General features: G+C 42.0%; 11 protein-coding genes and 2 long non-coding RNA genes across 20 annotated transcripts in view; 7 read left to right on the top strand and 6 right to left on the bottom strand.

The window, feature by feature from the left end:
- LOC134450888 (acyl-CoA dehydrogenase family member 11-like) overlaps positions 1 to 16,177 on the top strand; it is a 23,514-nt gene extending 7,337 nt beyond the window's left edge. Inside the window, exons 7-16 of the mRNA XM_063200926.1 lie at positions 309 to 458; positions 2,828 to 2,922; positions 10,299 to 10,398; positions 11,056 to 11,196; positions 12,489 to 12,581; positions 13,303 to 13,410; positions 14,375 to 14,546; positions 14,815 to 14,881; positions 15,632 to 15,763; positions 15,975 to 16,177. Coding sequence (XP_063056996.1) covers positions 309 to 458; positions 2,828 to 2,922; positions 10,299 to 10,398; positions 11,056 to 11,196; positions 12,489 to 12,581; positions 13,303 to 13,410; positions 14,375 to 14,546; positions 14,815 to 14,881; positions 15,632 to 15,752 — 1,047 coding nt within the window. The 3' untranslated portion in view covers positions 15,753 to 15,763; positions 15,975 to 16,177. The remainder of the gene's footprint in view (positions 1 to 308; positions 459 to 2,827; positions 2,923 to 10,298; positions 10,399 to 11,055; positions 11,197 to 12,488; positions 12,582 to 13,302; positions 13,411 to 14,374; positions 14,547 to 14,814; positions 14,882 to 15,631; positions 15,764 to 15,974) is intronic.
- Positions 16,178 to 18,371: 2,194 nt separating this feature from the next.
- Positions 18,372 to 39,194, top strand: slc8b1 (solute carrier family 8 member B1). The gene is made up of 15 exons (XM_063200913.1): positions 18,372 to 18,903; positions 19,221 to 19,373; positions 20,221 to 20,273; positions 23,959 to 24,016; positions 24,631 to 24,736; positions 25,346 to 25,513; positions 26,234 to 26,344; positions 27,169 to 27,225; positions 28,934 to 29,064; positions 32,152 to 32,293; positions 32,805 to 32,926; positions 33,874 to 34,027; positions 35,036 to 35,116; positions 36,463 to 36,527; positions 36,665 to 39,194. The coding sequence occupies exons 1-15, from the start codon at positions 18,862 to 18,864 to the stop codon at positions 36,860 to 36,862; spliced, it is 1,641 nt and encodes a 546-aa protein (XP_063056983.1). The 5' UTR covers positions 18,372 to 18,861; the 3' UTR covers positions 36,863 to 39,194.
- A 344-nt stretch (positions 39,195 to 39,538) lies between these two features.
- On the bottom strand, positions 39,539 to 40,640 carry LOC134457197 (allatostatin-A receptor-like). The gene is made up of 2 exons (XM_063209073.1): positions 39,775 to 40,640; positions 39,539 to 39,677 (listed from the first exon to the last, which is right to left on the bottom strand). The coding sequence occupies exons 1-2, from the start codon at positions 40,638 to 40,640 to the stop codon at positions 39,635 to 39,637; spliced, it is 909 nt and encodes a 302-aa protein (XP_063065143.1). The 3' UTR covers positions 39,539 to 39,634.
- A 3,606-nt stretch (positions 40,641 to 44,246) lies between these two features.
- Positions 44,247 to 74,336, bottom strand: zbtb45 (zinc finger and BTB domain containing 45). Its single transcript, XM_063200894.1, has 6 exons — positions 73,832 to 74,336; positions 71,928 to 73,205; positions 64,749 to 64,886; positions 59,890 to 60,036; positions 57,414 to 57,756; positions 44,247 to 53,781 (listed from the first exon to the last, which is right to left on the bottom strand). Exons 2-6 carry the CDS (start codon positions 73,101 to 73,103, stop codon positions 53,417 to 53,419), a joined length of 2,169 nt encoding a protein of 722 aa, XP_063056964.1. The 5' UTR covers positions 73,104 to 73,205; positions 73,832 to 74,336; the 3' UTR covers positions 44,247 to 53,416.
- Positions 74,337 to 75,015: 679 nt separating this feature from the next.
- On the bottom strand, positions 75,016 to 124,521 carry LOC134450857 (hexokinase-1). Of its 2 annotated transcripts, XM_063200871.1 has the most exons (19): positions 124,124 to 124,521; positions 122,311 to 122,473; positions 115,078 to 115,226; positions 114,276 to 114,395; positions 113,657 to 113,752; positions 112,965 to 113,064; positions 109,317 to 109,500; positions 106,576 to 106,731; positions 104,617 to 104,850; positions 102,260 to 102,564; positions 89,616 to 89,764; positions 87,773 to 87,892; positions 86,587 to 86,682; positions 86,140 to 86,151; positions 84,834 to 84,933; positions 83,707 to 83,890; positions 81,545 to 81,700; positions 77,545 to 77,778; positions 75,016 to 76,224 (listed from the first exon to the last, which is right to left on the bottom strand). In XM_063200871.1, the coding sequence occupies exons 1-19, from the start codon at positions 124,184 to 124,186 to the stop codon at positions 76,071 to 76,073; spliced, it is 2,775 nt and encodes a 924-aa protein (XP_063056941.1). In that variant the 5' UTR covers positions 124,187 to 124,521; the 3' UTR covers positions 75,016 to 76,070. The 2 variants fall into 2 exon arrangements, with proteins under 2 accessions (XP_063056941.1, XP_063056948.1); XM_063200878.1 differs by lacking the exon at positions 86,140 to 86,151.
- LOC134450875 (uncharacterized) lies at positions 81,816 to 82,987 on the top strand. Its single transcript, XR_010035165.1, has 2 exons — positions 81,816 to 82,168; positions 82,560 to 82,987. It is a non-coding gene; the product is annotated as an uncharacterized LOC134450875 (long non-coding RNA).
- LOC134465416 (uncharacterized) lies at positions 94,837 to 95,512 on the top strand. The gene is made up of 3 exons (XR_010038157.1): positions 94,837 to 94,933; positions 95,189 to 95,299; positions 95,404 to 95,512. It is a non-coding gene; the product is annotated as an uncharacterized LOC134465416 (long non-coding RNA).
- Positions 124,522 to 133,560: 9,039 nt separating the features above from the next.
- LOC134465329 (ATP-sensitive inward rectifier potassium channel 12-like) lies at positions 133,561 to 139,471 on the bottom strand. The gene is made up of 6 exons (XM_063218982.1): positions 139,429 to 139,471; positions 138,391 to 138,515; positions 138,062 to 138,291; positions 137,287 to 137,475; positions 136,335 to 136,526; positions 133,561 to 134,348 (listed from the first exon to the last, which is right to left on the bottom strand). The coding sequence occupies exons 1-6, from the start codon at positions 139,449 to 139,451 to the stop codon at positions 133,596 to 133,598; spliced, it is 1,512 nt and encodes a 503-aa protein (XP_063075052.1). The 5' UTR covers positions 139,452 to 139,471; the 3' UTR covers positions 133,561 to 133,595.
- Positions 139,472 to 150,439: 10,968 nt separating this feature from the next.
- On the bottom strand, positions 150,440 to 170,466 carry LOC134465265 (rho GDP-dissociation inhibitor 1-like). Its single transcript, XM_063218871.1, has 6 exons — positions 170,364 to 170,466; positions 165,766 to 165,965; positions 161,102 to 161,191; positions 159,907 to 159,983; positions 158,919 to 158,982; positions 150,440 to 151,126 (listed from the first exon to the last, which is right to left on the bottom strand). The coding sequence occupies exons 2-6, from the start codon at positions 165,959 to 165,961 to the stop codon at positions 150,924 to 150,926; spliced, it is 630 nt and encodes a 209-aa protein (XP_063074941.1). The 5' UTR covers positions 165,962 to 165,965; positions 170,364 to 170,466; the 3' UTR covers positions 150,440 to 150,923.
- Positions 170,467 to 170,909: 443 nt separating this feature from the next.
- On the bottom strand, positions 170,910 to 178,718 carry LOC134450848 (THO complex subunit 4-like). The gene is made up of 6 exons (XM_063200859.1): positions 178,412 to 178,718; positions 177,270 to 177,431; positions 176,143 to 176,290; positions 175,967 to 176,015; positions 175,301 to 175,574; positions 170,910 to 171,264 (listed from the first exon to the last, which is right to left on the bottom strand). Exons 1-6 carry the CDS (start codon positions 178,589 to 178,591, stop codon positions 171,250 to 171,252), a joined length of 828 nt encoding a protein of 275 aa, XP_063056929.1. The 5' UTR covers positions 178,592 to 178,718; the 3' UTR covers positions 170,910 to 171,249.
- Positions 178,719 to 179,228: 510 nt separating this feature from the next.
- Positions 179,229 to 207,002, top strand: LOC134450833 (nicotinate-nucleotide pyrophosphorylase [carboxylating]-like). Of its 2 annotated transcripts, XM_063200840.1 has the most exons (6): positions 179,229 to 179,294; positions 179,665 to 179,757; positions 180,031 to 180,316; positions 181,360 to 181,670; positions 182,659 to 182,790; positions 204,554 to 207,002. In XM_063200840.1, the coding sequence occupies exons 3-6, from the start codon at positions 180,046 to 180,048 to the stop codon at positions 204,743 to 204,745; spliced, it is 906 nt and encodes a 301-aa protein (XP_063056910.1). In that variant the 5' UTR covers positions 179,229 to 179,294; positions 179,665 to 179,757; positions 180,031 to 180,045; the 3' UTR covers positions 204,746 to 207,002. The 2 variants fall into 2 exon arrangements, with proteins under 2 accessions (XP_063056910.1, XP_063056919.1); XM_063200849.1 differs by lacking the exon at positions 179,229 to 179,294 and having other exon boundaries at positions 179,618 to 179,753.
- Positions 207,003 to 208,725: 1,723 nt separating this feature from the next.
- Positions 208,726 to 272,636, top strand: LOC134450826 (integrin alpha-M-like). The gene is made up of 30 exons (XM_063200830.1): positions 208,726 to 208,867; positions 222,622 to 222,742; positions 231,344 to 231,459; positions 232,839 to 232,906; positions 233,338 to 233,449; positions 238,757 to 238,887; positions 241,606 to 241,748; positions 242,024 to 242,171; positions 242,646 to 242,778; positions 243,076 to 243,149; positions 243,663 to 243,786; positions 244,920 to 245,062; positions 245,409 to 245,549; positions 246,811 to 247,008; positions 247,547 to 247,671; positions 249,169 to 249,326; positions 252,979 to 253,145; positions 256,162 to 256,278; positions 259,321 to 259,388; positions 259,671 to 259,815; positions 262,923 to 263,021; positions 263,342 to 263,424; positions 264,092 to 264,196; positions 266,592 to 266,670; positions 267,231 to 267,341; positions 267,456 to 267,503; positions 267,625 to 267,741; positions 268,577 to 268,705; positions 269,362 to 269,472; positions 269,909 to 272,636. Exons 1-30 carry the CDS (start codon positions 208,819 to 208,821, stop codon positions 270,137 to 270,139), a joined length of 3,594 nt encoding a protein of 1,197 aa, XP_063056900.1. The 5' UTR covers positions 208,726 to 208,818; the 3' UTR covers positions 270,140 to 272,636.
- Positions 272,637 to 278,728: 6,092 nt separating this feature from the next.
- LOC134464948 (uncharacterized) overlaps positions 278,729 to 288,358 on the top strand; it is a 10,848-nt gene continuing 1,218 nt past the window's right edge. The window contains exons 1-7 of one of the 6 annotated variants that reach the window (XM_063218413.1): positions 278,729 to 278,938; positions 280,712 to 280,792; positions 281,298 to 281,432; positions 281,760 to 281,849; positions 282,056 to 282,142; positions 283,835 to 284,032; positions 286,768 to 286,934. In XM_063218413.1, coding sequence (XP_063074483.1) covers positions 280,715 to 280,792; positions 281,298 to 281,432; positions 281,760 to 281,849; positions 282,056 to 282,142; positions 283,835 to 284,032; positions 286,768 to 286,934 — 755 coding nt within the window. In that variant the 5' untranslated portion in view covers positions 278,729 to 278,938; positions 280,712 to 280,714. Of the gene's footprint in view, positions 278,939 to 280,698; positions 280,793 to 281,297; positions 281,433 to 281,759; positions 281,850 to 282,055; positions 282,143 to 283,834; positions 284,033 to 286,767; positions 286,935 to 288,358 lie in introns of all 6 variants that reach the window. The other 5 variants (XM_063218498.1, XM_063218327.1, XM_063218750.1 and 2 more) reach the window with 5 other exon arrangements.

Here is a 288,358-nt window from a genome sequence, read left to right as displayed (position 1 = left end):
GCCTATGCTGTTTTTGTCTTGTTGGTGCACCACTAACACTTGGATGTGGGCTATTGTACATTTTTGCATACATGTTCTAAATTTCAGGGGGGACAATCCCCTATCTCAAATCACCTGAGGCCACCTACAAACCCACAACATCACCAGAGGCATAATATGAAATTGTACATGGTTCTGAACATCACAGGCATCTAATGTTGACCAGGGCCCCAGGTTTCCATTTACTGTATGGTTGTTGTGGTTGTGTATGTTGTATTCCATTCACTCCTTGGTCTCATCTCATGACCTGCTTGATCGCCCTTTATTAGGGTAGTGGAGGCCTGTCGTTGTTTTACGCGGAGGTTCGAGACGGGCAGGGCAACCTGAATGGCATCGAGGTGCAGAGGCTTAAGGAGAAGCTGGGCACGCGGCAGATGCCCACCGCCGAGCTGCTGCTACACGGCCTGCCCGCTCACCTGGTCAGTATGCACAACACAAAAAACTCACATCAAGCTTTTTTTCTGTATGTTTGGGGGATTTTTGGCCTTTATTATTACAGGACAGTGTGAGAGTAGACAGGAAATGATTGAGAGAGAGAGAGAGATGGTCCGGGCTGGGAAATGACCCCACAGGGGCAATGTAAGCCCAAATTTGGGGGGCTTAGCGCACTGTGCCACAGTGCCCCCAAGTAGTTTTATTTTTTACCTCAATCCTTTCATGCAGAACCTATGTTATAACATTTATGTCACCAAAATTGTAAGGACCTTGTTTTTAACTGTTAAGCTCGTTTTTATCATTGAAATACCATTGACGGACTATCAACAAAGAAATGGAGGGAACACGCCTGTAACCTACATGAGTGTTTTTTGCTGACATAAATATAAACTGTCATGGTCTGAAGAAATGTGTATTATAATCACCAATTGTGACCGACTACACGTAGCAAGTGTATGTCTCCGGTGACTGCTTCAACCATGTGAGCCACGTTCTAGTTGGGCTTTCTTTTGGTTATGAATGCACCTAATACCTTCTAATAGACCTACAGTATGCGACACTAGGTGCCTATCTTTGACTATTAATAAACTCAAAGTTGAAAGATAGTAGCCTGAAAATTGAAGCACGCATCAGATTTCTTAAGAGAGAAAGAGAGGCCCTTGCATTTTTCTTTTCCTTTTTTTTCTTTTTTCTTTTTTTTTTGTCTCGCTGCCCGGTTACGGAAGGGAGAGACCTCGTTAGTGTAGGACAATTATGAACTCGTATGGTTTAGATGTCCATACTTATCAGTGGAGGCTAGCAGATCAGTTGTTGTCGATGTGACAGAAGTAACCGAGCTTCTATCAGTTAGGTTGCCGCGGTTTGCGGTTTGCGCTGACGTGATGGCTGATAAGTCTTGTGACTAGCAAATCAGCCGATCCCCGTTTGTTTGTAAACAGTAGCTTTTTATTGACAGGACAGAAACTTTGTTTGTAAACGTAAGCAGTTTGCAAGACGGCCGCACGATGACATGGTGTAATGAATTAATGTAAACTTAACATAAAGTGTATCAGGGGACGATGTTGACTAGAGATGTCCGATATTATCGGCCCACAGATATTATCGGCCCGATAATAGCATAAAATTTAATATCGGTCAATATCGGTATCGGATTTTTGACCTATCAAAACCGATATAATAATGCTTGAATTACTGTACACTTTTCTCCTTAATTATTTTTCTATTTTGCACAGACGATGTTAATATTTGGAAAGCTTTGTTGCATTCAAGAATGCATCTAGTGGGGCATTACAATAAAATTAAGCATATTTTGTTCCACAACAGCAGATTTGTAATGTTACCTAAAGTTTGTTATGAGGAAAAATAACCCACATATATCGGCATCGGTATCGGCCGATATCGGAATCGAAAATGAAGAGTTGGACAATATCGGCATATCGGATATCGGCAAAAAAGCCAATATCGGACATCTCTAATGTTGACCCATTTGGGCCCATTTGGTGTTCAGTGGTACAGTAATCTGATGGAGATGTAGTAATTGTGTCCAAGATGATGAAAGCACAAAATGATCAGAAGATTAATCTTTTCATTAAAAAGATTTGCAAAGGGAACATTATCTTGTAAATGGTTTCCTCTTGCCTTCTTTCCGTGGGGGTGTGAATTAAGGTTTTAGAGTCACTCTTTTCTACCCATTTCCATGAAGGTCACTTTGGAGAAAAGTATCTGCCAGGTACACTGAGCTGTAACTTTAACCGTAACTGTGCTAAGTACTCCATTATTAACCCTGAAACCAATGCAAAGACTGTAAGCTGACGCAGAATCAGATACCATGTGAGATTCACGGTGACCTCAAGTGACATTCCACTGGGCAGTTGTCTATTCCACGAGTCTGATGTGACATTCAAGTGACATAACATGAGACTGTGGTCACTCTAGTTCTCTACTCAATCTAATCTTATAATCTAATCTTGGATATCTTTGGTGGCTCATGGGAGTGATTGTTTTTTTTGTTGTTGTCCTAAGCTTAGCTTGATAACACGCCATTAGAATCATAGATTATGATAGTACTACGCGTAGTGTACAGACGAGGCAATACATGTTCACATTATATTATATTAAATCATATATAGTGTATTCATTGTATTATATTGCAAATCTGTGCAAGGTAAGTAGTTTCCTATGAATATTCTCATTTATTAAGGTCATATTATACAAAGAGTTTTGGTTTTCCATCGATACCCACGCCATACCACTAGCAAACGCCACTGTGTCAAGCAACATATACAGTACGTGCATGTTATAGCCATTAAAAGTTAGTTGAATTTAAAGCAAAATACTGTTTCTTCCCCTCAAGGTATCAGCTGAAGGGAGAGGGGTGGCCTCCATTGCTAACATGCTAACCCTGACGCGGATCCACAACACGGTATCGGCGGTGGCGTCAATGAGAAGGTAGTTGGTAGGAATTCGAGACGATTCGTGTAATGAATTGTTGAGAGGGGACCATTCGAACAAAACGTTGGACCATTAGTAGAAGGCATGGGGCGTTTCGTGCAGTACCTGAGGATTTTTCGTCGAAGACCTAAGGACGTTACGTTCAACCCATGCAGACCTTTCGTTTAACTGGGCAGATGTTTAGTTTAGTCTGCCTATTTTATTAGCCTATTATTTTTATATTTTATCAAACTTGTGTGCCTACCACCACAATGCAATGAAAACAAAAATCGAAAGGTGTAGAAAGTGCGTGCGTGCGTCCCTATTTTTTAAAATTATTTTTTTCATTTTAGTTCAGTTTTTTATCATTAGGCCATTTCATAGCCTATTTTATAAATATACTATATCGTAGCGGACTGCCTCTGCCTCCTCTGGAGTGAGATAGCAGCGTTACCCCCTGTGCACTACATCTGTCTATATAATATATCTGAGTTATTTCTAATGTGTTGGTTACTGATTTTGTATTCATTTTTGGAAAGGTAAAGGCAGTCTTATTGTTGCCTTGCTGGCGCCCATGTCATAACTTAAAAACAGTCGGTTGCACCGCCGCTACAATACCGACGAAATGTTTTAAAATGTAGGCTTACAACAGTAATTTAAAGGTAAGGGATAATGTATTGTCCCACATGACTATAAGAAAATATTGCCTATACGGGACGAATAAGACCCCCGATGCCGAAGGCAGAGAGCTGTTATTCCGCTCCGAAGGAAATATATTTCCGTAGTCATGTGGACAATACATTATCCCGCTTATCCCGCCTTTACCAACATTAGAAAGCATAGAATACACAGTTAACCAGTAGTTTATAGTAACAGGTGTATTGCCATTTTATAGCGTGCGCAAAGAAAGATAGAAAAGAAAGATATAAAAAGATATAAAAAGAAAGAAAGGAGTCGCACACTGGAGCTGAATGCAGAATCAAAAGCTGCCATTTACAATTGTCCTAAGACGTCAAACTGGTCCTGGATTAACGCATCACTGTTACGTTATTTGTTCTACTCATTGAGAGTAAATAGAATGGAGGCCAAAATTCTATTTCATTGTTGAAGCCAAGTTGAATGGCAAATAGCGTTGATTTGGCCTCCATTCTATTTACTCTCAATGGTTCTACTGTATGCATCTAGGCCTATATTCGTTATAAAAACAGATATCTTAGAATGAAGTCTTATGAATGGTCCACCATGCTTAATTCCATAAAGCATGCCAAATGAACTTGAAAGAAATGCGAAATGAAAACAGCGTGTCAATGCAAGCTCTTTTTTTAAAAATCATAAATACAGTATGAAATAGTGATGTGAGCTGTTCCAAATTGAGAACAAGCGCACAAGTCTGCAAACAAGGGTTTTGCAAAAGTGCACTACTAAAAATAAGACAAGATATTCGTTGTGATGATCTGAGTTATTTCTAATGTGTTGGTCACTGATTTGTATTCATTTTTGGAAAGGTAACGGCAGTCTTATTGCTGCCTGACTGGCGCCCATCTCATAACTTAAAACTTAAGTCGTTGCACCGCTACAATATCGACGATTTTTTTTTAAATGTAGGCCTACAACAGCTTTAAAGGTAAGGGATAATGTATTGTCCACACGCAGTGGTAGAACGCAGGTATACGGAGTATACCCACTTCTAAATTTTAGGGGATTCAGTATACCAACTTAAAATTGATTGATCCATTATTTAGAATGGCATAAATATATACAGTATACCCGTTTCAAAAAATGCGAGAATATACAGTATACCCACTTCAAAAAAGTAGACTACACCTAGACTACAAAATATTTTCCTACGGGGCGAATAACACACTCCGCTTCGAAGGAAATATATTTTCCGTAGTCACGTGTGGACAATACATTATCCCGCTTATGCCGCCTTTACCAACATTAGAAAGCATACATAGTAAACCAGTAGTTTATAGTAACATGTTTATTGCCATTTTATAGCGTGCGCAAAGAAAGATAGTTCGTGGAACGCTCATAATTTAAAAAGAAAGAAAGGAGTAGCACACTGGAGCTGAATGCAGAATCAAAAACTGTATTAAACAAAGCCGAAAAAAGTAAATAAAACCGACAGACAGGGGACAAACGTTTCGGTCAGCCCATCATCTTCCTTTTCTTCTTTTTCATACTGCTCTTGGAATTACGCACCGAGCAATACGCTCAGGATATGACATTGGCGCGGACGCCACCCCACCATTACGCGCATAATTTAAAAAGGTTAACAAGCAACAGAGTTTGGCTACTTTCTAACTTGTTACAGCCACATTGCGCTTCAAACTGTTTGCAGGCTGCCTCGTTCACTGCGCGATATCTACTAAACTCGGGTTCATAACAGGATCATTTCTATCTGATCTGCGACAGTATTCCAGAAAAAGACAACCACTGATGTGCGCCCTGACCATCATTAGCTATCTATCGATCCTGCTACAGGCTGAACACTTTGAGCCGGATGGTTGGCTGGAGGAGGCTGGTTGGCTGGGTGGTAATACCCCTATATGTGGTACATATTCTATGTTGTAGCCTACTTCAGTTGTTGGTACCCAGACTTGAATTTTTGTCGAGTAATGTCCATTTGAACCTCACGTGAAAGTAACGGGGATTGTGCTGCATTTGGTGGATGGAGCTGATATAACGCACATAATTCTACTGAATAAACATCCAACTGCGACCCAAACGGTAACTTGTCGTGGTAGTCTATGTCGAATATGCCTTAATTTGGCTGTTTGCTATTCGCCTCTGGCATCATCCGAGCATGTGTAGTGCGAGACGCCATTATGACCGTTGCGCGTAAATATTTGCAAGAAGATGGGGCCGTCAAACACAGTAGGCTATGGATACTTATTTAATGAAGATGTCATGTAGACTGTTTGACGGCCCCTTCCATAGGACAGCATCCATCCATCTATCCATCCCTTCCTCATCTTTATGCGCAACGGTAATAATAGCCATTACTTTTCTTGTAGACGTTGCGCGTAATATTTTATTCATTATCGACTTATTTCAAGCAGCATTCCACTGTCCACTCTGCGTGGCCTTGTTGAAAGGGTTGTCTATGCGGGAGGGGGGATGACTCCACTGAAAACGGCAGGTCATTTGCATGACAAGACTTCATGCCATTTAGCGAACCGTTTGTTCTCAACAACTTCCCATTAAGAAATGTGTATTCTGAATGTGTTTGTCACCGTTTTCAGCAAGCCTGGCGTCGCCATGAGGACCTGATGTTTTCCACAGAAAACATGCATGGTTGCCACCACTTAAAAAGGTGCTTGGAGAGGAGGCAAAACTGGTACAATTTAGGCTGCATTAAAGCATACACGTTAGCTTTCACGTTGTGCGATGGATGGAGACAAGTTTGGAATCGCTCCCTCTCTCTCCCTCTCTCGCTCACACACACACGCGCGACGTAATTCTCTGCACTCTTTTGCAAGGACTCTACTGTCACTTGACTCGTCTTATTGGATACCAGCCAAAATTGTAAGCTAGATAGCCAATAGTTTCGATTGTGCTGCTTGGACTGGAGGTATTTAAACTGCTAAAATTTAGGCTGTATTAAAGCATCTGCACGTTTCAACTTTCATGTTGTGCGATGGGTGGAGACAACTTGGGAATCGCTGTAAGTTAGAGATTTTTTTTAAACATAGGCTGGCAAGATGTAAATGACCTGCACTGCTTGAAAAAGACGATCGACTATGTGCCTCAGGCATCTTAAATACTAAAAACTAATAGGCGGATGGCGGGTGGATTCGGTTTTGGAAATTGGAGAAAAAACATTAGGGCGGGTGGATAGCAGGTGGATTAGAAATTCTAAGAAGCGGTTGCGGATGAAATAATACATCCACCGCGCACCTCTAGGCCTACTCCACACGTAGGTATATTCCAGACCTACAGAAGACGGTAGCTAGAAGCGTTCATCTAAAAAGTTACTCAGAAAACTCGCTGCATGACAACCAAATGTGCTCAGTAGACGCACGCTGCCCTGATTCAAAGCAACAAGGCTGTGCTTGGTCCCGCCTCTCTGCCCGCAGCTGGGGCTACTCAAATACTGTTCCAGAAATGTAAGGAGTAGAAAGTAACATAGGCCTACAGATATTTGTCAAAAAATGTAATGGAGTAAAGTAACGGCGTAAAAGTGAAAAAAAAGCTTCTCAAATATTGTTCCAGAAATGTAAGGAGTAGAAAGTAACCTAGATAATTGTCAAAAAATGTAACGGCATAAACGTAAAAAACCGACAACATACCAGTTAAAATGAGTAGGCCTAAGTACATTTTATTTATGAAGCACATCTGAAAACCAGTTGATTTACATACTAGATTACTAGATACTAGATACATTACTAGAGAGAGAGAGAGAGAGAGAGAGAGAGAGAACGCGCTCCTATGCAGTGTTAATATAGCGATTTCACTTCTCTCTCTCGCTCTTAGTGTTTTTGTTTTTGTTTTACTGTAGCCATGGACTTAACACGGGTGCAGGGGTTCTATAATGTTTTCCGACACTGTTATTTTTTCTGCCTCATGCGCGAACTATTTATTGTCATTCAGTTTGTGCCATTATTAGGCCTATATGAATCGCGGGTAAATCAGTTTTATTTAGACTTCGAACAAAAGAAATAGGCCTAGGACACACGGGAATAATAGGATATAAAATAGGCAGCCTGACTGGATCGATGGACGATTTCCAACAATAAAAGACAGGCTATGAAACAAAATAGGCAGCTACCAGCTTATTCAATTAATAAAACTATAGCCCAAGAACATTGCCTCGCCGGGCAGAGAGAGAGAGAGAGAGAGAGAGAGAGAGAGAGAGAGAGAGAGAGAGAGAGAGAGAAGAGAGAGTGAGAGAGAGAGAGAGAGAGAGAGAGAGAGAGAGAGAGAGAGATCCTATGCAGTGTTAATGTAACGATTTAACTTCTCTCTCTCTCTCTTTACTGTAGCCATGGACTTAACACAGGTGCATGGGTTCTGTAATGTTTTCAACACTGTTATATGCATAGTGCTCTGGCTCATGCGCGAACTTTGTTGTCATTCAGAATCAGAAACATCAAAGTGTCGGCAGACAGCATTCTCTTGTTGCTGGTGCTTCGCATCTAAAAAGTTACCGCCCAAGAACATTGCCTCGCCAGGCAGAGAGAGCGAGAGAGAGTGATAGAGAGAGAGAGAGAGAGAGAGAGAGAGAGAGAGCGCTCCTATGCAGTGTTAATGTAACGATTTAACTTCTCTCTCTCTCTCTCTCTTTACTGTAGCCATGGACTTAACACAGGTGCATGGGTTCTGTAATGTTTTCAACACTGTTATATAAGCCTAGTGTTCTGGTTCATGCCAAACTTTGTTGTCAAAAAATGTAAGGGCGTAAACAAAGGCTAAATTGTCAAAAATGTAACGACGTAATCGTAAAAACAACAACAACATACCAGTAAAAACGAGTAAGTACATTTTATTTATAGATTTACATGTTTAAATCAACAAAAAACAAAACTTAACAGCTGATTTAGGCCTATTTAAATAGGCTAGACAAAACCGTTAAAATGAACATATTTAAATAGACAAAACCGTTAAAATGAGCATTAAAAAAGCTGATTCTAAGAAAACCCGCATTAAAAAAGCTGATTTACATTTCTAATATAGGCAGACTGAAGGGACCTTTAGTTGAAACCTAAGGATCTTTAGTTCAATTTTAAGGACCTTTCGTAGGCTTTTGCGGTAGACGGACCGTCCTCGACTAAAGATCCCCTGCCTTATACTAATGGTCCAACGTTTTGTTCGAATGGTCCCCTCTCAAGAATCCATTCGACGAAAAGACCTGTACCCGGTGGTAGAGAGAGATGAGATTAAGACATTAGATCAGAGGGTTGCAGGTTCGAATCCCAGCCATCCACTCCTTACCACACTCCATCGCTGAGGTGCCCTTGAGCAAGACGTCTGACCTCAGGGACTGTAACCAACACTGGCGTGTATACAACATGGACAGCGTGTTTCTATTGTATCACAAAGTACATTCCACAGTTTTAAAGCATCCACGATTGAGCTGTGAGAATTCTTCTGCCCTAAATTTTCGGATTCGTACCTTAGCAACGCTGAGAACAAGCGCTGATAGGACGACAATTGGGTTTAACTGTCAATCAAAAGAATTATAACTGTCAATCAAATCAACTAACAATGCTTATTGGTCATTTAAACAATTTTAATACATTTCTAAAATAAAGCGTCAGCCCGAAAAAAATCTTTGAAACGGTAAACTACTATTTGCACGCAATAGATTAGACTCGGCAAGAATTGGTAAGGAGTTTTAAGTATCCCATAGAGATGAATTGGATTTGGCAATTTTCTTCTGGTTTCGGGGTCTAGTCCCCCGGCTGTTGCTTCACTTCAGAACCGAATGTACGGTGTCCTCTTATACTCAAGTCAGGGGTGACCAAGCAATACCCTGTAATAACTAAGTTGCTTTGGGATAAAAGCGTCAGCTAAGTGTGATGTAATGTAATGTAATTTTTTTTTTTTTAAATATATATATATATATATATATATATATATATATATATATATATATATTTTTTATTTTTTGTTATACACAGAACAAAGCACATATTGACAAACATTTATCAGAGTCCTTGAAATGGTGTTACGTTACAGTGCATAGGAGGCATTCGGGTCTTGCAATACAGGAGTCAGTCTTCTCCTCTTATGTAGGACAGTAGAGGATCCCAGAACTTGTGATAGTACTTCATTTTGTCTATGTTGTGATACCTGATCTTCTCCAGGCTCAACACATTCCCCATTTCCCTCAGCCACATTGCGTAGCTTGGTGCAAAGTCACTTTTCCACATCTGCAGGATAATTTTCTTTGCCACAACCATCCCTAAAGACACAGCTTGAGCCTCAAATGTATTAGCCAAAAGAAGAGCCCCTATCCCTCCCAAGATGGCAACCAGTCGGTCTGGTTTAAATGTCTTCTTGAAGGCTTTAGAAAAACATTGAAAAATATCACACCAGTAAGATGACAACTTAATGCAAGACCAGAGAGTATGGGCAAGTGTCCCATCAGTAATTTTACATCTGTTACAAAGTGGTGATGTTGATGGGTCAAACTTGTGAATTTTTTGTCTTACAATAATACAAACGATGCAATGTCTTGAATTGTATCAGGTTATGTCTAACATTAACTGAGCAATCATTTATATTTTCTAAGCTTTGTTCCCAAAACACTTCTCCTATCTCTTCGTTTAACTCAGTAGCCCATGCTTGTCTATGGGCAGAGGAATCCTTGGGAGTCATCTTTAGTAGGGAGGAGTGACAGAAATATGAGACTGCCCCATGTAATTTAATGTAATTGTTATCCTCAGGATCATCCAGATGAGCCGAGAGTATGCAACCAATCGTTTTGTCTTTGGGAAATACTTGAAGAGCCATCCTTTACATGTGCAAACTATGGCTAGGATGGAGGTAGGCCATGCCTCTCACTTTACATTTCACTTCCTCATCATAACAGCATTGCAATGTGAGCTAATCTACATGAGGCTATATGGCTGGTCAGCTTGATATGCATTGGACGAGACCTACTGGTGAACAGTCATGAAATCATAACACAGTTGACTTCATTCCAGCCAAAATGAACATTACTAGCCTAGCGAGCTAAACCCCCAATAGAGAAGATTTCTTGGCTAGAACATTACTACAGCTTGCACAGAACAATAATCAGTTAATAGTAGAATGCTTTTGCAGACATATACAGTATGTCGTCAAAATACCTTGTGGCCGCCAAACAAGTCACTCAATCAAGAAACTGGCTTGAACTTATTCCCTGTCACCTCCATCTACACAAGAGCATCTGAACCCGACACAAACCCCATTCACGCCTCACAAAAACCCAGGTCTCTTGAGCAAGCCCGCCCAACCTCTATAATGTGGACAAGGGGGTATGGTCAGTCAGCACTGGTGAAGGGCTCGTTGTCCATTGGTAATGGGTTGATTTAAATGGGTTAGGCTGGGTTGGCGGGGGCTTGGGGGGTGTGTTGACCATTTTTGGGGAAGAATACAATGCAATGGTTCAAGAAAGGGATTTTAAAAGTAAAAAAAGTCTACTGTACTGTGTGCATGCAGGTGGAGACGCGCGCCGCCTTCCTGCTGATGATGGAGGTGTGCCACCTGCTGGGCCGCGAGGAGGGGGGCGTGGCCTCAGACATGGAGCTCCACCTGCTGCGGCTGCTCACCACCGTGGCCAAGCTCTACACGGGCAAGCAGGCCAGTCACTCAGCCTTTTCTGATGATGTTTTGTGACTTTTTTTGGGACTTTTACACCTTTATTATAGATGGGTTCTAAATGTTTATTTTCCCCTGCGATCCTGGCTGCGCACAACTCAACCTCTGATTGTTGGAAACCGCTGTCGGTCAAAAAATTAGCTCACGTGGTTGGCTGCCAGTGTCTTGCACCTCCTCACAACACTGTTTATAAACACAAAAATCCATGTATGAAGATAGGACAGTGAGACATACAGGAAACGAGTCAGGGCAGTCATGGGTGAGCGGTTAGGGCGTCAGACTTGCATCCCAGAGGTTGCCGGTTCGACTCCCGACCCGCCAGGTTGGTGGGGGGAGTAATCAACCAGTGCTCTCCCCCATCCTCCTCCATGACTGAGGTACCCTGAGCATGGTACCGTCCCACCGCACCACTGAGGGCTGCCCCCTTGCACAGGTGAGGCATAAATGCAATTTTGTTGTGTGCAGTGTGCAGTGTTCACTTGTGTGCTGTGGAGTGCTGTGTCACAATGACAATGGGAGTTGGAGTTAAAAAAAAAAAAAACGAGTGGGGAGAGAGAGATGGGGACGTTTCGGCAAAAGAAACAAACCCAGGTCTCAGTTGTAGTAGTCTAGTGCCTTACTGCCTGAGCCATGGCAGAGCCCAGCATTGTCTTTGATGTTTTCTTTTTTCATATTGGCAGGTGACGATTACCTTTCCACAATAAGTTGAAGAAACAAACATTGTTGTGCGAGGGCTTGCCCACCTTGAATGTTTCTTTGTTAGCTGGTGCAGCTTTTCAGAGTACTGTAGTATTCAGTTTTCAGAGGAAGAGCACAGCACTGCTTCTTTACGGTTTCACTACTTTATTTTCGCTCGTTTACTGGATTCGGCACCAGGTTTTGCATAAAAGCGTTGACTTTTTTTGTCCAGCACCTGGGTCTCTCCTTCCATGTGAAGTTGGTAGTTATAATCAAAGAGAAGGGGGCGCACCTTGCATCAGACTTTTCTTTATTTTTGTGCACAGACGCTTTTCGGCGTGTGCCTTCCTCAGTGTGCAACGTTGGTAGTTATGCAGTAGCAGTTATGCACATTGCTGGTGTGAATCTATACATCTTGTAGCTGTGGTATGAAATGTCTAGATTAGAATTGTATGCACTGTAATGGTTTTGATCCTCGCTGGTGTCCATATTGTGTTATATTATATTATATTATATTATATTATATTATATTATATTATATTATATTATATTATATTATGTCAAACTGTTTCTGCTGCCGACTGTATTGTCCCCAGGCTGTGGCTGTGGTCTCTGAAGGATTGGAATGTTTTGGAGGTCAAGGTTACATTGAAGATACAGGACTGCCCAGGATGCTCAGGGATGCACAGGTAGGACGATCTCAAGAACTGGCTGTACATTAACCCATTTTAGCCTAAGCCCTTTTTGGGAAAAGGTGCCCTCCGCCTATTAAAACCTAAATATCTCAGCCTCTGAAGCACATAGAAATATGAAATAAGTTGCATTTAAAAGCCAGGAACCTCATTGTACATTAGAATGTGTTTCATTCAGCTCTAACATACCCACATTTTTAATAAAAAACTAAAATCCCAAGAGCCTGAATGCAGCGTATGTCGCTCCAGGCTAAAATGGGTTAAATGACGATGATACAAGAAGCAGGTAGAGACTCTTCTCTTTCGTGATTATTTACTGCACTAATGCCTGAGCTGGCTCAGACCTGCAGTGTTTCTATGATTTTGTATGAGTGTGTGTACTCTACTGTGTGCTAATGTACTTAACTTACCTATAAAAAAACGGACCATGCGTGGCATTTGTGCTTATTGTTCTGTATATTTCCTGTGCACTTTGTATCTAGAAGTGATGCATGCTCTGATCATGTCCTCCATTGTCGCTTTGGCTAAAAGTGTCTTCCAAATGTAATGTAACATACAAACAACTGTTCAAAGTCAGGTTGATTGTCAATATCTCCACCTGCATTGGACATACAAGGGGCGGAAATGAGGTCTCTCGCTATCCCAGGCATAGACATATTTTTTCCTTGATTCCTTCCTTGATTTTGATGGGTGCTGCTCGTCATGTTTTCCATTGCAGGTGTTGAGTATCTGGGAGGGAACGACCAACATCTTGGCCCTAGATGTTCTCCGCTGCATCTCCAAAACCTCTGGCCAAGTGTTGGACTCGTTTTTTGCTGTCGTAAAGGTATGTGGAGGACATTGTTAAACCTCATTTCTCACCACTTGTTTAAAAATGGTGCATTTTTCCATTTACAGTATCTATCATGTCAAGCAGTGCGGCGGGACAGTACCAGGGCTTGACACTGGCACCTGCCAATCGGCCAAATGCTGGTAAAACTTGGCTGTGGCTGGTTATAATTTTAGTGTCACTAGCCAATTTGGCAGGTAACTTATTCTATAGTATGGCATATGAGAACAGCCTATATTCTGCACTTTGTCCCTTGTGTATCAATTGTATTTCAGTTCAAGAAAAAGTTCAGTTACTCAGTTTCTGTTAGTTTGATTAATTTCCATGTAGCAAGCTGTGCACTCATCTTCTTGCTTTAGCACTTCATCTTCTGAGGTTAGATGTACAGTGTCTTCATAAACAAACAGAAAACAGTATCAAATTTGTGGCTAGTGCAATAGTTGAATGGCTAGTGACTTGGGAAAGCCACTAGCCACAAGGGCCAGCAAGCGAAAAAGGTAATGTCAAACCCTGGACAGTACCATGCTCAGGGTACCTCAGTCATGTAGGAGGATGGCTGAGAGCACTGGTTAATTACTCCCCCCACCAACCTGGAGGGGTCGGGAGTCGAACCGGCAACCTTAGGGCTACAAGTCTGATGCCCTAACCTCTTACTCATGACTGCCCATTGAGAGCATGACTAGGATGGAGGAGGGAGGCGACATTCAGGACTCCCTGGAAGAAGAGTTACCGGTAGTCTAACTCAATGGGACTTTCCGGGTTAAATTAAGGGAAAAAAACAAAAAAAACAAAATGGGGTGCATGTTTTCTCCATCCTCCCATCATTTCTTCTTTTGATTCCTCCACGACCAGAGGAACAAGAACCAAGGAGAGGAGGAATTGAGGACGTGAAGACGAGTGAATAATGAAATGGAATGTTGTGAAGATGTTTGACTTGGCCCCGTTTCTCTTTCCCACGCAGATGAAGACGATGGCAGTTCCCGCAGACCATGCTCTGCTGCCTGCGGTGGGGGCGGTGAACAGCGCCCTCTCTGGCCTGGGGGAGTTCATGCGCTCAGCTGTCCGAAAGCCACCTGCCGTGATGGAGATGGCGGCGAGAGATCTTGCATACAGCCTGGCACGCGTCTACATGGGTATGCAATGCAAATGCATGAATATTTTATAATGAATATTTTAAGAAAATTATAACAAGAAGCATGTCACAGAGGTCCCAGTCCTGTCTGTAGAAAGTGAAATTTGAATGTAGTGGATGGATCTAGTTACATTTCCATCAGGACTTACAATAAACTGGGGCTGGGGTGGATATCTCTGGTCACTAAACACAGAGCCTCAAACTTTTTTCCATGTGCTTTTACCAGAGCCAGATATTTGAGAGAAGTTTGTTCTCTGTGCCTCTTCCAGGTGCGCTGCTCATAGACCACGCCTGCTGGGAGGAGGCGTCTCCTGCTGACGTCTATGCTGCTCTGAGGTAACACTGCACACTATGCTTCCATTGAGAACCTAGTAGTTATTTCATACTGTAATAGCCCTATGCTTCCAGTGAAAACCTAGTTGTTTAGTTTATACCGTACTAGCCAAGGATGTGATTGAACCTAAGACTAGGAAATCTGATCAAATTGATTCTGCGCACATGCACAGAAGAATTACAATACATTCCGGCTGGAAATGTGTCATGTGCAGCAGCAATTTGATTGGATTTGATCGTTTTTGTTCAATCGCCAACACTGATAGATGAAATGCAGGGCCAGTCGTTGCGTTATTTCTTGGCTGTTGACGCAGGAAGGAATGCAGGGAACACAATCATGCACAGGAACAGGAACACACACCAGTTAAAAGATGAAGTATTGAATGAATGGATGGACTTTAAAGGGACACTGTGTGCGATTTTTAGTTGTTTATTTCCAGAATTCATGCTGCCTATTCACTAATGTTACCTTTTTCATGAATACTTACCACCACCATCAAATTCTAAGTATTCATTATGACTGGGAAAATTGCTCTTTTCATACATGAAAAGGGGGATCTTCTCCATGGTCCGCCATTTTGAATTTCCAAAAATAGCCATTTTTAGCTGCAAAAATGACTCTACTTGGACCATACTACAAAATATTTGTTTATTACTTAGAAAACGTTCAAGTAAAGATCAAATTCAAAAAATCAAATCAGAAAATCTTGTTCCCTAGCAGGTTTATTCAGTGTGAATTGTTTAAATTTGCAGATGGTGCGAGCAGGATCTCTGTCCAGTGGTCAATAAGAATGCCATGGCTAACTACGACCCCAAGACAGCTGCGATGGATGCCAGCCTGGTCTATGGGGGAAGCAGCAGTGTGGAGACATAAGGACTACTAGACCAGTGTTTCCCAACCAGGGGTGCGTGTACCCCTAGGGGTACGCGAGCACACTGCAGGGGGTACTTGGAAAAAAATATATTTTAGCAATGCATGGAGCATAGTAACACTGGGATAGAGAACGAGATATAGAACATGAGTTAGGGGGTACTCATGGCACGAAAAAGGCTTAGGGGGTACATGAGACAAAAAAGGTTGGGAAACACTGTACTAGACCACCTGGCCACTTCACTGACGGTGAAGAAGAAATGAAGTGCTCTTACCTGCATGTAGTGCCGCTGTGGATTTTGCCTTACACCATAATATCAAATAACCCTATGAGGAACAAGCGCTAGCTCAAGGAGCATGAGTTGATATAACCATGGCAATAGTTTTTTTTAATGTCCTGGGCTGCGTTTCCAAAAAACTCTTAAGTAGTACTTAAACCTAAGTAGTACTTAAGTATGAGGGGTCGCCTAGGCAATACATCAGAAATAGGTCTCACATCATCACTAAAAGTTTATACATACACTATTTTACCTCGCACATGCACTTGGCGCAACCATTGTATTTGCATGTGCGAGAAAAAAATATTGTATGTAGACCTCTGAAATGATTGTATGCATAAACTTTTAGTGATGTGGTATATTGCCTAGGCGGCCCCTCATACTTGAGTACTACTTAGGCTTAAGTACTATTTATATTAAGGGTTTTTGGGAAACGCAAGCCAGGCCACTTCACTGACGGTGAAGGAGAAATGAAGTGCTCTTACCTGGACGCAGTGCCGCTGTGGAATTTGCCTTACACTGTAGCATTACATTACACTCAGCTGATGCCTTTTTTTTATCGAAAGTGACTTACAATTATTTAGATACAGGGCTTTGGTTCCAGTCCCCGGAGCAATGCGGAATTAGGTGCCTTGCTCAAGGGCAATTCAGCCATTGATAGAGGTGTAAGGGTGAGATTCGAACCTGCCTGACCACTATGTTGCGGCATGTCAAATAATCATCTAGAAATCCACACGGAGAGCTGGCTCAAGCAACATGAGAAGATATAACCATGGCAATGGTTTTTTTAATGTCCTGAGCACTTTTTGAGCACGTTTTAAATTCTCTATAGACAGCCACATTCGAGATACATTATGTATGGTTGGTAACTTACTTCTGTTGAAACTTGTTGGATTTTAGCCATTCTACTCCAAACCATGAAAATATATTTTTTAAACCATTTTGCAAACTTTCTATGTATTAGCTAGAATCCGCCGTGTTCTTTTAAAGAGTCAGAGAGCATGGTGTCAAATTCTTAAAATTGGCTGGTTTATTTATCCAAAGCATCCAGCATATAAAAAAGTACAACAGTTTAAAGCATTACAGGGCTCTGGAGCCTGTATCTTGACCTCGCAGCCACGAAAGCAGAACTGTCTTCATTCCCCAAAAGCAGATCTTTTGTAGGTTTCTTGGGGTGTCACCTCTTGGTCCAGGATCCATGGGGCTTTTCCGCTTACCTTTCAGTTCCTAAGTCCTTATCTATTTCCTGAAGGCATTTGATTTGATTAGTCACTCTTGTGACCCTATTGATTGAGCAACCCCAAGAACTCAAGAACCAAATGTTGATACGAGGTGAGCAAAATGAAGTTGATATAATTAATAGGATTACACTTTACTGCAAGCCAACCTTATTCATTATTTCATATGAGAATAATAAACTGTTCTTTCATTAATCATGAGGTTATACGCGCAAGGATTGAAGGGTACCTTTACATTTGCAACTGTTTCAGACCGATCCATAGGCCTACACACACAAGTTTCAGCAATAGATTCAATCAGTGTAGTTAAGCAAGTGATCCAATCAACATGGCAACTTTGGACTTTGGTGTCCACATGTAGACAATAGGTGACAAGTTGTATTCTTAATTTCAATATTCCTTAACTTCTTCATCCATATACATACAGTTTTCTGTGTCAAGAGTAGGTTCTTCATGATGTGCACGCAATCTATGAAATTATTTTAATGAAACATATGAATAGGCTGTATAAACCATAGTTGTTTACTAGTAAACATCAAATGCTAATATATGACTCAGATATCTTCAAACTCCACAACTAGGTTGTGTGACCAGGAGCCTAGGACTCTAAATTAACACCAGCCAAATGCCAAATGCTGGTGAAATGTCAGTTTGGCTGGTAGAAAATATCAATTTACTAGCCACTTTGATCCATTAGTGAGTGTGTGTTTGTCTTAGATTAACATCTACAAGGCATTTGGTTGGTGATGGGAAAAAAGTTAATTTAGAGCCCTGGTTGTGACCTCAGAGTAATCTATGGGTGTGGTTGGTGTATGGTCATTTTCATGGACGTTTTATGCCTGTAGTCTTTCATTCTCTAAATTGTAAATATAAAATGTAAATCAACAACATTCTATTTTATTATATTAACGTTCATAGTATAATATAGTTTTAAATGGTTTGGAAATAAAATTTGCACAAAAAAAGTGTTTTATAAATCTCTCTTTATTTACTGTATGCCATGTTTTCATGCCCATTTTAATTTCAATTTTCCGGTTTATTTTCTGTAACCGACTCTATTGAATTGATTTGATTCAAGACAAAGTTATCACCCAACACTGATGCACAATGTTGGAGTGGATAATATGGGCTTTGTTTAGCTTTAAGAAAGGGGGTGTCAGCGTGACGATTTAGGAAGTGCATGAAGTGACGCTCTGGGTGGGAGAGAGCGCACTTCCTACCGCAGCTGTGCAGAATCCTTAACAAGAAGTGTACTATGTTGCTGACACACTGTACTAGTGAGCTTTGCTGAGCACTGCGCTGTGGACTGAATTTCCCTCAAGTTGGCTCAGTCTCCAGCCGATGTTTACCTCTTGAAATATTCATTTTACGCATGCCACGTCCGCCAACTCTATGTTTAGGTGATTATGAAATGCACTGAAGACACACGGCATATTTTGGACACGACATGAAAGGACTCAAGTCATGGAACACTGGATCATAATAGCGCTTTAGTTATAGTATTTTTGTTGTTGGCACAATGTTTTCTCTTTGGATTGGACTCGAGGGGTAAGAGAACATCCCCCCAGCTGGTAGGCGACACCACGAGCGTCGGGAATGCGTTATTCCGTTGGAATCATGAGTGGGGCCGCAGACGAAGTAAGTGAAATGATACTTTTTCTATGTTGACTTGTTACATTGTCACATCGATTTCTGGTTGGTTACCTCGTACCAGCGTCCTCTTCAAATGCAGTGTTTACATACGCACGCAGAACTGCAAAAACAGTATCCCAGTATCGTCCTGAAATAGCACAACATGTTCTCTGCCGTTGGTAAATATTTACCCTCGCACCCTCAGGTGTAGCGATTCAGGTGGAATGTTCACCTCCCCAGAAAGGTTACTGTGCTGTTTTTGTTGCACAAACGCTTATGGTTTCTGCCAAGTGTCTAAAAGATGTCATGTTTTATGTCAACAGTGCGATATTGTCATGAGCCTGAATGTCAGCCAGCGGTGCGAGTTCGTCAAGAGTACCGAAGACTGTAGCCAGGAAGACGGCTTCATCAACTACCCGCGCCTCACCTTCTGCGCGTTCTCACCGCAGCTTTTGCCCCTGGCCATCACCCTCTATGTAAGATTATTCAAACCTCTTGTTTGCCTTTAGTCATTTCTTCATGCTACTGTTATGATCAGGTAATAGACACTGCAGTGCTGCAAACATCAGACCTCATCTGTCAAATTGCCACGTCCTGTCTGGTTAATTGTCATGGCTTTGGAATACCTGGTTTTCTTGTTACTGTATTGAGCCATAGGCCTACAGTAGTAATGTGCTAATTGTAAATCAAACACTTTATTGTGATGATTTTGAAATGCCTGGGTCCCATCTGTGAGCTATACGAGATTTCCTGCAAAATCTCAAAGAGCTACACAATTTCCTAGACTACATTCTAATGTCCATCAGTAAACTAACACGGTAGCCTTTAATTAATTATGTTCATTAATTATTACTCCCAGTCCCAATGACCGAGATGTTGACACGGAAAGGTAGATGAGGCAACTGTCTGTCCTTTGGCTGTGTAGGCTATATTTGCAACACGGTATCCACAAATGGTTTATGCCACCCATTTGTTTCGATGACAATGCAGAGGAAATTCTTGCATAATATATCAAAGTTTTATGAGAACAACATCCACGGAATTGTTACTGTGTGTGTGTGTGTGTGTGTGTGTGTGTGTGTGAGTGTGAGTGTGAGTGTGAGTGTGAGTGTGAGTGTGAGTGTGAGTGTGAGTGTGAGAGTGAGTGTGTGTGTGTGTGTGTGTGTGTGTTTGAGACAGAAAAGACTGTGCCTGTTTTGCAGAGCTGTAGGCTTCAACTGGGGAACTACATGTCATTTGCTGGAATTTACAGTCTGATCTTTGGAACAGAATTAGTTATAATGCTCTACTGCAACTCTGAAATATTTCTCTTCTCACCTGCAGGCAATATGGCTGCTCTTCTTGTTCCTGGCACTTGGACTCGCCGCCTCCAAATTGTGAGTTTGTTCATTCAAGGTTTTGCTCTAAGTGTGCACATATATTTTTTTATAATATATTTTAGGGGCTTTTATGCCTTTATTTGATAGGACAGTCTGAGATGGTGACAGGAAGCGAGTGGGACAGAGAGACGGGTTGGGATCGGGAAATGACCCCGACCGGATTTGAACCAGGGTCCTCGTGGGCATGCAAGCCAAAATGTGGGGGGCTTAGCTAAATGTGCACATTTTTGACATTGTTCATGGCACCCTCAGATTAGCAGGGTGCAGAAGCATGTGACAGAGCGTTTTTTTGCTGGTTAAGCCTCAGACGCTTTCAGGGGGAGTTTAATGACAAACTCAAGATTAGCTCAAGTGATCTCAACATGACTCTATAAACATCCAAAAATAACGACTGGTCTGTGACTTTACTCTTCAGAACATCACCACAGGGGCCCTCCTTTTACAAGGTATAGCATACACTTCGAAAGTAATATAATAATAATACTTTCGTTTTATATAGCGCCTTTCAAAACACCCAAGGTCACTTCGGTATATAATGTAATATCTTACCTGTGTTAAAAAAGAGATTACCTTTTTAGTATAGTTGTTAGTTTTTTGTTCGGCTATATACATTTCTTGTGAAAATTCAACTTCAGCACTGAGTGAGCCAATTCTCTGAAATACTCCTTGGGACCTTGAGGGGTGGTGTGCAACTTTTGTGGGTCAGCTCATTGGTCCCACAGCCTATTGGTCCCACAGCCCATTGGTCCCACAGCCCATTGGTCCCACAGCCCATTGGTCCCACAGCCAGTGTTGCCAGATTGTGCATTTTCCCGCCCAATTGGGCTGCTTATGATGGCCGTGTGCGGGTAAAATTTTTGAGAAAAACCCATTTGAGATTTACCAGTAGTGCTTCCAGGCGGGTTTTTAACATTTTTTGGGCTGGAAATCATCAGCCCAATCTGGCAACCCTGCACACAGCCCGTTGGTCCCACAGCCAGTTGGTCCCACAGCTTATTCTTGCTGCTCCATGTTCCCGCATTTTTAAGAAATTATTCAAATATAGGCCCTATGTTCCACAACTCCATGTTCCCACATGGGACATAGGGCCTAAATTCTTAGAAATGTGGGAACCTGAGCCAGCAGTTAAAAGCTGTGGGACCAATGGGCTGTGGGAACATAGACACGCTCCCCAACTTTTGAATTCAAATATGTGTGTGTGTGTGTGTGTGTGTGTGTGTGTGTGTGTGTGTGTGTGTGTGTGTGTGTGTGTGTGTGTGTGTGTGTGTGTGTGTGTGTGTGTGTGTGTGTGTGTGTTTTGTTTTGTTTGTGATGATATCACATGCTAAAGTGACTTAAATGATATGGTGCACAGTCACATGAGGTTTCAGTCACCCTGCCACCGTAAAACAATCCTGTCTACCTTGCATGTTGATAAGGGCGGCCCTTTATAGTTGATGCTAAGGGAAAAGCATGCACGGGGAGCGTGTCTATGTTCCCACAGCCCATTGGTCCCATGTCACTAAGACTTTTAACATTATTTTTTTGGCCCATTGGTCCCACAGCTTATACCTGCTGGCCCAATGTTCCCACATTTCTAGAATTTATTCAAAATTAGGCCCTATGTCCCATGGCGGGGGAGCAAGGCATGTTCTCTTGGTTTACTCGGAAATGTGGGAACATGGAGTTGTGGAACATAGGGCCTATATTTGAATAATTTCTTAAAAATGTGGGAACATGGAGCAGCAAAGATAAGCTGTGGGACCATTGGTCTGTGGAACCAATGGGCTGTGGGAACATAGAGCTAAGCCCCATGCGCGAATCAACTAAAGCTAGTCAGTCCATGTAAAATGAAAGTGGGAATGTGTCTGTCTGTTGCTTGCATGTGGGATTTCCACCACAAATCGCTACCCAAGTCAACTTTCAAACAGGAAGTTCAAGTGGACATTTCCTCTTTTCATACTAAGCAATATTAAAAACTAAAAAAAAATGGGAATTGTCTACTGCTGAAGTGTGACTGAGTGTGACTAGCAAGTGAAGGAACACAATGTTACAAAAGTGTCTAGTACACGTTTCAGTTAAGTACAAGCAGTGTGGGTCCTCTTCCTCCAACAGGAACAATAGTAATGCAACTACTGTTGTGTCTAATTGTCTTGGAAGGGCAAGAAGCAGAAGTGGTTTAAACTGACAAGTTGACACGTGGTGTATAGCCTAATTCAGGGGTGTCAAACTCAAATTCACAGAGGGCCAAAATACAAATCTGGAACAAAGTCGCGGGCCAAACTCAATATCTACAACGGCCTAAAATTGTACACACACTGGCCTGTGCACACTCAATTTCCTGACCCACCAAATTTTATGTTGAAGTCTTATTACGCTATATATGTGGGCCAACTGTAATGCACATTTGAAATGATCTTGCGGGCCAAATAAAATGACTCTGTTGGCCAGATTTGTCCCCTAGGCCTGAGTTTGACATCCCTGGCGTAATTTCTCGATTTTGTCTAGATGTTATTTCTACACACAGCTATAGTAAAGGTTTCTTATTGCGTATGATTTAAGACTTGTCTGTCTCTGTGTGTACCATATCTTGTCACTATGTCTTGTTGCTGTAGGGTAGTAGATGAATTCAACTGAATTTGTGAATTTCACGTAAAAAAAAATCTTGGAGGAAGGGCCTTGTATAATATACTTAAGTGTTATATCTCTGTTATGAGGTAGGGCAAGGTATATCAAAAAAATTAAGAGCAGGAAACTGTGGCACTCCGTTTTCTTATTTTTTAATAATACAACGGCCTTGTATTATTAAAAAATAAGAAAACGGAGTGCCACAGTTGCCTGCTCTTAATTTTTTTGATGTCAACTTTATCCACACACTGTTAGAGCACCCGTGTCAAAAGATCTGGATCCACGCAGCGCTTCCGTTTTTTCCTTTTTTGTAGGGCAAGGTATAGTTAGTTCATATACAACTAAATGTAAATCCTATTTGCAAATCTACCGGAACCAGAGTTGTATAAAGTAGATGTAGAAGTACTCTTAAAGATGTAATTACAAAACTATTCAAAGCCATGTAATATCGTACCACTAGTGTTGTAATTACATTTGTAAGAGTACTTCTACTTCTACTTAAAGGGGTATGCCACTATTTTGGGGCTTAATACAGTTAAAATCGTTGGCTGGGGTTTATAAAGGTGGTAAAGTGTCTTATTTTTCATGTGAAGCGTTGTCTTGCTTTAAGACAAGTAAAAGAGGGAGTATGTCGCTAAGCTAGTGAAAGTCAATGCATCCTTGCTACATGCTACACTGATCCATTGACTTTCACTAGCTTAGCGACATGCTCCCTCTTTTAAAAATAAGACACTTTACCACCTATATAAACCCTGGCCAACGATTTTAACTGTATTAAGCCCCAAAATAGTGGCATACCCCTTTAACACAAAGTCTGGGGTGCATTTTTCGAAGGCGTAGTTGTTAGCAACTTAGGTAGTTGCCAATGGGAAATTGCACTGCAACCAACAAAGTAGGTAACATAGTTAGCAACTATGCTTTCGAGAAACGCACCCCTGACCTGAACATTGACAGGGAGTCACAAGGTGCCTGGTATTTACTGCCTAGTGCAGGACGGGTGGAGCCGTGTAGTGTACCTTGGTGCCTTAAACTGTCCTCCCTTCCTCTTCCTCTTCCTCTACCTCTCCCTCTGCAGCTTCTGTCCAAATCTGTCGGCCATTTCCTCCACCCTACGCCTGACCCACAACGTGGCTGTATCCTTCAAAGGGCACGAGATGTCCACAAGATGTCCTTTAAAAAAGTCTGCACACATAAATGTTTTTTTTTTTCTTCATAATTCAGCGTTTAGACTTTTCTGCTTAATTACTTACTTATCCCTCTTTGGTGAGTTCATAATTGGTCTTGTCAACAAATTGTTATTAAAACAATCAATCCATCATTGACTATCAACATCTATGTCTTGCTTGCAATTTTTTCAGAATTCACCATTTAGACATTTCCTGTCTTCATTATTTTTCATGTTGAGGGACATGATCCAAAACACATTTTATAAATTTCCCCTAGCTAAGTTAACATCTGTGTGTATGCATTTTGTGTGCAATTTGTTTCGTCTTTCTAATGACTGCATGTACGCAGATGTGTGCATTATGGTATCGTGATGATCTGTCTTGTAATGATCTGTAAATGTGCATCATGTGTAGGGTACTGGACAACTGGATTTCTCCCTGATAAATCAAGACAGTAACTCTACTTTAAACAAGCATTGCATAACCTTTGACTGTGTTTGCACATACTCATACTACGTAGAGTTTCTCACTCACTGGCGCGAGTGCCCTGTACTGTTGTGATCCTTGACCTTGTGTTGAAGGGCGTGACCTTTCTAGCATTGGGGAACGGCGCTCCTGACGTCTTCAGTGCCATGGCGGCCTTCTCAAGGCCCCACACCGCTGGGCTGGCCATTGGAGCACTCTTTGGTGAGGTCATATTGTTACTAGTGGTGTGCATTGGCACTGCCCTCACAATTCGATTCGATTACGATTCAGGAGACAACAATTCCATTCAAAACGGTTCAATACGATTCTACGATGCATTGCAATGCATTACATTTCCTACTGAAAGCAAAGGGAAATTTTTCATCAGTCATGAGGCAATACAAGCAGTCAGCTACTGAACAACATTTTATTGGCTGCTTTCTTTATCAGTCTTGCCGTTTTCAATGCATTGAAGTGCTTTGATTTAATTAAACGTTAATTTGCTCCGGAAATATCCACAGAAGTAATTGAAACTTCTTGCCAAATCGATTATTGAATTGTCCTGTCCTGCATTGCGATGCATTGCAGAATTGATTATTGTTGACACCACTAATTGTTACCTCCGCCAAGGAGGTAATGTGATCGTCTGAGTTTGTTGTGTGGTTGTCGGTACGTTTGTTGGTTTGTTTGTTCATGGTGCATATGTGGCTCTGTCCACCAGAGGGCGGGGGTGTTAAAAGTGTTAGCCAACTTAGATTACACACACGGTTTCTCTGTCCTTATAGATGCTGGGATATTTGTGACGACGATCTGTATGTCCTCGTATCGTAGGTGCTGGGATATTTGTGACGACGGTGGTGGCGGGTAGCGTGGCGCTGGTCAAGCCCTTCACGGTGGCCTCTCGGCCCTTCCTGAGGGACATGGTCTTCTACATGGCGGCCGTCTACTGGACCTTCACCATCCTCTACAAGGGACACATCGCCCTGGCCGAGGCACTGGGTGAGATGCTGGATATACAGTAGTGTGTGTGTGTGTGTGTGTGTGTGTGTGTGTGTGTGTGTGTGTGTGTGTGTGTGTGTGTGTGTTTGTGTGTGTTTGGGTGTGTTGCGCTCGTGCAAAATTCATCGTCCTCTTCAAGGCTGTGTGTGTGTGTGTGTGTGTGTGTGTGTGTGTGTGTGTGTGTGTGTGTGTGTGTGTGTGTGTGTGTGTCTGTGTCTGTGTCTGTGTCTGTGTCTGTGTCTGTGTCTGTGTGTCTGTGTGTGTCTGTGTCTGTGTCTGTGTCTGTGTGTTCCCATGAGAGGCATGTTGAGATGCTTGATGCTTGATTTACTGTATACAAGCATATGCGCATGTTTGTTGTCACATTTGAGATGCAGTATTTTTAGAAGTAAATGTTAGGGCCTGTGAATGATGCACCAGTCCCTCTTCCACTGCTACCATATCAGAACTTAGTCTTTAAGTATTCTATGGGGTTGTCAAAATTATCTTTATGGGGGAAAGAGTTCAACTGATATGATGCAGTAAATGTTAAATATATATATATATATATCAAAGCCTCCTGTCAAATAGTATTATGCTAATGCTATGCTTTGTTCAGTTAAAATTACATACAATATGTAATGTGTACTTTCTTGTATTTGTTGAGCCAGAAAAATAATGTATTTGATTTGTTTTGTGCGTGTGTGTGTGTGTGTGTGCGTGTGTGCATGCGTGCGACAGGATACATTGGCCTGTACATGGTGTATGTGGCCGCTGTTCTTGTCAGTGCCTATGTCTACAACTACAGGAAGCGCTCCATCAATGGACCTGCCACCCCAGTACCCACACCAGGTAAAGCTACACATTACATTACGCTACATTACATTACGCTACATTACATTGCATTACTAAACATTACATTACGCTACATTACATTACATTACATTATATTACATTACGCTACATTACATTGCATTACATTACACTTACTTCATTTCACCTTCAATGGTTCTCTTCCAGGTTGTCTTTAGTCTTCCTCCTAGCTGACACTTTTATCCAGGGTGTTATTCAAGGTGTGATTTTTAGTAGAGTAGAAAAGGGTGATTTCCCCCTCTTCTAGGGTGAATTTCTGGAAAGCGTAGTTGCTAATTGTGGTAGCTACTTTGTTGGTCGCAAAGCAATTTCCCATTGGCAACTACCCAAGATGCTAACTGCTAATAGCTACGCTTTCGAGAAATGTACACCTGGTTTTGATATCTCCACTTATTCTACATGATTTCGATATCAGTTCAATGTCACTCCATTGGCATTGCTTAAAATCTGAAAAATATCTGCAATTGGCAATTTGCACCCTGCTTTTATCCAAAGTGATTTCCAGCTAGTATAGGGCATTGGTTACAGTTAAGATGCTTTTGCTCATGGGCACTCCAGCTCTTAATGAATGTACAGGGAAACCCAATCCTAATTCGAACCTGCAACCCCTCTGATCCAAAGATTGCCTCCTTTACTTAATGATTAGAGCACATCACAAACATATCACAGACCTTACTCCACTACTCCAAGTATTTTCTATGAGTGTGATACTTTTATGAAAACTGAACTGATCTTGAAATTAAAACTTACTTTCACCTCTGAATACTAGTTCCAGTGTAACACTTTTTTTGTTTATCTTTCAGATTTGCTGACTAGTGACGAATACAGTGATGGCGTGAACAAAAGCATAAATTCCTATGGTAAGTACATAACTGACACACAAGTTGGCAACATACTTGTATGTTGCAGCACCATTCAACGCCCCTTCCCATCCAAACAAGAATGAATGTTGCCCAGTGTTAGAATTCTGTCAGAGTATGGTACATTTTTTCTCTTTTTTGTTAGGTTTCAGCAGAGGATGTAGTATGTGTGGGCAAGCCCCAATCTCACAATGTAACATGGAATTGTCTCTGCATATCTCACCTATATTGGTTTTGAGTTGTATGTAATATCAACATTTCCCCGCTGTATTTTGAATTTGAGGTGTGATGAAATTGTGGAGAGTTACAAGGAACTAGCTACGTGAGTGGTACTTTTTTTTTTTTTTTGCAACATCTGACTTGAGTATGTCTCAACCCAACTTCAAATTCTCAAGGGGAAAATTAACAATGATTATCAGCAAAGTGCTGAGCCCCTGGTCAGGCTGAGGCGGCCTTTGTTCAATGACATTGCACTCCAGCAACTAATATAAGTCAAGTACTGCAGCTACAGTAGACCAATTGTGAACAGTAGGAAGTATTTCTGGAAGGGCCAATCAGCAAGTGCATGCCTTGCCTGGTTCATATCAAACCATATCACAAATGAGATATGGTCTGGAGACTGCCTACAGAATATTTAGTTGGGGAGGTGTGGTTTACGATGGCCAACGGCTGTTAATTGGCCGTTTCGAATGTACCCTTTGGTGTATACGTAGCCCATAGCCAATCGTGCCAGTTGCATTCAAACAAACGCCAAGCTAGCTTCCATTTGTCGAGTAGTACACACATTCTGGGAGTAGAATTATTCGGCAGGTTAACGCAAGCACAACTCACCCAGTAGAAGACGACTCCCACTCCACTATGCAGTTGTAGTTTGGTTCTTACTCATTTACAAACATTTGCAAATATTTTGTTCATAATCAATTCATTAATAAATGTGAATAAAGTGTTTATAAAGCCTTTTAGTAGGTAGTTATTCAATACTCTGTATTGTTGCAGCTTCGTTGTCAACCTCGTTAAAGTAATGTAGAAAACACGCCTAGTCATTAAATAGCCATTACATTCTCCCCTGCTAATACTCTGTGTTATTTATGAAAAAGAAAGTCACCGAAGACAATGTCGAAACGTTAGTCTTGGCACCTGCCCAATAAAACAGAAAAATACCTTTCATATCTGAAGATGCTCCGGTGACTTTCTTTTTCATCTGCCTAGTCCTTTCCTGTGAATGATGAACCAGATTGTGAAGTGCCGGAGCGCGGAGGATATATATTTCTCTTCTACGGCTACCTCTCAATGTCAAGTGTTCTAGCCTTGCTAGGATGTGAAATGCATGGTGATTGGATACTCTGCAGAGTTCACCAAAGATTATCCAATCACTGGGCGTTTCACATCCTAGCAAGGCTAGAACACTGGGCTTTGAGAAAGAGCCTACGTGACTCTGCATTGTTGCTGCATGGGCAGCCGTGGCCTAGTGGTTAGAGAGTTGGTCTTTCAATCTAGGGGTTGCAGGTTCGAATCCCCCCTGACCTCTCCCTACATCTCCATCCATGGCTGAAGTGCCCTTGAGCACAGCACCTAACCCCACATTGCTCCAGGGACTGTAACCAATACCCTGGCAAATAATAACTGTAAGTCACTTTGAATACAATGAAAGCGTCAGCTAAGTGAAATGTAATGTATTAATGTAATGTATTAATGTAATGTGTCCCAGATGAAGAGTACCAGCCTCTGCTGCCCCACACGCTGTCCACCAGCCAGATCTTCCTGAGCTCGCTGAAGCCCGTCGACAGCCGCAAGTGGAGAAGGAAACCCTGGACTTGGAGGCTCCTGAAGGTGGTCAAGGTGAGTCTGTCTTAACTGAGGTCGTCCTATGCAGGCCAGGCCAAAGGATGCAAAGGGCATAAAGTTAACTTCATTGCGTCATAAAATTGTAGCAGGGCCAAGCACCATTTCTGCCGCCATTTTGGAGTAACGGATGCCACCTTTTTGACTTTTGCCACAAATCGCAAATGCAACTCTTCTTCACAACGCCGCCTGCCACCAAATCGCCACATCGCTCATGACATATTTTTCGCTGAAGTTCAGCTTTTCTTTTAACGCTTTTGACGCCCTTGACGCTAGAAACATTTTTTTGCATCTCTTTCCGCTTCTGCCGCTTCCTCTTCCATAAGAAGTCAATTTCTCTGTCACTTTCCACGACTTTAACGCCTGCTTTCTTTTCCCATTGTCAGTCAGTTATGGGCAAGTGTTTAGGCTGAGGTGTTGCTTGTAGCGCTAGGGTTGCCAGTTCGATTCCAGATGCATAGAGATGGGTGCAGGGAGTGAATAGCCAATGTTCTCCCCCAACCTCTTTCGTGACTGAGGTGCTGTTTCCACGTAGCAGGATATTTTTTTAGCAGGGTATTATTTCTCCTGCTAGGTGGAAACGCAACATGTGGATAAAAAAAATCCTCCATTGTAACAAATGCGTTTCAGACCCCTAAACAGGATATTTTTTTCTCCTGCTATTTTTTTCTCCTGCACCTGGATTTTTAAATATCTGCTACGTGGCCCTGAACATGGTACCGACCCCCCTTCAGGGCACCAGTGTGGCTGCCTCCTTGAACGGATGAGAATTCCTTATTTTTTTAAAGATTTTTTTTTGGCCTTTTTACGACTTTATTTGACAAGACAGCGTGAGAAGTGGGCAGGAAGCGAATTGGGAGAGAGATTTGGCGGGGTCGGCAAAGGACCCAGGCCAGGAATCGAACCCGGGTCAGCGGCAGGGCCTAAGAGATATAATTGCATTTCCATTGTGTGTAAACTGTGTACTGTGTTACAATGGCCATGGAAGTGGAACTTTCCCAATGGGTCTTTTCATTTTAGCTAACGACAATGATTACAAGTTTAGTCGCATTCCTTTAGTAGGAATGTAGTCCATGGGACCACAAGAATGGTGTCCTTGTGACTTATCCATTGTGTAATGCACAACAGCGTGTGACATAGGTGTAGGTCTTGGAGATTTAAGATAGGTTGTGGTATGCCATGTGGTCGAGGTATGTGATGAAATGAGTCGTGAAAAAGCACATATTGTTGATTTGAAACCAGTGACTTCTGGAAGAACATGGTTTTGCTTTGCTACAATAGTGACACGAGAGAATTGCAAGTTCACAGTCACAGTTAAGACTGAAGTTTTAAGGGGTGTGCCGACTAGGGCTGCACGATATCAGAAAAAAAATCGATACTCGATAACAGCATGCAATATCTCGATAACAATGTTTAAACGATATTTAGAAATATAGCCGAGTGTTTGTGGGGTTTTGTGTTTTTGCTTTGTTTGAGTCTTTGTGGGGGCGTGGCTTTGGTCATAGTAGGCTTCTTGCATATTTGTTGATATTAAGCTAGTGATTGGACTACACAGAAATGTTTTGCTTGTTAACAATAATTAATTCATTTTCGCAATACGCATATCGCCACTCTTGATATCGCGATATCAATACATTTTCGATATATTGTGCAGCCCTAGTGCTGACCAGAAGCAACCAAAGTGACCAGACTGATGGCCGATGGCCGTTATGGTTTCATTAGGGAGGGTCGGCCGATTGGATGACAGAAATAGATTCCTATAGTCAAGTCATTTTACATAACCCCTTAGCACAGAGCCTCTGTTATAACCTTATTGTCACCAAAATAGTAATGAGACTCTCTGCATTGTCATAGCAATGTTGGTATTATGTAGTTGAGTGTTTTCAGCAAAGAGTGAATAGGCCCGTCGACGGGCCCATCTGCAGTAAGAGGTATAGTAATGAGCTATGGCGCGGTTTGTAGGAAACCAGTTGGAATGTTTATACTTTCAGTTTATACCTTCAGTTTGATGAGCCAGAGCAACTCTGTGATGAGCTAAAACAAACACGTAAATATCATGTTGAGTGTGAATAGAGCAAATTCACATTGGCTACCTATTTACTTTGGTTGCTTTTGGTGTGTGTAACTGTGGTTATGCTGTGCTAGTCAGCCACTCACTGGACATGGGAGGCACAGCACGCAGAGGCAGTTTAAGAATATCTGATGGCCCTGGGCAAAGAACAATTTGGAAGTTAGATATGACGCTGGGGCCCACCAGATGCCGCTAGGCTAGGGCCTCGCCTGAGATGAGAGGGGCCCGTAAGCAACTAGAAAATAAGGAATAATGTAACGCAATGATGATTCCCCTGATTGGACAAGGCCCCGGGCAATTGCCCGACCTTCCCAAATGGTAAAATGACCTATTACGTTTACTAACGGTCTACGCCAAACTGCTACAAATGTAGTTGGCATCCGTTACATGTGCAGAAGACCAAAGTATATTGTCTGATTTGGGGGCCTACACAGAAAATACATACCAGATTGCTACATTATAAATGAGCTAACCCGTTAAGACACTGCGATATTATTTGATTTAACTAGAATGTCAATTACCAAGTTGTAGTGCATTACTAAAGGCCCTGTGTTATGTCGTAGTGTCATAGTAGTGTAGTACTATGGTATTTAATTTGACAATGACTATTACAGTGTTCCACTGGTGGGGCAGCACGCATTATTGGGCTACAAGTTCCCTCTCTTGTGTGGGCATGGCCGTAACTGCCATTGAGGACACAGAAGTCATGTCCTCTGTATTTTTTCAGGAATGTAAAATGTATTTACGATAAAAATGGATCAACAATGGTAAATTCAGTCTGTACACGCCACCCCCTATTCCTATTTATTTTTATTTATTTATTTATTATTTTTTTTATTTTTTTATTTTTTTTTATTTACAGCCCGTATTTTTTAAATCAAGAGTTGAAATATCCCGACTACAGACTATTATCACACTATGTACAGCATGAAGTACGAAGTACAGTGTGCAGTATTTGACCTCGGTATTTGAAAATGTTTCGTTACGGCCCTGTGTGTGGGTGTGTGATTTAGATGCCGCTGGAGGTGTTGCTGCTGCTGACGGTGCCGGTGGTGGACCCGGATAAAGAGGACCACAACTGGAACAGGCCCCTCAACTGCCTCCACCTCGTCACCGGGCCGCTGGTCTGCATACTCACCTTCAAGTCGGGATACTGTACGTTTACAGAGATCACACTTCGAATTTTACCGTCCTGGGTACAATCAGTAAGGTGCAGTCTGATAACTTAATGTAGATAACAGTGTTGCATGTTGGGATATGGTAAGATTACTAAGATTACACGTAGAGCGGTATGAAAGTTCAGAAAAGACGGCGCACACTGAATGCTGTTCTTTTTTTCTTATTTATTTCTTGGCGTGAACAGCACGGTTCCCCATAGTGCGTCTTTCAGGTTCGCTCTTATAATAATGCACTGGACAAAACATGTTGTTTGCTTCAAGAAATAAAAAAAGACAGTGTTCAGTAGGCCTATGTTTTCTGAACTTTCTATTACCATCCCTGGAAAGGAAAACTTTTATGTTTTCAGGGGACCTAGTCAAGGTGCCTGGAATTTAATGTCAAGGTGGCCACCTTCACTGTAAAGTGCTGCTGTAAACCCCTGTGTAAACCCTGCGTCTGCTGTAAACTCCTGCTGCTGTAAACCTGTGTTGCCTACTTGTGTTTCCAGATGGCCTGTACATGATGGAGGGGGAGTTTCCAGTCTGGGCTCTGGTGGTGATGTTTGGAGGTCTGCTGGCTGCTATAGTTTTCTGCAGTACCACCAATGAGCAACCACCACGGTATCACTTTGTAAGTATTTCATAGTTCGCATTTGAGTTTTTCTTTTACTTCAGACATGTAAAAGTTTTATCTTTTACCTGCCATGTGTCCACGGTATAACTTCCGTCTTCATCAGAGGGTCATGTTTCATGGTTCATTTTCTATAAAGCTTACGTAGGTGCCACAATTTACAGAGTTCTTACAACTGCTTCCTGCACTTGTGATGGAATTAAAGCAAATGAAGTTTAGATGTCCAATTTCTATCTATTCAATGAATGAGCAAGCACTGTGGTATCGTTTTGGAAGTACTTTCAGTCGTGTGTGCATGGGACCCTATTCTTATGATACTATGGGAGTCCTTTGGTCAGAAACCGGAGTGTTCGCATGGGACTTCTGTCAGCTGATCTTCTTCATTTCATATTCATTTTCGATATGGTTTATAGCAGGGTTGGGGAACGAACCGAGAAAATGTACGCAGTCACGACACGCAGTGTTACGATCAAAGTTCTTTTACCCTTCAGTCCAGAAAACAATGATATAATGTTATGGTGCTTTCAAATCATCATCATTATTATTTTTTTACTTTTTAAAAAGTTTTATGAATTTGAATATTGTTGTCAAATGTGAAGAAATGTGTCAAGAAGCAAAAAAAGGTCAAAAATCGTAATAAGAACTGAATCATTAGTGGAGTGTCATCATTTCAGCCCTTCCCCATCTCTCTCTCCCACCATTTTCCTGTCATATCCTCACGGTCCTATCACAATATAGGCACTAAAAAGTCCCCTCAAAATAACTTACAAATGTGTGTGTCTGTGTGCGAACGTGGGTGTGGGTGTGGGTGTGGGTGTGTGTGTGTGTGTGTGTGTGTGTGTGTGTGTGTGTGTGTGTGTGTGTGTGTGTGTGTGTGTGTGTGTGTGTGTGTGTGTGTGTGTGTGTGGGTGTGGGTGTGGGTGTGTGTGTGTGTGTGAACCTGGCAGCTGTTCTCTCTGCTGGGTTTCGTGGTGAGTGCTCTGTGGATCAGCACGGCGGCGTCGGAGGTGGTGAGCGTGCTCCACCTGCTGGGGGTGGTCTCCAGCCTGAGCAACACCGTGCTGGGCCTCACCCTACTGGCCTGGGGGAACAGCATCGGGGGTTAGTACGCAGGCACGCACGCACACATGCACGCACACTCCAAATGTGCGAATTACATTTGTGCAATAGATTACAATGTATTACAACAGTTGGAACTGTTGTGAAGTGTTGCTCATAGGAAAAGTGTTGTAAAATGATGCGCAAGCAATGGAAGGAAACTATCGCAAAGATACACCCTGTAAACACACACTTTTTACACATACAAAGTTCTCCATGGCAGGGCGAATGATGATTACCAATAAGGAAGGGCCCATACGAATAGGGAAGTGTGGGTTTACCTCAAGCTTTTCTTAATAGTTTAAAAATAGACTCTGTGACTTGCATTAGAGGGCATAGATAGCATAACTAGCACAAAAAGCATTTTCAGCAAGTACAGTAAAAAAAAATAAAAAAATAACATGAAATGCCATAATCTAGACTAGAGCCTCATTACTACTGCGTTTGCAAATGTTTGGGCATCAACAAGCCAACTAAACGCCTAATGTTTGATCAGTAGCAATGAAAAGTCCCTTTCCGTTGTTATGAGTACACACTGATCAAATGCTGTAAGGATTGCATGGTGTAATATCAGCAGGATATCACTACCTATAAAATATGCATACTATGGTATGGTAGTGCTTCATGACATTTGAACTCATCATCTTATATTAACCCATTGGCACCTGCAAAAAAGGGTGCTGAATGCCTGAGCCCTTTTTAAGAAAAGCTACCCTCAGCCTATAAAAACCTAAATATCTCAACTTCTGAAGCACATAAAAATATGCACTGAGTTGCATTTAAACACTAAGACTCTCATATTTCATTAGAATGTGTTCATTCATCTCAAACAAACAAAGATTTTTAATAAAGTTGTCTCAAATCTCATGAGCCTGAATGTTGTGTAATGCAGCTCCAGGCGCCAGGGCCAATGTTGCGCAACGCAACATCAAAGCATCAATGGGTTAATCAAGAAAACGTGATCTTCATGCTCACTGATCTTATCTGTTGTTTTATGTGCCCCCATTATAGATTTCTTCTCGGACATCACCATAGCCAAGCAGGGTTACCCTCGCATGGCCATCTCGGCCTGCTTTGGAGGGATCATCTTCAGTATCCTTTTCCCGGGTACAGGTCGTTTCGTCTAATGAATTGTTCCGAGGGGACCATTCGTATAAAACTTGGGATCATTCGTATAAGGCATGGGATCTTTCGTCGAGGCCGTTGCGTCTACCACAAAGTCCTACGAAACGTCCTTACATTTAAACTAAACATCCTTAAGTTTCAACTAAACGTCCCTTCAAGCTGCTTATTTTGTTTTCATTTTTGTTGATTTAAAAATGTAAATCAGCTGTTATTAACGCTCATTTTAACTGTTTTTGATGATTTAAAAATGTAAGTCAACTGTTTTTAATGCTCATTTTAAATGTTCTTGAGCAATTCTTTTATTTGTATTACCTTTCAGCTTTTCCCCTTTGGTCCCATGCTGATCAGTGGAGTGCAGAGGCATATGTCACCAGTCAATTGTTTGTTTTGTGATTTAGTCTGCTCTCTAGAAGGACTGGGCGATATGGAAAAACATAAGGTATATCACAATATGGATTACTTTATATCACGATAACGATATAGTAGTGTCAAACCATGTTTCTTTAAAATGAATCTTTTTATTCTTTGTACAGTGAGTGATGAACGTGTACAGGTATGAACTTAGAATGTGCATAGTGACAACACAACATTTTATTCAATTATTTTAAATTGTGCATATACTATTTTTGTAATAATTGTTTTTCTATTATGAAAACAATATATATTGTCATATCGCCCATCCCTACTCTCTTTTATCCACTCTGACTCACTGTTTTCTGCGTTTTAGTCAAGGTCCACATTTTACAAAGCTAATGTCCTCTTGAGCTATTAAGTGAAAGCCTTTTGAGTACCTTTTGCATGTTTAATTAGAGTGGCACAGGCTCTTTAAGTTATGGTATCGCCCAGTTTCTTGTGTAGTGATCTCTGTAGCTATCCACTGGGTTTCCTGTAGGCAAAGCCCCAAAGACTATATGATGCTCACTTTGCCCTTTGGAGAAGCACATGTCATGGCTAAGTGGTTAAGGCGTCAGACTTGTAGACCAATGGTTGCTGGTTTGACTCCCAACCTGCCAGGTTGGTGTGGGGAGTAATTAACCAGAGCTCTCCCCACCCCTCCTCCATGTCTGAGGTACCCTGAGCATGGTACCGTCCCACCGCACTGCTCCTTTGGGGCGCCATTGAGGGCTGCCACCTTGCACGGGTGAGGCATACATGCAATTTTGTTGTGTGCAGTGTTCACTTGTGTGCTGTGAAGTGCTGTGTCACAATGACAATGGGAGTTGGAGTTTCCCAATGGGGCTTTCACTTCGCTTTCACATACAGTTTGTGTTTCACGGTTTGTGGTGTTTTGTCATTAACCTGGCCCCCTTCAGACATGCTGTTTGGTGTAGGCCTGGGCTGCTTGATGCAGATGTTCAGTGGCAATCACCTAGTAAAGGTACAGTATTGCTCTCTCTACATTACTTCCCATGACTTGCGTTCTGTACACATACATTTGTGTGTATGTACACGGTGCGTATGTGTTTCTGTCCATCAACCCCTCCCTCTTTCTCTCCCCATCTCTCTCTCTCTCAGCTGGAGCCGGAGGGCATCCTGTGCTGGGTCCTGGCCGCCTCTCTGGGCCTGAGCCTGGTGCTGTCCTTCGTGCTGGTGCCTCTGCAGTGTTTCCACCTGGGCCGCGCCTACGGCGTCTTCCTCATCCTCCTCTACTTCACCTTCCTCCTCGTGGCTCTGCTCACCGAGTTCCGGGTGATACGCTGGGGGGCCCTGTGATGTGGAAAGTACAGTAATTGACTTTGTATAGAAAATCGAGCAACAAAAGCTGTTTGGACGCTTGGGAGGCGCTTTTGGTGACGAGCGACGGTTTGAAGTTGAACTTCAGCGGACTTCGATGATGATGAGCTATGATGAGGTTCGGTGACCGCTGCAGCAGCAGTTGGAGAATGTCGGAGCACTTGCGTCTGCATCACTGCGTCACTTTGCATCGGTTGTTCTTTTGATGTTTTTTGCTGCTTTTGTCGCTGCTGGGCTGAAATAGTCCAGCAACGCTTTCTGCGCTTGATATGGCTTTTGTTGTTTTCGACTACTGGGCTGAAATAATCCTGTGCTTCATATTGCTTTTGTTTTCGGTGTGTTTGTGCATCTGAAAATCAGTAACCCTCCTCTGGTTACTTCCTCCGTCCTGTGCCTTAAGGTTCAGCGTCATCAAGGACATGTAAACAGTGGTGATTCTACAATAACTGGTGCCCCGGGCAACGCCCCGTCGGACGCCCCACCCCCTAACTGCAGGAAGGAGGAGAAATCTGCACACTGTTTGCTGCTCAGCGATTTATTCAACACCTGACTAGGATCGTTTGAGGCCGAACTGTTGTATTGAATGAATCGATGAGCAGCAACCGTGTGCAGATTTCCCCCTTCTTCTCAGTCCTCCAACCTCCCTTGATTCCTTCTTTTACTGTTGGTGCCTATTGCTGCACCCCTTGCTGAAGTGCTGACCTGCAAACCGCTCACGTTCATATCGGGCTGTGAACTTTTTGTGACTGTGTGTTACCTGGATGAACCTGCTGACATTCGTGCTGTTGTTCGCTGAGAAAAAAACAAGTATCTTTTTCAGTTTGCATTGTGAACCAACTTTTTAATTGTTGAGCACTCAGACTTGCGGCATGAACACGCAGGCCGGTTTGAGATAAGGTGCAGGAATAGGCACCGGCACGGTTCTCAGGCGGCCTGAAAGTGCCTTTTATGTCTACTGAAGGAGGGGCGACATCAAGAGATGAGGGCAGAGGAAATGGCTGGAGGACTGGAGGCAGCCTCAAACTGCACTCTCTCAGAAACAAGCTTGAGGAAGCATTTCATACAGACAATCTGTTGGGTTTACCGGTCGGTTGGTTCCTTTCTTTGCACTGGCCATGTGCCACACCTTTCAACCCCTCCAACATGCTGGAGAAATCCACAGCAGTTCGATGTGTTATGTTCTGTATGACTTAACGCACAGTTTTTTTTTTCCAAGTTTGATTTTGTAAATTGTAAGACTTTTGAAGGGACAAAACCCAATCGCATTGAGTGCTCACACGTGATCTACGTAATAGAACTTCTGAACAGAAAGCTCTCAGCTGTGCATGGGTGGCCTCTGTTATGCTAAGAGAAATGTCTTAGCCTTTTGAGGGGAAAGAAACTCGTTCATATCTTACATCTCAATCACGCTTATTTAATGTGCGGAACAAGCTGTATGTGAATTACAGTCTCAAGATTCAAGATTCAAAAAGCTTGAAATGTGGAAGGAATCTTCAGTGTTTTAATAGTCTGCCACATTGTGGTGTGTTTGTGTATATTTTCTTCAATCATGAAATTGCACCAGGAATGTTTGCAATACAATGCACAGTGCGTTCGACTGTTTACAAGTCTATTTCAATACTATGAGCCATGCTTATGGGAAAACAACTGATGTAAAATACAGAAAAACATGTGAACTCTGAATATCATTTTGATGTTGTTTTTTTTTCTTTTTAAAAGAAAAATGGAAGCGTTGTCCAAAGGGGTTGTCTCTTCTACTCTACTCAAGAAGGGTCAATGTCTTCTACTGTATTTCGGGACAGCCTGTTTTCTATTTACTTTGTGTCTGAGACAGTGCATTGAAACAACAACTTGTCTTTGACAGACAAACTCTGTGGCTGCACGATAATTGTACAGCACTGCCTATAAATGTTCTGTAACACTTTATTTTAATGGTTCACTATTGCAATGGCTCTACCACATTAGGTACAGTGTAATAACCTGTATAACAATATTTAATACCATGTAATACCATGTACCAAGCCTAAACCTAACCCTAGATGTCAGTGCAAAATTGGTACACCGGTATTACATGGTATTAAATATTGTTACACTGGTTAATACACTGTGGCGTTCACCCGACATAAAGTGTAACCAAATGTTCTGACGTTCAAGATGAGATATATGCTCATTACACAAACAATACTGTACACAAACACATAGCTAAACAATAAGGGATATACATGCTGTATATAAAGAATCAGAGTGCAATATTTTTGGATGATGCACTTGTTGAACATAATTGTGTGATTAAACCCATTCTTAGACTGTCTTTTGGCTCACGTTTTTTTGTATTAATTCATGAGATTGAATGTATTTCCCAGAAGCTGTTAGTACTTCCTTGCATTTGCAACAAAAACAGATGAATGGAAATAAATACTCGAATGATGTAAGGAAGTCTTGAACCATACAGTGTACAAATACACACTAGCAAGGCATTCATTGAAGCTTTTTTGGTGTTTAAAAATGATCATTCAAACATCAACATATCAGAACATTTAAACTCTCCAGTTTCAACAGTAGGCTATGAAGGATGGCATGAATAGGTGGATATTGTACATTACAACAATTATTATTATTACAGTATTTACATTCTTAACAATTGGTTACGGATGGTGAGGGGAAACAGTTCATAACATGTTTGCATTTCTTATCCACAGAGTTCAAAGAGAAAGCTTCTACAGTGTCTATTCCCCACCATCAGCGCGGGAATCAGGGCTTCGTGAAGTGTGGCACGGGCTGAGCGCAGTCAACTCTGTGTGAAGAAAAAAAAACATAAAACTTTGTTCATTCCAGAAAATGGCCATAAAAGTTTAAGTATCGTTGTGCATTAATTACAACTTGATCTTTACCTTAGTGTGCTCTTTGCCAAAACCTTACACCACACAGCTCTCAACACGGCTGCGCGGAGTGCGGGACTGGCCCACACATACAGCGCAGGTGTCGTCAGTGCGTTAAAACGAGCCATAATAGCAAACAGATTTGTGGCCTCGTTTCTCGATAAGAGCCCAAATGGCGTTGTCGATCTTATGATAATATTAATGAAAGAGGGGCACCAAAGAATTAGAAAACAGATGACAACAACAATTATTATTTTCAACGACTCCTTTTTGTTCTCTCTCTCCTCACCCGGTGGGTCGCGCGCAAGTTGAAATTGAGCGACAATATACAACTTGATCGTCATTGCCACTTTGGTCACCACTATAATCTGTAAAGAAACTATGCTGAACGTGTATATTTGCATAGCTTTCGACACTGGAACAACATTCTGCACCAGTATTTGAGTATACACATGAAACCAGCAATATACACACACCACAGTTACAAAAGATCTACTGATAAATCTGCCGTAGAAAAAGGGATGGCACACGGCACAATATCGATCAAACTGTGCAAACATAAACGTCATGATGTTAACACCAAGAAGGGATGGCAATAAGTGATACGTTCCGTTCCTGGATGGGTACCCTTCTTGCACGTCAAAGAGCCCTAGATAGTACACGGAGAGTCCCGTGAGTGTGTCAGAAATGCTGGTGTTTAACATGAAGATGAATCGGTTTTGGCTCAGAAGAGAGCCGGTGGCTACTATTCCGATAATAACCGAGCCGGCCAACAGCGCAACACTTGTGGCAAACAGAATGTGGAACATGAAAATGAAGTAGTCCTCGGGATGACTAAAGTCTACAGAAAATGGGATAATGTAAACGCTCGAGTTCATGGTGCCCCCAGATGTCTGACGAGGCACAAGGCCTTTAAAGGATATAACTCCCAACCAGGTCTAAACCTGTGCGCTAGGGGATGGCTTAATTAGCTCACCACTCAGTGCCCATAGGTCTCCGGTCCATGGAGGCGCCATTACACACGATTAGACGCACCTCATTGCGCACACTTTTTATTGTTTTGCTTATTACTAAGGTTAAAAAAACAAGTTTAAGTTAAACATAGTACTGCTAGGCAAAATTTAACTCATATAGCTGAAACAGGCTAGCCCACATGGACGACCTGTTTATGAACCACAACAGTGGAATACACAAATACAGTATGTAGCATACAGCTGAATTAATATTGTTAATTTGAAACTATAATTAAATGTAACTACTCATAAGTGCATGTCACCTAAAATACAATAGTACTGAATAACTTGTCTATATTGTAGACGAGCCAGTCTTCTGATAATTGATCCAAGTGCCATAAGGGTCCTGCCAATACAGCAGTAACTACAAGTTTTTTCCACCTAATTTCAGAACGCAGAACAGGCATGTTTGATTTTGTATGGCAGAAACGGTTCGATTGGAAATTGCACGTGTGAATAAAGTACTGTGTGCTTGTACCAGAACATCTGAAAGCAAACATGTTTAGCGAACACTTCCACCCTATTGCGAGTGTCACGCTCAGGTAGTGATTGTCTGACATGTACAGACTCGGATGCGGATGTCCTAATCACTTGGCCTGGCCAAAGGTGTATAAAAAAAGCACCTAGGCATGCATTTTTTTTCACAAAGATCTGTGAAAGAATGGGCCGCTCTCAGGTGGTCTGTGAATTCCATCATAGGATGCCACCTGTGCAACAAATCCAGTCATGAAACGTCCTCGCTCCTAAATATTCCACATCCAATTGTCAGCTTTATTACGAAGAAATTTTGAGAAAATTGAAGTTTGACAACAACAGAAACTCAGCCATGAAGGGGTAGGCCATGTATTTTGTAAATGGAGAGGGTTCAGTGGATGCTGAGGTGCATTGTGCAGAGAGTGGTCGACTTTCAGCACAATCAATTGCCACAGAGCTGCACATTTCATGTGACCTTTCGACCTTTACAGTAGGCCCGCAGATACGAAGAAAAGGTTGGACAATTCCATGCTTATGAGAACAGTTTGGAGTGGGCCCCTTCCTCTTGGGAGCGTACCTATGTTCCCTGGGTCCTATGTTCCCCTGTCTTTGTATGGGACCGGGGAACTTAGGACCCTTTTTCTAAAAAAGGGTTCTATGTTCCCCGCATTGTATGTTTCCAAGTTTACAAGTTGTGCCCTTCCCAAAACCATCCCTAAACCTAACCTGTCAGAAATGCAATGTTTCTGAGTTTTCAATTTGTGCCCTGACCAAAACTATCCCTAAACCTAACCTGTCACAGTTGCAACAGCAACCTGCACTTTGCCATGTGGCAGTCTACTTTGAAGCAGTGGGGAACATAGAACCCTTTTTTGAAAAAAGGGGTCCTATGTTCCCCGGTAGAGGGAAACATAGGACCCGGGGAACATAGGGATGACCCCTTCCTCTTCCCACATGACAGTGAGTCTGGTGTGGATTGTCGAGTCCTAACCTGCACCCGATAAAACAACTTTGGGCTTCGTTAGAATGGAGATGGAGAGCCAGGCCTTCTCAACCAACATCAGTTTGTGACCACCACCAATGTGCTTTTGGAAGATAAGTCAATAATTTCTATAATTTACACAGGCTTCCCAGAAGAGTTGAAGCTGTAGCTGAAAAAGGTGGACCGATATCAAAATAACCCTAGTGGTTAGGAATGGGAAGACCGTTAAGTTCATATGTAAGTCAAGGCAGGTGAGTGATGAATACTTTTAGTAATACAGTGTAAGTAATCAGCTGATGTTTTGGCTTTTCTGGTATCTCTTTGTCTATTTACAGATTAGATTTCTGTTAGTGACTCAATATGGCTATTCCGCTTTGTTATCCTTAGCCTTTTGTGTCATTCTTGCTGTGTTTCTCCGCTGTTAAATCTTATTGATACTCCTATGGGTTGGAATTATGACACTTATGACAATTTGCCTTCCGTGGGGGCCTACAGCAACCTGCAGCCTAGGGTCCCTGGGCCTTCTTAATCCGGCACCTGACTGAGAATAAGCACAGTATTAGATCGCAGCAGGGTATAAAACAGTACCACCAACACTATTAGCCATTTTGGTACCAATGATACCAATTACCATTTATCATTACCATACGACAAGCTTTTATTCGACATCTTTTCAGAAAATAATGACAAGCATTCAGTGATTCCTTTTTAACTGGGATATCAAAAAGGAAATTCCCCAAAAAGCTGCTTGAAGCTTCTTAAAACTTAACCTGACACGGCAGACTTAGTTAAGTAGCCTGTGCACTCATCTGGCCCTGCTCACAACTCTGTTTCCCCAGGTTACTGCACAACTTATGTTACAATATTTAGTATTACATAAAAGCACAACAAATATGTTTAATGTAAATGTTAATATTGTTTATGTTATTTCTCCAGTTCCTAATCATTCAGATAGGTTTACTTTCTTAATAGAAGTAATTTGATGTTACATAGAAGGCATTTTAAGTTACAGGTGATTGCTTACTCTGTATGAAAAGCAATTTATATCTAAAATCTTGCAGTTATTCTCAAAATATTAATAGGAAGCATGGGTTCGCCTATGAATAGAACAATATGTCATACGTAATCACCCCACTAATAGATCTTTGATGCTACATCAAGGGACGTCTTGTTTATTTTATGTCAATGCAGCTTAACCAGGCAAACGTTATCGGGGTGAAAGGGAATCTCAACAGACCTCATTACTTTCCGTCTAAAATGGGTACCAGAGGGACAGAGCACATTGCAGAGGCAAAATGATGCCTGTTATATGAAATAACATGACAGGGCGCACCAAGTGACCACGTACTAGGAGAGACATAAGGAGATAACTATTAATTTGATGTTAAAATGTTAAATTGACAAAATAATGTAGGAAACATTTGGGAACTCTTTACATATTAGCCACTAATACATGCCTAATTACTGCATGAAAAGGGATATGTAAGAAATGTAGTCAGCAAAATCAAGGCCCTACTACTTGGTCCCTCTTTTGCGATTATATCAACAATATAATGTAGGCCTATGCCTTATTGGCAACGGATAAGAAATTTGTTAATACACGACAAACCAATTATTTATTTTACTGAGCACGTCTTTTAAGTAACTTATACAGACAACCTGCCTTGAATTCAGTGTTTCTGTGATGGGAGTTAACATATGTTTTGCACAGATTATCTCTGGGGGCTCCATGTACAGCATACTGTACTACAGAAATAATAAATAATGGATTGGAATCACACAATGACAGAGCATAGCTAACATAAGCAACATAGGGGAAATACAAGGCTCTGAAGGTAGTATAAAATTGTAAACTTGAGTGCCTCAGATTTGTCCTATCTTTGAGAGTCCCTACACCAATGAACACCAAGGAAAAATACATGAACAACCTGAGGCGCTCAAAATCCTGTTTGTTCTCTGCGTAGCTAACATGAAATGAATCAGGCCAATCAATAAAAAGAGTCAGACAAGTGGTATACATTTCCAAGAGATAGCACACTATTTAATGAAGAGCATCCAAGCAAAAATTATCTCAAACACAGTGAAGTATGAAAAAGTTAATAATAAAGATAAAAACTCAGTTAGTGTGCAGAAATATTATAATAAAGCAGACAATTACCTCCATGACCGAAAAAACCAAAGGCAGTTGGTAGAATATCTGAGAATACATGTACATAAAATGTAACAAAGAAAACATCTAGTTCTTACATTTGAAGAGCAAACTACTCATAGCAAACAACTCGGTGTTCCTCAAATTTTTGTGAGCTTTGAACATCGCTCATTCATTTATTTAAAATGCAATTAAACTGTAGCAAATCGTAACAATAATTAATTCATAAAAGTTACTTTTAAGCATTAATAGTGTAGTATACTACATGTAAATATTGCTTTCATATAATTCTGAATCATTATGTTTACTTTTCTCAGCTTTATTTATTTATTTATTTATTGTCTGAGCAGACACTGAAATTGATCTTTTCAAGAACACACAAAATCATAAAAAGAATTTTTTCAAAATTCCATAGCACTTTCAAAAAATTTGGGGATCTCTAAAACACAGAAATGATAAATACATTTAAAAATGGCATGACTGATCATTCTGGCATTCCAACAGACAAAAGTCAATTATATTATATATTATCTTTCATGTTATAGAGAAAGGTCGATGGTTTCTCTTTTGGAATTATCTCCACATTTAGAGATTTTTTAAACAAAAGGTTTTCTAAAGATTAATCTTTTCCTTCAAACTGAAGGGCTGAAATTAGGCGGCACTGCGTAAGCTGCCAGGTTGACCAGCCTTGTCAAGTTTATCTCTTACACACAGTATGCCTATGGCTGTGTAGTGAAGAACCTTTCCACCAAGGTATTTGGATTACTTGGTAGCATATATGGGAATTTAACTTGTGGGACAAACGGATCCATTTAATAGAAAAAAGAGGATAATTTCGCCCCTTTAACACCTTTAACGTGTATTTAAATAACACAAAATGTTCTCATATTTCCATATGGACAACACAAAAATATGTGCTCCTGCAAACTAACATCACAGAAGAGTTTAGGTTGTTTGGAGTATCAATACTGTACATGCTAACACAGGCCCATGCCTGTTACTTGGATTACAAGAAGGGACAATCAGATTGCAAGTGGACAGCAAATGATTCACACCTTAAGATTCAGCATGCTGTATGATTACAGCCCATACCATTTCCGTTCTCAGTTCCCTTACCAGGACAGATCTATATAAGTTAGCATACTGTAGACCTGGAAGTGGCACCATGAAGAAGAAAAAAACATGGCTGTAGGTTCACAGAGCTAGTGTATCGTAAGGTCTCACTCTTAAGTTGTTAAGTTCTCACTCCAACACAGAACTTGGCCTGGGTTAGCTCCTGGTAAGCAGTAACCATTACATGACTTGCATTTGTAACATTGAGTCATTGTAAAATACAAAATGGGAGCCAATGGGAGACAAACGGTGCCTTAAGGTTTAGACAAAAATGTATTTAGCATTCATTGGCCAATTAGGCTACAATGTTTGAGAGCGGCAATTGGGCAACATGTCCAACTCAAGATACTTAGGATGGATTGGGATAGTGGGAGATGAAGCAAGGATATGGGGCAGGTCTATTTTAACTGCTTGTCTTGACGGTTGTTCACATATTCTTTAGTTGCTGCCCACAAGTGATCTGATTGTCCATGACGTTTATACTCAAACCAAGAGGAAACAACATCATTATGTTGTCAATGAAGTGCTATACCGTTTCATACATGCCTGACCGAACACTTGCAAATGCAGTTAGTAATGTTGAAATTAATTTGGTCCATCAATACTCGCACTCTGGCCACACCGGTATGAAAAGTACCGCACTCTCCAGCAACACCACTGTGTTCCATGCACCCAACCTAATACACACTCGGGCACACAAAATACCCAAAGAAGCCATCACAACCATTATGTCATACGCCGATGAGGAATCTTTAAGACCATATCATGTCGTTTGCATGGAAATCATGTTTGGGGGTGCTCTGTAATTTTTGAATCGTTGCCACAGTTGCACAGAAAACTCTGAAGGACTAATTGGCAGTCCCTCCTCTGTAGAACTGAAAGCGTCATACCAGTTTACCAAACCATTCAACCTATCCAGTTTGTCATACTGTTCTATCATCTTTAAAACCAAGAGTCTGAGTGCTACAAAGCAAATTCTCAAGAGCAATGTAATCATTGTTCATTTTAAGAATAATAATTATAATAAAAAACTATGGGGCAAATATACACCAGGCTGCATTTGGATATATTATGCAGTTGGAAAATTCTGATTGGTGGAAACTGCAGGAAAGTCTTTTTTTGTTTTGTTCCATTGTTCCTGACTTAAAGAGAGGTGATACTTCTGTCGATGCAGATGAAAGAAGAAGATTAAGGGACGAAAAACAAAAGCAGAGCCGCTTGTAAAAAATAAACATTGCCCCTATAAGCGCCAAAACTTTGGTAAAAAGCACATACTGATTTTTTTTTTTAAGTGAGGTTGTGGTGTGCAGTTTATGAGGTATGTCAGTGGTTTGAACACAAGTTACATATACAGAAACCCTCTTTTACAACCACTGCCCATACGGTTCCTTTGAAGTGCTGGGGAGCAACGACGACAACCAGGTAGACAAAGTCAACATCAACATCTTCCTGGGCCACAAACAGTGACGGGCAGCCTGGATTTATTTGTTAGTTACACAATCCAGTGCCACATATTCCAAATGACCTGGTTTTACCTGTCCAATTCAACCAGGTGATCACTCTAAATAACTCCCATTAACAGCTATTGCGGCCAAACGGAGGCGAGGTGATTAGATCACCTGATTCAATAGGACAGTAGAACCAGGTCATTAAGAATATGAAGCCCTGGATATGTAGCACCTGAATCCAGGTGGCCCATCACTGGCCACAAACACGTATATAACCAAACCAAACAACTTCCCGAAAAAAGGCCTTTTTCTCGACCTTGAAACAGTCCACACGCCAATTCAATAGACAAGCGAGGAAACTCGAAGAGGGGTCTCCCACATCACATGAGGGGTATAGAGATTGCTGGATGTGTGGGAGCCGCTCAACAAAACGTTCCACCAGTCTGTCTGCATAGTTCCATCATCATGTAACACATACTGTTTACTGTACTAACAAGTCCTTTGTGCTGGATAGCGTCAGTGAGGAAGCACGCCCACCCGCCCAGGGGGAACCCGACAGGAACAGCGGCTACAATCATACGGCCCCTCTTAGTCAGGGCTGTCGGGGTTGTAAAGGGTACTTTTTTTTTGTCTTTAAGGTACCGACTGCAGAGGTAGAAGAGAACAAACCTCCAAGAAAAGGGTCCATTACTGGCCAGCACACGTTGCGGGTTAGACTTGGACTTACTTACGAACAAAAATCTCAATCAGTCAAGCCAATCATAGGTCATGCACAATTTAAAGTAGGAGCCACAAATTTTTGTACTCTTGATTTTGTTCTCTTGACTGAACAAGGATTTCTCCTGGCAAGGTCCAGCTTGAAACACCTCAAAAGTCTAATGGAAGTTGCATTGGTATGTGCATGGAACAGCATATAAAGTGGCTCCTATTGTACGTGTAAGGGTTTTTTCTGTCCCTTTGACTGTAAAAAGTCTCCACGGTCTCGGCTTAGGAAAGCCAATGAGACTAAGTTAAAATGCCAACTCTAATGTCTGAAAAAATGTCACTTTCTAACTGTTCTGACGTGTCCTTCATTCACAAGTTAGTTGTTAAATAGTTTGACATCAATTTAACTATTCCCCAGGGCAATCAAGGCAATGCCCAACAAGATGTGGCCTAAACACATTGGTCATAACTGAACCACCTGTTGAAGGATCATGTCTCTCATTGCTCCATGACAAATCTTCTTCAGAAACCCACAGAGTTTCCAAAGGGGCTTCTTCTTCTTTTCAGTCAAGGAAGTACTTTAAGTATACCCTTGATCTCTTCCTCAAGTCTCAATACTCTTCTATGTCCTCCCCTGCCAACGTGTGCCTTAGGTAGATATCAGATTTAAAAATGTCCTTGGCCTGTGCCGACCACACCACATCCAAGACCCCTTAACTCTTCTGGTTGTTGAGTGGATACAAACTTTCCTGTCCTATAATAAGTCACGGGCTGCTGCCAAAAATCGGGAGAATACTGCTACTCTAAACATGGTGGAGAAAGGTTTTTTTTTTTTTAAACTCTGGCCACTACCAATTCTTTGCTGTTCCCAGGGGTGGACATCTTTACATTTGGAAAATGAAAGTCCCAGCCATATATTTGTTTGTCAGTAATCTACACATAGCGGATGCTTTTATCCAAAGTGATTTAGTCATTCAAGTAAAGGGTATTGGTACAGTCCCTGAAGAAGGTAGATTTAGATGCCTTGCTCTAGGGCACTTCAACCATGAGTGGTATGGTATGGGATTGGATCCTTCGACCTTCTGATTCCAAGACCAACTCCTTAACCATTACTGTAGGTCATGGCTGATCCCATCACCAAACCTAACAATAGTTAACAATAGTTTGACTACCTGGCAGAGACAAAATAAACTAATTAGAGAATCACTTGTGTGAAAAGTTTGCACAAAAGAAATACATGGCGGGACTTTGACTTCCTCATTCTAGCTTGTCCACCTCTATCTGTTTCAGACTGATGCATCTTGAACGAACATGAACACAGGATGAACTTAACGAGAGTGAATCTTTCCCCCGATGGAGGTAACAGAAAAGATGTGCATGTGTATGGTTGTGTCTGTGTGTGTGTGTGTGTGTGTGTGTGTGTGTGTGTATGCATGTGTATGTATGTGTGCGTGATTTCAAGTGAATTATACAGAGCTATACAATGAGGTAAAACCGGTTTTATCATGGATTCTGGGAAACCTGAACAGCTTGAATGACACCCTCTCGTTTTTAGTCAAAACTCCACGGAAAAAAATCATGTTTGACTCCCCAAAACCCCTGCCCGTAACTGAGCTATCTGCGAGACACACATTTCAAGTATGCATGTCCTTTCACACTACTCATCTGAAATTAGACAGAATTAACTATCTTCTACACTTGGCTGATCTGCTTGATTCATATATTTCTTGGCTTACAAGTCAAACGAGTTACACCTTTCAACCATTGGGAACGGCTATGTTTCCCTCTCCCTCAAAAGAGAGTACTGCCATCAAATTACATGACATGATGAATGAGGTAGTTTTGTTTCCACCAGTCAAAATGATCTGTTAGCACTGCAACATACACTACTACTTGACTACTTACAGACAAAGAAAATGCATGAATGAGAGAGATTCGAACACGGATTCACTATTTTTCTACCGGGCACTGAGTCTGGACACTGGTTCTTCTTACTAGTTTTTTTTTTCGACTAAAAGGAATTTCCGACAGGTTACGATCACCTAACCTGGCCTCAATCCCTGAACACGGGCGTGACACAGATAAACAACACTTGCGTTAGTTTAATGAAATTCTATATACATGGTTTTTTTTTTTTTTTACAGCCTGTTCGTCGCAGGCTTTAACAACAACTATCAAAACACCTACAGCTAGATTATCGAGTTCAGTTCAGCTCTGCTGACTTTAAGAAGAAGTGCTCTGGGGAGAGACCTGAGAGAACATCTTCAGTTCATTTGCTGTGTGCTTTTTCTTTTTGTTACGTACGGATATTTCAACGTTACCAAAAACGTTAACATTTAAGTTCCAAAAAAAAAGAATAAAATAATAATTAAAAAACATCCTGATTGCAACAGGGGGAGGGGAGGGGGAAGGGGAGTAATTTACAAGTCCTCTATAAAGGGGGGAGAGGGGGTAATTGCAAGTCCTCTTTCATCTCTTAGTGCATTCGTTTTTGAATAAAACAATAAAGAATAAAATTGGGCACAATGTCATGGATTTTTTCTTCCATTCAACTAATGGAATTCATATTTTAAAGTTTAAGCTCAAGCTAAAGCCTGATAATCTGGCATGCTCAGGTGGGAATCGCCTGCAACTACCAGCTTTGACCCTGACTGCACACAGAGGAAGGGCATGACTCACAATGATGCACTCATTTCTCCATTGACTTAGACGTGATTTAGTAAGTAGGCAGACTTCACACAGTTCTAAGGGTTAGGTGGATACCAACCGCCAATTCAGGGGGAATATGATTTCAGATACCAATGGTATAAATAGCAAACTGGTACAGCCAATTACTGAATTAGCTCAACAATACTTTGTTTGCTGTGTTGATCATCATTGATGAGTGAATTGAAATACACAATATTAAACTGTAATAACTTCTGATTCTAGCTTGCCCTTCACTGGACATTTCAGGTTAACTACCAAGTGGCCATCACTGTCATCAAAACCTCCTAAAATCTTCACTTCCTCAGCTGAAGTCTTGTCAATGTAGATATAGAAGAAAATACTCTATTCTCTCTGTTAATGCATTCACCTTGTTGATACTTCTCCTAGTATCCACTCTTTCACTGGATTCATGCATTATCAACGTTTTGATACACTAGTTTACACAATAGTTTACAATATTACAATTACTAAGTCGATGGGTGCTGTAGGTATTTTCCCTGGATGAAAATGGATTGGGCGGAGTTACTAACTCAGTATTACAAAAACAGCTATTGATGGAAATCTCGAATTACGGTACTATTCATGCACAAAATCAATGTGGGGAAAAAAGATTTAAGAAAACCTGACAACTGTCTTTGTGCCGTAACCACCCCAACTGTGGTGTGGGGAGGGGGTGACACTACATGGCTGTTGCCTCTGGAGAGGAGAACTCGGTTTTGGGAGAAATTACTAATATTCACCGTATGCTACACTAAGAAAAGCATTTTATAGCACTCTACGAGCTTGGTGCTATGCCCTTTCTCAGCCAATTGATACATAAATTGGCAGGTCTCACGTCTTTGCATTTCATTTAAAGTGAAAAACCTCGAGGTGGTGCAGCAATCCCACCGAGCATGCCCCACTACACTATTATACTCTCTCAAAACCTTTGAGTTTTTATACAAGGTATTAGTTAGTTTCTGATTGTAGACAGCGCAAGAGAAGAAGGAAAAGTCTTATACACCACATCTAAATCAGCTTTAAGCTCTACAAAATAACATCGTCAACGTACTGTATGTCCGAGGTACAGAATGCTGCGAGATAAGGCTTGGTAAATCTTTTATACAAAAGTTGTGTAGCTTATATATATATATATCCTTGTCTTTTTTTTAAACTGTACTGTACTTTCTTTTTGTACTGTACTGGCTTTTGAGAAACATAATTCTGTCCACTAAATTTGTTTCGATTAAAAAAAATAAAAATCGTAAAGAGCAAAAACTTGGGAAAAATCACTGTCCGCTGCAATTCATAGATATATATATATATACGTAGTATACCCTGGCTGGCTGAGACAGAGCATGCATTACTCAAGCGGTGACGAAAAGTCTACTCTAATTTGTGCAATTCTTTAGTTGATGAGTTGATGAGGTGCTTCAGTCAAAAAACATCTAAAACCCCCTTATGTGCAAGTGCCCTGTGCTGTACACAGACATTACCCAGAGGTAAAGAGGACCAGGCACATATTGTATTAATTAACAAAACAGGGGTGCATTTCTGGAAAGCGTAGTTGCTTACTACATTAGCTACTTTGTTGTTTTCAATGCATTTTCCCATTGCAACTACCAAAGTTGCTAACAGGCTAACAACTTCTCTTTTGAGAAATGCACCCCAGAAAACAAAGGTAACATTTTGGAATAACAGTCCCTTGAATAGCTTTATAATAAACACTTAATAAACACACAAATAATGAACTAATTATCAACAATATATTTACAAATGTTTGTAAATGAGTAAATACTATGGTGACACAGCAGACACAGGACAGCTAGCTACATAAGTTTGTCCTTGAGAGCAAAGGAGATGAAACCACTGGATATACAAGTGTGCAGTAGGCAAACACACATCAAATTCTCTTCTCAGATTCTCTTCTCACTCCGCTGCGCAGCAATAGGTTGGTTCTTACTCATTTACAAATATTTGTACATTTTGTTTATAATTAGTTCATTAATAAATGTCAATAAAGTGTTAATAACGCGTTTAAGAGACTGTCATTTGAAAGTGTTACCAAAACAAAATATCAATTCCCCATGATCTCGTTTTCTGTTTTCCATCTCTCCTTAAGTTTCTACATTTGAATTAATTCCTGATGATTTACAAAAATGTTAAGAGTATTTTTCTTCTTCTTAAAAATACATTAATTCACTGACAACTCACTGGCAAATAAAAATCAATCTTTTTCAGAATAAGATTTCTTCTTTCTCAATTTTAAAGCCATCTGTTAGTTGAATAGCTGAGCCAATATTTCCTAATGGCCAAAAAAGATAGCTTGATAGCTTCCGGTTGAAGAATACATTATAAAAACGTAAAACAAACAAACAAACAAAAAAAACACATACACAATATATAGACATCACATTTTGAAACTGAGAGGCAATTTTTCACATTGAAAAAAGAGGTGTTATTTGTTATTTTCCGGTTTCTTCATGAACTGAGGTATGTAACGGATGTGTGTGTCATTCCAAAGTATAAGTTCCCACCCCCGCTGCAAATGTTCCCATGCTGTCATATGTGCTAATTCTTCTTAGAAAAGAAAACCCTCTTTTTAAAAAAATAAACAAAACTTACCATGCAACTTGGAAACTGACCCAACTACCCTCCCTTTCTCCTGAAACAAACAAGAAACAACAAGGGCAAAAAAAATCGTATCAGGCTTTGGACCATGCTCTCCTCTGCAACCTCCCCACCCTCACCAAATCCCACCCCACCCCCGAAATCCATTTTAGCGTTCTCCGACTAAAAACCTAAAACACCCAAGCTCATAATGGGGCCTTCTTCACCTGACGTCAAACACTTTCGATTCAATGCATTCGGAGCAGGTATAAGTCGCATCCGGGTGGCAAAGACATATACATAACACGCCAGAAACCGGTAGTCGTTCTGCCTGAAACCGACACTCATACATATACCTACTTCGCCTCAAAACGAAACATGCTTGACGTCATCCACGAAAAAAGTCTAATAAGTAAGTGACTAATTAGCGACTTTGCTAGCTAGCTAAGCTAAGCTGCTAGCAGCTAGCTTTTTAGTTAGAGGAGCCATGGCCCTGTGGTACGCCACCACCTCCTCCCATGCCCTGGGGGTTGCCACCTCCCATCCCCCCTCCACCTCCTCCGGGCGGCTTGGGTGCCCCCCCGTGGCCGTGCTGCAAGGCGTGCCGCTCCAGCAGCGTGCGGTGGGTGAAGGCGCGGTGGCAGACGCCACAGGAGAAGGTGCGCTCCACGCGGTGCGTGCGCATGTGCACGTTGAGAGAGCTCTTCTGCGTGAAGCGCTTGGCGCAGACGGCACACTGGAAGGCGCGCACGCCCGTGTGCACCACCATGTGCTTGAGGAGGTAGTCGCGTAGCGAAAAGGACCGCCAGCAGATGCTGCACTGGTGAGGCTTTTGGCCTGTAGAGGGGGGGATGGAACAACACACACACACACGCAGAGAAATTAAATTAGTTGTTTTTATCATATACAGTATGCCAGTGCCTCCCTAACTACAGTGCATGTGACATTTCCACACTAAAACCATACCGAAGACACTCTTATATTTTTAGATGCGTCCTAGCATGTCCGTCCGTCTGAAACACATTCTGTCCGTCTGAAACGCTTTCTTTGAATTGTAATTGCCTCCTATGTCCACGAGGCGGCAGTGCATAGACAGACGCATCTTTGTCCGCCTGTCGGACTTGTTTAAATGTACAGGCTCTGTTAAACATAGGGAATCCTAAGGAATCTATCTCTTTCTCTACGTATTTAGAAGCAAGGAATTACAATACCATATCACCATAAAATGGTACATGTAATTTACTCAGGTCATGTTATGTTTTACAGGGTTCCCCCCAGCAATTCAATTGCTAAGGCGCCCACCTTGACAATCAACACCTTCTTAAGTTGCTTCATCAAAAAATTATACTTTTAGTGTTTTCACATCATATTTCTTATGAGTCAACAAAGCATACCATGAACATTAATTTACATTTTTACTCCCCATATGTTGAATGCCAGCACCCGTAAAGTTACGCTAAACATTTTTGTATTATTATTTTCAAAACGAAACACTCTAATGTACCTTGTGTGTGATTTTACAAATCGTGAACATGATCTATGTCATGTTCACGATTTGGATATTTCATCGGGGCATTTCATCACAACACAGTAAATGATTGTTATTACAGCGAAGTACTATCAAATCATGCACTTCCTGATCACATCACGTCAAGTTTTGTGGAATAATCAAAACAGCTGTAAAAATGGAAAAGAGATTGAATTAAAAAAAAAATAGAAATGTGATAGCAGCAGCAGCAGCAGCAGCAGTCAGCGTTGGGTGAGTGAGACCACTTTTTCTACACAGAAAGACAAATTCACACATCAAGAGAGACTAGCAGCTACCCCGTCAGAAGATATGGCTGTAAAAATTAGCAGTGCTCCAGGTGTATCTAAAATAGTTTACTTGGAAGCAACAGCACTTCTTCTTAGGGCGTGAAAACACGACTACAGGTGTATCTAGTCAAATAGTTTACTTGGAAGCAACTACACTTCTTCTTGGGGCGTGAAAACACGACTACAGGTGTATCTAGTCAAATAGTTTACTTGGAAGCAACTACACTTCTTCTTGGGGCGTGAAAACACATTTCGTTCCTCAATTTGAGTTAGGAGAGTGGAACAGCGCATATTTAACAGGAGACTAGGACTGGGTACCGAAATTCAATTCTTTGATGGAACCGAATTAAAAGCTAAGGTTCTACTTGGAATCGAAACGTGCCTTGTCTGTCGGTTCCACGTTTCGGTTCCTGAAGTCTGACTGTCAGAGGCATCAAATGTGTGTTTAAGCACGCGGCCATTTCAGCCAATCACAAGTGTCACAAACTGACCACGCTCCTCCTCTTCCCGTTTCGCACCTCATTTAAACGATTGATAAGACAGCTGATATTCAACCAGCTGATTGTACTATTGAGAAACAAAAACATGCCGTCGAAAGCGTGGCTATATTTCAGGAAAGTAGATAAGGAAGGAGCGCGCAGCAATATCTGCGATAAACTAATAGGCTATCATGCAAGAATGGCAATACATCCAACCTGTTCAAACACCTGTTCTTGCATTCGATTAACTTGCGTGCGGAGTTGCAGCATCTTTACAACGGCACCGTCAACCTCAACTATACCGTCAACCTCAACCATGACCTCGACTCTTCAGGAAGATGTCTCTGACTCCTTGGAAACATGTTTTTCCATGAAAAGAGCTAACTTAGAAAGAACTGGTCTTGTGTTGGGGACGCACAAATGTAGCCTATTTAGACCGTCGGTTTAATTCGAGGGAACAAAGAACACAGCGACAAAAAAGATTTCCTCTCTATCCGGCTGGATAATAACGCCATTGTTTACTTGAAGTAGCGGCCGCTTAAGGTTAAATAACTGTGGATTGAAAGAACATAAAAACGTGCCGTAAAAAACTGTAAAAAGCTAAGAATCTCAGCTTTCGAACAAGCCCTAACACATGTCTGTAGGTCTAGGTTAAGGAGATCGCTGGCTGTTAGGAAAAAAAATGACGAGATAAAAAAAAAATGGATGGAAAGTGCTATTTTTTCACTTGCAACAGCGGCCGCTTACAGTTCAATAACTTTTGAATGAAAGAACATAAAAACGTGCCGTAAAAAACTGTAAAAAGCTAAGATTCGCAGCTTTCGAACAAGCCCTAACACATGTCTGTAGGTCTAGGTTAAGGAGATCGCTGGCTGTTAGGAAAAAAATGACGAGATTAAAAAAATGATTGGAAAGCGCTATTTTTTCACTTGCAACAGCGGCCGCTTACAGTTCAATAACTTTTGAATGAAAGAACATAAAAACGTGCCGTAAAAAACTGTAAAAAGCTAAGATTCGAAGCTTGTAACACATGTCTGTAGGAGAAGGCGATCGCTGGTTATATATATATTTAGGCCTATATCGTTTAGATTAGGACTCTTTAGCTTAGATTCACCATGGCGTGAAAGCACAGTGTTGTCGCGGCTACTTGCAGCAGCTGATCATACGGCCCAGTTCTAGTCCCTGTATGGAAATGCGTGCGAGACAGCACCATCGAGACCCCGTCAAGTTTCATGAATAGCCTATTTATGAAGCCTAGTTGTGTTTGAACAGTTCTGCAGTACCTAGTAGAAAAGCCCCAGCTGTCGACAGACTGGGTAGCGTAGGCTACATTAAAAAAATGATGTCAGGCACGCTTGACATAGGATTGGTAGGCCTACCAGAAGAAGTTGCACCGTACAGCAGAACAATTTTAATCAGACATGAGTACATTTATCAGTATCAAAACCGTTTATTATACTTGCCAAGCCATGCCGAGAGGACAACTTGCAGCATGCAATTAATCATGAATGCTGTATAGAATTAAATGCCTTTAACCCGCCATTACTCAAGTCACGAGGAGCTCCGTGGCAGGCAGGGAAACTCATGATTTACAGACCCGTTACGCCATCTACTGGCCACTTTGGGTAACTGCAGGTTTAATTCAGGGTTTCTAGGAACCGAAAATGGAACCGTTCTGGTACCGGAACCGAAACGAAGGAACCGGAAACGGAACTGGAACCGGAAATTGTCAATCAATACCCAGGCCTACAGAAGACGCTATCCATTTCTAGAAAAAAAGTTCTAAACTAACCCTAGCTAGTGCTAACTTATGAACTTACGTATGCTGTGCGTACAAGGAAGTGGTTTCCACTACTTATAGCTCAGAATTTCACCTTTTAAATGAGCCATGGTGTCAGCGGGTCTAATGCAATCAATTCTGTAGCTATGAAAAAAAAATGCTCCAGATTGCTGGCATTCTACCGCCAAAATTCCAAAAAAAACCAGCTTGGCATTCCATGTGTTCACATCATGGCGACACATATACAGTATGCAATATTTGGACTAAAGAAATGAAATAGACAAAGATAGGAGGGGGAAAAACGAATCTTACCAGAGTGAAACAGTATACAATATGTGGATTTAAGAAATGAAATAATAGACGAAGATAGGAGAGGGAAAAACAAATGATCTTACCAGAGTGAATGAACATGTGCTTGCTGTAGTTCTTCCTGGAGCGCAGCGACTTGCCGCAGTGGGTGCAGTCAAAGGAGGTCTCGGATCCCTGGGAGGACGGGGAGGGCCCCGTGGAGGAGCAGGAGCCGGGGCCACCCTGACCCCCGCCCTGAGGGCCTCCCTGAGTGGGGGCCGGGGTGAGAGGAGGTGCCGGGGGTCCCCCTCCCTGCTGCTGCTGCTGGGGGTTCCCTGGCTGATTGTTCTCCGCGCCGCCTGCCGACATGGTGTCGATGACCATGGGGGCTCCCACGTAGAAGGAGGAGGGGGGCGGTTGGGACTGGCTCACCGGGTACTGGAAAAGCAGCTGGCAGGACAGAGAGTAAAAAACAAAACAAAAATAAATGTAAAATTAAAAATTAAACGTGCAAAAATTAAAGGTACTGCAACTATGCTGCTCATTGAAACTGGGCTGCCTATTGCCAAATTTGATCTTTTCATGAAAGTTTACTAAGTAATAAACCAATATTTTCTAGTATGGCCCAAGTACAGTCATTTTTGCGGCTAAAAATGGCTATTTCTGGAAATTCAAAATGGCGGACCATGGAGAAGATCCCCCTTTTCATGTATGAAAAGTGCAATTTTCCCCATCATAATGAATACATAGAATTTGATGGTGGTGATAAGTATTTATGAAAAAGGTAACATTAGTGAATGAGCAGCATGAATTCTGGATATAAACAACTAAAAATCTTACATAGTGCACCTTTAAGTGTCAAAGTGTCAAGTGCCAAAGAAATAGAGACGTGATTATTATTTTGGTTTGCAAAATTCTTGCAGCTCTATGCTACTGTATAACCACATAGATTTCAAGAAGGGCTCAAATAAGGAGTATCCCTCTTGAACTCAACTCCTCAAACTCTTCTTAAGAGGACTCCATCCAATTGAACAACTTTTTGCAACACAGATTCATGTAAAAAAAAAAAAGTCTGGAAACTATGTGATTTAATCCTGCAAATTACATCATCTCTGCAAATGTCCCGATAGTGAGAGAGTTAACGCTGGAATGATAATTCTAGTTTGTAAGATTGATTGTGACTCAATAGCCTTAATGGTTCAATGCCAACACCACCCCTTTAGAAATAACGAGTCAATGAAAGTATGGGTAACACTTTACTTTGCGGATCGCTAATAAGGTGCTGATTTCATAGTAATTTCACAGTAATTTCAGTGTTACTTTATGGTAATAACTGTTTGTTTTTAGTAACAGCAGCAAAATAACCATACGGTTTCCAGTGCAATTACGCTACAATTTCTCATTAATAACAGCAAAAATAACCATACGGCTGCTGCCTTTTAGTTACTGGCATACCTACCACATAACTACTGCAATCTGCACTGGAAACCCTATGGTTATTTTTGCTGTTATTAACAAGAAATTATAGCGTAATTGCACTGGAAACCGTATGGTTATTTTACTGGTACCTTCGCGCCAAACTTGTGCTGAGGCTGTTATTTGAAACCTTGCCGAGTTTCCCCTATTATTCCAATGCGCCTCCAACCCAGACGTTCGTTGTCTGTTCTTTTTTGTGATTTTCGCTATATTTGTTGTTTATTTAGACCTAACTATATGAGTAGGCAGTTCGCAAGCAAATAGGCCTAATGAAGAGTGGATTTGTGGATTTAAATCAGTCACACCGAGAGAATTTTAACGGTTGAGTGCGCTACAGGGGACAATGCTGAAGTAGGCTATCTAAACAGAGGCATGGCTACTGTAGTTTTTTACTCATAAGAATCAATGTATGGGCGTTCATAAAGGAGTTTTAAGTGCGCAGAATTGCAACTTGTTCCAGTCGAGGGTATCAGGGAGGGAGAGAGAGAGAGAGAGGGAGGGAGAGAGAGAGGGAGGGAGGGGGGAGAGCGCGCGATGCCTGCACCTGGAACTTGTGCGTCTGTTCATGCTCTTTTGCTTTTTGCTCATGTTGAAATGCCTTTAACAGGGCTGATTTGGGTTTTGACTGACAATTAGCTAGTAACAACGTGCATTTTGTTGAAATAAGCTGTCTAAGTAATAATTTGTGAAATAACAATAGCCCACCAATAGTAGCCTACGTTATTTTAAATCACACCATGGACCTATAGGCCTACAAGCCATTCAGTGTGCTTGAGAAAGATAAATAACAGAAAATATTAAAGAAAGTAAGACTACATAACTTACCCTAATAATAAATACAAAAAAAGCCCATTTAGAGCCTATTGTGCTCCATGAGGATGTAATTAAAAACATATATATCCCCCGCCATGATGCTTCTAAATGTGGGGGGTGTAGTCACATTTTTATCCCATTGTCATTACATTGTTTGAAAATGGCGAGAGAGACAATATTATAGATTATCGCAATAATTTCTTGGCCAATTTATCGTCTGACAAAATGTGTTATTGTGACAGGCCTAGTAATTAGGTACATTGGCAAACATTGACCAGAAATGTGATGACAAACCTGATTGTTGATGGCCTGTGTTGAGGGCGGGGGAGTGAGGGGCTTGTTGACTCTTCCTCTGGGGTTGAAAGCCATGGACTGGGGAGGCTCCGCCTGAGGCCAGAAGCTCTCGGAGAACACGCCCTGCTCATCGTAGAACACCCCCTCCTGTTATACACAGAGTATAGATAATAGGAACATGCAGCGAAAAAGTAAGGCATCCTCCGTGCCCCTGTTCTTCACTATCTGGGGTGCATTTCTGGAAAGTGTAGTTGCTAGCAGTTAGCAACTTGGGTAGTTGCCAATGGGAAATTGCATTGTAACCAACAAAGTAGCAATAACATAGTTAGCAACTACACTTTCCAGAAATGCACCCCAGTTGTGTCACGGGACAGGACAAGCCCAATTGGGCTACTTAGGATGGCCGTCTGCGGGTAAAAATGGCATTTATTTCCAGGAAAACCTGCCCAATTTTTGGCCATGGAAAATCAATAGAATGGGGTGGGATTTAGTGCATCCAGACGGGTTTTGAGTATATTTTGGGCTGGAAATCATCAGCCTCGTCTGGCAACCCTGAAGGATGACAAGTATTATGCTATATGAGGATGCGAGACTCGTGTGTGTTTATGGCCACTTTACAGATACCATTTTCAACTGGCATTTGGGAACAGAACAATTTTGCATCGTGGAAATGATGTAAAAGGTTACTGACAACATTAGCTTGAGATGTCTTCCTTGGGCTCTGTCTGAGAGCATAAGCACTCCATCATTTTTGCACTTACTTTGACTGAAAATGGCAAAGTAACTTGAACTTTTCACTTAATTCAGAAGTGCTGAATGCAATTTAGCTAAAATATTATTTTCCCGGTGTTGTTGCAGCAGGAAGTGGTATCTAAAGCAGATTATGCTTTTGGAACAGATACAATGTAATTACATATACAGTAAATGGCATGAACTACAGATAAACATGTATATAAACACATACATTAAATACATAATTCAATTCTTAAAATATGACATTTACACACAAGACCCTGAATACATTAAAAGCCAATCACGCTCTACTGAAACATAATGCTGTGACAAAAAGATCCTTATGCAACAAAATGTCTCATTGTAGGACTGACAATTAATAACACATATTATATGTTATGAAGTTACAAAATAATATCACATAACTGGCAGTGATATAGTCTATTGCATCTGTCATCAATAATATAGTAGTATATAATATTATTATTATATAATAGTATTATATAATAAATAGTCTATAATATAATTCTAGATATATTAAGCTACATGACTATACAGTATTTATATCAGAGTATATTATGTGTAATTATTTTGAATTATATATGATATATATCAGTTCAAGTGCTTTTATTTGTCACATACATATTACTTGTAGGGAAATGATGAAGGGGTCATCAGCTCTGCATCCAAAATTAGTAAAATAAATAGAAATAAGAAATAAGTAATAAAACAAAAAGGTTATTTAAAATGTTGAGTGTTCGGCAGTCTAACTGCCTGAGGATAAAAACTCTTCCTCAGTCTTTCTGTTCGCGCATGGAGGGTGCGCAGTCATCTGCCTGAATTGAGCACAGTGAAGAGGTTGGTGTTAGGGTGTGTAGCATCCTGCATGACTTTCCAGGCCCTAGCGCCCACCCTTTTGGTATACATACTCAGGTAACACTTTACTTGACGCCGTCGTCACACATATGACATAACAGTGTCATAATAGTATCAAAACAGTGTCATGTCATGAGCGAGTCGTAAATATCATGTCAATTTCATAAATGTGTTATGGTCATGAAAAGTTGACATTGGCTGTTTTTACCAAAACCGAATGCCACTTCATGACTTCAAAGTCATAAAATATGTATAACATTGACATGTTAACGACACATGCATGTGTTATGACGCTGTTATGACACTACATATGACGTCTGCGTCAAGTAAAGTGTTACCTATACTCAATTTGAAATGCTATTGTGAAAGAGGCAATAACTGCCAAATGTTTATGTTATGTATTATACATAATGACATTAATGTATTATGGTATTGAAACATCCTAATACACTGCAAATGTATTATCATTTCATACAGTAAGAAACCAGATCGTCAGGATGTGGGACAGATGGCCTCAGCTGAAGCAGGGAATCTCTTTCACTCTATATTTTAATATATGACAAAACATATTGCCATATAACTTTATTAACATATTGCATCCCAGGGGTACATTTCTCAAAACCATAGTTGCTAACTACATTAGCTACTTTGCTGCTTGCAATGCAGTTTCCCATTGGCAACTACCCAAGTTGCTAACTGGCTAGCAACTATGCTTTTGAGAAACGTACCCCAGTAACATTGCAAATATATTATGATTTCAGACAGTAAGTGGGCAGTAAGGCTGTAACGATATTGCATCGAACCGAGGGATCGCGGTACGCAGACCCATGAACCCCTATCGCGAACCTCCCTCGCAGAATCGCGATGCACCCTTTCAAAGTTGTTAAGGGCTCTGCATACTTAACGTGCGCACTTTGGCGCATTTGGCGCGAGAACCATTAAAATGTAGGCTACCCCTCAGTCTAGAAAACAGCAGGATAGGCTACAAATGTTTGCATATGCGCTTAAAAAAGACGAGTAGAAAAGGGGCGCACTGACATGTGCGAGTAACACTTCCATTCACCCCTCTCTTATAAAATGTTCCGTCCAACCAGCACGTGCATTTGTTGTTATCAATTGCCTGAGAAACCTCCGCGAGACGAAAAACTTGGGCAAACGTCGGAAGGTAAAGCATGAAATGAACAACTGACCATGAAGGCTTTATCAAACGTGTGAATATTTTTTGATTCATGCATGCGCCGATGCATGTTGAGTGGAGATAGACGTTGAGCGGAGAGAGAGAAAGAGAGCGAGAGAGCGAGATGCTCCGCCTGCCCAAATTCTCAAACCACGCTACGCTCTAATAAGGGAAGTGTCTGAAGTCGGGCGAACGTTAAGGTCGATGTGGATATTAGGCAGCATTGCCGCATTGACCGCCTGTCTAGCGAAAACACGCTCCATTTCAGCCTCTGCATCCATTCCCGCTCTTGACAAAATGTCAAATCACAAAACCAAACAAAGGACAACGTGCGTGTTGCAAAGTGAGATGAGAACATAACTGAGGTAGCCTACATTTCGAGTTTTGTTTGTATAGGCTAAGCGTGGCGCGCTGCTGCACCATCAAAAAAGTTACAAAAATATTAAACATCAAAATCAAGTGTTGCATTTCTGTAAGTAATATAATACAACATGTTTCCTGACGAAATATGATCAGTGCTGTTTTCAGTTAATGTTTGGATATTGGATAGTTTGATAATGTGAGACAGTTCTTATAGGCTACCTACTGGAACCCTGACCCTTCTCTCTCCGTCTCTGTCTCTCTCACACACGGTCAGCATCTCAGCATGATATGATCTAAGCCTATTAATAATAAGCCTATTTTTCGTTGGTGAACTAATATCCCTTATTTATCTGTGTTGTGCTTTGATGTCAACACCTGGGGAACAGGTTGCAGTGGTAGGTCTATATCTGCAAAATCATTTAGTACACCTACAAAATTAATGTAGGCAGGTAGCCTAAATGCAAAAAGAAAGCACATATAGGCCTATATATATATATATATATATATATATATATATATATATATATATACTGTATATATATAAATATAAATTTTCTTTTCTTTTTTTTTTTCCTAAAAAAAAAAAAAAAAAATAAAAAAAATCGTGGGGCGTATCGAATCGTAGGTCATATATCGTGATACAAACCGAATCGTGAGTTGGGTGTATCGTTACAGCCTTAGTGGGCAGACAAGCAGGATGTGTTGCGGATGGATGAGCTGTAGTTGTGAGGCTCTGTAGTGCTCTCATTCTCACCTAGCATATCTGCTATATACCGTACATGAAAGGTGCACTGTATAGGATCGTGGCCAGAGTAGTTATTGTAACTATGCTGCTCATTGGAACAGTGCAGCCTAGTGCCAAATGTGGTCTTTTCATGAATATTTACTAAATAATGAACTACTATTTACTCGCACGACCAAAGGACATTCAAAATGGGGGATATGGAGAAGACCCAACTTTTCATGTATGTAAAATACAATTTTCCCAATCATAATGAATACTTTGAATTTGATAGTTGTGGTAAGTATTCGTGAAAAGGTAACATTTGTGAATGAGCAGCATGAATTCTGGAAAGAAACTGCTATAAAAATTACTCAGTGCACCTTTCAGCGTTTCATACAGTAAGGGGACAGACGAGGAGGATGTGGGGGACAGATGGGCTCGGCAGAAGCTGTGAAGCTTGGTATACATAAACAATTTGATATGCTATTGTGAAAGAGGCAATAACTTCCACATTTTCATATATGCTAATACATAATGGCATTATGTGTATGAAGATACTGAAACATATATCCTAGTACACTGCAAATATAGTAGCATTTCATACAGTACGACATAAGGGGTGCATTCCAATATGCGACCTTGCGTCCTCCACTTGGGCTTGTGGCCTCACATTTTGCTGATGCCCCGCCTCCGTGGAGAAAACAATTAAGTTTCCCTGCTGTCAGTCTAGCCACAACAATTTTTGGGGGACTATTCTTCATTTACCATCCAGTTTGTAAATGAGAAAATGATATTTCAGTACCATTGAGCTTTTGCGAGATATTGAAATATAATGCTGTTGTCAGTGATGTCATCACGACGTATTAGTTCCTGGTGCGAGGCCACAAGCACAAGTGGAGGACGCACGGTCGCATATTGGAATGCACACAGGGACAGATGGTCTCAGCTAAAGCTGTGAAGCTCTGCAGCCCTCTCTCTGGCTCTCACCTGTCCGAAGGAGGCCATCTGCTGCTGGGCCCCGTCGTGGTCCCCGGCCTGCCGTCCTCCCTGGTCCAGGCCGAACAGCGCTCCGTCGGCCTCCTGCACCCCCTCGTCCTTCACCACCACCTCCTCCCCGCCCAGCACCTGCCAACACACACAAGCAGACATGTAGCTAGCTCATCCTCTCCTCCTCTCAAACAAACAACTGCTCCCTCCCGCCTACTCCTCTCCTGCCGCCCGCCCACCTCCTGCACCCCGTTTTTCTTCACCACCACCCCCTCCCCGCCCAGCACCTGTCACCACACACAAGCAGATACAGCAGACATGTAGTGAGCTCATCCTCTCAAACCATTGCTACCACCTACTTCTCCTCTCCTGCAACCCCTCGTCCTTCACCATCACCACCTCCTCCTCTACTTGCGTCTGTCACCACACAAGCAAACACAGCAGACATGTCGTTAGCTCATCCTCTCCTCCTCTCAAACCATTGCTGCCACCTCCTTCTCTTCTCCTGCCTCTTCTCCTGCATCCCCTCATCCTTCATCACCTCCTTCTCTCCCGCTGCCTGCCTCTTCCTCTGCACCCCTTTTCCCATCACCACCACCACCTCCTCTACTAGCGTCTGTCACCACACAAGCAGACATGTCGTCAGCTCATCTTCTCCTCCTCTGAAACCACCTCGCTCCCACCTCCTCCTCCCCTGCCGCCCACCTCCTCTCCTGCACCCCCTTTTCCATCACCACCTCCGCCTCCTCTACTAGCGTGAGCTGACAAACAAGCAGCAGGCAGACATGTTGTTAGCGTCTACAGTATTCTCGTTGGTGATACAGCGTGCTCGGATTCTTCCATTAACCAGCGTCTCCGCGGCCCCGTCCATAGCACTTCGCCGTTCATTAATAGAACTTCACCAGCATGTTTGGCGGCCTCCCTTGGCCGAGCTCGCCCCCCACGACGGGAGGCTCTGGATTTTCGTATCCTCCTGGCCTTTCCTCGCCGCTCCCGTTGTGGGTTTGCTTATCTCTCCACCAATGTAAACGCTCCATATCATCATGGACATCAAAACTTCCATTGCCGTCTATTTTTTGCTGTGTCCCTCTGTTGTACTTTTGATGAGGCTCTGAATGTCTTGAGTCGTACGTGTTTTTATGTTATATGATCTGTAAAGTGTCTTTGCGTGTCGAGAGAAAAGCGTTATAACAAACCGGTGTGTTATTATTATTATTACTCCTGTCCCTCAAAGCACTCATGTTTGCTCTTCTAGTGAACAATGCGCCACACTTCTCTCAGAAACAGCAGGAGAGCAGCGGACATGTTGTTAGCTAATCCACTCCTCCTCCTCTCAGACGCTCTCCCCTCCCAGCAACTGCCAGCAAACAGCCGACATGTTGGCTCATAAGCATTGCTCCCCACCTCCTCCTCCTTTCTCAACTGCCACCACCTTTTTTTTTGGGTAAATCAGTCGCCTCTATTCAAATAATATTAGAATATTATTCTAACAGTGTGTGTGGGATTTTCTGACACCCCTTTCATGTTGAAAACTGAAAGACGATCCATTCGTATTTTCTGAGCAAGTGCAGACATACAATCTTCATTGTCACTTAACACAGTAAGGGACGCTCATACAGAATGACCATGTGGGGTCTACATTTTCATGAGAGTGGATTTCGAGACAAACATTTCAAATTTCCGAATTCAAAAGAACTATTTTAAATTTGAACGCATATCGAATATTCTGAATCCCTACATGTGACACAAAAGTGTCTCGGAGAAATGAACATCCTTGTATCCATTAGCTCATCCTCCTCTTAGACTCTCTCTCAGACCCGCTCCCCTGCTAGCGCCTTTCAGCAACAGCACAGCAGCAGACATGCCAGCTCATAATATTCTACTCCTCTCCCTCAAAAAACACTGATGTTTGCTCCTCTACTCAGCATTGCTACACTCAGGGCTGGATTAATGAATGGGATAGATATGGCTGCAGTCTAGGGCCCCCCACCTGCCAGATGCCCCTGATTGAAATTGCAGAATTGTGACAAGATGCAACATTGAATTATTCTGATGTGTTGAGTACTGTTGGTAGACATGTTACCCCAAATTCCTAGCTCAGAGTTATGAAACTCTGTATGTAAATTTGTCACGAAATTTACAGTTTGGGGGGCCCCCAGAGCAACCTGTAGCCTAGGGACCCCAACCCATCTTAATGCGGCCCTGGCTACACTCCGCTCCACTACCAGCAGATGTTAGCTACTCCTGCTGCAGCAGACATCTACGCCATTCCTCCCTCGAAACACTGTTTCTCAAAACACTCCTCTCAATGCAGCAGCTGGCAGGAGTGTTGGGTTTCCCACCCAATTGGGCTGCTTTAGATGGCCGTCCTCGGGTAAAAAAAAAAATGTAAAAGGGGCATTTGGGTGGGTTTTTCTGCCATACAATACATCTAAGCTCTTCTACGAATGCCTTTAAAGATTCTTCTCCACTAGTGTCAAAACAGACATGTTAGCGCCTCTATACTACTACTCTAAAAGCATTGCTCCCTCCTCTCCCAGCACGTGCCAGCAGACAGGTTAGTTTATATTCTACTCCTGTCCTTCAAAACACACATGTTTGCTCCACTACTGAAAATTGCTCCACTCCGCTCCCAGTACCTGGCAGTGAGCAGCAGATGTTAGCTACTCCTAATGCAGCGGGCATCGATTCCTCCCTCAAAACACTGTTTGCTCCTCTCTCTACTCCTCTCAGAGCTTTGCTCTCCTCAATTCAAGTCCACCTGGCAGCAACCAGAACGCTAGCCTCTCAACACATTGCTTGCTGCATGCAAGACGAAGGATAAAACACACAACACCCGGGGCGCTGTGGTGCAGCGTGCTAAGCCCCCCACATTTGGGCTTGCATGCCCACCCACAGGGACCCCGGTTCGAATGCAGCCAGGGTCATTTCCCGATCCTCACCTGTCTCTCTGTCCCATTCGCTTCCTGTCACCATCTTCAACTATCCTGTCACAAGAAGGCATAAAAAGCCCCTAAAAAACAAAACAAAAACCAAAACAAAACACCCAACAACGTAACTAAAATCAGCAGACATGTTGTTGGCTCATTCTCTCCACCACTCAGACTCCCAGCCCACCTGCCATCAGCAAACAGCAGACGTTAGCTCATCCTCTCCAAATAAGTCATTTTAGCTACTGGCAATCTACTCCGCTCTTCTTCCATATACCATAAATGTTTAGCTCCTCTACGAATGCCTTTAAAGATTCTTCGCCAAACAGACATGTTAGCGTCTCTATACTACTACTCTCAAAGCATTATGCCTCCCCTCCCAGCACGTGCCAGCAAAGCACCAGACAAGTTAGTTTATATTCTAGTCCTCTCCGTCAAAACACTCACGTTTGCTCCTCTACTGAAAATTGTTCCACAGTACTTGGCAGTGAACAGATGTTAGCTACTCCTAATGCAGCGGCAATCGATTCCTCCCTCAAAACACTGTTTTAGTCCTCTCTCTACTCCTCTCCGAGCTTTGCTCTCCTCAGTTCCCGTCAGACATGCTAGCCAACTCCTCTCAACGCAATGCTCGCTGCATGCAAAATAAAGGATGAAGACATGCTAGCTCATAATATCCTACTCTTCTCCAGCAAAACACTAGTGTGTGCTTCTCTGCTCAGAACGTTGTCATGCTCCACTCCACACGCGGTACCTGGCAGTGACCAGGAGCCATCTTATCTATTCCTAATGCACCAGACATGATGCTAGCTCTTATATTCTACTCCTCTCCCTCAAAACCCTTCCTCCTGTTCGATCGGCTTGCTCCTCTCCAATACCAGTACCTGGTAACAAGCAGGAGGTATGTCAGCTAACTCCTCTGAACACGTTGCTTGCTGCATGCAAGATGAAGGATTAAACACTCCAACAAAATCACGGAATGGTGAAGATGTGCTAGCACTGCTCGCCATCCCCTGTTAGCAGCAGTAGCCAGGTTAGCTATCCACAACTCCTCTCTCTCTCTTTCCCAAAACCACACATTAGCATCCTCTACTCTCTCATAACAAACATGTTAGATCACATACTACACCCAAAACAGACACGTGAGCTCATCTACCGCTGTCTCTCAAAACATGATTCCATGGATATAACACCCGAAACACATACACCTTTCATGCAGATGGGATCGCCGGTGGGCTTGGTTCCATTCACTATTTGCTGAAAAAAGCCGAACTACATCACGCCAACTAGGGCTGGGCGGTATACCGTTAAAAAAAACGTGTTTTCACCTACACAAGGTTCACTTTTTGATGAGAGTTCAAAAAAAAAAATCCAAAAAAGGAATAAAAATAGGAATGTTAGCTTGTCATCTTCTCGACTACTTGCCCTCCGCCCCACCCAGCACCTGTCAGCAAGTAGCAGCCAGACATGTTAGCTCGTCCACAAGGCTACACTCCCCCAACACATTCACGATAGCTCCTCTATGTTGGTGAACACCATCCTCCACTACTGATCTCAAATCAGACACGTCGGCTCGCCCACTCCTCTCCCTGAAAGCATTGCTTGCTGCATGCAGGATGAAGGATAAAACACAACAAATTACATTGCTTAATGGGGATTAAGGATCCCACAAACGCAAAAACGCTACCAACTGTCAACTGACATAAGCAAACGCAAATATCACAAACAGAGAAAGAAAAAAAGCATTTTCCCCCCTGAAGAACCAAGAATAAGCTCAAGTCTTGTAGTCAGGGCTATTCTTTTGGATATGGGGTTATTCTTTCGGGGCAGCCGTGGCCTAGTGGTTAGAGAGTTGGTCTTTCAATCCAGGGGTTGCCGGTTCAAATCCCCCCTGACCTCTCCCTACATCTCCCTCCATGGCTGAAGTGCCCTTGAGCAAGGCACCTAACCCCACATTGCTCCAGGGACTGTAACCAATACCCTGAAAAACAGTAAATGTAAGTCGCTCTGAATAAAAGCGTCAGCTAAGTGAAATGTAATGTAATGTAATGTAATGTAATATGTGTCAACCTTTCTGACAGACGTTCTAGGATAGCATCAACAATAAAAATGTAACGAATATGCTAATACATTTAACAACAACAAAGACAAAGTTAATAAATGAACAGCCTATTGACGCCTTTGATAGGGCTGCACAACTAATTACATTTTTAATCATGCTAATTATTGTTCCCCACCAACAAAGAAAATAATTATCAGGCGCAAACAATTATGTTGCACTTCTGTTTACAAGCGAACGTGATAAGATGTTAACACAGTAAAAAAGAAGAAATGCAGTTATAATTCAACACTCAGAGTTGATTCAACATCTAGACTGTATTTGGTCTCAGAGTACTCTCCAAGAGTTGAATTCAAACTGTGTACAAATTGCTTCCTGAGTAATGTTAAAATAGATGATGGGAAATTACAGCTGAAATGGTGGGGAAACGTCAAAGGTGACAATTAAGCTTACTTACATTACCTTAGACATGGAACAGAGATAAATGGCCTGGTTTCACTCTCAGAATTTAAATGTTGTTCAAAATGATAGTTTAAACAAGCATCTCTAGCCTTTGAGAAGTTGGTAATGTAGTTAATCTAAATTAACTAAAGTTTTCAATGGATTTAGTTCAGTTATGCACAGAGAGGGGCAGTCTTAGGTCAAGTGTTGATCATTGATTCTGAATCCAAGTAGCCAACGAAGGAGTTCGATGATTTAAAGAAGTGAGTGAGAAGTGATGGTGCGTTGGTGTGAGGATGGGCAAGTCAGTGTGGTGTTTTTTTTCTGGCTGATGATGGACTTGGAGGGTTAAGAGGTCTGTGAATAGACAATAGTTTCCGCACACTTAAAATCCTCCTTTTTTATAATTATTATCATTTTATGGCTGGACAACAAAACAGATTTTAAGTGTGCAGACTCCTCACTACAAAAACTACAGTCAGCCTTTGTCCTGCACCTTTTCCTGAGATGTGCACAATCTTCCCCTTTAACTCTCTGAATAGACAAGACAGTGCCAGTGAGGATAGACGTTTATGGGACACACATTTAAGTCAGTTAATGCGGTTATTACTTAGCTTAATATACTGGTCGACTGGCAGTGGCATGCACAAACATTTTAAGGGCAGGTGCTCGAGTTGGGGGCAGGGGGGCATGCGGAACTTCCATCTGCCTCACTAGGCTACAGAGGCTACAGTGTAATAGTGTTATACACACTTTTGATCGTCAAGCATTTGTACCGTACATGATCATGTCAACATGGACCACAGTCCATTGTGAAAAAAAAAATCCAAAAAGGAACTTTCAAAAGGGGCCTTTTATGTCCAGTAGGGCGAAGGGACAGGTGCTTTAGCACCACCACGTCCCTATCTGTGCACGCCTATGTCGACTGGACTTATTATGACGCAAAAAAAATCTCTTGCCAGCCCTAGGAGCCTGCATAGAGGATACATCAGATCTGCAAGTTGGTTTGTGTGTGTTTCTGCTATTCCAGCCGTGAAGGTCTGTAGTGGGAACCTGATATGAGAACCAACCAAGTTGGATAGTAGTGCCCACAGAAGTGTGTCTGTCTGCAATGAGTGGTCAAGGGTCAAATTTTAGCATTTACTCCAAAGGGGTGTCGCGCCATTAGGTTTGTAGCCGGGAGGGTGCGTAGGTTCCACAAAGAAATCCAATGAAGCAGCAACGAGGAACTTGCACACCACTGATGCCGATGCACAAAGAAATTTAATGCATAAGGAAAATAAAGAAAGTGCTACCCAGTGAAGCGCAAAACGTTTTCGGTCCTTCAGACTGATGATGGTCTGAAGGATCAAAAACGTTTTGCAACGTTCTACCGATTGTCGTAAAGGGGGGTTTTCGGCCTAAAGCCGGGCTCAAACTACACCACTCCCGATTTTGTGTCCGAATTTGACGTTGGGGTGCGCCGCACACATGAAGAGGGGGTTAACGTTACACCGATTGTCGTAAGGGTTTTTTTTGGCCGAGAATCGGGCCGATAGTCGTGTAGTTTGAGCCAGGCTTTACTCTCACCAAAATGGTAATGCCCATAGTTTAATCTGTGACATCATCAGACTCTTGCTCCTGTTATAGCAATGTTGTTATGGTGTAGTTAAGCATTTGCAGCAAATAGTGAATGGGATACACCGGCAATTGCATATGCACGAAAGGGGCTATGGTTCTGGGGTCATCATCATGTGTATCCGTTCTCACCTGTAACCTGAGTGGCTGCCTCTGCTTGCGGCTATGGCTTACTCCCCCTGCTCCTCCCCGCTCCCGGTCCCCGTCGCGGCCGCCGCGCCCGTCGCCCTGCCCCTCCATGTCCTCCTCCTCGCTGTAGCGCTCCATGCCCACCACCAGCTCCTCGCCCACCGAGCCCAGGTCCGACATGTTGCTGCGCATGCCCTCCCTGCCCATGCCCTGCCCGCTGCCGTCGCCGCCCACCCCTGAGCCGCAGGTGGAGGGCACGCTGCCTCCGTCGCTGCTGGCACTGCCGCCGCCGCCGCCAGTGCTACCGTCCCCAGTCGGGGCGAGCAGGTCGCGGAGCTTGTAGCGCATGTCTTGGGCACAGCTGGAGCTGGGCTTCATGATGCCCGAACCGGCGCCGAGGGTGTCCGCCCGACACATGGAGCCCCCCCCAGGGCCGCCCATGTCGCCGAGGGACATGAGGCCCATGGAGGCCGGGTGCGGGTCAAGCGGGTTGTGTTGATGTTGGTGGTGTTGGTGGTGGTGGGTCTGGTTGGTGGTGCCCATGTTGGCTCCGCCGAGGCCACCGCTGGTGGAGGCGCAGTCGCCCATGCCGAAGTTGGCGAACGCCTGGAAGCAACTGCTACTGCTGCTGCTGGTTCCCACGCTGTCCCTGCCTTTGCTGCCCCCGCCGCGCTCCTCTTGCTTGGGTAGGACGACTCCCCCCGTGGGCAGGCCTCCTCCTCCGCCTCCTCCCACACCACCTGAGCCCGAACCACCACCCCCACCCCCGCTGCTGCCACTGCCACCTCCACCAACGGCGCCGCGCTTCTGCGAGATGATCTGAGTGCACTCGTCGATGACGGTTTTGATCTGCAGGATGCTGGCGGCGGTGAGAATGCAGAGGGCTTGGGACTGCAGCACCACCAGAGAACCACTGTAGAGGAAGTCCACCAGCTGCTTGACCGTCTCGGCCGGCACCAGCGGCGGCACGGAGATCTCCGAGTGGCCCAGGAGCAGCTTGTCCTGGAAGAAGGGGCTGCCGGCGGCCAGAACGCAGGCGTGGGCCCGCAGCGAGGCGTCGTGGATGCGCACCGTCACGTCACAGAAGAGGCCCTCGCGCCGCTGCGAGCGCAGCGCCTCCAGCACCGACTGGCTGGAGTTGTGGAGGTGGATGTAGTGCACGGTTTCACCTGAGGTCATGGCCGGGACCGGGAGAGGGGGGGTCAGGGGAGCGAGCTTGGGGGCCGGGGGGGAGGTGGACGGTGGCGAGATGACAGATTAGACCCGTTACAAGATCAAAGCCTGTGAAGAAGAAAACACACGCACACACACACGCACAGGCACACACAAAATCACTCTCACTTTTGTCGTTCTCCCTTGTCCTCCTCCCACGTAATTGGCACAATTTCATGAGAAATGGATGTGAGTCATTTGGATGCGTGACATCATTTGGGTGCATTCTACTAGTGCCAAACACAAGAATTCTGCATAAATTCGACACGTTATTGTAACGTTACAACACTGTCAATCGTGACTACTTAATGAACTTGTCAGCCGTAAAGGAATGCATAATCGAATGAGCACGTCAACCAAGTCATCAAAGATTTTTTTTGGCATATTGGTGGGAAATGACAGAACAAAGCCGACGCAACTTGGTATCGTGAATCATTGGTGGAGTCTGGCTGGAATTTCCCATTCAACCCAAATATGTATCAGCATTCGATTGTCTTGCTTTGTGAAGTTGATGGTTAGCCCTAGTTAGCAGTCTTGCTTGACAGAGGCGTAACGTTAGCGGGCAAATAAGCTTGATGGGCCACCAAGCCCTTAGCAATCGCCTGCCATCTGGGTACTAGCATTAGCCGCTGCACAAAACACAAAGGAATGCATTTGCACCGACTGCACACAATTCAAAGTGAAATGTACGTTACCTTTATGTTTCTGCAAATCGTCGAGGTGACTGACAGCGCGACCAAGTGCAGCCCGCGATAAATTAGCTGGTCCAAACGTCTACGGGCATTGCTAACTGTTATCTACATAGAGGTGGCTAGGTTAACGGACTAGCTATCATGTCAACGAGATATTTTTGTGCAAAAGCGCCCGGCAAGCTATTGCGCGTGCATAACAGCTATTCACAGAAAGGATACTTGTATTTGACTTAGTCATCGACGTATTGATATTGCAGCGGCACACAAAAATAGCTTCTAATTTCTGTAGTTATCGTTACTTCGCTTGTCTGCCTCCATTGCGAATTGCAGGAGATGTGGTCGGACAACCTACTGTGTGAAGCTATCACGTTGGCACATTTGCAGGCTGTTTGGCTTGTGGGCGACTCACAGCCCTTCTGTTTACAGTCAGTGGACGCCAATATTCAGTTCAGCGCAGAGGGATGATGATATGCATAGATCAGCAATTGTTATTGAAGTGGAGCGAAGTTCCCTTTCATCTCCTGAAATCGTGGATGTACCACTTAAAACTGTCCGTGTGCGTCATTTCAATTCAAAGTTACAATGTTTCTTTTGAGATGGGTTGTTATTAATTATTATTACATTGTAATTCAAAGTGGAACCAAAGTAATTACCAAAATAACAGTCAGGACACAACGTTGCACAACAAAATAGAAATTTAATGTATTCACTAATAAGTGTTTTCAACACAGGTTTGAAATGTATAAAATAAATACCCTTACCTATTCCTTTTTTTTCCTCCTCAAAATAAGGCATGCAGTTATACAGCTCCAGGGGCATGATAAGCAGCTACACCTTATTATTACATTGTAACAACCAAACAACACATTCAGCCAGGGTAGTAGGTAGCCTACACACACAATAAAGCGCTCAGTGGAAGTGTTTCAAGGGGCAAACGTACATCATTCTTTTGTGCACACTATATTACACATGTTGGATAAACACATTTTAACATCTACAGAACAGTTTTAGTAGTAAATTCACAATAAACATGTTTCACACATGGGATAGCCTAGTTCTGTTTTGCGTCCCTTTGGTAGGCTAAATATGCCAGCATTGTTCTTGACAGAAAAAAAGTTGTTCCTTTTCTTCCCTTGTTAGTGTTCCGACGACTTGCCTTGTTAACAGTATATAAAAAAACAGCGTACCCCCTCTCAAAACCAGTGATTATTAATGTGCACGAGGAAACATATAATGTTATTTCAAAGATAGACTCTGAATAATTCAGGTGAGTGTTAAAGAGAAAGATACAACATTGACAGGAGAGCTTATGTAGATAGAAATATATTTAAAAAATCACTGTCATCTTAAGCCAGACCAGCCTGTCACTGACTGATCTGAACTTGGGTTTTTTGTTTTATCTTTTTAAATTCCAGTGCTTTGTACCAGTAAATGAAGGTGGTGCTTCTTCACATAATACATACAGTAACATTTTAACACCTATGCCCCTGCTATATACAAAACAAATGTTGGCAGTTGGCCTATTGATACCGGCAATATGAATATTTCAGAGCAAAAAACAAAACAAAACGTGTTTCTTCCGCCCACTCAGATAACCTGACAATAAGCTTTACCCGAAAGGAAAACAAAACTTAAATGCTGTTAAAACTGGACATTTAGTGCAATGCAAAATACATTTTTAAAAAACTTAAATAACTCCCAAGATCCCTCCTTTTGTCAACTCTCTTGTGTGAGGGAGTGTCGCAGCAGGGCAGTGGTGTTTAGGAGCCACGGTCGGCAACTCCAGAAGAATACTCTCCATGGGAACATGGAGGGGAGGGGAGGGGAGGGAGGGAGGGAGGGCTGGGCGATTCGGGTGTTGCGTGCCCACGAAAAGAAGCCTCAGCAGAGCAGATCAGGTCTGCAGGACTTGGTATGTTGGAGGCAGGCAGTGCCTCCCTCTACTATGGTATGTTGTGGCTGTGTTGTGTGTGTGTGTGTGTGTGTGTGTGTGTGTGTGTGTGTGTGTGTGTGTGTGTGTGTGTGTGTGTGTGTGTGTGTGTGTGTGTGTCGTACGTGCCGTGTGACTGTGACTTTGTGTTACGCCTCAGCAGGTCAGCACAGCAGAGCTTGGTTTGGTTAGAGGGGCAGGGCAGGGCAGAACAGAGTAGCCTTCCTCCCTCCACTACTATGCTGTGTGGCTGTGTCATGTCGTGTCGTGTCGAGTGGTGGTGCTGTGTGTGTTTGCTGTGACGACGCGTGGTTACGCCTGTTGCTGGCGCTCTAGCTCCCTCTGGCGGCAGCCCACGGCGGTGATGAGGGCGGCCCCTTTGCCGCTGCCGTCCTCCGACAGCAGGAAGTTGACGTCGCACTTGGGAGCCAGCTCCTTCACGGTCTGCAGCATGATCCGGGAGAAGCTGTTGCAGGGAACACGCGGGAAAAGAGACACACAGGACGTCACACTTACTATATATTCTCAACATTTGCAATGGACCCATTAAGGCATTTACTACCATGTCAAGGCCGTTCCACCAGTAGAATGCAGTCATTGAAAAGTCAACTACCATAGTAATACACTACTATGACATAAGACGCGGGAAGAGAAACACAGGACGTCACACTTACTGCATATTCTTAACATATGCAATAGAATAGACCCATGAGGGCATTTATTTACTACCATGTCCAGGCGGTGTCCCATGTGAATGAAAATAATAACGTATGTGTTAATAACTGTTAAGTTACATATGATCTCCTAAGACATAAGACGTGGGAAGAGAAACAGGACGTCACACTAACTACATATGTAAAAAAAAAAGTATTTTTCTGGGCTTTTTGTGCCTTTATTATGACAGGATAGCAAAGATGTGTCAGGAAAGTAGTGGGGAGAGAGAGATGGGGTAGGGTTGGGAAATGACCCAGACTGGACTCGAACCCGAGTCCCCATGCAAATGGTATGGGTGCCCTTCGCAATGTGTTGCGGACTTTATTCACTCTACCTGGATTTCTGCTTTTATTGTCCTGCTCCTGAACCATCGGGTGGGATATGCTGCACACACATCTACTCTTCTGAACATTGCTCTAAGCAAAGCGCCTCACCTCAGTACAGGGACTGATATATTACATGTACAATTCACAATCACATGAGCTAGAATATTTGAAGCTCGTGTCAAAATCCTATCAGTATAAGACTGTTATGTGCTGCTAACTATGTGCTATTGACCTTTGAAAAATTGCCTTTAAAAAAACGTCATCTTGTTACTTTGAATGTAATCTTGACAACAGACATAAAAGCTGGGCTGCCTGAAGCAGTTGTGTTGTGAGTTAACGTAACCCTGCACCCTGCAACCTCCAAGTGACTCATTTTGGATGCAGCTGAGTAGCCTGAAAGTCGTGTAGTGAGTAAGCCAAAGGGCCTCCGTACACTGCTTCCGATAACACTGCGGAGCACTATCGGTTCTGACAATTTCGGTTATCCCCACACACTGGTGCAGAAGTGCTACTATACACAACAAATGGTCAATTTAATCACAGCAGAGCAGGGGTAAACAAGGGGTGGCTCCAACAGAATAGAGCTCTGCCGACGGCTCGGCAGCAGACATCTGCAGACATCGGCGCCGGCGTGCGGGGCTGTATTGAAAATAGTGGAATCGAACGTTGGCAGAGTAGTGCTCTGCACTTTGTCGGAACCAGTGTGCAAAGGCCCTTCACCTTCTACTCTAAACCAAGTGACTCACTGTGGATGCAGCTTGTAGAGCGTGCCGTCCACCCCCACGGTCACGTTCAGGTGGTCCAGGCCGCGGTTCTCGCGGATCTTGTCCACCACGGCGGCCATGCCGGCGCCGCAGATCTGGGCGGCGCGGCGCGACACGGTGCCGCACACCTCCTTCACGATGATGGAGTCGTCGCACGTGCTGTTGAGACCCAGCTGCTGCAGGATGGCCCTGACTTGGAGCAGGGCCAAGCGGTCACTGGAGACACAGACACACAGAGAGAGAGGAGATCAAGTTTTCATATCAGATTATAAACCATAACCGGTTAATGCTTTACTTTACGGTACAGTGTACTTTCTGTGTAACAACAGGGTAACAGAGACAAGTTACATCGTACCCATGGTGGGTAAAAGGGGGTCAATACAAGGTATTGTAATACACTATACAAATGAAACTACTCTACTACTTCTAACCATCTCATCATCAAACTTCTGTTACCCTGTTATTACCCAATTAATGGTATATAACCCCCTTTTTACCCGTTAGATACCATGTAACTTCTCTCCGTTACCCTGTTGTTACCTAGAAAGAACACAGTAATTACATATGTAAATACCGTACTTGTTAACTGTACGGTAAAGTAAACCATTGCCCATAGGGTTATCTATCTATAGGCTTATCTTTGTGTATCTTTGAATGACAGAATGCCTATGATAATAAGGTTCATGGATTCCAGATGGGACCCCTGGTGTTGCATCGCATAATCATGCAATGTCACTTTTTTGTGTTTTTTTTCCTAACGATATAACTGAAAGCTATATAGGTTGCAATATTATTTATATGACCAGGGCTCTAAATTACGTTTAAAGGTGCCCTATTATGCTATTTAGAATAACTTTCATTGTTAATATTTTGCTTTACTGTGGTTAGTGGAGTTAATTTTGAATGATCACTTGTTTTCATGTCCATTATTTTTTATCATTGTGTACATGCACCCTACGCCGCCTGTTTGAAACGCGTGGAAGTGCAGAATGTTAGACCCTTCAACATTCTGAAATCTCGACGCAGCATGGAGCGTTTCATCAAGCATTCTATTACTAATATTACGTCAGCAGCACAGCTGTTTTTGACCTGGAATCCAACCCTGTAGCCTATGTCTAAAGTTGACAGCCAAATAGTTCACCCAATGTCCACAATTAATCTAAAAAGGACGCATCATAAGTCCCACGTTGTTATTTGTGCACCTTGCTGTGTCATTTGCTGAAACCCAGTCCCTATCCAATGCGAGTCTTCCGTGCATGGGCTTCAGTTTGATTTCAAAATCGCTTGGGACAATTAGGCTGCCATTAATCTGAGAAAGGGTTGAAAGTCCTGGGTACAGGCTATTGCTTCCGATTTGAGGTTTCATGAAATAATACGCATATTGCATATGATGCGTAATAACGCGATTGTGACCATTTAAAAAAAAAACAAAAAAAAATAATAGGCCTAGCCATCTGCGCTGTCTTGTTTATTTCTGATATCCTGCGCTGAAGAATCTTTATCTCAAACATTATTAACGCAACAGTAGGGGCCTGATTGGTTAACCCGCTGTCTAGCCTTGCATACTGTAGCCCTAAAGTTGAAGTTATCAGCCAAGTTTACTGCTCGCAAACAGACAAGTGTCGCGCTGGTCTAGGTGGGAGAAGTCTAGATCTGCTGTTGACAGGTGGAAATTTGAAGACACAAAGAATGTTCTGGGATTGAAATCAGATCACATTCCCTTGTTAATGACAAGTTAACCTTCGCAAAATAGGCTATCCAATAAGCTAATCATCTGCAATTGCTGTACACAGTTCAGAGGATAGGCCTATTTATTCAGCGAAGTTGTGGACATTTTCTTCGCTCCCGCGGCAGCCCCCATCTGGCTGTCAAAGACGCAGTCCGAAATTGAAAGAGTGCGCCCAGTAAGACAAGGGCACGACTTGTCGGACTCAAACCTATCAATTCAACGTCTGTCAGTGATATCGTGACACCCTATTTGTGATATGAACTCCGTGTTCAAATTCGTCCTGTGGTCTATTTGCAAGCCAGACTGAATAGGCTACTGAGTGCACGCGTTGTTGGCTTTTAAAAATGAGTTCCTGTTTGCTCGTTGTCTAATAGGCCTAATGCACAATGGTGATAGGCTAGGCTATGCTTCATAAAAATACATTTCAAGGTATTTTCAGGTGCATGGTTTCATTTTAGTAACTGCATTTCTATTTAGTCCCCGGCAGAAATGATGCGCCCGGTGGACTGGTTGCGCAATGGGCAGTCCTCGATGGATTGGTTTCATACTGGGTCTGGCTAGGCCTAGTCTCGGTTTCGTGGTTTTTTTGTTCGCATTTATCGACAGGACATGATTTTTTTTATATAACAATAGGCCCTATCCGTTTCAGTTTCATTATTTTTGGCATGCCGCCCGACGACTCGACCAGTTTTAAACGACGTCAAGCCAATATCCACGTTGCTCTTGCAGATATGATGAACAAAACTGCGTTGCATTTTAATTACTGAATTGTAGCCTACGCATAGCCTATACTAACTGGCTAATCCTTGCCAACATTGCTGATGCAAACGGCTGCTGGTCATGTCGTGATACCTAGGCCTATTTGGATAACATCAGCGCACGTCTTCTAATTAATGTTATGCTTCAAGCGGCAATACAAGTGTAGGGTTTTCACATCTTACCAAACAAAAGTTAGTCTTGCCAACAGCATATGCAAAACGGCCCTGAAGCGAATAGAGAGAGAAAGGAGAGATTCGAGTCTTTCACCCACTTGGAAGTGTTTTGGATTCTCAGTGCGCAACTGCGTTACAAGTTCTGCCTGTTTTCGACCTTCCTCATTCAACTGTTTCTGACCCGTTAGCCATAGGCCTACCAACCGGTATTTTATCAATGTAAAATGCAGCTTTAATATCACAATGAAACAAAAATATATAACTTGGGCCACAGGTGAGTGTAGCCTCCAGTCTAGACCGATGCTGTAGCCTATTGACGGAGCCGATTTATGAATTGAAAAAAAAAAAAAAAAACATGCGTAATGGAATAAACTTGTGGATGGCGAAATCCTACACTATCCTTGTAGGCTACACTATTCTTGTACACTATTTTGTACACTGAGTGGTGTATTCACAAATAGGATACATCTCATCACAATACTGTCAAATTCAGATAGGCCTAGGCTATGTGGCTGCGATGAACAAATGCGCATTAGGTCTACTGTCTCTGCAATAAAAATGGTCTGTGACATCGTCAACACTCCATCCCATAAGCAGCAATGTTAGGTACAGCATGACGTAGACCCGTACCGGAAACAAAAGCTATAGAATGTTGAAAACCCAACCACGCGTTCTCTGACAGTTGAGAAATAGCGTTCCTGCGGCAGAGAAATTCTCCCCCAAGAGGCCAATTTGTGAAATGCAGCTTTCACCAAGCTTTTACATACAACAGATGCTGTGTAACCCAATAAATGGGTAGTGGACATGAAAAAGCATAATAGGACCCCTTTAAAGAAACTCCCGCACACTGACCATTTCGCTGTTCTTTCTTTAATAAACGACGTTTCGGAAATGGTCAGTGTGCGGGAGTTTCTTTAAACTATTGCTGAGTAACCCATGGTGCCATCTCCGACGCACCTGCCAGCTGTGCGAAAAAAGCCGAAGTTCAGGGCTCTAAATTAACTTTTTTCCCCACCAGCCAAGATGGCTAGTAGATGTTCTTACTAGCCAAACACACCATCACTAATGGGTCAAAGTGGCAAGTAAGTTGGTCTTTTCTACCAGCCAAACTGAAATTTCACCAGTATTTGGGCAGTTGAGAGGTGCTCATTTAGAGCCTGGTATATGATGCTATCTATTATTTCAGCGTTTTAAAACACCTTTTTAAATAACTGAAACCAAAAACAATTTGGAGCGATTTAAATTGATGGCACTACAATCTCAGATCGAGGGCCCTCCAGAAGTTTTATTTTTTCCTGAGTATCAAATTTGCTCGGCTTACCTTTCAATTTGGGAGAGGAACTTTGTTTCGAAGATGCCCCGGGTCTTCAGCGTCTCGGATATCTGGCCTCGGAAGAGGAAGCCGCGCTTTGTCAAGTCGATGAGGATGTTCCGCACTATCTCTCCCAGATACATACCACTGCACATTTTCTCATACCTGTAGGATTAGGATAGGATTTTAGAATTTGTAAAACATATTTTCCATTCAATTTTGTATGCACACACAATAGATTGTTAGTAATGGTGTTAGACACGAGACATTATGTGTAACCCACTGAAATATTACGGTTACATTTATTACCCTATTTCCTTTGTGTTTGTCTATGTAGTTGCAATTTCATTTCCCATCCACTAGGTGGCAGTATAGATACTGTTTGGAATTGAGAGACGTAGATGAAGAGCACTGGTTGCTATGGATACAGAGCAAGATACCAATGAAAGAAAACGATCGCATTGAAGAACAATAGTAAGAGAAAGAAGATCACAAGTTAATTTATTTACTTTATTTTCATGAAACAGTTGAAGAACTTTATTTTGTTTAAGTTATAATACTTTTGAGAAGCAAGATTTGTTTGAAAGAAGATCCGGACTGCACTGGTTATGTTTATTTCTTTCCTTTCCTCCGGTGAGTTTTATTTTCATGTCTTCCTGCGCTAGTCGCGATATCAGCTGACTTTGTTTTGATTCATGGTATTTGGTTAAGAAACATGAAATGAGCTTAAGACACATCTTTTGAAGATGTGTTACATGAATATTGTTGTATTATTTCGTTGTGTACACTTATTTTGAGTAACTGTGATGTATTTTGACTGAAGCTAAAAAACCAACTGGAGTTGAACTGAACTGATGAACCAACTGCCTATTCCGTTTAGAATCCATGTTTCATTTTGTGCAGTTTATGGACTGAATGGACTATTACGTTTCAACTACTGCACTTTGAGTATTGAAGGATGAGTTTCTGAACTGACAAGAATGAATGAGGAAAGTGTTGACAGTGTTGTTATCCTGCTATGCAGGTTGGTTTTTTTTAAGAGCTTGATTCCCAACGAACTATCGCCGAACTTCCCTGGGTGCACGCGCGGCCAGTAGTGACTGAAGAAGAGCGTCTGGTCTGGCCACTCGCCTCCTACAGCCGCGAGATAAGGAGATCCATTGCACACACCCGCACGTGGGATACATAAATACATACTACCCGGGTAGATGGACACTTTTGGACTTTGATATTATTTATTTATTTATTTAATTATTTTATTTTATTTCTTTAAGCCAGAGCTCTGAGGTTTTCTTTTCTACTTTCTTATTTCTTCTATTTTTTCTATTTATTCTTCCTCCTTGATGAAAAGGACAATACCAAGGACAATCTAAGGAGTCTATACAGAGAAAAGAGTTCTCACTTGAGTGTTGTTTTTACATGAATAAATGCCGGCAATACTTTGAAACTTTACCTACTGGTCATAGTTATATTATCCTTACTCCTCGAAAAGAACCCTTTGACTAAGGGTGCTCGGTTTATAACTATTTCTAACCTATGCAGAGTACCCTACCTTACACTATCAACAATCTATCAATATTTGACTGCCAAAATGTACTAGTACGTTTAGAATCCCATGCATTGAATGCCAAATTTTTTTTTTCCCCTCGATATCAGAGCAAGCCACTCTGACACACATTATGTGTGATTTTGGTAATGGCGTCATAAAAAAAACCCATCAATACATGATGTAGAAGAAAAACTCTAAACGTAATGACCATAAAAGTCGCAATATATCTCTGTTTCTGGGGTCAAATTTGTCATTTTGCTCAAAACTTGTAATAATTTCATCAACCATATCTATTGAAACGATGCCCGTAGGGTCAAGCTGCATGATATGGATTACTGGCACGCTAGCCAAAATTCCAAAAACAGTATGGTAGTCTATCACTACTTTTACATGATGTTTTTAATTCCGAATGAATAATTCAGAATTAAATAGTTCTGCCGAGTTTACTTTGATCTTTCCTTTAATTCCGAATTAAGGTGTTTACTGTATATGACGCTTTCAAAGCAGAATTAAGATTTATTCCAAATTAAATTGAGTTAATTTCCGAATTAAATGTCTCATGTAAACATAGCAAATGTGACATTTGTATCTATTACAGTACATTACATGATATTACACCTACCTCTGTTTGCCTTCATTGAGCGAGTTTTCGTCTACTGCCCTGTCGTACTGGGTGCGGATGTCGTCCAAGCAGCCGTTGTCTCCGAAGGCGCCCCACTCCATGTTGACACACATGCGGCCCTCGTTGCCCTCCACCGTCTCGATGTTACGCAGCTCCTCCATGTAACAGGCATTGCTCCCAGTTCCTAAAGAAGCCAGGAAGACAAAACAAAACAGGTTTCTATCAATGAAGACCATAAAAACACACTTGAGCTACCAGTCACCTGTGTACTTTTCATGTTTATTTATTATTATTTAAAAAACAAAAACAAAAAAAAAACCCCTTTTCCAGGTTTTCAGCTTTATTTAGACGGACAGTGAGGAGTGGGACAGGAAATGAGCGGGAGAGAGAGACTGGGGAGGATCGGGAAATGACTCGGGTCAGGAATCGAAATCGAACATGGGTCGCCCACGTAGCATTCCAGTGCCCAGCCGACTAAGCCATGGCTGGGCTGCTTTTCATGTTTATTAATGACTTTTGTTCATGCAAATATTTTTTATTCAGTTTGCCATAAGTTACTTTGGTGTTGAACACTGAACTCCAATACTTGATTTTATACATGAAAACAAACACAATACAGTCAAATGTACTTGGGAATCTGACTGTATTGTGTTTGTTTTCATGTGTTACGCTCCTCTCACTAGAAGAAATTTCCCCCATGGGGGATAATATAGCTACTACTACTACTCCCTGCCTTAACTTTAATTAGGTTCAATCTCATAGGCTACCAGACAAGAGAAGAGCATCAATTACTGAGTGCTGCGTCATAACCAGGGGAGTAAGGAGAAAATCGAAGTGTCCCACAGTATTGAAGAAATGGACGACACTGTAAATAATGGTTCGTAATGTGGTGGCTCAAAATGATCTGATTTTTTTGGGTCTTTTTCTATTTTATTTTTATAGGACAGTGTGAGAGGTGGACAGGAAGCGAATTGGGATTGAGACGGGGAGGGGTCGGCAAAGGACTCGAGCCAGGAATCGAATCCGGGTCAGGCAGGCGAGTGCCCTACTGGTTGGCCACGGCAGGGCCGATCTGATCTTTTCCTGTGCCCGACAGCATATTGCTGACTGGAAGCTGAAAGACTCACCTGCGATCAGACCGATTTCACAGGTGGGCTCCTCGTAAGCACACGTCATCATGGTCCCCACAGTGTCATTGACAATGGCCACCACATCCAGGTCAAATTCCTGAGGAAAAAAACAAAACAAAACAAAACAAGAGTGTGAGTCAAAAAACGCAACCAAAAGCGATGTTTTTCTCAACTGGTTGAAGATGGCATTCAACACGTCACCAGAATTGTATAAAGTAGAAGTAGAATTACTGTTACAGATGTAATTACAACAGTAGTAGTATGCCATTACATGGGTTCAACTGTGTAACAATTTTGTAGAAGAAGGTACCGCACACTCTTGTCCATCGTGCTGCAATTTATTGACAAACAACGTTTCGGCCCGTACGTTGTTTGTCAATAAATTGCAGCACGATGGACAAGAGTGTGCGGTACCTTCTTCTACAAAATTGTTACACAGTTGAACCCATGTAATATCATACTGCTACTGTTGCTACTGTTGNTTGTCAATAAATTGCAGCACGATGGACAAGAGTGTGCGGTACCTTCTTCTACAAAATTGTTATTGCACCCGCTACTTGCACCTCGAAACCTCTGGTGTGCGTTGGTTTCCTCCCTCAAAAGTTCAACTGTGTAACATCATACTACTAGTGTTGCAATTACATCTGTAACAGTACGTCCACTTCTACTTTATGCAACTCTGCACATCACACCTCAAACCGAGCGCAAAGCCAGCGTAAAATTGCAGCCTCAGTCAGAATAAATTGTTTTGGTGTCATGACTACTTTCCAGTCATTCGCACACAGCATAGTATTACATATCGATAAATTGTAATTTAGCAATGTATATGAGGACTTGGATAGTGAAAACACGAAATGTACTTAAAAACTTAGCACCTGATCAGCATTTTTCATTCAAAGTAGCCCAGACCTTTTAGCATGCTTTTGATCATAGCCCGGTACAGAGATCTGAATAACTTCAGTGTTAAATGTAAAACAGAAGCATAGATACAACAGTGGATTTCAACAAATACTGTAGATACTGTACAAAATGCATGTCAAAGTTGTCCACACACCAAAATATCACAGGACGGCAGCATTGCATGTAAGATGAAATATACAAGCATATCAGCAGCAACAACAAAATCCAGCTCACAATAATCATCCTCTCATGTTGTACAGTATGTAAAAACAAACCCCAGCCATAGGCTTCCTGCAGATGTTAGGGCAACCACCATGCTCTCAAAATCAAAACACACCAACGGCTGCAACGACTTTTACCTGTCCCCTTCCGTTAATTCACGTTTAGCTTTTACAATACTTACTGGTTCTTCCATCTATGTGCAAACAAGGTTTAGAAAATTACAGTCCATTCAAACCATGTTGGGGGTAAAAAGTTAAAATGTGAACCGATTGCAAATTGCAAATTTCAAATGCTAGGCAACTGTGCAGCAAATGGAAAGGCTTGCATTTGTTTTGACAGATATGCATATGCACAGAATTAAGAGAGTATGATCACTGTGAAAGGTACCATATATACAATGGTGATAAAATAGGTCTAGTGTGTGTGTGTGTGTGTGTGTGTGTGTGTGTGTGTGTGGGTGTGTGTGTGTGTGTGTGTGTGTGTGTGCGTGCGTGCATGCACTTTCTCACGTGGACCCTGGACAATTGGCGCCAAACGGCAGCCTCCAGAGCTAGTGTGTGTCAACTGTATAGTTGTGATATTGTGCTATATACTGTAAATACAGGTTGTTGTTGTTGTTTCTGCTCACCTCTTTCCTCTTAATGCCATCCCTCAGCAGCTCCACCACGTCCTCCCCCTCACAGTCTGTAGCCTTGAAGCCCTTCGTCCAGGTGACCAGCATGCCCTGCGCAATTGAAGTACCAGTGTTAATATAACTCTTAAAGAGCTGAAATTAACTCCATTTCAGAAAACATTTGGGCATTCAGTAATCTTGAATCAACACATGTAACCAGGGCCCTAAATTAATCACCAGCCAAAATGGCTAGTAGATGTTTATCTTACTAGCCAAACACACATTCACTGATGGGTGAACGTGGCTAGTAAGTTGGTCTTCTCTACCAGCCAAACTGATTTTTCACCAGCATTTGGCTGGTTGGCCGGTGTTAATTTAGAGCCCTGCATGTAACATCCTGCAAATAGCACGTTAGTGTTATCCAGATACTGAGTTTCCTTTCTCTAAGTGTAGACCAGAGAATGGAAAATGAATGAATCAAAATGTAATCACTTGTGTACAGTTTGTAATGAATAGCATGTGTTCAAAATGTCTACTGTTGTGTCACATGCATAACCACAATTCACCAAGACAATAAAAATATGTGGTAGCCTCTATGGGTCTGTGGTACTGCAAATAGGTGTTAAATTGGTGTGATAATTACTATAGCAGTCTCAGTGGATACAACCTTATGTAACCTTCCTGTAGCTAGAGAATTGGTCTGCTCTGTATACTCTTTCCTTAGGTGTAAATCAAGTGTAGACTCAAGAATTGATGTGATGTTTTGATGACCTCTTTTTGAAGACCCCCCCCCCCCCCCAACCCCCGTAATCACACCACAATTCACAATTGGCACAGCTGTTCTATAATATATATTATCATGATTTTAATGAGTGGGCTTAGAGGTGGGTAACTCTTGTCATTCAGCAAATTGAGTATGATTGGACTACTTAACACACTGTATGTATGTGTAGATAAATGTCAAAGATTCTTGTAAACTCGCTTTGCTTTTGCATTTAAAGCAACAATTCTTTATCAGATTTCACTTTGAGAACCACTGATCTAGATCCTGAGGTCTCTTTTTACAGTGTTTTACAAGTGTGAAATGGTACTGTATGTTATTTTTACAGTGTTTTACAGGTGTGAAGTGGTACTGTATGCTTTTCTACAGTGTTTTACAGGTGTGAAGTGGTACTGTATGCTACCCGTAAGGGATACTGACTGCGTCCAGGCTGGTCTGCTTGCAGGGGAAGGAGAAGGTGAATCCCAGAGGCAAGCGGGCGTTCTTCATCCCCATGTAGTCCAGGAAGTCAGAGATGCAGTACACAATGTGGTCAAACAGCTGCAGGGAAGCAGAGAGAGAGAGAGAGAGAGAGAGAGAGAGAGAGAGAGAGAGAGAGAGAGAGAGAGAGAGAGAGAGAGAGAGAGAGAGAAGGAGGGATAGAAAGGGAGAAGGGGGGGGGGGGGAGAAAGAAAAGTACATAAGTATGTGAACCTACAGCAAATAAAATGCCCCTACAATATATTGTATTTATTGTTTCTTTATTCAACTGTACTGTATGTAAACCTGTATCTATGGCAACAATCATTAACTCAACCTGAGGCTCATGGTTTGAAAAAAAGAGCATTCCACTCTTCATAAATGAACGAGATCTTGGAAATAATGAACAGCTTCAAAGTCAGAAGGTACCCCATGTGCTGTATCTGTCTCTATGTATCTGTCTCATGACAAATAATGTAACAATAAAAAAAAGAAAAATCTGAACATTATGTATATGTACAAAGTGTGCACATGTATTAAAATATGTGCTGCATGTGCTTTGGGTTTGGATAATTGCCAAGATTAGGATTATGAATGATGAATGAGTTTAGGTGTTACATTGTTGCAATATTTTTTTTTTACCACAGATGTGCATTTCACATCTTCGTGTAGATAAAAAAGCATGATAATATTGCCATACAAAGGCAAAATGTCGTAAATACGGCAACATTGAAACTGGATATTGTAGTTACTACAAATTTGACAGAACAATATCTCTGAAACAGGACACATTTGGACCATAACACTTTGTCACAATATAAGTGAGTGCAATGAAGACTATTTTCACTGCACTTTGTCTTTGCAAGGCAGAATAGTCCTCTAGCTCCCAGGGTTAAACTCTGCATGAAACATGCCAACAGCCCCCATCCATGGCCATATGACAATCTTCTGGGTGTTCTTCTGCTTGAGGGTTCATTTAGACATCCAGAGATCTACTCTGTTTCCCGTCCAATTTGCCTCGCCATCTAATTACTAAATGGCCAGACTCCATTACTGCTCAAAGGCACTTTGGCAGCCGCAGCAGAACAAGTCACTGAGTTAGGTCTCTGGAGTCAGAGCAGGCATTTCATTTCTGAGACTGATATACTGTAGCGTTAGTCATCATGCGCCATGTTGTTGAGTTCTGATGCAATGCGGCTTTTGAGTTCTTGAGCTCATGGGTAGTGGGATGCCTTTTGCCCTTTTTCATGGCTTGAGATGCAAAGATGTAACTTCAAATTCCTTGTGCATGTTGCACACATAATCATATTCACATTTATATTTATAAAATAAATTCAACATCATCTTTATCGTGTTCATTTTACAACCTTGTTGTTGAATTCTGATGCGATGGGTCTTTGAGCTCTTGGGCACAGGAAGTAGTGGGATGCCGTTTGCTCTTTTTCATGGCTTGAGATGCAAATATCCAACTTCAAATTCCTTGTGCATGTTGCGTACATATTCAATACAATAAAGACTATTCTGAATTTCAGCATCTTCTTCGTCATGTTTACAGTTTACAACCATACGTTTCATTTGGTGCAATGGGGCTTTTGAGCAATTGGGCAGTGCACAGGAAGTGGGATGCCTTTTGCTCTGTTTCATGGCTTGAGATGCAAAGATCCAACTTCAAATTCTTTGTGCGTGTTGCGTACATATTCAGTACAATAAAGACTATTCTGAATTTCAACATCATCTTCCTCATTGGGCAGTCATGGGTAAGCGGTTAGGGCGGCTCTGCCCCAAACCCAGCCGGGCCTCGTACCTCCTCTCCAGTGCCCTGCATGATCTCGATGGGGATGGCGTAGATCTTGTTGTGCATCTCCACGGTTCTCCTCTTGCCACTGCGGATCTTCACTAGCAGAACCCTGAAGTTTGTCCCGCCCAGATCCAGAGCCAGGAAGTCGCCATTTTCTGAAAATAAGACAAGATAAGATACGGTAAGATAACATAAGAAAACGTCATTGTCTGTTACACATGAAACAGAAAATTGTCTTTTGGCGTGGCTCCAGTCATTCTCACAGACATTAAAAATACATGACAAAACAAGACATAACATAGACAGGACGATATATGTATGTTGAGGCTGGTGGGCCAAGGCACTATGTACATCTTCAGCTGAGGGGATGAAGGATTTCTTGTCTGAATGGGTAGAACAGAGACTCATACTGTATACAAGGGCAGACATGGAAATAATGTTCTTGAAATGTACATGATTGAAGCGGTACATTTTACAGACGAAAAAAGCTAATCTAATATAGTGTGCAAATTGCTCTGGGCTTTGCTGATTAGTAGAACATATTATTCCAACAGGCAACAGTAAGAGTTTATAAAATAATACATGATGCATAACAGATAATAACATGTTATCATTATGCTTTAGAATGAATACACACTTTTCATTATTGCTGTGAGACCCATGAAGTCACTGGTTGATAATACAGACTGGCCACATACAGAGAACCAAGGACAGGACAAGAGAGAGAAACCATGAATGAAAAAAGAGAGAGTGTGCAAGAGAGTGAGAATCAGTATGTGTGAGACAGAGACAGACAGAGCAAGAGAGGGAGAGAGAGACACAGACCTAAAGAACAGAAAGAATCAGAGGACAGCCGGAAGAGATGAGAGAGGAGAGAGAGAAAAGCAGGTCACCGAGCTGTGTTCACAGGTGGGGTTGAGTTACGGCCTCTCTGGCAGGGCAGCAGGGATTAAATCACTTGGTTAACTGCATTATTCAAGCCTCAGAGAGCCAGACACCCACAATCCACAAACTCATTCTGTTCCCAAAGCCAGAGACACAGCTACGGTATACGACTGGCAGGAGACAACAGGAGCTTTTCACTCCCAGGTTTACAGTCAAACTGACAAGCTGCATACTAGCACAGTGTTGGGAAAGAGATCTAGAAGCAAAGAGGTGATTGGAGAACTCTAACAGATAGAAGAAGGCTTTGATTGTCAGTGGATTCAAAAATATTTGTTCTATTATCATTTCTCAGTTTTAATGTACTGGGTCTCAATATTTTCAAATTGGTCAGTTGATAGCGCAATTTAAGAATGAGGAAACATATAAAATATATTGGTGGTTATGACACTGTGGAATTTAATGCTGCTTTCTGATTGGTTGCTAGATGTGCAATAAAATCACTTGGCTTACACGGCTTGAAAGGACGTAGTTTTGTCATACCATTGACAGTTCTATTTACTGTCAATGTGTCATACGCATTTAAGACCTTAGAACCGTTGTAAGCATTCCAACCCATATAACTGTTGCTTTGTAGTTTATTGTATCTGCTGAAAACATCCAATAAAAAGATTCATCCAAAAAAAAGAGCATGTCAAATAGTAGTTGGAAGGCGGAAAAAAATGTACCTCTCCACAAAGACTTACTACGCTAAGGTCATTCGACTCTTGGAGGCTGACTGTAAATACAAATGTACTAACCTAATACACTGTCGCCTGAATGGTGCTTGAAGCCCAACTCACTGCAGGGGGAGCTACAGTAGAATGTGGAGAGATAAACTACTCATCCACTGACACACAGCTCTTGTATCCCATGTATTACATTACATTACATTACATTAGCATTTAGCAGACGCCATGTTCAAAGCAACTTACAAGGAGCAATTTAAACAAGGAAAGGGTAAGGGACAGTGTACAGTTGCAACACTGGTAGCATTGTCCTACACAGAGTAAAGAAGAGGACGATGCATTAAAAAGTAGCAGAAATTAAACAAGACATCAAGGTGCAGTGTACAGTTGCAACACTGACAGCATTGTCCAACACAAGGTAACAGAAGCAAAGTAACAAGGCATATTGGATAATAAGCAAGACATCTAGGCGCAGTGTACAGTTGCAACACTGGCAACAATGTCCAACACAAGGATGAAGCAAAAAAGTAAAGAATTTAAAAAGGATGTTAAAATGTACACACCAGCAATAGCGGTCTTGTGAATATAACACATTTCATGTGGACAGGTCTATGTTTCTGACAGCCAAATAAAACAGAGGCATTTTGCATTTAACCCCTATGCGCAGAGCCTATGTTATAACCGTACTGTCACCAAAATGGTAATGGCTACGTCTTTAATCTGTTACTTAAGGCTCGCAGTAATTTCATAGCAACATTGTTACGATGTAGTTGAGTATTTTCAGCAAATAGTGAATAGGCCTGCCGTCGACCCCATCTGCAGTAAGAGGCTGCACTCTAAAAAGAGCTGGGTTATTACTTTGACTAAACCCCTGGGTCAATTGCTTTTCTATGAAAAATGGGTTAAATATAACCCATATTGGGTCATTTTCCGTACCCATTACCTGGGTTATTCGCTAAACCCACATCAGCACCCAGGCCCTGGGTCATTTCAACCCTGTAATCTAAGTTATCTTGTCAAGATATTTGAATTTTGAATTTTACCGCCCGGCCGCCATTGCCAAAACGGCTACCAGTAGACTACCAACGTCCAGAAGAAAGGACACCGGATGGCATGTGAAAGCATTGTTTCGGTAAGTGTGCGCCTTTTATTACATATAAACTTGCCATATTGCTTTTCGCGGTGTAAATATGCGTCAGCCGTGAGTTCCTGTTTGTGGCGAGTATATTAAGGCACATTTCATAGAAAGCTATACCCATTTCGAGTAGGCCTAATAGGAGGAAACGGTAACTAATCTTTTAAGGGGAGCAAATGAATAAGCACTTTGTCATAACTGCAGCGGTTTGCTATCCTGTGGTGGATTTGGGAATATATTTGCTACATTTCATTGGAAAGTAGTATGTTCGTGGTTCAACGGTGGCTAGTTAGCTAATAACCAAGACACTACGGTAAGTCATAATGTTAGCCCTTCTGGGATTCATTTGGTTGCTATTTCGCATAGTTCTAGCTTATAACGGATGGTTGGCTGTCAGTGGTTGGGCAGATTCTTTTTAGGTAGAGGGCTAAGTGTGTCTACTCGACGATAAATTGAGGTTCAGTACACAGTGAGGCGATATACTTTCTATACGGGCTGTGATACTACTAGCCTAATGCAGGACGCAACTGACACAAATCTGAGAAATTAGCTAACTATATCTAGCCGCTACCTGGCTCCACTCAACCTAGAATTCTGTTCATAACGACAGCATTTTCGTTTGGGGGCCGCAAGCTGGCATCTGAAGGCTGTCTTCGGTTTCCACAAGTGTCATGTTAGTTCTACATACTGTAGGGGAGTCGACGGGCTTTCTTCTTTTTCTGTGTCAACTAGAACTAGTTTAATGAGAGCAAGTGCTTTGCTTGTGTTGTGTGACTTCTCCTGACTCCTGCGATGTTCTTCCGAGGCCGAGCTCACTGCGACTTGCACCTTTCACAAGTCCGAACTCTGATAAAGGCAGAGGGAGGGATAGCTCGCGCATTAAATATTACCGGTATGTTAGGTGTGGTAAGTCGCATCGTGTGTTTGGGCAGCTTGCCTGTGCAAGAAAATGTTGTCGCGACAATTGTTTATTGTTTGTGTGTCAACTGGCGTTTCTTATCTCGTATGTGCTTTGCTTGCTTGATTAGAGTCGTAGCTCTACTACGTAGCTGTTTGATAAATGCGGATGAAGGCTACGCGTGGAAAACGTGTTTACATTCACCAGTCGTTGTGTTCCAAAATTACTTAAATGCGGAGGGAATAGTTATCCAATTTCTTTCATTCACGAGCAGGGATGTGTTGCTTTGTTGACGCTACAGGGAAGTTTCCTGGTTTAAAGAAATTTGTGGCTATTGGGAGGGAAAGTAATCTCATCGCCCCCTGCTGACAACGTTCCAAGCCCCTGCAACAAATGAATGGGTTTTTTCTTTGAAAAATTACATCTCGGCCCTGACGACGAAGTAGAAGTAGTGGCAGTCATATTATAGGCGAGTTGGCCCGTTTTATTGAATCAGGTGGTAAAATGTTCGGTTTTTCACTGATCTGAACTGATTTAAATATTCTTTAAAAAGCTAATACAGAACTACACTGACTGGCATGTGTGACGTGTTTACTCCATGTAATTAGCATAGCCAAATTAGCATAGCCAAACATGAGCCTGAGAGGTGGTTACTCGTCACCACAGAAGCCATCATATCTACTAGAGAAGTTAAAACCAAACCAAAATGATTGTGTGTATATATGTTTAATAGGAAGACAATGTGGAACTCACAGGATTACAAGAATGTGAAGATATGCGAAGAACTTGCGTTCATTCGCGTTCATTTGTTTCTCTGTGTTGTCAACGAGGCGCGAAGCACAGCATGCTGGGAGCTGTAGTCCGTTTCCGACCAGATTGGCACAATTTCTATTTTTCTTAAAAGGGCAAAAAATGACTTAAGATTTTCACAGGTAGTAGTTCATCCTATTGTGTACGCTGAAAAATGTGTCTGGTGTTATAGTTCCTAATCATATCTTTGTGGGATTTTTTTAAAAACTCGTCTATGGGAGTTTCAATAGGATCGCCTTGGTGTTTGGAACGTAACCGCTAGGATCGCTGTTTTCCACTTTCCCTCCCATATAGGCAACAGCTACTTCAACAAGCTTTGCATGAAATCGTGCGTGTGTAACTTAGTTCTAGTGTGAGTGTGTGATATTGTACTCTGTGCAGTATTTACGAAGGGACTGGTTGGTTTATATTTTTGTTTATGTAAATGAAAAATGTAAAGTTATGTGTAGTAGTGAGACAAAAGCCTTTCATACATTTATTTAAGGTTGTCTGTTGTCTGTTTGAAGGTGTGTCTGCAAAGCTCTGAAACGTTTTGTCTTTTTTTTTTATCTCTTCTGCTCTGGATAAGGTGGACTTCTCTCCTCTGACCGGTTACCAAGACAGCTGGGTGTGTAGGAAACTGGAACTAAGTCACTGAAGAAGTAAACCGATGAAAACCGATTTGGATTGTCTGAGAGATGTAAGTCAGTGAGTTCAGGATAAATGTGTATCAACTGTATTGTAGGCTTATTACTTGAACAATAAAATCACAACAACTGCTTATTTTTCAGCTGTAGGACACTAGTAAGGGGAGAAGAATGCTGCTCAGCTGGGTCGGCGTCAGCCACACTACTTATTCAAGAAGCCCTTGGATATCATCGGCATGTATGAAGTAAGTTTTTAATGTCATGCACAACAGCAGGCGTGAATGCGCTCGCACACACGTGCGCACACACACACACACACACACTAACAATGAGAGCTGGCCTGATATTGTTCTTTGATGCTGTGAACGTGTATGGAATGCCTACTCTCTGGTGTCACTTCAGACAATTTTGCTACAGTTTACTGTATGTTCTGTCTATCTGTCTGCCAAACTCTCAAACTTGTTGTCTGTCTTTTTGTCTTCCTCTTTGGGCACCGGCAGGCACAGTCATTCCGGTAGTCTGTTCCTCGATGGACGTGATGACCTGGCACCAAAACCGCTTAATGTGTACGGAGCTGTGTCTGCATCGAGGGAAGAACGCGGCACTGAAATGTGAGTGTATGATCCAAGAATTGTAAACATGGGTACCAGTTGTACTATATATTTCACAGTAAAATCCCAATTACTCATAGTTATTCATTCTTTTTCTGCTGTAGGACACAAATGAAAGAAGATTACTTCTGCTCTGCTGGGTCTGTGACACTATTTATCCGAGGAGTCCTCAAACATCAGGATGTAGGAAGTAAGATCTTTTTATGTCATGCATAACAGCCCATGCGTGCACACACACACACACACACACACCACACATATGCTCATACACACATGCACACACACACACACACACGTACAAAACATGCGCATGCACACCCCACTCTACACCACACACAGATAAACACACACAACCTTAAAGGGACACTGTGTGAGATTTTTAGTTGTTTATTTCCAGAATTCATGCTGCCCATTCACTTATGTTACCTTTTTCATTAATGCTTACCACCACCATCAAATTCTAAGCATTCATTATGAATTGAAAAATTGCACTTTTCATACATGAAAAGGGGGATCTTCTCCATGGTCCGCCATTTTGAATTTCCAAAATTAGCCATTTTTAGCTGCAAAAATGACTCTACTTGGACCATGCTAGAAAATATTTGGCAATAGGCAGCCCAGTTTCAATGAGCAGCATAGTTGCAGTACCTTTTTTGACCATTTCCTGCACAGTGTCCCTTTAAAGGAAAATCCCTACTAGTTTCAACATCCAATTACAGCTCCAGGCCATTTTATTAGAATACCATGAAAAAGTTGATTTATTTCCATAATTCCATCAATAATGTTAAACTGTCATGGATTGTAGATTCATGGCCCAGTTATTTAACTATTCCAATCATTAAATTGTTTATTTTTACACATTTTGGTCTTCCAGCTCAAAAAAAACCATGAATTGGGGAATTCACATCATTAGAATATTGTAATAAAATCACAATTTTCTTCATCAAAATTTGTTTCACATCAGTGCACATCAAATCAGTTGAACTTTGGTACTTTCTACACAACATGCAATGTTCAATACTTGGTTTGGACTCTCTCTGTCTTAATATTATTAATAATAACGGCCATGATGCGTTTAACATTGAAGTCAATGGCAGAAACAGTGCATGGGAGTAATGGAAGGCCAGATATCCTTGATGCTTTGCCGTCAGCTGTTATTGTATAGCTGACCTGGTGCCCCACACTTCCCTCTTCAATATACCTGAAGATTTCCATGCCACGTTTTGGTGTTAACTCACCAGTTTAATTCCAACTCAACAGAAATTAAACCCCATTCATTTTCAATGGGGATTCATTTCTGGTTATTTAGAATTAAACTGGTGAGTTAGCGCCAAAACGTGGCATGGAAATCTACAGGGTATATTGAAGAGTGAAGTGTGGGGTACCAGGTCAACAAACAAGAACAGCTGACAGCAAAGCATCAAGGATATCTGGGCTTCCATAACTGCCATGCACTGTTTTTCCATTGACTTCAATGTTAAACGCATCATGGACAGAGAATGTCCTAACCAAGTATTGACCATTGCATGTTATGTAGAAAGTACCAAATTTCAACTGATATAATGTGACCCGAATTTTGATGAAGAAAAATGTGATTTTATAACAATATTCTAATAATGCGAATTCCCCAATTCATGGGTTTTTTGAGCTGGAAGGCCAACGTATATAAAAAGAAAAAAATAATGATTGGAATAGTTAAAAAAACTGGGCCATGAATCTACAATCCATGACAGTTTAGCATTATTGATGGAATTATGGGAATAAATCAACTTTTTCATGGTATTCTAATAAAAAGGCCTGGAGCTGTATATTGTTCTCACTACCACTGGCTTGTCAGGACCCAACAACGCAGTTCAGGATAAATGTGTATGTCAACTGTATTGTAGGCCTATTACTTTAACAATAAAATCACAATAACTGCTTATTTTTTGGCTGTAGGACACAAGTAAAAGGAGAAGAATGCTGCTCAGCTGGGTCGGCGGCCACACTACTTATTCAAGAAGCTCTTGGATATCATCGGCATGTATGAAGTAAGTTTTTTTTTTTATATCAATGCACAACAGCAGGCGTTAATGCACACACACACACTCACACACACACACAATGAGGCCTGATATTGTTCTTTGGTTCTGTGAATGTGTATGGAATGCCTACTGTGTGGTGTCACTTCAGACAATTTTGCTACAGTTTACTGTATGTTCTGTCTATTAGTTTGCCAAACTCTCAAACTTGTTGTCTTTCTTTTTGTCTTCCTCTTTGGGCACCGGTAGGCACAGTCATTCCGGTGCAGTCAAGTCAGAAATAACATTTTATATACCAGTGTGTGTGTGTGTGTGTGTGTGTGTGTGTGTGTGTGTGTGTGTGTGTATATATATATATATTACATTACATTGCATTTGGCAGACGCTTTATAACCAAAGCGACTTTCAAAAGAGGACATAATCAAGCCAACATCACAAGTAAATACAAAGTGTACAGGAGATATACAGAACAATATAATTTACCTAAACCATATTTATGATGAATGAGATGGAAAAGCCATGTCTTGGCCTAATCATTTACACTTTTCTTTTGTTTTGCTTTTTCAAGACTTGTGGTGAGATGCCAAGAGCTGCCATGAGGGATATGCAACCTGCAGCTTCACCGTGCTTTTGGGAGGTCATCTACTACGTGAACCTTAATATCTACAAGCCAGCTACTTTAAATCCTTGAAAGGGTAGTGATGTCAATCAAACCAGATCACGAGACAAGGTCCTGAGGTACAAACTGTCAATATAATTGCGACATCCCTGTCAGTTCTTTTGGACTGGATACATGCTGTGTTTGAAATGTATTATTTGGATAACCACCCATCAGGGAATACCTTGTTTGTTAATGACAGATAGACCTGCCATGGACATGCAGTGCACACTTTGATGTTTTTTTTATTTTAATGTTTTCTATGTTTTTTCAATATTTTTTATTTATGTTCTGTTATATGCTGGTTATGTAAGTACTGTATGGAATATAGTGACTGTAGAGACCAAGACAAATTTCAACCTGGGGACAATTAAGTTCACTCCACTCTGTTAGCGCAGTTATGGATGCACTGTAAAGTTTGTAATTAACAAAAAGTACGGTGAGAAGCCTGTTTGTGCAGATGGACCTGCTGGCGGGTCTGTTTACTCATAGCTAAAAAGCAACATATTCTCTGTGCAAAGCACATGGGCTCTTCGCAAAGGGGTTAAACATTTTAATGTGCTGTTTTACAGTGTGCTATACAAAAGGTAAGGTGAAACTAAATTTTTGAATTTCTATAATTGTACAGTGTCACTGAAATCAAATGGTACATTGGTAAAACAGAACCATTTCCTTTAACCCCTTTTAGCAGACCCTATGTTTTAACTTTACTGTCACCAATATTGTAATGACTGAGTTTTAACCTGTTACTTAAGGCTCTTGGTAATGTCATAGCAATGTTGCTGTGATGTAGTTGAGTCTTTTCGGTCATGAGTGATCAGTCTTGCTGATAACCCATCTTTGCAAAGAGGCTAAAAAGATGCATGTAAATTCAATTAAGGTTTTATTGCTTCAATGCTATGATGTGTTAATGCTACACTGCTGTGATTTGCATCTTTATAGTATACTTTTATGAAATGTATTGTTAATTATCTACATTGTTCAGCAATAAAAAAGAGATCTGAAATATTATGCATTCTTGTATTTTGTTTTTTAAATTGATCTCAATTGTATTGGTAAACAATTCTGGTATATTTCACCTTAATGTACTAATGTAAAGTCATAATTGTTTTTTGTAAATCTCCTTGCAATTTAAATACCCAATATTGGGTTAAAGTATGAACCCAACAAAGAAGTCAATATGACCCAATAATGTGGTAGTAGGTCTGACCCATGTAATGGGTTCTTTTAACACAGCAATTTGGTCAGAATGACCCATTTAGTTGGTTTAGAGGAATGACCCAATCTGAGGGTTAAAATATTTTAACCCAGGCAAAGGGTAGGCCCAATACTGAACCAGGGCCTGGGTCAGAAAATAACCCAATTTGGGTTGTTTTTGACCCAGCCTTTTTAAGAGTGTGCATAGACATTGAAAGTTTCCATTTGAATTTAAGGTCTTGCATTAAACCATAAAGATAGAATAACGTAAACACAGGACAATAACAAATCATCAGGTAAACAGGAGGATATATGTAGGCACTTTCCTAGAAGGACCTACAGCACGTTTCAAGACCTGTACAGTCAGGTAAAGGATCAGACAGCGTAAGCGTACTGTAGTATTTTACTACTACTGTCTAAATCAGGGGCGGAGCTATAAGGGGGGGCAAGCAGGGCATTTGCCCTGGGGCCCAGGGCCAGCCTGTATTGGTGTTAGGGGCCTTATTGCGACCATGGCAGGCTGTATGGAGGGGCCCTATAGGTGGTTTGCCCTGTGTGCAATTGTTCCGCCACTGGTCTAAATCCATATAATTGGTTTACAACTTGAACTCAAACGGCAGTAAGAGGAAAAGGAAGGCGCTGGGAAGTTGGCCTGGCATAACATTGGCAGCAGTAGCCAGAGTTGTCAGATGAGGTGGATGATTTTCCAACTCAAAAAATGCTCAAAACCTGCCTGGAAGCACTAAATCCCGCCAACTCTATTGATTTCTATGGCAAAAAAGTGGGCGTTTTTTTCTTTAAATTCAATTTTTCCAGCAGACGGCCATCCTAAGCAGTCCAATTGGGCGGGAAACCGCCCAATCTGGCAACACTGGCAGTAGCAGTGTTGTTCTTGTGCTGCGTTGTTTGTGTTAAGACTGAGTTGGCTGAGTATACCTATATAGCCTGTGAAGTAGATTGTGTCTACAGCCATGCAGCCTGCTCTTGATACGCCCTGAAGAAGGCCATAAGGGCCGAAACGCGTAGGCATTGTAGCCAAATAAATGGAAAAAGTAAAAATTGCAACCTTGAGTGCCTCAGCATTTTACCTGGACCCTGTGTCTACAGCCTAACTGACCGGCAACTTTTTATATGACAAATGACCTCTGCTGAAACTAAATGCCAAATGGTATTTATATCCCAAAGAATGTGATCGGCAGATGTCATATTTATACTGCCAGGGGTATAAATCACCTATAGTAGCCTTCACATTGTAGACACATTACCTTTTTTTTAAAACATAATTTTTACGGGCTTTTTCACCTTTATTTCCAATAGGACAGTGAAGAGCGACAGGAAGCGAATGTGGAGAGAGACGGGGTAGGGATGACAAATTACCCTGGCCGGATTTGAACCCTGGGTGCAACTCTTGGGCATGCAAGCCCAAATGTGGGGGGCAGGTGTCATATTTACTGCCAGGGACGTAAATCACCTGTAGTAGCCTAAACATATTGTAGATACATTAACTTTTTTACTTCATCACCAGCCACTGTCGCTATTGGTTTGTCATTAAGCTGGTCAGAGGGCGCGCTCAACTTCTGGGAAAAATAAATGACTTTGGGTGAGCAATAAAAGGTATCAACTTTAAAAAAGAAAAATCCGCACTCGAAAGCTTCGTCTCATAATTATTTATCTATATTACCACCCTGTCCACAAGCAGGTGGTCTGCTTGTGGACATGGTGGTAATATAAATAAATAACAATGAGACATAGCTTGTGAGTGCAGATTTTTCTTGTCCAAGTCATTAGCCATTCAGCCTTTCTACTAGTCTTTAATGTGCAAATTTCTGTGCAAACAGACAATAAAAGTTTATCTTTATCTTTTATCTTTACGTCTAAGAAGAAGAAAAAGAAGACGAAGAAGAAGAAGAAGAAGAAGAAGAAGAAGAAGAAGAAGAAGAAGAAGAAGAAGAAGAAGAAGAGGAAGAATAAGACAAAGAAGAAGAAGAAGAGGAGGAAGAAGAAGAAGAAGATAAAGAAGAAGATGAAGAAGAGGAGGAAGAAGAAGAAGGTAAAGAAGAAGAAGAAGAAGAAGAAGAAGAAGAAGAAGAAGAAGAAGAAGAAGAAGAAGAAGAGGAGGAGGAAGAAGAAGATAAAGAAGAAGAACTGCTAGAGTAAGAAAATCAGTGCTATGCATGTTCCTACATGGAAATAAATCAGACAAATACTTGTGAGTAGGCCACTTTGACCCATTGGTGAGTGTGTGTTTGGCTAGTAAAATTAAACTTCTTCAACCCATTTTGGCTGGTGGTGAATTAAGTTAATTTAGGGCCCCTGGTGGTTGTATGAAACAGTACCCAGGCTCCGCCCTCGCAGTGACGCAACACCTTCGGCTCAGCTACACACACTCAGAAAAATTGCTTGTTCAGGTACAATCGGGTTTCCCCTGGAGCGGGAACTCCACCCACTTTGTCGGGAAGCAATCAACTTTAAGCATCAGCAACGGTCCTGGGTAAAGGCGTGGTTTAAGCAGAGACGTTCTATTGAGACTAACAAAATGTTTGGTTTAAACTTGGGGTCAGCCTTTTCTGGTCCCGACCAGTAGCAAACCAAGGGAGGTGGGTCAACCATGCCGCTAGAGAATGTTGGTTGTTATGCTCTTGGTCAGACCAAGTCTCGAAGAGATTTGACAGTCATGATAATCAGGCTAACCATAAACGGCCCTCGAGACATCTCCCCACCCCTGAGTAGTCTTTTGGCTACTGTGCCATACAATTAGTCTGCGCCACTTACACTCCTTTCTGCCCATAAACAATAATAATGGTGGAAATGCCAAAGGTATATTGCAGCTGTGTGCGTAAACGTTTTGATAAAACACAACTGATGAACAAACCTGATCAGACGGTACCAACACCAGAAGCGTACGTGAAAGGGCGCCGCAGTGCCACAATCCAGGGAGGCAGGCAGACGAGCGTAAATTGTTGAACTCGGCAGTTTGTGTTTTAGCAACAAAAACAACAGTAACGAAAGTTGGGTGGTGAACTCAGAGATTCTGGGAGTATTATGCGAACCTGTCGCTAATCAGGCTAATGAACCAGTACCCACCGGAGCCGTCTGGGGTGCTGCGTACGAAGGTGGGCAGCATCTTGACGCTGGCGGTGGCGTGCGAGTCCTTCCCCAGGCCGCGCTCGATCTCGATCCGCATCCTCTTCTTCACCTCCAGCAGCTGGGCCTTGCTGAGCCGGAACTCGGCCAGCGTCTGGGCGATCTGCCGCGACTGGTCCGCCAGCCGGTAGGCCACCGCCGTCACCATGGCGGCCCCTTTGCCGCTGCCGCCCTCCGACAGCAGGAAGCGCACGTCCGAGTCCGGCACCAGCAGCCGCACCTTCTTGTGGAGGCGCCGGGCGTACCTGTATGACCACGACAACATGGCAGGGCGTCAAGGACGCACAGGTGTGCACAGATAGGAACGAAGTGGTGTTTATATTGTCACTATTCACATGTACACTTATACTATACACAGGGGTCTCCAAATGGCGCACAGTGGACCATATCCGGCACGGGCTTGGCAAACATTTGTCCCACCTTGAGGTTGGAACAGATTAAATCATGCAGGTGTCCTATCTGTGGCCATATGGTCGGGTGATTTGTTTGGCCCTCATTCTAATTTGCGCAACATAATTTGGCCCTTTATATAATATATATAAACAAGCTCCACAACTTTGTCCTAAATTACAGTGCCAGGAATATGGCCATTTGTTTGTATGTGCTCATTTGTGATAATTAGTGGAAATGTATCCTAAACACAGGTGACTACCTACAAACTCACTTCCTGTAGTGTGTAGGAAATGGAATGAACATATGTGAACGTTGGTGACTTAAGTGATGCCAACATCTTTTTTTTTGGGCATAACTGATACAATACTATGCTATAATTGAATTCCAATAACTCTGTAGTCCTCTGTCCCAGACAAATATTAGTCCCCTTAAGTGTACAAATTGTAATAGCTTTCTTTCTGCAGAAAATAATGTTTCGAGAATCAATATGAATTTGCACCATGGCGCCACAGCCACAACTTGCACCACCTGTGTAGACTGTGATTATACATTTTGTACACAGTTGCAGCCAGGCACCTTGGGTGTGTCCCTGATAAGACAAACGAACTGAGTGACCCCTGTCCCGCTTCACCTACTGTATACGGAGTCACCAACAAGAAGCTTTAAGCATTAAGCTCCTGACTTAAGACTTCTGACAGTCACAACATCACTGGGCTGACTCTGGACTTTGTTATTTGACCTCATCTGTGGGCTGGGTCAGCAGAGTGGTGAGGGAGTGGTTGTGAAGTGCTCTTTGGATTGAATGAAGTCGAAATGCAAAAAAATTGACTTGGTAACTTTATACATAAAGTTTTCTTCAATTATGTATCAAAGGTACTTTCCAGGATATGTGCATGCTGTCCATCCTCAGAAAACATATTTCGAACCATAGACATATAGCAGTGTAGCTGTTATATCACTTTATTATTCTAGAAGCCTCGCACCTCAAAATGTTAGCCTATGGAAAGACAGAACGGACTGACACTAGTTGGCTACCAACATGCTAATTCCGGAGGAGATGCTATGTCACCACTTTAATTAGCACAAGGTCAGCAGAATTAAAGCTTACCGATCACACCCCTGGATTCTAATCGGACGTTGGCAGCAATCTCCACTACACTGTTACACCTAGCCCTATGCCAGTGCCTACCCTCTCTAGCTCTGGCCAGAATTATAGTGAGTGCTTTTTGTAAAATGACCCGTCAATGCCTACACTAAGCGCCTGCCCTTTTTCATGATCCCAAGTTCAAACTTTCAAAGTTCCCTTTTGACATAGCTGTTGTTGGGCTTTTAAAATGATTTAAAATTAGAATTAAAAAGATTCAGTATGTTTGGTCTATCGTATCAAGATTAAAAATACTTTTAAATACAGTTGTCGTGTTGTTAATTTTTTTTTACATGCACCCCTTTTGAACCTGTGCCCCTGCCCCTTCTAAGGTGTTTGCACAGCCCTGCAAACACCTGCACCTTACTCACTACTGGTGCAGCTGCACTGTACTCACTGCCGGTGCAGCTGCACTGTACTTACTGCTGGTGCATCTTGTAGAGTGGCCCGTCAATGCCAATGGTGGTGCGCAGGTGCGAGACGCCTTGTTATCTTTGACTTACCGCTTAACTTACCACTATGCTAATTTACACCTGCTTCTACACAGCGGGGCTCGAACATGCAACCTTCTGGTTGACTAATAGACTCCCAGCCTACCATCTGAGCCACCACCGCCCCAACCTCATTGGACACCTTCCACTAACAGGCAGGTCAATGGTGAACTCCACGGAGTATCCAATCACTTGACGTTTCACTTTCTAGCAAGGCTAGAGCACTTGGCATTGAGAAGCAGCCACTGTTCCATTGCAGATGTACTTACTGCGGGTGCATCTTGTAGAGTGACCCGTCGATGCCCACGGTGGTGCGGAGGCGCGGCACGCCCTTGTTGTCCTTGAGGCGGCTGAGGATGGCGCCCAGCGTGGCGGCGATCAGGTTGGCCGAGCGGAAGGACACGATGGTGCAAACGTGCTGCACGGCTACGCAGTCCTCCTCGGAGGGCTCCACCCCCAGGCGTGTCAGTATCTCCATGGTCTTCCTCAGGCCCTCTTTGCTCCTGTGAGCAGAAAACAACAATAGATGACATTAGATTACAAATTATATTCTACGCATGGTCTTCCTCAGACTCTCCTTGCTCCTGTGAGGAGAAAACAGCATTCCATTAGATTACATTTGACTACACATTATATTTCACGCCAAGGTGCGTCTGGATCTCCATGGTCTTCCTCAAGCCCACTTTGCTCCTGTGAGCAGAAAGCAACATTAGATTACATTAGATTATATATATATATATATGTGTGTGTGTGTGTGTGTGTGTGTGTGTGTGTGTGTGTGTGTGTGTGTGTGTGTGTGTGTGTGTGTGTGTGTGTGTGTGTGTGTGTGTGTGTGTGTACTTTAATATTGTTTGTGTGTGGGCGTGCGCGTGCGTGTGTGTGTATGTACGCGCCACGCCCAGGTGTGTCAGGGTTACGGTTAGTTGTTAGGGTTAGGGTTAACGATAGATCTCCTTGATCTTGCTCAGGCCCTCCCTTGCTCCTGACAGACACAGTCACAAAATGACGGCAATGTATTACTTGCTGTGCAATGTATTCTGATATTACCTTTAACAACAATGTCATGCCTAACAGGATCACTTCAAGAGCCCAGCCATGTGAAGATTTCCTTGGTCTTACTTAGGCCCTCTTTGCAACAAAAGTAACACAGTAACAGACAGAAAGCAACAAAAGTGACATACTAAGTGAAGAAGGAAGCAATTGATTTTGCAAAAAAGAGAAAGCGCCAAAAGCAACAAAAAAAAGCTTTTTTTGGGTGATGGGAGACATTTTGGGAGCCAAGAGGATCAGGAGGAAAGCATCAAAAGAGCGGTTGAGAGAAGATCTCCTTGGTCATACTCAGGCACTCCATGCCCTTGACAGAAGCAAACGACAAGACAACAGCACAAGGGTGACTAAATTTAAGGCCCGTTCCACTCTAGCGACAATGACATGCTGAATCATACTGTTGTTTCAGAGCCCAGACGAGTCGGGATGTCCTTAGCCTTAACTCAGGCCCTTCTTGGAGAAGCAAACAATGACACACACAGGGCTGACTAATAGCTACTTCAACTGCAGGTTTGCCGACTTCTTGGCAAAGTATTACCTCAACAAGTATTGACAATATTGATATTGTATAATCTGTAAACTTGTAATACTTAAGCCCGATTCGGACAGGACTTTTATTACCTATGGAATTCAACACAAAACATAAACAGAGATTGTTTCTTAGCAACAGTATCTCTGACATAAATCAGTTGAAAAGCACAATACTGGTTTCTCTCTAGCAACCACAACTGCCCCATCATATTAAAACAATCCATTTCCATTTGTGTGATTCTAGGCTGGGCTGCCTATTTAATTTTGCAATAACAACTGGTGCAAATCATGGTTGTCAGAATAATTTCCCTGAAAGTGTAACATGGATATGTGCATGGACTCGCTTCTCCGGGTAATTCTAGGTTGGCTACATTAATTGAGTTAAAAGGAACACACCATTTAATGATATAACAGGGTATTGGTTACAGTCCCTGGAACAGAGTGGGGTTAGGTCTTGCTCAAGGGCACTTCTGCCATGGAGTGAGTGGGATTCAAAACGGCAACCCACTGATCTAAACTCTCTAACCATATGTTAAAGAGGAATGTGTGATCTTTTTTTGTTCAGCTCCTTGGGATGTGTACGAAATAAACAGAACAGAAATAAACAGAACACTGGCATTTCCCTAGAAGTGACAATATCATGGACTCACTTCTCCATGGCGGAGACGTGCTTGGTCTCGATCGTGCCCTTGGTGAGCAGCTCGGGGGTGATGCGGCCCTCGAACAGCTGGCCCTCCTTCGCCATCTTCACCAGGATCAGACGCACCAGCTCCCCCATGTACATGCCACTCGTCATCTTCTCAAACCTACAACACACACACACACACACACACACACACACACACACACACACACACACACACACACACACACACACACACACATGCACGTACACAGAGACACACACAGACACACAAACAGTTTAATTACTTTATTTGGGAGGACCAATGATTATAGAGAAACAATACAGTGTCCCAAACAATATTAAAGTACATACACACACACACGCACCCACGCACACACACACACACACAGTTTGATTTCTTTATTTGGGAGGACCAATAATTAATGAAAAACAATACAGTGCCCCAAACAATATTAAAGTACACACACACACACACACACACACACACACACACACACACACACACACACACACACACACACACACACACACACACACACACACACCCCACACACACACACACACACACACACACACACACACACACACACACACACACACACACACACACACACACACACACACACACACACACACACACACACACACACAGACCATCAGTACTGCACACCAACAAATACTTAAGTTTGCATCTTACTGAGACTAATCACACTACATGACATTTTGCAAATGTTCCTCCCACTCGCCACCTTCTCAAAGCTGACGCAAGGCAAGACACCTTTATTTGTGTAGCACATTTCATACACAGGGGCAGTTCAATGGGCTTCATGAAAATGAAACCATAAAACAACAGTTGATGAAATAAAACATACACACACACACACACACACAGATGCATGCACGCAAACGCAAACAAACACACACACATGCGCACACATACCAAATACTGCATACCAACAAATCCTAAAATACTCATGCTACCTAGACCCGTCGCATACGTGACATTTTGCGCGTACACACACATGCACACAGCTACTAACAGTTCTACACATTAACAAAGGCTAAAGCGTTCATGTTGCTGAGATTCTTTGCATAGATGACATTTTACACACATATAAGCACACGTGCACATGTGCGCGCGCGCACACACACACACACGTACACACACACACAAACACACACTGTCTCTCTCTCACACAAACACACAAGTCACCATCAGTAACAGTAGTACTGTACACAAAAACTTGCTGTAGTGTTCATGTTACTAAGACACTTCACATGCACTACATGCCATGGCCTATTCCTTATAGACAAGTGCAAGAGAGATCTGGACATTTAAAAATCAAATGCAGAGAATGCTACACTGTTCTGTGATTTGTTGAGAAACAGTGACCTAGGAATAGAGCCCAGACTGGTGCTACACAATCATGTTACAACAATGTATATCACGTTTACTTTGAGCAATATTTCAGTCACTATTAGTAATCATAATTAATTGTTGAAACTTTTTTTTAGCCAACATCATGGTGGTCACTGCCTATCTGTAGTGAATGTGCAGAATTTAGCTGAAACTTCTAGATAAAAAGGAAAGAATCAATCCGCACACTTCAGGTCAGCGCAACAGATGGCTTTACAGATTACTGATGCGGATATCAGTTAAAACGTATTACGACGTGACTCAGTGGGCTAGTGCATTGTTTCTCAACCTTTTTTTAGGCGAGGCACCCTTTCAATTAATGAAAAATTTCAAGGCACCCCAAACTAACAAGCCGTAACATGGCACCGCATCCGATACCACACAAGCTTAGAAAAGTAACACATTTGGAGACGTCACACGACCTACGTTCGAAGTTGCAGCTCACTGGGGCGACCTATATTTACTTTATTGTGCATAAATGGCAGATGAAAGATTCCACTGACTAACATTAACTCATAAATTTAGACAAATATGTATTATATTACATAATTAATTTATCAGCCACGTTTCCGCGGCACCCCTGAGGGAGGCCTGCGGCACCCCAGGGTGCCCCGGCACCCCTGTTGAGAAACACTGGGCTAGTGCGCTATACCATATCATGTATGGTTTCTATTCCGGCCCAAGGTTGCTTCCTTATCCTTCCCCATCTCATTACCAGGGTTGCCAGATGAGAGTGATGATTTCCATCCCAAAAATGCTCAAAACCCACCTGGAAGCATTAAATCCCGCCCGATTTGAACTGAATTCTATTGATTTCTATGGCCAGAAATGTGCAGAAAAACCAGACCAAATGACCTTTTTACTAACGACTTTTACCCACAGACAGCGGTCCTAAGCAGCCCAATTCGGCGGGAAACTGCCCAATTTGGCCACACTGCTTATTACCTGCCACCATATTCAACTGTCCTATATCAATAAAGGCAAAAAGGCCCCAAAACAGATGCTTTTAAAAACCTATTGCACTGGTCAGATTATTTCCTTTGCATCTAAAACCAACAATATGGAGCAATATGAAATTTGCGGCCCTGGCTCTACCTGGCACTCGTCTGCTACTGCTGACAGCTGACCCAGATTCGATTCCGGCCTGTGCCTTTGCCGACCCTTCCTCGTCTCTCTCCCCACTCACTTCCTGTCCAACTCTTCACTGCACTATCGTAATATAGACCAAAAATGCCCCCCAAAAAGAATACAATGTACCGTATATATATTAAAAAATGACATTTGCGCCCGTTAGTGTAGAAGCCCTGTAGTGTAGAAGGTTTGCTTACAGCTGTTTGCCAGGGTTGAGCGAGCCGCGGTCGATCTCGCGGTCGAACTCGCTGCGCAGGTCCTCCAGGGATCCGTCGTCTCCGAAGGCGCCCCACTCCGTGTTGATGCACATGCGGCCCTCATCGCCCTCCACCAGGTCAATGTGACGCAGCTCCTCCATGTAGCACGCGTTGGTACCCGTACCTGGAGAGAAACGTTATAAACAAAACATTACAATGACATTAGAGCCGTGTTTCTCACCCTGGGGTGCCACCCCCCTCCTCAGGAGTGCCACAGAAACGTGGCTGACAGTATGTGAAATTGACCTAAATAAATAAATAAATTATGTAATATAATAGTATATTTGTCTAAAATTAATAAATTAATGCTTAGTCAGTGGAATCTTTCATCTACCATTTACGCACAATAAAGTAAATTTAGGTCGCCCCAGTATCGCCTACACATTGCCTAGGTTGAGAAACACTGCATTAGAGCAAGATGTTTCCAACATTTTCAACTTGGGGCCCACTTAAAACTTTCACAAAAGTGTTTTGCCTACCTCTGACCAAATAAACAATACAACTGCAATAAAGCAGTGAATATTATTTTGATTTTTAGAAAATTATTTCAGGGCCCACTTGGAATACCTTAACCACCAGTGGGCTCCAGCCTACAGTTTGATAATCACAGCATTGGAGCTCATTCTTGCTGTGTTGGCACTGCAAAATTAACTGTGTTGTCATCATAGCATAGCGACTCAGAAGTCATGAGATGAGATGTGATGTGATGCGATGTAGGGGGACGCTGTGGTGCAACGCGCTAAGCCCCCCACATTTGGACTTGCATGCCCATGGGGACCCCGGTTCGAATGCGGCCGGGGTTGTTTCCCAGCAATACCCCATGTCTCCCTCCTGCTCATTTCCTGTCTCCTCTCACACTGTCCTGTCATAATAATGGCACAAAGCCCCCAAAAACATACTTAAAAAAAAGATGTGGTGATGTGATGTGACAAGGCATTTTCAGGCCGACAGAGAACCATGCAAACCGCAAAATACTTTCTTTTCCACAATGGGAATTTTACAGTGTTAATTTAACACTCTGGGTGTTAAATTTGACTTCCTAAGCTACAATCTGCTCCATAACATAAAGGGCACATTGGTGGTGGTTCCTGTACTATAGTGACTCGTGAGCCATGCGACATGACAACACAACACAATTTTGATGAAATTTCAGCTCCAACCCTTCTCTGCCTCAGCAGAACTAAATATTGTCTTCGGTAAGAGTACAGTGGCATACAGATTAACTCTTTGGAGTTTGAATAACATTTTGCAGTGTTAATTTAACACTTGCAGAGCTCCTCAATGTAAAAGCATTGGCGCCTGTTCCTATGAGGAGGACACAGTAGAGCACTGAGTCATGTGACACGATGACTAAGGAAGTAACCAGTACTACAGTCTGTCTGCCTCTTCATTTGTTCCTCCAGCCGCCACTGTGACCTCTTCTCCCTTGGAGGCAACTATAACAACTCCCCGTTGTCAACTCAATGCGGCTTTTTTGGGGCTATTCCCCCAATTCAATCGCCTGAATGCAAATGAGAGAATAATGTCTGAATAGTGGGGTCTTTTTAGATATTGAATAAAAGTGTGTCATATTAAGATGTCATGGATGATGTGTGGATCAAGGGAGGACAGAGGGAGGAGGTGCACAGTAAAAAAGTCGATTTAACCTTTTCTACAGTGTTCTTGGTCCCAGAGTACTCTCTACGTGTTGGATTAACACTGCGTTTTTATTGTATAGCACTAGAGGAGGGACAATGAGATTCTCTGTGAGTGGGACAACATTTGCTGCAGTGCAATGAAAAATAATGGCAATGGAAAAACTAATGGCATATTGGATTGCACTACCAGACAATTTAATCAAATATTTCCGGAGGTATGAAATAACAGCTTATTGTTGTGTTGCTCTTGCCAGGCTAATAACATTTGGTGTGGGTGAACCTATTGATGCAAATACAACAGCACTGGTATAGTATTGCTTTAACCCCTTAGTGTAGAACCTACCTATGTTATAACCTTATTCTCACCAAAATTGTAATGGCTGTCTTAATCTGTTACTTGAGGCTCTCTGTACTGGCATAGCAATGTTGTTATGATGTAGTGGAGTATTTTCAGGAAATAGTGAATAGGCCCACTGGCTGTTGCATTTGAAGCAGTGGAGAACAGTAAATGACTGACCATATCGTTATGATTTGCGATCCGTTTATCTAAGGTTGATCTATAAATGATCTATTTGGAATTTGCATACATATTGAAGGGACATAAAGGTTCGCAAGTGACGTCAGTGCTATTATAACTGCAATAAGGTTGAATAATATCTGAACTGCAACCTTGGGTAATGCTACATCCTGCAGTATATGGCAACAGACATTCGCTCATTAACAATTAGACATGTAAACGCAGGGTGTGATTTGTAGGGGGGGATGGGGGTGATTGTCCCCTCTTCTGGTTTTGATATCGCCACTTTTTCTACATGATTTTAATCACAGTTTAATGCAATTCCATTGATTTTGCTTGAAATCTGAAACATGTCTCCCCTTCTGGTTTTCTGACAAATCGCACCCTGTGTAAACGCATCCCAGGGGCCCTGCCGCGGCCAACCGGTAGGGCACTCGCCTGCCATGCGACTGACTAGGGTTCGATTCGCTCCCTGTCCACATCTCACATAAAGTCGAAAAAGACCCCAAAAAATATTTTAAAAAATAAATAAATATCCATCCCAGAGGTGGCATAAAGGGAAACAACCCATTTTCATTAGGCCCCTCAGATGCCTCTTTGGTGCACTCCACAGGGTATAGTCTACATAGGATATGTGCGACAGCATTCTATTATTAGTAACAGTTATATATGGGGCTTGAGTATGTAGAGTGGAGTACTTTGTATTTTGCAGACCTGTTTATCCGAGGTGAGTGACACACAATACAAAGAGTGTCAAACTATAAATAGATTTGCCTTTTGGCTATTTAACCTGTTAAAACACAGCGTTATAATATTTGTTGTTACCAGAATGGCAATGACCGAGTCGTAGTGCATTACTAAAGGCCCTGTGTTATGTCATAGAAGAGTAGTACTATGGTAATTAACCTTTCAATGACTATTACAGCGTGCCTCAGATGGTACGGCGTGCATTATGGAGATACACGTATGCTCTATTCACAAGAGGTGTGCTGATATGCATATATCAAATGACATGGATAGAATCAAACTGTTCTCCACAAAACACAAGGTAAATTGCGTTCATTGGGTGACTTCCAACACTTCAACACAGACAGTAGAACCAACTAAAGGAGAGCTCATTTTTTGACTCTAATATTGTTTTCAGGCCGACCAGAATGGTCTGAACTTTTCCGCACGTGACTGTGACGTGTGTTAGCCGGATGAACCTGCTGACGTCCATGTTGTCATCACGGTTCACAGAGAAAAAACAAATATTTTTCACCTCGCGTGGCGAACTGCCTTTCCAGTTCGCGAACGCTAAGATCAGCGGCGTAAACACACGGCCGGTTTGTTATTACTGTAGGTGCGGGAACGGGAACCAGCACAGTTCTGAGTCGGCCTGAACACGCCATAAGTGTTGACTAAATGGGAAATCAGAAAAGCCTGGTGCTTGACCTATGATGATGCCCACTTCACAGCGCTGGTCGTCAAAGCCACAGGTCATCATTGTGCCCGTTGTGTCATTCACAACCGCCATGATGTCCGCATCGTAATCCTGTGGAGACAGGCATTTACACAATCAATCAATCAATCAATCAATGAAGATAGAGGATCAATCAAGATTCAAGATTGCTTTTATTACATCTCATTATACTGTAGGTGTATAAGACAGTAAAATTATTTGTGTTTTGTCTCCTCAAAAGATAAATAAATGAAAGGTGTGTGTGTGTGTGTGTGTGTGTGTGTGTGTGTGTGTGTGTGTGTGTGTGTGTGTGTGTGTGTGTGTGTGTGTGTGTGTGTGTGTGTGTGTGTGTGTGTATCAATCAATCAATCAATCAATCAATCAATCAATCAATCAATCAGTCAGTCAACCAAACAACTTTTATTCCAGACTCACGGACAAAATAATAATAATAATAATAATAATAATAATAATAATAATAATAATAATAATAATAATAATAATAAAACATACCTACAGAACATAAACTTTATTAGCTAATATAATCACTATGGTGATAAAAATGAATGATGCTGGCACAACATTGAGTTTTATGTAACAACCAAACAGTTAGATTAATTTTGAAATTTCTCTTTGTTAATCTTTGATGCATGCTTTGCACCCTGACTGGCAGAGACGGACGTACCCCGCGTTTCTTGATGGCTTTGTCCAGCAGCTGGACCACATCCATTCCCTCCACTCCGTTGACTTTGAACCGCTTCGTCCAGGTCGTCAACACAGCCTGCAGACAACACCAACACGTCAAACGTTATCACACTCAGCAACGCATACTGTATCAAACAGGGCATACTGCACAGTAAAATACCAGTGTTAAAACAAGAAGCACTGACAGTGCAAACCTCCGCCAGGTCATGAGGCCACTGATACCATGACATCTACACGCTGTGGAATCCTACGCATATAATATAACTTTAAGCTCCATGGCGGGGGTAAAAAGAACTCTTGAGGGATTGAAATTAACTCAAAAATAGTGTTCATTTTACTCTCATTCGTCAAAATTTCTACTCAAATACTCAATAAGACAACGTTCCTACTAAAATGTATACTCAATACTAGTCACAGAGTTGGAAACACACCGGCCATCTGCAGAATTTTACACTGAGTTTTGACTCGGATGCATAGTGGTGTAAACACTCTATCTGGATTTATTATTGAAACATCGACACCTCATTTTTGTTACTGTGTAGTGTACATTGCTTTTTTCTACCCGAACGAATGGAGCATTAGGGAGCATGTCGACTGACCTCGTCCAGTTTGGTCTGTTGGCAGGGGAAGGAGAACGTGAACCCCAGGGGGATCTTCCTGTCCTTAATCTTCTGCTTCTCCATGAAGTCTCCAAGGCATTCGGCCACGTGGTCAAACAGCTGTGCAAAAAATATAAACACAGACATGTAAACACTTGATTCCTACTGACTACAACACCGCATTCAACAGCAAAAAAAACAACTGTAACTGTTATTTTCAGATAGGACAGTGGAGGAGAGACAGGAAGCGAGATGGGAGAGAGAGAGACGGGGAAGGACCGGAAAACGATCCGGGCCAGGAATCGAACCCGGGTCCCCCGTGCAACAGTCCAGTGCCCAGCCGCCAGAGCCACGGCTGGGCCAAGAACTGTAACTGTTATTTGTAACTGTTGCTATTACTGAAAGCAGCAAATGTGCAGAAATAGTAATGTACACTGTTGCATCTGGCATTAAATACAAAATTAGTATGAGAGAAGGAGAAGGGCCAGACTAGTGAATTCCAAATCGTTTCCCCTTAAGCTCACCAAAAAAATAAAATAAACCTCAGCCTGGTACAAAATTGCATTATATGTCACTGTTGGGTGGAAATCTAGCAATTCCAAGTAATCTGAATACATAAATCACAAGGCCTAAATTAATGGGTTTTTTCCCCCCTGAGAAATGAATCATTTTCAAAACGCATGGTTTTCACCTGATGTCGCAGATTTGTCTCTAACACAGAGCCAGAAAGAGAGTTCAAAGAAGCAACATAAGTAAGTCTTTAGTCCCCTGCGTCCATCCCGTCTCAGACTAAGTTTCTTACCTGCGTGCCGTTGCCGTGGATGATGTGTTCTGGCGTGTCGTAGACCTCGCTCTCCATCTGCACCGTCTGCTTCTTCTCGTGGGACACCTTCACGCGCAGGATGCGAAAGTTGGAGCCGCCCAGGTCCAGAGCGATGAAGTCCCCCTTCTCTGTACGGCAGACAAACATAAAACAACAAACATTCAAACGAATGATCTATCACAATCTATGTAATTTAGGCTGCACTGTTTTCACATAATCAACAGGTCCCCTGGACACTGACGTTGGAGGCAGAACAATTGCACACAGAGTCAAGATAGTGCCCCCAACATCAATACGGGAGAGCCCTGGGCCCAGGGGCAAATGCCCTGCTCGCCATCTTCTATAGTAGCTCTGCCCCTGCTGTATCTCTTGAAAGAGCAGAACACTTCAGTCAGACCTTCATCAGATGAAGGTCACAGCGCTGAAGGTCTGATGAGCTAATATGTCAATTTACATTGTATGCTTTGATAAATTAATTGAAACTTTATTCTGCGTTTGGTCTTGCCTTTTCTGATACGTAGGCCTTTGGGGCAAAACTAGCTAACACTAGAGACAATAAATGGTTTGTCCAAAAGCCGGAGCAGGTGCAGTGCTCTTCGGCTCTTTCAAGTAATTTCTCCCTGTTCCACATAATATGATCCGCAGGTGTCACGTGTGCTACAATACCCAATAGACCCAGTCGGCAACTCTGGGCCCACCCATGAAACTGCTTGTTTTCCCCCACGTTTGCTCCACCCGCTGTATGTAGTGGCTAATCAATATGCCTAATTACTGACAGTGATTGGCACCGCACAACCAGCGGGTGGAGCATTCGGAGGGGAAAGCATGCCGTTTTATGGGTGGGCCAGAGGTGCCGACTGGGTCTATATATACTACGGGAGATATAGAGCACATTGTCCCTTTGGAATGAATGGAATGAAATACCTGGCTACGAGAACATAAATGTTCACAAATGTATTTAGTTACTTCAATACAAAGTCACCTGTTTGTGATTGGAGCTTTGGTGCTGCCACTATCCCTGCTCATAGGGAATGAGGCTATAAATAGCCGTGGCTGCGCTCTGGCACGAACACAGGGTTTTAGATTGACCTTTCGACCTTAACTCTCTCTGAGAGCTTCAAGTGGTCTCTCCGTCCCCCCTGTGTGATTCTGTCTATTTATAAGGTGAGACAAGACGACAAGATCGCCCCTGCTCACCCCTGAGCAAGGCCCCTTCCACCCCCCACCTCTCCCTTGTCCCCAGGCATGTTGGCTTGGCCCTTGGCATTTTGGGACAATCAGCCAGCCGGTGATATTTCTCTTTGGCAGAAGGGTTTACAAACAAGGCACAGGGGGTCATTTCAGCACACCCTGTAAAGAGCGAGGAGAGAGACAGTCTTCAGACTAACTGCTGTTGGCAACATCCACATACACTCTCAAATCCGTTGTCTGCGCTCTCATAAGAGAAAGCGTATAATGAAAACTAGATGTCCAAGATTGCTCTCATGAATGGATGTTTAATCCATTTAAAATCAATGAATACAATTAAATTCAATAACTCTTATGGGTCTTATCTAGGTACCAGTATACCACAGTCAGTGGATTGCATCTCTTTCCTTTTCGTCCCTGTTTGTCACGCTACTCTTACATGCATTTGTCTCTAGAGAGTAACTACACTTGGCACTATTCATACACATTCAATCCTTTAGCTTGGACCTCATAAAAGAAAGAGTTAGGGGATGAGAGAGAAAGGAAGGTGTGTTAAGCTTGGGAGCGTGTCTATGTTCCCACAGCCCATTGGTCCCACAGCCCGTTGGTCCCACATCACTAAGATTTTTAACATTATTTTGTAGGCCTATTATTTCTCTTAGTTTACTTGGAAATGTGGGGACATGGAGTTGTAGAGCATAGGGCCCATATTTGAATAATTTCTTAAAACTGTGGGAACATGGAGCAGCAGGAATAAGCTGGGACCATTTGGGCTGTGGGACCAATGGGCCGTGGGACCAATGGGCTGTGGGAACATAGAGCCGACCCCTTAACGTTCCCTGATATTTCCAAACCCAATGCTATGCTAGCATGCATATTGATATGCTGGTATATATTGGTAGCCTACACCTGCTTATTGGTGTTGTTTCACAGGATGCAGTTATTAGCAGCACTATCCTAACTCCGTCACTACTGGGTTTGCCCTCACACAAAATAAAGAGAGAAAGAGTATGGAACTGAAGAACAGAAAAAAACAATGTCTGCTAAGCTTACATGACGTCTCTTCATCTATGTCTACCAAAAGCACTGCTCTGCTTAATATTTCGGTATGCTTTTGTTTCCCAAGATGCACTGCGGGAGGCCTGTCTTTCATTACAGTGTTACAGTAATGCCGAATAACGCTACGAGCTTAGCTTGCACGCTGTGTTAATATAAAGGGCAGACTGTGTATTCTCAGGGCCACAGCTGTTCTTTAGACCTTCGTTAAGGGTGGTTTGGTTTTCAGGCACTGTGCAGTTAGATAAGAGTGTCCATCAAAAACACAGAAGGCCTATGAGGGTGCAGGAGCAAACACACTGCAGCCTGCTAAATTTCACATCCGAATGCAATCTCATTGGTAGAAATGAAATGCTTGCTGAGTGCTCAGACAATCTGTCCAGCAGAATTTACAGTTTGTGAAAAAACCCTAAACATCTTACAAAGGTGATACATACACTCCATTCGTCTGTTGTTTTCTGAGATAATGCTCTTTTGTGCTTGCCTAAATGACTTGTGGCTAGTGTAGTGTGTAATGCTAAAAACCACACCATCCTGACATGGTCAAGAAAATGTGGTCATTTAGTCAGTCACATCCTACCAGTAATGGTTTAGCAACCACATGACACTTTGATTAGGTTGAAAAAAAATGGCTAGGAAAGCATAGCAATACTGACAGCATAGCAACAGGCAGGCAGACTTCAAAGATTGATGGCTCACAGGTTTCAGTTTTGCCATAGTTTACTGTAATAGGTCGAATACATAGCTCGATACATACAGTCGCTTGATAGATGGTCCAATACCGTAGCTAGATAAGATACATGAATTGGGAACCAAATCTAATCCAAAAATCTGGGCAGAGAGAAGGCCATCTGTGCGACACATACAGTACAGTGCCATTGTGGCCAGACCTAACGTAATTATCTTGTGCCAGCTTTTCTGCAATGGCTGCTGCTATTACTGCCCTCCATCTTCTTCTTGCCTGTGCTATGCTATGCCTGCGCAGGGGACTCCAAAGGCATGTGACATTTAGATAGTATATCCACGCGCAGAGGGTAGTGGTCAAGCGTATATATATAAATATCGCCAGGCCAGGCCGCGCCGCACTGACATATGGACATGGGTCTTCTGAACTGAAACGTGTAATAATGAACAGTCGTTATAACTGGGATATTAGCATACTGGTTAATGATATTATTTATTGTGTGTTTAATATTATTTATGGTGTTATAAATCAAGTGCACTGTTGACTGAAGACGGAGAGAGAGAGACACGGAGAGAGAGAGAGAGAGAGAGAGAGAGAGAGAGAGAGACAGAGAGAGAGAGAGAGAGAGAGAGAGAGAGAGAGAGAGAGACAGACAGACAGACAGAGAGAGAGAGAGAGAGAGAGAGAGAGAGAGAGAGAGAGAGAGAGAGAGAGACAGAGAGACAGAGAGACAGAGAGAAAGAGCGAGCGAGACAGAGAGAGAGACAAAGAGAGAGAAAGAGAGAGAGAGAGAGAGAGAGAGACAGAGACAGAGACAGAGAGAGACAGAGACATGCAAGAAATGGAATGCAAAAGTAGTGGACACACCCCTGACCCCTAACAATGACAGCACTCTCCAGCTGTCCCAAAAACTACCAGTGCTTTCACATCAACATCAATCTTTGATAAATCCCTACCAAGTCTGTTGACATGGCAATACATGTACTGAATATACGTAAGAGCTATCCATTCCGTTTCCATTCACATCCACAACCAATATGGTCATGAGTCACAACATGATGTGCTGATATGTTTGTTTTGGTTCACATTAAGCCACTCAGCCTTTTTGTAGAAAAGCATTAAGTAATGTAAAATGCATGCAAAATGACATTCCAGCGCTTTAATTTAATGTCACTGTTGTGTGTGCTACAGAGTTCATGCTCTACTGTCGAAGTGCTAAAACCAAAACTTGAGCACATTGTGCATACATCTTATCTGCTAATATCATATATGGCAATATTTTAACAAGTTTACTTTAGATTCCCAACTTGGTACAAGGCATTTTTGTGATCACATGTGCATACATTGCATGCATCTTATCAGCTAATATCATATATGTTGGTAGTTTTGTAACAGGTTTACTGTAGATTCCCAACTTTGTACAAGACATTTTTGTAATCCCGTTTAGGATAGTTGGGGATAGTTAGGTCTGCCCACATGGCACGCATGTTGAGACCTCGTCTCCTCTCCAGCTACGGAACAATGGAGGCAAAATGCCAAATGACCAGCCAACCTCAAAACATAGGGGCCACCACCGACCAAAAAAAAAAAAGAGCGCAGCTCTCTATAATGCAGAATTGACTCCGTAGTTAAACGCCTATGCTGGTTTGTTGAGGCGGTTAAGCGTTTGGGAGGTGTGTCTGTTTGACCCTGATTGGGCATAAAACTGCAAATGCTGTTTGTTAATCCAAATCTCATCCAAAGCTGCCAATGACGGGAGTGGCAAAATCTGTGAGATTTCATCAGCGGAGAAGTATATAGTGATTGGTTATCACTGAAGAATAACTAAAGAGGTGTGGACCTTGTAATTTACCTCACACCAGAATAGAGAGTGGGGGACTTCTGAAATACAGCATTCACCCGGGAGAAATAAATGTTGAAAAGTATACAGCTATTCACCATTGACATGCCCCTGTACTGGCAAAACCAATTCTGTTACATTACATCCGATTGGACCAATGCTCTTTTCAAAAGTGCCTTTGAGTCAAATGTTTCTCCTTTTAAACTAGAGATGATTACTGACACAAAACAGGAAAGGGACCATCTGAGCTGTAGCAGAAAGCCTTGGTAACATGTACGCTGTACGCTGTACAGCGCTGTAAGCTACTCATGCCATCCCACACGTTTGCAGTTCTGTGGTATGCAGCACGGTATGCTGTTCTTTTCAAGAACAATGCTGTTGTATTACATTGCATTTTAACGTTTACTACAGCTCTTATCAAGAGTGTCTCAACGTGAACAAGGTAAAAGAACTACAGTACATCCCCTCATTAACCCATTCATGCAGGGAGCCATATTATAATAAACTTGTTAATAGTAAATAGTAATGACCAAATCATAACCTGTTGCTAGGAATCTTGGAAGGCCTTAACCCGTTCAGACGAGGCGTTATAAGTTTGCTGTTACCAGAATGGCAATAACCAAGTCATAGTGCATTACTAAACGCCCTGTGTTATGTCATAGTATTGTAGTACTATGTTAGTTAACTTTTCAATTGCTATTACAGCATGCCACTGGAGGTACAGCGTGCATTAAGGCCCTAATGCCATTGCCATTTTGCTATTATGATGCAGCAAACAGTGAGTCTGATGATCCCATCTGCACCAGCAGACTACAGGTGTTTCAGACATCAGTGTGAATGTAGGACAGTGCTGCTGGCACTCCTTACATATTCCTAAAGGGAAGTGGGACCTGTGACCTTTGAATGCCCAGAAGCTTTCCTCACCGCAGGCTAGGTTAGCAGTGTGCTGAATCCCACTTCTTTGTATGCGTACTGTACCTCATATCTTTTCAGTCTATTACTGAGCACAAGCTTCAGTTCCCCTTGATTTTGTTGAGTAATTTAAAGCCAAATGCACCACTAAACGAAAACGGCCACTTTCAAAGGCACAGGCATCGAATTAGAGGGTTCTGTCTCTGCCATCGTGAAGCCTACCTGAGCCATCGGGGATAGATTGACCATACTCACAATTTATTACTTATTTATTATCCCAATCCATCACAATTTATTAAGTTATTTACTGGAAACATTTACCCGGTTTTCAGCAGTTTCGGCATTGCCAGCAGTCTTGTGAATTTAGCAGTGCTATGGCCTGAGGGTGTAGGTCACTGTTTCCCAACCTTTTTTGTCTTATGTACTGTACCCCCAAGCCTTTTCGTTGTGCCATGAGTACCCCCTAAGTCAAGTTCTATACCGCTTTCTTTATCCCAATGTAACTAAACTACATGTATTTGATAAAAATGACATGTTTCCAAGTACCCCCTGCAGTGTGCTCGCGTACCCCTAGTGGTACATGTACCCCTGGTTGGGAAACACTGGTGTAGGTTATTGGAGAGTAACGTCTCGTGGTATTCTGACTCTGTCATCATCACATATATACAGTACCGGCCTACGTGAGCCATTGCGGAAAGACCTCACAAAGGTGGGTGTCAATGTGAAAGCAGGACTCTCCAAACGTTTTCCCAAAGGGAATCCGAACCCCCAGATCCCTTTCCTCATCAAGACCTGTCAGTTTCAGGCATCAATGTGAATGCAGGACGATAGGGGCCCGGGGCTCTCTCGTATTGATGATGGGGGCCCTATTACTGTATATTAGCCTCGCGAGCCATCCTACGTACTTCCGCCAAAGGATTGGCTCCACTACTGTAGTCTGGCCGTGCTTCTCTGTGGAGTGCCTGGAACAGTAGAATTTTGATCGCAACGCCCCCCCAGAAAACAGCCAATAATCGAATACGCCCCCCACGTGGGGACGAAAGGGGGAGGACGCTCGTGACAATGACGTACACATCTGCGCCAGAGCCATTGGTCTGCGCTATGTTGTTGTTGAGTAACTGCCAGCGATTGGGTGAGAGGTGTCCAATAATTTCAAACCATAACTGAGTGCAAACTTCCTGCTTCCTACAATCGCTTCAGAGCAAACAAATGCCAGACCATAAATACAAAATGAAATGGTAGTATTATGGGATGGTCAGGACCAGGCTACTATTATATATCCTTGGCAGTCCATATGGGGTGCCTTTATCAGTGTTTTGCTCTGAGGACCTGTGTGCAATTGTTCCGCCACTGGGGTGCATTTCTGGAAAGCGCAGTTAGCAACTTCGGTAGTTGCCAATGGGAAATTGCATTGCAACTAACGACGTAGCTAATGTAGTTAGCAACTTTGGCTTCAAGAAAGGCACTCCTGGTCTGTTAGTGAAATTCTGGCTCACCATCACTGTCACCACATGACTTAGTGCCTACGTACCGGAGCCATCGGGGATGGACCTGACGAAGGTGGGCAGCATCTTGACGTTGGCGGTGGGGTTGGTGTCGCGGCCCAGGCCGCTCTCCATCTCCCTCCTGAAGCGACCCATGACGTCCCGGAGCGTCTCGTCCGAGTAGCGCATCGAGTACAGGTACTTGTCGATCTGCACAACAGACAAGGACAGAAACACATGGGGTTCATCAGTTTAGGTACTTGTCAATCCACCCAACAGACAGACAGAAACACATGGGGTTCATCCTTTTAGGTACTTGTCAAAGTACACAACAGACAAGGACAGAAACACATGGGGTTCATCATTTTAGGTAGGCTACCTGTCAATCTATACCACAGACAGACAAGGACAGGCAGCACAGGTACATGTGGCGCTCATAATTTTCGCTGCTTGTGAATCTTCTATCCACACAACAGACAAGGACAGAAACACATGGGGTTCATCAGTTTAGGTACTTGTCAATCCACCCAACAGACAGACAAGCAAAGACACACATGGGTTTCATCATTCAATGCACTTGTCAATCTAACCAGCAGACAGGCAAGCACAAGCGGTTTAGTGTTGCCACCTGTCCAAGCTTTTCGCGGATTGTCCCCGTTTTCAATGGTCTATCAAGGGGGAAAATACTGTTTCCCTGGACATTGACTGCAGGGAGTCATTGCTTACAAGCAAAAGGGTCTGTAATTATTGAAATGTCCAGGTCTTTGTCAAAGGTGGGAGCCCTACACGGAGTAAATGGTTTTAGGATGACTTGACGAAGAGGACATTCTTTTAATGCAAAATGTGACAAAAAAAAGCAAGGTGAGTGCATGCATTATCATATTATTGTACGCTACCTACACTAGGTAGATACAGGCAAGCACTGATGCTGATTAAAATTCCTAGAATGTGCATGTTTTTCCCCCCAGGCCAGCATGCCATCATAACCATTTTAGGCTGCACAAAATAAGGCCGAAAGCAGGATGTGTGAGTGTGTTTTCCCAACGTGTTGCACACTACAGTACACTGTGTACAGGCACACAGATGCATATTGACAAGATTCCTAGAATGTGCCTTGGTTTTTAATTATTTTATTCTGGCCGGCATGTCTCCTTAAAGGCTTGCATCACTTCCTGTCCTCGAGACCAGTGAGTAAGGCGATGCTGAAGGGGTGCTCGAGCCACACATCTGCACTGCAACATCTGAACGTGAGGTATGGCCCATCTGCACGTAGACCACTCGGGACGTATTTCATTAAACGAAGACGTTCAACGTCCAATGTCTGTTGCATTTGATAGAGATCACGGTGGAATGTCTACGCACACTCCATAGCTGTTTGGTTGTATAATAAAAGACTGAACATCTGAATATTTTATTTATTACACAGATCATTTGCATAATGCTATTAGTTTAATGCCACTGAGACACGCGACCATGAAGCAATAGTGAGAAGCCGGTCACGCAAGACCAAAAATGTAAGATTACTCATAGAGCTCTGTGTGTAGCGGGGCTTCTCTGTTCTGAGATGGATGTGAAAATGAACTCACGACTCGCAGACACCTGTCTGCTTCCGCCTCACCACAAGCTCGTGCCCACACCCAGAATAGGCTATGTGAGCATCACTAACGGCCAAAACTACCAAGGTCAATGTCTTCGCTATTGAATTGCTCTCCCGCCCGTTTTAATGTTTGCCAAATAGTGGAGTTCAGGTTAACAAGGTTGCCGCTCAGAGAATGAACATTAGTGTGAACATCGAGCGGCTATGTCTGTGTTTCGGCATCATTGCCATGGTGATGTGAGCGGCATTTGCCAGTTACTTACCTTTTTAGCTCGGTCATCTTTAAGCTCAGTGAAATAGTACGCGAGAAGCTGAGCTGCTATCATCTTCACCCCGCTTCTGAAGCTTATCCGCCGTGGAGTCGGTGGCGCAAAAGAGAGACAGAGGCTGTCCGCCTCGCTGCGTCGACAGTTTTATGGAGCAAAAGCAAGGTTTAACCTTGTTGCCGTTGTCAAGTCCAATCACACCTGCTGCTGACCCCGGACGAACAAAACGACGACGTCGCAAACTTCAGTCCTCTCTCCTACACTTGTAGTAGAAGCTGTGACGGCGCCCGTAGTAAATAACGGCCTGTGCGCTTGGCTTGCCTGATGCGCAGCGTCTCCCTGCAATGGTGGTCTCTCCCCTAGTACCCAGCCCCCAGATCAGACACCCATTGGCTGGAACGGCGGCTACGCACAGCTACGACAGACCAGAGTCGGGACAGAGAGTGCGCGCAATAAGGAGAAGGAGGGGGTAGCCCGGAAAAAATCGTGGATACCCGGGCAAGCGGTTGGGGCAAAAAGGGGTGCACGTTACGTCTGTCACGTTGCTGCGGTTGCCCCGGAGAGAACAGTCCGTGGAGTGGATAAGGAGTGGGGGGCATTAAGATATGGTGATGTCATTACCGCGTGCTACGTCACGTTCCTCGTGTGACATTGAAATCTGGGAGGATGGAAATCCGTATGATGTTGGCATGATCCGAGCACGAGTGCGATCGTGACTAGTCTTATATTCCCGCATGAGTCACCCATATGCGCGACTATTGGAATTGCCTTCATTATGCATTTTGTGTCCTTTACTGTTTATTTATAACGGGACCCCCTTTTTATTATAGGTTGCCTATATTATAGTCCCTTGTGACCTTGCAGTTGTCTGCCTGATATTCCGCAAACGCCTTTGCGCGCGCAGACAAACTTTAATAGTGTTACAAAGTTGCTTTAAGTGAGTGCTCAATGAATGCAGTCGGGTAGCTCAATGGTTAATTCTCTGCAGTGCTCCCGAGTGCTCCCCATTCAGCGCGCGCGCACCGGAGGCAATCACATGCGTTGCATCAGCAAGAGCAAGGTCGGTTGACCGGGCAGATCTTGACACATAATGTAGGCCTACACATTAAAGGACAATTACCATGACATAGAAATGAAAAGGAGCAATTAATCAGTGAACATAACATTGTAATAAATGCATAACGTCACATGCCTAATGGTTATTGAGAATTTAGAAAGTGGATTGTCCAAGGTCACCTTGCCCACAATATTGTTAAGTGTAAAAAAAAAGAAAAGGAACAAAACTATCCTTTTCTTAATCTACCCTTCTTCACTTAAAAAAAAATATTGTTTAAAACAGGGCAAGACAAAAAACCCACTGTGTGCCATTTTCAAGAATGGAAAATTTGTTTCCAGGATTAGTGGGAGATTAGTGTTTCTTTTAAAACCCTCTCTTGACTGGTAGAATGTGTTTTAAAGACATCAGATTAAGGCCACCAGTAAATCTACTCTTGCGCTAAAATGTATTAGTGGCCATCATGGATCATGGATATATCCAACTATCTATTGTGGCCATATTATATTGTGTATAATTGTAGCCAGGGAAGTCGACAAGGGGGGACAAAGGGGTCAGTTGTCCCCAGCCCAGGGGAAAGTAAGGCCCAGAATTGGGTTGTCATTACATTGCATGTATGGGGTGGGGGGCCCTTTCAGATGACCTTGTCCTGGGCCCAGCCAAAGCTGTCAGCGGCCCTGATTGTAGCCAAGGCAATAGGCTACACATGATTTGCCTTCTCTCTCTCTCTCTCTCTCTCTCTCTCTCTCTGTCTGTCCATATGTCAGTGAGTAAACAACATACACAATACATTTGTGATTTGTACATTTGTCATACACAATATGCAGTGTTCATTCAAGTCTTAGAGAGAGTTGGACGACTATAAGTGATAACATCAGCTCTTAAAATGTTGACATAATACTGAAACATGTCCTGTGTAGGCCTCCATCTCAGTCTCTGTCTCCATGGTGACAGTGCATAAATGACATGGGAGCAGCAGTCACACTATAGATTTGTGACACGTGGCCCTATCTGATGGAGATGTCAGCATACTCCTTTCTTTAACACCTAATTAAATCAATATCAATGCGAGATCGGTGTTAACTCTGATTTTAATGCGAATTAAAGCATATTGCGGCCGGGTGATGCTGGATGTCAGTCTGTAAAATGTCAGTCTTGTAGGCCTATGTCTATGTCCTGGCATGGTGTAGAGAGAAAACGTAATTTCATTTTCCTTGTATGACTTGTGCATATGAAGAAAGTGACAATAAAAGCTGACTTGACTTTACTTGATAGAAAGAGGATTCCAAACATTGTTTAGTCATTACTTCAAGTAGCGTTATGACGCCAACCAGCAATACAATCTGTTGGCACCAACACAAGCAGGTTGCTATGGGAGACAGTGTCCATAGACTATGGGAGATAATCTAGGCAATGACACAGTGTTGACAGTCAAAGATGAATTGGTCATGTTTAATTGTTTGGGATGGGAACCCAGGGCAGGGCCATAGTATAGCAGCATTCAGTAAATGGATGATTACCGGTAATGTTCAGACAGCTGAAGAGGGAAATGTTATGTTAAAGGTGAATAATTATAGCAAGCCTAATAATAATAATAATAATAATAATAATAATAATAATGTGAGTAGGCCTATACACTAACCCAGGGGTCAGGAACCTTTTTGGTGGAGAGAGCCATAAACACCAAATTTTAAAAATACATTTTCATGAGAGCCATAACATTTAAAAAAAGACTGAATATAATTAAAAGCATGTATTTAAATTAAGCCCAACAATTTTAGAGTGTACTGTGAAGTTACTTTTCTTGATAACACTAGTAAGTATAGGGTTGCCAAATGTCATCTTCATTATGGCGAGGGTCTGGTAGTCCTCCCCCCGAACATGTTGTATTTCTTAGATGTAATTTCCTGCATTTTAACACGTCCCGTTTCCCGTTTGAACTCAATATAGAACCCATAGGCCTACTACTTTCATTTATAAATATAGGACCATTCCGTATATTTCAAGGGATGGTTGGCAACCCTAGATAAGTAAGAGCCATATACAGTTCCCAAAAGAGCCACATGTGGCTCTAGAGCCATAGGTTCCTGACCCCTGCACTAAAAAGTATGACTGAACATTTACAATATATAGCCTAAAGAAATACAAGTGTTTCAGACTAAGGCACTCCTTGCTTACACGTGACATGTTCTCAAAGCCCTCTTTAGAGCATAATATAAATACTAACACTTAACTAAACATATGTCTTGGCAATAGAATAAACTTATAAGTCCCTTGCCTCATCAAAGAACTGCTTTCCAGATTCATGTCTGACCCTTAACAGAATATTGTTGCATGTTGGGATTTGCCGACATTTGATCTATTTATTGCAGGTTATTTGTAATGAATGACATACAATGCTATTGCCCGTGCTCACTTACCAGCAATGAAATCAGTGGTTCTCAACCTTTTTTGAACAAACACCCCTTTAACCTCATCCTAAGCCTCCCAACGCCCCCTTGACCTCATGATAAAGCTGTCCACACCCCCCTTAGTATTAAAATATGAAATGGACTGATGCTCAACTCATCTGTATCCTTCTCAATCCCTGAGGCTTTTCAACGCCGCCTGGGGGGCTGTAGCGCCCCCGTTGAGAAACACTACATTAAATAATCCGATATAATCCTGAATGTTGGGGAGCTATCGAACACCCCCCCCCCCCACTAACTGCTCTAATGGATCCCGAAATGACCATCCTCCTCTCTGTTTACCGAATTAACATGCTCCAATAACCTCCAATGACCTCGCATGCAACAAGCCCCTGTGTGTGTGTGTGTGTGTGTGTGTGTGTGTGTGTGTGTGTGTGTGTGTGTGTGTGTGTGTGTGTGTGTGTGTGTGTGTGTGTGTGTGTGTGTGTATGACCCGCACTGAAATCCATTGAGTGACCAAACAAGCCTGAGTGTCTTCTATTAAATTAGAAAGTGGACACTGACACACTCAGATTTTGGCCGCCATAGTTTGTGTGGTTGCCATGTGACTGATATGAAACAACTATTCAATGTCTTTGGAGATTTGTTGATGCACACTTCATTGGCAAATTAGAAAAGAGAGTGTCATTGCTAATAGGCATACTTTTTGGTGTAAAACAAACCGCAGTGTTAATGCAACACCCAGTGTGTGAATCGTATGTATTGCCACTCCTGTTAAATTATTTTAGTTAATTAGTTTATTTATATCTCATCGGTAACACTTTGTTTTAGGGATACATCTATTAGCACTAATACATACAATGTTGCTGTATAAGTAACTTGTAAGGCATGTACAAAGCAAAATCAAACATTTGTTAGGCATGTATTCGCAAATGTCTTGTTCATGCACAATAAAGGATTTATTACCAATTTAACCTTAGTAAGGCCCTAGTAGGCCTTAGCATTTGCTTAGTGCATGCCTTACAAGTTACTTATGCAGGAATTAACATTGTATGTATGTATTAGTGCTAATAGATGTATACCTAAAATAAAGTGTTACCATCTCATCTTAATGACTGCACGTTTTTTTTACCATGTGTTTTATGGTTAGTCCTAAAGTTATATTTATCCTCAAGTCAAGTCGGCTGCCTTTGTTGTTCTAAAGTGTGTTAAAATAGACTTTGACTTGACTTGTTGTGTATTTGGTCTCTCAGAGTGCTCTTTAAGTGATGAATTAACACTGCATGTTTTACTGTGTGTATACACAGTAACTGCATAAATCATTAAGCTATCAGTTTAGTATGAATTATGCTGGATGTCAGAATTCTCTGCATTTTTCTTCACAATACCTTACTGTTACTAGTGTACCAAGCAGGTTATTTTTATAGGCCTACAAACACATATTTTTTGCAAATCCAGAATCTTTATAAATTAACCTACAGGACAATACAAGGTATCACATTACATAAGCTGATTACAGTAAACAAGTTAACATATGGAGTAAAATGCATTAAACTAAAACGATGAGTAATGCAGGTGTCTTGCTGGTAACACCAGGCATGGAAAAGGCTGTAGCTTCACTCAGTTGCCAGTAGAGGTCAGGGTTGACAACACATCAGCTTTTGGAGCCAGTGCAGAGAGCTTAGGAAATAAAAGGCCATTTTTCAAATATAATATGGAAATTCATACACACAATCACAGACCAATTTTCATTTGATGCTTTTTAAAGGTTTCTTTCTTTCTCTCTATGATTATGTGATTTCTTATTACAAGTGTGTGCTTTTAAGGCATGTTAGTGTCAATCTGCAGCAGTGCGGCAGAAAATATCAATCAACATAGATCGATTCTCTGCCTTTTGGCGAAGATCAAGTGTAAAATATCAGCAGGGGTACTTTTTATCCTCATGTCATGATAATCCCAGGTAGCAGGGGTCGAAATTCAAGACATTTCTCTGAGCCAACTCGTAGGCCTAGAGCTGCAGTTACAAAATTTATTTTTTCTGATATCATATCAATGCAGTCTCAGAGGAATTTTCACTTGATGTTTGTGAAAAAGTTTCTTTTTCCTTCATTTAAAAAAAATGTGATAACTTTGAAAATCCCTTTCACAATTGCATCTTTTGGGCATGGTGGCGACGATGAGTACAAGTAGTGTTTTGTAATACAGCTCACAAATATGCCACCAGGAAAGCGGGCAAGGGTCACATTGCACAACCAAATCCAAAAACTAATTCACGAACTGAAACGAAGCAATTAAGACATGGAACGAATTGACATGGGGTGTCCGTCAATACAAACGCCAAAAAGCCTTGAAAAGGACATATAAAAAGCATATTTTAAATGGTTAATATAGGTGTCATCTTAATTTGTAGGGTCTGTAATTGTATAATGTTTTAAATGTGCAAAGGAGGACTTCAGCAATGTGACAGCACTGCATTTATTAACGGTTTGCTATGTCTTGTTCCTGACCTTTTTGAGATAATTTTGTATGTATTTTCTAATTCATTAGAACCTTTGAAAAACCTTTTATTTTGCAATGCATGTCTATTGATGAGGTTTTTAATCCGAAATTTTGTGAAATACAAACTGAATTTTGAGTTAGGACCCCAGGAAGACTAGCGAATTGCTATGGCACAATCTAATGGTGATCCTTTAATTAAATCAATAAATAAAACAATGAGTGTGCCACCAAAGAAAAGGAAAATAAACAAGGGTCATAAGGGCATGCCAGTGTCACATCAAACGGATGTTATTTGACATCTTGACATCATGATGCTGTCATTTCCTGCTGCCAAAGCACTACTATATCAATGTTCAGTTTTTGAAAAAGTTTGTATTTTTTGTTTGTTTGCTTCCTTTGAAAATGGCATTACTTTCAAAACTGCAGGTTTTATACACGGACGACAAGCTACGACAAGCACACTGTCACAGAAAACATCAACACGGGTCATAAGGGCACGATAGTCTAGTCTCACAGAGGAAATAGACGTGTTGTGTGACGTCTTTTCCTCACGATAATCCCAGGTAGCAGGATGCTGTAATCCCGAAGCCTGATGAACGAAGCGGCAGTGACATCAGTTATTACATGTGATGTATGTGACCTACCTTGAGGACATAAGACAAAGCTATATAGCCTTCTCCAGCAGTAGCATGCATGTGCAAAATACCAGATTAAATAAATTCACTCTGATCCACTCTTTCCTCCTGGAATTACGGATAACACCATTCTTTCAGACTTCCTAGATTAAGGAGGCATACTGTCTGTGACCCTCCTCCCTACACACACACACACACACACACACGCACGCACACACAAGTACACGCACCACGCACGCATGCACACACACACACACCCTCCAAGTTAACCATTTCACCTTACAACCAATATGTCTTTCTTTCTCTGTCTCCCTCTCTTGATCACACACACACACACACACACACACACACACACACACACACACACACACACACACACACACACACACACACACACACACACACACACACACACACACACACACACACACACACACACACACACACACACACACACACACTACCTCTATGAGGGCACTTTATGTATGTATGTATGCATGTATGCATGTATGTATGTATGTATGTATGTATGTATGTATGTATGTATGTATGTATGTATGTATGTATGTATGTATGTATGTATGTATGTATGTATGTATGTATGTATGTGTTTATTGTTGTTTTTGTTTTTTGGCGTCATGTGTATTAGTGTTGTGTGTATGTGGCAGCTATGTACCTGTATGTCCTAGACAAATTTCCTTCGGGGCCATTATAAGAAGAAGACAATCCGCACACTTCAGGTCTATTTTTGTGCAAAGAAGCTTTACTTGACTTGCAAGCTTTCGGTCCTTAGACCTTCATCAGGCAGAGTCTTCGGGGCCATTAAAAAGAATCTTGAATCTTGAATCTTGAATCACACACACCAAAGACAACTGGTCAACTGCATGCAAACAGAAAATTGATTTAGAATTGACCAAAATGGCTGACATTTTTTGTCTCAAGCACCAATAACTCACAAGACTTCATCATTTCTGTATAAACTGTATTCTTGTGCAACTTTTCATTTTGGTTCATTCAGAAACATTCAGAAACAGCTCTATGTATGCCTATTATGTTTGAGATGCATTACTTTGTACAACGTTCATATTGTGGCCCAACACTTCTATTAGAATCCATGTTTGACATTACAATATTTGTGTGAAAATGTGAGGGAAATATTCATACCAAAAGCTGTTTGATGGAAATCCCATCACTTTCCCCGTCACTCGTTTGAATGAAATACAAAATTATATTGAACTGACACTAAGATGAACTGATTTGATAGGATTAACATTGAGCTGGAGAAGGTTTATGCGTCTGTGCGTGAATACATGCACGGCAGCTGAACAGAAACACCTTCAAAGGTTGAATCAATCATGCAGCTACCACCTGACCCCAGCGAAAGATGCAATAGCTTCACAATTTGAAAACTTGTCAACCATATTGCCTTTGCTTTGAATTCATTTCATTGCCATTTCTTGTATCAATAGAGCATACATTAACTCCATAATGCACGGCGTACCATCTGAGGCACGCTGTAGTAGTCATTGGAAGGTTAATTACCATAATGCTACTATACTATGACATAACACAGGGCCTTTAGTAATGCAGTACGAGTCAGTCATTGCCATTCTGGTAACAACACATTTATAACGCTTTCTTTTAACAGGTTAAAGTATAAATGGGTTTTAAATTAGAGCTATTTCTATCAACCTGATTGTTTTGGAATCATGGAAAGTCATTGACAGAATGAAATGCCCTGACATGGGGAAAAAAAAGCCCTATATCCACGGATAAAAATGGAGTAGTGAATGCCATTACAATCAGGGGCGTACTGTAGCAGCACATTTTTGGGCCCTATTTACAATCAGTTCCAATGGACCTCCCCAGCCACATATCCTCATAAATTGGACTGTGTGTGGGACCCTGACGTATATACATGGAGGGTCCTGGTGACTCAGTCACACTTTTGCTCCCTGAACGACACCCCTGCTTATATTACAATGTGGAATTTCGTCTGTGAATGACGGGGACTGGCGAGATGGCTTTCTGCAGCCTCTTAGTCTCCTCCTGATTATCCATGTCCAGCACACACAGCAATTTGAACACTTGTCAACATATTGCATTGCTTTTTGAATTCATTTCATTGCCATTTACTGTATCAATCAATAGAGCATACATTAAAGTATAAATGGGTTTTAAATAAGAGTTATTTCAATCAACCTGATTGTTTGGAATCATGGCAAGTCATTGACAGAATGAAATGCCCTGACATGGAAAAGTAGTGAATGCCATTACAATCAGGGGCATCACATTTTTGGGCCCTATTTACAATCAGTTCCAATGGACCTCCGTAGCCACCTATCTTCATATTGGACTGTGTGTGGTCCCCTTACGTATATACATGGGGGGCCCTTGTGACTCAGTCACACTTTTGCTCCCTGAACCACACCCCTGAATAATTATTACAATGCCGAATTTTGTCTGTGAATGATGGGGACGGGCGGGATGGCTTTCTGCAGCCTCTTAGTCTTAAATGAGTTTTAAATGAGTTATTTCTATCAATCTGATTTTGCATTAGCCACACATATCTTCATAAATTGGACAGTGAATTGGGCCCTTATACAGGTATACATGGGGGGCCCTGGTGACTCAGTCACACTTTCGCTCCCTGAACGACACATGCCTGATTAATTATTACAATGCAGAATTTCGTCTGTGAATGACGGGGACAGGCGGGATGGCTTTCTGCAGCCTCTTAGTCTTAAATGAGTTTTAAATGAGAGTCATTTCTATCAACCTGATTGTTTGGAATCATGGAAAGTCATTGACAGAATGAAATAGAATGGAAAAAAGCCCTTAATCCACGGATAAAAACGGAGTGGTGAATGCTATTACAATGCAGAATTTCGTCTGTGAATGACGGGAACGGGCGGGATGGCTTTCTGCAGCCTCTTCGTCTCCTCCTGATTATCCATGTCCAGCACGCACAGCACAGCTCCTCCATTTTGCTTCACGGAGGAGCTCCCAGAAAGCAGAAAGCTTTGGGTCTCCTCCTCCTTGATATCGTCCAACACCACCTCTCGCTGCTCCTCCTCCGGCACAACTAGCGCCACCTCGTTTTCGTAACAGAACGCACTCGGACAGAGCGCCCCCGTAGTAGTAACACGAGCAGGAGAAGAAGGGCTGCCGCCACACGGCAACAACGACGGCACGTTGTGTGAACTCAAAAGAGACGGCGGCGGTGGCGGCGGCGGCCCTCCTTTGCCCCTCTGCTGCGCGTGATGACGATGAGCCAGCGAACACAGCTCCTCGGCGCTGTGACCCGTCATCTCGGACACCTTGTAGGTCTCATTGAAGCGGGCGTAGTCCACCAGGTAGCGTCCGTTGCGCTCGTAGAGCATGGGGGCGAAGCGGTGGCCCCACAGGATCTCCTGCGGCAGGTAGGAGGTGCGCGCCTGCGCCGTCATGGCCGTGGCCTCCACCATCCCTTCCAGGATCACCACCACCTCAAAGTCGCCGCGGGCCACCTCATCCCGGGTCATGGCGTACAGCGGGCTGCGCTCGGAGATCTCGTGCACCACCACCTGCGGGGCCACCAGGAAGAGGCGGTCCAGGCCCTCGTCGTAGCCCACGTCCAGGTCCACCTGTGGGGGGACGGAGAGGGGAGAAGAAGAACAGGGTTGGGAGTTATAACAATAGGTAGACTCAGTGACTCAATGAGTTGACTCATACACTTTCAGAAATAAAGGTACAGAACTCGTCGCTGTGGCAGTACCCTCAAGGGGAGTACCATTGCATCATTTGGGTGGTACCTCAAAAAAGAGGTGACAGATGCACATTGGTCGACATTGCAAGAACTAAACGCACCTCTTTTTTGGGGTACCAATCAAGCGACGCAATGGTACTCCCCTTGAGGGTACTGCCACCTGTGGGGGATGGAGATGGAGAAGGAGAAGGTGATGGATGGTGGAATTGATACATCAGGGGTAGGGAAAATGTTTCATTCAACGGCCTCTTCAAATTTGATAAAGTCCTCCAAGGGCCGTATTATGAACACAAACCAGGACTTCCCCCTGCACTTTAGGCCTTTATTGAAGGTGACCACCTTTAAAACAGAACGGGGGTGGATGTTGGGAGTTGGTAGATAACAATTGGTTGAGTCAGTTGCTTCACTATGCATTTCCAATGAAGAAGTCTGGGTTCAGTCAAGTATCAAACGCTACCAAATAAATGATACTGTACAGAACCACATCCTTAGGAAAACCTATGCCACCTGGAATAGGTGGTCAAAGCCCTTGTCATATCATCCAGGTCCACTTACAGGGGTTGGATATGGAGAAAAACAGAGTGGGTGTTGGAGCTGGTTGTTGGCATACTTTTTTACCCAGTAAAGAAGCGTGTGAATGCTACCTTCAGCAATATTGAGCTAAAGCTTTCTAATCAATTTTATGGCAAAGAACGGTCCTATGTTACAATTGAAATTTACTAATCTTCTCATTCAAACCCAGGTCTACCAGCAGGATTGGATTGGGGTGGAAGAATGGGGCTGATGGTTCCAGTCAGTTGATATGCAGTCAGTTGGTTGATGGTTGGGCAGTCATAATATGGGATGCATGAGGCACCCATTATATTACATTACACTTAGCTGACACTTTTATCCAAAGTGACTTAAATTTTACAGCCTGGCTATTGGATACAGTCCCTGGAACAGTGTGGGGTTAGGGTTGTTCACGGGCACCTCAGCCATGGATGGAGGTGTCGGTAGTGGTAAGGGTGGGCTTTGAACCAACAACCCCCAGATTGAAAGACCAACTTCCTACCCACCAGGCCACAGCTGCCACCCAGGCCTAATGGGCCCAATGGTCTTTGAGTCCCACCTATGGTACCATTAGGAAGGATGTGCTACCCTCACCTTCATCCATGTCCAAAAGGGGCTCTAGTCTAGAGGAGGCTAACTAACTTAAAGGGACACTGTGTGAGATTTTCAGTTGTTTATATCCAGAATTCATGCTGCCCATTCATTAATGTTTCCCTTTTCATGAATATTTACCACCACCATCAAATTCTAAGTATTCATTATGACTTAAGAAAAATTGCACTTTTCATACATGAAAAGGGGGATCTTCCCCATGGTCCGCCATTTTGAATGTCCATAAATAGCCATTATTAGCTGCAAAAATGACTCTACTTGGACCATACTAGGAAATATTTGTTTATTACTTAATACACTTTCATGTAAAGATCAAATTTGGCAATAGACAGCCCAGTTTCAATGAGCAGCATAGTTGCCGTACCTTTTTTGACCATTTCCTGCACAGTGTCCCTTTAACGTTGCTCCAGGGAGGGTAACCAATATCCTGTTTATTAATACCTAGGTACATACGTGGATGAACTATTTAACTTTTGGAGGCCAATGATTTTAAGATGGTCGACTTTCAATATGAAAGTATTTTTTATTTTATTTTATGTGTTGAATTTTAAGTGTTTCATTTGGGCCAGCACCCTTACAATTAATCAAGAAACCCTGAGTGATGTTGGCTACCTGCTATAATCGACATTCAATATGCCACCCACGGTGACATCAGAATTGACATTTTTGGCGCCAAGTTCCACCCATTTTCATGACTTACCTGCTCCAGTGGCAGGTACTCTCCCTCTGCGGTGGTGTAGGGTCGGAGCAGCTGGGCGCGCACATGAGCCTCCACGATGTGACTCTTGCGCATGTTGCCCAGGCGCCACATGAGGCACAGTTTGCCGTCGCGCAGCGCCACCACCGCGTGCTGTGAGAAGAGCAGCGTCTGTGCCCGCTTCTTTGGCCGCACCTGTAAACGAGAACAGACAGAGGTGTCCAAAGTTGAAGTAGAATTAAATTCATGACGCAAGTGCAATACTAGTACATGATATAACATAGATGTTGTTACCCCCGTTATTCCATCGTACCTAATGAGGCAGATACACTGTAAAAGTGACACAATTAATTAAAGGGTAACACTTAATTTGAAAGCTTTAATTACAGTGTACTTACTCGTTAGGTACAGTGGAATAACTGGTGTAATAACATGTAAGTACAATTGTAGTACATAGTAAAATAAAAAAAACCCACAGTCCAGTTACTCAGTGTGTGTTGGAAGGAAACAGGGCAGGGATTTTTTAAATTCTATATTTTAGTTCACTAGTTTAGGCAGCAAGATGACCCACTGAGGGGTAAAAGTAGAAGTGGGCACGTCTAGGACGTCATGCAGATAATGCCATTGAGCCCTTTGCATGTGTCGTGGGCCTTCAACAAAACACCAATGAAGGAGGGTGCCCACCTGAATACCCCAGTGAAGCGTTTAGCCCTCTCGCCCTAACCGCTCACCAATGCTGGGGTGTATTTCTCGAAACCATAGTTGCTAACTATTAGCTACTTTGTTGTTTGCAATGCAATTTCCCATTGGTAACTACCGAAGTTGCTAACTGGCTAACAACTACACTTTCGAGAAACGCACCCCTGATTAGTTAAGGGATTGTGCTATCTAGTTATATAAGCTCAACTACTTCTACTTTTGACACATTTGGGGACAACTAAGACGTGTTACTCACCATTTTGGCCATGATGGTGCCCACCATGAGCGTGTCCAGCACACATCCCAAGATGCACTGGGCAACCACCACTGCCACGGCCGCCGGGCACTCCTCCGTCACGCAGCGGTAGCCGTACCCGATGGTCGTCTGCGTCTCCATGGAGAAGAGGAAGGCGCCCACGAAGCTGTGCACGTGCAGGATGCATGGCTGCCATTGCTTCAAGAGAATAGATAGAGCCGAATGTATTTTATCATCACGCTTCACATACTGTATAAAAAAAAAAACTGACACCACAGTGATCCAATTAGAATTTCATTTGGGGCCACATTTTGAAACCCAGAACTTAATTTTGGCCGCACATCACTAACACGTGGTAATACCCCTTTTCAAATCAGTACAAACACTTTTTAAACATGTTCTTCTAACAACATTGAATGCTCAATGTACAACACAAGCAAGAGATTCAAAAGAAAATCATGTGTTGTAGGCCTACAGCAAAACTGCAATGAATATTGCTACACAAGGGGCCGAATGTGGGCTACATCTGCGCAGCATGTGGCCTACATCTGGGCCGCATGTGGGCTACATCTGGGCCCCATGTCGCCCTCGGTTCGCCAACTGAATAGACCTGATTTACACTACAGTATTATCGTATATTCACAATGAGATTGAAAGTAACTCACTACAGTGCTGAAATGTAAAGGATAATACAGCACAGTGGGATGTTAATAGAAGAATAGAATGAAAAATTACTAGTGCAAAGGACGGGGAAAAACAACAGAAAAACACCCACTTTCTCCCGTGAGGGGTTGGTGTCTCCATGGGCCAGGGCCAGGCACCAGAAGACCAGGCCGAAGAGCAGCCACGACAGGAGGGAGGAGGCGGTGAAGATGAGCAGGAGGCACCTCCAGCGCACGTCCACGCAGGTGGTGAAGAGGTCGGCCAGGTAGCGCTGGGGCTTGTCCTCCATGTTGGTGAAGACCACGTTGCACTGGCCGTTCTTCTTGACGAAGCGGTTCCTGGGGCCGCTACCACCGCCACCACCACCACCACCACCACCACCCGAGTGGCCCGTAGTAGCAGTAGCGTTGGCGGCGACACCGTTGGCTTTGGGTCTGAGTCTGTCGTGGTGGTGGTGGCGGCTTGGCGACAGGCTGTTGTTGCCTGGGGGACTGCCAGGACTCGCCATGCCGTTGTGTAGCCGGGACATCCTGACGATGTCATCGTCTGATGCCACGATGCTGTAGCTGGAAGCAGCGGAAGCGTTTTACATCATTGTTTAGGGTGGATGCAGGATACGTTTATGAGAACATAATCTGAAACATTTATATACTGTAGCCAAGGGTGCCGCTAGGGGGGGAAAGATGTTACAAATTCTAAGGGCCCAAGCACTGACAAGGGCCCTTAAGAGGGCCCAAAAGCACTAACAGGGGCCCTTAAGGGGCCCAAAGTTCGAATCTTTCATAGGGCCCAAAATTTCTGGTGGCGCCACTGACTGTAGCTTATTTCAACATTATCATACATTTCTTGTTTTAAGCAGCACAGTGAAAGAAAGTCTCCCAAGCGTGACTCCAGGCAGAGCACCTTTAACCTTGAAACACTGCCACTCCTGGGAAAACCACTCAAGTTGTGAAGGGCGGGCTCTATATAAGTGTAGCCTACACTCATTCATGCTCACAGTAGAACTCCAGTTGCCCACAACTAAATTATTTGGATAAAATGGTGTGGATCAATCAATCAATCAATCAATCAATCAATCAATCAATCAATCAATCAATCAATCAATCAATCAATCAATCAATCAATCAATCAATCAATTAAAAATGTATTTATATAGCACAATATCACAGCTACACAGTTGACTCAAAGTACACATACACATCCTCACATTCACACACTGTGGAGGCTGCCAAGGTACCAATTGTCTGGGGTTAACGTGAGAAAGTGCTCACACACACACACACACACCCACACACAAACACACACACACACGCACGCACGCACGCACGCACACACACACACACACACACACGCACGCACACACACACACACACACACACACGCACACACACACACACCAATGCAAAGACAATCTTCAAAGACAATCCTGGGAAAAGAAGAGAGTGCCTTCGTAGGTCAATGTGTGTGCCTCTTGCTCACCTGTTCTTTCGCACCGCTCCCATTGCACTCTAATCAGTTGACCGATTCCACCATGGAAGTTGCACGAATATGGAGGCCAGACAAACAGAATACTTCCAGGGACTTACTTCAGTGCATGACTCCTGCTGAAGAAAAAAAAAAGAAAGTCGTGAATCATTGGAAAGCATACCATTTATCGATAAGCTCATCTCAAAGCATCTCTCGAGATTCAGAAGCTACATTGGTTCAGTTAGTGATTTCTGTGTTGATATGCTGTATAGTTTCTTAATCCAGGTTGCACATCTCAGACCAAAATACACAGAAAGTCCTCTGCGATTGGCTGCTTTGCTCACAGCGTCACGTGACCTGACCGACCTGTGGGTGACGGCAGCAGCAGCTCTGGCCAGAATGCTTGAATCCAGCAGTGACAGATGTGGTGATCAGCAAAACAAGATCACGGAGGGACGGTATCAAAGCAAATCCCCCAGCTTGAGGTCCCAAGTCATTAACTTTTTGGGAGACGTCACGGACAGACAAGGCAGCCCTTAGGGACAACATCTGTGTGTGTGTCCATCCCAAACAGTCTGTACTGTAACTGAGAATATTGTACCACCAGTGGTGGATTGGCTATCTGGCTGGCATAGCGGGCGTTTCCTGGTGGGCCCCGCACCCTCGTGGGCCCCTATATTCAGAAATGTTAAAAAAATAATGTATATATTCTGTATATATTTCACATTTCTGAAAATAGGGGCCCATGAGGGTGCGGGGCCCACTGGTGAGTGAGCTTTACGGCACTAATTCTGAGGGGTCCCTTTAAGCCAAAAGTGCCTGGGCCCTCTGTACCACATCATTGGCATGGCACTTGTATCACTGAAGATGCAAAAGAACATTTGCACCGTCATCCAAAGCAAAACTAATGTAAATCTCACACTCTCTTTTGTCATAATTACGAGGTCCCATGTCAGGCAGGGGACCCTTAGAGGGAATATCTCTGTGTGTGTGTCCAACTTAGTCTGTGGCTGAAAATATTGTACCCTGTCAATGACACTTCATTGAGGACTCAAGAGATTTGCCCAAAACACCCAAAACATAGAATTAAATACCACACGCACGTCTGGTGTGAGTTCATTAAAAATGATTGTGATTAGGTTTTTGCTGCACGGGTCTGGCTCGTCAGGCTAAGACAAGGCAGCTTGAGGGGGAAAATCTAAGTGTGTCCATCCAAATTAATCTGTTTGGTCTAAACTTTCTGATTCTTGAGGATTTTATTTTATTATTACTCAACATATTTTGACCTTGAACTTTCGCCTTTGCTTGTCTTCTTTTTTAATCAACCACATTGTATTTATACATTTTTGCTTTGTTATTATTATTTTGAAATTGAGAGGTGTACCGCCAATGGCACACCTATATGGCACAGAATATAGTCTACCACCAATGGCACTTTATTTCTATGACTTTATTGAAGATCAAGAACAAGATAAACACTGATGATAAAAAATATCACGTTTATGCTTTGTGGTTCAATTTTATCACTTTGAAGCAATAAATAATGTTTAGTATTGCATTTGCTATTTGTGTGCAAGTTCTGATCCTTGCTACTTCACTGAAGATGCCTGCCTTTCCCCCCTGAAGAACACCTGCACCATATTGCGACACACCGGCAAGCCCAACTGGCAAACTACAACTCCCACTGTCATGGTGACAAAGCACTCCACAGCACACTAGTGCACACTGCCCACACCAAAAGTGCATTTATACCTCACCCGTGCAAGGGGGCAGCCCCCGTTGGCAGCCAAAAGGGAGCAGTGCGGTGGGACAGTGCCATGCTCAGTGTACCTCAGTCATGGAGGGGATGGGGAGAGCAATGGTAAATTGGGAGTTGAACCGGCAATGTTTGGGCTACAAGTCTGATGCCCTAAGCACTTACCCATAACTACCCAGCTGTTACTATACTATAATGGCTGTATGTAGCAGCACAGCAACTCATTAACCTTAAACATTGTAATCCCATCAGTGAAGAATTCATCACTGCACATGGATAAACATCAGATACCACCAGTGTAAAGGAATCCATAAGATACAAATGAAATGCTTGCTGGAAATCAACATGTGACAAAATGGATGATAATATGACGGGTGTGATTTTTTTCCCCATCTAGGTGCACTGTTTGGGATTGACCAGCGGGTATACTGAGCTGTGACTTAATCTCTGCTTTAAACAAGACTCACAGGAGATTTGCTTCCACCTGCTAGGTGCAGACACTAGAATATGGATGGTGCTTTGTTTAATCCACCTTGCACTGCCGTGTGATATTTCACTGTACAGACGTGATTTCTCAAAGGGAAGTCGCATTCACAGGTACAATCAATAGAAAAGATTAAAACTAGAAGAGGCATATTTGACCAAACATCATTAAGTATGAAATTAGTACAATAGGCTATATGAAATGTTTATTTACTATTACATATGATTACACATTAATTTACTATATATGAGAATCATAAATGAGAATAAAGAATCAATTCAAGAGTCAAAAGAGTCATTTCAAGATTTTAAGTAAAATAAACTTGGATTAACTTTTTACATGTTTCACGGTTCATCATCAGATGAGAAACATTAGCTACGTCTACATGAGACATTTAATTTGGAATTAACTCACTTTAATTCTGAATAAAGATTAATTCCGCTTTGAAAAGGTCATGTAAACACTTCACAATTCGGAATTAAATGAAAGATCAAAGTAAACTCGACAGAACTATTCTTTTTGGAATTATTCATTCGGAATTAAAAACGTCATGTAAATGTAGCCATTGTGGAGCTATCTATTTTATACAGACAGGGTAAGTAACACCTTCTAGTTCTAACCTGCAAAATGAACAAAACTTTTAGAGGATATGCTCTTTTTATAGCTTAGGCAGAACAGTTTAAAGTTGAAGGAGAGGATTGTGCACATCCCAGGGAAAGGTGCAGGACGAAGGCCTGTAGTTTTTAGAGTGAGAAGTCCGCACACTTAGAATCCTTTTTGTTGTGTTTTATTTTTTCATGGCAGGATAACGTTTCGACCTCAACAGTCTAGAATCTGAAGAAGACTGTTGAGGTTGAAACGTTGTCCTGCCATGAAAAAATAAAACACAACAAAAAGGATTCTAAGTGTGCGGACTTCTCACTCTAAAAAGAACAGTTTAAAGCACATGGAATATTTCCATTGCCTTAAGATATCAATAAGTTAAAATTTAGCCTCATGTGCTTTCAACTGAAAAAGGCAAAAGTGGTGGTAGAACAGTAAAGAAGTTAGTTAGAAAACACAAACAAACAAAAACTGCAACCAATGTCTCACCTTTTAACAAGAGTGTATTGAATCTTCTTAACATAATATTACCATTTTAGTGACATTCCTAAGAATCAAAAGACAAACCTACCTTTTATTGATATCCTCCGCACAATCTTTGTTCAAATAATTGCAATGTTGTGAATGCTGAGTAGACTGTTGGTAGACTTCCAGTTCTGTGGAGTGCAGCATCAACTGTGCTCTTCTCAGAGGGCAGGAGGAGACTTCTGTGTGCATAGCAGTTGATCCACTCAATAGGCGATCAGGAAAAGTTCAACTTACATTCCAGCAGATGTCACCAGAGAGCAAATACATTTCAGGTTTTGTTGAGAAATTTGGGGCCTTGCCCTTCCTTGCATGTTTGTTATTCGAGGTTAAAAAAAAGGCAAACAACTCAATATTCAAGTATAATAAAAATCCAATCATTTAATTCCGAAAAAGCACAAGTACAGTAAGTAATAATTTGCCAAAAAAATTGAAAACGAATAGTAGAAGCATTACTGAGCTAAGGAATTCTTACATGACTGACCTCAACCAAAAACAGTATTCCTTCAGTTCAAGATTCGGAACTGACCTAACTATCCCTCAGTGATGCTTAAATAGGAGTTCTGTGTGTGTGTGCCTATGTGTTTAATTGTCATTTTGTGTGTGTGTGTGTGTGTGTGTGTGTGTATGCGTGGGTGGGTATGTGTGACTGTCTTTGGACCAACTGTATTAGACACTATGGTAAACAAAAGATAGAGGGAGAGAGGGGGGGGGGGGTAATGAGAGGGGAGTGGGGAGAGGGGGAGAGATAGGGAGAAAAGGGTAAGAGATTGGTGACAATGATGTATGTGGCATAAGTAATGTGTGTGAGTGTGTCAACACGTGTTTGTTTGCACCTACTGTAGATGTGTACATGTGTTTATGTCCTTAACTAAGGTGCACCCCGTCTTCAGATCCAGCAATCTCCCTCTCATCCGTCCTGGTCATCCTGACATTGATTAGTATGGGCTGGTATTGGGCCTCTTCTTCCTGCTTGAGAGATAGAACAACAGAGAACACAGAGCAGATACACAGGCATACTAACATTCATTGACTAGACCTAGATGTCAGGGGTGCTGACATCTGCTGGTGCACACAAACCCTCCTTCAGGTCAGAGACAACAAGAAGTGTGACCGGTTTGTGACCATCCCTGTAATTTACCCCTAAAATCCAGGTCTGTAATGCCTTACATTATGCCTTACATTACTACATTACAGCAAAAAGTAATGCATTACAGTAATTAATTACTTTTGTAATGCATTACTGCCCAACACTGGTAATTTAGATTAGGTTTAATGATGCTGCCAGACCCCGCTCCAAAGCAAAAGAGGTGTTAAGATAAGGTTACACAAGCTCAAATGGGTTAAACAAATGCCAGAGACAGAGAATTAAACAAGACCTGAACACAAAAGCCCATGATGATTATATTTCCAATAAAATGATACCCATAAGTACGAGTATTAATTTCTAATTATAAACTAATAAACATAGTATAAGCGTATTGTCTGATGACTAACAGCTAGACTGCTTTGACATAAAAGAAAATACCATAAAAAGGATATTTCTCTCAGTTGTTAGTACTAACACAAATTCAATTGTGGCATGCAAATTAAAATTTGAAAGTTTATCTTGAGTACTTGTTAGACCATAAACACATTTTCATTTTCAATGTTGAGTCATTTTTCAACTTTCATGTTTAGTAGTGTCCCCCAAAACAATTCCTATAAGACAAAAAAAACACCAACAACTCTCACAGATTATGGATAGCTGTGATGAAGTGGGTTATGTGTGTGTGCCCTTTGGTCAAGGGGTCAGAGCATACATTTGAGTTTCTCAAAAGGGAAGTTGTTAGCCTGTTAGCAACTTCGGTAGTTGCCAATGGGAAAATGCATTGAAAGCAACGAAGTAGCTAATGTAGTAAGCAACTTTGGTTTCGAGAAATTCACGCCTGGGTTGGAAGTCAGTAGCAGGGGCGTCAGCTGATCTAATACTATACAGGAGCACAGTAGGGCACTGAGAGATAATGGGAGCGCGCAAAGTGCGAGAGCAACATTTTTTTGCAGTTATTTATTTTAAAAGGCTTGTAAATTAATTACATTATTATATTCAGTGCATGTGGTATTTTGTGCACATTCTGTAGATTACTCCGTAGCTTATGCTAACCTTGAGGTAAATTCCAAGGCAGCAAGGGTTTTTTTTTGTGAAACTCATACCGGGGCACAGCAAATCAATACCCAGGCACGTGCCCCTGTGAAATAGGTCTGGCGCCCCCCCTGGTCAGTAGTACATGGGCCAGAGCAGATGTAATGCAAAGTACATTACAGAAGGAAGGTGTAGAGGAATGTAGAAAAGATGTCCCAATGCAGTTTTTAAAAAAGATGTTTTTGGGGCTTTTTGTGACTTTATAGTGTATTGATAGGACAGTGGAGATTATCATAGGACTGAGTTGGGCTGACATAAAAAATGCGGTTCATGAGGTTAAATTAAGAAACATGAAATTGTAGAATGTAGTACAATTAACATGGGCTGCAAAACCCGTTGACCATTGCTAGACTTCGGTCGACTCCATGCACCACAGATATGACGTAGTTATAAGCTGTGGTTATGCAACAAAATATTAGTTAAAGATGCTCAGAAAAGTTGAATTTTCAAGAATTTGTACAGAACATTTTGGAGTTTCCAAAGACAGATGTCTACACTGCTATTTTTATGAGCATTGCATTTCTGCACATTCTGTGAAATATTATAAAATAGAATTACTTTTCCAAATTCTCTTGCTTTGAAATAGAATGTGCAGTGAATCTGCAGAGTCCCCAATGCATTTTGCCCATGAAAGTACAATCTACTTGAAGAAGTTTGACATTTACTCACCTTTGTAAAGGTGCTGCTATTATTTTGAACACATCTGCATAGGTGCATGATGCACTGGGTATCATTGTAAAAGTAAGCACAAATTTAAGAAAGCCACTTACAGAGGACTATCATTCCAAATAATGTCCCTCATGCATGGAGGATTAAAAAAGAAAAAAGAAAAACATTGGTAGATTTTGGCACCTCAGGTGATACCAATATGTGAACATTTGAGTCCTGGCCCATGCTCCATCAGATGCCAAACTCCCATTCATTCCAATTGGCAACCTCAGTCATTATCATGCTTCGTAGGTGGATTACGGTTTTAACATTTGATTAAAAAAAAAAACCCAGCAGAAAGCTAAGCAGTCAAACAAAAATATTTATTGACCAGGAAGAGCAATCACAAATGATGGTAGAACATTCATACAGTAACAACCGCGACTTGCATGCCGACCTGCTTGTTCATTCTTACATAAACATAAACAAAATAAAACAAAAAAGAGCACTAATGTCAAGAGGAATGTCATGAGGCTGTAGAGGAGCTTACGTACGCAACATACACCAGACAAGAAAACACTTGATACAGCGGCGACACTTTACAATAACCACACAGTGCATTATCAAGCATCAATAACACTTAGTAAGCTCATAAGCTCATTACAAACAAAGCATATACAAATGTTTGAGTAAGGGGTAATGAGTAAGGGGTTTTACTGTATGCTAACTAACACAGCAGCATCAGCTCTGGCTTCCGAAAACCAAATAAGAGATGAAACCCCAGGATGAAGACGTTTCCGGATGGAGAACTCAGATTAAAACCGTCTCACTCTGCTGTGCAGCCTTTGGTTGGTTTTCTTTATGTGTACATAACATTAACAAATAATTCCTAACTCATTCCCAAACATTTGTAAATGTTCTGTTGATGATTAGTTACTGATTTACTAAGTGTTAATAGAGAGTTGTACTGTACTGTTAGTATAAAGTGTTCCCGATACAGTCATAAAACAAACGTATCACTCCTCTCCGTGGCTACTATCATTTGCCCTTACACAGAAAAGTACCCACACAAAAGCCAAAAAAGAAACGGTCACCACATTATCATTCTTGTTCACGTTCAGGATATAATTCACTACCAATACAAATCTCTCTTGCATTAACTGCTTCTGGATGACGAAGAGTGAGTTTTTCTTTCTTTCTTTCTTTTGAAAATAACAAGGAAGGGGTATCAGGAGCACACCCGAGACTGATTTTCAGTTTGCTTTTTTATTGGAATTTCCACAATTAAAGAAAAAGATATGTTAGTGTAACAATACCATTCTTGACCTGCTCGTCTAGAAGAGAGAACCCCATAGACAGTGGCAGCGACTTTGCCATTTGGGAAAATGGCAGTCCAGCCCATTCTTGAGCGGTTGTTGTTACATGCCGTTACTTAACACGACCGTGACCTTTAACATTTTGAACGGGAGTCTCGGGGTACCGTGACTTCAGGAAGAAAGGGGAATGGAAGCAACACTGGCTCCTTCTAGCTGTGTTTGTGTTTAAATGTTAATGTTGATTAAGGCAAACGAAACCAGTAACAAGGAACAAACTTGTTGGTTTAAGGTTACTTTGAAACATTAGTGTTTTGATTTTCATGGAGACCAACCAACGTGGTCCATTTACAAGTAAGGCCTCTCTTTTACAGTATTAGGTTCATTGGTGGGCTGTGGTGGTGGGGAGCAGAGGGACAACATAGTGTTAGTGTATCGGATCAAAGTCATATTTAATCCTTATAAGCATGGTCTACATGTGGGCTTTTGTGTTTGTTCGATAGGGCTTCTTGTGCTTGGGAAAAAAAATACTTCAGGGCTACAAAGAGGGTCAGTGGACTGGAGGTCCTAGCGTTTTCTTGTTATTGTGGTCTTTTTTGTGGTAGTTTCCCCGGCCAGTAGTCCACTTGCATAAGCCACTTACGAAAACAACTGCTGCGAAAAACAGCTCATTCATTGCATTAGCCTGCAATACATTCACACCATTTTTTTGTTTTGTTATTTATTAGCACAAATGTTTCGGAGGTGCTCCAGTATATGACTAGAAGGTTCTGAGGCAAAGTCCGGATGACTGAGTAGCCCATGCGTTAAATGAACTTATATTACCTTTTTTGTTATTTACTTATTTAGATGTATTCATTCGTAATGTTTAAAAGCGCAGACACAAGGGGGAAATTAACAAATTATGTTTATGGTCAACCAATGACAGGGTCAAGTCACGTTTTTAATGTCTCGGAGTGGGAAGGAAAGAATGCTCTTTGATCTTTTGAAAGGCCCCAATCTCGTTGGCACAGATACACGCTTAAATGACTGGTCCTTCCAACTGCTACTAGTAAGCAAGCAGATAGCGGATGTGCTTTCATGACACGACTCATGTAATAATAAGAGCCTCGAATGTGAACAAAATATGTACAAGCGACTTCAATCTTTCCCCATATGTCAGTCTCCATTGTCATTATTTATTTCTTCCAGTAAGGCAAGGGCAGAGTTGCCATCTTTGATCCACTATCTATCTCTCCTTTTTTTGCTACCTTATATGCTTAGATATCCAGTGTGAAGACTGAGAAATACAAAAACCTTTTTTGTTGTTGTTGTCAGTCATGTTTTTTGTTGTTGTTCAGTCATCATTTGCACCTTAAAGAGGACGACGCAAGTTAGACGGGCAAAAGGCGCACAAGCGAACCTCCGTTGACATTCAGACTTTTTGGTGTTTTAGTGTTGCTGTGATCAAAACAAGAAGCAGCCCAACACAGCAACTTTATGCAGTGTTAATTCGACACGTTGGAGAGTCAAATGTAACGTGTATCGTGTTGAATCAACATTGTGCAGTTTACTGTGCATCGACTGGACTTGAATCGGCTGCTATACGAAGCAGGATCAGCTTACGACGACGCAAGGAGGATATATCGTTGACAACATTCACTGAGCGTTTGATATACATATTTTTTGTTAGTGTCTGTTTGCGTGTCGTGTGTTTATGTTTCACCCTGTCACCATGTGGCAGAAGCAGCTTTGTTTGACATCTGCTACTACACAGGGACATTTCTGGACGGCGTAGTTGCTAACTATGTTTGCTACTTTGTTGGTTGCAGTGCAATTTTCCATTGGCAACTACCGAAGTTGCTACCTGCTAACAACTACGCTTTCCAGAAATGCACCCAGTACGTTTTTGCAGTGTTAATACACCACAGGGAGCAGATCCAACACATCAAGTGTTGAATTTGACTCTCTGAGTGTTGACACCGCCAAAAATCTACTGTGTGCACAGTACTGCATTCAACGCCACAGTCAGGCCCTGAAAAACTCTCGTCAGCGTGTCCTCGTGCATTAATCACTTTTTAAAACTGTGTGTGCCTCTCCGCAAGGAGGGAAGAGGAGGTTCTCATGGTTGATTGTATCCGAGCTGCCAAAAGCAGCAAGCTAAAAACAGAACAGCACTTTTCTTTTCTATGTTTTTTCTCCAGGAGGCATTTCACAAGGCAGAACTTGGTGAAAGACAGAAATCATCAGGAACAAAAAAAAAAAAAACAGCAACGAGAAACGATTGGAAAGTAGGACAAGAAGATGAGTGCTAAAAAAAGGAGAGCAGGGAAGAACAGTGAGAGGAAGGGGCGCTAAAGGAGCCATAAGCTGTCTGACCGACTTGACTTGCGTTAGACCTTATGTCTTCAAGCAATTAAACTTACAGAGCTCCATTTGTCCCCACAGTAACAAAAGTGTATCAGAGTGCATGGACAACAAACTACCTAAGAGGAAGAAAGGGAAAGGAAGAAAGGATGGAGCTTCTTGGCCCCTTTGCTCAAACCTCTTTACTTACTAAAAGACGGTGGAAGACAAAAGGTTGTTAGTGTGACTGAGTAGAGTGTGGGGTGATGGGACAGTAAGTAGTGATGGCGGTGGTGGTAGTGGTGTGGTTATTATTATTAACAGCCGATGGCTCAAGACAAGTGACGTGATTGGTCGGCCCATACAGCAAAAGCTGATTTTAACATGTACATAGTAAAAAAATCAATGCAGTGTTAATACAACACTTAGAGAGTACTCTGGGACCAAAGATGTTAAACCGACTCTCTTACTGTTGAGTTAACGCTGCACAATTTACTATGTTAGTGGTCTGGGGTTACGTTTCTCGAAAACGTAGTTGACAGCCAGTTAGCAACTTGGGTAGTCGTCAATGGCAAATTGCGCCACAAACACCAAAGTAGCTAACCCAGTTAGCAACTATGGTTTTCGAGAAATGCACCCCTGGGGTGAGTTTCTCAAAAGAGAAGTTGTTAGCCTGTTAGCAACTTCGGTAGTTGCCAATGGGAAAATGCATTGAAAACAACAAAGTAGCTAATGTAGTAAGCAACTTTGTTTTCGAGAAATGCACCCCTGGTTAGTAAGCCACGCAGACATCCTCCTCAGTTGATCTAGTGGTGGAACTAAATTGGTAAGAGAGCGAGGTGCAATACATGGGATGGTTAGTGATGAGAATGAAAGAGATCGGATGGTTGGTGTAGTAGTGGTCTGGTTAAAGACGGGTGGGGGGGGGGGGGGGGGGGGGGGGGGGGGGGGGGGGGGGGGGGGGGGGGGGGGGGGGGGGGGGGGGGGGTCATGGGGTCAGGCGTAGAATTGTGGGTGTGCACTGTGTGTACAGTGTACAGTTAGCCGTCTGGACGGAGGGGGGGGTGCATGGTTGGGGGGGGGGACGACGGTAAGGCTAAAAAGATGAACCTTTGAGGCGAAGACAGAAGTAAATAAGAGAGAGAGAGAGAGAGAGAGAGAGAGAGAGAGAGAGAGAGAGAGAGAGAGAGAGAGAGAGAGAGAGAGAAAAGGGAATGAAAAGGAAGGATGGATGGAGGGGTAGGGAGTAGGCAACAGTAAAAAAGGCGGCTGATGTAGAGCCTGAGACCTTTGAAATGAGCACAAGTAAATTAAAAAAAATGAAACCTCAAAGGACTGAAATGAAAGGAAAGTGAAAAAAATTATGAAAGGGGGAACAAATGAGGAGAGAGAGAGAGAGAGAGAGAGAGAGAGAGAGAGAGAGAGAGAGAGAGAGAGAGAGAGAGAGAGAGAGAGAGCACTAATGGTGAGAAAAGGAATGGGAAGAACAAATGAGAGAGATATAAGGAATGAAGGGGGGGTGGGGGCAATGAATGGAGGGGTGTGGAGGTTGGGGCTGGTGGGAGGGGAAGGGTGCATCATTATCATCATCAGCAGCAGGGAGGGAGCTGAGGGAAGGCAGGCCCCCAGGCCCCAGAGGCCCCGGGGCCCCACCCCTCCAGCTGAGCTCATTCATTCCGTCCAGTCTTTCTTTATGTCCAGGTTCCACTCCCACGACAGGTGGTCATGCTTGTCGTCGTCGGTGAACTTGGACTTGATGTTGTAGGTGCCGCGCGCCAGCATGCCCTTAGGCGCCTCCTCCAGTGGGGTCAGGAAGTCGTACTCGGCCGTCGGCCGCGGCCCGTAGCTGCCCACCATGTAGTCGGACTTGTCGACTAGGGAGAGGAGTGGAGAGGAGAGGAGAGGAGAGAGGAGAGAGGACAGGGGAGAGGAGAGTAAAGGAGGGGAGAGAAGAGGGCAGGGGAGAGGAGAAGAGGAGAGGGGAGGACAGGGGAGAGGAAAGGAGAGGAGAGGAGAGGAGATGACAGGGGAGCAGAGAGGAGAGGAGAGGAGAGAAGAGAAGAGCGGAGAGGAGAGGAGAGAGGAGAGAGGACAGGGGAGAGGAGAGTAAAGGAGGGGAGAGGAGAGGACAGGGGAGAGGAGAAGAGGAGAGGAGAGAAGAGAAGAGAAGAGAAGAGAAGAGAAGAGAAGAGAAGAGGGGAGGAGGTGAGAGGAGATGGGAGAGGGGAGGAGGAGGGGGGGGGGAGAGGAGAGGAGCAATACGTTAGATAGGTTACAACCAACTAACCAACAAGCGGTTACAATACATTACAGTACATTTGGCAGTCGCTTTTAACAAAGTGGTAAGTTAGAGACGGTAGCAGTGCAACATGCCATCACCATGGAGCATTATTTCCGGAGAAGAGAGATAGGTGACGTGACAGGAGAAATGACGCTACGTTGATTATTATTTCCGCAGCCAGTGAGACATGTTGACTGGTGGGAGTGCAATATTTTGGGAGACTTTTTGAGGGGAAAATCACTGGACAAGTGTAATATTTCATTGTGTGTCACAATCCCTGTATTAGGTGAACAACCCATGAGCAAATTTGAGAAAGCTTAGGCTGAAGCAAGACAGGAGATTATGCAACAATGAGAGCTCAATCGGTGTGTGAGCCTGCAATGGCAAAACAGCAGCCCTGTCAGTCAGCCTGCCACATGAGACTTCTATCAAACACTGTTCATTTCCACCTAGGGATGCAAATTATCGATTAATTCATTAATCATTAGTCGATGGTCTTATCGATCGACTTACGATTAATTGATAAGCAGCGTTATCCCTCCGAAATCTCAATGCTTCTCGAAAAAAAAAAACCTACTAAATCTAAAAATTTTAATTAAAAATTGAGATAAAATACCACATTTAAACTAATTATTTTTTACTTCTTTAATCAAAGGTGATTTAAATATTCCCACTATTCACACCTCTCTTCACACGCACTCTTCACATGCCCATTTCACCGGGGTCTCTTGTCAGTTGAATTGACGATTAATTGCGATTAATGTTTTTCAATCGATTAACACATTGATCGATTAAAGTCAATTCATTGTTTGCATCCCTATTTCCAACATGAATTTATGAAATCAAGGGGTTAACCGCATAACTCAGCTGCTGTGAACATGAAAATGTAATCAAATCAGCCATTCAGATTCATGTAGGCATGAATCAAACGGTCAAAAGGTTTTTGTATTTCTCAGTCACACACACTGGATATCTAAGCATATAAGGTAGCAAAAAAGGAGAGAAAAATGATGGATCAAAGATGGCAACTCTGCCCTTGCCTTATTGGAAGAAAATAAATAATGACAATGGAGACTGACATATGGGGAAAGATTGAAGTCGCTCGTACATATTTTGATCACATTCAAGATATGTACACTTAGAGGTGATACGACTAAGTACCTGATCATTTTAAACAACAATTGTTTTTACAAGCTACATATCAAATCAAATCAAAATGTCTATAGCATATGCATATGACTCAGAGTGCTTTCAAAATACCCATACACGTACACATTCCCACACCAGCATGCCAGACGTGAAAATCTGTTTTAGGCTATGAGCCGAGGGGTCGACCGGTGCCATCTGGGGGGAGGAATGCTAGCAATGTTTTTTGGCAAGGTATATCCCCCCACTAGTAGAAAAAGCTTGATAGCAGTCATGGGGTGGTAGCGAAATCACTTTTTTCAGCTCTTGAAGTTACTACCCCCCTATAATAAATACTGTTTTTTAATATCGGCTGTATATGTAGTTATGGCTTATGTTGGGGGTATTGCCAATATCCTATACCGTCGTGCTTGTTATCACTGGAAAGGGGACCTTTCAGGCTTTCATTTCAGCCCATTAATGAATCTGTCTGACATACACAGAAGCCACAGCACGTCATTAAACCAGAAATAGCTCCCATTTCCACACACATTGTGCCAAAACTGTGCACTTTCGTTTACATCTGTGGCATGAAAGAACACCAAGGACACCAAAGTTAACAACCTCAATACTCAGGGCACTCTACCGATTCAGAAAATGTATAATATGCCCATGCTATCATTTAGTATATGTCTGTGAGACCCTTAAATGTCACTTGTGCAACCAGCAAAAATGTCTTCAAAATCGGACCCAATAGAATGGACTAATACAATGCCGGTATCACTTTACTTAAACAAACTTTGTTTATACTGTAGTTCATATGTGAATGTACATAACATTCACAAGTTGTTAAAGTATTCAATTATTGTAGTGCAGTGTTTCTCAAAGTGGGCCGGAAGCCCCCCTAGGGGGGCGCGTGAAGTCAGAAGGTTTTTCTTTTTTAATACTTTTCTGCTTTGCCATTAAGTCACTAATATTTAGAGAACATAGGCCATACTGTACGTGTATATCATGCTCTAATAAACTTCACAACGGCCTATTTATTTGTATTTTCGTAACCATTTTGCTCGAGGGGGGCGCAGACAGACACCCTTCCTCTGAAGGGGGGAATGGCACGAAAAATTTGAGAAACACTGTTGTAGTGTATGTGAAGAAATACAATCTAGATGGTAGGCCCTGCAATGATAGGGCATTGGGTAACACTTTACTTAAACCACTCAAATATGGTATCTCATTAATTTAGATAAATGTTCATATACAACATTTTATACAGGCTATTTCACAAACAAATAGACTGAGACCCTATACAAGCGGTTACAAGCCAATAAAGAAACATGTTGCAAAGGGAATATGTTTAATGAAAGAATAGTTTCATGTAGATTTATATTATTTCGTCGTCAGTACTCTTCATCTTCCATGTCATCCCCTTCATCTGAACTGTCTATGGTTGCCTGGTTTCCGCACACTCTCAGTTTACACGTCTGTGCACCTGAGGCCATTTACCAGACAAACACAATGATGGCTAGAGCATTTTGTAGTGCAGTTGCACGAAAGAAGGTCCAGGACAGCTTGGGATATTGTCAATATTCTATACAATAGCGCTTGGTATTACTGGAAAGGGGACCTTTCATTCTTTCATTTCAGTCCATTGCTGAATGTTTCTTACACATACAGAGGTCACAGCACTTCATTAAACCAGACATAGGTCACATTTTCTCACAAATGTTGGCTAAACTGTTTGATTTCGTTTATCTCTGTGGCATGAAAGAACGCCAAGGACACAAAATTACACAACCTCAATACTCGGTGGACTCGGAAAATGATAATATGCCCATACAATTATTTTGTATATGTTTGTGAGGGCCTAAAATTTGACTTGTGTAACCACCAATAGTCTTCAAAATAGTAGCCAATATAGCAGGTCATTAGCTGGAAATATCAGGCCTTTTTTCCTGCCAATGTTTGTGCTGGCATTCACAGAGGTCATTAAACCAATAATTTCTCGGCCCTATCGTGGCCTAATGGTAGGACACTGGTGACCCGGGTTCGATTCTGAACCGTGCCCTTTGCCGACCCTCCCCCATCTCTCCCTCCCAACTGGCTTCCTGTCACCTCCTTCACTGTCCTGTCTCATATAAACAAAAAATAAAGGCTTGAAAAGCCCCCCCCAAATACTCAAATGATCACTCCTGCCAATTTCAATATGCTGTTGTATTGCTCACATTACCCTTGACTTGTCAGTACCCGGAGATGCTGCATGCTGCTATTCTAATGGGGGCAGATTTTGTTTACATTTAAAAAAAATCTTAACATGGGCCTACTCCAAATATTTTCCCAAAAGGTAACACCTGCCCCCATTACAATGACCAGGATCTTGGAAAAGGCTGAAGAAAAAAAAATCTCTGGTACTGACAAGTCCAGGGTAGTGTGAGCATTACATGCATGTTGAAATTGGCTGGCGTTATCCTTTAAACCAGTAATTTCTCACTGTATGATTTATGTTGTCCCTATACCATGGGAAACCATCAGGGTCACAAAACCAAATGATTTTAAAAATCTAGGCATGCTGTTGATTCAGAAAATGTATAATGTACCCATACAACATTTGCAGGAGCCTTTAAATGACCGTAATGATCCTCAAGGCCCTAATGACCTATTTTCTGACCAGCATGAATGTATGTGCATAAGAATGTATAAATCCGCTTTGAAATGGTACTGTTGTCAGTAAATGATCAAATTGCACATACAGCACTGCTTAATAATAGACATATTGTCCTGCCAGACATTTCACAGATTACTGACCAAAAGCTTATTGAAAGAAATTGAAAAATATTTCCCAAAATGTAATATGGTAGCCCTTCCCCAAATGATAATTTCAAAGGCTAATTTTTTGCTATAGAGAAAATGTGTGTGTGTGTGTGTGTGTGTGTGTGTGTGTGTGTGTGTGTGTGTGTGTGTGTGTGTGTGTGTGTGTGTGTGTGTGTGTGTGTGTGTGCGTGCGTGCGTGTGTGCGTGTGCGCGAGCAGAAGAAATTCAAACTTGATGCCATCTGAAATTTGTGTCAAAATTCAATATGGCTGCTATTTCCCAAAATGGATGACTTTCATGCATTTTTCTCAATACTGTGGGGCCATAATATAGGCCTACTACATAGTAGATTACTTTTTTCAGCACTTCTCTGTTATAATCTCTTACAGATATTTTACCAAAGGTTGACTAAACAAACAAAAAATAAGTTGATTTCACTTCCTTGAAGCAGAGAATAGTCCTCCTACAATGGTCAAATGGCACATAGACAGTCAACTGCTGAAATAACTAGGCCTATGGTCCTTGCAATGACGTAAGCCTATACTATTCATTGATGAGTACGGTTCCTTTTTTTAGCACAATTATTTCCTATTGCCTAATGGACAAATGTATTCATTCATTCATTCTTTCTTTCATTTGATTAGGACAATACACACTAATCAATACATCAGTTAAAAAAACATCAATATAAATATGTTGGTATTTGCATAGTTGCCAAATGTCATCCGTAGTCCTAAGGCAGGTAGCCATAATAAAAAAACAATACTGCATTACAGTAGACATGACATTTTACCACAAACACCAAATATATCCAGAGTAAAACAATGTTCATACTATTAATTAATAGGAGCAGGTCTGGTTTGTTTTCAGCCACTGTTTACGGGTGATTTTGAAGATGCTGATGTTGTCACATAGCCTGGCCACGCCAAACCCCTAGGGGCGTCTAGATTTCTAGGCTAGTTGTCACACAGTCCGATATGAGCATGGCTGAACAATAGAAGGTGAATTTCGATTTTGCCACCGTGACATATCCTAAAGAAAGTGGTCAAAAATTGCTCAATTAAACATATACACACCACTGCTGAAACTAGGGCATCTCAAATTCCCTCCAACATTCAATATGGTAGACGTTTCTGAAACTATTCCAAATATTTTATCATTAACATTTATCCACCCTTACCCCCACCTGCTCTACAGTATCTCACCCCCACTCCTCTCCCCACCCTACAGTGTCGCCCCCCCCCCCCCCCACTCCACAGTGCCCCCCCAGTCACCTCCCCCCACTCAACAGTGCCCTCCACTCACTTTCCTCCACTACCCTGGCCTTGCCCCCCACCCAACAGTGCTCCCCCTCAATTGCCCCCACTCACCTCACCCCTACTTCTCCCCCTTGCCCCCCCCCCTAACTCTACATCTACTGTACATACAGTGCCTCCCCATGCCCCCGCTCATCTCTTTTATCTCCTTACGTCTTATGTCTCCTTACATTTCCTTACGTCTATAAAGAGATAGGACAGAATTGGACTTAAATTATAAATGGTCATTATGGCCTTTTGTAAGGCTCTCACAATACATTGTATGGGTATATCATGCATTGTCTGAATTAGCAGAGTGCCTTGAGTATTGAAATGGTTGGGGTTTGTGTCCTTGATGTTTTCCCATGGTTTACAGTACGTAGGGACTAAAGAAAGCCTACAGTTTAGGCGACATTTGTTATTATTATTTCTGGTTTAATGAAGTGCTGTGACCTCTGAGTATGTCAGACAGATTTAGTAATGATCTTAAATGAAGGCCTAATGCCAAGCAGTGATGCCAAGCAGAAACTTTGGAAGGAAAAAGGCCCAATACTTCCAACAGATGACCTGCATGTATTGGCTATTATTTTGAAGACTTTTGCTGGTTGCACAATTCAAATTTAACGCTCTCACAAACGCATACAAAACAATTGTATGGGCATATTATACATTTTCTGAATCGGCAGACTCCAAAGAGTATTGAGGTTGTCCAATTTTGTGTCCTTGGTGTTCTTTCACGCCACAGAGATAAACGAAAGCAGACAGTTTAGCCAAGAGTTGTTGGAAAATGTTAGCTATGTCTGATTTAATGAAGTGCTGTGACCTCTGTGTATGTCAGACAGATTCACCAATGATCTTAAATGAAAGCCTGAAAGGTCCCCTTTCCAGTAATACCAGGCACCATGGTATAGAGTATTGGCAATACCCCACGAAATGAGCCTGAACTAGACATGCATCCGAATTCAAACATGGAATTTAATAGAGGGGGGTAGTCACTTCAAGAGCCGAAAAAAGGGGTTTCGCTACCACCCCGTGACTGCTATCAGGCTTTTTCTAGTAGTGGGGGGATATACCTTACCAAAAAAAAATGTTAGCATTCCCCCCCCCAGATGGCACCGATGGCCAAAATTTGGGGCCATAGCTCAAGGCCTATTTCTACTCATCACATTTTCATCAAGCGGGCTTATCTTCATTTATTTGAGAAGCAGCCAAACTGAGATCAGTATAAGCTGCTGACTGCAGTGACGTTGCCAACGTCTTGCCTAAGACTCAAGACATTTGGTATTGTATAATACATGATGGATACGGTCACTATTTATTATCTTATCTTAAGGTTTTTAATTCTCATCCACTTTGATATTTTTTTAATCTTTTTATTCTATTCATTTCATGTTTTTACCTTGATGTTTTAAGTTTTTAATTCTTTCTTGAAACTTTTATTCTTTTGTATGTGAAGGACATTGAATTGTACTTCTGTCTGAAATACGCTATATAAATAAGCTTGTCTTGACTTGACTATTTTTGCTGTCTAGTAGTTGTCGCTGGACTCTTTTTTTGTCGCATTGCCACTATTTTGTACAGTTGCTGCATGTGACAAGTGAAATTACATTTTGAGCTTGGAGCTAGATTCATTTTTGGCAATGTCCAGCAGGGGGAGACTCTACAACCCCAGAGTACTTATTTCATAAATTCCCAAACTTTACATGACAACGAGGACCCCCATATACCGGTAGATTCCAACCAAGTCTTCAAACATATTTTTGGTTTATATTGGCTTACTTTAACTTCTGTGTATTCAATTATTTATTCTGCTTTGCTACACTTTTCCGGCCAACCCGCCACTGTTCCCCTGGCTAGCCTGATTATCATCGACTTTCAAATCTCTTCGAGACTTGGTCTGACCAAGACCATAACAATTGACATTTCCCAAATGGCATGGCTGATCCACCTCCCTTGGTTTGCTACTGGTTGTTTGCTTCAAGACAAAGTGGGAGCAGTTCCTGGTTTTCCTAGAGCTCAAAAACGATATTTGTATTGCTTCTGGCCTGACTAAAAGTTCCGCTGAAGGCGTTGTGTCACTAGGAGGGCGCGGCCTGTCTACCCCCTAGCATCCCCTTGCGGCCCCCATTTTGAAAATCACTCTCCCAGAGTACTTACTTCGTACGCCCTTCCTGTAAGTTTGCTGGATGAACTTGAGGCCAGACACAATCTCCTTGTTCACCTGCAGGAATAACACATACTAGGGTGAAAAGTGGCAATGTGGCAAAAGCCTTTAGTCCAGTAAACAGAAGTTTTCCAGTATTACAAACACAATTATAACAAACTTATCCTGCAATAATCACACACACTCTGCAGAAGCCTGGCTCTCATGCAGATCCTTCATGCTTCGTGCATCTTCGTTAAACTTCGTGAGCTCGCACGAGGGTCTTAAAATCTTAGACGAGCCCGAATGGAATCAGATATTTCACAGCCTGTCCAATCAGAATCGCAGGGCAGGATCGCGGGGCGGAGTATATACAAGTCAGTGGTTGAAGTAATACGTGCTTAAAAAAAAGCCATGTGTATTCTTCAATCAAGTTCGAGCTGTTTTGAACACACACTGGCCTTTCCAGAGCTAAACAATTGACAATGTTCCAGATGGTTGGTAACAACCATCACGTGAGAACCAGGTTAACTCTGCAGTTTGGCAACCAGCAACCAGAGAACGGAGTGCATGAAAATTCGAAATGCCTGTTGCAATAACGTGTGCTCCTACGTTGCATGAGTGTAGCCTAAAGTACCCATGTAACAGAGTTTGAATTACTTTTCAAATAACAAATTAGCTGTGTCATCAGATGATCAATTTGTCAAGAGTGCATCTCCATGCATTCTGATTAGTCTGGTAAACAGCAATTATTACGAAAGCAATTTGTATGAGCTTCTAAAAATAAACAGATCCTTTCTTATAAAGACCTGTGAGACAGAGTGCATATATGCGTAACTATATTCGAGCAGTTACGCAACAATGCAGTCATGATGGAAAACATAAAATGAATACAGCTCGGCATGTGCAGGCATCTCTTGATGTGATAAATCACTGCAATTCATGAGCAGAACCGTGATACTGTAAGAAACACAAAGGGTTTTCATTTCGGAGGCAGCTTACCTTGAAGCTGATCTTAATTCTATACTCCACGCCTTCTTTAAGCACAAAGCTCTGCTTCTTATAAGACTCCAGGTCTCCTGTCAAACGCAACACAACAACAGAGGGATTTAACATTTCCAATGAAAAAAAAAAAAAGATATCGGTTCGGAAACATTGTTGAGAACAACAATGTATGCAAAATAGATTGTTTTGAGGAAATAAGAGAGATATAAAGGTGTGGATTAAGTTCAAGTTCAAGAGTTTATTTGCCATGTCAACAAAGTTGATAGGATTTTTTGTGGCATATCCCCAACATCAAATCAAATACAAACAATGGACAAGACACACAGCTGCAAAGCAAATACAATAAATATAACCATGGGTAGACACAAACAGTGAACAGAGAGGGTCCCAGCAGACATTACACAGCAGTGGAATTACAGATTATGCTGAAATAATAAAGTGCATTAAGGGCAAAGTGCATAGAGAGTGGGAAATTATGGCACGTTAAGATGTCTGATAGTCAGTGAGTTCCTAAATCTGGATGTGGGTGCAGTGTTGCTTCTATATCTCTTGCCTGATGGGAGGGTGTTGATTAGATGATGAGCTGGATATGAGGGATCCACACTAATAGGCACCATAGCAACGGGATGGGGCTTCATCAGACCCAAACCCAGCAGTGTACCGTCTTATGTGGAGCATGAAGGGCAAGTTCCACATTTTTTTTCTCTCGAATATCTTTAATGCAGCAGAACAATGTTTTGACTGCGATTCTCAGAAAGACCTAAAGACCTGAAGAAAGACCTCACAAGGTCAAAATATTGCTCCGTGCCATGGATTAAAACTTAAGCGAAGGGTTTCAAGTGGGCAGACATCTTTCTTTTTTTAAGTATATATATTTTTTGGCCTTTATTATTATAGGACAGTGTGAGAGTAGACAGGAAATGATTGGGAGAGAGAGACAGGGAAGGGTCGGGAAATGACCCCAGCCGAACTCGAACCGGGGTCCCTGTGGGCAATATAAGCCCAAATGTGGGGGGCTTAGCGCGCTGCGCAACAGCGCCCCTGGGCAGATGTCTTTCTACCAAAGATTCTCTAATTCTAATGTATTTAGTTTCTCTGTTTTTACTACAACTTGTATCTGACTTTGTCCAGCACCATGCCACAGGCTATGCATTTTTTTCTTAACTGAGTAAATGGGATAAGCCTTTCTCACCTTGCAGGTCTAGCGTGAGGGGATGTGGGGCCTGTTCACACATCAGTGTCAGCCGCGTGACCTGCACATTGGGGACACCTGGGTCTGCAACTGTGGAGAGAACACATAACATTACAGTGCATTTAGGAGACTTTTTCATCCAAAACCACTGACAAAGACCTGCATGGTCGAAATGTGTCGGGCAGTCTTTTACCTTCAAGAAAAGTTAAAAAACAGCAAAACCAGAGTGCACATTTTCCTCCTTTTTTGAGATGCATTACCCACAAAAACGGTTCAGCACCTGTGTTAAAAATCTGGATCCCCGCAGCGCCTCCGTGTTTTTCTTTTTTCTGACCACTTACAACATACACACTTAAAAATGAAGAGCTTCACTGCAAAGTGACGGACAGTATATCCATTTTGGAACATTTTGGAAAATGGACATCTTTGTATTGGGCACTGCATTGCGAAATGCATTTGATAAGGGTTTAAAAAGTATGTTCTCAAAGTATTTGAATGGCAAGACTTCATACATTAGAATAGATCAAAGGACGTCTGAACAGTTGCTTCTAATAATAAAATGCAAAAGTCAAAAAATGGCGCTTATGTCATTTTGCAACGAAACCCTTCAAATGTACCCCAGCTTGGCAGACCTATGTAGGTTTTAGCAGAACAATTACTGTATGTACCTTCTAAGGGATCACATTACACTACATTTTCCAGAAGCTTTTATCCAAAGCCGCTGAACTTACAACATTACCCAATCAATGCATGCACAACGTGCGGGTAGAATACCGAAGGCAGAGGCATGGCAAGGTTATTTCAGGCAGGTATACATGGGTTCACCGTGTTTGTAAAAAATTATGTTATGAAGAGGGGCAGAAGGATTCAGCTGAGAGGGGGCGAGCTTAGTTCCCATTGGGGGGCATTAGTCTATTTTATCTTTCAAAACTAAGAGGGGCACTGGGAGGCTTATGATGAGGTCCAGGGGGTGTTGTGAGGCTTATGATGAGGTCAGAGGGGCGTTTGTTCAAAAAAGGTTGAGACCCACTGCTAGTCTTGTAACAGCTGGTAGCTTTTTAAGCACAAACACATACAGTATGTTGTCACACCCATGTAATGTGGTCATCTATCACCATCAGGACGCCTCATACAGTCAGTATATCATAGCTCAGGGAAGACCAGCGCATTTATTGAACCTAAATAGTGAGACACATGCACTACTTTCAGTGTGTTCAGTGTGCTACCTGGCTCTGTCTGCCATGACTGATCAAGTACAGGCAGAGGCACACACAGGGGAGAAACCAGACATCACCTGATTGCTAGACATTTGAATGAATCAGATCCATTTCAAACAGTTCCAATTGTCCTGATGCTACCTAAAAATCTAATTTCTAATAATCTTTCATAGTGTTTTGGGGAATTATTATTATTATTATTATTATTATTTTTACTGCTTAAAAAAAGAATGTTACTGCTTTTAAAAAAAAAAGAATTTTAGGCTCTCATACCAGCATAAGGAGATTTTTTTGAATCTTGAATGAGCATCTAAGCGTCGCCATCCTCCATCTGTAGGCTACTTGCAATGTTTTCTTTTACCAAGTCATCGTCAGCCGCTTTCAGCTGCTCCTAGTAGTTGCACATGTCTCTGCTAGGTGTCATAATAATGACATAATGTAACGTGTAGCACACTGTCCTGGGGTGAATTTCTCAAAACCAAAGTGGCTTACTACATTAGCTACTTTGTGGTTTTCAATGCATTTTCCCATTGGCAACTACCGAAGTTGCTAACAGGCTAACAACTTCTCTTTTGAGAAACTCACCCCTGTTCTGCCACAAGCATAACAATAATATTATGAATGACTCTGCCCTGCCCCGCTGCCTGGTGACGGACGCTGGTCCGGGCACATGTAGGTGAGTCATTTCACATGACTGTGACACACACACACACAACACCAGCGAGCGCTACACACCACAGCGAAGAGGAGACAAATCGAACCCCACAACCCCAGGCAACACAAATACAAGACTTGACAATGAGGTGGGAGACACCAACTATACACATCTGTGTGTGTGTGTGCGTGTGTGTGCGTGTGTGTGTGTGTGTGTGTGTGTGTACTCTCATAATAAAAAAACAAAAACAAAAACAACAAAACCCTTCCTTGCATCTGCACTTGTTGTTCTGTATATTTCCTGTGCACTTCGTATCTGCTAGCGATGTTGGCTATGATTATGTCCTCTTTTGAAAGTCATTTTGGTTACAAACCGTCTGCCAAATGCAATGTAACGTGATGTAATATAATGTAATACCTACTGTATATAGTACAAGGGATTGGTTTGAAGGAACAATAAATCCATGTATGTAATAACTTTGAATGGCAAATGTTGTCTGACTTTAGGCATTTCAGAAAACCATATGCAGAGACAACAGAAATTCCAGACGTGCACTTACTCTACACATGGAAGCAGGTATGCGATGGAATCAAAGTAACACCATCAAAAAGCTTAGAGACATTCTGAAGACATATATCACAGCAGAAGAATGTCGGCTCTTGAAGCTCTGTGTATGGTTAGTATATACAGCCTATGCCAACATGAGCAGACAGTTGATTATTTCCACATGCGCGTTATCCCACATGGGAAAGTATGCACTCTTTATATCAAGGGTGGGGAACCTATGTCTCGAGGGCCAGGCCCATTGAGACCGTCTTAGCTGGCCCCTAATATAATTTTAATGTTATGCAGCTTCATATGAAATATGACATTTTAGAAATTACATTTGCAATACAATTTAGTTATATTTCAGGGGACCTAGAGAAGGTGGGGTCTGTTGTAAAGGTGGCTGACATCAATATAGGCCTATAGTGCAGGGGGAAATCCTGGTTTGTGTTCATAGTACAGCCCTTGGAGGACTTAATAAAATTTAAAGTGCTCCCTTGAATTAAAAAAATCCCCACATCTGCTTTACAGCCTTGTTTTAATCATAAGTGTGCGCAAACTAAGGGATAGCTGTTGTTGCCTATGGGTGCACATCCAAAAAGGCATCAGATAGAGTTGAAAAGACCACACTCTCGTGTGTTAGCTTTACTAAAACAATAACGTAACATGTCCAGATTACCCATGCCGGACACATCCGTGGAATGGCCGTGTTTTAGTGAAGGGAATAAGCAAGAAATTGCAGCAGTCTTTTCTACTCCTTTTAAAGACATAGCACTGTAAAAAGATGTTGAAAACATTTGTTAGACTGGTCCAAAACCCCAGAACTGCGACACCCTGAGGCATTTTTGAGACAATTGAGGACTTTTAGAAAAAAAAAAAAAAAAGAAAAAGAAAAAGGCACAACAAAATACCTCCTCTTAATGTATGTTATCTACAAGTCTTCTGTTGTCCAGTCCTGCACTTTAAATGTCTGTATGAGCACTGTCTATGTCCATACTGTCTTATGTCCATGTATGAGTACTGTCTATGTCTATACTGTCTATGTCCTTACCTAGATTAGTCTATGTCTGTATGGGAAAGCAAGAAACGTAATTTCAAATTCTTTGTATGACCAGTGCATGTAAAGAAATTGACAATAAAACCAACTTGACTTGACTTGATTTTGTAATTTAATTTCTTATGATGTTGAGAAACTGGGTTCAGCTGGGACATTTACAGTCCCAAAAGTTCAATGACCTCTAGAGGTCAACAGAGGTCAGATGCAATTCGACATGCAGCAGTCTTAAATTTGGCACACCCCAAATGACAAAATACTGTTCGTCTCTGCCTTATCTTTTCAAAAAGATTTTGCAACCAGTGTGTTATGCCAACTAGGGCTGCACTATAAGTTGCATGTTATATCACAATTGTCATTGTATGTTAAATGAATCGCATTATCATAGTGTAACTAAAACCATACCAGACAACCAAACGGTTTGATTAAAGCACAAGCCATCAGAATGTGAAATAATAAAGTGGGCTTAATCATCAGAGCGTTGAGTAATCCCTTAAGCTTTGCCTTGGTTGGCATAGCAAACCAGCGGTGCGTTTCTCAAAAGCATAGCTGTTAGCCAGTTAGCACCTTGGGTAGCTGTCAATGGGAAATTGCATTGGAAACAACTAAGAAGCTAATGAAGTTAGCAACTATGGTTTAGAGAAATGCACCCCAGAGCAGGTAGTACAGAGACCTCTGATTTGCATAATGGGAAATTCCTGAAAACCAGTCAAGCGATCAACCATTTGTGTGCTGATATGCATTGTATCGTGACCTCTTGTATCTGTATCACAGCAGACATTGTATTTTGTGCTTGCAGGAAATAACCCAGCCCTAACACACACCGGGGTCATTGTTTCCCGCTGGACTGTTGTGTGTTAGTCAAGGTAGGGTGGCGGGTTAGCCGGTATCTAGAAACATGTGACTGTTGGGATTGTTAATATGAAATATGCATATGAAACTACTTGTTAAAGAGAAGAAATTACATCGGTACATACTTCTGCACACACACGCACACGTCTGACTCCAAGCAGGACCTTCTTGTAGTTCTGAAGAAAGAGGCATGCGCACGCACACACACACACAAACACACACCCACCCACAGCCCCACACCAACTTCATGTCCGTCTCTGAGCGGGGCCTTCTTGTGCTTCCACACACACAAAACACACGCACACGCACAGACACACACAAAACAAAGAGAACCACATACCAACGGCGGCCTCGTGTCCGTCTCCGAGCAGCGCCTTCTTATACTTCTGCAGGCTCTCGTCGTCCTTGTCGAGCTCGTGGATCTCCTGCAGTGTCTTGAGGGCGGGCGGCTTGTAGTTGACCGTCTCCCCGTCGCCCTCCGCATTCTCCGCTGCGATGGCCGCCAACTGCTCCTCGGTGGGCTCCTGCTCAGCCATGACTCTGGATAGAGATGAGAGCAGGGCTCTAAATTAAATTCTTTCATCACCAGCCAAAATGGTTAGTAGATACTGATTGTACTAGCTAGATAGATTGTACTAACACATACTCACTAATTGGTCTACTCTACTCTACTCTGGTCAAAGTGGCTAATTAGTGGGTCTTTTCAACCAGCCAAACTGAAATTTTACCAGCATTTGGCCAGTTGGCTGGTGTAAATTTAGAGCCCTGGATGAGAGTCATGGGTAAGCGGTTAGGGTGCCAGACTTCCAGCCCAAAGGTTGCAGGTTCTAGTCCCGACCCGCCAAGTTGCTGGGGGGAGTAATTAGACAGTTCTGTCCCCCATCCTCCTCCATGACTGAGGTACCCTGAGAAACATGGCACTGTCCCGCCACACTACTCCCTTTCGGGCGCCATTGGGGGCTGCCCCCCCTGCACGGGTGAGGCAAAAATGCAATTTCGTTGCGTGCGGTGTACACTTGTGTGCTGTGGAGTGCTGTGTCACAATGACAATGGGAGTCGGAGTTTCCCAGTTGGGCTTTCACTTCCCTTTCACTTTAGAGTAGAGTACAAAGTAGAGCTGAGCAGAGTTACCTTGTTGTTAAGCTTCTTAAACACATGAGTCAGGCTAGGCCAATCAGGTAATGGGTGCAAATATACACAACAAAATGCAACTGCTTTTGTGGAGGTCTGCACTCTATGAGGGTGATTTCTATTTTCACTCTTTTTTTATGCCACCTTGCTCCTTGTTAAAGTTCTTACTCATGCATGACTACGGAAGTATGGCAAGAACCATAGAATGAAAAAAAAAACAGATATAGAACAGGAAAGAAAAGGAGTAACGTGGAGGAGCTAAAAAGAAGGAGGAAAGCGGAACGAAATGGGGACATTGGGGGAGGATTGGGGGTGGGAAGAGGAAATATGAGGACAGTGACCAGACAAAAAGCAGAAAGATGCGAGAGATTTGGGGAAGGACGACAGACACACACGGATAGATATATTACGGAAGCAGACGGGAAGTGGGGAATGGACAAGACAGACCAACAAGAAGAAAAAGAACCAGGAAGAATAAGATGTATAATAAATGAGTGTGATTAAAACATTTTCCACAGAAATCATGCACAGGGCTTGTGCTAACGCTCTTGCCTAAAGCCATGAACGGACAGGCAGCATTCTCTACACAGGAAAGGAATATATTAGTGGAGTCATTTTTTGTCTCAAGAAACTGGCAGTATACCCAAGGTGGACCATGATGTATAATGAAAGAATGTGATTCCACAAAATCCTCCACAGGGCCTGTGTGTGAAACATTTTTTTGCCTAAAGCAATTACAGGCACCACCCTCTCTACAGCAAAGGAAGATGGATGTCTCCCAACACCCAGGTGTTCAGAAAACACAGATTTATTTCTCCATGTTCAGGTATTTATTTAGCAGGGGGGGGGGCTACATCGGGCTTCATGGAAGTTAATATTAAGCTTACCAATCTAAAGCAATGGGACATCCTTAGTAAGCCATTAAAAGGAAAACTATTAAGCCTATTGCTGGAGTTCAAGTTCATATTTAGTTTACTGGACAAAGCTTGTTTGGTTTTGAGCCAACATATTATTCTTGCAGAGTAGAGGAATCCATCTGTAAGCAGTGGCTGGGGAAGGAATCAACAACCATTAAGACTCTTGACATAGTGGACATTTTTTTTAGTGCGGTGGCTGTTTGACACATGCACAAAGGCAGGAAGAGCGCGTTTGCCTTGACGGCCTTCCAAGAACCACACGCGTTGGTTAGCGCTGATCCTGTTTGGCCTTGTATTGTGGTGTGGTCAGGATTCAAATTCAGTCATTTGATTCTGATAAGAGCCCAAGTAATACGAGACTCCTTCAGACATTTTTTTTTAAAGTCACTAAACAAACATTGCACGAATAAAGCTGCATACTTAATAAAAGCATGTGGCTAACCCTTCAGGGATACTTCATGCTGTGATCAGAAAAACATCTAATTAGAAGAGTTTTTCATATATCTACAAAAAATAATGCTCATCAATCCATCTGGCTGTTTCCCTTGTAGACTCTAAAATGTAGAGAAAGAAATTAAATCTTTACCTCTGAGAGTGCCCTCATTTTTGTTTCTAATATCGAGTAGCCTACATTTCAAATCAATGTAATACTGGAAGAGGCCTGTGGCCTGTGCATGTCAATGCAACCTTTTAAAAATTACACTCCGACTTCCTTGTGGCTGTTGGTTACGTGTAGACCTGAGAGAAGAGAGCCTTCTCCTCTTCACTACTTAGCTTTTTGACCAGCTGGCCTAACATGTACTTTAACGTTGTAGGAGGCCTGTCGCCTCTTCATATCAACACAGCCTTTTGAAAACACGCCCTCCTAAGAGCCTTTTTTATAGTTACGATTTGAAAAAGAGCCCACTCCACTACTACCGGGGCCTCTACTAACAGTTTTGACTGGGCCGGGGCCAAAGTCGTCTGAAAGCCTCGTCCTCCACCTAATGCAGGCGCGGGGAACCTTTTTCATTCGAGGGGCCACTTTAAAATTCCTCCAAGGGCCGTCAAAGTCCTCCCTCCGAGGGCCGCACTATGCACAAAACCAGGATTTCCCCCTGCACTTTAGGCCTATATTGAAGGCAGACAGCTTTAAAACAGACCCCACGTTCTCTTGGTCCGCTGAATATAACTCAATTGTGTTGCAAATCTAAGATTCCCTTAGAATGTTATATTTCATGTAAAGCTGCATAACATTGAAATTATGTCGTTAACGGCCCATGAGACATAGGCTCCTCACCCGTGACCTAATGCATACAATATAGGCTAATGTGGGAACTCAATTCTGCTCCCTACGGGGGCCCGGGACAACTGACCTGTTTATTCCCTCCCTGCTAACTCCCCTGACTTAACCACGGTAAACTTTTTGACCTGTAGGCCTCAGCGTGCGTGGTTGGGATGCTCTACTCACATACCTGTACTCTCCTTCAGGCCTGTAGAAACAAGCAGGTAAATTCCTAAAACCTGCAGAGTGGGAGTTGACAGATAATTATCCCATTCTGCACAGAAATGCACGGCCATCAAAACATTGCCTTCTTTCTGGACCTGAAATCCCACCTTTCTTAATGTCATGTGTTTAAAACATGTTGATGCATGGTGGACACGGCAAAGGTCATTGAGGGTTTGCATAGCCTACCACTGGCCGCCTACAAAGAATTCATAAGAGATTCTAAAGATATGACATTTTTGGTGTTCAGCCAAAGCCATTAAAACTGTACCGCAATAGATGGCGTTGTTGGGGATTGTTGTAGGCCTAAACTGAGACTGACCCCTTCCCATGAGCCATAACAAATTGCAGTGATTCTTGTGGGAGTAGGGGGCATGCTTGACTGTGACTCACTTAAGACTAGGCTACTATGACTTCTAGTGCAGGCAGGTCAAATGTCTCTCTCCAGCATCTTCGAATTAAGTCGACACCACCACGTTTGCCCATTGAGGGATGGAGGGGGTAGAAAACAGAATAGCCTTTGCTGGATGTTGGGAAAATTTAACTCAGTATGAGAATATAAAGAGAATGGAAAATATCACTGCTTGGCACTCTTCTAGAAGATAATTGCATAGGCCTAACAGACGAGATGTTATATAACTTATAGGCATAGCTAGTAGCTGAAGAAGTGTGGCAAGGTAATAAATTGACCTAGAACAAAGGAAATAGGCAATAACGACTATAACAAATGGACAACTTCCTAAATCATTGCCTGAGGTATACGCTTCACACGCGCATTCGTCAAGAGTAGGAATACACTTCTACTGCGCCTTGAGGGATATTTCCCCAGATCGTAGGCCTGCCCTGACAATTGGTAGCGTTGCGTTACATGAATGGCAAAATGTCATTTTTTCCAGTTGCCTCAAGTTGGCTGCTGTGCAGTCTCGTAGGCCTACCACCCAAATATCTTCATGTCGACACCAGCGCCGTATAATAAGGCTACTTCAGATAATCAGCTTACATCAGAAACATGACACCCACCCGTTTCAGACAGTTGGCTACATTGTAAGCGAGAGTGAGTAGGTAAATGTACAGCTCAGCTGGAAAGGGATGCACAGGGTTACATTGTTCATCTTCACCCGCACCATCTGTCCAATTATTTCCAACCGGTCCATTTTCACAGTAATAATACAAAAAAGATCTCGGCATACTGCATCTTCATTCCTTAGCGGATAATGAGGAGAAAGGGAATGTCGTGTCATTCGCCATACATCGAAAAGCCGAGAATCCTAGGTGTGCTTTGACACAAAAAGCCTCAGCCCCAATTGTTTTGCCGGTTTCCGAGTTAAAGTTATTTTGTCGCGTTGCATATTGATACTAATTGCATAAATATTACACACTCCTTTTCACAGAAGCAGCTCTTACCGTTAGCTTTCGCCGATGCGTTTTCGTCTGCCTTCACCAATTGTCTGGGCACCGTCGCTTTGTGCAAGTATGGCGAACTAAAAGCGGAGACGCCCGCACTGCACTACCCGCTTCCGGGAAAGACGCAGCGTAAGTTCCCGAAGGCATGTCAGCTAGCTGCGACTTGAAGGAGTGGTCCGTACTTGTTGAGCTGTACGTTATGGTGTAACTGCACATACATCGAAAAAAGCACTCCCTTAAAAGTAACATACAGTCTTGAACTTGTGTCATTAAAGATTGAACTCAAAGCTCGCAACATGTTTATCCACGGTAAATGGTTGATTGGCTTATTGTAATAGGACTATAAAGGGTCGTAAACCGGATTAGGGCCTACAGCTTTCACCAATTAATGAGATCACTTGTCTATACCATTATATTACTGAGGTTGTGTAACCCAAAACAAACCGGACACCACCGATCCTTGAAATCCTCGGGTGAAATTAAGAAACCCGTTGTCTCATTCTCTCGTTGTCTTTATGAACCAAGAAAGGAGAAGAAACCAGGAGATACAAAGGCACAGTAGGTTTAATACAGGATAACAAATAACTGGTAAACCCACTATGTATTTAAAACATTTACTCGTGAGAGCATAAAAACAAAAAGGATGGGTGAGAAAAAAACAAAAACAAAATCATACCAAATGCTCTCAAAAGTCATCCAGTTATATACACAACTTTGTATTGTCCATTCTTCATGTGAAGAAACAAAATAAAGGAAAAAACCAAACCAAAACAAATAAAAACAAAAAGAACACCTAGGCTGTCAATCCTGAGCGCGAGACTGGCATTTTTTTTCAGGAGGAGGTGGGAATGGCTGGATTTTCAAAGTGCTTGAACTCAGATGCCGCTTAGCTGGTATCCATCTGCAAAACAGGAAATAAACAAACCATTTATTTTTCCAGAGGAATTTCGCCTTACCCATTCTCCACACAGAAGCAATACACAAAAGAACACTTTTCCCCCCCTTGCGCCAGTGAATTTATAATCAATCCTACCCGTTCTCCACACAGAAGCAATACACAACAGAAGACTTCTTTTTAATTGCGTCAGTGAATTTATAATCAGTCCTTTCTTTGCAGACAGCCACTAATAAAGTAGCCTGTTCTTGTGAAAAGGTAGTTACACCCTCAAACCATTGTCTGCCAAGTGTTGCACTGAAATGGAAGTTTGTTTAACAAGGCAAGAGACATTTATTTGTATAGCATATTTCATACACAGATGCAATTCAAGGTGTTTCACAAAAAAAAAAAAAACACAAAAAAAGTTTAGGCATAAGAAAACATTAAACACAAGAATCACAGAAAAATAAAACATTGAAATGAGTCATTAAAGAATTTTGACCAAACAAAATGAAAAACATGAAAATCAAATGTTGATCATTTAAAGCAGCTAAGGGAAAGCATCTGAGAACAGCTTCGCCTTGAGTCTGGATTGAAGACCATCAATGGTGACATTAAATATACCGGTACTTCATTTTCTTAGTTTAACGAAGTTATGAAAATCTGATCTGATTAAATTGTGATTTGGGTAGCATACTCGGCCTCAGCTGTTCAGGAACGCATTACTGACCTCAACAGTTAAAATGTTGGTTTACTTTATCCAGTGAGGCGGAAATAATGCGTTTGAGATTAGAGTGTATACACATATGAACCTTGCACGTGCATGGAGATTAATGTCATCCCAATAAAATCAGATACTAAGAAAAATCTTAAAAATCTCCAACTACCATTATAAAATCTTTAGTACACAGGCATGCAAACATACACGCAAATCCACACAAAGTCTGCCATGACCTCACTAAATAAAAAAGAAAGGTACTCTGAAAGACATTCAGTGCCAGGGCAATTTCCTCATCAAAACTGATGACTAGTTGGAAGATTATTGATGGTCTGTTGATCAAATTTTAACAAAACAAAAACAAAAGACAACGGGTCGTCAGCTTTGCCTTGGTCCCCTCACAGTAAGAATGGATGCGTCTTAGTAGGTCTTACTGATGATGTATGTTGCATTGTCTACGGTGTTGGTGTTTCCATAATATGCAGCAGGCACTTCACTGTTAAGCTAGGTTTACACTCGTCCTTAGCAGACCACGACCTTACAGAAACCGCCACATACCTCTTGCAGAACTGAAAGGACACTATGCAGAGCTGAAGGTATGGTTCTTCTAGGCTGAAATGTTAATCGTTGGCTGGTATGCTAGTGGACAGCATGAGCTCCTGATTGGTCAGTGGTGTCCCATTGTTCTACACTGCGGATCCTTGAATTATCGGCAGGAAAAAAACGCCACGCCCTCCATTATCCTGAGAGTGCGGATTTGAAGGCAGATCTATGAACCCCCCACTATGGTAGTGCAGTTTCGGTTGACAACTCCAGTGCAGTACAAGTGTAAACCTAGCTTTACTCCACTAGCCTACCCCTCTTGCTTATTATGCACTGGTATGTATTGGTTAATTGGTGGGCACAACAAACTGCATTCCTCCTAACTGTGTTTTTATTTATATAAATTATTTATAATCAAGTTAAATCTGAGAGAAAACTGCTGTTCCAAGCCGAGATGAACCCTTTGCTCCATAGACAGGGATACAATTTTGGATTGGTTTTGCCTCCAGTGAACGTGGTCACGTGGGATCAAGAAGGGTGCATAGCCAAAAATACACAAGTGGGGCACCATTGAATTTTACACCCAATCACCGTGCTCCCTAAAAACGCACACGGGACACATTTTAATCTTCCACATACTCTCACCTAAATTTCACCACATTTCTCCCCTCACAAACAGCCCCACTGTACAGGCAAATCACCAAACGGCATGGGATGAAACAAAGTACATGGCAGAACAGGAGGTGTACACATTCGGCCAAGCTCGGGGATTAGAACGGGACGGCCGCACAGGAAATACTTTTTAGAGGGCTGACCGGGCAAGTCGGAGGCACCTGCCTGCAATTTCTACAGTCATAAGAATGTTTTTCTTCTCCCCTCGCAGATCAAATATTTTTGATCCCTGGGCGCCAGAAGTCGACACGATGCGAAACGGGATCAATTATTCTGGGGTATGTAAAAGTCCGATTTTCTTATGGAAAAAGTTTGTTTTGGCAAAATTCTGTCGGTTTGTCAGTCCAGGTTCGGCAGACTGCGGACATAGTTAGCAGTGGTGTGGATTGGCACTGCCCTCACGATCCGATTACGATTTGGGAGGTAGCGATTCGATTCGGTGCGATTCGATCAGATTCAATTCTACAATGCATTCCAATGAATTACATTTCTACTGAAAGCAAAGCAAATGTTTGATCAGTCATGATGAGGCAATACAAGTAGTCAGATACTGAGCAACAATTTATTGGCTGTTTTCTGCATCAGTCTGGATCAGTCTGTATCAGTCTTGGAATGCTTTGAAGTACTTTTATTTAATTTAACATTCATTTGCTCCCGAAATATCAACGGAAGTAGTTGAAACTTAAAAGAAAATTGCCAGATCAATTCTGGAACTTGCAGCATTGAATTGGATCGGCCATGCCCCGCATTGGATTGCATCGCCGAATCGATCATTGTTGACCCCACTAATAGTTAGCAGAATCTTCTTTACCCTCTCATCTAAGCATTATTCGCCTCTCAAACGTGATTAAAATCATTTGAAAATGCTGCCTAGGTCACCTTTAAACGACAACTAACCAATAGATGTAGACAATAACTACAGTAACAGCTTGAGATGGGAACAGGAAGGAGTGTACAGATCATTTGGAGTGTGAATGTACGTCGTTCCTCCCATTGCATACTCTGGCCTCGTGACATGAGGCTCGGGATCGTACTGAGATGACAAGTTCAGTCAACGTCTTGCAAAAACATACATCAAAAGTTACTCATTTACAACCAGAATGCTTAATGAAGGACTGCCCAAATTTTTTTCTTTTTTTAAATTAATCGCTATGCACTGTGACCGCTTGAGAAGGTGGGAAGCTTATACGGTTTTCTCCATTGGTGAAGGGAGACTTGTCACATTTCCATGACGTTTCTAATAACGGAATTAATAACTCAGAATAACAGTTCCGTTGAGTTACACTGCACTTTTATTTCATTCCGAATTATGAATTCTTTACATGGTGTTTAGGAAGCGAAATTAAGTATTATTCAGAAATAAATTGAGTTCATTCTGAATTCAATGGTGCATTCCAATATGCGGCCTACCGTCCTCCACTTGTGCTTGTGGTCTCACCCCGCCTCCATGGAGCCACGCCTAGCCACAACAACTTTTGGGGGACTGTTTTTCATTCACCATTCCAATTGTAAATGAGAAAATGACAATAGAATCCTGCTTTTCCAAGATGGGTAATTCATTTTCTGTCGTCGGTGACGTCATCATGAGGGCACAAGCAGGCAAGTGAACAAGGGAGGATGGAAGTCGGCATATTGGAATGCACAATATTATCCTGATTATCATCAACTTTCAAATCTCTTCAAGACTTGGTCTGACCAAGAATGCTTCCCAAACGGCATTGTTGACCAACTTCCGCAGATTTGCTACTGGTTGATCGGTTTCTGATAAAGTGGGTGGAGTTCCCGATTTTTCAGGAGAGCAGAAACGATATTTACATTGCTCTTGGCCTGACTAGAAGCAACGCCGAATGTGTTGGAGGGCGTGGCCTGGCTAGGAGGCCACAAGGAAGGACGGGAGGAAGTAGATCGGATTGCAGCCTTGGACAAGCCCCGAAACCAACTTTAATTTACTAATTTACTTTAATAGTTTAGTTCATTATAACAGAAGACAAAGAGTTGTAGGGTTAAGACGTGACTCGAACCTCATTCCCCATGGACAGCTGTGCATTTATGGTACGGTTGTGATGGTGTAGCACGCTAAAGAACCTCATCAGAAAACCCCTTTTAAGACCAATATGTTCAAGTCACCTTGTTTTTGTAGGCGTCCAGCTGTGCATCCAGCTCCTCTGCAGTCAGCTGTTTGCTCTCGTTGCGTCTACCGCCACGTCCCCCACCACCTCCTCCTCCTCCTCCTCGGCCTCCTCTCCCCCTGTATCCTCCTCCGCCACCTCCCTCACGTCTCCGCGACCCTCCGAAGCCAGAGTCCCTGTTGCCTCCTCGGTTCCTTCTGAAAGACCCGGAGGAATCGGACTCTCGGGTCCCCAGACGTCCCTTCAGCCCGCCCGAATCAGAGTCGTCGTCTCTGTTAGGAGAGCACAACAGCAGCTGGCAGTTAGTCAAAAATGCCTGAATCAGTCTGGCAAGAAAACTTAAAATACACATAGGAGCTGCTTGCAGTCAAAGATAATCCTGGTGTGGCTTGCAATAGACTGTGCACATGTTCAATTTAATTGAGTTTGAGGTAACAGAACAAAAATTAATTGAAATTGGACACTTAAAATCGCCATGTGGTGGTCTTAGCATACCCTCTACTAATTACAGTGTAAACCGGGACTATACCCCTACTCAAAAATAATATACATGTTTAAAAAAAACTGCATTTCCAAACAACAAAAATAAAAGTATAATTTTGATGCTTATATACAAGATTTTTTGGAACAAAGATGTACACCTTCCAACACATTCATGCCTTACCTCCCCGTCGAGACGCGTCCTGCAACCACCTGGATCTCCATTGCACGACCTTGGGAAAACAAAAACAAAAAACACATCAACCTACAGTCATCCAAATAACACAAAAAAAGAAGATACTGACGCAACAGCCGAGCAATCTGATTTCAGCAGTGTGTTTTTTTGTCTGAGTTACTCACCATCCAGGGGAACACCGTTGTACTGCTTCATGGCTTTGAGCGCGTCAGCTTTCTTCTCAAAGTGGACATCTGCCGTCCCCAGACTGCGACCCGACCGGTCGTAGTGCACCGCTGCTTTTGTCAAATTGCCAAATTCCCTGAACAACTCCTAAGGGGAAGGAAAATGAGGGAAAATGGTTGAATATTCTTGTCTGAAACAACACAGATCTTAAGCAACAAACGGGTCTTTGTTTGAGAAACGGGGTCCAGGTTGTTCATTCAGTGATTGGAATAGTACCTAGCAGAAGTAAGTAAACACAGAGGAATAGCTTCTAGGGGTGGGCATCATAGCGCAATGGGCTCATGAACGTCCCAGTGAAAGACCTTGCATGCACGAGGAAGGAACAGCAGTCTGCGTGCGCGCGCTCACACACCCACTTCCGAGAGCTCGAGAAGGGCTGGGGAAAACACCCCAGACAGAGCTCTTCGCGCATCTAGAACTAGGCTTCTAATAACAGCAGACCTTAAGATGGTTTCAAGGCTGAAATTTATAACGAGTAACGACCGTTACGGCAGCGCAGTAACTGTAATTAAATTACTGAAATTTGAAGAGTAATGCGTTACGTTCCTACGTTAGTGCCAAAAGTAATTAAATTACGTAACAACGTTACTTAGTAACGCGTTACCCCCAACACTGGTGGGCAATATATCGAGATTTAAGATATATCGAGAGGGAGAAACATCTTGTGTAGATTTTGGCATAAAATCAAGAAAGGTGATAAACTTTTAAAATTCTGAGAATGCCAGATGCAAATTCTCTTCCTCCACTCTGCTCTTGCACCAGAGCACGCGTCTGCCTTCCGTCTGTGACTCGGTTACCATAGCAATAATATAAATAAGAGAAGAGAATGCTCCGATTTCACTATGCCGTTACTTTGATTTGTCAAATTTCTGACTGCACAGCCCAGACAGTTTTGTCTCGAAGCATATACATAAATGCCAGTTGTTTACTATAAATTAGTTTTATGCCTCCATCAGGGGGAATTGAAATTTGTAAGATATGGATCGTATATTGATAGACAAAATATATTGAGATATTTTTTTTCGCTCCACATCGCCCAGCCCTACTAGATTCATTGAGAGATTACCTTGATGTCAGAGTCAGACACCCCAAAGTCCAGATTGGACACCAGGAGCTTCCCGCTGGTCTCCAGGCCAAAGCTTGGGCTGTAGTCTGGCTTCGCCGCTTTACTACTGCCGAATCCATCATCAAACATGTCGTGCTGCCATTTGTCTGGTAGCTCTCTTGGCTGTAAAAATGAGGGAAAGGGTAAATAATATACAACCACTTGCAACATATACAGCAAAAAATGCCTGCTAAACCCACAACTCAGACCCTTGATTCTGTACATGTTTCGTACACATTCAATGTAGAATAGATTATAGTACCAATAGCAACTTTGAGTTTTACACTCGAAACCTAAACCAATACAAATTTCCATTACACAATCAATCAACTCTGGCTCTGGATGAATAGTGGACAGAGAGTTCCGACTGTTGACTGGGTCATTCTTCAACTGGAGTTTTGGGCCACACGTCCAGGAAACAGGTTTAGGAGGTCACATGGTGTTTTTCACAACTTCCAAGCTTAAATTTGGTATTCAGCTCGAATACGTAGTCTTCGCAGCCATGGACTCCTTATTACAGCATACGGGGTGGAAGGGGACAGAGGCAGCACCCATTTTACCCATCTAAGATCTTTGCATTGAGGCTTCAAACTCCTTGAGTGTGCCAGGTGGAACGTCGACAGAACGCAGTTTATGCCCGGTGTTTACGGTCAATGCAAACAGCTGGCATAGTTGGCTGTGAAATCTGCTGCAAGACCGAGGAAAGTCCAAAGGTGTTAATTCTCCGGACAAACAGTCATGTCTTCAAGCTTCCTCCGTATCTTGGGGTCTTTTGGGTCTTGGGATAGAAGTCTAACACCAACAGGTGCGCCACGAACGTGGCGGCTTAGTTTATTAACACGGGAGTTCCTTTTTCAGGGCTTAAGCAGATGAGAAGTCTCTGTCAAGACGACGTCGTCGAAATGCGTCTATGAATTCCTCACGGTGGAAAGGAGCTTAGATGATGATGCTTTACGAGCATGATGGATTTTACAAACTAGCTTCTTTCATAAACTAGCATTAGCATTGCTAGCTAGTTAGCGACGCGCACATTCATCAAAACAACACACGCATCCTGTTTCCAGGGTCACTCTTCATGTCAGGATTTATCAGTCTCTTCCTACCCTGGAATATGGAGCAGGTCTGTCTCTGCTCCGGTTGAAATTTTGTCGATTTTGTCTCGTTGGGCCTGAGTCGCTTCGAGGGCCATCGCGGCTACCACTTCCTCGGCGAGGTCTTCCACCACCTTTACCTTTACCCTGTTTGATAATCTCGTCCAATGACATATCAAGCTTGTTCGCCATCTTTAAAACCGTTAAAGTGTTTAAATTAACCAAACAATACAACACCTCTATCTCAAAAACTCGTTTCACATGTAATCACAACTACGAAGAATAGCTCACGCTGATTACTGAAGCGCCAGTGCTTAAGTACATAACGGAAGTGACGTATGCTACTTTCGCAAGAATATTTTGTTGAAAAATGTGAGGCGAAATTGTGTGCCGCCCTCTAGCGTTCTACTTGTATACAATACAATACAATACAATACAATACAATACAATACAATATCTTTTATTTGTCATTGTGACAAGCACAACGAAATTGTGGATTTCCTTGTTGAAGCAAAAATAAATAAAAATAAAATTAAAGAATGGAATAAAAAGAATGGTATGTATATGAAAAAAACTACGCTTTTGATGCAAATTCAGTTCTGTGATGGCCGCTGCATAGAAACTGTTTTTCAGTCTGTTTGTCCTTGTCTTAATGAACCTGAGTCTCCTGCCCGATGGCAGCAATTCAAAAAGACTGTGACCTGGGTGGGATGTGTCTCTCAGAATGCACTTGGCCTTTTTTAGGCAGCGGGTGCTGTGTAGGCCCTCCAAGATGGAAGTGGGCAGCCAATGTTCTCTGCAGCCTTTATGACCCCCTGGAGCTCTTTCCTTTTCTTTTCTTTTTTTTGTATCAACCCAGTCATGTGTGGCCAAATAACTCAAAGAACTTGGAAAGGTGAGGCACAAAACGCACGCTGGAAAAAAACCCACACTTGTTTTCATTCCCCCCATTCTGTTAAGTAGGCTATTTATTCCTCAATTCATCTTTGGGATTAATGTAGACCCTTCACTTTGTGTTACATGCCACAGTTTGGATCTCTAGCCTACTGATTTGGCAATATGCAAAGGGCCTAAATAAAAGAGGGAATAACCTACAGTTCTATTTACCCGCTTTTTTTTTAAAACCTATACAGAGATGTAATTTCTCAGGTAAATGCGTCGTGTCCGACGCAGGCAACTTTTATTTTGAAAGAAAAAGTATTGAACGCACAGGTCCAAAGTAGTATCCTCAGAATTTGTTCACCTCAACCTCACATTCTCTCTAGTTCTACGACAGACTGACACACTCCAGTCATACACAAGCAGCGAGTAAGACGGGGTCAATACGAGACAGCGGTGTGTAGCCTAGACTTTAGTAAGTAAGTAATTGATTTCAAATGTCTACATTTAAAATTGGTCACAAAACCAAATAGGCCTAGGCCTATGTTTTCATGCTACTTGCATGCGATGATAGTGATATGCTGTTGTTCCATAGCGTCTGCAAACTGCATGCCTGGCAATTGCACATGTAAACCAATAATTGGTTCATATTAATATTATTCAGGCACGTGTAACAATGGCAACATTTGTCAGGTAAATATTTAGATCCATTGCTGTACTTTGATGGCTCTTTTGTCTTGTTTTCTTCATAGGTAAATCACCCGTCTATGCCATTCTCCTCATCAATGGCGACGAGTGCGCGTGATTTCTCCCAAACGATACCTCCCCATACGCTGCGTCGCCTCGCACAAGAATGGTTGTCAGAAGACACGCCAAACTTTGACCTGGCGGGACTGTGCGTGGGGTCGCGCCCAGTCAAGGCCCGCTTGTTTTGCAAGTCACCTGGCACCGTCCTGGCGGGCTGCCCCTTCTTCGACGCGGTCTTCAAAGAGGTCGGATGTGCTGTGGAGTGGACCCATAACGAGGGCCAAAAGTTGGGTGAGATGTCATTTGTGTCACAATACAAAACTTACCCAACCCATCTATTTTAAAAATTATGTATCTAAGTCCTACTTTATGTAAAGTGAATTATAGTGCATTGCAGTAGATTCCGTAGGCCTATAGGGCTGTTAGTTGACAGTAGGCCTATAGCCTAACCCCAGAGAAGAAGAAACAACATTTCAGAAATTAGAATAATTTAGGTCAAAGGCTTTTGGCGAACCTGGCGAGTCCCCAAATGGACTTCACAACCATTTTGGTCACACTATAGTCTGGTCAATAAGTCCAGACCCAGTGACCCCTGCCCATTGGAATGCCTTGGCTTGCAAGTCTTAGTGATTTGCCCCAAATAGGCTTGTCTTCAAGCCATCTAGACACACACACACACACACACACACACACACACACACACACACACACACACACACACACACACACACACACACACACACACACACACACACACACACCTATGCCAGCAACTCCAATATCACTCCCTGCTATACTTCTTTTTAATAGTATCTCTATGCATGTGAGAAAGCAAGAATAACTGTAGAATAACCACAAATACCTTAATAAGCACTTTATAAATAATTAACTTATCAACAAAATGTTTACAAATGTTTGCAAATGAGTAAGAAATACTATGTTACCACAGCAGACACAGCACAGTCGCATCGGCCCTGGAAGTTCCTCCTCGAAAGACCAAAAGGCATGAAACCACATAAAACTCACTCAGTAGAAGTTGATCCCCACTCCCCTGTGCAGTCGTAGTATGGTTCTTACTCATTTACAAACATTTGTAGATGCTTTCTAAAATGTTAATTATTATTAAATGTTAATAAAGTGTTTATAAAGCTTTTTTGGGTAGTTATTATAAATTAGCTGTTACCAGAATAGCAATGACCAAGTCGTAAAATATTACTTAAGGCCCCATGCACTGTCATAGTAATGTAGCACTATAGTAGTTAACTTTCAATGTCTACTACAGTGTGCCACAGGAGGTGTTACAGATTGTTTGGGTTGATTCTGTCCTGTCACAGGTCCAGACCCGGTGACCCTCACGGCGGTGGTGACTGGCCCGGCCCGGTGCGTCCTGCTCGGGGAGCGACCCGCTCTGAACTGCCTGGCGCGGGCCTCGGGCATCGCCACGCGGGCCACCCAGCTGCGCACCATGGCGCGGCAGGCCGGCTGGCACGGGCAGGTGGCGGGCACGCGCAAGACCACGCCGGGCTTCCGGCTGGTGGAGAAGTACAGCATGCTGGTGGGGGGAGCGTCCACGCACCGCCACGACCTGAGCGGCATGGTCATGCTCAAGGACAACCATGTCTGGGCAGTGGGCAGCATTACTAAGGTACCATACATTGAAGAAAGTAGTACAGGGGTTGGACAGAATAACGGAGACATCTGTCATTGGCCAATCTCCATTAATGGCACATTGCACCAGTAAAGTGAAGTGTGAAGGTTCAATTTGCAGGGTAAGAGCACAGTTTTGCTCAAAACTGTGCAATGCACACAGCATTATTGGTGACATATCAGAGATCAAAAAGGAGAAATTCTTGGAACGTGTGTTGCTGTTGCATCTTTGACTGAGACAGCAAGTCTTTTTGATGTATCAAGAGCCACAGTGTTCAAGGTAATGTCTGCATACCACCAAAAAGGATGAACCACATTCAACAAGATTAACTTTGAATGCAAGAGGAACAAAATTACACTAAAATGACAGGTGTCTCAGTAAGTTTGTCCAACCCTTGTGGGTAACAATTAAAAAAACTTGAAACCCACGCTAAGCAGTAGTAGTAGTTGTAGTAGTAGAAGTAGCAGTGGTTCATCTTTTCTTGAAAACCCTACAGCAGTGGTCCTCAACCTTTTTTTAATAACCTCCCCACCACCCCCCCTTGAGAATCACTACTCTACGGGTTGAAATCAAAATTGTCTGCAACAGTTGGCAAGGTAAAAGGTAGGTGGCTATGCAGCAGGTAAAAGGAGAGTATAGGGAGATTAGGCAACCTTTCAGGCTAATTGATCATCTTCACTAGTCACATGCATCATTAATTATAACCTCTCAAGAAGGTTATGTGATTGTCTGAGAGTTTGTTGTGTGTTCTGCTGTTTCGTCTCTTTGTCTGTTCATTTGCGGTGTGTGAGTGTTACTGTCCACCAGAGGACGGCGGTGCGCTCTCTGAGCGCTTTTCTGGTTCTGTCAATGACGATACATCTCTTGAACTTGAACATCTCTCTCTCTCTCTCTCTCTCTCTCTCTCTCTCTCTCTCTCTCTGTGTCTCTCTCTCTCTCTGTCTCTCTCTCTCTCTCTCTCTCTCTCTCTCTCTCTCTCCTGTAGGCGGTGAGTGACGCTCGTTCGGTGTGTGGCTTCAGCACCAAGGTGGAGGTGGAGTGCCGTAGCGAGGAGGAGGGCAGGGAGGCAGCCCGCGCCGGAGCAGAGGTCATCATGCTGGACAACCTGCTGCCACAGGTGAGGAGAGGAGAGGAGAGGAGAGGAGGAGAAGAGAGGAGAGAGGAGAGGAGAGGAGAGGAGAGGAGGGAGGAGAGGAGAGGAGAGGGGGTAGGAGAAGAGAGGAGAGGGGAGGAGAGGAGAGGAGAGGAGAGTAGGGAGGAGGAGGAGGAGAGGAGAGGAGAGGAGAGGAGGAAAGGGGAGGAGAGGGGAGTACGAGAGAGGAGAGGAGAGGAGAGGAGAGGTGAGGAGAGGAGAGGAGAGGAGAGGACATAAAGGGTGAATTCCAATATGCAGACTTGCGTCCTCCCTTGCTCACTTGCCTGCTTGGGACCTCATGATGATGTGACAGAAATCAATTCAATATTTTGTCCAAAAGTACATTGTGCAAAAGCACAATTCTAATGTCATTTTCTCATTTGTAATCGGGATGGTGAATGAAAAACAGTCCCCCAAAAGTTGTTGTGGCTAGGCTGACAGCTGGGAAACTTTATTGTTTTCTCCACGGAGGCGGGGCCAAGAGGCAGAGCGAGGCCACAAGCACAAGTGGAGGACGGGAGTCTGCATATTGGAATGCACCCATAGAGGTAGAACATTAGACTAGAGGTGACCCCCCCACCCCCTTTTTCACGGCAATCATGGCAGCCATTATTTGGAGGTACAAGAATGTGAATGGATGGAGAAGGGAGCTCACCTCTTGTCAAAAATATTTTAATACTGTGAGAAATTCCGTCGACACATGATACACCAGAGGTGGGGACCCTTTTTCATTCGAGGGGCCACTTCAAATTTCATAAAGTCCTCCAAGGGCAGTACTATGAACCCAAACCAGTATGGGCCCCTACACTTTAGGCGTATATTGAAGGCGGCCACCTTTAACACCTGAAAATATAACTTAATTGTATTGCAAATATAATTTCTAGGATCTCTTTACAAAAAATGTCATATTTCATGAAACTGCATAACATTTAAATTCTGTCAGGGGCCGGATAAGATGGCCTCAAGGGCTGCAAACGGCCCTCGAGACATAGGTTCCCCACCCCTGCGATACACGGACAATAGTTGAAGTGTGCTGCTAAATATCTACTACCTAAGTAATACATTTTTAAAAAAATGTTTAAAACATGTCATGCTATTTAAGTAGATATTTAGCCTGATATTTCCTATCTGGTCCTTGATTAATGTGTCACTTCATTACAAAGTTTTAGGCCATTTTTGGTGAGCGTGTTCTCCATTGATTTGCATTGACTGACTACCTTCAGACTTCCGCAAGTTGCCGTGTCACTTCTAGTCTAATGTTCTACCTCTATGAGAGAGGAACACTCACATGTTCATTTAGTTGTTCTCAGCGCTGGCACTACAGCCCCCCAGGGGGCATTAGTCTATTTCCTTTTTTTTCATAGTGAGGGGGGCATTTGCATGCTTATGATGATGTCAATGGGGCATTTTATCAAAAAAAGGTTGAGAACCACTGCTCTAATTAAACATTTAAAGGTACAGTATGTAGGATTGTGGCCAGAGTAGGTACTGCACATATGCTGCTGATTGCAGCAGTGCTGCCTACTCCGAAATTTCATCTTCTTATGAATATATATGAATATATTAATACTAATCAATAAACTCATATTTACCAGTATTGCCGAAGTAAAGTAAGTTTTGCAGCTAAAAATGTTTATTCCTCAAAAATCAAAATGGCGGACATGGAGAAGATCCACCTGTTACACTTTACTTGACGCTGGCGTTATATGTTAAGCAGTCTCAAAAGAATGTAATGACACAGTCATAAACAAGTCATAAACATAATGTCAATGTCATGGTCATGAAAAGTTGACATTGCTAGGCCTGTAGAGAACAAGCTGGTCCACTTCAGAGAGTCTGGGCCAAGGATGACTGGAGCACACAGGATATACAGAGTCAAGCCATACTGGTACCACCGCATAGAATATAAAGACATTATCCCCTCCTTCTTTTCAAACACTGGTTACTAGTGAGGGGCGGTCTAGACTCTGGAGCAATTAGCCAGCAAGGGCACTCATGAATAGGTAAACCAATCTCTTGCATTTTACATTCTGAATGAAAAAAAAACCAACCCAAAACACCATAAACCAAAGTTTAACTCAAGTATTGAGAAGAAACACTGAGAAGAAAATGATACGTACATTCATGTTTAATACTTAAAAAACCTGCAAATACATGGACATCAAAAAAGGGTGGACTGTTCCTTAAAGCAGCACCATCTGGGGAAGTATGCTATTTTTTCTCTTTTCCTAAACCAGCATGACTCCCGCCAGCTGGTATGTTTCGCTTTCCTCTTCATGATACCACCGGGGAATCCTCCGCAACTTGCACGGTTTCGAATAATGGTCCTTATGAAAAATCATTACATGTGATTGGATAAACAACCTGTCCTCGTCTGTACTGATGCGCCACTTCAGCCATATTGAACATTGAACTCGACCCGCCATGATGCAGCTGAGAACGACAGGAGCAAGAAGAGCAATAACGCTGCCCATCTATGGAAAATCCCACCCGGTGATGCTGACTGGCTCATTCCTTCAGGAATGATTATTTTACTTTTACCTTTAAGAGTGTATCGTCACACGGGTGTGACGGGAATGTTCGGGCAATGAAAGTTCTGTAGAATTCTGGGCACCATACAATTTGGAATGTTAGAATCTTGCATTGTTATAGAACACATTTTTTTATAGAATGTTCAAAAACCCACTCTCCAGCCTCAGATGGCTGTGTGAGGAAACCACAGCACCCTCGTGTGTGCTTTTGCGAAACATCGCCAGATGGCGCCAGTCAGCAACATCTAGAAAAAGAAAGAACTCATTCTAATGGTCTAAATAACTTCTTCTCCGTCAGGGCCGGACCGAGGCAAAAGCAAACTATATGATGGCTTAGGGCAGGGGTGGGGAGCCGTTTTCATTCGAGGGGCCACTTCAAATTCATCCGAGGGCAGTGAAAGTCCTCCGAGGGCTGTACCATGAACACACACCAGGCATTTTAGGCCTACAGTATATTGAAGGCAGCCACCTTTAAAACAGACCCCACCTTCTCTAGGTCCCCTGAATATAGGTTAATTGTAATGCAATTAATTAAATTTTCTAAGATTCCTTTACAAAACATGTCGTATTTCATATGAAGCTGCATAACATTAAAATTATTTTGGGGGACAGATAAAACGGCCTCAAGGGTCGCAAACGGCCCTCGAAACATAGGTTCCTCTACACTGGGCATAAAGGGGGGCCTAGGGCCCCATAAAGGCTTGGGCTGGCCCTGTGCTCTGTACTGTAGCAACATAATTATTTACCTATGTGGACAGTTGTATTGCCACCAAGGCAAGGCAAAGTTTATTTGTATAGCACATTTCATACACAGATGCAATTCAATGTGCTTCACAAAAAGTAAAAGTAAAAAGAAAGGAATCAGAATAAAAGTCAAAGAAAATTCAAACATTAAGATAAAACATTAAATAATTATAATTGTAGAAAATTAAAAACATATAATTTAGAGCTAAGGGAAGGCATCTGAGAACACCGGCCACGAAAGCAAACCAGCTGCGTTGTAAGTGAAACATGAGTAAAATCTGATGTGACGTTATGGGCCGAAATGGAATCACATTTTTTGTTCCTAACAAATGTGTGGGCAGTAGTTTTTACAGTTCCTCTGTCTATCACGCCAGCCTGTGCAAACCAAGATGCACAGTGAAGTGTTGCGTTGCAAAGCAAGCAGGCGCCAGAAGCGCTCAGGTGTGAAGACGTCAAGGCAGAGAGAAACTTCCTGTGTGCTCTCTCGCGTGTTAGCCGGACTTCCTGTTTGGAGTTTGAAAGACGAGAGATTGAGAGACGTCCTCTGGCCTAATTCTCACGATTCTTTCACATACAGCAGACTACTACATCAGCAGAGATTCTTTAAGTATATATATCTCTACTCTCTCTGACATCAGTGCTTGGTGAGGATCTGGGGGTACACAGGGAATTGAGGGGTGAGTTCAGCTGTCCATGCGCACCGGCAGTCTGTGTGCATGCGTGGGTGTGGCGGCGATGTAGCACCACATTTTTGGGACTGTTGAATGCTCCAGTGCACTCCCCTCCACCTGATTAAATGATACTGATGTATATAGTAAATTCTTAGTGTCTCTTTGTCATCTAAGAGATGATGACTAATAGGGTTTTCACGCCGATTGGCCGGTTTTCTGGTAACGTCAGTCCCCTCCCAGAAGTTCAGGGGTGCGTTTTTCGACAACATCGTTGCTGACCAAGTTAGTAAGGTTGCAATGTAATTTCCCATTGGAAACCTAATAAGTTGCTAACTGGTTAGCAACAGTGCTTTTGAGAGATGGGGTCCAGGTCCTGCCCCGCTGAGCAAATGAAATCATTACCAGGTGATGGAAACCTAGGCTAACTAAATGAAAATCATGATGATATGTAATTGCCAGTTGCCTATACCTCTAAACAATTTAATCTAAGATAACCTGGGTGAATGTGAGTCTTCTCTGGTTTCCTGCATGGCGTGGTCATGCTTGCTTGTTGTCAAGTCAAGTCAAGTCAAGTCATCTTTTATTGTCAGTTTCTTCATATGCACAGGTCATAGAAGGAAATTGAAATTACGTTTATCTCTCTATACCATGAAAGGACATAGACATACACAGGACTGACATTTACAGACTGACATCAAAGTGCAAGACAGGACCGTAACAGTGATGGTCCAATAATAGTAAAGTGAAGTAATAGTTAATAACTGAGCATTCACTGTAACATTGATGAATGACAGTGGTTGACCAGTGATAAACCAGTAACAATGGTAGAATGACAATATTTTAACATCGAACAACGTTTAACATTGAACATTGAGCATGTCTGCGCTCTAACACAGACTCGCTGGATGTAAAGCTGCTTTGATCTATGTGAGAAATATCAGCCACTATAAGTACCAGTTTAAATATAGCGATTGACACCATGTTTGTAACGACCACAAACACTTACCGTAGCCATTTCATATTAGGGCATCCTGTTTTGATGGCATATTTACGTAAGCCATAGCTGATCTGTGTATGATATCTACAGTCTGTACTTGTGTGAATATGTTCTCTCTACATAGGCCTAAACTGTCAGCTACAGTCAGGGTTGCCAGATAAGACTGATGATTTCCAGCCCAAAGGATGCACAAAACCTGGAAGCACTAAATCACTAAATCCAGTCCAATTTGCACTAAACTCTATAGATTTCTATGGGCATACATTTGCAGAAATAGCGTTTTTTTTTTTACCCATTTTTACCCACAGAAGGCCATCCCAAACAGCTGAATTGGGCGGGAAACAGCCCAATCTGGCAACACTGGCTACAGTAGCCATCTCAAAATGGGATGTGGTCATCACTTCATTAACTTCCTCTTTCTCCTTCTCAGTCTTCTTTCTTTCTGCTTATATTGCTACTCATCAGCATAATCAGCAGCATGCTCAATAAACTCCTGTCTTTAAAAAACAGGTTGAATAGATCATGTCTGTTTAGTTGAATTGCACCTTCGATGCAGAAATGTTTCGTGACAAATGTGTGGAGGAAATGGAATAGATAAATCAGGGGCGTCAAACTCAAATTGACCTAGGGCCAAAATGAAAATCTGGAACAAAGTTGCGGGCCGAACTCAACATTTATTTTAAAAATTGGACAAAAATTATGCGTACATGCACACAATTTCACACACACTCTTTCCCAACATAGGTGATAGTTTAAATGTGTCTGCACATCCTGTGACACAACCACATTTCACGTTCAAGTCTTGTTACACTATACATTAATGGTGTATGTGGGCCAACCGTAATACACATTTGAAATGATCTCGCAGGCCGAATAAAATGGCTCTGCGGGCCAGATTTGGCCCCCGTGCCTAAGTTTGACATCCCTGAGATGAACAGAAAAGGATTAGGGTGAGTGTGTATTAGAAACATGAGAGGGCTTTAGAAACATTTACAATTTACTTGATCCTCTGTGTGAAGGGAGGTCTTTCCAAATTGAGGGGCCAAGACAGAAAACCAGTTTTCCTTGAGGGGGTCCTGTTGGGTGATTTATGTGATGCATGCAATAGTACAGACAGGTTTTGAGTACTTGTGTTAGTTGTGTGTAATCAGCTGTTTTCTTAAAATATATTTTCCCTAGTGATCCAGGGTTACAACAATAAGGGTGGATGGTTTAACATGTGTTTTAGCATACATTTTTTGTATGGTGATTTGAAGAGGCGAGTGATAGTGGTGTCAACAATGATCAACTCGACAATCATGACTCGGCATGTCATAATCAACGCAGCACATTTTTTCAAGTTTAAATTACTTCTGTGGGCATTTCCGGAGCAAAGAAACTTTCAAGTTAAATTCAAACACTTCAAAGCACTGAAAACTTAAGGAGTGATGCACACAACAGCTAACAAAATCTTGTTCAGTATCTGACTGCTTGTATTGCCTCATGACTGATGAAAAAAATCCTTCGCTTTCAGTGGAAATTTAATGCATCACAATCAATTAAAGCAAAATTGAAAGCCCATTTGGTTAACTCCAACTCCCATTGTCATTGTGACACAGCACACAAGTGAACACTGCGCACTGCAACAAAATTGCATTGATGCCTCCCCCGTGCAAGGGGGAAGCTCAATGATGCCCCAAGGGAGCAGTGTGGTGGGACGGTACCATGCTAAGGGTTCTTCAGTCATGGAGGAGGATGGGGGAGAGCACTGGTTTATTACTCCCCCCACCAACCTGGCTGGTCGGGAGTTGAACGGCAACCCTTGGGCTACAAGTCTGAAGCCCTAACCGCTTACCCATGACTGCCCTACATGCATTGTAGAATCAGACTGAATCAATTTGAATCGAATGGTTACCTCTCGAATCGTAATCGAATCGTAAGGGCAGTCCCAATAAGGGATGCAAATTATCGATTAATTCATTAATCATTAGTTGATAGCCTTATCGATCGACTTACGATTAATTGACAAGCGGCGTTTTCCCCCCCCGAAATCTCAATGTTTCTCAAAAAAGAACCTACTAAATCTAAACATTTTTATTAAAAATTGAGATAAAATACCACATTTAAATTAATTCTATTTCAATTCTTTAATCCAAAGGTGATGTAAATATTCCCACTATTCACACCCCTCTTCACACACACTTTTCATATGCCCATTTCACCTGGGTCTCTTGTCAGTTGAATTGTCGATTAATTGCGATTAATGTTTTTTAACTGATTAACGCATTGATCGATTAAAGTCGATTAATCGATTAATCATTTGCATCCCTAGTCCCAATGCACACCACTAGAGAGAGAGAGGCCAAAGAAACACATCTATGACCTTTTCAGGATACCAAAATCTGATATATTTCACTCATCTGATACTGACTTCCATTGCAGATGAGATAACATTAAGGGACATTCCAAGTTAGGTGGCTGACTAACTGACAGATCTGCTAGCAGAAGGACTTTGTTGTGTGACTGTGGAACAGAAACGACCAGAACAACCAGGGTTGTGTTCCTCGACAGCTGCGTTGTTAACAGAGTTGGCAACTTCCTTGGTTGCATTGCAACTTCGCATTGACAACCTACTAAGCTGCTGATTAGCAACGGTGCTTTTGAGAAATGGGGCCCAGAGCGATGTATGTTCTTGTAACTACTGTATATGGAGAGACAAATTGTAATAGGATGACCAAAGTGAATTCGCGATGTGTGAAGCAAACTGGATGACAAGAGGGGACCGAATTCCAGGAGTTGAAAGTCTTGGCAATGCACCATAATGTGGCACAGTGAAGGGTTAAACTAGTGTCAGATATGTGACTGGAAAGGCACGTCATAGTAAAGGCTATTTTGTGCTGTGAAATGAAAACCCCCAAACGTAGTTTATTTGGAAAGGCTGTGTTGTGCAGTTTCATATGAACTGTTAAAGCCCCCCACCCCTTTCCATTTACAATACGAAATGCTTATCTTTTTAGGGGACTTACGTGTACCTACTCAAGGCGGAGGGTGTTTGCTGTCATGGTGGCCGCCTTAGCTATGAAATGGTGGGGGAAATCTAGCCTAGTAAACCAGCGGCACCCGCTGGACGCTAACATTTTATGGCTGCGAGTGGTCTGGCCTCGGACGGTCTAACATTTTGAACACATTGCCCTGAATCTGGCAAACCAATCACAACGCAGAGATTTGTTTTGAATCAAAGCGGGCAGGTTTTTGAGGGAGTGGCGACGAAGTTCGCAACGCTGGTTAGGCACATCAACGAGAAAGATGGCACTGATTGGTCAGAGCCTTGGCCTATAGGCACAGGCACGGTTTGAAAGACAACAGGTTGTTCTCATCAACAATCTTCGCATGTATGCTATTCATCAGGGCCAGGGACTAAATCACACATCCAATCTCACATTTAGTCTGGTTTATCAGGCTAGGGGAAATCCACATCCGCCACATTCGATCAGTAGATTTACCTCTTGGTCTGCATTAATGTTATCACAGAAATGACAGCTTACAGGACAAAAAAACCTGTCTAGGCTCAGAGATCACACAGTGTCACACAGGGGTCACTGTAAGTAGAGTTGTGTTCAAGAAGAGCTGAGATCTAAGATCCATTCTTTATGTAACGTGTGATTTGCGAATGCAAATCTGTTGTTAATGTGAGCAGGGATCTGATAAACCTGCATACTTTGCTGCAATGTTATGGAGAGAGTTAAAGGAACAGTCCACCCTTTTTGATTTTTACATATTTGCAGTATTTCCAAGCATTATTCATGAATGTGCACATCATTTTCGTCTATGTGTTTGCATTGCTGACAGTATAGCCAAATTAAGCGTAGCAAGGCAAGTCTATGGGAGCAAACAAAGCATCCTCAAATGTACTCCTCACTCTCCTCCGGCACTGTCCCCTCCGCCTTCAAACAAGCAAGGGTGACACCACTACTGAAGAAGCCTACACTGAACCCTGCTCATGTTGATAACTACAGACCTGTCTCACTGCTTCCCTTCCTATCCAAGACGCTAGAAAGGGCAGTAGCAAAGCAGGTGACCAACTTCCTAAACCAGAACGGATTACTGGACCCAAAACAATCTGGTTTCAGAAGTGGACATTCAACTGAAACTGCGTTACTCTCAGTGACTGAAGCTCTAAGGACTGCAAGAACGGAAGGATTATCTTCGGTCCTCATACTACTAGACCTGTTTGCAGCCTTTGACACAGTCAACCACAAGATCCTCCTGAGGATACTCACAGCCATGGGAATCACAGGCGTTGTCCACTCATGGTTCAACTCCTACCTCTCTGGACGCACCTTCAGTGTGTCATGGCAAGGGAAGCTGTCTACGACTCACACCCTCTCCACAGGCGTACCCCAAGGATCAGTGCTGGGACCCCTTCTGTTTGCAATATACACCTCCTCCCTGGGACGTGTCATTCAAACACATGGGTTCTTCTACCACTGCTATGCTGATGACACCCAGATGTACCTGTCGTTCCGTCCAGAGGACACCACGGTTTCGGAACGCATCTCTGCCTGCCTCACCGATTTGTCAACATGGATGAAGGACCACCACCTACAGCTGAACCTGGCCAAGACAGAGCTCCTGGTGATCCCAGCTAAAGAGTCGCTCAGTCACAACATCAACCTCAAGATAGGCTCCACCATCGTGACCCCAAACAAAGTCGCCAAAATCCTTGGCGTCATGATTGATGATGAGCTGTCATGCTCCAACTACATCAACTCGGTCACCCGGACCTGTCGACTCCAGATGTCCAACGTACGGAATATCAGACCTGTGCTGACACAATATTCTACACAACGACTGGTCCAGGCCACGGTCCTGTCCCGCGTTGACTACTGCAACTCACTCATGACAGGTCTACCTGCTTGTGCGCTAAAGCCTCTGCAGATGATCCAGAATGCGGCGGCACGGTTGATATTCGATCAACCCAAAAGGACCCATGTTACTCCTCTATTTATTGAGTTGCACTGGTTACCGATCGCCGCCCGGATCAAGAACAAGGCATTGACCCTTGCCTACAAAACCATCACAGGAACGGCCCCAGCTTATCTGAAGGACCTACTAACGCCTTATGTTACTGGACGAGAACTGCGCTCATCCAGCACAAGCCGCCTGGCTCTGCCATCCAGTCGCTCTAGGTACTCCCAGTCAAGATTGTTCTCCGTTGTGGTACCCAAGTGGTGGAACAGTCTCCCAGAGGCAGCAAGACTTAGCACATCTCTTGCAGCCTTCAAGAAACAACTAAAGACATTCCTCTTTCGAGAGAATCTACTAGACTAATGCTTGAACTGGCCTTGCCCCAGGGCAGACTCCTGACATGATGTTTAGTTAAGTTTAGTTTAGTTTAGTTTAGTTTAGTTTAGTTTAGTTTAGTTTGTGTGTGTGTGTGTGTGTGTGTGTGTGTGTGTATGTGTTTGTGTGTGCGTGTGTACTCGTTATTTACTCTTTATGATAAAAAAAAAAAAAAAAAAACTAACCCTCTTTGCAACTGCACTTGTTGTTCTGTATATCTCCTGTGCACTTTATTTGCTTGTGATGTTGGCTTGATTATGTCCTCTCAGTGTTTCCCACAGAAATTTTGGAAACTATGGGGGCAGCCGGGGTTTATTTTGTCCGGGGGGGGGGGGGGGGAGAGATGTAGTTCTCACGCGGGCCTTTTGGGGGGGGATGAGGGGCTGGGGGTGTTTGTATTCTTGCAGCGTAAATGCAAAACGGCAAAACAATGACTACAGTATGACATTGGCGCATGGAGAAACTGTAGGCCTGGGCCTATATTTCAACCATTTATATTTTGAGAATTAAGGCTACATAAGATTTTACCCATGACTTGTATAATAGTAGTACATTGTCATTGTCAAAAAATGCAGTACAGTGAATAATTTCTGTTTACAACACAGTTCTGTCGGGTCTGGGAAACAATAATAAAACAAAATAGGAGCAGAGATAAGAATTTAAGAGCACTGTGAAATTGTTAACGCATAGACAAAAAGGGTCTTAAAGGGTAGGCTATGCCTTTTCCCCCACACATATCTGTAGGCGTACACATTCTTCATGAGGGGTGCTGGTCACAGGGCCAGTTTTTTCCAAATTCCTCCATTAAAAGGGCTGAACAACATATTACACATTTATGTCTATATTCACATTCATTACACATTAATTTCTATATGCAGCCCGATGTCTCCTCTGCTGTGTCATGTCTGTCACCAAACTCATTACAACTGTAAAACAAAGCCTAGGGAGTGTTAGTAAACTCATCCCAACTGTCCCTTCTCTGAAGGTTTTTTTTATGTTGCTCCCAAACCCAAGTTAACTACAACAACTTGACTAGGCTTTTGATCCCTGTCTTTCAAGCACTTGACAGGTTCTCTCTATAGCAGGCCAACCTTTTTTTTAACCAAGATCTACTTTTGAAGTTGATGGTCTGCCGTGACCTACCAAGTCAAATTTAAGGATGTCAGTATGAAAATTTAAGACCACCATTTATTAATCACCATTATTATGAACAAAATGTTTTTAGTAGGCTACTATGGCCGTATCTTTTCAGTGTGTTTTTAAAGTGTGTTGAATAGCCTATCTTTACAAAGCAATGCAGCACTGATAGTATGCAGAGATAATTTCAGTCATACACAAGTCATAAACAACTGAAACAATTTCAAAATGATAAACATTTGGTATATAAAAGGCACATAGGCCCTATTTCTAAATGAAGCATTATCATGCCTTCAGTGGTATAGGCTACAAATTAAAAGGGCTCAGAAATTCACCATTTGTTATGGGGTAAATAGTAGGCTACTATGAGAGAGAGAGAGAGAGAGAGAGAGAGAAGAGAGAGAGAGAGAGAGAGAGAGAGAGAGAGAGAGAGAGAGAGAGCAATGAGAGAACTCATTGGATTGGTTAACACCCCTGTTAAGAGTGACTTCTTCTATGAAGGTTTTTTTTTTCAGCTCTCTGGGGCAGTAGCACAGCAAAGGCTTTCTATTTTGAGTTTGGCCAATCGTTTTGTCCACAACTGAAGCAAGAAACAGCACAAATTGAAGTGAATTCCATACATGTCAACAACAAACATTTCCTTTACACGCGGCACGCGATGTAAACGCAGTTAGCGATGATGCATGCGACTAGCGATTTGGACGAAGATCCTCGCATATCGGCGTGTCATAACGCATCGTTGCGCACATGTTCTGTTTTACTCACCCGATGTTAGGCTACATGTGTGCACACATGAATCAACTGTAATACCCTTACGGTCACTTCCTAATGCTTTCCCCTGTTACCGTGGGACTACTTATCTAACCAATACAGAGTCTGTAGGATGTATTTACTCCAGGAGGAAAATGCGAAGGAAATTCAAAATCGTAATTCAAATCGGTTTTAACAAAAACGGATATCGTTTAAAAAAAAAAGTAAAAAAAAAAAAAAAAATTTTTTTTTTTTTTTTTTTTTTTTTTTTTTACATTTTCGTAAACTATGGCGGCCAAATTTAAACTATGGCGGGCCGCCATAGTTTCCTCAATGTATGGGAAACACTGCCTCTTTTGAAAGTCGCTTTGGCTTAAAGCGTCTGCCAAATGCAATGTAATGTAATGTAATGTAACTTATAAAATACTCTAAAATTAATGTAAATTCACCAGAGTGCAAAACAGCTATTTAATCCCGTCCTGTGATCGATCACTTGTGGCTTGATGCTAATGCTCCCATTTACTTCCAGTGATTATGCTAAGCTATGCTAATAATTCTGATCATATCTAAAAATCTGAATCTCTCAAATCTAATCTATAATCAAAATTTTGGTGGAAGCATGACAAATGTTTCGACGCAGTGCGTCTTCATCAGAGTCACTCTGAGTCACTCAGACTCTGATGAAGACGCACTGCGTCAAAACGTTAGTCATGCTTGCACCACAATAAATTAACAACAAAACGTATCCTGTGTGCTCCAGTCATCTTTGGGCCAGTCTCTTTGAAGTGGACCAGCTTGTTTTCTATTAAATAAATTGAGCTTTGTCTTTTTCCAGCCGTTCTCTGATTCTGGTGATATTACTTATAGGGCTTGAAAATCCCACCCCTTAGTTCGGCATTTCACGGGACCGTAGCTGACCATCTAATAGCATTGTAGCGAGTAAATATCTTCTGATTCCAGTCATTATGCGCTGTGCTACAATTATGCTGTTAAAGGCACTAAATATAGATTATTCATGCAGAAGTATCAATATTTTGTTCTGAGGCCCTCAGCATGAAAAATGTGAAGAAGCACCCCCTTCTAAATCGTTTTATGTTTTTGTATGAAAAAGTATAGGAAAATATCAGAAACAACATGTGAAGCTCGTGGCACAATTCAAACGGGATCGAAATATCGAATGAAGAGAAGACACCGGAGCAACTCAGATGGGATGCTTTTTCTTTTTAATTCAAGTGCACAACATAGGGACTAACGTTTCGATGGCAAGCCATCTTCATCAGAGTCCATGTCTTGCCATCGAAACGTTAGTCCCTATGTTGTGCACTTGAATTAAAAAGAAAAAGCATCCCATCTGAGTTGCTCTGGTGTCTTCTCTTCATTCAAGATTACCTGCCTCCCTCCCGTTGATGCACCAGATGTAAAAACAGAAGCGCGTGGAACCCCTTTTTTGGGGATCGAAATATCATTTTAATACCGCCATTGGATTACATGCCAACATTTTCCGCCAAAAGACCCTGTGAGGTCCCATGAAATCGCAGGATGTGACGTCACTTTCAAGCCCTATTGGCTTGTATCATTGAAGGCAATGGGATCAGTTGGTACCATTCAGTTTCTGGTAGCCTACCATGTGGTTCAATGATGCAGGCTAAGAAGTGCTGTGACCAGACTCGGACAATAGCTCACAGCAAAAATGAAATCTCAGCAAGCTCATTTTTCTAGTTTCAATACATTTTTACTTGATTCGATTATTTTAGTAAAAATATCTAGCCCCTGGACAAATATCTGAAAGCAAGTATAAATACTCTAATTTCTAGTTCTAAATTCCATTTAAAAAGTACTAGTTATTAGGTGATTTGTACTGAAAATAAGATTGACTAGATGTTTTTTTCTTGAAAATAGAAAAACAAGCTTGCTAAGATTTAATTTTTTGCTGTGCTGGGAAAAAGGAAAAACTAGAGAAGGTAAGATGAGCATATTTCCAAAAAGTGATGGACTGATAAGTTCACAAGTCCATATTTCAAGGGTATTGTTTGCTGCTTGCTACACTTACTACACTCACAGATTGTAAAGACGCTTAGTGTTTAGTGATAGTAAGCACAGACCTTTTAATTTTGACTCCGGTTGAACACTCATGCATATCCTATCGGTACTCTCCGCTAGGGCTGCACGATATATCGAAAATGAATTGATATCGCGATATCACGACTTGTTGGTTAAAGTTGGTTATGTCGTGATACCTACTTTATAATTTTTAATAACAGCCAATTTGGTGAAAAGGTTAAAAAAGGTATTAAAAAGGTTGACATTTTAAGTTGATACAGTATATTAGCCATGTTTTTTCAGAATAAAAATAATGTTGGAAATAAAACATTGTACTCAGTTGTTTCATATGATAAAGTGTAGAATGGCGAGTAGAGAGGGGAAAATATATGTATATATTAAATATCGTGAGTAATATCAATATCGCCATATACAGTCATGTTATCGTGTATCGCATATTTTTCAAATATTGTGCAGCCCTACTCTCCACCTTCAACTAACAGAGAAAAGGGGAGTGGGAGACAGATAAACCACTAAACCACTAACACAACCTTTCACACGACATTTCTCCACCCGAAGGTGAGATCACAGAATTGAGCAAATGTGTAGTGCTGCTTTAGGAAGTGAAATGGAGATGTGTCTTGCGCAAAACTGACAGCCTCTGGCTCTTCAGTCTCGTGTGGACTTAAAAATAACAGTAATTCATTTTCATAAAACTGCATATTTGAGTTGGTGCGACTGACCTAAGTAAGTAAAAGGCCACTTTTGAAGAGACAGACCTAATTCCGTATAGTATCAGCATTTAGTAAAGCCGAATATGTGAGTGGGTGTTGGTGTATTAAAAAACATATTTGAAGGTATTTGAAAGTTTAAATGGTAGTGTCACCCTTTGCATGCAGTCTTGTGGCTGGGGAGGGATGACGCTGTTCTTTTTCATTTCCTCCACACAAGTTACAGAGGCACGGTTTGGTGCTGAAAACTAGGGGCCCCTCCCTGTGTGTGTGTGTGCATGGTTGCCATGTCCTCCAAGTCGCAGTACATTGCACAAACCACACAGACAGGGCCGTCATTTGACAAATTTGACAGTTCTGAGAAAAATACTGAGGACATGACCTCTGTGTACTCAGTGGTAGTTATGGCCATGCACACAGACCAATGCACATCATGCACCGGAGAACACTTGATGCATGTGCTACAGTATATGGGAATCAGGCCCAGCCCAACGGACGCTCACAAAGCATATGATGTGGGCTTGTTTTTTGTTTTTAACTTTGGTGAATGTTGCGCAGGCAGAACATGAAGTCGTGAGATCTCACAATGACCAAACAACCGTTTCCCCAAAACGGGCTTACAGTTTCATCTTCTCTTTCTCATTTCACTCTTCACTTAAAAGAATTATAATAGTAAATGCGTTTTATGTAGCGTTTTTTCAAAGAGCTGAGATAACCTGTGTGAATGTGAATGTAAGCCTGAAGCTGTGTGTGTGTGTGTGTGTGTGTGTGTGTGTCTGTGTCTGTGTCTGTGTCTGTGTGTCTGTGTCTGTCTGTGTCTGTGTCTGTGTGTATGTGTGTGGTGTGTGCATGTGCATGCGTGTGTGTGTGTGTGCATGTGCATGCGTGTGTGTGCGTATGAAGGGCACTGCTAGATATGCTTAAGTTGCTACAATTTCCCCTTCTCTGTCTCCATTCACCGATCTTCCCTGAATTTTAGTTATAGAATTATCATAATTTCAGTTATATAAAGTGCTTTTTTTGGTTGGGTAAATATTATTTAAATTTGACCTGATTTTTTCTGTCCAGTTCAACTAACAGTGGTTCTACAGAATTTTCAAGTGAACCCAGGTAATTTGGAATGTGTCAGTGGACTATAAGTAGGCCTAGGCCTAATGTATTCAGGTTGCCCATCACTAAAATGCAACATTGAGACATATTCATGGAGTTAATCTAAAAAGTGTGTGGGCCTAGGCTGAATTGGCATGGAGTAGGCCTAGGCCTAACACATGCAAGATATGCTGGAGTTCCAGCCTCATACATTTTCTGTCATCTGTCATTGGCTTTCATCTTTAGCCTTTTCATCTACTATATTGTTATCCTCACAAACTTGTTAGTTTTATCCAGCTTCATCAAGTAGTTGATTTGCTAAGCAGAATATTTCTCTTTGGTTATTTCTGCTCGTTCAAATAGGTATGCACTCGGCCGCGATGCCTCTCACTCTGTCCCGATCAATATTCAGAAATTTTCCAAGTAACTCACCGATGATGAGCGTTTGCATTTCGGCATGTTGCTTGCAGAAGTGCCTTTCTGTCTACTAGCCCCTTCATTTAGCCTATAAAAGATACACACGCTAGAATCTAGTGCGCGCCGCAAATGCCGTGTGGTTATACTTGGCTGTGACTTTATGCCACCCTGCGTTGCGTTGTCTTGCTACGTAAGGTGCGTACTAGTGAAGCCAATGCATTCGAACCTTGGCACAAATGAGAAGCGCTATACGGATAAAAGAAAGGGTTGGAATCGAGTTCCCTAGCTGTCCTTATTAATGCTGATGACATCAGAACTGATTTTACATGCAGGCCAGTAAAAAGTGTTTTATGTTAGCCACAGGGGTTTTAGTTTCAATCAGACAAAAAACAGGACATTTCCATAATTTCATGAAATATCCCGGGACGCCCAGGACAGGTCGCAAAATCAGGATATTTCCCGGGAAATACGGACGTTTGGTCACCCTACTTTATAGTCAATTGTTCAGGTTGGAGCAGGCTTCACAGGGCCCAAATGTTCAACTCAGTTTTTCATTTTCAGTAAAGAGGCTCCACCTTGCATAACATGTGTTTTTTTATTGCACACGGCATGCATTATTTAGAACACATCCATACTTGCATTCGAACATGCACATGCATTAGACTAGAACATAATTGTCATTTTATTGCGACCTCTCAACCTTGAAATAGGAACTGTAGCCTACACGAGCTTGAACGTGTAGGTCTGTGTGAACGGATGTTTCAAGTGAGGGAAGGGTGAGCTTGTGCAACACTGCAGGGGAGTGTGCAAGACACCGTGAGGTTGCATTATACTCGGAAAAGTGCTCTGTGCAATAACCTGGTCAAATGAATGTAACCATAGTAATATGCGTGGAAATAATCAAACAACTACTGATAGATGGGATACCTTCCATGATTGAATGGTGTGGTTAAAAACATGTCTCTTTTCTTTTAGTGGAAGATATTCCCTCAGCCTTATCAAAGTGAGCCAGTTGTACTGTTTGCAGTTACACTTTCCAAACAGGGTTTAAAATAAGACATTGGAAACATAGAATCTTCTAACTCTTTAAACCTCCCTTGTGTGCACACATGCATATGGGCGCACGCAACATAAACACACAGCCCATGCCCAAGCCAACCACTTTGTGAATCCGGCCCCTGAAAAGTGGTATGTAAAGTGGTTGGCTTGGGCATGGGCTGTGTGTTTATGTTGCGCGCGCCCACATGCATGTGTGCACACAAGGGAGGCTTAAAAAAGGTACTGCAACTATGCTGCTCATTGAAACTGGGCTGCCTATTGCCAAATTTGATCTTTACATGAAAGTTTACTAAGTAATAAACAAATATTTCCTAGTATGGTGATGGTCCAAGTAGAGTCATTTTTGCAGCTAAAAATGACTATTTTTGGAAATTCAAAATGGCGGACCATGGAGAAGATCCCCCATTTCATGTATGAAAAGCGCAATTTTTCTAGTCACAATGAATACTTTTTGCGAATACTAATTTGATTGGTGGTAAGTATTCATGAAAAAGGTAACATTAGTGAATGGGCAGCATGAATTCTGGAAATAAACAACTAAAAATCTCACACAGTGTCCCTTTAAAGGAACAGTCCACACTTTTTTGATTTTCACATATTTGCAGTATTTCCAAGCATTATTCATGAATGTGCATATCATTTTCTTCCCCAGTTTTTTCAGTACTTAGATTTATTCTATCAGAAATTATTAGCATGGCTTAGCATAATCACTGGAAGTGAATGGAGGCATTAGCATCAAGCCACAAATGATCACAGGGCAGGATTAAATAGCTGTTTTGCACTCTGGTGAGTTAGCTGAGACATTAATTTCAAAGTACTTTATAAGTACATTTGATGATGTTTTGTTTCCTATGCTTAATTTGGCTCTACTGTTAAACTAGGAAATGGCAACACTGACGGAAATGATATGCACATTCATGAACAATGCGAGGAAATACTGCAAATACCGGTATGTGAAAATCAAAAAAGGGTGGACTGTTCTTTTAAAGAGTGTGTGTGTCTGTTGGGGGGTGAGGGCGGCCATGGGCTGAGTGTAGAAAAGAAATATCTGAACCTTTGTGAACATTTTGAAACTTTGAACATGTAGGGAGTAGATTACACTCAGGAATGTTTTCCCCTTTTTATTCAACCACTTGCACTAAACACACACACACACACACACACACACACACTGCTGCTGGTGTACTTGATAGACCTTTAACATTTATTTAATATTTATTTTTCTTCAAAATGCTACTATTACTATGTCAGAACGCTATAAAGGACTTTTAGGAAAAGCACAAAAGCACAACAATTACCTCCTCTTAATGTATGTTCTCTACAAGTCTTCTGTTGTCCAGTCTTGCACTTTAAATGTCTGTATGAGCACTGTCTATGTCCATACTGTCTTAAGTCCATGTATAAGTACTGTCTATGTCTATACTGTCTATGTCCTTACCTAGATTAGTCTATGTCTGTATGGGAAAGCAAGAAATGTAATTTCAAATTCTTTGTATGACCAGTGCATGTAGAGAAATTGACAATAAAACCTACTTGACTTGACTTGACATTGCAGGGGTCAGAGAGACATGTTGACTATGAGAGCCTTCATCAATGTTGCACCCAACAAAAGGGAGAACACTGTGTTTGGGAAACAAATGTTTGAACCTGTAATCTGCTCTGCTCTCTCAAACAACATGGGCATATATACAAATAAGCTGGTTCAGGAGTAAACCAGTTTTAGTTAAGAGGTAAATCATCTAATAGATTAGCCTGGAGTCCTCAGATACTCCAGGCTCTTCTATTAGATGATTTACCTCTTAACTTAAAGTGGTGGTTCGCTATTTTAGACATTAAGCCCTGTTTGTGTGACTTCTGGGGTAAAGTAGAGATGTTCTCATCACAATTTTGACATTTGGTGCTGAACGGAGCATTTGGGTATCCAAGACTGCAACCCCCCCACCTTTACATTGACTCCAATAGAGCACTCAAGCAATCGATTATAAAATGGCATTAAACTTGCGTTCGAGAAGACATGGAACTCACCATGTGGTCAGTGGTAGACAGCGATAAATTGACTCGAAAATTGCAGTGATAGTATAGCAGGGTCTCCGCGGATCCTTAAAAAGTCTTATAAAGTCTTACTTTTGATATTTGTTTTTTAAGGTCTTATAAAGCATTATATTTCGCCAATTTTTGGAAGTGTGGTATTATATTTACGTGGGAGGTCTTATATTTCATCTGGGTAGCTTGAGTGTAAGAAAAAAGGTTTATTTTTTGACGCTATAAACCTTATTTAACCGGCATACGTGCCTTATCAAGATGCGGAAAAGTAGAGGAAACGGATCTGTGTTTGTGGCGCAGCGCAGCCCGCTGGCCACACAGCGGGGGGCAGCCGCAGACCTGTGGGCGCAGCGTCTAGCCTACTTGCATGTTCTAGTAGAAACAGTCGAAAAAATATGAACGTGTATCGAGATGGGTAGATAGATGCACGTTCAGTGTAATGTGGCTTGAGGACAAGAAATAAAACGGTTAGCTGCTATCCAAAGCAACGTCGGAATATGAAGCTTGATGTTAACTGTGCCGGGAGGACGCATAGCCTAATCAGTCGTTGAGTGTATTAAATGTTGTCTATCGTAAGTATGTTAGCCATGCCCTCGCGTTTGGGTAGAAGCGTTTGCTAAATGTAAAGGGTTCATTTCATAAAGTCCATTATGACCGTATTCGAAAATAATTGTTCCTTCATACAATAGCCTACACTTTCAAAATCGCCTCTAGATACGTGACAGGCTATTTGATGCCTCTGTCAAATGCAAAATGATTTCGTTAACATGATGGCAGCATGAGGAAGTGAGCGCGAGGCAATACGAAATCGGATGAGTAACAGAATATGTACGAAGCCAATGATCTGGCAAGGTGCGTAATGTCCAAATCGGTAACCAGATGGGCAACGGTAAATGCGCTAAATGCTTGTTATGGACATGCTGGAAATCGCTTCCAAGTTGTGCGCTGTTTCTTGCGCCCATCTAGAGAACACCAAGCTAAGCTCAAAGTAGAACGCTTGCTTCTGCTACCTCTGATAAAGCGAGCTGGAGGAGGAGGAACGGCACTCAGAGTAGTCATACATTTAACCCTTTTGACACCAGGTGTCCTCTCTCCTAATAGCAAAGTGCATTCAACTATTTATCCATCAGAAATGATGAATTGTTGAGCCATTTTTAATGTGTACATTTAAAGGCATTTGATGAACATTCATCTGATTTTTCCATAGGCCGTCAAAACATGCGTGGGACCCTCAATTAAATGCCAGTTGTCAGTTAACTGACCATATGCATGCATGGTGTCTGTAGGCCTACAGATCAGTTGCACCTTGCTACTGCTTACACTATGTTTACCCTATGCTACACTATAAAAGCACAGTAGTCATATAATATTGTTTATTATATATAATTATGTACTAGGCCTACATTTCATTATAGCAATGCAAACTAATAACATTAGCAATATTGCAATGCCTCACCCCGAGCGGTGGTCTTATATTTTATCATCAGAGGTCTTATATTTGTCTTAAAAAGTCTTATATTTGGTGATCCAAAATGTCCAGAAACCCTGTATAGGTCCCTGAACATTTGATGTGTTGACCCTGCTAATGGCTGTGCTGTCTTGAATGGAAATGTACACTTTTTATAGGATTAGGTCAGTGGTTCTCAACCTTTTTGGACTAATGCCCCCCAAATACTGCTTCCTCTCAGCTGTATCCTTCTCAATGCCTCCCTTAGGCTCCCCAACACCCTCTGGGGGGGCTGTAGAGCCCCTGATGAGAAACACCACAATAGGTGATTTTATTTCCATCTACATCAATTTCAATGACCAGGACATCTTTTGCTGTCAAGCCTGGGCATAGCAGTTAATATTGGCTCATTTACTGACACATTTACACATACACATTCTTTCTTACATTTTCGTGCAAAAGATTAGGGGTGTATTTCTCAAGTGTATGTTGCTATCCAGTTTGCGACTTGGGTAGTTGCCAATGGGAAATTGCATTGCAAACAAGCTAACCTAGCTAGCAACTAGGGGTGCATCCCATACCTATGCACCAGGGGTGCATTTCTCAAAACCATAGTTGCTAACTAGGCCCTACATTACCTACTTTGTTAGTTGCAATGCGATTTCCCATTGGCAACTACCCAAGTTGCTAACTGGCAAACAACTACGCCTTTGAGAACCGCACCCCAGATTTGGTGGCTGAGATGCTGTCGTCTCGTCTGTCCTCAGGAGCTGCACGCGGCTGCGCTGGGCCTGAAGAAGGAGTTCCCCCACGTGATCATCGAGGCCAGCGGAGGGGTGACGCCGGAGACCCTGCCTCGCTACTTCTCCCCCCACGTGGACGTCATCTCGCTGGGCTGCCTGACCCAGGGCTGCCCCGTCGCCGACTTCTCCCTGAAGGTGCCGAGGCCCAACTCCTGAGCAGACCGGTCAATCCCGGCTACCATAGATATATAGATATATATATACAAGACATGCACGTATATAAACGATGTACAAGTACATAAAGCTGGAATATAATTGATTTTAAAATGATTTGAATAAAAACGGAAAAAAATATATGGACTACAGTACAGAAACACCTCCTGAAAAGGGTGAATCAAACACCCCTTGAAAAACTTTGGAAAATCCTGTTCTTCTTGCAGGATGGTTCCTTTGTACAAATAAAACTACTGTATGTGAAAGACGTAGGGTGCATTCATGTGCTCTGGGAATTATGGTAAATACCAGTGAACACACACATAAGCACACATAAACGTCCCCTTTGTGGTATTTTCCACTGTACAACTCGTCATTTTTTATATACGAGTTTCCGAGACTGGATGATATCTACTTTCGAGAGCACATGAAAGGCACAATAATATCTCTAGGCTGCCAGAATCAGGGTTCCTGAAGGTGCTGTGGCCCAACACCTGAGAAGAGGTGGGTGGGGAACCTGTCTTGAGGAGCCCGCCACAATGAAGTGTCCCGTATTTTTTTTTTTACCTTGAAAGTTGGCAATCCTAACCACAGTAGACAAGAAGTTGTCAATTTTGGGTTCAGGAAGTGAAAACCCTACCACAAACCCTACCAGCTCTTAATCAGCTGATCATGAGTTCTGCAGACAGGCAGAACCTGATTTATCGAAACCGTTGTTGCTGACCACTTAGAAACTTACTTAGTTGCAAATGGGTAGCTTCAACGGTAGTTACAATGCGGTTGAGGTTCACACTAGGGCTGCACGATATCAGAAATAAATTTGATACTCGATAACATCATGCAATACCTTGATAACTATATTTAAAAGATAGAAATATAGCAAAGTGTTTTTCTTGTCACTAATTTGTCGGTCTGTGTCGGGGGCGTGGCTTTGGTCATGTCGGGCTTCTTCATTCAGCTAGTGATTGGACTGCACAGAAATGTTTTACTTGTTACCGATACTGAAGTCATTTTCGGGATACGCATATCACCACTCTAGATTTCGATACATTTTCGATATATTGTGTGCAGCCCTAGTTCACACACAGAACAGCTATTCTGTGAAGTTACATTTGTTGGAAGCAAACTGTCACAGGGATTTTACTTTTGACACCGTTTTTTTTTAGACAATTCTGCTCCTGGGTGGTGTCAAGGAGTGATTGCAGCATCCCCTGGAGACACAATGCTGGATTTATGCCAGCAGCTAACATGCCAGTTAGCTTTTGAGTAGCCTACATCGGGATGAATCAAATGAGCGATATGTGTTGTTTCTTTGTCTAATTTCTTTTTGTATGTGCTGTTGTGCTCAGCTTAGGTCAGGAGCGATGTCCTTTGTAGTTCTGCTTGATTTAGCCAAAGTCAAAGTCTTCCGTGTCTGTGAATTCCCCATGTCACAAGCATTACATAGCCTACACAGCAGATGGAAATGGTGCTTCATTATGCATACTAACAATGTTATTTTTTCATTATGCCATCTCACAAAATTGTGTTTCATTATTCCTACTTGCTAGTGTGTGTTTCAGAATGTGCCATATGAAGATGAATCAAGGAGGAGTCATTTACGCTGTTAATGTTTGTTTATTGAGCGAAACGCTCTGCTGTCACTACAGTGTTTGTGTGTATTGGTCATCATGTGATATCTGTGTGTGTGTTGTCATATTCCGTTCAAATGTAATCTTATTAGTTACCGCTCATGCCTGGGACATATGGAAGTGAAATGAACGAAGCGAGGCAAAGTTGTGCTCCTTTTGTTGCAAAAAAAGTGTTCCTTTCGGTCTGTGGTCATCAGGTTGTAGCGGTGAATCAAATCAATTAAAACATCTATGTTGTGGACTTGATTGGTCGCTGCAGGCAAAATTTGCTCCTCATTTGCATAATTTTCAAAGTGTGAATATTGTCGCTTTATCCCTGTTTGCATTTCTTTTCCCCACTTTGCTTGCACATAGGAAGAAATGGCAAATTTATTTTCACTTTGAAATTCACTTGCATGTGTCCCTAGCATCTTGCTTCTTATCTACGTGTAGGTTGTGCGATCATTTGCTGTATTTAAAAGTTTGCTCTGTGCCTAATATGTTCAAATACAAGTACAAATGTGAGCTATGTTGAATAGTCTTCCACTATTGACTTTCGTAGACACATTCTGAAAGGCTATCCTAAATAGTTGTGTACACACTTTATATTCACAGTGATTAATAAATAATAAATATTTTTGTGCATATTATGGTGGTATTGACTCAGACTCTTGTCGGACTTTTTATTCTATTTTTGTTTGAGAACAGTTGGATGGACAGCTGGCTAAACCACATTCCCTGTCCTTGAAAAAAAATGGGGAAGTCACTGGGCCTGTTCTGCATGTCAAACAAGAGGCGAAAAACTGAGATCTTATTTATTTACAATTACAAATATTTTTGCAAAAATGTCAATGCAGTATTTACCTGTCCCACAGCCCTACAATAATAAGTCTCAAAAATAATTTTCATCATCTTCTTCTTCTCCTCCTCCTCCTCCTCCTCCTCCTCCTTCTTCTCCTCCTCCTCCTTCTTCTCCTCCTTCTCCTTCTCCTCCTCCTCCTCCTCCAAAAGGCTTTTCTCTGTCCCAAAACCCCACAATAATAGACCAGGCTACCAGAAGGACAGCCCCACTTTCAAGAAGCATTTTTCAGAAGACCTTTCTCTATTCCTGCAAATTATAAAAGGAAGTTGAACCATGAGATCCATATGAGTTTTCATGTGTCAATTTCAAGACATGACTGTTTACTGACGGTGTACATTTCAAGCAATTTATTTCAAGAATGTATGCTACTGCCTACTCACGAATGTCATCATTTTGGAAATTCACTGTTAAAACTAGACACCTCCATCACACATCACACAATCTGACATGCAGTGAGCTATTTTCTATTTCGCCTTTCTAAATTAGCTGAACGAAAAAAAAGGTTAGGTCGTCGTTCGAAAAGCGGAAGTTGTGCAATGTGTGTGTGTGCGCGCGCGCGTGTGTGTGTATGTGAATGTGTTTTTGGGGGGTGGGGTGGAGTGTGGCCGTGGTGGTGGTGGGGGCACAGGGCGTGGTTATGATGTGTTGCAACTCTGAGGTGACAGGGAGCTCGTGCTGTTTACACTACACTTGCAGCAAACGTGTGAGGTTTGCCAGGAAGGGTGTTCTAACTGTATGGGGTTAGCTGAGAAAGTGTGTGGTGTGGGTGTATGGGTGTTTGTATTCAGAGGCGATTCTAGTGTCAGTGGGGGCCCCAAACAAAAAACCCCAAGGAATTAACATTCGAAACAAATTGTAGCTATTATAGTTTCAAGTCGAGCTGTTTTTCACCATCTAGGGCCCCAAGCGGCTGCCTGCCTAGCCTGGTGACAAGATGCACCTCTCGTTGTATTGATGGATGTGGTTGAAAAAGAGGGCTAGTTCAGGGCTTTGGCCTTTTTTAGCCTCTAATACTGCCCAGATGCCACACAAAAGTTAATTGCTATCAAAGCCATGGTCACTGAAGTTAAACGAAAACATATGTTAAAACTGCACGTTTCATGCACTGTATCACGTTGATTAAGTTAGTTACAATGGAATGGGGTAATTTAAAATACAAGTACTCATGACTGTTGTAGACTTTGAGAAAAGTTTTGAGGGGGGCCTCAACTCAACTTTGTTTGTAAACATAACTTACATTGTGTGCATATGCCCATGAAGTGTTTGAGTGAGGTTTTCACTAACCACATGGATATGTATTTTTTAAGGCAGAAGAGAAGGCATTTGATCATTTTAAAAATGAACCCACCCCTCCACCCGATGGATCTGATAAATTGCTCTCCTTCAGCTTCTCTTTTTCAGAAGGTGGCTGAAAGAGGAGGAGGAAGAAGAACACAAAGAGGAAATTACGTGACGAGCACCCCCCCCCCTGTGCTACGCCTTGCGCTTATGAGAAAGCTGAGGACGTGCCGATAGCGCACTGGAGGAAGCACAAGCACATGCACATGCAGGTTGGTGGTGGTCCCCTGCTCTCTGGAGTCTAAGCGGTCGAGGTCGGTGGGAGGATGGCTGCATGGAGATTATGTCTTCATCTGGTGGTCTTATGGGCAGCAGGTATGTGGACAAGGGATGTTTCTGTTATCTTATTCCAGTAATTGTGTTTTCTTAGATGCTAAAAAAACAGCTGTTCACTAAGTGCTGCTTCACTTTTTTTTCTCACAGGCAGGTGCACTTTGGCTCAAGGAAATAAGTTACTGAAAAGTATGGTCAAACTTATCTTAATTGTGTTTTCTTATAAATGGCATAGACTTAAAATGTTGTGTTTTTATTAATAGCCAACATGTTGCATATTTTTGTTTAATGTTGGTTTAACGTCAAAATGACAGTGAAATCAATGAATTCCATGCTTTAGTGGTTGAAAGCCAGCTTTAAGCATCACTTTTTGCAGTATAATCTTCATGCAGTTGATTGACAGTTACAATGGTTCAATTATAGAGGGTTTCCTAAGGTAATGTTTAAACATGCAGTTGCGGCATGTACACTTTGGCCTTAGGATAAGCCATTGTCTCTATTTAGACAAAGTGGAAGCTTTGAATATACTCTTTGTTTAATTTTATCAGACCCTCAGACCGAAAAGAGTCTTATTGTTTACTATTTTTAGTATTACAACGATAGACTTTCTGACACTTGCACTTCCTGTTTTTTCGAATCCTCTCGTTCAGAATTTGAAACTGTGTGTTTCCCGTGGTGTGTGGTTTTAAGTCCTCCTGTGCTCTCAGGGCCGCTGCTAAGGTTGTGGAGGCCCTAAGCATAACTGGTCAGGAGGCCCCCTCATAATTAAGTAATAGTAACAACAATCTACTTACTAATAAATACATATTTTGTAATGTAATTCAATATTTTTTTCATGACGCTTTTTTAATCAATCTCAATTTAAGAGGCCCCAAATTTGGGGGCAAAGTAGTTGGTGCCCCAAGCACTGGTTGGTGCCCTATGCACTCCGCGCACTCTGCTTATGTCTACCGGCGGCCCTGTGTGCTCCCCACCGTTCTCGAAATTGTGTTTTTGTTGTACCTTGCACTACAGTGCATATGGTCTGTTTAACTTTGTTTTGGAGAATACAGCTTAAAAATGAAGGGCTCTTTTCCAAAATGAGATATATCCATTCTGTATAATGTTGGGAAATTGACATTTTTGTATTGGGCATTCCATTGAATTGCATTGCAAAATGCATTTTATAGAGGTTTAAAAAGTATGTTCTCAAAACATTTGAATGGCCAGAATTCACACATAGATGATAGGAGTTCTTAACAGTCAATTCCAATATTAAAATGCAAAAAGTCAAAAATGGTGGATATAGCGTTTTGGAAAATAGCTCTTCAAATACTCTTTATTGTGTCCCATGGGGATCCGTGGTCTACTGGATGAATCCATTTCATCAGAGTGGGCAGTCGTGTTAGTGAGTTGGTCTTTCAACCAGAAAGATGCATGTTCGAATCCCATCCTTATTCCTACACTCTCTTCCCCGTTTGACAAGCTCTTGTTCAAGGCCCCAATCTCTGCATTGCTCCATGGACTGTAACCAATACCCTGTAGAAAAATAACATTGGATAAATAATGCATTGGATAAAAACATCAGCTAAAGTGTAATGTAACCTCATCATGTATATTCTAGGTACATATTTTGATTCCATCAATTTGTATCTGGATCCTGATTATGTTTGTCCCCCAAAACGTTTTCTTACAGCAGACAAAAGCAAAAATAAAACTACTCTGTGTTTTTTTTGTCATACACACATGGCCATGCATCATGCATGGAAGTGTGCAGCGGTCTGAGTAGAGTATGCAGAAGTGGTTCTTTGTGGGTGATAAAAGCATATTGATGCACAAATGAACGGTAACAGTTCCGGCACCAACTTTGATGTCGTATAATTCCTAAACGACTTAAGCTATGACTACAAAACTTCTTGACTTTTCCTAAAATTTAGTTGGCTACAGTTTAGTACCAAAAAATTAGGTTTATCATTTTTGCTGTTGCCATGGCAACGGTTTTCTGACAGGTATGTCTGACCGAAAATCACTGATCTAAGTCTCATTATTGTTCTTGTCTGATCACATACTACTTATTGTATATTTATTCCGTTACATTAGCACAAATTACCTACATAACATACCTAATCTAATATCAGCTTCATTAATTATCATTATTTTATGCTAATTTTTGCTAATGTTATGACATCACCACATATATAATCGCAACAGGTTTTTCTTAACCAACGCACATTTCACCTCAATTTCATTCATTCTTTTTATTTCTCATTGCTTAAGTGTGTCATGTATATCATGCCCTGCAAATTTGGTAATGATATATCCTACTGTTGAGGACTTACCACTTAGTGTAACGCTACAAGAAACTGAAGGCCCAGGAATGCCAAAAAAGCCCAGTCTGAATAGGGTTAATGTAGTAATTATTATCCAATTATGGTTCAACATACAGCAGGTAATAACGGAGTAAATGAAGTGAGTGCAGTGAACTCAGGTCATCCTCCACAACCACACTGTCAAAGTCAACATGTACTTCATTGTCAATTTCCAATGTAGCAGGTGTTTCACAAAAGACAGACATTGCATTTCACTAGACCTAATGTGGACCTGCAGCTACAGACATCAACAATAAATAGACCCCCCCCCCCCTGCACACACACACGCGCGCACGCACACACACACACACACACACACACACAAACAAACAAAACAACCCACATCGACAAAAACAAGTCAATACAGTCAGTAGACATAATACAGGTGGACATTTTAACTTTTGACCTCAGCCTAGCATTATCCAAGCTTGGAGTGTGGCAATGATGAATGAAGTGCTGAAGTAAAGTGTGCTAAACAATACACTCTCAGGTCATATACATACTCTATATGGGAGGGGTGGGGAACCTTTTTCATTCAGGGGGGGCCACTTCAATTTCCACCAAGGGCCGTAAAAGTCCTCCGAGGGGCGTACTATGAACGCAAAACAGGATTTCCCCCTGCACTTTAGGCCTTTATTGAAGGCAGCCATCTTTAAAACGGACCCCACCTTCTCTAGGTCCCCTGAATATAATTAATTGTGTTGAAAATGTGATTTCTATGATTCCTTTACTGCATAACATTAGAATTATATTGGGGGTGGGGGGGTGGATAAAACGGCCTGCCCTCGAGACAAAAGTTCTCCACCCCTGCTCTATATCCACTGCAAATCTGCAGAGGAAGAATATTATTGAAACCATTGTGGTTTTTGCATTGGGAAAGGTTGGGTAATTGCTCAGGGCTTCGTCCAGTCAGGGGCCTCGCCATTGCATTACGGTACTCGTCTTCCTGCATTTCAAGTTATTTTCCACACACCACACTCTTCCTTGTTATTGGGGTGTCTCTGAAGTAAGGTAGTCAGACAATGTAGGGAATACCCAGTTTCCCCTTTTTTTCTTTTTATTCATTTCATTGCAGGGTTTACAGGGGACTCAAAATAGTTCTTTGCCCAGGGCCTCAGAATCGATATCCTAAAACTGCCACTGACTAAAAGCAAGGTTTCCTCCACGCACCTGTTGTTCACTATCTGGTGTGTGTCACAGGAAATGACACGAGTTTTTGGCGTTAACATGCCAAATGGCAGTTTGTCACTATTCTAAGTAAGAGCACAAAGAACATTACCTCTTGTAAAAGTCTTATTTTGACTCACAGGCACCTAATCCCACATTGTTCCAGGGACTGTAACCAATACCCTGAAAAATAATAGTTGTAAGTCGCTTTGAATAATAAAAAAAATGTGTCATCTACCAACTGAGTTGATACATAATAGCGGTGTAAATGAGAGCCTTCATGGTGATTCGATTCAATATCTTAAGCCAGCGATTCTATCATTTTTAGATGCGTCCAGCATCTCTATAACAGGGTCTGTCTGTCCGTCCGTCCGTCCGTCTGAAACGCTTTCATTAAATTGTTGTCCGTCTGAAACGCTTTCTTTAAATTGTTCCTTCCTGTGACCACAAGGCGGCAGACTTGCCATTTTGGACCGGAGCGAATGCGTGCAAGCATAGCCTTTCAATGGGGCACCTAAGTCACGCCCTTCTACTTCCGATCCACGGGGCTGGAGCCATAGAGGTAGAAAATAACACTAGAGAGGACCCCGCCCCCCTTTTTACGGCAATCTGTAGCGGCCATTATCTGTAGGTAGATCAGAGAAATGGAAATTAACGGAGAACGAGGCTCACCTCTGTCAAAAATGGCTTAATCATGTGCAAATGTCCATCAACACACTATACAAGGACAATAGTTGAAGTGTGTTGCTAACTATGTTCATAAAATATATTATTTGATTTTTTAATGTATTTTATAGACTCATATGATTTAAGTAGATATTTAGCCTGACATTTCAAATCTGGTCTTTGATTAAAATGTTACTTCATATTTACACAGTTTTAGTTAATTTCTTGACAGGGGTGGGCGTGTTCTCCATTGACTTGCATTGCCTGAAAGTACCTACACTACCTACGGAAGTTGGGAAGCTCCAGCTGCCATTTCCCAGTGCTGTCGCAAATTGCTGTGTCCTCTCTAGTGTTATTTTCTACCTCTATGGCTGGAGCTCTCAAAATTTTGACTGAGAGTTAATGGAGCGAGTCAAGCTAAATCCTCATCCCGTTTGGCATGTGCTCCGGATTTCACATATGATGACAGTGAATTTGAAAGGTTTGGATTTGCGTCGTAAGACCACTCATTTTCGACACGCAAGAAACGTTATTTTAGCTTTTGTGCAAAACTGTGTTAGAGACTACACGTGCGCCTCGCATATCTGACATGAACCGAGGCACAGCCAACCCTACCGCTGCACCACGGCTTAAGTGGCTGCACGTCGGACATGCGACGTCTGTTGTGTAGTCCAAATAATTGTATATTTTTGCACACACACAACTCAAAAATCGCTTGCCAAGTGAAGTCAACAAGCACACCATTGGTTGTTATTAATTCTGAGGCACAGCATATGTGTGATCGACGGGGAAATGCGAGGTGGATGGGAAAATAGCTTTGATCAGTCCATTACAGCCCAGTCAAAAGTTTTTGCGTTGCCAGCCCCATAAGCCGCCCGGAAGGGGTGGAGACTTAGGTACCCCATACTAAACCGGATGCTAACGTTGGCGAAAAGTAGCCTAGCCACAGGCTAACTGACAAACGTGAGGCCAACAACTCAGCCGATCGTGATGTACGCCACAAATAGACCAATCAACCTCATATTTAGACACTACGATGTTGATTTCTGCCTTCGATTTTCATCAGTTAAGAAATCTAGCGTCGGATTAACACATTATTAAAGCGATGGTTCGGAGTAGAATCACCCTAATGCCATTTGAACCGTGACACCCATCCACCTTTACACCCGAAGTGTTTTCTGCCGCAGGCTTACATCAACAGAGTTGCCGTGTTATTCGATGTTTATTCCGGATAGCTTGACTCAAGCGCATATGGATCCTGGGCACCGTCTCCAAACTTTCCCCACAAAAATAACATGTCATGACACCAAACTTCTACAGTATAACAAATGTGGTTTGTACTCACAAAAAGATGAATTTGAAACTTTGTACATAGTCCAGGAGTTTATTAGTTACAACACACGAGACGATTAGCTTTTCTGCTGCTAAACATCCGTCGACGTCACTTCCTCCAGCTGGGACTCTATCCATCTCAGCCAGTTCCTCGTCCGTATATTCGGGTTCGAATAAATATGGATTTCCTTCAAAATCGCGAGAGTCATCCTCACGTTCCATGCTGGCAGTGTATTCTTCCATTCTTGTGTATTTTAATGGCAGCAAAAAATGGTCCAGTCCTTAGCTATCTGGCTATGTGTCGGCAATCGCTTCCGGCAATATTATGCCATGCTGTGGACAGTCCCAGCTGGAGGAAGTGACGTCGACGGATGTTTAGCAGCAGAAAAGCTAATCGTCTCGTGTGTTGTTACTAATAAACTCCTGGACTATGTACAAAGTTTCAAATTCATCTTTTTGTAAGTACAAACCACATTTGTTATACTGTAGAAGTTTGGTGTCATGACATGTTATTTTTGTGGGGAAAGTTTGGAGACGGTGCCCAGGATCCATATGCGCTTGAGTCAAGCTATCCGGAATAAACATCGAATAACACGGCAACTCTGTTGATGTAAGCCTGCGGCAGAAAACACTTCGGGTGTAAAGGTGGATGGGTGTCACGGTTCAAATGGCATTAGGGTGATTCTACTCCGAACCATCGCTTTAAGGTAGTAAAGCGAGTTGCCGCCATGTTTGTTTTCCAGAATCACCCGGGTAGAGAGCTCACGTGCAGCATTCTGGGTAATTCACCTTTGGCTAAGGCCCGCCCTAAAGTGCTTTTTGACCAATCACAGCGCAGCAAAAGGACGACCTCGGACAAACCTCGGACAGTTTGGACAGTTTTGACAGCGCTCCATAACTCAATGCTGAAATCGCATGTTTTCAAGTAGGGTTTAGCAAGATATTACGGTCGTATTATTATTAAAATGTGACTGGAAATTGTGCCTGGGGTATTTGTGACAAAGGTGCAAGTTTCCCGCGATGTAACATTAGGTAATCGGTTTCCTCTTCACCTAAAACTGGACTAATATTAGCAGTTGAATAGTCTGGCTTGAAGGGTCTCGGCATCCTCACTCGACTAGAAAGCGCACGGATCATCAAACATAGCCTACTTTGTGTGCTCCAATCATGCCACCATATCACTCGTGTAACTTTTCAGTAATGTTGTAAGCAAAACACGAACCTATTTCAGGGTAGGATTTTGGTTTTCTGACCTAAATTAATGAAGAAACAACGCTAGCAAAGTTCACTGTCAGTCACGTCAGGATTGTTTTGACTAGCAGCTGATGGACGTTATTTTCTTGAGCTATTAAAGACATAAACGCCAAAAGTTAATGTTACACATTGATGTGGTAGCTTTGAATATGACAACATCCGTTGGGTGATTTCGTCCAACTCAACTACAGTTTTTTGAGCCAGGGACATAGGCTATGCGAGTTATAGCTTACCATGGTGGCACAATATGAAAATCGATACCAGGGTGAGAATTTGAGATCCCACAACAGCTAAACAACTGTGATGCATGACAGTTCAGGAAATACAAATTATGAATGCAGGAGTGGTTTTTTTTTAATTTCTTAGTTGTGAACAACCGCAGCGATAGCCAGATCACTGCATTAATCACGTTATCACAGCGCATAGAAAGTGTATCTGTCCGACCTAGCAACTGTTGCTAAAGAGGGCGGGGCTTAGCCAAAGGCGAATTGAGTTTCACGTTATTAATGCACAAAATGCGTGTTTTTAAAAAAATGCAGTGAGTTCAAAATCAAACCAACTGCCATTTGGAAGGGCAATGGTGCTTTTCGTTGCGCTCAGAGAGAGTACAGGAGAGAACGCGTCTTTCGTAATTGCTTTGCAGTCGTGTGCATTTGATAAACTCTGGCACGGAAGTTCACTGCTTTGTGCCTTGACGGTGAAGCTGGTATTGAAAAAAAGTCCATAATTCACCTAAAGGGTCAACCCATAAGCGCATGATTCACCCAAACGGTTTTATTTATTTATTATTTGTCGATGTTTAGATTCTTTCCCACATGCACATAATGCTGAAATGGCGTGATACTAAAGGTTGTTAGGCCTAATAAATGTCTGGTAATTTGTAATGTAGCCTACTTCATCTAGGCTATGTGAAATTTCAAATCATAGCCTATGGTCCTTTTTCCAAATCCAAGAATGATGATAAGCTTATTATACCCTAAACTGCAAAAAATAAAGCCATGTCTCGCCATTTTGCTGCCTTGCTGCCTGCCACAATATTTGGAGTGTCCATGATGACCAATAAACAAAAAGTACATCCTCGGGGGGCGTTGACAGGCTAGGAGGAGGCCAGGGGGGCGTTTGGGGGGAAAAATGGCATAGTTGGAACTGGCATAGAGGGACACATCTGTTGTCCGCCTGTCGGCCTTGTTCATACTGAAGAAGGCCGCATGATTGGATTCGATTCAGTGGTTCATTTTTTCATTTTCAATATTTTCATGCATTTCATTTGAGAAACATTATTATTAGTCAGCCAGCATGACCATTACTGCACAAGCAAAATATAGTGCCTCGCAAAAGGAGTGTAATAATGACAAAAGTAACACAGAAAGATTTATCTATTAATCTAATTGTGGGCTGCAGAATCAATGTATCGATACAAATAGATTACTATTTACACCCCTAGTTAACACACAGCCGGGCAATTACTGAAGATCAGTCAGTGGAAAATATTATTGAGTTGTCGGGAGATTTACCAGCATTCTACTGCATGTGCATGCATCTCTAAGCACTCGCTGCAGGGCAGAGGTGCGTTTCTCGAAAGCGTAGTTGTTAGCCAGTCAGCAACTTGGGTAGTTGTCGATGGGAAATTGCATTGCAAACAACAAAGTAGCTAATACAGTTAGCAAATGGTTTCGAGATATGCGCCACAGGTCAGCATGAATTCACACCTCGGCTCTGCCCTGTGACGGCTAGTCTGCTAGTCTCACGATTAAAAATAGCTGCACCTCTGACACCATATCTACAAATGTCTCAGTCGTTGCAACTTAAACAGTTTTTCCTCCATTGGTTTGGCTCATTTCTTGAAACAGAGATGACATTCTCCAAAAGATATGGACAAATCCCCAAACCAACTGGCAATGTTTTCAGAACAGAATGTCATTTAACATTGCTTTCATCAAATTTCAAGTGCTTTGAACATGTCTCAAGTGTCTATTGCATCTTTGCAAATGGTTATGCACAAATACATGTCGCCTACAGTTAATACAGTAACATTTTCCAATTAAGTAGAACTTGGTCTTCTAAACTGATTAGTCTAGAAACTAGTCACTATCCATTCTCCCTGTAAAAGATCAATAAAATGTGTGATGTAGATAAATTAATTAACTGTGGGACAGCGACAAAGTGCATCCTCATTGCCCAAAAAGTGTTTCTGTTTTTTCCTAACTGCTGTCCATCCAATGCTCTGACATGAATAGGCAATCCCCCAGACGTGCAAACTGTCCCCCGTGCAACTTAACCCTCCTGTTACCCTCAAATTTTGGAACATCCGTGATCCTTGGGGTCAATTTGACCCCAACCACTTAAATGTTTACAAAATCAGTAGAAAACAACACTTTGGAACATGTTTATGTCTCAGATGTGTATTATTGCTCTGTTGGTGAGATAAAAAGTCCTTCAAATATATCCTAGCACCCCCACACATAGCCCACACACCAAAAAAACTTAATCCATGACTAGAATTTTTTTTTAGAAAAAATAGCAATAAAATGTCATTAATTGGTCTAAAAACATATGGAGACATATTATTGAAATTTTAGTGGCTCCATATACTCCCTAAATATGAATTTCTATTACTTATAACATTTGAAACGAAAACAAAAAATTGATTATCAAGGATATTATCTATCTATTACCGTATGGGTTAATTTGACCCTAAAAGAAATAGACATTTTCCCAAACATTCAGAAGGTTTTTATGTCCAACATTCATTTTCCTTGAATGTTTGAATGTGTATTTCTAACACAAGTATAATAGTTAGGTAAGAACATGGATACATTGCCAACCAAGAGTTTCGGGAACATCATAGAAAATCATTGTTTTCTACATTATTTCTACGCTTGAATTAGTGCGAAGGAAAAAAGCATAAAGAACATAAAAAAAAGCATAAGCAAGAATGAGCATGTGTTCCTTGTAGACATATTACATGTTCATGGTAGTGGGGTAATGTTTGAAGGAACAGGGCTCGCAACTTGTATGTTTACTTTCTATTCACTACGTATGCCCACTGGAGAACTTGTGGTATGGACGTCAATGTGTATGTCCTTCACAAAAGTTACAGCTGTTGCTGTTCCTGCCTTCTCTATGTCAGGTAGCAGCAGTTTATAACCAATGCTGCAGACAACTATGTCAATTTGGAACACCATACTGAATAGAGGAGAAGAATAGCACCATTATATCTCTCAACATAGCAACCAACCTTGAGATCGCATCAATCTAAAGAAGTACATCGGCTCGTCACCATCAGAACCGTCCATTTCAATATTTGGATCACAATCATAAAGCTTCTCTTCAAATATACCATCACTTATAATTATGTATGCTGGGCACAGAACAGCAAAAGTAGCTCCCAGGGTACAGGGCTGGGGGGGTAGGGGGGTTGCTGTGGTGGGTGCCATGATGGTACTATAGGTACAACAAGGTTCAGTTGGTGGATTTTGTCAAAATGTCAATGCTGTGGTAGCCACCACTGTAAAAAATGTTGCCGTGAATTAGTTAGGCCTCCCCCATGTCATTAGTATTTTTTAGTTATCAGGGGCCAAACAAAAGCAAAATGTTCAGAAGAAACATGGCTAAATAGCTTATTGTCATGTATTTCACATTATCTAAACATATTTTAACATTTATTTGCAAAATATGGATGTTCCATTTATGTTTTATACACTTGAAACAATTGAGGTCAAATTGACCCCAAGGAACACGGATGTAACCAAAATGTGTACAGCACTTAGGAAAAACATTTTTGTTGAAATTTCACTTTTTTCACATTTATCGCAGCTATTTAGGAAAAGTCATCAAAGATGAGGCAGAAGAAATATGTACTTCATGTATTTTTCAGGTGTTGAAAGGGGTCAAATAGACCACAAGGATAACAGGAGGGTTAAGATCATCCTGGATCTAGAGATAATTCATCAGTGCTCTTACCTATTGCTTAAACCAACTGATCCTATTTTACTAAGAGTAGAGTAGAGAGAATAGAGTATCTTTTATTGATCCCAGGGGGAAATTAAGGTGTCAAGTAGCATACACACATACATAAATGAAGACATTGCTCACAAGACGTACCACACATATTACACATAAATAATCATCATATATAGCTCACTGTTACATATAGCCTATTTGCCAAGGCATCTCTCTCTCTCTCTCTCTCTCTCTCTCTCTCTCTCTCTCTCTCTCTCTCTCTCCCTCTTACTCTCTCTCTCTCTCTCTCTCTCTCTCTCTCTCTCTCTCTCACACACACACACTCTCTCTCTCTCTCTCTCTCTCTCACACACACACACACACACACACACACACACACACACACACACACACACACACACACACACACACACCAAAATAAAGTGTAAAGTGTCCACAGTGTTCACATGTGCCTTAGCTGAGTGGCACATAGAAGCCAACACAAGTTCAAGTTCAAGTTCAAGTTCAAGTACTTTTATTTGTCACATACATGGTAATTGTAGTGAAATGATGATGGGGTCATCAGCTCTGCATCTTAAAAATTAAAAATTAAAAATTAAAGAAGTAAAGTAAAAAAGGAAATAAAAGGTGAGAAATAAGTTAAAGAAAATTATTATTTAAAAAAGTCTCTGTTCAGCAGTCGCACTGCCTGGGGGTAAAAACTTTTCCTCATTCTCTCTGTTCTGGCCTGAATGGTTCTGAGTCGTCTGCAGGACTTAAGTAGGGTGAACATGTAAGAGTTGGGGTGTGAGACATCCTGCATAATCTTCCTAGCCCTGGCTCCCACTCTCTTAGTGTAAAGGCCCAAGAGTCCTGGAAGGTTGGCTCTGCAGAGCGCACCACTCTCTGTAGGTCATTCTGTTGTTGTTGTGTGCAGCTTCCAAACCAGGCCGTAAAACAGCCTGTTAACACACTTTCCACCGCTGATGAATAGAAGGTGGTCAGGATGGGAGTGGAGACCTTAAACTTCCTCAGTAGGCGGAGAAAGTACAGCCTCTGCCTGGATTTTGCTGTCAGGTGTTGAGTGTGTTGTGACCAGGAGAGGTCCTCAGTCAGGTGTACAAAGTGCACAAAGTGGCCATAAAGTGTCCAGGAGTGCCCATAGTCTCTCTGCCTAGTACAATGTCCATTGTATTCCTTGGAAAAAGAGATGAGATGGGGGGGGGTGTAACACAAGTCGCCCCACTGTCTCACTACACACACACACACACAAACACACACACACACACACACACACACACACACACACACACACACACACACACACACACACACACACACACACACACACACACACACACCAAAAATAAAGTGTACATAGTGTCACCTGTGCTGGGTGGCCAAAAACAAAGTGTCCAGGAGTATCAGTAGTCCAGGGGGTTACACAAGTCGCCAACTGTGTCTCTACACACACACACACACACACACACACACACACACACACACACACACACACACACACACACACACACACACACACACACACACACACACACACACACACACACAAGCAGCTGTGCATTGTCCAGTGACTGCACTGTCCAGTGAAGAGGAGTCGAAGGGTAAAGGGTAAAGGGTTAAGAGTCCAGGTAAATAAAGTGTGCAGGAGTGGGATTTGTTATGCAGTCCAGTCCCCTATGACAATCTCTCTTTGTGTGTCCTTCTGTGCAATGTTGAATAGCTGGATGGCCCTGGGTACAAATGACTTCCGCAGCCTGTCTGTCTTGCAGGAGATGGCGCGCAGTCTGTAGCTGAACAGGCTTCTCTGGTTGTTGAGGACTGGGTACAGGGGGTGCTTGTAGTTGTCCAAAATAGAGTCCAATCTGCTAAGTGTCCTCTTGTCAGCAGTGGTTGTGAGGGCGTCCAGTTCTGTGCCGACAACAGACCCTGCTTTCCTCACCAGCCTGTCAAGCCGTCCAGCATCTCTCTTCCTAATGCTGCCACCCCAGCATGCCACAGCATAGGAGAGCACACTGGCCATGGCAGACTGGTAGAACATCTGCAGGAGTCTGTTGCAGACATTGAAAGACCTCAGCTTTCTCAGAAAGTAGAGTCTGCTCTGTCCTTTCTTGTACAGTGCATGTGAGTTTGCAGACCAGTCCAGTTTAGAGTCCAGGTGAACACCCAGGTACTTGTATGTTGAGACTGTCTCCACTGTCTCCCCCTCGATGGAGACAGGCACCAGGGGTGGGGTGGTTCGCCTGAAGTCGATCACCATTTCTTTGGTTTTGGTGGTGTTCAGCCGCAGCTGGTTGGTTCTGCACCATTTGACAAAGTTCTCCACCAGTCCCCTGTACTCCCCCTCCTGCCCATCTTTGATGCATCCAACAATGGCTGTGTCATCCGAGAACTTTTGCATGTGGCAGGTCTTTGTGTTGTAGTTGAAGTCAGTGGTGTACAGGGTGAACAGCACAGGGGAAAGCACCGTTCCTTGTGGAGCTCCAGTGCTGCTGACTACAGTCTCTGATGTGAGGTCACCTAGTCTGACGAACTGGGGCCTTCCAGTGAGGTAGTCTGTGATCCAGTTGACCAGCCCCGTCTCCACTCCCATCTGCAGTAGTTTGTTTCTCAACAGGAGTGGCTGTATTGTGTTGAAGGCGCTGGAGAAATCAAAGAACATGATTCTAACAGCACTGCTTCCTTTGTCGAGGTGAGAATGCACTCTGTGCAGCAGATACAGAATAGCATCATCAACTCCCACCTTCTCCTGGATGCATACGTTGATGACTTAATCGAGTCTTGATTAGGGATGGAAAATGAATTTCAGTGCAAACTGGCAAAGTATGATCGTATCGTATGAGCTATTACTATAAATCATTATATTTAATGACAAAGATCATCTGTGTGGAGAACATACAGGTGGCAGAATGACCACATCGGTGGGATTTTTACTCTGCTATTCCAATGTATCCGCCTCTGTGCATCGTTTTTGATTTCTCAAGCTCTTTATTGTCATGGAGTACCTTAGTCCCCCTGTTACGCCACAGCATTTTCTAACATCAGCTACATTTTCTTTTTTACCACCAGTGTCCCAGTCTGTGGCCAACAGTGTAGACCTGGAGCAAGCAGTGATGTTCAATGGAACTGGACCTCGTGAAGACTTCTTTGGGTACAAAGTGCATCTGTTTCAGTCTGGAACAGAGAAAGGGTGAGTGGTTCTTTTTCTAAACTGCAGAAGCCCAAAATAGACAGACTTTCTTCCAGTGGGGTTGATGGTGAAAGAGGCATGAAGTTTCAGTGCGTTTGTTTGTCTAGACGTCGTGGTAGTGTTATGGTGCATGTGGGGAACCATTTGAAAGCTAAATTCTCCTCTTTCAATACATGTTGTTGCCATGCACAGACCAGCAACAAAGACACTTATGCTTATGCTTAGGCAATAGACTTAGAGGCATGCTAAAAGCCTCTGACAACATGCATGCCATTTCTCCAGTCCTTGCCCCAGAAAATCCCTGTGTATGTGACTTTCCCTGACACCATCAATAGGTACACATTTGGAACAGGTCAAATGAACAGGTTGACAAATGTGTCAAGCCTAATGGGAAGGTTATGCATTGATTAAACTTCTGCATATCACAGAGTACTGGTAACAAGACACAAACACATGTATTGCTCAACAACAACAGAGATACAATTCTGCAATTCGGAGAGTGACTCTCATGACATGCACATGCAGTTGCACCACTCGTCGTGTTGCAAGTGCATGAAAGCATACGCCCATCGCAATGCAATGTACAGGGCAGGGGCCGCACATGTTTTCGGAGGTCAGTGTGTGCAAGCAGGGCTGGACTGACCATCTGGCATAGCGGGCATTTCCCGGTGGGCCCCGCCGCACCCTCGTGGGCCCCTATTTTCAGAAATGTAAAAAATATATATACTCATCGGTGGGTCCCGCACCCTCCTGGGCCCCTATTTTCAGAAATGTAAAAAAAAAAAAAAAATGTATTTTTTTCTTATATTTCTGAAAATAGGGGCCCATAAGGGTGCGGGGCCCATCGGTGAGTTAGTGCTGCACCGCTAATTATGAGGGGCCCCTTTTCAGCTAAAAGTGCCCGGGCCCTATTTCTCCCCCAGCTCAGCTCTGTGTGCAAGTAATTTCTAATCTCTTGTACAGATGAGTATCAGCGGTTAGTTTCCTTTTCTTGGTTCCTGTTGTTAATGGGAAATGTCTCACCTGACACCCAATGTCACACATCGCTCATGTACTGTAGCCTATCTAGGGCAGTCATGGGAAAGCGGTTAGGGCGTCAGACTTGTAGCCCAAAGATTGGCGGTTCGACTCCCGACCCGCCAGGTTGGTGGGGGCAGTAATTAACCAGTGCTCTCCCGGTCCTCCTCCATGACTGAGGTACCCTGAGCATGGCACTGTCCCGCCGCACTGCTCCCTTTCGGGCGCCATTGGGGGCTGCTCCCTTGCACGAGTGAGGCATACATGCAATTTCATTGTGTGCAGTGTGCAGTGAAGTGCAGTGTGCAGTGTGTCACAATGACAATGGGAGTTGGAGTTTCTCAGTTGGGCTTTCACTATCTGAAATTGGTGAGTTACTCACCTAGAAGCATTCTTTATAGTTTAAAGCATAGACGGGGAGTTTTGGGCTTTCATTTTCAATCCTGTATGGACAGAAACAAATAAATTGATATTAAATGAGAAATATGTTTGCAAAAGAAAATATCCAATAATAAAAACATTACTATCTTGCAGAGATGTGGACTTGTGACTTGTGACTTGGACTGACTTGTGACTTGAATCACAAATGACTCGACTTGTGACTTCATCAGACTTGTACGCTATTGACTTGAGACTTGACTCGACTTGATAGTTTTAGCTTGCAATGACTTACAAAAGTGCTCCAAGCCAATGAATATATATATTTTTTTGCATTTGTGTGTGAAAAAAGGCGTGAAAGAAAGAAAAAATAAAAGATTTACATTTAACCATAGTCACAAACCATGCAAAAAAAATATGATCAATTGTGGGTTGCATGGTCACCCAAAAAAACCATGAAAGCTTGTCTGCAGCCGTGGTGTAATGGTTAGGGAGTTGGGCTGAAGATCACAGAGTTACAGGTAGGGCTGGGAGATATTCCCTTTTATTTATCATGTACATAAATGATGTAGGTCGGAATGTGTCTGATGCGAACATGCATTTTTATGCTGATGACACAATAATTTACTGCTTCGGGCCATCCGCCGTTAATGCTATTGAATCACTGCAGAAGGCTTTTGATGTGATCCAACAGACATTTTTACAGTTAAAATTGCTTCTTAATGCTGATAAGACTAAGCAAATGTTGTTCTCAAAGCCAAGGAAAGTACCATCAATCATCCCCTCAGTACTCACCCTTGAGGGAACTGAAATTGAGGTGGTACATTTGTATAAATACCTGGGTATTTTGCTTGATGATACTTTGACGTTCAAAGCCCACATTGAAAATCTTGTGAGGAAACTTAAACTAAAGTTAGGTTTTTTATTTAGAAATAAAATTTGTTTTTCCTTTCATGTTAAGAAGCGCCTTGTCTCTGCAACGTTTGTATCCATTTTAGACTATGCAGACCTGCTGTACATGAATGCTTCATCCCAATGTCTGAGTAAGATTGACTCTGTGTATCATGGTGCCCTGAGGTTCATTACTAACTGTAGGGCCCAAACGCATCACTGTGAACTCTATGCCAGAGTTAAATGGTCTTCACTGACTACCAGGAGACTTACTCACTGGTATACATTTATTTACAAGGCAATACTCGGACTACTGCCACCTTACATCTGCAGCCTAATCACAGTGAGGAATGTTGAGTCTATGGTCTGCGCTCTAAAGGCCATTTGTTACTCTCTGTCCCTTGCTTCCGCACAGAACTGGGGAAGAGGGCATTTGTGTTTTCAGCCCCTACCTCATGGAACAATCTACAAAAGGACTTGAAACTAACAGATCTGATTCCATTGAACGATTTTAATTCCAAGATGAGATCACTTGAGACAGAGTCTATTGTCTGTAACTGTTTCAATTGACATGTTATTTTACTTGATTTGTTATTTTAATGCAACTGTGTAATTTTAATTTTGTAACTTGAGCCGCCACTTGGCCAGGACACCCTTGTAAAAGAGGTTCTTAATCTCAACGGGTTTATTTTTCCTGGTTAAATAAAGGTTAAATAAAAAAATAAAATAAAAAAATATGGGAAAAAACCTATATCATGATATGCATTACTTTATATCACAATAAAGTATGTTTTCAGTTATTCTCTATTTTGTCCTGTCACAAAACCACATTTCTTTAAAAATAATCTTTTTATTCTAATTTCTACAGTTACATGAATTTAGAGCATGTATAGTGGCAACATGAAATGTAATTAAATTATATTAAATTGTATAAAATTGATCAAATTAGTTTATCATGATATAAGCGATAGAGGAGAAAGGGCATGGTATACATTTTTCCATCACGATAACGATATCGTCATATTGCCCAGCTCTAGTTACAGGTTTGAATCCCACCCTTAGACCCACCTCTCCCTACACCTCCATCCAAGGCACCTAACCCACATTGCTTCAAGGACCGTCACCAATATGTGCGTTGGATAAAATATAAAAGTTATTTAATGAATCATTATAAACCGTGGTAAAACCATAGTTTTCAGAGTAAAACCATGGTTCAATTTATAGTTAAACCTAGTAAAACCAAAAACCAATGCCGTACCATGCTCAAAAAACTGAAATCATGGTATACCATGGTCGATTTTGATAAGGGACATGACTGGCGAAGGGGGACATGCAAAGCAGTGTGGAGAGGTAATACATTTATGACCAAAGGTAATTGTCAATATTGCACATAGAATACAAGGTGACTTGTTAAGGACTTGGAAAAAATAAGACTTGGACTTGGACTTGACTTGGCTTTGGCACGACTTGGACTTGGACTTGACTTGGTCAAATGTGTCGTAACTTGTGACTTGACTCGGACTTGATTGGAAGGACTTGAGACTTACTTGCGACTTGCAAATTTGTGACTTGGTCCCATCTCTGCTATCTTGTTACATTGCCACATACTAAGGCCCAATCTCAATTCACCCCTTGGCCCTACCCCTTACCCCTCCCCTCTGTTTTGTGTAGGGGTAGGGGTATCCCAATAGTCGTTAAGGCAGAGGGGTAGAGGTAAGGGGGAGGACTTTGTAGCCCTCAAAAATGAGGGGTTTGACCAGGCAGACTCCGTTTGGAGGGGTAAGGGGTAGGGGTAAGGGGTGAATTGAGATTGGGCCTAAGTCTGATTAGTCTGTGAAGGCTGAACTGTTGTGTCTCTGAATAGCCAACATGAACTCACACAATTCTCTGAAATTAACTCGGCCCCATCAAACACCTTTGTAGCATCTTTGTGCAGACGGGCCAGCCGGTGACAGTAAGATTATTACATAGGCTCTGCGCAAAAGGGTCAAATGTCAGTTTCACAGTAGCCCAATATCTATGATGGGACACAAGGAAGTGTTTTATCTATGTCCCTACAGCTCTATGCTCCCATAGTCGTATATTCCAATTGAATTATCTCTGGATTTCAATTTTTCCCCAAAAAAACATTTCTTAACTGACAAGTTCGGCTTAGGAATTGTTTTGGTTTTGGCACAGCTTACATTGCTATTGGGAGGGAAAGTGGAAAACAGCGATCCTAGCGGTTACGTTCCAAACACCAGGGCGATCCTATTGAAACTCCCATAGACGAGTTTTTAAAAAAATCCCACGAAGATATAACTAGGAACTATAAAACCAGACACATTTTTCAGCGTACACAATAGGATGAACTACTACCTGTGAAAATCTTAAGTCATTTTTTGCCCTTTTAAGAAAAATAGAAATTGTGCAAATCAGGTCGGAAACTGACTACAGCTCCCAGCATGCTCTGCTTCGCGCCTCGTTGACAACACAGAGAAACAAATGAACGCGAATGAACGCAAGTTCTTTGCATATCTTCACATTCTTGTAAGTGAGTTCCACATTGTCTTCTTATTACACATGTATACACGCGATCATTTTGGTTTGGTTTTAACTTCTCTAGTAGATATGATGGCTTCTGTGGTGACGAGTAACCACCTCTCTGGCTCATGTTTGGCTATGCTAATTTGGCTATGCTAATTACATGGAGTAAACACGTCACACATACCAGTCAGTGTAGTTCTGTATTAGCTTTTTAAAGAATATTAAAATCAGTTCAGATCAGTGAAAAACCCAACATTTTACCACCTGATTCGATGAAACGGGCCAACATGCCTATAATATGACTGCCACTACTTCTACTTCGTCGTCAGGGCCGAGATGTAATTTTTCAAAGAAAAAACCCATTCATTTGTTGCAGGGGCTTGGAACGTTGCCAGCAGGGGCGATGAGATTACTTTCCCTCCCTATAGCATTCTTTTGTTTAGTTAAAGTTCAAGTTCAAGTTCAAGTTCAAGAAGTTTATTGTCATTGTCAATGAAGTCAACGAAATTGTGGGTGGAGCAACAACACTGCGTAGTTTGAAGTAGGCCTATAGAAGTAACCAAAAAGAAGTAGTCAAATAAAGTCTAAATCCATGAAGTATATCATGAAGTAGGCCTATAATAAATTAAAGTAAATAATAGTAATAATATGAGTATTAACAAATTAATCAAGTAAATCAAAAACAGTAAAATAAAATAAAAAATGTGATCCTCTCCCCACAATTCAAAGTTAATAACCCAGTGCTGTTGATATTTTTTTTTAAGGTGCACACAACAAACACACACACACACACACACACACACACACACACACACACACACACACACACACACACACACACACACACACACACACACACACACACACACACACACACACACACGTATGCACACATGTATGAATACACAAGATCAATAGGATGTTACAGTAGGCCTAAGTGCCATCCCTTAAAAGGAAAAAAAAAACACAGAACACCAGTTCAGAGACCTATGTAAGAGCACTAGAATTAAGCAGTCTAATGGCTTCAGGGTACAGGCTATTAGAAAGTCTTGTAGTTCGTGCCTGTAATGACCTGTATCTTCTGCCTGAGGGAAGCAGTTGGAACAGGTGGTAAGCAGGGTGGTGACAGTCTTGCAAGATGTTTTGCACTCTTCGTAGACAGCGTGTGGTGTAGATTGTACCTATCTCTGGGAGAGGTGTCCCAGTGATTCTCTGTGCTGTTTTTACCACACGCTGGAGTGCCTGCTGGTCTGCTTTTGTGGAGCCAGAGTACCACACCAAAGACCCATACATCAGAACGCTGCTGATCGCACAGTTATAAAAGTTCGCCAGCAGCGGTCTGGGGATGTGATAGCCTCTTAACTTCCTCAAGAAGTAAAGTCTTTGCTGGGCCTTACCCACGGCTGAGGCTATCTGTGTACCCCAGGACAGATCATCAGCCACAGTCACCCCCAGGAATTTAAAGCTGTTGACCCTCTCCACCACCTCTGAGCCGATGGAGAGGGGTCTGTGAGGGGTCTTGTTCCTCCGAAAGTCTACAATAATTTCCTTGGTCTTTTTGGTGTTTAGGGCCAGGTTATTGTTGTCACACCATGATGCCAGATGTTGTACCTCCTTTCTGTAGTCCGTCTCATCGTTGTTTGTTATCAGTCCAAGAACGGGGGTGTCGACAAAAGGTACACTGTGTGAGATTTTTCGTTGTTTATTTCCAGAATTCATGCTGCCCATTCACTAATGTTACCTTTTTCATGAATACTTACCACCAGCATCAAAAAGTATTCATTATATCTGGAAAAATTGCACTTTTCATACATGAAAAGGGGGATCTTCTCTGTGGTCCGCCATTTTGAATTTCCAAAAATAGCCATTTTTAGCTGCAAAAATGACTCTACTTGGACCATACTAGAAAATATTTGCTTATTAGTAAACTTTCATGTAAATGTCAAATTTGGCAATAGGCAGCCCACTTTCAATGAGCAAATCACCTTTTTTGACCATTTCCTGCACAGTGTCCCTTTAAAACAATTCATTATTGACTTGAGTGGAAAATGCATTTAACCAGCACAATGTTTGTCACTTTTCTAGATTTAACATAGTGCTGTTGCAACATAGAAATCACTCCATGAGCCTATCATGGAATTCAGGCAGAATCCACAAAACTACCACAGATGTTGTGCTCCAAAGGGCTGTGTTCATTTCACAGAATTCAGTGAGACCAGGTTGCTAGCAGGGCTTTCATTCAGTTGCTAAGGTTGTCATCTATGGTAGTTACCAGTCACCCATTATAGAACGGATGGATGGAACATTTTAGACATTCAGCTTGGTGTTGGAAAAAAAAGGATTCACAGTCTGGTGTTAATTGACTCATATAGAGTGTTCATATCGCTTAACCACAGAATTGACAGATACAGTTTCACACCTTAGCCTACGGGTCTCCACTGTGTGACTGCACCGTTTTTCTTGTGTTTAGTTAACTCTTTGTGTGTTTCGTTTTGTCTACCTTTTTGTATGTAGTAGGGATGCAAATTATGGATTAATTCATTAATCGTTAGTTGATTGCCTTATCGATCGACTCACGATTAATTCATCTCAATGTCAATGTTCCTCAAAGAAAAAACTGCACAATTCACTCAAAATTCACACCCCTCTTCACACACACTCTTCACATGCCCATTTCACCTGGGTATCTTGTCAGTTGAATTGGCGATTAATAGCGATTCATGTTTTTTTTTATAGATAGATAGATAGATAGATAGATAGATAGATAGATAGATAGATAGATAGTTTATTGTCCTTTCGGAATTTTTTTCTGTGCCATTTTCAGTGCATCTGATACAATAATAAAGACATTACAATAGAACACCCACCCTCCCTCTTGGACAAAAAGACAGGTTGACAATAGGACAAAAACCCCAACTTAAACTTACAGTACTAAAGTGCAATTATTCAGTACCAAAGTGCAATGTGCTATTTGTTCGCTATTCGATTAATCGTTTGCATCCCTATTATGTAGTTATCTGCACTTTATTCAGGACTCCTGCATAACATACCTTAACGTATAGACAACACAAAATGTTATTTTGCAGTTAAATAATATTCAAATAATGTTGGTATTAACTATTAATATGGCAGTTGAGTCAGTACATTTGGATACATACCGTAGATAATCATTAAAATCCCTTTATTAAGTGTTAGATAATGACTTCTGTAGTCTTACTTTACAACTGAACAACCTCCATGGACTTTTAATTGTCTTAAAGGTGCACTGTGTAAGATTGTGGTTAGAGTAGATATTGCAACGATGTTGCTCATTGAAACTGTGCTGTCCAGTTTTTCCTGAATATTTAATCAATAATAAACTAATACTTACTACTGTAGTATGATCAAAGTACAGTGAGCTTTGCAGATAAAAAAGTCTATTTACGGAAATTCAAAATGGCGGACCATGGAGAAGATCCCCCTTTTCATGTACGAAAGATGACATTTTCCCAGTCATAATGTAGCCCTGTGCTAATAATGCATACTTACAATGTAATGGTGGTGGTGAGTATTCATGGAAAAGGTAACATTTGTGAATGGGCAGCAGGAGTTCATAAACTACTAAAAATATTTCACAGTGCACCTTTAATGTCTATTAATATCTGTCATATTTTGCAATTTATTTATTGACTCAGAGGGCCTGCACAATGTGGCTGGACTACTAGTCTACACACAAAGGGCAATGACTGACATTTTTATTAATAGCCTGTTATTTTGTATTAATCACTGGGTTTTTCTTTTCATTCACAGGATTGTTGTGAGTGCCCCACTGCAAAACAATGGAAGTGGTGGGATCTTCATGTGCAATCACACAAGCTCAGACTGTGATCCTTTTACCCTGCCGAAAGCATCCCTAGCGAATGAAGGTTGGTCTCGATGCCTCTTTATCTAACCTTGCTTGGCCTGCATTCACCATATTACATATAGTTACGAGGGCGGCGCCATTACTATTTTCCTTGCAGTTCACGAGTTTGTCCTTGAGTGTACAATATGCATGTTTGGCATGTAAGCTGGCCTCGGTCCCGGGGAGCTTTAAACGGAGCTCATGCGGGATGAGATCCGCTTCCCCCCCTTTGTGCACTGTATAGAGGAAGTGTAGCTGGGTGTTCTAGTGAAATGGAGGAGTATGGGGAGGTGGTGGGACAATTCGGAAAGCCTAAAACAGCTAATTTTGCTAGTGCAGAAGTCGGCCCTAGGACACAGTGGAGATTTCCTGACTCTCCCTCTGTATGGCTCTGTGCTGTGGGAGCACAACAAACACTGAAATAGGTGGAGTTAGTGGCCATGGCAATTTGGTGGATATTCTGCATTTCATTATATGTTTAAAACAACAACAATAACAACAACTTTCAACAGCTTCCTGTGTGCTGCATGGCTGCAAACCATGTCCTGAGCATGCCAAGCTTGTTCTAAGTTTGCTTGTATGTGTTTATTGTAGTATTATTGTCTGTGTTGTTACATGTGTGTCCCGTCCCGTCCTTCCTTAAATGAGTCAGGGAAGCAACATACATTTAAATAAGAACGGACAATAAAGTTGATATTGTTGTATCGTATAATATACAGTATATTGAACCACCTCGTCCACCGCAGACACATTTGGGCCCTTAAAGGTGCACTGTGTTATATTTAAGTAGTTAATTACCAGAATTCATGCTGCCCATTCACAAATGTTTCCAAATGTACCAAATGTTTCCACAAATACTTACCACCACCATCATTTTTTAAGTATTCATTATGACTGGGAAAACTGAATTTTTCATACATGGAAAGGGGGTTTCTCCATGGTCAGCCATTTTTAATTTTTAGCTGCAAGACTTACTGTACTTTGGTCGTACTAGTAAAAAATAGTTCATTAATTGGTAAATATTAATAAAACGATCAAATTTGGAAAAAGGCAGCGCTGTTTCAATGAGCAGCATTGTTGCAACACCTTCTCTGGCCACCATCTGACACAGTGCACCTGTAAGCCATCAGCCGTCTGTGAGTAGGTGATGGTGGTGATGTTTTTTTTTTTTACTCACTCCCAAAGCTGTTGTTTTCATCTTAGTGGTTGAGCGCACATATTCCCTCTTATGTATTTACTCACTTATTGTACGTGCAGATTTGGTTTAATCTGTACTACATTTAATCTGTATCATATCACACTTATGCTGTTGGCGTTCTACTGCATATTTTTTGACCCTGTATTGATATGTAGATGAAGTTTTATGTAATGTAATGTAATCGTGAATGACATTGTTTTCAGACACAGATTTCGTTAAGGGAGTTGGAATGTCAGTTGCCGTAAGAACAAAGCCATCTCTCCAGTTTACTGTAAGACCTGTACTGCTTTCTGTTTTTATTACAGTAATTATTTTCAAGATGTGTGGGTCTTGATCAGGGCACATTATTTGGAGTGTGTGTGTGTGTGTATGTATGTGTATGTGTGTGTGTGTGTGTATATGCATGCGGCTGTTGACAGATTTGGCCGGGCCTGGGACAAAATCATCTGAGACACCCCCATATTCAATTCAATACATACACACACCTTCGACTTCCCAGCATGGAGTGTGTGTGTGTGTGTGTGTGTGTGTGTGTGTGTGTGTGTGTGTGTGTGTGTGTGTGTGTGTGTGTGCATGTGCGTACGTGTGTGCGCATGTGTGTGCGCATGAGTGCGCGCATGTGTGTTTGTATGTGTGCACTCACACGCAAATGTGCCAAAGGTTTATCACTGTTCTCTGTCTTCCTTCTCTCACACGCCAAAGGCCTGCAGCCCAGCCTGGGCCCATGAGTGCGATGGGACTCCCTACTACAACAGCATTTGTTATCAGTGGGGCAAGACAGAACCGGTCTCCAACTTCACCTCTGCTTTTAAAGGTTAGCCATGCAATTATCATCTCTTTCATTGGAAATGAGCTGAAAGTTTAAACTTTCACTTTGTGACATGTTACAGTGTAAAGCTATCGTCTCTACGTTTTCTGATTTACATACACGTAGGCCCTACTGTAGGCCTATGTAAAGCCTTGATTCTGGGATTTTTCTGGGAAGTTGTACGTGAATCATCAGAACACCTGAAGTTGAAAACTCTTAAATCTGCATTGGCTAAATGCACGTAATTCCCAATTTTAGCCGAAAAACACAGAAACTATTTGATTTCCTGTCTCGTCCTCCAAAAATACCAGCGAAGTCGTGAGATTGGGCAGCTCCACACAGCCCCCCAACCTGTTTCAGTGAAGCAAATGAAGGAGGACCACTGAAATTTTACCAACAACACTACAGGCTTTGGCGGGGCATAATGAACTCTTCCTTTTTTTGTAATTGGCTATTTCATGTACTACTTTTGGCATCCAATTAAAGTTCAGTTGTAGTGATCCCTCCTCTGATGCATAGCTACTGTAGGTCATGAGGTGTTTCGGGTCCTTCCGACATCATAGACCTACACCAGTGTTTCTTAAACATTTTCAGACCGAGGACCACTTTGTAGCCCAAAAAATGTACAGGGACCACCTGCCAACTGAATTGACAGTTGACTAGTACTAATTTGACACTGCTAGTTTCAATGCAGGTCACTTTCTATGTATTCACATTTCAAGCCTGTCCTATTGTGGTGAAAATATGACTTCAGCTATGTTTAGCTGGCTCTGTAGTAATGTTACAACGACAGCCTACTGCTAGTTTGTCTTGGAAAAGTTGAAATCCCCTCGCGGACCACCTGAGCCCAGTCGCGGACCACCAGTGATCCCCGGACCACACTTTGAGAACCACTGGCCTACACCCTCGCCCAGCCGAGGTTGATCAGGCCTGGGCTTGTGCCCTAGCAGCACTTGACCATGTAATGGCTCCCTCTCCTTATCCAGAGCCACCTAGTAGCAGTGTTGCCAGATGTGTCTGATCAAATCCTATCCCACACAAAAGGTTCTCAAAAAACGCCAAAATGCGCTAAATTCTGCCCAATTTCAAGAAATTGCATTGATTTCTATGGACACAAAACTGCAGAGAAAAAAAACATCAAATTGCCAATTTTTCCTGTTTTTACCCGCAGACGGCCATCCCAAGCAGCCCAATTGGGCGGGTAACCGCCCAATCTGGCAACACTGCCATCTAGAGGCTTTTTTGGTGCTACTAAAAATGTCTCTTCTCCTTCTACCTCCTGTGATGCTGAGTGCAGTGTAGACTCTGTACAAATATTGCCCAGCAAAGCCCCTGCACTCCACCTCCACAGGCAAGGCGATATGACTAAAAACAAGTTGCAGACTTGAAAAAAAAAAGTTCAAAAGAGAATGGATGATTTACGAACTGTATATTGAATACATCAGTGGTATTACAGTATTTTCAATCGCTACCAAGCGATTACCCATACTCAGTGGCGGACTTAGCAATTTGGGGGCCTAAGGCGAAATTAGCTAGGGGGCCCATCGACCCACCCAAGTGTGTACCCCCCCCCCAAAAAAAACAAAAAAAAACAAAACAAAAAAACAAATATAATAATAATAATAATAATAATAATAATAATAATAATAATAATAGGCTTGCTTAGGGAAGATGCTTAGCTCACAGCATGTACACATTCAAAAACCAAGCTCTTTAAAACAGTCAGAAGGCCTTGTGAACATAATATGCTTGGGCACAGTTTTGCTTTAATTTAGACAGCATTCAATGTTGACATATTCAACATTGCAATCTTCACATGCGCATCAATCAATTACACATGGGCATCATCTCTCTCTCTCACACAACACTCACACACACACACACACACACACACACACACACACACACACACACACACACACACACACACACACACTGCCTCTCTAGCCTGGTGACAAGATGCACCTCTGACGACGCATTTCAAAGCAACCAACAGAGGAGTAGCTGCATTTTGCCCAAATGCCAACACCGCCACCACACCAACTGTGTGTGCACATGACGTATGGTATGCCGAGCAGCAAGCATCTCAAACTGAATACAAAACAAAACACCACGGCGGGTGAAATTCAAAGCAACCAACTGAGGCATACAGTAGTAGTTTCAATTGCCATCACAGACACACGCGAACACACACACACACACACACACACACACACACACACACACACACACACACACACACACACACACACACACACACACACACACACACACACACACACACACACACACACACAATCAATGTGACTTACTATGAGTAGAGAGTAGAGTGCGTTTCTCCAGGCTGAACTTCCACATCACCTCCTGTTAGCATCCAGAACTAGCCAGCAATATCGCCAAGTAACGCAGTTGATTAGCCAATAAAAACTACAGCATATCTTCAGAGAGGATTTATAGAGGAGAGGCCAAACTGGCAGCTTCTTCCGGGTGGTACTGTCCACGGGGCGGCGATGTTCAAGCAGAGGAGAGCCGTCAGAATGAATGGGGGTCCTATGAAGCTCCATAATAGACGCAACTGATGTGTCCGATATGGAAGGTCACCGGTTTTCATTTTATTTTTCCTAAAGGAAGTGTAAATTTCCCTTCCAAATGGCATTTGGTTTGATTTTTTAAAGTCATTGCATTTTTTTAAAAACACGCATTTTGTGCATGAATAACGTGAAACTCAATTACCCAGAATGCTGCACGTGAGCTCTGTACCCGGGTGATTCTGGAAAACAAACATGGCGACAACTCGCTTTTACTACCTTAAAAATGTGTTAATCCGACGCTAGATTTCTTAACTGATGAAAATCGAAGGCAGAAATCAACATTGTAGTGTCTAAATATGAGGTCGATTGGTCTATTTGTGGCGTACATCACGATCGGCCGAGTTGTTGGCCTCACGTTTGTCAGTTAGCTTGTGGCTAGGCTACGTCTCGCCGACGTTAGCATCCGGTTTAGTTCCCCATTCACCAATTGGATGTCGTCATTTCCTTAGCTAGAAGCTAGTGAAGACTGACTCACAAATGTCGAAGCTGTAAGAAACTAGACGGATATAACTCCTAGGTTACTGTGTTTTAAATTTTAATGTTTAATTTGCAGTCAGAGACGACCGTAATATGTCCAGGTTTCAGTTGCTAGGGAGGACTTATTGTGGGCCATTAGCCCCAGCCCAATAGGGGAACCCCAATCTGCTCTGTCTGAACAGCGCCCCTAATGCAAATCCATTGAACTGCGGCCAAATTTTGTATAATGGGGCGAATAGCCTGTGGGACGGCTATAGGTAGAAAGGCTATGATATCTACATGTAGAGCTGTGGGTGACATGTCAGCTGGTCTGCGCTTTTCTGAATCTCACCACATCGCGTCAAGTTACTGAATGTTCCTTGAAAGCTGCATGCTTGTTTAAGCCTTTCCAAATTTCGATAGCATGTTTCTGAAATCATTTCAGAGATTGAGAAGGTTGTGTGTCTGAAGATACAGTAACCGATGCACTGTCTGCAAGCGCTTAAAAGGCTGCGTCCTTTTCAATGGAATAACTTACTCGAGCCAATCCCAGTTCACAGCTAGAGGAAAAGTAATGTCTTTTCGAAACAAAATATCTCACGAGGTATTCTTTCAACAAAACCTGATTGGGTGCCGCGGTCATTCACAGATCCATCAGTGGGGATAGCCACAGTAGTCGACCTGCTAGTGCTACTGTAGGGCACCGCTTCCTTGTCGGCACGGCTGTCAATGGTCAGGATCCACGGAGATAGTTCAGGCTTCTAACATGTCATGTCGTGGGTTATCCAAAGTTACCGATGTTGGAGTTTTAAAACATTTACGCATAGTGGTATCCATATTCAGGAAAGCACAAAACTTTCATGTCTGCTTGCACTCCTCCTTCCCCACCACGTCATTTTTGGAGTTGGTAATCCATGTTAATGGACATCCACAACATTCGGGCCAACTGGCGTTGATGCATAAAAAAGATTATCAGCTTCGTAAGTGCATTTGTCTTTGATTAAGTATCTTCCCTTTCCTCCGTTTGGTAACACTACCAGGGTATTGGCGTTTCATTTTGATAATTTTGCAATTTCACAACTGAGCTTGACTCAACTTTCCTCTACTTCCTCTCGCAAAAGGAACACGTTTGCGATGCCACATGCTGCACAAATATGCGCAGGCAGCGCAGCAGAGCACAACCACACTGATTGCATTGTAATTGGCAATGCGCTTATTTGCGCCGCGCCGACTTGCACAAGTTTGTCACCGTGAACGTTGTTTTGGATATTCGTCTGGCGCACATGGCATAGATGGAATATACCATGTTCACGCGAAAGGGAGGGGGTGTGCATGTAATCTATATTTATTTGTGTTTTATTATGCTGTTTATTTTGTTTCTGACGTACAGAAATAAATATTTATGAACGCAGTATGTGCATTACTGACCAAAGCGCCCTAACTACCAACTGTAGGCCTATGGGAAGTTTGGGGGGGGTCCTCTGGGGGCCCCTACATTTGGCGGGGCCTAAGGCGGTTGCCTAGGTACGCCTCAATTAAGAACCGCCACTGTCCATACTACACATTTGGTTGGTAAGTGGTTAAATTTTAAACAACATGCTTTTTATGAAATGGCAGTTAGCCTTAGTAAGCATGCAACCCATCAATGCAGCAAGCAAGCTCACAGCCAATGCTCACAAGCAAGCTAATGAGCTATGCTAGGTAGGCCTACAAGCAGTAATTGAATCATGCTTAGTACACTGATTGAAAGATTGGTTGGGATAGGGGGCAACCGCCATTCCGACAGTATTTGATTGCCATTTCGAGCCATTCTGAGTCATTTTAAGGCATGTGAACAACGTTCTAACGCTATTGACATTTGCAACAATGTTGCTATACGAGCGGAAAGTGGAGATAGTGATTTACAGGATTAGTGTATTATTTTGTCACGGTCCAAATGCCCTAAAAGGTAGGGCCTGAGATCTTTGATTAACAGTTCCAGCAAGAAAAATGGTTCCTGCAATAAAACTTAAATGTCGGAATGGCCGGGTGTCTGAATGGCGGTATGTAACCGGTTGGGATTGGGCTGTTCGTTGCAGGCAACAGGGTTACCATTTCTTAGAATGTTTCAGTCATTTACCATTTCATCACTTTCTGCCAAGACAAACTATAAATAACTGTTGTACAGCTGTCAAAATGTACATGCGCAATTGTATTAACATTGTTGAATTGTGTACCTTTTACCTGATGTGAATTTTCTCTCTTTTTTGCACAATTGTTTTCTCAGAGTGTGAAAAACAGGAGGTCGATCTTGTATTCCTCTTTGACGGATCTCTAAGTATGAAAACCGAGGACTTCAACAAAAACAAAGATTTCATTGAAACTGTAATGAAGAGTATGGAAAACACTTCAATACAAGTAAGCTCTCACATGCAATGTTTTACATAATCTACATTTAATGTAAATGTAGGTGCTGCTTGGCTAGCTCTTAGCTGGGTAGCAAATTGTTTGCTTGTTTTCCTCTCTTTCACCAAGGGCAGGACATATCAAACGTTCTGGTTGTATTCTTGTGGTCAAGTATAGTGTAAAGTTTGGCTCTAGATCTGTGGTGTGTCCTACGTTAGGTCTGTGGTGTCCTACATTAGGTCTGTGGTGTGTCATAGGTCTGTGGTGTGTCCTACGTTAGGTCTGTGGTGTCCTACGTTAGGTCTGTGGTGTGTTTGACGTCATGTCTGTGGTGTGTTTGACGTTAGGTCTGTGGTGTGTTTGACGTTAGGTCTGTGGTGTGTCCCTACACACCTTCACCCGTGGCTGCACTGCCCATGAGCAAGGCATCTAATCCCATATTGCACCACGGGCTGTAAATTAATACCCTGCACAAAATGTACTCTATTCATTAGTTACAGCCCAGTTCCACTTGCCTGGTTACCACCAGACCTAATCACAAGTGAGATTGTCTTTCAGATCGGAAAGATTGTGTAGAACTAAAGGCAGTATGGGAGTTCCTAGGCTACAGTTCCACATATTCCAAATTACTTGGTTTTACCTATCCTGTTCAGACAGGTTATTGTGAACATTTTTAGTCACTGATCTTATGTTTGGTGTTTTATGTCTACAAACCCCAACTCCGGTGAAGTTGGGACGTTTGGTAAACAGTGAATAAAATCAAAATGCTATCATTTTCAAAACATTCAAACTATTCATTAGTTGGAGAATAGTGAAAAGACAACATATTAACTGTTAAAACCGAGAAAAAATATTGTTTTGGGGGACATATGTACTCATTTCTAATGTGATAAATCCAACACGTCTCAAAAGAGTTGGGACAGGGACAATAAATGGCAGCAAATGTCGAGGAAGACTAAAAAAAAACAAAAGACAACACTTAACAGTTAAATACATTAACCAAGGAGATGATTTTATATAAAAAACAGTGTTAATTCCTATCTTGGACATGATTTCACCAGCTTAAATGGTGGGTGTATTCCTTTTCATGTTTTGCAATGTTTTCCTTTCTGTAGTGCTTACAGTGTGACAGGTCTTGACCAAAAGCCCACCATTTTATCACCTGCTGGTCCTTATGATGGAGCCAAACTGTTAAAACATAGTAGAGAATGCAATTTGACCTTACTATGTGGCAGTGATCGAAGATCTCCCTTCAAAATATAAAGCATGAGTGGCTTTTCATGCTGTTTAAAACCCATTTATACCATTCAGCACTGTATTTAACTCTACAGATGAGTGAGAACATCTTAACCAATGCACTACTGCACCCGCATGCCATCGTGGAGGCTGACTTTTGAAGTTAGCACTAACACAAGTTGGATGGTCCATTTTCACTGTAGCACAGGATGTGCAATGCTCTATTATTGTCAAAAAGAATGGACTTCTACAACTTCTGCTGACTTCTGTAAGCAACAGACAGTTTCCCATGTCTTCTGGGTTTATTTCAAATGAACTCAGGTGCTTAGGAGAATGTTACACCCCTGTATCATTTGCACGCATTAAGCATTCTTAATATGGTCAATTTTCAATAGCTCTAGCACTCCAGGAATTAGAGTGAGACTACATCCAATATATATTTCATGATGTCATGAACCTATACAATGATTTTAGTAACAAAAATATATCTTATATACACTCAATCGTGGTAAATCAAAGGGAATTCAAAAATGTATGTAATAACTATGGTAATTATTCCCTTTGCATCTTTAATTCTGAGTGACTCAGCCTCTCTGTGATGATCTTATACCTGGATACCTATATTGTCCGTCAGTACAATTCATTTTGAAATGTTCTTCTTTGTTGTTTTATCTTATTTGGATGTTTACTAAATTTCACTGATCCCCGTCCCAACTTATTTGAGACGTGTTGGATTTATCAAATTAGAAATGAGTACATATGTCCCCCAAAACAATATTTTTTCTCGGTTTTAACACTTAATATGTTGTCTTTTCACTATTCTCCATCTAATGAATAGATTGAATGTTTTGAAAATGATAGCATTTTGATTTTATTCACTGTTTACCAAACGTCCCAACTTCACCGGAGTTGGGGTTTGTACTTTATCATATATGTTTTTTTTTTGTCTCTTTGGTGTATTCTTTTAACTAGATATGCCTTCTTGGCCATGTAATATTGTGGGCCTATTTGGACATTGTGCACCTTTAATTGTATTGTTGTCATATTCTTGTATTACTATTCCTTGTAGCCCCTTAATAAACGCCGTACCTCCTGTGGCACGCTGTAATAGACATTGAAGTTAACTACTATAGCACTACACTACTATGACGGGGCACTGGGCCTTTAGTAACACATTACGACGTGGTCATTGCCATTCTGGTAACAGCTAATTTATAATGCCGTGTCTTAAGGGGTTAATCCATTTTTTTTTAGCTTAACACCAATTCCTGTCCAGGGACTACAGATGAAAGTTAGCCTTGTGGCTATAATCTGGCTCAATTGTATTTTGTGCACTGTCCCTGTCAAATAAACAATACATACATAAATTGGCTGCTTGAATGATCACCTGGTTGAATTGGACAGCTCATTTGGAGTTCGTGGCTCTAGACTGTGACAAATGAAGCTATATTTGCTCATCAGTGAACGTGTTGTACTTTGTTTTTGTTGTGTTAGTTTGCAGCAGCACAGTTCTCTTCAAACGTCCAAACAGTTTTCACCTTCAAAGACTTCAGGGAAAAGAGAGCCCTGCAAAAGCTGAAAGATGAGAAGCACATGAAAAGCCTGACTAACACCCATAAGGCCATGCGATTTGTACTGTGAGTACTTTTCAGGTTCATATTTATTCTCATTGACAGATGTTTTGTTGACATTGATATAATATAATATAATACAACATAACATAACATAGCATAACATAACATAACATAACATAACATAACATAACATAACATAACATAACATAACATAACATAACATAACATAACATAACATAACATAACATCACATCACATCACATCACATAACATAACATAACATAACATAACATAATATAATATAATATTGTTATTTTTTTTTTTTTTGTGGGATACAGAGAGAAGCTTTTTGAAAATCAAGCAAGTGGTTGTCAACCAAAAGCAACCAAAGTTTTAGTTATCATTACTGATGGTAACCCTTCGGATAAAGGAGAGCCCATTATCAAAAAGTATAAAGATAAACATATCATCCGATTTGTCATTGCGGTTTGTATTTTTTATTTTATTTCTTTCATTTACATTATTTAGTCTTTAGTCCATTTTGTAATATGACTGGGAAGTGAAATGTATACATTTGTATACATGTATACATTTTCATATTATTATGATTATTATGATGATTATGATGATGATTATTATTATTATTATTATTATTATTAGTAGTAGTAGTAGTAGTAGTAGTAGTAGTAGTTGTTGTTATAGTAGTAGTATTACCAGTACTATTAGTATCTGTAATTTTAACAATGAAAAGAATAGAGATATGCATCTAAAATGGAAGTTGCAGAGTTGTGTTAAACATAAGATGCAAGTAAGCAGCAGCACGTCAATAAAGTGTTACTAATAATTGACTGTTAATAATGAAAGTGTTATAATAATTTTAACCAATAATTGAACAGGCATTTATTGTAGACTAGACTATTGGTCAAACTGATTAATATAGTTTTTTTTTTTTTTTGGAAGGTTGGGAATGACATTAATATGGCTGTACTCCAAAAATTAGCCTCAGAACCTAATAACACCTTCTTCATCCAAGACTATGCTGGCCTCAGTGGTCTTCTGAAAGACCTGGAGACCAAAATTTTTAACATAGAAGGTAATCTCAGATTGATTGATTGATTGATGCCTCACATTTGTCTGAAAGAGTTGTTCACGTATACACATCTGTGACAGATAAGTAGACTGAATATCACGCTCATCATAATTTCAGTTCCATATTATTGTTTTTTTTTATTATTACTGCAGTAACGATTAACATTAACTGTTAGTATTTTTTAAAAGTTCTTAATGAACTTTATTCTAGTTTGCGACATTCACGTCAGTGCAGCATACACTGGAATTAGTTGACGCGTTTTGATTTTCTTATGTCTTCTGGGTTTTTTTTTTCCTCCAGGTTCTTCAGACGATTTGGCACAGGTCTTTGAAAATGAACTTTCACAGAGTGGAATGAGTGCTGCCTATGCTGAGGTTCAATTCAATTCTGGACTTTGTGATAACAAAGAGTGATGGGCGACATGGGTTTCTTGAAGCTAAAGTACTTGTTCCAAATTACCAGGGCTGCATTTCCCATAAACTCTTAAGTAGTACTAAATACAATATTTTACCTCGCACATGCACTTTGGGCAAGCATTTTATTTGCATGTACCAGAACAAAACGTTTGTATATAGGCCAATACAATGATTTTATGTCTAAACGTTTGGTGATGTGATAAATTGCCTTGGCGGCACCTCATACTAAAGCACTACTTAGGCTTAAGTACTACTTTAGAGTTTTTGTGAAACGCAGCCCTGTTCAATTAGGAAATCTCCTGGTTGAATTGGACAGGTAAAACCAGGTCATTTGGAATGTTTGGCACAGGGTTGTAGCTTCTTAATTCCGGTGCCCGTCACTGAAACAAACAAAGAAAAAAACAACCTGTACATTGTGTTCAACAAAAGTTACCGTAGTAAAAGAAAATGTTTTCTGCATTTTCACAATAGGATTCGTTGGTTGTGGGATCTGTTGGTTCCAATGACTCGAGAGGGTCTCTTCACCAAATTGAGGACAGGTCCTCACCCGATCTTGAAATCACAGACCCAGACATAGAGAAATCTTCCTACATGGGTAAGCTCATGTTTTTGATAATGTTTATGTGTTGACATAATCTATTATTAATGCCTTTGAAGTAGTAGACTGACTCTCGCTAGAGAGTGTCATGATGGTTAGTTATTTCTTCATAATAGGTTAGCAGCAAATCAAAATTCTACCGTTCTACTTAAGGAGAAATAATAGCTTGCACACCTTGCACACTTATTTATGATTGATTACATGTCATCAGTCCAACTTAGCCTGACTCTGACTCGACCTGTAGTTCCACACAGCTTCCCAAGCTCCCCTCTCTAGGTCTGGGAGAGCATGCGTGTGTGTTGTATTCGTTTTCAGAAGTGAAAGTGAAGTGAAAGCCCATTGGGAAACTCCAACTCCTATTGTCATTGTGACATAGCACTCCACAGCACACAATGAAATTGCATTTATGCTTCACCCGTGCAGGGGGCAGCCCTCAATGGCGCCCCTGGGGAACAGTGCGGCGGGACAGTACCATGCTCAGGGTACCTCAGTCATGGAGGAGGATGGGGGAGAGCACTGGTTGATTACTCCCCCCATCAACCTGGCGGGTCGGGAGTCGAACCGGCAACCTTTTGGCTACAAGTCTGACGCCCTAACCGCTTACCCATGACTGCCCAGGAGGCCTAGCTTTGTACCATTTGTTCTTGCCACCAACCAACCAATTTCCTCAAAACTATTCTCTGCCCATTTTCAAAGAATCGGCATAGTCAACAATCTTTTTTTAAAATAAAAAAATGCAAAGAATCAATATGTGGTAGTCTCTACAACAATACACTTGTCACATGACTCCTCAATGTGAGCCGCCATTGTTATTGGAGCAACAAATACTTCCGCTAGTTCCAAGTCGGAGAGCTTTCCAGGTCCAGGTCGGAGGTGCATTTCTGGAAAGCGTAGTTGCTAACTATGTTAGCTACTTTGTTGGTTGCAATGCAATTTCCCATTGGCAACTACCAAAGTTGCTTACTGCTAACACTTGCTAACACCTGCCTACGCTTTCCAGAAATGCACCCCAGACCTATATGTGTGGGGCTCAAAAGGGGTGTGCTCATTATTGCTGCGTTCAGTATGTACAACATTAACTTTCAGATGGATGAAAGTAACCTGTGACCTGTGTTTTTTGTGTTTTCAAGGCTACAGCGTTGCTGTTGGGAAAAATAATGGTGTTGCCATGTATTTTGCGGGTGCCCCAAGATACAAGCACAAAGGACAGGTCATTGTTTTTAGTCAAAGTGGAAACGACTGGAGTGTCAAACAAAGAGTCAATGGTGACCAGGTCAGTCGAGGTCTGTCTGTCTGTCTGTCAGTCCGTCTCTATCTACACTCTCAGAAATAAAGGTACAGAACTCGTCGCTGTGGCAGTACCCTTATACCATTGCGTCACTTGATTGGTACCCCAAAAAAGAGGTGCGTTTAGTTTCTTGCAATGTCGACCAATGTGCATCTGTCACCTCTTTTTTGAGGTACCACCCAAGCGACGCAATGGTATTCCCCTTGAGGGTACTGCCACAGCAACGAGTCAGTTCTGTAGCTTTTTTTCTGAGAGTGTATCTCTCTATCTATCCATCTATCACATGATGATCAAGGTGAACAGTATATACTGATGTGCTTGTGTTTTGTAGATTGGTTCATACTTCGGAGGAGAGCTGTGTGCTGTCGACATTGACTCTGATGGCTCTACTGACTTCCTAATGGTGGGGGCGCCTCTGTACTATCACCCCCAAATAGAGGGCCTCATGTATGTCTACGCCCTTGCTGAAGAGGTAACAAAATCTTGTATTGAAACAATGATTATTTTTTTTATTTATTTTATTTTTTTTTACAGTTTTTCTCAATCGGTTTGGCACATTTCTAACAACGGCATTCAAATTCCCAAAATTTCTTCTTCATTGTGTCAACAAAAATCATTTTGTCATTGCTTTAAGAAAACCACAAAAGCTTTCGTCCATCCATGCAATTGATTGTGTAAAATTGCCAATTTTTTCCACAAATGTGATCTTGCTCAGTAATGATTGACCAGAAAAGGTTTTGCAGCAGATGCCTATGACAGCAGTTCAAATTGGCAGATTCATATGAAGAGGATCCACCTATTATGCTGTACAAAGGCAAAGTGCAGTGACTACATATTTTGTCAGAATTGAGTTTATACTGAAAATGGTCTTCATTACACCTGTTTTATCTTGTGACAAAGCCCTATGGTCCACATACTGTATGTCCTGTTGTAGAGATCAAGTAGGTAGCAGGCTTCACTCAGGTTTCTTGATCACTTTTAAGGGTGCTGTCCCAAATGAATACTTAGAATCAAAGAAAAGTGGGGCGCACCTTGCATCAATTTTTTTCTTTTTTCTTTATTTTTTGTGCACAGACGCGTTTCGGTGTGTGCGTCTGTGCACAAAAAATAAAGAAAAAAGAAAAAAATTGATGCAAGGTGCGCCCCATTTTTCTTTGATTGTGTTGTAGAGATATCACTATGGCAAATTTACAGTAACTGCAATATCCAACCTCATACCAAAACTTTGAAGACATTTTTTCTCAGTCTTTTAAAAAAAAAATAATGAAAAAATATGACATTTTTGCACGAGTTGAATTCTGGGAATCAAGCTAGCACAAAATTACATATTACATATCACAGTACGCACACACACACTGTAGACAGCTTACTTTTTACTCTTTTAACCCTATACAATAAACGGCATTATAAGCTGGGTCCCGCATTTATATTTTGTCACAATACCTATTGTACCAAATGCACAAATGCGGGACCCAGCTTATAAGCGTGTATTTAGGGGGACCCTTTCACTTCTCACTAATATACTTTCTTCATGACTTGTATGGGGACCCTATTGGGAACCCTTTCACTCCACACTAATACACTTTTTTCATGACATGTAACTGGGTGTGAAGAGAATAAATAAATAAATAATTCATTCATTCATTCATTCATTCATTCATTCATTCATTCATTCATTCATTCATTCACTCATTCATTCATTCATTCTTGTGGTCTGCTTTTGTCCCTTACAGAATCAGCTGGTATCAGTGCTGAACGTGTCCGAGTCTAGACAGGGCCGCTTCTCCTCCTCCATCGCCTCCCTCAGAGACCTGAACGGAGACGGACTTCAGGACCTGGCGGTTGGGGCCCCGCTGGAGGACGACCGCACGGGAGTGGTGTACATATACCTCGGGCACGGAGATAAGGGGATCCGCTCAGACTACTACCAGGTAATGAGCGAGAGAGAGAGAGAGAGAGAGAGAGAGAGAGAGAGAGAGAGAGAGAGAGAGAGAGAGAGAGAGAGAGAGAGAGAGAGAGAGAGAGAGAGAGGCGCGGTGGGGGCCCCTCTGGGGGACAACCGCAGGGGAATGGTGTACATATACCTCGGGCACGGAACTAAGTAAGAGGGAGAGTTAGAGAGAGAGTAAGAGGGAGAGTAAGACGGAGAGAGAGAGAGAGAGAGAGAGAGAGAGAGAGAGAGAGAGAGAGAGAGAGAGAGAGAGTGAGAGAGAGAGAGTGGTAGGATTATCTTTTTCTGTAGGCCTATTATGCTTGGTGAGGACAGCCCTATATAGGTATTTGAACTTAGGAAGCACAAATCTCTTTTACTAAAGAAATGAAAAACTAATAGACATACAGTTAGACAATGAAAAGAGAGGTTGAAGAGAGAGAGAGAGAGAGGGCTATGCATGCATGCATATATTGTGACTTAACAACCACAATCTTGTTTCATTTTTTTAGTTAATAATTCAATTGGCATTGTTTTAGCGAATTACCGCAAAGTCACTGTCAGAAAGCCTGAGGCAGTTTGGGGTGAAGATTGATGGGACATCTGACACGGACGGACTGACCGATATCGTCGTGGGATCTTATGGACAGGTCGTGCTGCTAAAGTAAGATTCGTTCATCTTGTCTCAAGTTTCTGAAGAGTTCAAAACTCCTTAGTCAACAACAAAATGCTGAAGTGTGGCTTTAGTTCAAGCACATACAAGCGCTTCTCGCTCGCTCGCCTACTCGCCACTCTCTCATGAAACGTTCTCTCGTCCCTGCGGCCAATGCACAAGCGAGAAGTACAGACCTCTGCATTCCAATTGGTTAGTCACTTAATTGCCTCGCTCAAAATTAAAATATTTTCAACTTGGGATCCGTCCACATCGCATCGCTTGTACACTACTCGCCTACTCGCCTGCTCGTCTCGCTGGAACACATAGACATCCTATTGACTTCATTCGCTGAGCGAGTAACTAGCAGCGACGTGTGTGAACGAGGCTTTAAGGGGCAGCCAAGGGAGCTGAATCACAGCTTTGCGGGTTCGATGGCCACCCTCCTTTGAGCAAGGCACCTACTCCAGCGACTAACCGCAGATGGTAAAGACAAAACAAGAATCTTTGCTGTAGCCCAGGGGTGGGGAACCTTTTTCATTCGGGGGGCCACTTCAAATTCCACCAAGGGCCGTAAAAGTCCTCTGGGGGTCGTACTATGAACGTAAACCAGGACTTCCCCCTGCACTTTAGGCTTATATTGAAGGCAGACGCCTTTAAAACAGACCCCACCTTCTCTTGGTCCCCTGAATATAACGAAATATTATATCATATTTCATGTGAAGCTGCATAACAATAGAATTATATCGGGGGCCGAATAAAACGTAGACATAGGTTCCCCACCCCTGGTGTAGCCTAATCAATACCCTGCAGGACAGTTGCTTTGGATAAAAGCGTCTGCCAAATGTAATGTCATTAGGACTATTGTTACTATTTGTGTACGTGTGCGTGTGTGTATGTGAGTGTGTGTGAGTGTGTGAGCACTTTCTCACATGAACCCTGTGGCAGCCTCCAGAGCTGCTGTGTGAATGTTAGAATGCATATGTGGGCATGTGTATTTGAATGAAAGCTCTTTGAGTCAACTGTATAATGGTGTTATTGTGCTAAATAACTACAGATAACTGTAAATATGTTTTGATTGATTGATTGAGTGAGTGTGATGTAATAATCTGTAAATAAACATATGCTTGCAGTTTACTGATGTGTGCTCATCTCTAGGTGCAGCTGGAGAAGATATGAATCTCATTGTACTTGGATAATGGTCTTCTCTTCTCTTCTCTTCTCTTCTCTTCTCTTCTCTTCTCTTCTCTTCTCTTCTCTTCTCTTCTCTTCTCTTCTCTTCTCTTCTCTTCTCTTCTCTTCCATTTGCTTCTCTTCTCCTGTCCTCTACTCTCCGCTCCTCTCTTCACTCCTCTTCTCTTCTCTTCCATTTGCTTCTCTTCTCCTGTCCTCTACTCTCCGCTCCTCTCTTCACTCCTCTTCTCTTCTCTTCTCTTCTCTTCTCTTCTCTTCTCTTCTCTTCTCTTCTCTTCTCTTCTCTTCTCTTCTGTGTGGTCTCATCCTCCGTAGGTCCAGGCCCGTCTTCAACGTGTCGGCCCACCTGTCCTTCAGCCCCTCGGAGATCAGCATCCTGCAGTTTGACTGCATTGACCAGCAGGGGGGGCCTCTCCCCTTGATCAACATGTCCCTCTGTTTCCAGATGAATGAACAAACCAAAAGTACAACAGGTTAGTTGACCAACCACCCAACAGTGGATTTTTAAGATATTCACCCAGGGGTCTTTGTTTTTAGTTCATTTCGCACATCATTATTAGCCTGGTCCTGCTATACTACCATTTCATTTTGTATTCATGGTCTGGAGGTTGTGTGATCTGATGCAATTGCAGGAAGCGGGAAGTTTGCACTCAGTTATGATTTGAAATGATTGGATAGCTCTCACCCAATCGCAGACCGTTACTCAACAACAACATAGCGTAGACTAGAGCCATTGGCGCAGACGTTTACGTCATCGTCACGAGCATCCTCCCTTTTGCCCCCACGTGGGGCGCTTATTCGCCTATTGGCTGTTTTCTGGGGAGGGTTGGCCGGTCACATCCATACCGCTCACATCATTCCACAGAAAACAGGGGCCAGACAAAGAAAGTAGCTCCACCTTCTTTGGGCCAGACTAGTAGTGTAGCCAATCCTTTGGCGGAAGTACGTAGGATGGCGCGCAAGGCTACATCATTACACCAAGACAAAGAAGTTAGATCTACTTTCTTTGACCAAGACAACTTAACACTAGACTGACGCACCGACCAACGTCTGTCACTTCCTGAGAAGGGTCTGGATTGCCCTCCGTTTTTGTTATATTTTAAGACACTACCCCTGTTATATATAAATTAGCCGTTACCAGAATGGCAATGTCCAAGTCGTAATGTATAACTGAAGGCCCTGTACACTGTCATAGTGGTGTAGTACTATGGTACTTAAGTTTTTGCATTGATTATTAAAACGTCCCAGTGTCGGGACGGTGTCTGGTAAGGGGCTACCCGATCTAACCTTTAATTTAATGTGAGTGATCAATCGCTGCTGTTTGGTTGTGATGTATGCAATTACTGAATCATAGGCAGACACGACCGAATAAAGATGTCATGGTTGTGTAACAGTACAATTCTGCATCCAATAATATTTCTATGTGTGTTCTATTTTTCCATGATATTTCTATTTATTTGTGGTTTGTTATTTATGTTCACAATGTGGTGGTGTATTGTTCTGCTACGGTTGTACTACGGGAGTTATTGGAGCTTATTGATTAGGGTTCCCTTTTGGAATGTTAAGGAGGGGGAACGTTGAGAAGGGGGGACTGCCGTAACCGGCGGGTCAGTTTTTACCTCAGGGATTGTTTCGAGATGTAAGTGTTGTGGTCAGCCGAAAATAAAGAATCAACTCGAACTGTAACCCGTGTCTCCTCGCCTCGTCTGAACTGGAGTGTCTTATGGTTGGTAACCAACTTTTAAGGGTTACAGTTACATTACTTTCCTGATTGAGGCTTTGGTTGTCCCCTTACTTCCTGACCTAGAATGCTGAGGTGACATAAAATTAAGCAGAGACACCAGCCTGACTAAGACACGAGACAGCAACATAAACAAAATGGCAACCCCACGTTTCATGTGGGTTTAGGAGTATAAACAGGAAGCGTGTTTTTATTTTTGACCGACCTTTACCTGAAGCTGGGTGAGAGGGCAGGGGAAAATGAGGGTGTATTATCCAGTGGTAGGTAATGCTCTGTAAACCCAAGGCGTCACCTGTTTTATATGTTTGCTCATATCATGTACGTAGCTAGGCTGATGAGCTCCACCGTCATCACAGGAAGTTGAATTGTGACTGGTCATGAATTTTGTCTCATTCGTGACGAAACACTTTTTTGTTTGTTTTGTCAGTAACAGTTTGCGTAAGGGCCAATTTCCTAACCAAACTTGACGTAGGAGTTGAGTATGACGTTTCAGACGTGCATTCCTGAGCACGCAGGAAGAGTGACATTACAGTTTTTCTCGATTGTTTACACACAATTTTCGGAATCAGTTCTCGAATTCTCAAAACTCTACACACAAATCTCCAAACTTCACACACAACGGGCAAAACTCCTCACTACCTCTGAAAAATGCACGTCTTGTCTCAAAACAATGTACTCTCTTCTAAAAGGTCATTTTGTTCTCAAATGACACACACAAGCAGTCATTTTACAGTTTTTCTCGATTGCTTCCACACAAATTCTGGTACTTCACACACAATTCTCGGAACACCTCACCCATTTCCCAACTACCCTAACCAATGTCACTGAACACTAAGCACAATTCCTTCTTTACACTCATATTTCAGTATTAAAACACACTCTTTTCAAACCACTTCACACAATTATCTGGATTACACACAATTTTCATGAAGGAAATCACTGGTTGTTGCATTGAACACACTGTCAGTCAAAATACTAAATTCAACTGCCATACTATGTTCACTTCCTCATCACATGGGCAGACTCTCTTCATACCGGTTTACAATCTGAAATCATCACCCCATAACGACACACATTGCATGTGATATTGATGAAAACATGAGTGGATGCAGTGAGAAAACACATTTGTTTAGTTTTTGAACTCCAAAATATGTTATACAGGAGATCACTTTCATGTGGTTACCCAATATTTTACAATAAATGAGTGCAATTTTTTTCAGAAAAATATGTAAAATACACACACGTCTGTGTACTCCAAGTCTAAAAACAATATTTCAGCATTTTACTACAGAAAAATACCCTCTTTAGTAAGTAGAACACTGAAGAAAATAAGTTTCTACTGTGTGTCAAGTTGAGTATAGATTTTTACCTTGTGCATATTAGTGTTCAATGGTTCACATAAGAGTGTATTAAAATGACTACTTGTGTGTGTCATTTGAGAACAAAATTACCTTTTTAGAAGAGAGTACATTGTTTAGAGACAAGACGTGCAATTTCAGAGGTAGTGAAGAGTTTTGCCCGTTGTGTGTGAGGTTTGGAGATTTGTGTGTAGAGTTTTGAGAATTCGAGAACTGATTCCGAAAATTGTGTGTAAGCAATCGAGAAAAACTGTAATACACTCTTGTGTGAACCATTCAACACTAATATGCACAAGGTAAAACTCTATACTCAACTTGATGCACAGTAGAAACTTATTTTCTTTAGTGTTCTACTTACTAAAGAGGGTATTTTCTGTAGTAAAATACTGAAGTATTGTTTTTTTTACTCTGAGCACACCGATGTGTGTATATTTTACATATTTTTCTGACATTTAAAAAAATGGCACTAATTTATTGTAAAATATTGAGTAACCACAAGAAAGGGATCTCTTGTAACATATTTTGGAGTTCAAAAACTAAACAAATGTGTTTTCTCACTGCATCCACTCATGTTTTCATCAATATCACATGCAATGTGTTTCCTTATGGGGTGATGATTTCAGATTGTAAACCGGTATGAAGAGAGTTTGCCCATGTGATGAGGAAGTGAACATAGTATGGCAGTTGATTTTAGTATTTTGAATAACAGTGTGTTCAGTGCGACAACCAGGGATTTTCTTCATGAAAATTGGGTGTAATCCAGATAATTGTGTGTAGTGGTTTGAAAAGATTGTGTTTTAAAACTGAAATGTGAGCGTAAAGAAGGAATTGTGCTTAGTGTTCAGTGACATTGTTTAGGGTAGTTGGGAAATGGGTGAGATGTTCCGAGAATTGTGTGTGAAGTACCAGAAATTGTATGGAAGCAATCGAGAATAACTGTAAAGTTGAGATGTTTCCATTTATTGTCCTGTCCGGTTTACTTTCCACTTTACTTTTTTGAACATGTCGGTTTATTGATTTCCACAGATCGAATGGCAACAGGGCTGAAGCTGGAGTATGACCTGGGTTTGGACCCGGAGAGGCAGCGCAGCCGAGCTTTCCTCGCAGCCAATGACAGCTCTTTGAGACGTGTCCGGACTGTGGTTCATCTCAACAATCCCAGAACTTGCAAGATTTACACCATGTACATGCCAGTAGGTTACTTTTTTGGTGACGTGTCCAGAATTTTAAAGGAACAGTCCACCCTTTTTTGATTTTCACATATTTGCAGTATTTCCAAGCATTATTCATGAATGTGCATATCATTTTCTTCTCAGTTTTTTTCAGTACTTAGATTTATTGGATCAGAATTATTAGCACAGCTTAGCATAATCACTGGAAGTGAAAGGAGCCATTAGCATCAAGCCACAAATGATCACAGGACAGGATTAAATAGCTGTTTTGCACTCTGATGAATTTTACATTAATTTTAAAGTACTTTATACTGTAAGTACATTTGATTATGTTTTGTTTGCCCCCATAGACTTGCATTGTATGTTTAATTTGGCTATACTGTTAAACTAGGCAATGGAAACAATTATATCCTCCTGACTACCAGCAGTTCATTTTTGTCCTCTCTAGAGGACATTTGTAAACCGCAATATCTCCCACCCCATACACACTATTGTGCTAACTCCCAATGGTCTTTGAAGAGGACATTCAGAGCTTTCCAATGATACCATGTGTGTAGGGGTGGGGTTTAGGGAACTTTCTATTTCTTTGCAAGGAAAATGGTGTCCATTAAAAATAGGCCGCTTTTGGCTAAAGGGAAAGTAAATGCATAATACTTTAAAGTGGGCAATTATTGTCTTAAAACATCATCTTTATATGTTATTTCAATCTCTTCAGAGCACAATTAAACCATTTCTAAATTAATGTAACATTATTTAATTCCCATATTTAGGCATTAAATAAATGTCCTCTAAAATGGACATTGGTAGTGACATCTTCCATTTTGTTAGTATTTTTCTAGTCAGAAAGTCAGTATGAGAATCAGAAGGAGAGACACTTTACAGCACATTATTGATAAATAATCCTAGATGTGATGTTTGAGGAAGATGCTGAAGGTTCAGAGACCTCTTAGGATTCATTTCAAGCAGGAAAAGTAGAATCAGAATAAGCAGAACGTTTCCTATTGATGCATTTATCGCCCCATGTGGAGCATGACTCTGATGTGTGTCTGAACTTTGCAGGACAATATTTCAACCAAAAATTAAATTAAGACTAAATTAATCCTATAGACATGAACACATGTTTGTTCCAGAGATAATTACTCATATTTCACACATCAGAACTATAAAATTAGTCAACTGTGGTGAAAGTTCTCAGTTGAGGGACCACATGTCATTCAAGCTTCAACTGCAAGTCCAGTTGCTTAAAACAAAATTGCTTTGACTTGAGATGACCTGCATGAATGATAATGGTCACAGACACATCCAGTTTCCACCTCAAACCAATAAAACACTCATTGTAAACTCATAAATGCTCAAATTTACTAATTATTAAACTGATTGTTATGCTTTTTCATCCAGATTGATTGATAGCAATTAAGGTACATTTTCAATGTACGGCCTTCCAATGTCCACTGTAATGGACACATTAAATCTTTAAAATAAAAAATAAAAATTCAAAAAAAATGTTGTCAATCTCATTTTTTGCCTTCAAACAATTGGGGGAGTAAAAAAAAACAAAGATTTTAAAACTTTTTTTCCCCTGGTAGTCAGGAGGACATTCATGAATAATGCTGGGAAATACTGCAAATATGTGAAAATCAAAAAAGGTTGGACTGTTCCTTTAAATCACCAAAGCTGATTCTGATTGAGGCTTTCGGTTTCATTCTCAGGGTGAAAGTGCTAAGAGTGTAGCGGCCTCAAGATATTAGAAATGGAGTGCGTTTATATGCTGTGTTCAGTATCCAGAATATGAGGAATATCCAAGTTATGATCATATTCGGGATAAGGTGTTTATATGAGCACAGAACGTTATATCCTGGTCTACACTCTTGGCCGTTATAGAGTTCTCTTCAAATGCGTGTAGCCTGGATACCAGCAACAGCGTTCTATGGGAAGCCCCTTAATATCCCGATCATATTTGGGATACTGAACTGCATGTATACGCACTCATTGATCCTTGTTGTGCTGCAGCTTATTACTTCTGCCAAGGAGGTTATGTTTTTGGAAAGCAAACTGGTCCACTTCAGAAAGACTCTGACGTTTCGACGCAGTGCGCGTCTTCTTCAGTCATTATGTTTGCACCACAAGGAAATAACTGAAAAGTATCTGAGTGCTGGGCTTACTCTTTCTGAAGTGGACCAGTTTGCTTTCCATTGTCTACCGTCCTGGGGTCCGTATCTCGAAAGCGTCTTTGCTAACGACGGTAGCAACGTCCTTCGTAAGAGCGACTCAACTCTCTCTCGACAGCGACGCTCACCACTAAATCCAAGGGAATGGTAAGACGGTCTTAAGACGGTTAGCAACGACAAGAATCGAGAAACGGACCCCTGGACTGGAAGCACCAAGAAGGTTAGAGCGCAAGTGACTTCCCTTTTAGGGGTTATGTTTCTGTTTGTGTTGGTTTGTCTGTTTGTCTGTCTGTCTGTCAGCAGGATAACTCCAAAAAGTCATAAACGGATTTTGATTATATTTTGTGGAGTTATTGGAAATGACAAAAGGAACAAGGGATTCAATTTTGGGGGTGATCTGGATTCCGGACCCAGGAATGTTTCATTTTTGCTGAATTGCAGATGCTGTAATGAGAAATGAATCTCATGTGAATTCTCCTCTCTATAGTTGACAAACTTAATTAATAGCTGCTCAGAATTATGACACTCTTTTTTCTGCAGGGGGCCTATCACAACCTGTAGCATAGGGGCCCCGGGCCATCTTAATCCGACCCTTTGTGTGACACATCACTACATTATATTACATTGCACTTAGCTGACACTTTAATTTATTCAAAGCGACTTACAACTATTATTTTTCAGGGTATTGGTTACAGTCCCCGGAACAATGTGGGGTCAGGTGCCTTGCTCAAGGGCACTTCAGCCATGGATGGAGATGTAGGGAGAGGTCAGGGGGGATTCGAACCGGCAACCCCTAGATTGAAAGACCAACTCTCTAACCACTAGGCCATGGCCATGGCTGCCCACTAATAGAGTCTCTTCTCCTGCAGCGCTGCGTGATGGACACACTCACTCCTGTCGGCATCCAAATGAACTTCTCCCAAGCTGAGAACCACCAGCCATATGGAGTGTTGAATATCGACAGCAAGACTGAAGCTTCTTTGAAGGTACTTGGTGCCCTTTTCTGTTTTGAAATGGTAGTGAAGGGTCAACGCTCAACTGTTGAGAAGGAGCAGGAATTAGCGGGCACTTCTAAATAAAAAGGAGAAAATCAGCACACTTAATGTCTTTTCATGTGCAAAATAGCTTTTTGTTTTACAGACAGAGTCTGCCTGATGAAGTTCTAAGACTGAAAGCTTGCAGTCCAGTAAAGCTATTTTGCACAAGAAAAAAACTACTGTAAAGTGTAGCAATACAGATTTTCTCCTTTGTATTTTGAAAGAGAAAAAACAATGTTTTTTCAATTCTTTGTGCGGTGCAAGCTGTGAGGTGCATTCTTGTATAAAGATAAAAGAGACAATATTTTCCAATGCCAAGTTTATTCACCAACACCGTTTTGGGCTGTGCAGTCTTTCTCAAGTCTTTTGACTTTGACATGGTGTACGGTAACACTTTAGAATAACTACCTATTCACAGCTTTATAAACAGTTTATAAATAATTAACTAATTATCAACAAAATGTTTACAAATAGAAATACTATGTTAACAGCAGGCACAGCGCAGTCACATCGATCCTGGACATTTCTCCTTCAAAGACCAGAAGGCATGAAACCACATAAAACTCACACAGTAGAAGTTGATTCCCACTCCACTGTGCAGTCGTAGTTTGGTTATTAGTCATCCACAAACGTTTGTAAATGCTTTTTTAAATGTTAATTATTATTAATTGTTAATAAAGAGTTTATAAAGCTGTAAATAGTTAATTATTCTGAAGTGTTACCGGTTGTTAGATTTTGGACGTTTCCAAAATTCTCTTCTCCAAGAAAAATTGAAGACTGAATACTCTGCGTTGTCTTTTAACTGACTCACTTGCAAAAATAAAATAAGTCTTGAGTTCGTAATCAAAAGGATCGATCAGGATACAATTTATTATAGAAAAAGTGAGATTACAAAAAGAATAAGAAGAAAATAAAAGAAGTAACAGTGGAAGAAAAATAAAGGTTAAAAAGAAATGAAAATGAGACTAAGTCTCACAGCGTCTCACTAACTAGTCAGCATCCTATGTCTGGCGAAATGACAGGCAATCGACCATTGACAAAATGGTGGCAACGTTTTTTATACTGTCTTCCGCATGTCAGCAGGTTACACGTATGCAAGTATGATCTTACAGTTTTTCTCGATTGCCTACACACAAGTTCTGGTACTTCACACACAATTCTCGGAACATCTCACCCATTTCCCAACTCCCCTAACCAATGTCACTGAACACTAAACACAATTCCTACTTAACACTCAAATTCCAGTTTTAAAACACACTCTTTTCACACCATTACACACAATTCTCTGGATTACACTCAATTTTCATAAAGAAAAACACTGGGTTTCTCATGGAACACACTGTCATTCACAACACTACAATCAACTGCAATACTATGTTCACTTCCTCATCACATGGGCAAACTCTCTTCATACCGGTTTACAATCTGAAATCATCACCCCATAAGGACACACATTGCATGTCATATTCATGAAAAATGAGTGGATGCAAGGAGAAAACCCATTTGTTTAGTTTTTGAACTCAAAAATATGTTATACAAGACATAACTTTCATGTGGTTACCCAATATTTTACAATACATTAGTGCAATTTTTAAATATTTAAAAAAATATGTAAAATATATACACGTCTGTGTACTCCGAGTCTAAAAACAATATTTCAGTATTTTACTACAGAAAAATACCCTCTTTACGTAGAAAGTAGAAAACTGAAGAAAATAAGTTTCTACTGTGTTTCAAGTTGAGTATAGAGGTTTTTTTTTCATAGCAATAGGCTATACAGTACGGTAATGTACTGCCAAATAGGCAGTGGGGTTCATCTTTGTGTTGTTTTTGCGAAAAAGACATAAAAATCTTTCTGTTTCTGTTTGTGTGTTGTGGGAATTAAGTTTTTCCAACTTATGTCACAGTATCCATGCAATCCAGAACAAAAAAAGCCCAAGTTAGTGGGAGAAATTAGTTTTACCCTGGCCCCAACAGTGTTTTGTAAATGTGTTTTGTAGTGACTGTCTGTGTGTGTCATTTGACGACAAAATGAGGTTTTTAGAAGAGAGTACATTGTTTTGAGACAAGACGTGCATTTTTCAGAGGTAGTGAAGAGTTTGGCCCGTTGTGTGTGAGGTTTGGAGATTTGTGTGTAGAGTTTTGAGAATTCGAAGACCGATTCCGAAAATTGTGTGTAGGCAATCGAGAAAAACTGTAATTAGGGAAGATGGCGTCCCCATGTCTACTGTACAGTAGTGACGAATAGCGCTGGGTATCGCAGCCATGTTCCTGTATCGATTCGATTTCGATTCTTAGGACTTTGAATCGATTAATCACGATTCAGTTCGATTCGATTCATTCCGAATTGATTCAGTCCGTTCCTTTCTTGGTGCCAGGTTTTCCCCCAAAAGATGCTGTGAGGGCTGTGGCTTGACAGTGTTAACAGATTGGTAATTTGTAATAAGTAGGCCTAGGCCTAATTGACTAATACCTACTGGGTATTTTCCATAGACCTAAATTAAACAAAAAGAACAAAAAGAAAAAGAACCAAAAATCGATTTTGTGCCCTGTAAATCGATTATGTGAATTTTAGATTAAATTGATCGATTATCGATTAAATCGATTATTTTACCAAGCCCTACTGACAAATCATAAAAACACATATCGCTTATGGATAGAAAATAGGCCTAGGATGGCCTGTTCTAAACAGGATTAGGCCTCTATGGATGGTAAAAATGTACATGCTTTGTTCTCTTTATTTGAGTGATAAGAATTCCTGCTGTGCTGTTACTTAGACGCTGTGCATGCAACTTTGAGCTTTTGAATTTATGGTTATACTGTGTTCTAGTTTTTCTAGTTTCTATGATGACATTGCTTGAGATGTTGCGTTACTGTGTCTTTCGCATGTAGAACAAAACAAATTATGTCTGTTTTAATGCACATATCAAAGTCCAACTGAAATGTACGTTTGCACTTCTGTCATTTCATGCTGTTGGTCGTCTTTGGCAGGTGCCGTTTCAGAGACTGTGTAAAGGTGACGACTGCGTGGCAGACCTGCACATGGATTTTGATTTCACGTGAGTTACTGATAGCACTTTCACAAAGCATTTCTCAAATTAAAAGAAAATTCACGTAAAAACTCAAAGAGCAGTTAGGTAACAATTTGCATTTTACTTATTGATTTTTGAGAATTCTTTGGCAGCATTCGACACACAGCCAATGGCATGTCACCCGATGGCGAAATACTTGCTAATAAAAAAGTAATTCAGTCTCTATACATTGCTGTCACCCTTGTTGTGGTCTTGTGTGTAAAATATGGACAATAAAATAAAAAAATGGAAATATCTCTGTTTTCAAAGCTCTGCAGAGATGGTGGTGTTTACTTCGAAGAACAATTTGTTTCTGAAACTGGCGCTGTCCAATTGGGGGGATGACTCCTATAACACGAGTCTCCGTTTCCAGTACCCCCTAGGAATCTCCCACTCAAAGCTAACAGAAATTCCGGTGAGAACAACTATACACTAAATGTTAAATGTCTAGTGTTATACATTTCAAATGTCTCCGACCGATATGTCAGCTTTCGAAATAAATAGTTACCACAGTTTCCACAGTCTAAAAGTGATTCCTCTTGAAATAATTGTGTAACGGAGGCTAACTAGCAGAGTTTCCGTGGATCGTTGGTAAACCTCCCTCCCGAAAGCCTCATACAGTGTCGATGCCGTTGGGCTGGGGGACTGGTCCTTTAGTCCAGCGGTATCGTACTGTGCCTCCCATTTCCGAACCGATGTAGTTGACGAGGTCGCAGGTTTGCGCCCCAAGGGGGACGAACAGGTGCATGATGACCTCCGTCACAGTGGTGCCGATTGACCCGGGATGGGATTGAGGTTTAAGGGGAGAGTGTTACGGAGGCTAACTAGCAGAGTTGCCGTGGAACGTTGGTAAACCTCCCTCCCGAAAGCCTCATACAGTGTCGATGCTAAGGGACTGGTCCTTTACCTCCATGCTAGCAGTTAGCATTGAGTCTTATGAGACCAGCTGGCGGCTAACTGGTCTCATAGACTCAATGTTAACTGCTAGCTTGGAGGTGAAATTTGCAAAGCCATATCAAGTTCAAGTTGGTTTTATTGTCAATTTCTTTACATGCAGTGGTCATACAAAGAATTTGAAATTACGTTTCTTGCTTTCCCATGCAGACATAGACTAATCTAGGTAAGGACATAGACAGTATGGACATAGACAGTGCTCATAGAGACAATTAAAGTTCAAGACTGGACAACAGAAGACTTGTAGAGAACATACATTAAGAGGAGGTATTTTGTTGTGCTTTTTCTAAAAGTCCTTTATAGCGTTCTGACATAGTAATAGTAGCATTTGAAGAAAAATAAATATTAAAATAGGTCTATCAAGTACACCAGCAGCAGTGTGTGTGTGTGTGTGTGTGTGTGTGTGTGTGTGTGTGTGTGTGTGTGTGTGTGTGTGTGTGTGTGTGTGTGTGTGTTTTTTTAGTGCAGGTAGAAAGTGCGGTGTGCATCTGTGTGTGTGTCTGTGTGTCTGTGTGTCTGTGTGTGTGTGTGTGTGTGTGTGTGTGTGTGTGTGTGTGTGTGTGTGTGTGGGTATGAGTTGTGTGTCAGTGTGTGTATGTTTGGGTTTAGTGCAGAAAGTGCGGTGTGTGTGTGTGTGTGTGTGTGTGTGTGTGTGTGTGTGTGTGTGTGTGTGTGTGTGTGTGTGTGTGTGTGTGTGTGTGTGTGCATGTTTTGAGTTAGTGCAGGTTGAAAGTTCAGTCACAGATGTAGTAGTGCAGGTGGAATGTTCAGTCGCAGATATGGTGGTGGGGATTGGGGGGGGGGGAGTTGTCAGTGGCCTGGCTGGCTAGAGGCTGACAGTGGAGGGAGAGTGGGTTGAGTGTTCAGTATCTTGATTGATTGATGCATCGTGCTGCTTGCAAGCCTGGTGGTACGGGAACGGAGGCGCCTGTACCTCTTTCCAGAGGGCAGGAGGCTGAACAGTTTGTGTGCAGGGTGGCTTGTGTCTTTGATGATCATCAGTGCTTTCCGGGTGGTGAGGGTGCGGTGTAAATGTCCTGCAGGGACGGGAGTGGTACTCCAATGATCTTCTTCGCTGTGTTCACAACACGCTGGAGTGTCTTCCTGTTTTTCTCCGTGCAGCTTCCTCCCCACACTGTGATGCAGCTGGACACGACGCTCTCTATGGTTCCTCTGTAGAATGTTGTCATTATGGAGGGTGTAGCACTTGCCTTCTTTAGTTAGCACAAGAAGTAGAGACGCTGATGGGCCTTCTTCGCCAGTGATGTAGTGTTGGTGGTCCAAGAGAGGTCGTCGCTGATGTGCACTCCAAGGAACTTGGTGCTGCTCACTCTCTCCACAGCATCACCGTCGATGGTCAGTGGTGGCAGTTGTTTTTGGACCCTCTGAAAGTTGACAACAATCTCCTTGGTCTTGTTGACATTCAGCAGGAGGTTGTTGTCTTTGCACCATCTGGCCAGCAGGTCTACTTCTTCTTTGTAGTGAGTCTCATCGCCCTTAGTGATGAGGCCCACCAGTGTTGTATCATCCGCAAACTTCACTAGATGGTTAGTGCTGTGGGTCGTTGTGCAGTCATGTGTCAGCAGCGTGAACAGCAGGGGGCTGAGAACACAACCTTGCGGAGCCCCCGTGCTCAGGGTCAGGGTGCTTGAGGTGTTATTCCCTACCCATACTGCTTGTGGTCTCTGCATCAGGAAGTCCAGCAGCCAGTTGCAGAGGGAGGTGCTGAAACCTAGTTTGTCCAGTTTTCTGATGAGTTGTTGTGGTATTATGGTATTGAATGCTGAACTGAAGTCAATGAACAGCATTCTCACATATGAGTCTTTATTGTCCAAGTGGGTGAGGGCTGGATGGAGGGCAGAGCAAATTGCATCCTCCGTGGATCGCTTGGCTCGGTATGCGAACTGGTAGGGGTCCAGGGTGGGGGGTAGGGTGGCTTTGATGTGTGACAGGACTAGCCGTTCGAAGCACTTAATGATTATGGGCGTCAGTGCTACAGGACGGTAGTCATCAAGAGAACGGTAGAAAGTACAGGAGAACAGTAAAACCATATTATTAAACTCAAGGGGAGGTGTAAAATAAGCTTATTTCCAAACATGGGACAGTATCACTTTAAGTCCAGCGGTATCATACTGTGCCTCCCAGTTCTGAACCGATGTAGTTGACGAGGTTGGAGGTTCGCGCCCCGAGGGGGACGAACGGGTGCAAGATGACCTCTGTCACAACTGCACCTGGGAAGAAAAAAAAATCTTATCAAGGTGTACAGGCCACCTTCTCAATCAAATGTTAAAGGTTTCAAAATGCTATTTATTATGTAATTAATTTATTTTTACTTTTACTCTTATGACCTACTGTGTTATTATTCTTGCACTTACATGTAAATGTATGTTCATGTCAGCCCTGTGTATGTCTGTGTCTTTGCATGAGATAGAGAGAAAAACAATTTAAATTTCCTTGTATGACCTGTGTAGAAACTGACAATTAAGTCCACTACACATATATGCACTTTTGATGTATGCGATGTATTGTCGTTTGAAAGGAATTTTAATTGTTCAATTCTTCTGGTAGCCGCAGAGGAAAACTTTAACCAACTGTCCGGAAAACAAAGATGCACTTGATTATACCATATGTGATGTGAGCCCTCCTGTGTTCCGCAGTAACAAATCGGTAAGCATTTGATAACAACCAATACGATGAACCAAGTTTTATGAATCTGGAACATCATTTCCAGAGAGGCAAGGTTTTGAACTTGCTGTACTTACTATATTTTCTTAGTCATTGACCAATATACCTGGCATTCTTTCTTACAAACTGTTAATGCTCATTGAGCTGCATGTTTGTATGAGTTGTGCTATAAAAAACAAGTTCTTTTGAAGTTATTGTTTGTACCTATGAAGAGCGTACAACCACAATATGTGATTTGCCCATTCTGGCTACATTTTGTTTGTCCAGTTTTTAATCAACTTTGCATAACGTTTACCCCCCAGGCCATATTCAATGTGTCCTTTACCTTTATCGAAGACAGTCTGAACTGGGGTGATTTTATCACGATGACCATCATAGCACACAGGTACATTGTGTTACATTTAAATCTTTCCTTTTCACACATCCGGACAAAAAACATCTTTTTAATACTGTTATGTCTCAGAAATCCCAATGAACTGCATTCAATAATTGTATCTAAAAAAACCCATTATTTTGTTCAATGACAGATGAATATAAATATGAATAAATATGATATGAATAAAAATTAATATGAACAATGTGGTTTTAAGGATGGTCGGTAACACTTTGCAATAACTACCCCAAAAAAGCTTTATAAACACCTAATAAATGATGAACTAACTATCAACAAAATGTTTAGAAATGTTTATGAATGGGCAAGAAATACTATGTTAAAAACAACAGACACAGCACAGTCTTATCCGTCCTGGAAGTTTATCCTCCAAAGACCAGAAGGCATGAAACCACATAAAACTCACACAGTAGAAGTTGATTCCCACTCCACTGTGCTGTCGTAGTTTGGTTCTTACTCATTTCCAAACATTTGTAAATGCTTTGTTAAATGTTAATTATAATTAAGTGTTAATAAAGTGTTTATTAAGCTTGTTTGGGTAGTTATTGTATAGTGTTACCGGGTGGTCTTTTCAAGGATTCCTCATAAAAGTCAACAAGTAACAAATGGCTTATTGCATCCTGGTAACTGACATGTATGGCCCACATATTCTTTTCTTCAGTGACAATGGAGACAGTGGCAATGGGACAATGGGCAGTACCTTCAAGGATTATAGTGTAACGAAGAGCCTCCCCGTTGTCTTCGCTGTGGGCCTAGCAGTCGCATTGTAAGTCGCAACAAGCACTTCCATGCACAATTCCACACCAAACCACACATACATACAACTATTGAGCTTAGTTACATGTACAGACAGATAGATTTGGTTTCAAACTGAATATTGTGAGTGTTTCGTTTAAAACAAGCTCCAGATTGTTTTCTTTTACATGTGTAGAACAGCGTTCTACTGCAGGAATATTCTTGGATAATGGCCACACTAAAGCCAGGCTTAAAGGTGCACTGTGTAGGATGTGGCCAAAGTAGTTACTGCAACTGTGCTGCTCATTGAAATTGTGCTGCCTATTGCCAAATATGATTCTTTTCATGAATATTTTCAAAGTAACAAAGCTAATATTTACTAGTATGGCCAAAGTACAGTAATTTTTACAGCTAAAAATGTCATTCATGAAATTCAAAATGGCGGACCATGGAAAAGATCCCCTTTTTCATGTATGAAAACTGCAATTTTCCCAGTTCTAATGAATACTTATAATTTGATGCTGGTGGTAAGTATTCATGAAAAAGGTAACATTAGTGAATGGTTAACATGAAAATAAGCAACTGAAAATCTCACACAGTGCACCTTTAAACTACATGACTATCGACCCGATTCTCTACGACAATCGGTGGAACGTTACCTCGCAGGACCATTGCAAGCGATCCTCGGGCAAGACTGAGATAAGCCGTTAAGGCTCTAGTCATATGTAGGCCTCTTAAAGGGCAATTCCGGCCAGTTTGGATTCATATCCCATCTTGGGTGGACCCAGGGAAAAGGATGAAAGGGGAAACCGCGAGAAATTTTCATGCGTGCTGCGCAAAGTTGTTCAATTGATATCTTGATATTTTGAGATGGATACTTCGTTGGGGTCTGGTGGTTCAATTGAAGAGTTTGGTGGCCATGGTTATCTTTTTCGAACCAGAATATTTGTTACAGATAAAGAATTATTGCCACATGTGCAATTCTTCAATTCAATTCAATTCAATTCATGTGCAATTCCACATTGCCACAATTCTTTATCTGTAACAAATATTCTGGTTTGAAAAAGATAACCATGGCCACCAAACTCTTCAATTGAACCACCAGACCCCAACGAAGGATCCATCTCAAAATATCAAACAGTATATTATGACAGCGCCTCTCTCTCTCGCTTCTGTATAATAACTGGATGAGCGAATGTGCGTTCCTTCCAGGAGTCATGTGACACCGTGACGTCACTAAACTGCGTTCAGTGACAGAGATTGAGAAGTGAATCTGCGAGACAATAACAACAGGACGTGGAAACGTGTGAATATGTTTCTTGTGGCTCGTCTTTGGTGGACAAAATTAAAATGGATTACTATGAAGTATCACTTTGGAGAACCATTTTGCGGACGTAGTTGGAAGGCGGAAGCTGGAAGAGGTAGGTGCGCCACTTTTGAAAACTCCTGTTGTATCGTAACGGGGCTACCTAATGGAACTGTGAACCACTAGATCGACTTGTATGGACCCACACACCACGGGCAAAGCGTTCAAAAGGGTTTCAATGCACGCTAGGAGCTTTAAAACATGTCAAATACCTGCCAGACGGGCCAGGGTTTAACCGAAAACAGCGCAATTGAACAACTTTGCGCAGCACGCATGAAAATTTCTCGCGGTTTCCCCTTTCATCCTTTTTCCTGGGTCCACCCAAGATGGGATATGAATCCAAACTGGCCGGAATTGCCCTTTAATGACTGAGGCAAGGGTCAGTTTCAGTTGTGTTTTCTATTTTTATACATAGCCTACACATGCTCTTTGACACTTAGACAGAAACATTTTTTTTTTCACTCAAATATCGTGCCGTGAAACCAGTGGCCTGAGATAGAATGTCTTTACATTAATACAGTGCTGTTAATTTACTTCAACAAAACACAAATGCAAAATACTAGTCATTTGTATTTTTTATGTGTATTTTTAAATACATGTATTAGGAATGCTGGCCATCCCTGTTTGTATGTATCATGATGCTATCATTCTAACACAGGGGTTCCCAAACTTTACCATAACGAGGCCCCCCATATACCAATAGATTCTAGCCAAGGCCCCCCTAACATGGGCCGTGTGGCACTATTTTTTCTGTGGACGCGGTTTCACATCTGAAAAATTTGTGCATTCCTAAACCCATTCAATTAGGCCTACTACAGAAAGCATAATACAAAAACATTGTAATGAAGAGAATGATTTCACTGGGATAGTTTAGCTCATTTTTGGTTTATTTTGGCTTACTTAAGGTATTTAATTTACTAAGCTATTCATTTTATTTTGCTATATTTTCCTGCCAGCCTGCCGCGGCCCCCCTGGCAACTTCTCGCGGCCCCCCAGGGGTCCCCGGCCCCCACTTTAAAAACCACTGTTCTAACATATGTGTTTGTGGATGTTTGTACAGCCCTCCTACCATTTCTACGACATATGTGAGCTACTCACTGGAGGACAAAGGACCCAAGACACTGAAGCACGTTTACAAGGTAATCCATCGTCCCACAGTAAAAAAAGAGGGATCACCGCACACTGGTGGACTTAATTTTGCAGCTTTTTATTTAGGTGAACAACGCGTTTCGCCTTGCGCTTCACTTTGACCATTAACCCATTGTGTCCTGGAGCAACATATACGCATTCAAGTTGTTGAGATTTGAGCTGTTTTCTTAAAAATGTGGGTATGTTAGAGCTGAATGAACACATTCTAGTGCAAAATGAAGGTTCTAGCTTTGAAATGCAACTTATTTCATGTTTTTACGTGCTTCGGAGGCTGAGATATTTAGGTTTTGATAGAGAGAGGGCACCTTTTCCCAAAAAGGGCTTAGGCTAAAATAGTTAATCCATCGTCCCATTAATCATTATTATAATCATCAATCTTATGTTTTTTTATCTATCTATCTATCTATCTATCTATCTATCTATCTATCTATCTAGATAGGTATAGAGAAGGCATTGTGGTACTACCCATGGCATTCATTACTGTTGGTGTATGTATTTGAAATGGCAATTAGTCTGTGCTACTGTTCACGTTTTTTTTTAACCATTCCAGGTTGCTAACACGAGACCGGTACCTCTTCCTGTTAGTGTGAGCTTCATCTTCCCTACAAAACCTGAAGAGAACTTCCGAATCACTGATCCCACGATCTCACACAAGAAAGAGGTCTGAAAAATGTTATGTTATTTTCTTTTCTGTTCTATTCAATTCTATTCCTTTGTATTCCATTCTGCTCTGTCTCAGTTTTGTTGACATTGTGTGCTATTTCTCTTTTCCAAGGACAATGCCACAATAAACTGCACAGAGCCTCACAGCGTAGTAACCCAGGTAAGAACAATTTGCAACACTTTTTTTCCGTTGTATACTTGTCCTGAAGAGGCAAGGCACTGACTCTAAAACTATTTGTGTATCTAATGGTGTTTAACATTTTCTCTTATTTGCTCGACAGAACTGTTCGCTGAAGGAAAGCTGCCTGAAAATTGAGTGTTCCATTCCCATGTTAAAGAAATATGATTATATTCTGTTTACTCTGACTGTCAAAGCAGCCCTCGACCTGAGTCCAAGTGTGAGTATCCCCTAGCCAAGAAATCTAGACGCCCCTAGTGGCCGCAAATACTTAAATCACCTTTGGATTAAAGAATTTAAATAGAATTAATTAAAATTTAGTATTTTATCACATTTTTAATTTTTAGATTTGGTAGGTTTTTTTTCAGAAATGTTGATATTTCGGGGGAAAAATGCCGCTTATCAATTAATCGTAAGTCCGATGGATAAGGCGATCAGCTAACGATTAATGAATTAATCGATAATGTGCATCTCTATTGCCAATTAATGGGGGCATGGGTTTGTTTGCATGTAGTTTGTTAAGTCTTAACATACTCCAACTATCCATGTTAAATTTGTGTTGTACGACGTCTGCTGATTCATCATAACTTTTGAAATGGTATTTGAAGTAAGGGTAACACTTTACTTGACGCCGGCGTCATACGGCTGACATAACGGTGTCATAACATTGTCATAATGCAGTCATGAATGTGTCATAAACATTATGTCAATGTCATAAACATTGTATGACTTTGTCTTTAAGTGAAATTCGGTTATGACAAAGACAGGCCGAACAATGTCAACTTTCTATGGCCATAAAACTTTTATGACATTGGCATTATGTTTATGACTCGTTCATGAAACTATTACACTGTTATGACACTCTTATGTCATACGTATGACACCGGCGTGAAGTAAAGTGTTACCGAAGTATGTTTACACATGAACAATGCAATTTCATGTTGACATTGGCCAGAATTGTTGAACTTCACCTGTTTATGATAGCAACAAAATGACAGCACAACTAAGAAGGGCGTTGAATTGGCTGTTAACTCTTTCTGTGCGTGTGTTCTCAGGAATACACTTTCTCTGAACTAAGATTCCCGAGAACCTTCAAAACATCTGCCGAGATCACTTACAACAAAACACGTTACAGACAATTTGGGGACGACCAAAAGCAACTTGATTACTTCCCTAGGCAGCAGGTGACTCTCCATTTCTATTCATTAAAAAAAACTAAAATAAGAGTAAATCACTGTGGACAAAAGCGTAATGTAATTTATTTTAACAAAGGTTGCTCTAACACATAATCAGTCACTACCTGTACATGGTTATTGGGACGAGACTTAAAATATCTTCGTAAAGTTGTGTTTATTTCCGTTTATTGTTTAGAACATGCTTAAATCATAAGTTAACCTACAGGAAGTGGTTAACCTGCTAATAGATAGTCCACAAGTGTCATTTATTTAGAAAATGAGCATGCCAGGCTCTTCTATTAGATGATTTACCACTACCTCAAGGTTAACCTGGTTTACTACTGAGCCAGGTTCTTGGGATACTCCCCTGGTAAAAAATAAATTTAAAAAATCCAATTGCAGAATATGCACTCATGGTTTTTTTTTGTTTTAATGAAAGGTCACATCATCTGTAGTTAATCAGTGGGAGCATCTATTGTAATTTTGAAATAAAAATATGACCATATGTAATGGATGGTAATGCTTACTGCTAAACCACTTTGTTGTTGTGATGTACAGGTCCTGGCCATATAATTAGAATATCATGAACTTTTTCACGATATTCTAATTATATGGACAGGACCTGTATGTCAATGTATACCGTACTAAACCATTTTGTTTATTAGGGCAAAACCACGGCTGAACTCATAATCCCAATTCATCTGCCAATGGTCATCGGCATCGCAAGTTCTGGAGGACTGTTACTGCTGATTCTTATATTTGTGGCACTATATAAGGTAACATTAGGTTTGAGCACAAACTTTTGTCTGCTACCTCGCTATAAATATATAGTAGATACTGATTAAACAAGGATCAGCAGACTGTTCAACAGCTTTTATCCAACAGCCATCATTAGACTAAATTAGGCTACCAAAGTAAACAGTAGGCCTACTTTTATACCTACACGATCAGTATGAATGTAGATGTACACATACAGTGATATGTGAGTGAGTGTGTTAGGTTTGAGATTTGTATGATTGTGTGTGGTTGGGATATGTGGATGTGACAACTAAAAAGGTATTGAATATTCTACATTGTTGTTATTGTAATGGTATCAGATGTTAATCGCTAACTGTTCTCTCTCCACATTCTCTCTTCTCCCCCTCTTACTGCCTCCACTTAACTGTCCTTTTTTGCTCTTGCTTTTGTCTTTTCCATTCTCCTATGAAAAAGTGTGGCTTTTTCAAGCGTAAAAAGTTTGGGGAAGAAGGGTGCGAAGAGGACGAAGACGATTTCCAATTTCAGGGGGGCGAGCTGTCGCCGTCGTCCCCGATGCCTGAAGGCAAGCCCCTTATGGATGAGGAGGAGCAGGGGCCCAAAACCAACGGCTCCTCCTCCCCAGCGGATGACCCTGCCGCGCCGAGTGCAGACTCCAAGGCAGCAGATGGCGACGTGGATGAGTAAAGACAGTCCAGCACAGTGCACAAGTTGTAGCTGGGGTCAGAAGCTGCAGGTTCTTAAAATAATAATAATTCAAGATTCAAGATTTGTTTATTACATCTCATTATAGGTTTGAGGCCTATAAAAGAGTACAAATTATTGTGGTTTTGTCTCCTCAGAAAAATAAAAAAGGGTGGGAGGATGGAAAAAATGCAAAATAATAATATTAATAATAATAACTTAGTTAAACTATATACAGTGCCTTTTCATGGAACCAAAGGTCGCTTCACGAGGAGAAATCTCACTGTTACCAGACCACATGTGTGTGGTCTCCCTACCCCGTCATCCGAGCCTGATCTCGAGAAATTGCGTCCAATTTCTCAAGCAAACCAACATCCAACATTGCATATTTATTCCGACCAGCCTGATCTCCAAAATTTCCGTGCTCCTGCACACGGATGTTAAGGACATGAAATCTGAGTCCAGGAGCACGGATTTTGCCAATATTCCGTGCTCCTGGACACGGAATTATTTTCCGTGATGGACACACGGAAGTGCTTTCTATATTTCCACAGCACTGTGTTAACTCTATCATTTGAAAATACATACCAAATGCTAATTCGAAACAAAATAATGCTATAGCAATTTAAATTGTGCCATGACCAAAACATTCCCTATCCTTAACCTAGCATTAAAGACATATTTTTGAGAAATACCTTTTCCAGTTGGTTGATGGGCTATCAAATTCATATAATGAATGAAAGAATACTAGCTGTGCCCAGACCAAAACAATCCCTAACCCTAACCTGTCAGTAAGAAATGTTTTTTGAGAAATAATATTTGACATTAGAAAAATCCTGGGAAAACACAAGACTGTGGAAACGTAGAGCTGTGAGAGTATAGAGAGAGCACTTTCGTGTGTCCATCACGGAAAATAATTCTGTGTCCAGGAGCACGGAATTTTGGCAAAATCCGTGCTCCTGGACACAGATTTCATGTCCTTAACGTCCGTGTCCAGGAGCACAGAAATTTTGGAGATCATGTTGATTCCGACGCTTCCCCTGCTGTCTAGAGCACATAGGTAGCTCCTGATTGGTCTAGCTGTGCCCTTCCCAAACCCATCCCTAAATCTAACCTGCCATTAATGCCATGTTTTTGAGTTTTACAATTGTGCCCTTCCCAAAACCATCCCTAAACCTAACCTGTCAGTAATACCATGTTTCTGAGTTCTAAATGTGTGCCCTGACCAAAACTTTCCCTAAACCTAACCTGTCACAGACAGCTGCATGACCTCTGTGCATGTGTGTCAAAGGGAATGCGTTGTAAACGGTGTTTGGTTTGCGTTAGATTATTGACGCAATTCGCTCGAGATCTTGTAGGCCATCCATAGCTGAGGAGCCCTTGAGCAAGGCACTTAACCCCACATACAGTAGATCCAGGGACGGTTGACAATACCCTGTCAGTAGGTTGTTTTGGACGGAAAAATGTCAGTTAATTTGTAACGTTGTGATGATGTCTAACGTATTGATACCCATATCAACTCACTGAATGTTACGATCAGTGTGTACAGTGTTTATGTGTCTTTTTTTGTCTGCATTGATTTGTTCAGAACTATCTGTTATGATATTTCCATTTCCAGTGTTGTAACTTAGCCACAGTGCCTTAAATGATGCGTTTTTCTTCACATAGTCATACCATTGTATTGAAAATATATTTTGTACATTTCATTATCTATTGCACCTGTAATTACATTACTTATGCACTGTTGTAATTTTAGGTGTTGTGATGAATACTTGCCAACGTGTTTGTTGATGCTTTTAAAGGACCTGTTATTGGACAAACAAATTGTGGGGTGAATGTCTATGTATAATGTAAAGCAAGGTACTACGCACGCACAGAGAGAGAGAGAGAGAGAGAGAGAGAGAGAGAGAGAGAGAGAGAGAGAGAGAGAGAGAGAGAGAGAGAGAGAGAGAGAAACTGGGTAGGCCTATTAACTGCAATTTATGTGATGTTAAATGTTTATTACCTTCGCCAAGGAAGTTGTGTTTTTGGTCGCATTTGGTCACATTAGTTTGTCAATTCAAAAAGTTATGAACAGATTTTGATGAAATTTTGTGGAGTTGTTTGAAATGACAAAAGGAACAAGTGATTGAATTGTGGTGGTGATCCCAATCAAGATCAGGATCCAGGATTTTTTTAAACGATTCTTCACCATTGCAGGATAGGACGAATTTTGACATTCCCGTTTCTATGTCCACAAAAACAAGGCAGAAAGACTTGGAGAAAAGAAATTAGGCTGTAGGCCTAACAGTCAAATGTTCTAGCCTATCAAACAACTTCCTTGGTAGAGGTCTACACTCTCTGAATGCATTTCTAGTTTTTATTTCATTTTTCTCTGTGTCATGCACTTACTGTACATTACTGTAACATTGATTTTTTTGTTGTTGTTGTTGCTGTTAATGTAGGCTATATTTTTATTCATGCTGTCCTCCACGGTTTGAAATTAAAGCCATGAACTGTACATACATTGGCTACGTTTTCCTGATGTTTTTGAATCGGATCTAATAGATCGGATTTAAGTAGATCGGATTAAGAGTTATTTTGCGACGTGTATGGGGAACCTAAGTCACGCCCTTCTACTTCCGATCCATGGGGCTGGAGCTCTCAAAATTTTGAATGCGAGTTAATGGAGCGAGTCAAGCTAAATCCTCATCCCGTTTGGCATGTGCTCCGGATTTCACATATGATGACAGTGAATTTGAAACATTATTTTAGCTTTTGTGCAAAACTGTGTTGGAGACTACACGTGCGCCTCGCATATCTGACGTGAACCGAGGCACAGCCAACCCTACTGCTGCACCGTGGGTTAAGTGGCTGCACGTCGGACATGCAACGTCTGTTGTGTAGTCCAAATAATTACATATTTTTGCACACACACAACTCAAAAATCGCTTGCCAAGTGAAGTCAACAAGCACGCCATTGGTTGTTATTAATTCTGAGGCACAGCATATGTGTGACGACGGGGAAATGCGAGGTGAGTCGGAAAATAGCTTTGATCAGTCCATTACAGCCCAGTCAAAAGTTTTTGCGTTGCCAGCCCCATAAGCCGCCCGGAAGGGGTGGAGACTTAGGTGCCCCATAGGCCTACATGGCACTTTCACTTATAGTCTAGAGGGAATTCGTGAAAATCGTTCACTTCGTGACAAGTTTCTGATTTTTGGCAGGGTGTTAGCTATGGGTCTAAGGTTTTCAAAAATCATTGGAGGCAAGTTGGCGGCGCCCCCTATTGGCCGGTATCCATTGCTTTGAATATGGCCTCTGCTGAAAAGAAAACGGGTTGTATCCTACCTTATTATGGTCTGAAAATGTTGTAGGGTGCAGCTTTTCCCATTTTCCATTTCATTGGAGGCAAATTGGCGGCGCCCCCTATTGACCATTATCCATAAAATGCAAAATGGCCTTATTTTGCCTGATTTTTGCCTGAAATTGTTCTATAATTCGACATTTTACAATCTATTTAATGAAATGGTTATGCCAATACCATATTACCATTTGAAGCTCATTTTCATGTCAAATGTGTGGTCAGTTTTTTGCTTGAAAAATGGTGCACTGTTGAGAATTACCAGGTTATCACAGTCATTAACTGTAAAATCTCATCCCAAATTTCTAGCTCAATGATTTACAGTGTTTTACGGCAATGTGCACAGTACACAACCACACTGTGCAGGTGTGCAGTAAATTGCTGTATTATTGTTGTTTTTGTTCATTTAGATGTTACTCGAACTTCCCAGTATTCCATTGTTCCTGTGTTTTAGGCAAGTTATTTTTGGTAGCTTGTTTGACACACGTTCATTCTTCAATTACCTGTGATTGCCATCTAGCTGCAATACCACCGCTATAACTTCAGTCACTGACCATACTCATTGGTGTAGGATGGTGTACATGGCTCCTTTTTTAATGCAACAACAAATATAGCACATTGCACATACCTTTTGATAGACTATGCTATTTTTGTGAAATTGATGAAAGGGTGAATGATTGAAACATTTTAAGAACCTGTAACACTCCTGCTGGCAACAAGCATCCCAATCCCAATAAATATTCAATATTAGGGCCAAAACATACCAAGGCGGAACGGAACGGTACCGGGACGAACGCGGTCTTTCTGCCAGTTTTGGCCGGCGTGTTTTTCTCTGCCTTTCACACTGACAGCGTCGGCGTGCGCGGCCAGTCCTATTCAAAACCCTCCCCACAGCCAAAGCTAGCATGCTACTTTGCCATTCATTTGAATGAGACACCGCCGGTCGCCGGCGTGAAAAATACGCTCGAGTTCTATTTTCCAAATGCAGCGCGGCGCGGATCCGGCTCCCGCGCCGCTGACGCTCGACTACCGCCGGTTGGTGTGTAAGGACAGATAGGTTTTAATGTATTTTCACCGACGCCGGTAAAAAACGCTGCCGTTCCGCGACGCTTTACCGCCTTGGTGTGTAAGACCCCTTAGTGCTTTGGTTTCCCTGAAAACTAAAAGATGTTATGCCATGATTCAATTACTGCCTCACCTGCAAACTGCCTGATCACTCTGGTCACAGGGTAACCTCGCACTTGTAAACCTGGACTCTCAACCACCTCTTTGTGAAAGCTTGCTTTGATGGCTTATTTATTGCTCTGCTCTGCAAGGCATGTTCCATTGCTTCTGGTATTGTTGCATATTGCTGGCTATCCTTCCCCCTACTCTGGATCCATTCGCACTCCACCTCTGCCAGGCTCGTCTGGAACACAAAAACAGTCATGCACGGATGCTGTTCATCGACTTCAGCTCTGCGTTCAACACTGTCATCCCTCAACATCTGATGGACAAACTGAGTACAATAGGCATCAGCACTTCACTGTGCAACTGGCTGCTGGACTTTCTCACAAACAGACCGCAGACAGTGAGAGTTGGCATTGCAAGAACTCCTCAGCGACCACCATCATTAACACCGGGGTGTCACAAGGATGTGTGCTATCTCCCCCGCTGAGCACACTGATGACCCACGAATGCTGTGGCAGATTTGAAATCAATCACATCCTCAAATTTGCTGATGAAACAACAGTAGTGGTGGGCCTAATCAGATACAACGATGACTCAGAGTACAGAGAGGAGGTACAGCAACTCATCAACTGGTGTGAGAGGAACAACCTGCTTCTCAATGTCAACAAAACAAAAGAAATAACTACTTCAGGAAAACACACATACCAATCATCATCAATGGAAGTGCTGTGGAGTCAGCAAAAAGCACAATGTTCCTGGGAGTGCACATCACAAATTACCTCACATAGACTACCAACACCACAGCCCTGGTCAAAAAGGTGCAGACATAACTCCACTTCCTGCGGAGGATGAGAAGAGCCAACATCCCCATATCTGCACTCACCACCTTCTACAGGAGTGTCATTGAGATCATCCTGACCAGCAGTCTCTCCATCTGGCATGGCAGTTGTCTAGCTAGACAAGTAGGTACTATACAGAGGCTGACAAAAGATCATCAGATCACCCATTCCAGCCATCCAGGAACTGTACACTTCACACTGTTCCAAGAGGGCACTTCTGTGTTAACCCTGTTACATAGATTTTGACAATGAAGTTCACTTGATGACTTGCGTGTTGCAAATTATGTTTTGCTTTGAGAGCTAGCTTTTAGTGTTGCTAGTGCTTGCTGCGTTAGGCTACTTCATGCAGCTGAAGCAAGACTGACCAATGTCATTTTCGCAATCAACATGGGGCACCTATGTAAGTCACACCCTTCTTCTGGGGCTGTAACTAGCAACATTTTGAATGGAAGTTTGGCATGTGCTGTGGATTTCACATAATATGATAGCAGTGAATTTTAAAGGTTTCAATTGGTGTCGTAAGACCGCTCATTTTCTTGATATTAGTTTTTGTGCGAAACTGAGTAAAAGACTACAACCTGTGCCTCAAGTATTTGACATGAACAGAGGCTGAAGGTGCATATGCAGCCCAACCGCTGCACCGCGGCTGAAGTGCCTGCACGTCAGACATGCGACTTCTGTTGTGTAGTTCAAATAATTACATATTTTTGCATGCACTTATCTCACAAATCGCTTGACAAATTAATTCGCAGCAAATTAAGTACAGCATATGCACAGCATGTGATCTAGGGGGGAATGTAAGGCGGATCGGAAAACAGGTTTGATCAGTCCATTACAGCCCAGTCAAACTTGTTGACTTTCACAGCCTCATGAGCTGCCCAGAAGGGGCGGAGACTTAGATACCCCATAGTGGATCATGTTTTCTTTTGTATCCCACCTCAGAGTTGATAAATTAGAGCCAACCTGCAAAACTCCCATGAATGTCCATTGGTTAAACTCCCATCCATCTTTCTAACACAGCACTGCATCCCCTAAAATGTCATTAACGCTAACGAGAGCCCCAAACAGCACTTCAAGAGAACAGTGTGGTGGAATATTTGCATGCTAATGATACCTGGAGGACGAAGCCAAGTGGGGCCAGAAACTTGTCAAGAAGCGAACAATTCTTATGAAAATGTCCCTATTCATGAAATTGTTCACTTCTTGAGAAGTTTCTGGTTTTTGGCAGGGTGTTTATGTATAAGGTTTTCAAAAATCAGTGGATACATATCAGTGGAGAGAAATGGCCTTATTTCACCTTTTTTGTTTCCCATTTCATTCAATGAAATAGTTGTTATGGCAATTCTTTATTACTATTTTAAGGTCATTTTCATATCATTTGTGTGGTCACTTTTTACTTAAAAAACTGTTTATATTACGCTGTTAAGAATTACCGTGGTGTCACAGTAATTAACTGTAAAATTTCACAGCACATCACTGTCAATTATTTCATGTTTACTGTAATGTGCACAGTGCACAGTACACAGCCACACTGTAAAGGAGTGTATTTTTTGTTCGTTTAGATATTACTGGGACTTCACAGTATTTTATTGTTCACAGTATATTGTTTATTGTATTATGACTTGTATTTTAGTCATTATTTTAGGCGGCGCAATCGAAACTCATTCATTCTTCAATTGCCTGTGATAGCCAGCTGCAATACCACACCTACAAATTCAGTCATTGACCATTGGTTTCTGAACACAGCTTACCTTGATTTTGGTAATATGGACCATTTTTAGAGCAAAAATTGACCATGACCAGGTATTTCTCAAGAAATTACCTTCAAATAGTAATATGGTGTTTACATAACAATCATTTTATTTAGTGAAATGGGAAAAGCTGCAACAACATTTTCAGACCATAATAAGGCAGGATACAACCCGTTTTCTTTTCAGCAGGGGCCATTTTGAAAGTAATGGATACCGGCCAATAGGGGGCGCCGCCAACTTGCCTCCAATGATTTTTGGAAACCTTAGGCCCATACCTAACACCCTGCAAAAAATCAGAAACTTGTCACAAAGTGAACAATTGTTATGAAAATCCACAAATTCCCTCCAGACTATTACTGTAAATGTGATTAAGCCTCTGGGAAACAGAAAGCATTGTGATTGGACTGAGGACACACGTGCTGAGCGAGCCAAATAAGGCACGGGGGCGTGGTCCAATGCCACCGAGAAGCAGGTCATCTTCCCCACGAAAGTCGTTGCCTCAGGCGGACTGAAATCACAACATTTACCCCTTTCTCCCTGGATCATTTACAATGCTACATTAGCTACCCTGTTAGCATAGAAAAACGAGTGGTCAAATGGTAATGTGGAGTAACTTTGTTGTGCTTCATCACTTCGTGGGGCACTTTTACATCAATATATGGAAGCCACAACATGTATAGTCGCTTAGGGACTTTAAATTAAGCAAAACTTTCATGTAGGAAGTGGACCAGAAGTCCGCCATGTTTTCTCACTGAATCAAAGAGCACGGGGTCTTGGCGCCGTGTGGCCAACGAGCATGCGTGGAACGACCGGATTTATTGTAATTCTGAATAAAAGGTTACATGACAGGGGAACGTGTTTAATCGGATTTAAAAGAGGAATAAACCACCCACTTTAATCGGACTTAAGTTTAAATCGGAATAAACTTAAATCCTGTTTGGTAGCCTAAGTGTTTACATGATATTCTTAGAGTGGAATTAAGTTTTAATCAGATTTAAAGTCAGTTAAATCGGACTTAAGTGTCTCATGTAAACGCATAGAATGATACATGTAAACATAGGCTACAAAGAAATAATAAACACGTTTTTAACTGTTTGTCAAGTAATACAAATATGCATCAACATGTGCAAAAGTACACAAACTGCACAATTCAATGTTGTGAATTTTTCACATGAAAACCAATTAATAACGTAGCAAATAAAATAGCAAAATGTACACGTACATTGTAGGCCTGTAGCCTGTAGGCCAATGTACAGTAACCACCTTGACTTCCATAGCCAGTCAGAGGTCAACATTATGTTAGTGAACTGCATCTAGGCCTATTGGGGCTGGGGCCTATTCATTTTTGGACTGCAGAATAATATAGGCTAGTCTAGGCATAGGCTATTTTTCATACCCAGCAATTTAGAACGTCAATTTAGAACAATTTAGAATTTATCGTCGTGACCTCGTCATAGAGTGGTAGAGAATGACCCTGCTAATAAAGTTCCAATCGATGGATGCAGCCTGCTGTTCTTAGTTCTTTCACTTGTAGTCTGTTAGAGCGACAGATTCTCTACCCAACTTTCGTTACTGTTGTTTTTTGTTGCTAAAGCACATTACTGCCGAGTTAATCAATTACGCTCGTCTGCATGCCTCCCTGGATTGTGGCACCGCGGAGTCCTCTCACGTGCGCTTTTCGCGTTTGTGCCATCTGATTAGGTTAGTCCATCAGTTGTGTTTTATCAAAAAGTTTACTCACGTAGCTGCAGGGCCTACCTTTGGTATTTCCCCATTATTATTGCTTATGGGGAGAAATAATGTCAGTGGCGGACTATTGTATGGCGCAGAATTGTATGGCGCAGTAGCCAAAACGGGTGGGGAACTCCTGTCGACGGTCGTTTATTACATGTACTTTTAATGTTATGCAGCTGCACATGAAATATTACATATTTTTTAAAGAAAGAAATTATTACATTTGCAATACAATTAAGTTCAATCCAGGGGACCTAGAGAAGGTGGGGTAGGCCTATTAAAGGTGATTGCCTTCAATATAGGCTTAAATGCATGGGGAAATCTGTTTGTTCATAGTGCGGACATTGGACAACTTTTACGGCCCTTGGATATTTTTTAAGTGGTCCCTCGGTTCCTGCCCACCCCTGGGCAACATCCTAGACAACGCCTATTTTCTTTCAGTTGTTGGCAGAAGGTTTTGATTTATATTTCAGTACTGAAGTTAGTAAGCTTAGATCATTATTGGGAAACATGGAAGATTTGTATGCTACAACTTGGCAGGCACTGGGATGACCTGCAGGTGGCGACACAGTTAACAAAAATAGACGGTAGGCCAACTAGATCAATTTTCAGTTTTGCTAATTTTTGAACGAACAGTAGACTGCTATGCAGGGAAGCCGACACGGGGGGACAAAGGGGTCTGTTGTCCCGGGCCCGGGGAGAGAGCGGCCCATATTTCGGTCCTCATTAACATTTAAAGGACAAGTCCAGTTTTTTTAACATTAAGGCCATTTTCTGAGTGGTCTGCAATGTTTTAGAGTCCCCCTCGCCGTTTATTTCATGTTTGCTGCAGTCTCTGTTATTTGGCTGATTTGGATTTGATCTCAACCAGCTTTAGAATGGCCGTCTATGGGCACCTGCAACTCTGTTCTTAAAATCACCTTTAACATTTGTTTTCAAGAATATGCAACTCACCAAGTGTTCAGCAGTATTCACTGGTGTTCTTTAACAATTTTTGTAGCGAAATATGACATCTGTCGTGTTTTATGTGTGTTTTATGTAGCAATTTGTAAATTAAGTTTCACTTTCACTTTCACTTTCTTTCACAAAATGGCAAATAAAAAATGACAGAAGCCATATTTCGCCTTGAAACTTGTTAGGGACTGATAGTGAACACCCCTAACCACTTTGTGAGCTGTAGACTTTTGAAAATAAATGTTTAAGGTGATTTTAAGAACAGAGTTGCAGGTGCTCATAGATGGCCATTCTAAAGCTGGTTGAGATCAAGTCCAAATCAGCCAAATAACAGAGACTGCAGCAAACATGAAATAAACGGTGAGGGGGACTCTAAAACATTGCAGACCACTCAGAAAATGGCCTTAATGTTCAAAAAACTGGACTTGTCCTTTAAATGTATTGGGTGGGGGGACCTTTTCAGATGACTTTGTCCAGTGGTGTAGTCTCCTTTTTCATGGTGGGTATACTGTATATTTGAGCATTTTTTGAAGTGGGTATACTGTATATATTTGTGCTATTCAAAACAATGGATCAATCAATTTTAAGTGAGTATACTGAAATCCCTGAAATTTAGAAGTGGGTATACTCCGTATACCCGCGTTCTACGTAGACTACACCACTGACTTTGTCCTGGGCCCAGCCAAAGCTGTCAGCGGCCCTGCTGCTATGTATGATAAGTTGTTTGTATTTCTCTATTTATTTTGCTTGTTTGTTTGCTTGATTTGTTTTAGCCCATTTGTGTAGGTTATGGAGCTGGAGAGTGTGAGTGGAGAATCCCTCAGCGATATCTCCCTCTCCAGCCCCATCTGTGGATTCCCCACCCAGGTAAGAACCGCTACTGAAATAAAGTCCCCGACAGACAGTAGCTCCCACACTGGGCAGATCATACACTCACCTGCCTAGATCAGATGACACCATATCCAACTTGAGAACAATAAAAAAAGCAACACGGGAGCAGTGTGCGGACATTCTTCTTTATTTCTACCATATCCAACTTGAAATATGACCAACATACCATTTACCCAACAAAGCCAAAATATTGTATATCAGCAATTGACTTTCTAACTGCTGTTGCTTCCTCCTGCTATATTAAAATCATTAGGCCTACCTATATTGTGTAAAATCATAACCACTGTTATATGTTATATATTTTTTGTTTATTTTTTCCTCAGTTTTAAATTCACATACTTACCCAACTTGACTTTGTAGTGTTCCATGGTAAGAAGCTGATGCCCCCATCCGCCCTCCTCTCCCTTTCCTTGTTCATGTGTGTGTGTGTGTGTGTACGTGCGTGTGCGCGCATGCGTGTGTGCGCGTGCATGCTTTGCAGCTAAAGGATCACCCTCCTCCAGTGAATGGAGTGGTGCAGTGCTGGACGCATGATGAGCTGCAGTGTTTCATTGAGACCAGCAGTGTGAACACGGGGCTCCCTGACTACTACAGGACCAGCAGTTGTTACCTCACGGTAATGCAAGCATGCAAGTATTGTGCATTGGTCACATACATAGCTAGCCTAGTAAACTAGCCTCACCCACCAGCGGCCAAAATTATTTTTGCCTGCCCTGCGAGTGGGTCTAGCCTCTGACGATGCCCCTATGCCCAGAATCTATCGGGCTATTGGAACCGGCCCTTTATCTCAGCGCACTCACACTGTGACTCCCATTGCCGAACTGATGTAGTTGACGAGGTGGCAGGTTCGTGCCCCAAGGGAGACAAACTGTGCAGGAACACCTATGTATTTTTATGAGATGATAGCGCTAAAACAGTAAGGTGTGTGTGTGTGTGTTTTCAGTGTGAGGGGGACCAGGTTGAGAGAGAGAGCGTGTCCTCTCTAGTGAAGACTGAAGACGGGTGCTTGGGAGATGCAGTCAGCCTCCTTGAGGTGAGATATTATTTTGGAGAGAGAGAGAGAGAGAGAGAGAGAGAGAGAGAGAGAGAGAGAGAGAGAGAAAGAGAGAATCCAATCAAATACTGCCTATACTCTAGATTGCACGTGCAAGCCTAATTTGTGTGTGTGTGTGTGTGTGTGTGAGTGTGCGTGCGTGTCTGTGTGTGTGTGTGTGTGTGTGTGTGTGTGTTTACGATAAGGAGGTCCCTGAGGATGACAAGAGCAGGCGTCACATGAGGACCCCTGATGACAAGGACATGTACGGAGAGAGCCGTAGCATCAACGGGGTGAGACACAGACGTTGTAGCCTCATAGTACTGAGCACCGCCCCACCATGTACAGAACATTTTGATAGCCAGTGAAAAGACGACCTAACTAGTTCAGTTCAGTTTACTTTATTAGTACCCGTAGGTAAACTGTTTTTGCCGTTTAAAAGAAAGATGGGTGTCCTTACATATAGTAGGGTACAAGACACGTGATACAGACAAAACATGGAATCTAAGAGTACATATAGGCTATAGACAAAAATAAATAATACAGAGACAGTGCTGACATAGACATAAAACATACGGCATATGCACACAAGATGTGGTGGAGTGACAAATAGTGCTTCATGAACTATGGCACAAGTGACCATTACATTCCTGATTCAATTGAGGTGCAAAAGGCATATGAATAAATAGATAAAACCTGCAAGTACATTGTGCAATTGGGGAACTAAACATGACAATTAACCATTATTACATTTTATTATATGGTTGTGACGTCATCTGTCGAATGCTCCATTCATTTCAACGGGGGTCCCCAACGTTCGGACGTCTGTTATTTTTCGATAACGGACGGGTTGGTCTATAACAGACCGCTGTCAATGGCAACAAGACTTTTCACTGCTAAAGCGACTTTTCAACAAGACTCTAATCAGCTGCTGTGATAGACAGCACCCGTTGTCCTGGCTACCGCTGTCAATAGCAACAAGACGTTCACTGCTAAAGCCACTGGCTTGTATACAAGTCAGTGGCTAAAGCGAATGTTTCATATCACTCCGCAGGGGGTCCGGTCTTTTGTCACTCTAATCAGCTGCTGTGATAGACAACACCTGTTGTCCTGGCTAGCCTACCTAGCTGTCGCCTAGCGGTGTTCCACAACGGCACTGTTTTGTTTTGCGCAGCAACAATCTTAACATTAAATAGGTCTAAAGAAATGTCCCCGCATGTGTGAATCATTTAAGTATATCCATATAATAAGCGGGTTAACTTTCGGCGAGTCGGTCGCTTTGTGGAATAGCAGCACTTCAGAGAGAACAAGACCCCTCTCTGTCGTGCTGCTATTCCACGGTAGCGACCTTCTCGCCGAACGTTAACCCTTACATAACTAATATTCTGACTAAAACAACATATACCATCTTACACTTAAATGAATATCTACCGTATAGGTGTAATGCATACAGTAGGCCTATGCTACTGTAGCATACAGCAGTGTTTCTCAACTGGTGGGTCGGGACCCAAAAGTGGGTCGCGGAGGGGTCCTGGGTGGGTCGCGGAGCTATGGTGTAAAATGTATATGAATTCTCCCTTTCACTGACTGTCACAAGATGTGGCATTGACTGTGATGTCAGAAAGAGAGTGAAACAATTCATATTCCACTCCACTAGTTGATAGACATCCTGTATGTCAGTATACAAATGCTGATGCATATTATCAAATAATTGGATTTAATTTTGATAATTATTTGAAGATTCCGACAGCACGACAAAAAATTGGGTCACAGCATAATGACTGGGGAATTTGTGGGTCCTAAGACTATTCCAGTTAAGAACCACTGGCATACAGTATGCTTTTTTTGGGTTGTGAAATGTGTATACGGTGGTCCCCAGAAATATTGGATGTCAAAATGGGGTCCAGGGCCAAAAAAAGGTTGAGAACCATTGGTGTATCTCCTTGTGTGTGTGTGTGTGTGTGTGTGCGCACGCGCGCTCATAGATCTCAGATGTGCCAAAGCAACCCTGCAGGCCGCTGCCACTCAAGAGGGTGTCGCAGTGCTGGGAGGGAGCCCTTGAGACTGAGGCAGCCATAGTCTACTACGCCTCAGACGCAAGAGAGAGTTGGTGGAGAGAGGAGAATAGTAGGTGCACGGACCGGGTGGAGGAGCTTCTTACACAACCGGATCACTGCATGGAGGCGCGTGATTACCGTACACGCGTTTTGATTTGTTCACACAGTGGAAATGCAACAGTGCAGTTTAACCCTCCTGTTACCCTCAAATTTTGGAACATCCGTGATCCTTGGGGTCAATTTGACCCCAACCACTTAAATGTCTACAAAATCAGTATGAAACAACACTTTGGCACATGTTTATGTTTCAGATATGTATTATTGCTCTATTGGTGACATACAAAGTCCTTTCAATATATCCTAGCACCCCCACACATAGCCCACACACCAAAAAAACTTAATCCATGACTAGGCGAAAATTAGAAAAAATAGCAATAAAATGTCATTAATTGGTCTAAAAACAGATGGACACATATTATTTTAATTTTAATGTCTCCATATACTCCCTAAATATGAATTTCTATAACTTATAACATTTGAAAAGAAAAAACAAATTTGATTATCAAGGATATTATCTATCTATTACCATATCGGTCAATGTGACCCTAAAAGAAATAGACATATTTCCAAACATTCAGAAGGTTTTTTAAGTCCAACAGTCATTTTTTTATGTGTGAATGTGTATTTATAGCACAAGTATAATAGTTAGGTAAGAACATGGATACTTTGCCAACCAATAGTTTCGGGAACAACATAGAAAATCATTGTTTTCTACATTGTTTCTACGCTTGAATTAGTGTGCATATAAGGAAAAAAGGTTTGCATGTGCTCCTTGAAGACATATTACATGCTCATGGTTGTGGGGTAATGTTTGAAGGAACAGGGCTAGCAACTTGTATGTTTACTTCTATTCACCATGTATGCCCACTGGAGAACTTGTGGTATGGATGTCAATGTGTATGTCCTTCACAAAAGTTACAGCTGTTGCTTTTCCTGCCATCTCTATGTCAGGTAGCACCAGTTTATAACCAAGGCTGCAGACAAAGATGTCAATTTGGAACACAATACTGAAATGAGGAGAAGAATAGCTCCATTATATCTCTCAACATAGCAAACAACCTTGAGATTGTCTCCATCTAAAGAAGTACAATGGCTTGTCACCATCAGAACAGTCAATATTTGGATCACAATCATAAAGCTTCTCTTCAAATATACCATCACTTATAATTATGTATGCTGGACACAGAACAGCATGCACAGCAATGCTGACTATATGTGACCCTTCTTATACTAATGTTTGTGTGTAGTGGGAGGGTGCAAAAGTAGCTCCCAGGGTACAGGAATGGGGGGGGGTGTTGCTGCGGTGGGTGCCATGATGGTGCTTTGGGTACAACAAGGTTCAGTTGGTGTATTTTGTCAAAATGTCAATGCTGTATTTGCCACCAATGTCCAAAATGTTGCTGTGAATTACAAACAAAAGCAAAATGTTCAGAAAAAACATGGCTGAATAGCTTATTTTCATGTATTTCACATTATCTAAACAGATTTTAACATTTATTTGCAAAATATGAATGTTCCATTTATGTTTTATACACTTGAAACAATTGGGGTCAAATTGACCCCAAGGAACACGGATGTAACCTAAATGTGTACAGCACTTAGGGAAAACATTTTTGCTGAAATTTCACTTTTTTCACATTCATTCCATCTATTTAGGAAAAGTCATCAAAGATGAGGCAGAAGAAATATGTACTTCATGTATTTTTCAGGTGTTAAACATTGAAAGGGGTCAAATAGACCCCAAGGATAACAGGAGGGTTAATGTATGTATGTATTACGTTCATTATGTCTAACTGTTTAACTCAACAATTTAGATGTACTTTTATTTAAGACATGTAAAAGTTTTATCTTTTACTTGACATGTTTTGATGGTATTACTTCCAGGGACCCTCTGATGACAACAGTAATACTGTCGAAACATGTCAGGTAAAAGATAAAACGTTTACATGTCTTAAGTAAAAGAAAATCTAAAGTGGTGAGTTAAACAGTGCAGTGTTAAGTCAACACTTAGAGTAGGGGTAGGGAACCTTTTTCATTCGATGGGCCACTTAAATTCTAGCCTGGTTCTCACCAGATGGTGTGTGTGTGTGTGTGTACCTCCGATGTCCCCTGGTTGAGCAGAGCTACACACACTACCTTCTAGTACACAGCCATAGAGCATGTGATGGCTTCAGCCAGAAAATAGACAAAGCATTTATTCTGGTGAGAACCAGGCTACTTAAATTCCTCCAAGGCGTGGAAAAGTCTAGCCTGGTTCCCCTCGTGCATTTCCGTCCAACTTTGTGACATGAGAACCAGGTTAGTAAAAGTCCTCCAAGTACTATGAACACACACCAGGATTTCCCCCTGCACTTTAGGCCTGTATTGAAGGCAAAAACCTTTAAATCAAACCCCACCCTCTCTAGGTCGCCTGAAATATAACTTAATTGCATTGCAAATGTAATTTCTAAGATTCCTTTATAAAATATGTCTTATTTGATGTGACGCTGCATTTAAAACTATACCAGGGGCCGGATAAAACGGCCTCAAGGACCTTAAACGGCCCTCGAGACATAGATTCCCCACCACTGACTCGAGAGTACTCTGGGACCAAATGGAATCTAGAAGGTGTTAAATCAAAGACTAAACACTACACTTTTTTTTTTTTTTTTAACTGTGAAACACGGGACCTTACATTTTCCTCCCCACTTATTGCCTAAATCAAGGCCAAGCTCTGACTGTTCTTTCCAAAACATTCTGCCACTTTTGAACCAAAATGGCAGCTTCTAAACCAATCTTACTCCCTTGTGTGATTGATGCAGGAGATGGAAAAATGCACGAGGCACCAGTTGTACCTACAGCAGAGACTGCAGCATGAGGAGGAGGAGGAGGAGGAGGAGGAGGAGGAGGTGTTTCCAAGGACCAGTCACCTTGGGAACTTCCTGAGGACGCTGGGAATGAGGTTAAGGAAGAGGAGGACCCTCAAGAGGTGTGTGTGTGTTGTGCTCGTGTGTGTGTGTGTGTGTGTGTGTGTCAGGCTTGTAAGAAATTCTGAATTGAATCAATTTGAATTCAAAGTAATGCCATAATACGAACACTAGGTGGTGTCATTACCTTGAATTTCTTTGAATTTAAGCTACACCACCCATTGAGAGTACAGAGCCGTATATAGAGAGAGGCTGGCCAACTCGAATCATGGACGCCATTTTCGCTCCCCACGGCCAGGATTCTACAGTGTAGAATGTAATCCTATGGGCAGCATGCCGTAAAAATCGCTGGATTTAAAATACAAATACGGCGTAATATATCATCAAACTTCGGTTGTAGTATTACCAAGATCCCAACATATGAAAACAAACGTTAACATGTTTGTTCGTATAGAAGGGGTTTGCCTACAAGAGGGTTTTGTCAGCATAGTTTTGATGTGCTCAGCAGTGCATTCAAGCGTTACTTGCGTGTTGTTGTTGCCTAGGTAGGGCCAAAGTCAAAGTTTATATTTAAGTAATGTACAGAAATAATATTCACATCAATGGTCAAGTTCATGTACAGGGACCCTGGTGATACTTGCGCCAAAGTTTCACGTTGTGTCGAGATTTAGTAGTTTAAAAATAACAATGTGCTCAGCAGTGCATAATCGCGATTGCAGACAGTAGAACTGTAGGATGAGTCTGGATGCTCGTAGATTGAGTCTGGATTTTCATAGTATGAGACTGGACATGAGTTTAAATCGCAGGGGGAAAGGACCTTATTAGCGCGACAGAAATAATAACTTGGTGGGCAAAGTTATGTTTTCACAGTATAGCATAATTACAGGTGGCAATTAAGATTTGACAAGCTAATTTCAAGTTATGACAGAAACCTATCTTCATTCGTTTTCAAAGTGCGGACAGGAGTTTTTGAGAGCATGTCATTATCATGACTATTTCTTTCAAAAGTAATTGTTAACAAAAGTCGAAGGGGAAAAAATACATTTACCTCACACAACACGGATAAATCTGCTGCTTTCCGGTTATCAATTCTGACCTTTATATTCCATAAAGGGGAGTTTATATATCCGTGTATGTCCCAAATCCTCCGTTTCTGTCAAGGGTTAAACGATGCTGTTTGTTTCTCCTGACCCGGCCCTGCACTACATCCATATGCACAACACTTTGTCATAATAATAATGTAATAATACTATAGTGAAGCATTTTTTTTTATATCTGATAATGGTCATTAATGGTAGCGTGGGGAACAAAAATGGCGTCCATAAAACATGTGACCAGCCCAGAACCAATCAAAATAGCGGGATAGCTTGAACGTTCGAACCCATAGTTGGCCAGACTCTCTCTATATACGGCTCTGTGAGAGTACATAGAACACCACCACCAAGTGTTCATATTATGGCATTACTTTGAATTCAAATTCATTCAA

The sequence above is a fragment of the Engraulis encrasicolus genome, chromosome 1, assembly GCF_034702125.1.
Source record: "Engraulis encrasicolus isolate BLACKSEA-1 chromosome 1, IST_EnEncr_1.0, whole genome shotgun sequence".
Classification (NCBI taxonomy): domain Eukaryota; kingdom Metazoa; phylum Chordata; class Actinopteri; order Clupeiformes; family Engraulidae; genus Engraulis; species Engraulis encrasicolus.
This window is presented reverse-complemented; position numbering and strand designations above follow the sequence as displayed.

Bases quoted from the DNA above. Each gene is read 5' to 3' on its own strand.
- slc8b1 (XM_063200913.1), top strand. From the start codon at position 18,862: ATGCGTTATTCCGTTGGAATCATGAGTGGGGCCGCAGACGAA. The intron at 32,294-32,804 runs GTACGTTTACAG...TTGTGTTTCCAG, and splicing joins CACCTTCAAGTCGGGATACT to ATGGCCTGTACATGATGGAG. The intron at 34,028-35,035 runs GTTAGTACGCAG...CCCCCATTATAG, and splicing joins CTGGGGGAACAGCATCGGGG to ATTTCTTCTCGGACATCACC.
- LOC134457197 (XM_063209073.1), bottom strand. From the start codon at position 40,640: ATGAACTCGAGCGTTTACATTATCCCATTTTCTGTAGACTTTAGTCAT. The intron at 39,678-39,774 runs GTAAAGATCAAG...TTCTTCACACAG, and splicing joins TTGGCAAAGAGCACACTAAG to AGTTGACTGCGCTCAGCCCG.
- zbtb45 (XM_063200894.1), bottom strand. From the start codon at position 73,103: ATGACCTCAGGTGAAACCGTGCACTACATCCACCTCCACAACTCCAGC. The intron at 60,037-64,748 runs GTGAGAGCCAGA...TGTGTATAACAG, and splicing joins AGATGGCCTCCTTCGGACAG to GAGGGGGTGTTCTACGATGA. The intron at 57,757-59,889 runs GTTTGTCATCAC...CTGTCCTGCCAG, and splicing joins CACAGGCCATCAACAATCAG to CTGCTTTTCCAGTACCCGGT.
- LOC134450857 (XM_063200871.1), bottom strand. From the start codon at position 124,186: ATGATAGCAGCTCAGCTTCTCGCGTACTATTTCACTGAGCTTAAAGAT. The intron at 115,227-122,310 runs GTACGTAGGCAC...TCTGCCGTACAG, and splicing joins GTCCATCCCCGATGGCTCCG to AGAAGGGGGACTTCATCGCT. The intron at 83,891-84,833 runs GTGAGTCTTTCA...TGGCTTCTTTAG, and splicing joins TGAAATCGGTCTGATCGCAG to GAACTGGGAGCAATGCCTGT.
- LOC134465329 (XM_063218982.1), bottom strand. From the start codon at position 139,451: ATGGGAGCGGTGCGAAAGAACAG. The intron at 138,292-138,390 runs GACTCAGACCCA...GTGGTAGCGGCC, and splicing joins CCGCCACCACCACCACGACA to CCAGGAACCGCTTCGTCAAG. The intron at 136,527-137,286 runs GTGAGTAACACG...TCTCGTTTACAG, and splicing joins GCACCATCATGGCCAAAATG to GTGCGGCCAAAGAAGCGGGC.
- LOC134465265 (XM_063218871.1), bottom strand. From the start codon at position 165,961: ATGGCTGAGCAGGAGCCCACCGAGGAGCAGTTGGCGGCCATCGCAGCG. The intron at 158,983-159,906 runs GTAAGCTGCCTC...TTATTCCTGCAG, and splicing joins GAATTAAGATCAGCTTCAAG to GTGAACAAGGAGATTGTGTC. The intron at 151,127-158,918 runs GTAAGTACTCTG...TCCTCTCCCTAG, and splicing joins TTACAGGAAGGGCGTACGAA to TCGACAAGTCCGACTACATG.
- LOC134450848 (XM_063200859.1), bottom strand. From the start codon at position 178,591: ATGGCGAACAAGCTTGATATGTCATTGGACGAGATTATCAAACAGGGT. The intron at 177,432-178,411 runs GTAGGAAGAGAC...TCATTTTTACAG, and splicing joins GACCTGCTCCATATTCCAGG to CCAAGAGAGCTACCAGACAA. The intron at 176,016-176,142 runs GTGAGTAACTCA...TGTTTTCCCAAG, and splicing joins CAACGGTGTTCCCCTGGATG to GTCGTGCAATGGAGATCCAG.
- LOC134450833 (XM_063200840.1), top strand. From the start codon at position 180,046: ATGCCATTCTCCTCATCAATGGCGACGAGTGCGCGTGATTTCTCCCAA. The intron at 181,671-182,658 runs GTACCATACATT...TCTCTCCTGTAG, and splicing joins CAGTGGGCAGCATTACTAAG to GCGGTGAGTGACGCTCGTTC. The intron at 182,791-204,553 runs GTGAGGAGAGGA...GTCTGTCCTCAG, and splicing joins TGGACAACCTGCTGCCACAG to GAGCTGCACGCGGCTGCGCT.
- LOC134450826 (XM_063200830.1), top strand. From the start codon at position 208,819: ATGGCTGCATGGAGATTATGTCTTCATCTGGTGGTCTTATGGGCAGCA. The intron at 259,389-259,670 runs GTGAGTTACTGA...CTGTTTTCAAAG, and splicing joins CACATGGATTTTGATTTCAC to CTCTGCAGAGATGGTGGTGT. The intron at 259,816-262,922 runs GTGAGAACAACT...TTCTTCTGGTAG, and splicing joins CAAAGCTAACAGAAATTCCG to CCGCAGAGGAAAACTTTAAC.